The 259,468-nt window shown below is 41.9% G+C and overlaps 11 protein-coding genes and 3 non-coding genes across 22 annotated transcripts; 9 read left to right on the forward strand and 5 right to left on the reverse strand.

The window, feature by feature from the left end:
* Nucleotides 1–3,620: 3,620 nt before the first annotated feature.
* Nucleotides 3,621–9,726, reverse strand: tdh (L-threonine dehydrogenase). 3 transcript variants are annotated; one of them, XM_069657760.1, is made up of 9 exons: nt 9,565–9,726; nt 7,532–7,760; nt 7,147–7,189; nt 6,974–7,044; nt 6,216–6,365; nt 5,957–6,129; nt 5,750–5,840; nt 5,159–5,428; nt 3,621–4,729 (listed from the first exon to the last, which is right to left on the reverse strand). In XM_069657760.1, exons 2-9 carry the CDS (start codon nt 7,716–7,718, stop codon nt 4,590–4,592), a joined length of 1,125 nt encoding a protein of 374 aa, XP_069513861.1. In that variant the 5' UTR covers nt 7,719–7,760; nt 9,565–9,726; the 3' UTR covers nt 3,621–4,589. The 3 variants fall into 3 exon arrangements, with proteins under 3 accessions (XP_069513861.1, XP_069513859.1, XP_069513860.1); XM_069657758.1 differs by having other exon boundaries at nt 7,532–7,726; nt 9,565–9,725; XM_069657759.1 differs by lacking the exon at nt 9,565–9,726 and adding an exon at nt 8,506–8,535 and having other exon boundaries at nt 7,532–7,726.
* Nucleotides 9,727–13,107: 3,381 nt separating this feature from the next.
* Nucleotides 13,108–25,068, reverse strand: mtmr9 (myotubularin related protein 9). Its single transcript, XM_069657727.1, has 11 exons — nt 25,013–25,068; nt 24,423–24,612; nt 22,901–23,009; nt 22,690–22,815; nt 22,440–22,613; nt 22,139–22,356; nt 21,890–22,051; nt 21,656–21,797; nt 21,231–21,451; nt 20,720–20,871; nt 13,108–15,754 (listed from the first exon to the last, which is right to left on the reverse strand). The coding sequence occupies exons 2-11, from the start codon at nt 24,602–24,604 to the stop codon at nt 15,591–15,593; spliced, it is 1,650 nt and encodes a 549-aa protein (XP_069513828.1). The 5' UTR covers nt 24,605–24,612; nt 25,013–25,068; the 3' UTR covers nt 13,108–15,590.
* A 6,029-nt stretch (nt 25,069–31,097) lies between these two features.
* xkr6b (XK, Kell blood group complex subunit-related family, member 6b) lies at nt 31,098–87,334 on the forward strand. Its single transcript, XM_069657283.1, has 3 exons — nt 31,098–31,961; nt 85,421–85,617; nt 86,364–87,334. The coding sequence occupies exons 1-3, from the start codon at nt 31,399–31,401 to the stop codon at nt 87,332–87,334; spliced, it is 1,731 nt and encodes a 576-aa protein (XP_069513384.1). The 5' UTR covers nt 31,098–31,398.
* A 7,047-nt stretch (nt 87,335–94,381) lies between these two features.
* On the forward strand, nt 94,382–102,868 carry ccm2 (CCM2 scaffold protein). Its single transcript, XM_069657141.1, has 10 exons — nt 94,382–94,754; nt 98,780–98,956; nt 99,111–99,194; nt 99,335–99,518; nt 100,241–100,377; nt 100,644–100,779; nt 100,900–100,957; nt 101,085–101,220; nt 101,325–101,463; nt 101,605–102,868. Exons 1-10 carry the CDS (start codon nt 94,725–94,727, stop codon nt 101,898–101,900), a joined length of 1,377 nt encoding a protein of 458 aa, XP_069513242.1. The 5' UTR covers nt 94,382–94,724; the 3' UTR covers nt 101,901–102,868.
* A 5,909-nt stretch (nt 102,869–108,777) lies between these two features.
* Nucleotides 108,778–114,934, reverse strand: fam167ab (family with sequence similarity 167 member Ab). The gene is made up of 3 exons (XM_069657315.1): nt 114,837–114,934; nt 111,154–111,689; nt 108,778–109,857 (listed from the first exon to the last, which is right to left on the reverse strand). The coding sequence occupies exons 2-3, from the start codon at nt 111,517–111,519 to the stop codon at nt 109,594–109,596; spliced, it is 630 nt and encodes a 209-aa protein (XP_069513416.1). The 5' UTR covers nt 111,520–111,689; nt 114,837–114,934; the 3' UTR covers nt 108,778–109,593.
* Nucleotides 114,935–115,105: 171 nt separating this feature from the next.
* Nucleotides 115,106–132,432, reverse strand: lca5 (lebercilin LCA5). The gene is made up of 9 exons (XM_069655988.1): nt 132,353–132,432; nt 122,174–122,298; nt 120,571–120,988; nt 120,017–120,258; nt 119,581–119,886; nt 119,195–119,332; nt 119,017–119,113; nt 118,712–118,848; nt 115,106–117,863 (listed from the first exon to the last, which is right to left on the reverse strand). The coding sequence occupies exons 3-9, from the start codon at nt 120,983–120,985 to the stop codon at nt 116,790–116,792; spliced, it is 2,409 nt and encodes an 802-aa protein (XP_069512089.1). The 5' UTR covers nt 120,986–120,988; nt 122,174–122,298; nt 132,353–132,432; the 3' UTR covers nt 115,106–116,789.
* Nucleotides 123,934–131,149, forward strand: sh3bgrl2 (SH3 domain binding glutamate-rich protein like 2). Its single transcript, XM_069656362.1, has 4 exons — nt 123,934–124,149; nt 127,571–127,756; nt 128,198–128,278; nt 129,295–131,149. Exons 1-4 carry the CDS (start codon nt 124,105–124,107, stop codon nt 129,307–129,309), a joined length of 327 nt encoding a protein of 108 aa, XP_069512463.1. The 5' UTR covers nt 123,934–124,104; the 3' UTR covers nt 129,310–131,149.
* Nucleotides 132,433–157,179: 24,747 nt separating the features above from the next.
* On the forward strand, nt 157,180–185,784 carry LOC138585308 (scavenger receptor cysteine-rich domain-containing protein DMBT1-like). Its single transcript, XM_069657595.1, has 21 exons — nt 157,180–157,375; nt 158,695–159,036; nt 160,925–161,233; nt 161,451–161,765; nt 163,665–163,973; nt 164,068–164,361; nt 164,470–164,647; nt 165,547–165,578; nt 173,084–173,305; nt 175,410–175,595; nt 175,787–175,972; nt 178,577–178,891; nt 179,000–179,299; nt 180,780–181,088; nt 181,306–181,620; nt 183,073–183,381; nt 183,476–183,769; nt 183,878–184,213; nt 184,302–184,412; nt 184,801–184,885; nt 185,037–185,784. Exons 1-21 carry the CDS (start codon nt 157,180–157,182, stop codon nt 185,179–185,181), a joined length of 5,088 nt encoding a protein of 1,695 aa, XP_069513696.1. The 3' UTR covers nt 185,182–185,784.
* A 1,186-nt stretch (nt 185,785–186,970) lies between these two features.
* On the forward strand, nt 186,971–188,954 carry LOC138585181 (SH3 domain-binding glutamic acid-rich-like protein 3). Of its 2 annotated transcripts, none has more exons than XM_069657463.1 (3): nt 186,971–187,131; nt 187,360–187,527; nt 188,422–188,954. In XM_069657463.1, exons 2-3 carry the CDS (start codon nt 187,360–187,362, stop codon nt 188,482–188,484), a joined length of 231 nt encoding a protein of 76 aa, XP_069513564.1. In that variant the 5' UTR covers nt 186,971–187,131; the 3' UTR covers nt 188,485–188,954. The 2 variants fall into 2 exon arrangements, with proteins under 2 accessions (XP_069513564.1, XP_069513563.1); XM_069657462.1 differs by having other exon boundaries at nt 186,971–187,126.
* Nucleotides 188,955–189,869: 915 nt separating this feature from the next.
* Nucleotides 189,870–193,136, forward strand: rps12 (ribosomal protein S12). 2 transcript variants are annotated; one of them, XM_069655464.1, is made up of 6 exons: nt 189,870–189,927; nt 190,052–190,098; nt 191,293–191,409; nt 191,615–191,717; nt 192,148–192,249; nt 193,049–193,136. In XM_069655464.1, the coding sequence occupies exons 2-6, from the start codon at nt 190,085–190,087 to the stop codon at nt 193,109–193,111; spliced, it is 399 nt and encodes a 132-aa protein (XP_069511565.1). In that variant the 5' UTR covers nt 189,870–189,927; nt 190,052–190,084; the 3' UTR covers nt 193,112–193,136. The 2 variants fall into 2 exon arrangements, with proteins under 2 accessions (XP_069511565.1, XP_069511573.1); XM_069655472.1 differs by having other exon boundaries at nt 191,296–191,409.
* Nucleotides 191,127–191,202, forward strand: LOC138587373 (small nucleolar RNA SNORD101). The gene has a single exon (XR_011307378.1). It is a non-coding gene; the product is annotated as a small nucleolar RNA SNORD101 (small nucleolar RNA).
* LOC138587377 (small nucleolar RNA SNORD100) lies at nt 191,461–191,544 on the forward strand. The gene has a single exon (XR_011307382.1). It is a non-coding gene; the product is annotated as a small nucleolar RNA SNORD100 (small nucleolar RNA).
* On the forward strand, nt 191,874–191,957 carry LOC138587376 (small nucleolar RNA SNORD100). Its single transcript, XR_011307381.1, has one exon. It is a non-coding gene; the product is annotated as a small nucleolar RNA SNORD100 (small nucleolar RNA).
* Nucleotides 193,137–193,615: 479 nt separating the features above from the next.
* On the reverse strand, nt 193,616–237,738 carry eya4 (EYA transcriptional coactivator and phosphatase 4). Of its 5 annotated transcripts, XM_069655622.1 has the most exons (20): nt 237,431–237,738; nt 233,232–233,292; nt 214,871–214,920; nt 211,149–211,270; nt 207,382–207,465; nt 206,885–206,962; nt 206,193–206,259; nt 205,941–206,083; nt 205,425–205,568; nt 205,221–205,303; nt 204,141–204,315; nt 202,917–203,053; nt 202,611–202,694; nt 199,176–199,265; nt 198,719–198,777; nt 198,302–198,462; nt 197,991–198,105; nt 197,708–197,829; nt 195,840–195,940; nt 193,616–194,420 (listed from the first exon to the last, which is right to left on the reverse strand). In XM_069655622.1, exons 2-20 carry the CDS (start codon nt 233,262–233,264, stop codon nt 194,340–194,342), a joined length of 1,929 nt encoding a protein of 642 aa, XP_069511723.1. In that variant the 5' UTR covers nt 233,265–233,292; nt 237,431–237,738; the 3' UTR covers nt 193,616–194,339. The 5 variants fall into 5 exon arrangements, with proteins under 5 accessions (XP_069511723.1, XP_069511689.1, XP_069511698.1 ...); XM_069655588.1 differs by lacking the exons at nt 195,840–195,940; nt 207,382–207,465 and adding an exon at nt 195,654–195,754; XM_069655597.1 differs by lacking the exon at nt 207,382–207,465.
* Nucleotides 237,739–259,468: the final 21,730 nt, after the last annotated feature.

Genomic DNA, 259,468 nt, shown 5'->3' on the forward strand with positions numbered 1-259,468 from the left:
CTCGTAGCAATGGCCCAGGTACCCCATACCCCATACGGTACCCCCACAGGACCCCCCGTGGAACACGATTGTAGGCCTTCTCCAAGTCCACAAAACACATGTAGACTGGATGAGCAAACTCCTGCCCCCCTAAGCAGCCCTGCCAGGGTAAAGAGTTGGTCCACTGTTCCACGGCCAGGTCGGAATCTGCATTGTTCCTCCTGTATCTGAGGTTTGACGATCAGCCAGAGCCTCCTTTCCAACATCCCTGGATATACCCCAATAATTGGGACAGACCCTCCGGCCCCCCTTTTTAAAAATGGGAACCACCACCCCGGTCTGCGATTCCACAGGTACTGTCTCAGACCTCTATGCGACACTGAAGAGGCGTGTTAGCCAAGACAGCCCAACAATGTCCAGAGCCTTTAGCATCCCAGGGTGAATCTCACCTACACCAGGCACCTTGCCACTGAGGAGCTTCTTGACTACCTCAGCGACCTCTGCCACGGATATACACTACCAGTCAAAAATTTGGACACATTTTCTCATACAAGTGAATAAGGCTAGATAAGGCTTCCCCTGGACCTTCAAACTCTGCCTCCTCATCAGAAGACGTGTTCAGGAGTTCCTCAGAGTGTTTCTTCCACCGTTTGACGATATCCCTAGTCCGGGTCAACAGTTCTCCACCCCTGCTGAAGACAGCAAGAGCCAATCCCTGCTTCCCCTTCCTGAGTCGGTTTGCGAGAATTTACTTGAGGCCAACCAAAAGTCCATCTCCATAACCTCCCCGAACTCCTCCCACACCCAGGTTTTTGCTTCCGCTAAAGCTGCAGCCCTTCTGGCCCCCCAGTACCCGTCTGCTGCCTCTGGAGACCCGTGGGCTAACCAAGCCCAAAAGGCCTCCTTCTTCAGCCTGACGGCTTCCCTCACTGTCGGTGTCCCCCAATGGGTTCTAATTTATTATAATTAATATTATCAATCAACATGAAAATAAGGTACTTTTTAAACTCCCTGTAAAAATAAAAATGGCAAAACAACACATTCAATTCAATTGGAGACTCATACATTTAATTTTTCAATTCCAAAAAAATCCAGATTTACCTTTAAATTGCACTGGAGGTTGATATGCAGCTATAAATATAAACCGTATCCTGATGGCTGGTTTTCTTATATTCCACATGCACTTCCCATCTCTTTGATTCCCCTCAGGGTTATATGATGCTGTCACATTTGGTTCCAGCCCACAGAAAGTTATTTAAAGGTTCTATTACAGGTTTTACCTTCCAACAGCACGAGCTCAAGCCGTCACATGTTCAACTGAAACAGAATATCTCAATGCATGCCCATTTTCCCCCCATAATTTCTTCAACTTGTTCAAACTTGTTCAGAAATGCTTGAAATGCAATCTGACTTTGTTCTTTTGTTGATAGAGCATTCGTCACACTTGAATAGAATCTGAAAATACATCCTAAAAGGTATTCTTTGTGTCACTGCACATAAACCTCACCTCTACAGAATGCCAGTCAAAATCACTATGCATGCTGACTCATCATCTCTGCTGCAGGTTACACATGACTGGAGCAGTTAGTAAAGACATTCAATGGTTTGTAAAAGCATCTTTTAAAGACGGAAAGAGGTTGTCTCAGTTTTCCTCATGCACATCCCAAGTCCTTGATTCCCCTCAGTTATATGATGCTTTCACATTTGGTTCAGTTCACAGAAAGTTATTTAAAGGTTCTATTACAGGTCTTACCTGCCAACAGCACGAGCTCAAGCCGTCACGTCATGTTCAACTGAAACAGAATATCTCAATGCGCGCCCGTTTTCCCCCCTGATTTCACATACTTTGTTAAGAAATGCAATCTGACTTTGTTCTTTTGTTGATAAAGCACTCGCCACATTTGGGGTGATACAGACACAGACTGAAGAGCCAGCCGACAAGACAGAGACACAGTGGGAGAAAATAAGTGAGTTACGGAAAAGTAGACATGGCGTGCGCTAAAATGAGAGCAGTAGAGAAAACCGAGCTTTTAAGACCGGACAGACTCGTATATGTTCCGTCCGATTATTAAACGCGGACATTGTCTGACACTGTCACTCCGTTTGTCTCTGTTAACAGAGACTCCAGGCTGCAGTTTAGTTCAAACACTTCACTCATAAACCTGAGAGTTACACAGAGCTACATCAGGCTTCATCATCATGACTAGTTTTCCTCTTATTTCCACAGTTCTGTTCTTATATGTACCGGTATGTGCCCTCTCTCTCTCCCCCTCGCTTAAAACTAACCATGACTCACCATGAGAAAAAGTCTAATGCAACTGCATTTCGACAAAACATAAAATACAATTTGGCAAACATAAAATTAAATATAAAGTGAATCCTCCTGTTATGGTCAAATCCTGATAATTCTGTCAGGAGGCAGAGAGATAGCAGCTTAAGCTCTCTTTCATTCTGCATGGACAACTATTACCAGACATTATATTAATTGTTTTCATTTACAAATAAAGACACTTCCATCACAAACTGGGGCATAAAATAAACCAAAAACCCTGACATACAAACACACACTATATTTCCTTACAAATATTGAAGTATTTATTATTGTTATTGTTAAATTATGAGAGCTCTGTGTAAAAGTTATTAGCGCTGTTGTAAAAACTATTTAGCCTAATTGTATTTTATTTAATTGATTTGACAGACGTTCAAAATGTATAAATGTATGGTACTGAATCATAACGCAGGTCAGACATGATGATGTTCCGGACCTTTGCTTGAGAAAATAAATCTCTAACTGGACCTCTTTCAAGTTTAATAAAGTACCCATGCTCTACAGAATGCCAGTCAAAATCACTATGCATGCTGACTCATCATTTCTGCTGCAGGTTACACATGACTGGAGCAGTTAGTAAAGACATTCAATGGTTTGTAAAAGCATCTTTTAAAGACCAAGAGAGGTTGTCTCAGTTTTCCTCATGCACATCCCAAGTCCTTGATTCTCCTCAGTTATATGATGCTGTCACATTGGGTACGGCCGCACATAAAGTTATTTAAAGGTTCTATTACAGGTTTTACCTGCCAACAGCACGAGCTCAAGCCGTCACATGTTCAACTGAAACAGAATATCTCAATGCGTGCCCGTTTTCCCCCCTAATTTCACATACTTTGTTCAGAAATGCAATCTGACTTTGTTCTTTTGTTGACAGAGCACTCGTCACATTTGGGGTGAATCTGAAAATGCGTCCTAGAAGTGATTCTGCAGGTCACTGCACAGTCACTGCCAGTCAAAATCACTCTCAGCACGCTGACTCGTCATATTTAGTTACACGCCACCAGAAATGTTCTAACTGATATTTATCAATGCCCCACAGATTATAACCCACCACCGTTTGGTTTCTGCTTTCAGTTACCGCTCAGAACCTAATTAACTCCTCCTGGGGACATTTAAATGATAACAGACGGATCCATGTTCTGAGTGAACATGTTCATAGCTGTGAGGACATTCTGTCCTCACATGTTTGCTGTGGCATTTCTCCACCAGCCCGTCGCTAAGAACAGCGCTAACTCTGTGTGCAGTTTGTCTGGAAGAGATCGGAGCGTCTGCTCATGTGAAAGTGTCAAGTGACAACAGAAACATGCGGAGGTATTTGGAAAACAGTTTTATTGTCAAAGCTTGTTGTGTGATTGAAAGAATGGACAGATCCTGCTCAGACTTTCACATAGAAACCAGTTCCAGCATTTCTGTTACAAAATGTTGAAATACAGAAAAAAAAATATAGACACCAAATGTGGCTGAACGTAACTTCGTTAATAATAATAATAATCCCCAAGAACTGATGAAAAACAATAAAATAACATTAAGTGGACAGGAACAACAAGAAATGTTTTCCCACATGTTTAACACCAACATACAGAATAAATAACGTAACGTGGAATAAACAGAAGAACAATTCTCATGAATTATCGCTCCGCGCCGCTCCAAGTGCAGACGCACTGTACCAGAAATCGCCCCTGCAGGTGACCAGGCTCATTTACTAAGGATAAACTGTGTCTAAAGTGCATCAAAGGACACAACCTGTGTATTTGTACACTCCTCTATCCAAAGTTAACGGGTTTGTTGCCCTGGAAGATTTCAGCCCTGGATACCTGAATTGTAAAAATGAAACCCCTGACAGATTTTCAAAGAACAATGGTAGAAACGCTCACAATTACACAATGCAACATTCTCAGTTTGTTAAATTACTTTTTTTGCCAAGAAAAAATTGCAAAATTTTGCGCAATTCATCAACATGCAAGTCATCTTATTTTCCCTCCGTACAAGTTCTCAGGCCACGTGGTTTTCCCTGATACTGCTGACAACCTTTCACTAAACTCTTCTCCAAACCTCCACAGAGAAAAGGGGGGGGAAGCAGGGGTAGATAGACGGCAGCGGGGAGGATTGTCTAGCCCGCACCGACCTTTACATTCTGGAGACACAGAAGCCTTGTGCCCAGGCAAGCAGAGCCCTTCTGATTTTACAGAGAAGTGAGAGAACAACTATGTACAGGCCATGATTCTCTATTCTCTTTGGTCAGTCTATACATATGTACAAAGAACACTCAGGCTGTGCGGCCTCAGTTAGCACGAGCCATGAGCGATTCTGCGCCGAAGAAGTTGAGCATCGTCTGGACGAGCTCTGGCAGGTCGTAGTCGTGCTTCCAGCCCCAGTCGTTCCGCGCGTTGGTGTCGTCGAAGTTCATTGGCCAACTGTCAGCTGGAGACAAAAAGATAGAGAGATGGATTTTAATATTGAAAATAAAGACATCCTGGATTTGTTTCCTCCTCAGAATTTAACTAAGTTAGCTAACTCTTGATCTGTTTTTGCTAGTAGTCTCTTGAACATAAGTACCATACCTTGGAAATTCAACACATTCTTGCTCAGTAGTAAACACTCAGCGGTTTCCCTGGTAGAGCCATACTTGGTCTGGTATGACTATTAGCTTATGGTGGCTAATGTTAGCTAACTTTAAATAGATACAGTCACTTTAAATAGCTAATGTTTGTTGACTACATTGATGCTACATTTTAGCATGTGTTTCTTACCAATCAAAAGGTAAACACAAGGTGCAACTGTCCCGTATTTTACAGGTTGTGTTAAGAAAGTTTCATAATTTCACTTTAACAACTGTAAAAGGTGACGTACCAATAGCCTGTCGTACGTGGTCCACGTCATACGTGACCTCCAGCTCGGGCATCTGTTTCTGGAGCTCCTGGGCCAGTTCCTCAGGGGTGAAGCTCATGGCGTTGATGTTGTAGGTCCTCATGCTCAGCGTGTCGGCGGGCGCCTCCATCACCTCCAGCGTGGCGCGCAGGCAGTCGTCGATGTACATCATGGGCAGCCGCGTGTTTTGATTCAAGTTGCACTCGAACTTGCCGGTTTTGATCGCATCGTGGAAAATCTGGACGGCGTAGTCTGGTCGGAGAGACAAATAAAAACAGTATGAGGACTAATTCTGAACGTGTCTACAGAAAGAAATGGGGAAAGTAAAAAAAAAAAAATCAGACTGCAATTATAAAATACCAAACTAAAACAGCTCTAAGCATTGGAGCTGTTCAGACAAGTAAAAATATGGAGATGGTACATAAAGCTATCCGTCGGCCTATAAATAAAACAAGTCATAACAGCTCTGTTGGATATGTCAGTTACATAACAACGTGACATTACAGCAGCAATGCAGAAATAGACCTCCATTAAAAGCGAGACCATGTATACAGTTTGAGTTTCATCTCTCACCTGTCGTGCCGCCCCCGGGCATCGAGTCAGCAGAGATGATTCCTGGGTAGCGGAGACAGCGGAAGTCCAGGCCATAACGGTGGTGGTAGTACTGTCGAAGAACAGAGAGGAATCAAGTTTAGTTTCTCAATTTAAAGTTTAAATATAGCAAGAGTGGAGTAAAGCCAAAGATACGCGGTGGAGTTAGAGGTATATGTGTTATCTAACCTCTCCCATGAGCTCAGCGTGGACTTTGGAGACACCATAGATGGTGCGGGGTCTCTGCACACAGAGATCTGGTGTGGGGTTGCGTGGAGAAGTGGGCCCGAAGGCTCCGATGGTGCTGGGGACGAACAGACGCAGGCCGTGCTCTGCTGCGATGTCCAAGATGTTGTGAAGTCCTAAAAAACAAAGAACCACATCATTAGGACACCAAATAATTACTACGGTTATGATTCTAAAAAGTAGGAGCTACTGAAATGCTTACCGGTGATGTTAACAGAGCGAGCCAGGGCGACGTTAGCCTCTCCGACTGCACTGAGGAGGGCGCTGTAGTGAACCAGCCAGGTGATGCGGTTGTTCACGACGATTTCCCGCAGGTTTTTGTAGTCCAGGATGTCTGAGTAGATAAAGGGGCCTGAAGAGAGGAGAAAGATTTTATGAATGAACCGTAGTATAAAGTAATAAAGTGCTCATCTGTCCTTCCCTTTTTTTGAAAGCAATAAACCAGCTCTTGAATGTGCGTCTTTCCTGTTTCATATATTTACTTCCTCATATAGAAGCCAGTTCAAATTGTGCTTACAGGTGGAGGCTGTTAACTTCTGCATTCATTATGTTGTGTGACAGCTCATTACTGGACAGTACAGAGTCCCTGTGTGCAACATATTGATTTGGAGTCATTTATCAACATAATTTCTTACGTAAAAAAGCTACTTCCTCTTCAAAAATCAATATGAATGGGACAGGCTGTTTTTTGGCAATAATTCTATGGAACATTTGTAACACATTAACAACCACAATGTTTACATCCAGGAAGAACATGTGGTGAAACTCCGTCTAGACAGAGATTAGACTGATTATATCTTGATGACGTTCTATGAATTATCTTACTGCGAGTCATTCAAGTGAATAATCAGCCACTCCTCCATCCCGGCCTGACTTTAGAGGAAAAATGTTCCATTGTAAAAAGCTGCCTTTTGTAGGTCTGACCTAAGTTCTGACGTGGAAATCTAAGCGCGCACTCACCACTGTGGAAAACGTTGCTTGGAGGTTTTCTGATGTCAGACAGGATGACATTGTTCTTTCCAAACCTCTTCCTGTAAAGCAGGAAGTCAGCGTTACCCAACTTGAAATTGCACAAAAACCTCCTCTCATGTCGTTTCAAGAAAAAAATAGACAAGAAAAATGACAGATCTTACCTCAGCAGTTTGGCAAGTCCAACTCCGAGCTGTCCCAGGCCCCCTGCATCACGTGGACAGAGACAGAGAGAGAGAGAACAGGTGTCAGAGGATGCTGCACATATTAAATCAGCACGGGATACTTATCATCAGTACTGGTTTCCATGGAGACTAAAGTAACTAAGGAGGAGAGTGGGCCATAAGAAAAAAGGTCAGAGCATTAGCCGCCTACACTGTGTTGTTAACAGTCTTCCCGCTCTCTTTCTTTGCTAAACTTAATCCTGCAGCTCTTCGATCCCTGCAAAGCCAGTTCTACGACTCGTCCTAAATACACATGCATGTTTAAAAAAAACTGGCTCCACTGTGTCAAACACATGTGAAAGAACCAAAATTAGAAGCTGCATACCTGTAATGAGCACCTTGGGGTGGTCTGTTTCAGAGAAGGACACGGAGTGGAAGCTGGCGTCAGACGTCACCTGCCGAGGGGAGAAGCTGATGTTGCGTACAGCAACCGTCAGGGGCTGGCAGCCGCACCCCGGGGTGCTGAGCAGGGCCTGCTGGGCCACCTTGCTGAGGGTTCTGATGATGGGCATGCTGGTACCTGCAGAGGAAAAGAATGTGTTCACGTTTTTGGCCTGTAAAAACACCACAGGAATGAGCGAAATTCAGCATGACGAAAGTTTTTCCTTCTTTAAAAAGGTTTTCTGATTCAACAAAAACACTCATGTTTTAGACATTTGATTTAATGCACTTGGATGTTTTAGACTGCTAACAATTGGTGGCCTGTTCCAGAACATTTTCTGGCCAAGGCATTAAGTTCTGTGTCAAAATATTTAGGCCCCTCTCCAGACTCCAAGGGACAGACATAAGTGGCACAGAGGAATATTATTTAATTTACAACCCATTCAAATAAATCTGGAGGAATGTAGTAAAAACTCGCAACAGAACAATGAAAATGGCCTGAGATGCGGGAGACTGTGCCAGCAGGGAGGAAACGTAACCTACACTCAAATGCAAATGTTAGGCCATTGTTTCCAAAGAGGCGCAGCAGAGAGTCGAGCGCATAGCAACGCAAACTGTTTATCGAGTCCACTCAGTCTGGTAACTTTGACTAAACTTAACAGGGAGTTACTGAAGCTCTGTATTTATAGTTCAACCTGCAATTAACTTTTTTAAACGCACGCGACCACAAAACAGATGCAGCATTCAGTCAGCGCAGTGAAGGCAGCTCTCACACGTGTACAAACACTTAAAGACGTTAACAGCTCAGCGAGTTTAATCTAATGAAACGCGGCCTGTGTGCGCCTCCTCAGCGGTTCATCACTGAACCCGCAACTACTTTTTGCACAACGCATCACTTTTAGAGGTAGGTGTACTTACCGAGCGCGCAGAGAGCTTCCCAAAAAAGGAAGGAGGAGAGTAACTTGAGAGTATTTATACTGCCCTGCCTTCACAGAGAGCCAATCAGAGACAGAGGGCGTACAGTAGCAGAGGAAAACAGTGCCAAGATCTGGGTGACAATCACCCTGATAGGATTTGGAAATATTCTTGGAACCATTTTTTAAGCATCTACTTTATTGATATATTATATTGAGCATCTTTAAAAAAAATTGACACCATGCGTATAAATATCTCAAACTCTTACTCTTATAACAAAGTAGCTAAGAAAGTAGATTCACTTTACAAAGTTAAAGTTGCGCACTATTTTGCGCATAAACGGTCAGTGCGCTCCTGCCCCCTAATTGCTGACCTTTTGCCCCCCCACACATGTGCCGTCCACTGCCACTGTTGTGCCAACACGGTTTCATGTGCACACAGTATAAGCAAGTTGTGTAACAGTGGGGAACCGCCCCCCTCCCCCTCTCTTTGAACCCGGTGCAGCGCGTCACGGTGGATGTTTTAAGAACAGTCATTTAGCTCCTTAGTGTAAATGTAGCTGATCCCCATCTAACGTGGCATCCTCTCCACACACACTAGAGTGCAGGTGGGCGGGCGAAGATGCGTGACCCAATTTTAGAATGACTAAGAAAAACCAGCAGTTTTTTTAAGTTTTTTTGTCGAAGGGGATTCAGTCATTCAACCAGACAAATGAAACCAGGCCGGTGCGCCGGAGTGGAGCTGCCCTGGCTCACAGCCCGAGACCAATACGTAACAGCCCCACTGTCAGACTGATTTAATTAAGAAAATGGTTCTGTGCTCCGGGAAAAAAAGTGAAAGGGTCGCAACCTGAAAGACCGGGCACGAGCACTGTGAAAAGCCGGTTAATCATATTTTAAAAGCACATTGTAATTCAACTACAGAGGCACGTTCAAGAGCAGCACGTGCTCCTTGTAGGCTCACCGAAAGCTTGTAGATAGTGATAAATCTGGTTTAAAAATTAAAACACATTTAATTTCTTTATGTAGTTTACTTAATCAGGAAATAAAATAGTTAACTCACCGGTGTATCTGCGGGAATAAAGGCAGCAGAAACTCCTATCTGACTCGCGGTCTGAGAATAAGATGCTGCTTCCTCCTCTGAGCTTATCTTGTAGCCTTCAGCTTTGGCGTGATGCTTGTGTTATCTTCGTCAAGTGTTGCATCAGCTGCGTCCTCGAGATATATAGCCGCGGCCATCTGGTTTCAGGGGGGTAGCCGGTTTCCTCTCGGATTGGCGGAGCCTCGGAGGTGCGGTCCTCCCTCACAGGCCGCGCCCATTTATGCGCGTCATCGACAATCAGCAGAGAGGCTGGCGTCCATTCACATTCACAGCCGATCAAATCTCATTTCAACGTGTCGTCTCCAAAAACTGAGTCTACACATGAACATCTAAGGAGCCATGTGCCCGCAGTGATTCAAACTGGGTGTAGCCACATGAGTGATGCAGCCTCATGGTGATGTGGACAGGAAGGAGGAGAACAAGGTCATCTTAACAGACAAAACAAACTGCCATATGGAGCAGTTTATATTATACATGGCTGATTCTTTTATTTAGATATATAAAATGCATATAAATAGTAAAAGCAAAGAGTACCAATGTACCCTAAATTACTCGTTTTAATAAAGATATTAGTTTAAGTATCATAGAAGACTAGTAAAGAGAGATCCAGTAAATATTCACATTCAATAAGCAGGAAATCAGAATTATTTATAATTATTTGAATTATTAAACATTAAATTGTTTATTAAAACTGCTGTTGATTAACTTTCTGTCATAGACTAATCAATTAATTGTCAGTTCAGTGTCATAGCTTGTCTATCTGATATCAGATGCTGGATGTCACAAAACCTCATCTGGCTAATAAATCTAAATCTCATATCCTTTTATTCGCCCCAAATCTGACCCCCATGAATCTTAAAGAAAGAACCTTGGGAATCTTTCCTCTAACATCACACATTTTGCCTAAATATGTGTTTGATCATTGACTCTTACCTTTATTTTGACATCAACCTCAGAACCCATCAGCCATCGTTTGATAAAGATATAGCCGAAGTTAGACGGCTAACTTTTTGGGGCTTCCGGTGTAGCGAGTGATTTTGTGATAAAGGACTTCCTTTTCAGTTTGCTGCATTGTTTAAAGTCCGACTAGCAACTTCAGAAGCAAGAACAGAGTTTAACGGACTGTTAGCTAAACTCATATGCAGTTATCTGTTTATAGAGATTGATTTAAAGCTCGTCAGAAGACTGTACCGCTTGCATTCAGCCGTTTACTCTCCGCACTGACTGTTTTCCTGCATACATCGAAGCCTGCTAATACTTGAGTGGTCAATGCTACTTGTACTTGAACTAAAAAATATACAGTACTACAACCAAGAACCAAAAGGTAGTCCCAGGCATAAAATGCAGAATCTGCAAATGGAGATAAGTTAGTTAGTGACGCTTTGCTCAGAAAATAAATATTGCAAAGGTAAAAAAAAATTCGCTAAAAAATCATTATTTCTTTCATGTCACCATGCCTGGATTATAACTCCATGTATTCAGTGCTCAGCCAGAAGGCCATCTCCCATCTTCAACCTGTTCAAAACCCATCAGCTGCATGTCGTACAATGAATGAAATATAAAAAACCTGTTTAAATATTCCAGGTGTCTACTGTCTATTTTATCCTGAAACGACTGACGCACTGACGACAACTAGGCCCAGATAAGCTCACGTGTCTCTACTGTTGATATAAAAGCTCTATTCAAACACTGACACAAGTCAAAGAGTGATGATAATGTAGCTACAAGTTACAATTTGTAACAAACCCTGTACTCAAACACTCTTAATGTTCAGCCAATTATATTGTTTGAGAAGTCACTTAAAGCCAAATCAGTGTGGCTGCACTTCAGGTTGTGTCGACCTGCCGGTAAACACGAGTGTTGAAACTCTCCCATCTGATTCCATTCCATTCATGTTTATCAAGGGAGAGGTATGATGCGAGTATGTAAGCAGCCGCTGTTTGACTTTGAGGTTTGTAGTAGATAGAGGAAGGCCAAAGAGGTTGATAACGTCTGCGTGGAGCGAGTAAAAGGGTGTGTGAAAGAGCCGTGCTGAAATGTGAGTGGTGGACCGGTGCACACCCCCACGCCTGTCAACACTGGTGAGGAAATGACTTCCTCAAAAACAAGTTAATGAGTAAACTGACACAGTTCTGCCAAAAAACAAACCCTGGATAACTTCAAGGAAAACCTGGATCGCGTACATTTGGAAAAAAGGGCTTAAGAAATCCTCATTTCCACTTGGACACCTGACTCAGGGGACGTGCAGTTCTCCATTGTTCCAAGAGGTGTGTGGTAAGACCTCAAAGGCATGTAATCAAAGCGCTGACAGATCCAAGGCCACATTAATACAGAGACATGACTGATGGCTCTGCAGCAGCATTAAAAACACTAGCTGCCATCACATGCCTCCATGAAGCAGCTGACCCCTGTCTATTTATTCCCCCCGGACACCTCAGCAGATGATTCTCTCGTCACAGCGACGGCAACCTGTTCAATGAGGTTGCTGTTTACTAACCTTTGTACGAGCCATATGGGGGCAGTGTATGGCAAAATTGTTATTCAGGTCACCTGCCGTTGTATTGGAAACATGCTTCTTCATCACGGGGGGAGTGAATGACGTCACCAGAGCTCGGACATTTAGAAAGGAACAATCAGTCACGATACTTTTAGAGCAGATGTGATTTATTTGGTGGCCAACTTGGTGGCAAGCAGGGTATTGGTCTACCATCAGTTGTAATGCTAAATGTTTTAGCATTTCTGGCTAATTAGCTGCTAAATACCGGCTAGCAGCTAACTTTATGTGTATGCTGTTTAGTGCTAAAAAGGAAGCAAGACTTTTTTAGAGCTTTTTCTTTTAAAAAAAAAAAGCTGGGAAAGGAAATTGGATTGAGATAAATCAAAACAGTAAGTTGTGGGCTGAAAAACAAACAATTAGATTAAAGACAATGAAACTGGGGGGAATGATAGAGGTGAGTTATAATTCTGTGTGGGGTATACCCTTCATACGACACATAGTTATCTAGCCAATTTTTTATTAAAAAATATAATTTTGCATACCTTTAAAGTAATTATCTTAAGGATTTTCATGTTAATAAATGTCTGTTAAGTCACTATAATCGCCAAATGAGGTAACACAACAGTAATGTACTATGGCTGTACAAACAGAGAAAAGATGGATGACTACAGATACAACCAAAAAAAGAAGTGAAAATCCAAAGAAAAAGAAACAAACTCGACGCTCAGTTGAAGGCAAACAGTCTAAAAAGGAAAGCGACCGTCAGCGAGGAAAATCAAGATTTACAACCGGAGCCAACCGTGGACGTCACACATGCGACACTGTCTGGATATCTGGGACGTGTGCTCCCGCAGTTACCGTTGATTGCCATAGGTGCCGTCATAATGAGGTCGTCAATATGACAACTTTAAAGTTAATACTACAGGATTTATTATTGGCAAAGTTAGATGCTAAGATGCTAATTTGTAACCTTAATCTTTCTGTGAGAAGAAAAACTCAAGAGCATATTTTGTGCTATAATCTTTAATGGCTTTAAATCTTAAAAAAAACAAACGTAATCTTTTAAACAATAATATAACATTACAGACATCTGATCAGCAGTGATAACAGTAAGGCATTGCACAAAGCTGACGCGTACAACAGCAGCAGACACAAGCATCATTTGTCCACAGCGCTGATGAAGAGTTTTCCTGACTTGGACAAAGCAGTGATCATTAATGTAGAATATTATTGGATTCTTTACAGCTGTAAAAGTGTTTCATTCATGCACACAAACAATGGTAGGCAAAGTGACCTTTTGGCAAAAGGAAAATACATATATTTAGTGCGGCTATAATCAACAATCTCTTTATGAAGGAGTTTAATGTAGTGGCTGGAATCTGTTCAGTTTAGTGTGATTATTACGTCATTCTTGAAGCTAAAAAAGATCAAATGTTTAAAGATGAAACGAGCTGAGAAAATGCTGTTATATACAGTTTTTGTGGAAAGATGAGCTGTAATGTCAGAATGCCAAAATTAAAGAAAAGGTGACCTATTGAAGGAACGCCAAAAAATGTTTTAATGTGCGTCATTTTCATTGTCATTCTCTGTGTAAATATTAGCTTTTGGTCGCAGACGTTGGACACTGATGTCAACGTTCTGATGACACTGTCTGTGTCATTGAACCGACTTACGTGCAGGTTACTTTAGTTGGATGTACTGGCATGTTTTCATTTTAATACTAAGACTTATATTGTCTAAAATGGGAGCAACTGGTCAAAGTGTGTTTCTGATATTATATGTGCCTCTCGTACAAAGTGCATCAGTTTTGGATCTTACAGTGAGTTTGTTTGATAACGTACTTAAACACAACATTATTATAACTTTAATTAGCTGAATATAAATTGGTCTTTAAAGAAACATCTCACATTAATATAAGATTTGAACCCTTTAGGGCCTGTGTCCACTTACAGTGTTTTTTGGCCCTGGCAGCGCCTATGTCCTCAATTTCAGAGCGCGTCTTATCTACGTTTACTGTTGCTAAGAAAGCAGCACTTAAGCTTCTCTTGGTTGAGACGTTAAGTCCGTTCCAAATTGCTCGATATGCTTAATATTTGCTTTTATTCAAGGAAAGTCTACATAGAAAACATAAAAACAATGGAAAGGAATCGTGTCCTGGAAATTATATCCTTGCAAAAACGAGAGGATTAGCTTCTCCTCCGCCATTGTTGTTGACAAAGATGATAAGTACCCTTCTTGATTTTGATTGGTCTGTGAGGGAGAAGTGACACTGACACGCGCTGCATTGGTTTTCTATAGAAAACAGGCGTTAGTGGACACAGGCCCTTAAGCAGACAAACGACCCTCAGTAGCATTATTACTCTCTTTTCAGCATCATGCACTCTAACAAATTCTCTACTTCTTATTTATTAGTTTATATCATGATGTTATATAGACCAGACAAACTGGCCGGCTGATGAACATTTACATTATATAAGGTCGTGTTAAGTAAGTCTTCCTCACTGCTTCTTGCTGTGCTACAAACTGGAATGTCAAGTAATCATCCGAATCAGGATATTTCGGTCACATCCCTATTAAACCACCCGCCCCTCTTATTCTACAGCACTGTAGGCACTGACCCTACCTACGCTTGTTATGTCATCTCAACGTGCAGCGAAGACACATGCTGCCTTATAGCACCATATATGTTGCCATAGTTACTCTGCAGTGCTTCGAGCGGCGTATATATTCAGCAGGATGTGTGAGGAAAATGTGTGGTCGTTAATGAACATCGGAAAGAGTTGTATTCCTTCCTGAGCGAGATCAGTGCCTGAAGATGCACAGACATGTACAAACAGGAGGGAATCGACACACTCACTGTGTTTTTAATATACTGTATGAGTGTGTGTGTAAATGAGACATTTATGATGCGACTGTGAAAACACACAGCAACTAACAATTATTACTGTTTAATGTGATGATTAATTTACACGTTGACAACAAGCATATGTTGGTTTTTTTTGCATTACTGAATTGAATTATTAATTCACTGTCTTAATATATAGTTCCCAGTTACTTTTTATCATTGAGTTGTTTTGGGTCAGTGTTAGAGGACTGGTAGATGGCTTTTAGCAGCATTCAGAGGAATAGCTGGCTGTGTTTTATTTTTATTTTTTTACTTTCTGAAGCTTTCCCTCTCACGTCTTCTGAGTTTAAAAGACACAGTAACGTATAATTAAGAAGAAATAAGTCACGTTTCTTACTATTTTTATTCTCTTCATGCATGTATGTTGTAAGAAAGGGTGCAAAATGGACGAGAAGTTGATTTAAAATCTTGGCTATGGGTCGTTCATTTCATTTTTCATCTGTGCAGGGACTCACTACGTACTTAATTTAAATGATAACTGTTTGGATTATAAATCAAAGATAACTTAAACCTAAAGCCTCAAACCGGGCTGACATTGATCTGTTTTTAGATCACATTTCTCTACCTCTTTCTTCCTGTCTGTCTCTACGGCGTCTGCAGCAGAGGATCTTCAGTCTCCAGCTGGGCCAGCTGCCTGCGCAGGCTGTTTACTTTGTTCTGCAGTTCCTTGTTGTATTCGATTATATGAACCATTTCCTCGTAGGCCTCGTCGAAACACTTGGAGGAGCGGTTCCAGCGAAGGAAAACTCCTGTAACAAAGAATGACAGCATTGTTTGTGATCTAATTAGTAAAACGTATAACAAGGAAGTGGTTTCTCTTGGAGCCTGATGCAAAACAATGCCTTGTGCCAAAGTCAGCATGTTAAGAGGGTCAAAATCACAATGCTAACACAATGCTTTCATATAATAGATAAAGGAGAAATGTCAAATAAAGCCAAACATGCAGGAAAGAAACTGAGCAGACATGTGACTTTGACACCCTCCTGTCCTGCCCCTCTGAAGGTGGGTGGGGACTGATTGGAATGTCGGACACGATAAGAAGGTGACTTGTCGGGCTTAAGGAGGGAAGCGTGGCGTTACCAGGAAGTAATGTGCATCTTTGTCATATTAATATTTGTGTGCATCATTTGATTATACTTGAAAAAAGTAAATTAAAGGGAAAGTTCCTATAGATTAATGTTGGAATTCATTCAAAAACTTTCTTGACTGTTCTTTGTCTTTCAATCACAAAGTAAACACTAAACCGCACCCTAAGATTCCCATCACGAAAGGATTAAAGCCTCAAAACACAGCTTTCTATTTTAAGTATAAACTCATCTGTCTTCATTCCAAAGGACTCTGCAACTTTTGCCAAATTTGCAGGGCATGTGACCTCTGATAACTGATGCACATCATCAGGCCTCATTATCGTCAACATCCAGAATCACAGACCCGGACCTCCATGGGGGTCTCTGACGTGGGCCGAGGAGTGTGAGCGCACTCTGTGAAAGGGTTACATAAGCAGGATGTCTGCAGCTCCTCACGTGCTCCAGGGGTTTTCATACGTTCACATACAGAAAGAGGGAGGGGCTGTGAGCCTTTATGCAGGATGGGGGCCCCCCTCACACAGGGCTGGTTGAACTTAATGACCCCTCATTTGTCTGGACCCCATCCCCCCCTGCTACGTTTCTTTATGTACAGCGTCTGAATGCTTTGAGCTGATTCGACACTGCGAGTTCAAGCGCACATCCCCCCAGGAGCCACTCACCCAGAAATGAACAACATTTATCTTTTATTTTAAAGGTATAATAAGTAGGATTTTCCTAGAAATTAAAATGTAGACTTTTACAAAGTGTTGGTCAGTGTGTGTGCAGACCCTTGTGAGACCTTTCCCTCTGCATCTATTCTGTTGTTTTTCTTTGCATGGGACGTTTTCTGTTGTGGTTCCCTGAGCCAATCATAGGTGAGTGTGGGAGTGGTTCAAATTAGCAACCGGGCCCCATTCAGACCGGCGAACATGGAGAAAGAGCGATGCAGAGTTGGCCTTCTTTCTGTTGGACAGGTAGGTGCCTCAAAACGGGTAGGACAAGCTAACTGGCGGTGAGCATGCTAGCACAGAGGTAACTGTGATGCTGACAGTGTCAGGCGACAGGGTGGGCGTGTTCTCGCACGAGAGTGAGAGTGAGCTTCTGGTGATGAAGAGCCCAGGAGGAGGGGCCCACTTTGAATGTGTTGTTGACAAAAATGCAAGAAAAATCCTACTTATTACACCTTTAAACAATTTCCAAGTCAAAAAATGTGTTTTTATCACCATCATAAGCTCCTCAAAATATAGTAATTTAGAAAGCAAGTCAATTTGACTTATTTAACATGTTTGTTGCACCTAAATACATGAAATTCACTATTTGTTGGTCATTTTATCTCCAGCAGTGGATACTTATGAAACCATAAATCAAATTTAAAAAGTCATCGTTTAGTGGCAACTTGTTGAAACCCCTTCCACGGAAAGGGGTAGGAGATTAGCGTGTTGACACAGGTTTTGTGTTCCCATCAATGCCAAGCGATAATTACCCGGGTCTACTGCAGAGTCATTTGACCCGGGTCTGAATGCCGATTGTAACCTTTCCCACTAAGCAAAAAAAGCCTGGTGTTAGCGGGTGCTAGTGGGTTTTTTGACCGGTGGTAACGCAGCTTTAGCTAGCTTGAAATGTAGTAATTAGTAGTAGTAACGTTAACGTTAGTCAGTAGGGAGTTTGCATAAATGACGATGATGATTACAGCTGGCTCGCTTATCGCCGAAGTGGTTGCCATAGGTTACACATAATGATATGCATAGCGTCACCCCGTCCATTAACGGGATTGGCTCCTTAGGTTTGTGACGTCTCAAACCTGCCAATCTGAAAACGTGTTGTTCAGCCTGTCCTTGGCACACTGCAGTTTAAAAGCAGACAGGCCCAGCCATGGAGATGACTGCTTATACTGTCCCTGATGTGTCTTGTAGCACATGAGGAACACCACATGGAGATGTTTACAAGGTTAAACACTTGATGTTCACTGGAGGGGGGCTTTAAATCAGCTGATCGAGTTCTAAGCAGTGTCTGTCACACTCTGACATGACTTATCAAGTCCTTTCTTCATTCTTACTGATATTTTGTGGTGCACTATAAGCCTTATAATGAACTATACGAGATCCTTGCTCAAACTGACCCAGGGCTACGATAAGTGCGCACACTATAGGACGACTAACTGCTAACTAGTAGTAAATTGTCCCGGTCACGATCCTGCAGCAGGGGGCTCAGGTGACAGCGGGGAAACAGAACCTTCTGTGCAACCTATAATAAGACAAACACGTCAGCCAAAAACTTCCCGGAGATGCCTGAGAGGGAATGTTGAAAATGTGAAGGTGCTGAAAGCAAAATCAGAGGGAGAAAGTCACAGCCATGCAGGGCTGGGTCCCTTCCTGTGACATGGTTCCTGTGTTGATGTATAGAGGTGGATTACAGAGTTAAGAAGTGCTAGACTGGTTTACACAGACTCTTTATATTTTATATCACTAAATGTTATCAACAGAGGGAGGCTTCTCCTGAGGTCACAGTGTCATGTCGTAATAATAGGTCACGTTGTTGGACAAGAAGGACGTCAGGGCCTGACATGTTTATAACTATGTCTTAAAAGGTTTGCTGTTAATGTGACAAATTTCCCTTTCAATAAAATCTATACGTGTAATGTATGGTGCGTGCTCGCTTTATGTAGGTTACAGTGTTTACTATACAGGCTGACAGGGTCGCTCAGTTCAACAGTGCAGCAAGTGGTGAAATCAATGGAGCCCCCTTGTGGTGAGATTTTAAAGTGTCTGTATAAGAAAGATGTAATTACAGACGAGACAAGAAATTAACTGCAGCATACAATAACATTGCCAACAACTGTTGCCAGTCGGCATTACTGGTTCAGACGGGTTTCAGGCCTGTCTTTAGTTAGTGCATAAACCAGACGTGAAAATAACTGCTGGGTTATATCAGAAGCTTTCTGGGTCAAGATGGCAGTCGGTGGTGGAGCCGGCTTCCAGGCTTCCTTTGCACAAATTCACCATGTCAACCAGCAGAAGTTGCAGTGTATATATAGTAGTAGTTAAACCGATAATGACTTACATGTTCCTCTAAATGACATTTTTTTTCATGGAAAGAAGACAAAAGCTAAACTTTCATGGCTTGGCAGGAAACTTGGAAAAAGCTCATCTGCCACAGAGCAACATTGAGTAATTGTTTAAGGCATCTCTAACCCTCTAATTAGTTCATGCCTATTAAAAAAAGCTCCACTTTGTAACCTGCAGACTGATTTTTGAACACCCTTAAGGGCTAATTCTGGTATTTTACAACCTGGCGCCTGCATGCTGCCTAGTAACAGGCTGCATCTGCTGCTTCCCAGTTTCTCTACGGTTTGGCAGCTGCTGGCTGCGTCAATCTACGGACCAAACCAGAAACTTCTTGTGCCTAAGAGTCAGTTAGATGCTTACAGAAAAAAATGTGAAAGAGGTCAGGTTTAAAAAATACCGAATTACTAGGGCTGTGACGGTCACCGCATGACCGCAATAGAGACAGAACAAAACATCACAAAACACAAAGTATAATAGTCATCCAAGATGACAAACAGGCAGCGGTGCAGAAGAAAAACATTAACAAAGTGCACTACTGCAGGGTTCTTTATGTTTCACCAATGTAAATGTAACTGTAGCTGGGATTATCCAATCAGTGGAACCATGGAGTGTGAACGACCTACACTTCTACTGCATGTACGTCATATGAAAACCCATGTCCTTCAAAATAAAAGCGCAGACCCACCAGTTGAGAACCACGGGCATAGGCAATAGTTTTTTTGTTGAAGTTAAAATACACCAGATCCATATTTGTCAAACAAACCGTAGGGGAATAGAGACAGGCCTGAGGGGTCATGTCACCAAACTGCCTCTCCTTTAATCTCACTAGATCACCATGGCAACTTACACTGCAAAGCTAACCTGCGTCAGTGTCAGCAGATCATCCATACAGTACAACAACGATGAGGATGCAGCATCTCAGGACACTGGATTACATTTTTATGCTCGGTCCTAATTTCCTGCCAAGTCTGTTTCACACGGCTGGTTTTGCAGCTAAAACACATACGATAAGACTGATTAGTCTGTAGGTATTTATCACAGATTAAATCAATAAATACATTTGAATTTAAGTTATTTCCTCAGATCTTTCCATAAAGTGAAAGTATCTGACCTAACTGCAGTCTCTGACTATACTACTGAAATCATGGCAGCAGCGTTGTGCTGGGGCACAGTTAACTGCCAAACCGCAAGGCTGCGTTAGTGTTTCATCACCGTTACAAAAATTCAGTATGTCACATCTTACTGTACATGTTGCTGCTAGTTTTACACCTCTGTGTGTATTTTCACTTAGAGATCTGCTCATCAGCTCATTTATTATCTGTGGTATGATGTGATTAATGAGATCAGGGTTAAACATTTATAGTCCAGGGGCCAGTTAAGTTTTCTTCTGTTTATTCTATTTTTTTATATGTATGTTATTAGTTATGTGTGTATTATTTAATGCATCCAGCAAAAAACAAGATATGAAGTATCAAGTTTCTTGCAGGGTGATAAAAACCTGATGGACTCTCACACGCAGGCCCTTTCCCGCACCAACTGTATATAATCCCAGTCTCTGCGTGTCTTTTGTTCTGTGTCTTACCTTCCCACAGCAGCAGGCTCTGAGGAGCAACAGAGGGCCAGATCACAAGACTGTTGGCCTCGTAGAGCGGGTTGGTCAGACGCTCCAGCTCTTGGGGCCGATTCACCCACGACCAGAGGGAGACAGTCTTCTCAGGCAGAGACAGTTTGGTTCTTTGGAAAGGGACAGTAGAAGTACGATGACACATCTCTTTATGTTGTCATTGATGTTCATGTTTTTTCTCCTTCTTCTTGATAAAAACAAACATTAGGATTGACTTTGAGAAAGTCCCCTAATCCACAACTGTTTTAGTAAAGCTGCTTAGCAGCCAGTGATTAGGAATGTGAAGGACGAGGCTCCGTATGCAGCAGCCACCAACGACCTAAAAGTGTCATTCAACTTTCATAACAGATATTGTAAGGCAGCCAAATGTGATTACCGAAGTTTATGTAGGTGTACAGACATTTTGTAATACAGACAAAAGAAACAATAACTCAAACTAAGCTGGTAGACCAACCCTCGCCACAATTACCTTTCTGCTGTACTGTTGCCCAAGAAGGTGCCAAACTGAGAAGCGTAGGCGTGTTCGAACAGCAGCACCAAGAAGCTCTCGCTGAATTCAAAGGAGCAGGGAAACTGGCGAAGGATCTGCCACACGCAGTCCAAGAAGAGCAGGAAGACTGGAGCCTCTTGGCGAGGCTTGCTGTTGGAGTAGGCCGACTGGGCGCAGCGCTGCAGGAACGGGTGACCCGCCTGGGATACATGATCAAAGAGGCCACTTTAATGACGTTTATGAGTGTCAGATAATGCGCTATTGTTCCTTGTATAAAATTACCAAACTGTATACAAAGGTGTGTTAAATTTCAACCTTTTAAAATGAGATTCGTGCATAACTGTCAGAAACTAGAGATAAAAATAAAAAGACTTGGCTGCACTTCAAAGGTCAGAGAAGCTAACCTGGAGCCACTCTCGCTCCACCAGGCCCTGGAATCCTCTGATGGTCCTGCAGGCTGGATCAAGGATGATCTGAGCCAAGGAGGTCACCTGCAGGGTGGAATCTGTGCCCTCTGTGCCGTGCACGAGCACAGACGCTCCCTCCCTGAGACAAACACACAGGATTACACAAGAGTGTTGCCTAGTATGAACTGGTGCACTATATACAGTAAAAACAATGACACTTTGCCCTTGTACCTGTCGATGCACTGGGCAGCCAGGCAGGCTGTGGTGAGGATCTCCTTCACATGAGTCTGCCAGTTTGACGCCTCTAGCTTGCTTAACCAGCGATCCATACTGTGCGACTGATCGTTACACGCCTCCACCAGCTTTATCAGGCTCTCCTGGAGGATGTTCGACCTGGGAATGACAGAGTTTTACAGTTTTTAAGAGTAAACAATACATATATTACACAAAGACTGAAAAAAATTAAAAACAAGGCCTCACCTCTCGATTGCCTTGTGGATCCTCCTCCACTGCGGGTAATTCGCCTCCGTCTCAAATCCGCCGCCTCGTGCTTTAGCCTGCTGAGCAACATTGATGGTGCGTGTGTCGATGATGTAGCCCCGTTTGCCCGGCCGCAGGGTGGCGTTTATCAGCTTCTCGTCTTCCTTACACCGTCGCCCGTTGGTGCCGCTGAGAGGCTGCCCTGCTCGCATCATCACCTAAAAGAGCAATGGATTAGAATAAAATAACACATACAAACTCTGCTACGTTATGATATAAACTCCATCTCCCAGGTGCTCACCATGCCGTTCTTTTTGTGGTAGTAGCTCAGCACTGGAAAACGGCCACTGTGACGGAAGGTAGCTACTTTCCTCAGCGTCTCGTCGTCAACATCTTTGGGGACGGCCACCAGAGGGGGGTATGACGGACACACACTGAAGTCCTTGTTGACCACACTCAATCTCCACTCATCTGTCTGGTAAAAGAGATGGTGACAGGTTAAACGAGGGACGTTTTGAATGAGAAGTTTTTGTCACGGATCGTGTATTTACCATGGATTCTAGATCCTTAAAGACATCCTCTGGAAGAAATGAGTTCCAGCCATCTTCTATGACTTCAAACATGGGTCGGTAGAAGAACGGGTACATCAGGGAGAGCAAGTCGAGCGTGGATAAGGCCTAGAGTGGAATAAATATGTCAATACATGTAGATTATTATTTGAAATTATAATCAAAACAACCTTTCAATCACTTTCTTTTTTACCTCAATAGAGCTGGCAATGTTGAGGCACTCCTCCATGCCGGGGATGTCGAGCTGGATCACCCTCAGGTCTTTGCATTTCACTATGATGCTTCCCAGAGAGCCCACAAATCTGACATAAAAGGTAGAATGTCATGAGAAAGAAAGAAAGGTTTGCATTGTTTGTCTTGCTGTGGCCTTTCTGGGCTTGTTCTCCTCATGTTGGGTTTGCATGCTTATACTTTTTTTCCCCCAAACCAAAAGACACACATGTTTGCTATTAGAAAGAGTTCTGCTTGTGTTCTACCAAATCACAGGCCTCAGAGCTTGAGCTGATCCCTAAGTGGCTGCCATTAATAGTTATGATGGATAGAAAGAATACTGAGAGCAGATATTCACATTGAATCTAATTTGACTGACAGCTTTATTAACAACAAGTCGACTTGCCCGTCAGAACACTCGTAAGTTTTTTTTCTTCCCAGATTTTTGATGTCGCCACAGTTGCTTCCTCTGCTTACGGTCCCCACCCTTCTCAACCACAAAAATTTCAATTCACAGCCTCTGGGATAAACTGTTGCGACAGCTCACAGGCAGACTCGAACTTCCTGCCAGAGGTTTCAGATCCTTTTTCCACTGTTAAAAGTGTCAGAGTACAACTGAAGACAGCGGTGAAATGCACATATCTTGCACATTAAACTCTAACCACAATCTAACACAACTTTAATTTCACTGTGTTTGAATGAGTGAAAAGGATTTCACCGATGACATGTTCTGCTGCCTGGCCTCTTTTTGAAAAAAAAGGTTGTATAATAGGGTGGGGCAGTGTCAATCATAATGGCATATGACACAGATAATAAGCTCTGCCTTGTGGTTTTCTCAGCCAATTATTTAAGCTGTCATCACAAAACCGGTAAAGTAGGAAAGCAGACTAAACTTATGAAACACGGATTTCCTTTGCTGTTTGTTTGGGAGGCTGAAATAAAACGGCATTATGATAGTGGGGTAAAAATATGCACACTATTATTGATTTCAATGCATCTATTAATGTGGAGTGCAAATAAGTGCACCATTATAATTATCGTCGCCATTTTTATAATGGTGTGCAAAAAAGCCAGCATTATTGATTACTCTCGCAGCAGGAGTAACACTGTATGACATCAATATCTACAGTTATACCCAATCTAGAATGGACAGATTTAAAATGTATTAACCTGTACATGATCCTCTGATGCCACCCTCAGGAATGCAAGAATAACAGCAGGTGAGCTGGCTTATAGGCCCGCTGACGTTTAATAAACTGCTACATTACAAGTGAATGTGAGCAGCATCGACACTTTTTTGCTGTGACTGTGTGGGAATCTGATGTTTGCACCACACAAATGAAAAACAAAGACGTTAAAAGGTGAGTCACAGGAGAAACACAACGTTCATTCTCAGTGAGTGTCGGTGATCTGTGATGGAAGATTACATCGTCAATCAGCCCAGTGACATGGCCTGAAAAACAATCAAGTAAAAGGGTGTCAAATCTGCATAAGAAGTGTGTTACCTCTTCTCTATAGAGTCAATGTTTGAGTGTAGCAGCCACAGCTCCTCTGTGTTGTCCTGTCTGGAGGAGAGAATCAGGTGATGCCCAGTCAAACACAGGGTCCCCTCCACAGTGGGCATAAAAGGCCGATGTAAGACAACCCCGTCCACCCTGGGTGTTTTTATCAGCTCTGCAAACTCCATGACCTGACCTGAGGAAAAGATAGCAGACAGCCCATATGCAAGGGAGAGAAATTATGAGGGTGTGAATATTTTTTAACACATATAGCCAACGTTATTGGTTAGCTAACGTTGCCACTGCCATGACAGACTACCTGAAGCCCTGCTGTACTACTTTTGAAAAACCGTAAAGGGGTTAAGTCGATGCAAAGTGACATTAAACCATTAAATGCTGCCAAAGTCTGTCAGCTAGCTTAAGTTAGCTTCATTCAGGAAATGAAGTGGCTAACGTTTGCTAGCTAACTACTCGTGACAAGCTGTAAAAAGTATCCGTCGTGTTCGTATTCATGTCAAAACGTTAACACTAACTATACAGTAAACACAAAACAGCAAAATTTACATTGATGCTTAAATGATTCATCGCATAATTACCTGATTATTTTCCCGTTCAATTTACTGTTGGGCGAGACGGGTACGTTCACAAAAACAAGCCGACTGGAAACAACGGAATGATGAATTTGACTCCGGACACTTTTTAATCAGAAAAAAAAACACTAAAAATTCTCAAAAGTCTTCTTTCTAAAAAGTACGCTGAGCTTTCTAACGATTTTCAATATTAAAGTTTAATTTAAATGCACCAGAAGAGTTTAAAACGTGATTAAAACATGTAACCCGAATAAGAGAGAGGGATAAAAAGACAGAAAGAAGATGGAAACCAAACATAAATAAATCAAAAATGTAAAAAGGCCAAACTTGAACTGAATAAAATAAATAATTACACACAAAAAAGACCCGAGTAACATATTAGTAAGATTGCACAGGTATTCACACATGTAACAATATCAAAAATGGACACTAGGTGGCGACATTGAAAGACTTTTGAGAGACTTGACGCATCAAGACTGAACTGCATGAACCCATAAATCAATAACAACTTCATTTAAGATGCCTAGGGATATACTTTGCATGATCATGAGAAATAAATGATTGCGATGGCCAGGTGTGAGTTGTTTTTTAATAACAAACCATAGATTATAAAAGGGAGTAAATAGGCCCCATACTCGAACGCAGACTCTTCAGACAGACTAGGTGGTTTATAAGCTCTTGGTTGGTCAGTCAGGTTGCCAAAGGTGGATAAGGTTTAATACAACCTGCACTCAGGCAAATCTGGTAATTGGAACGACTGGAATCTAAAAGGAAAACCAGTAAATTGGCATCTATAGTGTGTATACAGTATGACTGGACTAACAACCAATTACAGACCAACACGAGGGGGGAAAAAAAGAAGAAATCCCAGGGGAGGGATTTCAAAGAGGGAACCATCCCTTGTTGGATGGCTGAGGATGGAATATGAGCCATATGGAAAAAAGGCAATTAGAGTAAAATGACAAAGAGTTTTAATGGCTTGAATGGCTCCAGTGAAATGAGTCCTACGAAGCAAGTCCAGAGTCAGTTCCTCACTTTAGACAGTGCCAGGTCTGTGTAAAGAGGTCAGGGGATGGAAAAGCTTGGAGGATGTGTAGTTTGATGTTGTGGAAAAACTAAAGCAGGCAAAACAAGAGAAGGGAGCAGCACAGAATCCTGTTGCAAATTGAAAAGCCTTAATTAAGAGAGTACGCTTTCTTATAGCAGCTGCAAGTTTAGTTGAAAAAAAAAGAGGATAAACTCCTGTAGCCTGAGGTTTTTTACTTCATAGGGTTGCGAGTAGGCCTGCCTGCTGAGATATGACAGCACATGAAGGAACACACCCCGGCCTTAAATGGGAGACTTGCTAAAGAGGTGAACACTTTTGGAAAGAAGAAGAAGAAGGAAGAGAAGAGGAGCGGGCCTGTTTGCTTTTGACACGTCTTTGTCCGTACAGTGTGTGTGATGTATAGCAAATCAGCGCAGTATTTGCTTCACTTGCAGCCTGTCTCTGGGCTTCACAATAAATGGTTGACTCCAGCCAACATCACACAGCGGAGAAGGCGTATGCACATATTCCCGGGCTCAATTGAATGTGAGACCCAGCGTTGCTTTACAAACCAAATATCCGCTCTTCCTCTGAGGAAAAGATGCTTGGCTGTGGTGGTTTTTTTTCGTTAAAGAAGATTATAAGCTGATAAAAAAATGCTTTCAAGGCAGATACTCACTTCCCAGCCTCACACAGGACACAACGGAGTAACCTGAGCTCTATGTTTTATTTAACAGGATGCTTAGACGAATGTGTGGGTGCAGAGAGGATTTACTTTAACATCAGTAATAAAATGTTGACTTTTATGGCAGCGGGTGAATGTTTAAAGAGAAAACGCTTAAATAAACACACTTTTTTGCTCACTCTGCTTTGGAAGAATCCACGAAAAACATGAATAAACTTGTCAAACACAAAATGATCCATTTAAAGTGAGTAATTAGTTGTTAGTCAGCTGTTATCACCGAGTGCTGTCTTGCATCAGATTTTGACATTTGTTGACGAGTCTGGAGCGTTTTTTGGAACATCCACCGGCTAATTTTAAGCCTCGACAGTTTGCACCGACACCTACACCATTACTCAACCGGGCCGTTCATTCATCTCTGGTAAAGACAATGTCTCATCCAACCTTCAGTTCTGTGTGTGTTGTTGGCATTTGTTCTGCTGTGTGATGTTGTTTGGCTATTTCGGGCAGGTCCAGTGAATCAGAGAGTCTGTCACGTTGGATAATGAAGACTTGAACGTGGGTGCAGAGTCTGATAAGATTTGTTGTTAAGGCTCTGTGATAAACTTCACTTAAAGGGCCAGTTCCCTGATTTTCAACCTCAGTCCTATCATGCTATCATGGGGAGCTAATGCTATTATGGTATAAAACGCAATTTCACTGTGCCTTTGGAGGACACTATACGCTTCTCCAATAAGACATATATATATAATGTTATCATGTTGGATGTCCAGACTAAACGTGGGTGAAGTTTCAAAGTTTTTTCTCCACGCTGCACTTTGTGACATCACAGCAGGCTTCGGAGAGCTGGCCAATCAGAAGAAAGCGGACTTGTAGGGGCGGGGTTTCTTTAAGGGACAGAGCTGACTGAGTCGTTTCAGGCAGAGGCTGTATGAGGGCCTGCACAGAGTTTTTTAACTGTAAATCATGCTAAGCTACTCCACAGGTAACAAAGAGTGAAACATGAAGCTTGAAATTAGCATAATACCTCCCCTTTAACACTGTCAATTGTTCTACTGCATCTGAAAGTTCAGACTTTATCTTTTATTTTGGTAAATTTAACCCATTTACAGTCTAATACAGCTCCAGTCCTCAGCTAAAAGAAGGAAAAAGGAAACAGTGAAACATGCAAAAGCTCCTGAAGGATTCATCCCTAATTACATTCCCTACATTATTTAGCATCAGAAGCACATGCTACATGTGTGCAGCTGTATAAACCGTGTAAGCCTGAGCGAAACTGAATGCTTCGCTATTTGCTTTCATCAATTTTTCATACGTTCTGAGAGCTGGTTGCTTTTCATTTTTCCTGCCTTTTCTCTATTCCATAAGCAGACACACGGGCCCCAAACTGAGACATTACATGAAACATAATCAGAAAGAATCAAAGCAGGATTTGCACGTAAACGCCTCAGACTTTCAGAGTAAAATCAAAGACTAGGGGTTAAATCTGCTGCCTTAATTCTTTGCCAAATGATACTAACAATTAATTAATAATGACAGGATAAGTATCCTTAGAATGTGTCTTTCGCTTTACCTGATGCACGTCTATAAACCGGGGCACCCAGATAAGATCTGACATGAGCGCTAACCTGATGACTGCTATTTAGCACAGCGTCCCCGCCCCTCTTTGAAATGCCGCCACAGTTTAGCTACGCTGAAAATCTTCAGCTTCTCAAACCTCAAGTGGCTTCTTTGTTGCTCTTCAGTCAGTTTCTCTTCTGCCTTGTGTTAAAATCTGCGTGAACATGAAAGTCAGCACATTAAACTGATACTGCAGCAGGTTTTTAACGCTGCCGTATACAGTATGTTGCATTATAGTGTTGTGATGTGTCTACATGTTGCATAAACACCTTGTAAGCCACAACAACAGGACAACTCACACACACACTGACCTGTGGTTTGCCTCCTCTTATACTGATTCACACCTTTAGAGTACAATGGAATAAAAACAATAGCCTTTCCCACAATGCATCATTGATTTGCTCCACCTGCACCTCCCTCACAGGATGCAGGATTTACATCTGAAGTACAGCTAGCTACAAAGCATCCATGCTCCCTCTTTCTGCAGGTTGTGTGTGAGATTTCCATGTGTCACACACACACACACGCACACACGCACACACGCACACACGCACACACGCACACACGCACACACACACACACACACACACACACACACACACACACACACACACACACTGATTTGCTTAGCCCACGCCCACCTTACCGGCCTTTATCCTGATCTCTTCCTCAAGAGGCCTTGTGGTTTTTCTCGCTATTCCCACCTTGTTTTCTTTTTTAAACCTGCTATTTTTACACCCACTCTCCCTGTCACTCACACACTCATGTTCGGCCTGTGATTTGTTTTCTGGTTTGTTTAAAATGCCTGTTTGTTTCCTTGTAAAGCTGGACGTCTGCCTTCAAACCTCAGTGAACATTAGATCTACATGTGCATGAATAGTTTGCAGCTTAAGACACGCTGTGGAGAGGCTAACGGCCCTGAGGAAGAAAGTTAAGATGTTAAGATGTTTTTTATCTCAGACCTTAAGAACTGAATATTTCCTGCTTCGTTTCATGCTGCATCACAGAGTGCTCTCCTCTCCCACTGCACCATTCTCTAGAGGCAACAGTCCAACATGACAAGAGCTGGTCTTAATAGAAGAGTAAAAACACACGATGCTGGAACATATGGTCATTTCTGTGATTGCTTTCATACATATTAAACTCTTGCTAAATCTTTATGTGACCTAGATTTATCACAATCGTGGTCAAATGAAGTACACAAGGAGTGTTTGTATGCATAGTAAGGTATGTTATAATGACTGGGAGGAAACATCTGGGTGTAAAACCAATCAGAAATAGAGTAAATTACTCTACCCTGCAAACATGCCGTGCTTTTTCCTCTCTGACACTTTGCTCCAATGTGAACTATTCTAGTTGCAGGACAAGCAGAGATGACTACAATGATATTATAAGGCCTGAGCTCCTGTTTGAGCTTCATTGTGCAGGATGATGGAGGACTGTTCACCGCTGTTCATCTGCTGAAGGAGAAAGTTTTACCTTAAATCTCACATTTGAAATAGTATTGCATAGGTTTAATGTATAAATCACACATGTAACACAGTGTGTGTGTGTGTGTGTGTGTGTGAACATAACTCAAGTTTAAAAGAAATATAAATGATGTTTGTAAGCTTGTTAGAGCTTGTAATATTAAAAAATTGTTAGTTGTTTCTTTAAATAGGTTTATAAATGCACTTTTTATTTCTTGTACCTTTTCAGAAAAAAAAAAATCTTCCTCAGTTTGTTTCTGTTTGCGTGTTAATAAGCGGCCTGTCTGTCTGCCTGTCTGTCTGCCTCGAGGTCATTTAAGTCTGTGTTTAAGTTTCAGGATAGGAAGTTAAAAAAAGAGAGAGTGACTTGTGACTCTTTCAGCCCTATTTCAAGCACTGGACAGCTCCCATCAAATCCTGCGTCCCGAGCTGGCGCGCGCAGCAGGCAGCGGGGGCTGAGGCGGACATGATCCAATCAGCGTCACGCTGGATGTGACCCCGCGTGGCAGCTCAGCGGGCTCAGTCTAATCACAGGGCTGTGGAGCTCGGTCTCACCAGATCTTTGCTCGCACATGTATCCGGAGGGGGGAAAACGTCACTTTTGAGGAAAGACTTAACCCTTTGTCTGCTGCTGGGGAAATATGCTGCAGAAAGGCGGGAAAACCATACATGTCTCTTAGCAACCGCTGTAGAGATCTATAGATTCCCTTATAGATACATTATGTCTTTCCCCCGAGGGAATGGCTGCTCTTCTGGCAAATATTAGATGATAGTAGATAGACATAAGATTTTAAAAAAGATATTTCACAACAAGTAAACTAAATAAACCCAGCGAGGATAATTTCATAATCTAAGGAGAGGGAAGCTTAAGCCCAGTTTTGGCCGCTTTAACCCCTTCAAAGAGCAATAAAAGTCGTTGCTGGATGCTGTCAGTTCTTCCTCCTAAAAATTGTGAACCCTCACTGTGTCTCTGTGACTGATTCAATCGCTCAAACATCAGGACTTCCTTTGGTGCTGGTGAGGCATGTTGCATTACATCATGCAGTCCTCTCCTGCATATTTGGGGGCTTCAAACGAGACACTAGATGGCAACCACGTTGAGAGGGAGAGACGGTGCGAGTGTGCGCGCGTGTGTGTCTGTGTATGTGTGTGTGAAAGAAAAGAGAAAGGGAGGAGGGGGGATGAATTACGTCGGCGTGGGACAGTGGAGGGACGCTCTGCTCTTGGCACTGAGCTTGCAGCTGGAGGAGAGCTGCAGAGAGGGGAAACAACCGAGCAGCGGGGGAGGAGATTTATGCACAGGTAGAAATTGCTCGACCACAGTTGGATGCACGAGTTGTGAATTAAACTGATTGAACTTGTAGATTAGATTATTGTAACCAGGTGGGATTAGATCTGCAGTGGGGAGAAAGAAAGGGAAAATGTGCTGCGTCCGCGGCGCCACTCGTGCGCTTTCTGGGGACACAGTGAGCGACGGCCACGCGCTAACACCCCGCTTTTAGATGGCTCCAACATTTGGGGTGCAAAACAGGTGTCAGGGAAGTGTCGTCACGAACCCCGGAAGCCGGAGGAGGTGGGAACATCAGAGGGAAAGATGGCAGCGAAATCCGATGGTCGCGGGGTCGTCACCGGTTTCGCCCAGCTGCACAACCTGGACGAGGTGGTGGGGACGGGAGAGGACGACACAAGGAATGGCAGCTCGTTCCACATCTGCCATTGCTGCAACACCTCGTCGTGCTACTGGGGCTGCCGGAGCGCGTGCCTGCATTACCTCCGGGGGAAGGGGAAGGGGAGAGATGCGGCGCGGCCACCGCAGGAGCAGCGCCTCTGGCTGGACTGCCTGTGGATCATCCTCGCGCTGCTGGTGTTTTTCTGGGACGTGGGCACCGATCTGTGGCTGGCCGTCGACTATTACCACAAGCAGGACTTCCTGTGGTCGGGCCTGACCCTGTTCTTCGTGCTGGTGCCCTCGGTGCTGGTCCAGATCCTGAGCTTCAGGTGGTTTGTGCAGGATTACACAGGGGGCGGACTGGGCTCCGTGGAGGGGCTGAGCAGTCGGAGAGCCACAGCCAGTCTGCAGAGAGACAGGTGCTGCCGTCTGTCTGTCTGGGTCTGGCAGACCATCATTCACATCTTTCAGATGGGACAAGTGTGGCGGTAAGACAAACTTCAAGTTTCCCTTTAAAAGAATCAGATAAAGCCCCAAAGCGCAGCGCTCCAGCTCCTCTCACTCTCTCCATCCACTCCCTTTCACCTCTCTGACTGTCACCTGGTATAACCCGCTGTGTGTACATGACTAGGGTGAGAATCAACACCGTGGTGATGCCATTACGCACTCACACTCTCCTCTATTTGCATTTTCAATACATCAAGTTACATTTGAATCTTTTTTTTGCAACAGTCTTCATCCTCTCAGGCAAACATGTCCACTACTAACCGCTCTGAAACTGCACCACTGTGAGTATTTCGCCACAGTGCGCCATTGCGCCGGTGTGGGGAGGGAAGAGGGCTATTTGTTCAAAGACGGACAGGTAGTAGCCGAAATGTGTGTATGTCTGTGTGTGTGTGTGTGAGAGAGAGAGAGTGTGTGTGTCTGAGTGTGAGTCTGGCGCGCCGTTCACACCACAGTGCATCACACACCGTCGCCTCGATTCACCCCTCTCTCCCTCCCCGCATCAAAAGCTCCAAATCTGCAACTGGAGGCCAGACGAGCATCTGTTTTCACGGCTCACAAAACTACATCTTCCCCCCACAGACATGATGTCATCGATTCCTCTGCGACGCTCCACGTCTTTGGTCCCCTAATCCACGTTTTTTTTTTTTTTTTTTGCACAAATTGGTGCGTCTGGAGAAACGCGGGGGTACTGGAGGTGTACGTGTCTCTGCGCGTAATCTGTGACATGTAGCGGCTTCAGTAGTAGTAAAATGTGACACTGGTGCGCGCACATCTACTCCATCTAGGCTGTTCAGGGTAAGCTTGAGAGCAGCGAGTTGTTTTTGGTGCAGACAGACGCAGTGGCTGGCATTTAATGGAAAAAAGTAACGCATGACGGCTGCTCTGAGAGGACTGCCGGCGGCTGGGAAAATGTAAAACAGCACACAGAGACTCGGTTTAAAGGGTCAAATCATTTCATCCGGACGTCTGTTGTGTTTTTGTGCATCACATACTGAACCTGGACATTTGATTGGTCACAGTTTTGTGTCTGACAGCTGCCTTTGCTCCTCATCAGACGAATTAATGGTTGTGCCATGGTGCTGTTGTAATCTACAGCAGGAGAACGTTTGTGCTACAGGCTGAATTACTCACGTGCTGAGACCGAGAGTAAAATCTGAGCTGAATCACATCACACTGACCTTTTGGAGGAAAATATTGCCACAAGCCTTAAATTTAGTCTGAAGTACGCCTTCACTCTTATGTTCAAGTTTAATGCTGCTGCTGTGTCCCCGGCAGTGAAGGGTTTTCCCCACACTGAAACACTCTGCATTCTCCTCCTCAGACTCAGTTTGAGCTGCACCTGAAGGCTCCTATATTGATTAGCTGCAGATGAATTGGCTCAGGTTTATTTACTCCAATAGTGTTGTTCGATTGATTATTTTGCTCATATGTGCAGCGGGGAGGAGATATGAAGAGGGGCTGTTGCAGAATGAAAATCACTGCTTGTGTTTGTGGTGTTAAACATCTGGAGATGCCTGTGTCAGTTTCTGGTGGCGTCACTGGAAAGGATGTACCAGGATGTGTGGAGTCACATGACATGTAGGATTACAAGCACATGAGATGTTTGGTCAGGATTCACACTATTCTTGTGTGTGATGATGTCCACCATTGTGGAAGTAAAAAAATATGTGTACCTTGTGTGGATGATTCTCTACGTTGAGTCAACAGGGTGTTTTGGAGGGTCCAAACAAATTAGCTAAATATAACATCAGTGTAATTTTACATTTTGCTATCTGGCAGAGACAAAAAGACAGACACCTCTCATGTGTCTGCAGAAGCCTTAATATGGAGCTTAAACTAGTATAGCTTAGCTTAGCTTAGCTAAGCACAACGACAGGAAAGAGGTTGAAGCTGCTTCACTGGCTCTGTCCAAAAGCTACTAGCACGTCAAAAACAAAATAATTAACATGCTTTATGTTTTTTAATTTTTGCTTTTGAATTTTGGATTATGTGAGTATTCAATACTGGAGGTTTTCTAGTGGCCTGGCAGCAGCTGCAATGATGCCTGACAATAAACCCTTAAAAGGCCCTTTTGTACTTTTAAAGTGGTAATCTTGAGGATCTCAGTTTCGTTCCCTTTGGCGGCAGCTATGGCAATAAACGGTAATTGCCGGAGCACACTTCCCAGATATCCAGACAGAGTTGCATGTGTGACGTCTGCAGTTGTCTCCCTTTGTTACGGTTGTAACTCTTGATTTTCCTCGCTGACGGTCGCTTTCCTTTTTCAGACTGTTTGCCTTCATCTGAGCGTCAAATGTGTTTCTTTTTCTTTGGATTTTCACTTATTGTTGAAGTTGTATCTGTAGTCATCGATCTTTTCTTTGTTTGTTCAGCCATAGTAGATTACTGTTTACTCACAACACTTGCAGAGAGCGGAAAAGCAGCCGCTTAGCTCCGCCTACCCTCTCTGGCAGACCAACCACTGCTGGGTGATGGAAAACGCGTCACTAACTGGGTGCTGTTTGAGATTATTTCCTTGAAAGTCGCCACAGACACCCAGCCCATAATAATACTATATACTGCAAATGCAAAGGCTTTCATCAGTGGGCCATAGACCATTGTGTTACCTCATTCAGCGATAGATAGAGACTTAACAGACATATTTACAAAAAATCTTCAAGATTATTACTTTAAAAACAGATATAACATGTTTATTAGTTAGCTTCAGAGGTGCTTGTAGGTAGATTTTGCTACATTTAGACAGAGCCCGACTAGCTTAACTCTCTGCTAGCTGTATTGAGTAGACTGAAAACTATCAAGATAATAAGCATATTTCACAATGTATCAGACTAGAAACTCAACGAAAGAGTAGGTTATGTCTTTAATTATTCTCATTCAGGCCCTTGGATCAGTGTGTTTTTTGTACCAGCTTTAGTCTCCATCCCCAGCTTCAGGTTTACAGCTCCAGCAGTAAAAACAAACCGCAGATGAACCAAACCAAGCTCAATGTAACAAAAGGAAGAAAGAAGTGACTTGAGATGTGCCCAGGAGGAACTGAAGTGAACACAATGTGTTGGTGTGTGTGTTGTGACAGCACAAAACCCGGGAGCGAGGGATCTTTGTCAGGCCACTGTCTCCCTTCGGACATGATCCGCCTGCCTGCTGCTGGTTTTCGGGGGTCAAGGGTCAAAAGCTGCTCTTGTCAGCTTAGTGAGAGTTCACAACCTCAGACCCACAGGACTAACACTTGATATGGAGATTATTGGCCACCCTGAGAGGCCAAACTGCCAAAGGTAGCATATGTTATCATTTGACATTGTATTATGTTTAAAACAGGCTCTGCTTATTTTAGGTTTCAGTTCTCTGATATGTTGCGTCTAATAATATATATCGTATTTTGTCATCTGATTATTTCCTGTGACTGCCTTTCAAAGCAGCCATTCATAATGAGATGCCACAGTATCAGTTTGTGAAATGTTTTGCCTTCATTAATGTGAGAAAACAAGATGAAGAGCTGACAGGAGTCAAAAACGTCGCCTCATCATGTCTCATTACTCAATCCCATTTTCAGCTCCGCTTTCAATTAGCTGCTTTCCCTCCGAGCACCTGAGGACCGAGCCGATGACAGACTCTCCGAGCGTGTTTTTGCAGTTATCCCCTCGTTAATTGTTGACTGAACGGCTGAGGATTCCTCTCGCATCTGTAATCCCACCGTGTCACCGGCTCTCCACGGCTCTCTCATGTCGCCCTCCCTGTGAACGTGTCCCCCTAAGCTTTAGAGATTCAGCTCACATATGCTCCGGCACACAGTGGATCTCGCAGACACAGGGGTCTCCTGGCGGTACGATGGACAGCTTAATCAGTGTAAGCCCAAATTAGCGTCTGACTGAGAAAGAGCTGCATCCATCTCCGGCCTCCCCGAGGAAATACATGGAGGAAGTTTTGGAAGCGCTTTGTAGTTGGGAAATCCCAGCAGAATTGGGTGCGGTGTCGTCCTAAGCTTTTCTTTGAAAGTCCTATTGTTGGTGGTGAAAATATTTCCAGTTTATTCTCACAAGCGGAGGAAATTTTAAAGATTCTGGAGGATTTTATCACATAACTTCTGTTGCCTTTATATTTCTCAGAAATGAGATATAAGGAGTGAGTGTTCAGTAGAGTTATCACAGGGAGAAATAAGTTCTAAAATATCTTCTGTGATGATTTCAGACTGAGATTGAATCTTTCTCAAACTGTTTGACAGAAAGTTTGCATTAAAAACTAAGAGTGTGGTCTTTGATAGAAGTGGTCAGTCAGAAAGCAGGAAGGTCGAACAAAAGCTGCTTTGGAAATGTACTATTGGAATGCATTATGGGAAATGTAGGATTCAGAATTTTTAGGGCTTGACCAATACTAGAGACCAAAGGTCAGGATTGTTTTTTGGCCTCTGCTGCTTTGATGATCACCATTATTTATAATAGTCGATTCCTGTGGGTCGCCTGGTTTTATGGAAGCTCAATACTAAAACACCTTTAAAAGGAAAGAGCAAGTTATCCCACCAACAGGTTACTTGTTTTAACCATAGACTGTATAAAAAGATGGGTGACATGACAGCTCCCTAAAAGTGAAGCCTGCTGACTGGCTGCAGTATAGGTCATAAAGCCAAGGGGCATTTTTGGCATCACTTTCGTACAATGGGAGCAGATGGAGACGTGTCGTCCATCTATATATACAGTCATTGGTCTGAACCCTCCTGTCCATGTGGCCTTGTTGCCCCTTTTCTGGCTGGACGTCTTTTTAAATGTCTTTTAAAAGCTGTATAAGAGTGGGCAGGTGTCTCGTTCAGAAGGGACTGTAGACTTATCTTGGTATGGTGTCCAACATTGGCTGACCATACAACAGAGAGTTATAAAAGACCATGAAAGACACAGGAGCTGTCCCTCCTGAAAAGTCTGCCCTACCCCTGCCTTTTTATGTGGGAGCTGTCCAGTGCTGAAATTCAGACTAAAGCTTATATCTAAGTTTTGATGCAGTTTCTTGGCTATAATGCAGCCTTGTACCAAATTAAACACACTGAGCATTGTTGTGGGTGTGTACATGGGAGTGTGTATTGATTTTTTTCTGGCTCATTTGGTGTCATACAGCATTCCAGATAAATACAACACCGTGCTGCGGCATCCCAACCACAGTGAAGATGATATCTACAATATAGTATGTGTGTCATGTTTTGATATTGTGAATGCTATTGGGTTAATTATTATATTTAGTCCTGTTTTTTGTACCCTTGCTGTGTATAGTGTGGACGTAGTCTTTGGACTTACAGGACACCTGGACTCAATCCTTTTTCAGCGCTGTTGTCGGCCTTGTAAGATTGACTTTGTATCTTTTGAGTAAATAAGTCCGTTAAAATAAAAAGAGTGGGCACGCAGATTTAAGTAGGATTATTGATAAAGATGTGTGTTAATAACTGCTGTTTTATCGCTATGTTACACTGAGCGTGTGGGCTGTGTTGTTGCTTGTTTGACAGTGTATAAACACATAATATATTCCATCTAGGTGCCAAAACGCAGCACACTTCAGATTACTAATTCCACATGTGTAGGGGGTAAAATAAGACTACAGTGAGAAAGAAAATATGCTGTGAGAAATCTTAGCTCTTGTTATTGTATTCCTAAAATCAGACATTCATCTCTGCTCTCCGGGAATTCTCCACTTCAGCAGCATCCAAAGGAAGTGGGGACTCCCCCAACTGTACAAAATGTTTAAACACCACAAATCTGATGCTTGGATTACTCTTTAATCCAGAACAAGAGTGTGCTCACCACCGAGCAACGCGAATGAATCGCCTCATGGTTGACATCTGCCTCTGTTTCCCAGCCTGGTAAATATTAATACAGACTGGGAAAGAGTCGACAAAAGCCTCTCTTGGCTGCCTCGGCTGCTTGTAGTTGCCAAAAAAGGTTTGTACACGCGGCGAAGCAAGACATTGAGATGATACAATGCAGCCAGCTGCCCTGTCAAGGAAAAAAAAAACAGCTGAAGGGGTGAACGAGGGGGAAAGATGAAGGCTCAGATAAATCGGTTACAATCCATATAATTATGTATTGAGAGTTTAAAATGGCGAATGATGGGAACATCTTGTTCCCGCCATTGTGGAGGCCGGGGGTATTTCTGGAGTGAAGGAAACGACTGACAGATGACTGAGTCTTACAAGGCTGCCTATTCAGTTTGCTGGCACAATAAATAAGTCTGGATATCTCCTTTAAAGAATCAAATTGATTCTATTGTTGCAAAAGCTTGTGGGAAAATATTGTGCCTTGATGCGCATTTTATTTTGTGAAAACACGAGAAAACCACACAACAGTTAATTCAGCTGAGAACAAAAGATGAAAAAGAGCACACAGGCACAAAGACAGAGCACTAATCTTTATTAAAGTACACGTCTGACTGTGTTGTGTGTTATTTACAGGCAGCACATTAAACTTCCATCGCTGCTCTGGAACATCTCAGTGCAACGCTACTCATTTTCTCATTAGCGCTGATAACAGGGGACAGGCCCTTTAAAGCCAGCGCTCAAAGGAAACCCACCAATTATGTGACAGAGGAGCCCGTCAAAACGCAAGAAAGGCCCGCTTTCACCGGAGCCCGGCGCAGCTGGGGGTAAAGAGACGGAAAGCCGTAAACGATGCAGAAATATGTGCTTCAGCTTTTCAAGTAGAAGAGGAAGAGAGAGGGGTCGGAAAAAAGGGGATTGAATGGCTGTTTTGGTTCGGTGTCATCAGGATTTGATTTCAAGCTGGGTTATTGAATTACAGAGTATTGCTGGAAAATGTTTGATTTAGCGCGTGGTATTCTCTGAATCAAAATGTTTAAATTCTTATAAATACACACACACACACACACACACACACACACACACACACACACACACACACACACACACACACACACAGACACACACACACACACACACACACAGATCATGTTTTAACAGACTGATATGAGGCGATCTTATCTATGTGTAAAGCGGTAAAATAAATCAGTAGCTGAGATGTTAGCTGATTGCAATCCCATTTCCACAGCCAATGACACCGGCTGTTTCTGCAGAGAGCTCCAAAGTTCAGTGCGGAGGGAATGAATGGGGATAAAGAGGCTATGATGATGCTTGATTTAACCGCCTCAGGCCTGCCTCCTGAGCAAAACAATATTTTGTAGTAGAAGCCTGAAGGCCCCGCTGTTACATCCATTCTGCTTCTTAAAAACTGGTCAACAGACACACACAGGCTGGGACTCAAGGAGGAATAATAAGCACACAGGCAGATGGGTTACCAGACTGGGATTTGTATGCACATCACATGCATGTGTGTACAAGCACACACACACAAAACCACCCCTCAGGGGAGTCGAGAGTAGCTCTTTTTTATAAACCTGCTTATATGCAGTCTCACACCACAGCCTCTCTTTTTCTCGGGGATACACAGAACACACACCTTGGCAGAATTACACATTTCCATGTCCTGTTTCTTTAGGCGCTTAGATCAGAGAGAGGTGGTGCGACCAGTGGACAATGAACTCCTCCTACCTTCCCCTAGCTGTTTCCTTCTACAAAAAGCCTACTCCTGCATGCTTTCCACCATAGTACAGTGAACAAGTATATTCCTAAATATACAGTATATAACATATATGTATATTTTATTTTTTTAATTCCAAAAACTCTTTATTGCTGCCAGAAATACTCACAAAAGCACCAGATGTGTATTAATACGCAGCTAAAAGTAGACCCCATCATGTGTAATATTTGCCCCAACAGTGACCTCTGGGGCTGAGAAATGAAGTGCAAAAAAAACCGGCGGTTCCTCTAATGGCCACTAGAGGCTGGCTCCAAAAGCCAAAAGCTGAACCTTTTGCTGCCTTTAGGAGATTTTATCATGCAGATTTTGGACCAGTGTCTTTTTTGCATTACGAAGACGAGACGTTGACGAGCTAAAAATAGATCGTTCATAATAAGAGCTGTGCATCTAATCCGTCTCTCAAAATACAAGCAATGCAGTCCTGTAACTGGGTAACCCGGTTGGAGATAACGGGTATCACAAAGGTGGTTATGAACTTCCTCTGTTAAATCAGGCTTTCTGCGCCAGGCTCACTGCGTTACGGCAATACGTCATTTGACGCTTCTTCTGCACAAAAAGGAGCGATCATCGATTTGCTTCAGTCAGACTGTTTGACTGAGAAGTGATGATGAAAAGTAATTTTGTCTGAAGACTAAGACTAAATCTAAAATCGCTGCCAAAATGAACACTGTATTGGACCAAAAATAAGGTTTGCTGTGTGTTTATTTCATTAATAGGCCATTCAAGATGTCTGGCACTTATTAGCTGGAATCGATATTTGCGCTCACCGTACCTGGCTTGTTAACTTGTTTAGTGAGCAGCGAGCAGTGAGTCTGCTTCATTCCACAGGCTCTCTTAGCTTCTCCAGTCCTAACAACTTTGGTCAGATACTACGACAACTAGATTATTGTGTGGAAAACATGATGGTTTACAAGCTAATTTCCAAGCTAATGAATTAGCCTTGAGAATAGACTGTTTGACTGTGTCGCTTTAAAACGTAACATTCGACAACCCCTGCTCTTTAGCGCCTCCTTCTCTTCCATATATTCAGTCAGTACTGGCAACACAAAAGCAGCTAAAAAGCTCAACTCGAGGCTTCATTATGGCAGATGACAAACCAATGGGTGACGTCATGGAAGCTACATCCATCGGCTATCCATGCCATTTACTGGTTTGCTACAGTTTCCAGGAGTTTTTATAAAGTTCTGTTTGTATTTAAAGGCTTCAATAGGAACTAATAAGCAGAGTGGACACACAGAGTAAGTATTATGAAACAGACTCAGACTGTTTTGGCCTCGACATGCAGAGCGAGCCTTATCTTGTAAATCCAACACATGTTTTTCAGATTCACATTATTAGCCTCTGCGTATGCTAACATGTTTACACTCATCTTTCCGGCCTGCTACAGTTGTAGCCCGCGTGCTTGTGGAACTTGGCTCATGATGATGATGTAGGATTTATTGACTCTGAAGTCTGCTGTTTGTTCAATGTGGCGTGTGTGCCCAGTTCTGTTTGGCAATTATATTGGCTGCATCAGTTCAATTCTCCGTCCTCCCTACAGCTGTCTATTATTCCCACTCGGCTCTGGACTAAGAGCTAAATCTGCCCTGCTGCAACTTTTTCCTTTGAGCTCATTTGGAAGCACTCAAAGCCGACACACCGGGCATGTTGTGTGTGATGTATATTTTCTCATATTACCCTACTCAGGGAATATCATTACCTGGGCCCAGAGCGAGCTAAAACGCTCACACACAAAGGCTATTTTTCATGTGGAGTCCCCTTCCTAATAGTTACACTCCTAATATATATTTATGCTCCCCTTCCTCCTGAAACAGGTGAGGCCTACACTCCCAGATGTACTATTTGAGATCATCATGTGTTCTCCCGCTACTCTCTCTCTATCCATTAGTGCTCCTCATATGCTGGAGCCACCACATTACCATCTGTCCTCCTTGGGAAGTTAACATATGTTTTTATTTTTATCCCTCCCTATCACTTACACCTATTAATGTTCTTAGGCTCCTCGTAAAGCCTTTTATCCCCCTCCATCCATCCTGAAGGAGACACCACACTGTGCCTTCCTCTTATCCTCTCATTATTTGAGTTTGAAGGATCGTGCTTTCTACAGTGTGAGCTGAAATCCTGCGTCCCTCACCACAAGTTAAAGTCATAATGCCGCCTCCCTCCCCTCCATCTTTCTCTTTATGTCCGTGCCTCTCTCCCTGTGTTGCCTTCGCATAAAGCTGCACTTGACCTCCATTTCTGTCAAGGAAACTGGAGCATCTGCCTCCTGCCCCATTACCACTCAACACCTCCTCCCTCCCTCCCTGGCTCCTTCATCCTGCCCTACCACCCATCTTTTACTCCCCACAGAGCTCATTTTCAGATCCCCCACATTCCACCGCACCTTCACTTCTTTATTTCTGCTCCAGCTCGCTGACAAAACGTCTCATGTCTGCAAGAAAAGAGCTACACCTCAGTTCAAGAGTCAACCTGTGGCTTAATGGCTCTCCATTCACACTACATGCCATCTCTTTGCGTCTGCAGCTTGTCACAGGCGCTTATTTATGCCCTGTTGAAAGAGGACACACAATAGAGCGAATCAATACCAAATACTGCACGAGGGGAGAGGTTATATCAAACAGTTGAAGGATCTTTAAAGGGGCATTAAATACAATCTTGATATTACGACTGAATCAATTTACCGTCTTATTTTGAAAGGCTTGCTAGTGCTGCAGATCCCACTGAGAATCCTCCCACAATGCAGCACTGTAAAGCTTTCAGCCACATATCTGCTGAAGTCAAAACAAAGTTCACATACAGCAGAGGGAAGCCGCAGTCAGCCCAGGAGATCAACTAAGCTGGTTGTACACAAACCGCACAGCGTGAAGGGAAGGAAAAGAAGTGGACCGAGAAGAAAGTCAAACATTTAGACGGAGACTTCTTTCCCAGGAGTTGGGTACCCAAACAGGGATACAGTAGTAACTAAAATAATACTAAACTTCATTTGTACACTGTGATTGACTGGCGATCACTTCTCGCCCGATGACAGTTGGGATTGGCTTCAGCCTCCCGCGACCCTGACCAGGATAAGCAGTACAGATAATGGATGGATGGATGGAGAATTTGTACGGTGTTTTCTTTCCAGAGTCACAAAGAAATAAGAGATCAGACGAAAGGCGAACAAACTGAGATCCTGAGTAGCCTTACAAAGGACTCAAATTGGACTCCCATGATGCTCTGTTTCTCTAAGTAGTAGTAGAAGTAATTCTTTGCTCACAGGCTGTAAGAACAACATGACCTGACCATGTATCTCCCTGTGAGTGGACAAAAGTTGCTTTAATCATGCTTAAAGGAAGGCATCTTAGGAGAGTGATGGTTACAGTATGAACAAAGGGGTAAAAACACTACAAGAGAGCACACACACTGTGGCTGAGGAAGGAGGTAAACAGAGTAAAGGGCTTGCAATAACAGAGATTTGGATAAATCCTCAGCAGCGTGATTTGCTGGTAAGCCCGGTGCTCCATTGAACATTCAGTCTAGGCATTTGTGGGTGGGATGCAATGGATGGACGACACGTCTCCATCTACTCTCATTGTACGGAATTGATGCCAAAAAACCCCCCGTGATAGGCGCTGCCATCTTGCGATGGGGACGTCATTTGGAGCCAGAGTCTGCGCAGTAGAGATCGGTGAGTGAAGCGGCCATAGCCTCTTCCGCTAACCAAAACACACACTTAACTTAGCGAAAAAGCAGCAAGGATCCCGCTCACTGGTGTGTTTAACAGCAGAACAGCTTCTTGAGTTGGTCTGAGGTTAATGTTCACAGGTATGTAAACTTCAATGACTGCAGTGATTGTTTTAGTTGCGCTTCCTCTCGCCGTTCCTCCTCTACTCTGCTAATCAGGAACAGATCGGCTGCAGGAGCCGGATTTGTCAACAGAGCTGTCAATCATCCTTTTTACAGCATCAAATAACTAATTAAAAATAAACTTGTCAGAAAAATGAACACTTGGACGTAAATCAGCATGATAATAACTAGCTATAATGACAGAAACCATGTTTGAGAAACATTTATTTGGCGTGTATTTTGATTTTATAGTTTGACTCATGTCCCATCTGTTAACATGAAGGAGGCGGGTTTTATGACCTATACTGCAGCCAGTCAGCAGGGGGCGCTCCAAATGTTTCGGCTTCACTTTGGGGAAGCTGTCATGTCGTCCATCTTTTTATACAGTCTATGGTGGGAAGCCAGTGAGGGATCCTGTTCTCGTTGTTGATGTGTTTTTCAGGGGTTGATGGATGACAGAAGCGTCTGGCTCCATGTGTTTTGTATGAGTCACATGACCGTCTGCACCCTCCTCAAACCAGAAGTCTGAAGGCAACAGTTACAAGTATGAAGTGCAGGATTAATGTGTTTATTCACTGACAATTTGGTGTCAGTTTCACAGAATTTGACACAAACTGAGATGAAACAGTGTTTTTGAGTCTGCAAATTATATTAACAGAACTATAGAACAACTGTAAAAACAAATCAGGACTTTGGATTTGAAACTGGCTGGCGCATCTTTTAACTTCTTTTCACCGCTGTGCGACATGATCCCGCTGTCTTCTTCAGCCAATTAATTTCCATTCATGTTGCCCTCATTAATGCCATAACACCAGCGTGAGGAGTCATGAAGTAGTGACGAGGTGAGTCAAATTGCAGGAAAATCTGTTTAGAGCTCTCAATAATTGTATTGCACGAGTCACGACGACGACATATTGCCGCAGCGATATTTTGTCCCACCCCTTAGTATGACAGCGCGAGAATAATTGGCGTGTATAAATCAGGGAAAGAAAAGCACAAAAAAAGAATAAAAATACAGATTGATATCCTGATAATTACGCTATTTTTCAAATAATGATGTATATTTAGTAGCACGCATGAATATTTTGGAGTTTTGTAGAATTCCCTACGTCTACACGCACACACACACACACACGAGCACACGCTACCCAGCTCTTTCTGAAGCTGTCAGTATCTTATTCATATCTGGGCTGTCTCTTGAAAGCTGCATCAGCAGAGCTCAGAGACGACCACCATTGTTTGAGTCTAATCATGGCCGACGCTCCAGGCGTCAGTTTGATAAACAGACAATCTCTGCTCATAAATAATTGAACAGTCCCGTCAGTCCTCCCGCTCTCACGGTGTCACACTCGCAGGGTTCCTCAGTCGTCTCATCTCACTCTCATATTTGCATGGTGATACCCTGCTTAGTGAGCTGTTACGCTCACTGAGGAACGAGCCGTGTGAAGGTGCGCTGCATGCAAAGTCAAAAAGAGCAAAATCCTTTCACCAAATCAGCGCTGTTGTGCAGAGTGTGCATTCTGTCACCGCTCACTAAGCAGGGTGCCGCTGTGCTAACGGGAGAATGAGTAGAAATGATGACAGAATCATTCTAACTCGGTGACAGGGAGAGGCAAATACACGCAAACACTTTTTCGGGAATTTGTTTACATGCAAACATGAACAGCAAGATGTTACAGCTGGAACAGAAGTTAAAATTTACAGTACATCTTCTTATTTTGGAAAAGTGTCTGCAGATATGTCAGATATGAACATAAATGGGCAAATTAGTTCGAATGCATCTGTGCTGAAGTGGAGAGCGGTGCGAACCAGTGCTCTACACCTGCTCCCATAGGTGCACCTAGATGAACCTCCGAACTCCTCAGTCGCACTGTGAAAATACTCAAGTTTTAAACTGCACATCAGAGCATCAACTCCCCACAGTGCAGATTGTGTCTGCTGTCCGCCTGTGGAGCATGACGGCGCTGCATATTGCTCCATGTTTTGTTACATTCGCTCGTCTTCAAAGAGCAGAGATTTGTGCCCAGTGGGGAGGTGAGAGAGAGGAGAGCCGGACCATGCCAAAAAAGACAAAGACCGGTCTGTAGTCTCTTGTGGCGACGAGGGAAACGAGCCAGACAGGACAAAATAAATAAACAACCTTCTCTCTCTTGTACCTAAATGGTTTGGGAAAAGCCTCAAAGTCCTGCGCAGAAAACAGGAAAAAGTCCCAAATAAATCAATAAGCAGACACTCAAACGTTCGACAGAGTTGCTTGATTTTCTGTTCCCAGGGACCTTTCTCCTCGGCACACACAAAAAGAATTCCTGTGCCGTTTTTTTTTTAATTTCGCCTAGCACTCGGATAAATTTTAAGCTTATTTCAAAAGGCTCCGTGATTAAACATCCCGCTAATCTTGGCGCGTTCTACATAAAACTCCACAGAGCATAAATCCATTTATTGCAAAATGTGAAGGGAGGCAAACATAGAAAGAGAGGTTGCCGTCTATTTTAAGGGCAAACATGGCAACTTCATAAAGCTGGGACGTGTGAGAAAATGTGTTTGTTCGGTGCAATACATGCTGGGGTTAAAAAACGTGTAAATTAGCCATATGGATAGTCAGGGAAGCTGCATGTGTGTGAGAGAAAGAGACAGAGAGAGATGGATGATGAGTTGAAGAACTACTGTAAATAAATCAGAGCAGAAGTCTTTGCTTAATTAAAGATTAGATGCAAACCGTTGGCTCCATTTATGCACCTTCTATTATTTATAATAGTTAAATCTGTGAGGTAAATATAATCCGCAGCTCGAGCTTTGACAGAGATATTTATGGTCGACTTTTGGTTGTTTCTTCCAAACCTGTAATCCATAAGGAGGCAGGGGAGTCACAGCAGCAGTTTTTAAACTGTTATGTCCCTTAAAGGAATACTGGACTAATCCACTCAGACACGGTGGCTGAAAATATCTCACTGACTCCATTTCATCCTGAAACCACAGCAGACGGAGTATAAAGTGGAACAATGTTCGCCATATCTTGGACCCAATTTGACAAGTCATTTGGTATTTAAATATGCTTGAAAACTTGCTTGCTATGCTTGAGAAATTTATATGGTGGCTAAGCATATATTATCGTACCATTGAGGAAATTGCTGTAAATGGGATGAGTGTGTGCGTGCGCAAGCAATTAAGCTTATGTTATGTTTGTTGTTTATTTAAATGTTATTGAATTTCACTGTGGCATACTGTGACATCAGGGATATTTGAATCCATATTTGTGTGGTTTAAGTCAATCCTAGAGTACACATACACTTGATTGCTTGGATTCAGTGCTACAATATGTGTATAGATGCCTAAGAACACAAACACACACACTTACAGAAATGTGTGCATGGATACCATATAAATGAGTTGCTTTAAAAAAAATCACGTTTAAATAGATGGTGTGCCACAAGGATCTATTCTAGGTCCTAGCCCGTTCTCCGTGTACACACTTCTCCTTGGCCACAAGGGCAACTTTGATAAACGTTTTGATATCTCTTGTCATTTCTATGCTAATGACACACTGATATATATTTTTTTGATAAGTGATATTTAACAGCTTGCTTGCTTTTTTTTCAAAATGGCTAATGAGACGATGTATAAACTGACAGAAATATAACACCATATCTTTCTGCAGGGCCGAACTTCACTGCAAAGCATCAGATGTTTTACACTATACCATATGAGATGCGTCATAAGCTTCTCAACACTCATAGTAGCAGAAGGCATAAGAACATTCACACCTCCTGTGCATGCACTCACGTAAACTCACACATTTCAATCCTTACATGCGTACATACACATTAACATACGCAGTCTGAGTGAGAGGCAGATGGCTGAAGTTATAACTTACAGGTCTGTTCTTATGTGGGTACAATATGTAGGCTATATAGGAGCAAAAGATCATTAAGCTCTTGTTGCTTTACCTAAACACACAAAAGTATACAGGACATGTTGCAATTAAAAGCCCTGCGGGGCCTGTAGCACACAGGCTGTTGTTACTATGTGCTCACTCGGAGGGCAAACAGACAGAGGGTGAGGACGGGGTAGAAACAAAACAAGAGATAAGACAGTGATGGAGACAGAGAGGGAGGAGATGTGTGAAATAAAAGGTTGGGAAGCAAATCCAAATAGAATCAGAGACAGACGGATGGACGGCAAGAAGAGGAAGAGTCACAGAGAAGAAAGACAAAATAACCAGGAAGCACAGAGTTTCAACATCTCAAGCACCCTTGGCTGAGACTCATTCCCTTTCAGGCCTGAAGAGATGGTGATATTTGACATCTAACTGATCGCTGTTGGACTCCTGAGCTGATGACCTCTCTGCCGTGCCGCTCTCAGGTCCACCCTCAAGAACCCAATTTAGCTCTACTAGCTCGCCACGGTCACCTGAAGTAAGGAGAACGCCACAATGGTGAGGAGGAGAGAGAAAGGACACACAAAGGACGGTGATGGACTGCTGAGCAGGAGGCCTGAATATGGGCCGTCCTAAATATGATGAGGCCCAAACATTATGTGGGCCAGATCAGACTCTTCAGTGTTATATTAACTTATTTTATATGTTTAAAGGAGAAGTTTAACATTCGGGAATATGCTTATTTGCTTTCATGGCTGAGAGTTAGATGAGGAGATTGATACCACTTTCATAATGCAGCTTGATACTGATCGTCTTATCTCTGCAAGGTATTTCCTAAAATCTCAGAATGTTCCTTGAAAAATGACTTTGAAGCGTCTTTCTGCATGTGAAACAGGGGAGAGAGCATTTTTTTACTTTTCACTCCTTAAAGATGTAATCTCGAAGATTTTTATGTAAATAAATGTCTGCTAAGTAACTATCTATCTCTGAATGAGGTAACACAATGGTGATTGAGCCTATGGCCCACTGATGAAAGCCTTTGCATTTGCAGTATTACAGACTGGGGGTCCTGTGCGACATTCGTAGAAAAAACGCTATCCGCTTCTCCAATGGGCCAGACTACGTAAAACGTGTCACCTTAACTTCCTCAATCTAGGACGCCCGCCTCCGATGTCATGTCTCGTACAAAATCGTCAGGTTTGAAATGTAGTCTGCAGACCTGAAGATTTTTTAGACAATCCACCGGAATATTCTCGTCGTATTTCAGATTCTGTACCGCTCCGAGCCATTGCCTGCAGCGATCAATGTCCTTGACTGGAAATGGTAGTATTTCACTCCAGCGTCTCTCGCTGGGCCGTTCCTTTCAGAGGGAGGGGCGCAATGCACGCTGGGTGTTGTAGGAATGTAGAATGGGTGAAACCACAAGCTGTTTGTACAACTTTCTCCACAGCTATGGCGCCAATTTCATATATTATTGCTCCTATTGATTACAGAGAACACCAGCTTTGTCTGACAGTGGCTTTTTACAGGGGCTTTTTCTGTGTTGTTTTATCTGCTTTCCTTTTATTTTTAATTTAATTTTTGACTTTGGAAAACACAGTTGGCAAAAACGTTTCTACATGTACACAGCAGTAATTGACCTGCAGCTTTTAACCAATATCTGCCTTTAGCAGGTAGCACGCAGGTTTCATAAAACAGATGTTCAGTTCTCATTCCTCTCACAGTGATCAGTTTTTCTGGTCACTGTCGGCTCGCAAAGTTGAGATGAAAAGTTCTGTGTGGTTTCCAAAGTATCATTATGGACAATAAAGTTTGCCAACACACTTTAACTGATTTAAACAGTTTATGAAAAGAAATGATTATATTACATAACAGTGTATATAATTACACCAGCCATTATTATCGGCTGAATAGTGATGAGTCTCATGACTGGGCACTGACTCCACCATATGGGTAGCTGCACATATCTGTTACATGGACATAGAGCGAGCCAAATGCTGTTAAAGCTGTACAGTCATTTTCACACTTTAGCTGACTGTGCGCGCGTGTGTGTGTGTGCGCGTGTATGCTGGCTCGTGTGTTTGTGCGTTCCCCTCCTGGATTTGGGTTGTTGATGATGATTTGATGTGTCAGGTTTCATTTACACCTGTCCTTGCCAGAGACTCTGTGAAATTAATTGAGCCAAAACATTAATGTGCTGTAGGTTTCTCAAAATGTCCAACCAGTCATTTACATGCCTCACATCAAAGCTCAGAGAGCAGAGAAAAATATCTGTGTGTGTGTGTGTGTGTGTGATTGAAGGAGAGAACGACCAAGATGGAGAGAGGAAGAGGACATCATGAGAGGAGTGCTGCAGTGGAAGTTGATGATGAGGTTTTAAAAGAGGTCTGTGGCTGCGTTTTAAGAGACATTCATTTGTTCTGTAGTGAGTATTATTAAATAGAACATCTGACAGTACAGTAATAATGCAATTAATTATTCGCCGCTGAACTCCCTGTACAGTTTTAATTAGCTCTTTGCACAGCATCTGCCCATCAGAATTACAACAATAAAACCTGGCACTTCATTTTCCAAGTGTCACAATAGCTGGGGAATTTATCATCAGTGTTGGTGGAAAGCATATGATCTGTAAATAAAGCTGTGGAGATGAAGAATGTGGATTTTAGGACATTTTTTGGGGGGGGGATTAACGCGTTTGGGAACAAGATGAATCTGGAAGCTTGTAATTTATTCGTGCCTGGACGTCACTCTGGCCTGATTCAGGTCGGGCCAATCACAACCCTTTATTTAATTAGGGGTGGGTCTCAGCACCATGTCAGTATTAAACAAATTGTACCATAGTTCTCCTAAGTGTTGGCTACTTAATCATGTCATGCCAAATATCTGTGTATATGTTAAACTAGAAGGCATTTGAATTGGATGTTGGAGCTAGCTACCAAGCCTAGCAGCCAACCACCATGTAGCACATTTCGCTCCTCTGATTAGTGGCTGCGTTCAAATGCATTTGAACCTGAATCTGTTGATAACACTTCTTGGCAATCGAAAATAAACTGAGAGGTTTCAGATTACTTTGCATCCGCTAAAGTGTAGTGATGCCACGTTAGAGATTTACAGGAAAGCTGTGCACTGAATACTTGACACACGTGCATGGTACACTTTTTTAAACCATCCAACGAGGTGGTGTAGTTGGAATCAAGCAGGTGGAGGCTGGAGTTAATTGCCACAGACTTCACTCCTGCTCTCTTGTAACACAGTGAATGGATTTTTATGTTGTGCAACTTATTGTCAGTGCCTTTGAACTGTAAGAAAATGCTGCTGACAAAGGTGCAGGATGTACAAGGCCTTAGATGTCACCATTTTACGCTGACGCCTAGACACTGGTGGTAGTTAAAGAGTGGATGTGACCTACCAAGGATTTCCTGGTAGGACGTTTGAATCATTTGGACAATGCAGTGACAAAAGGAGCAGATGTTAAAAGTGGGGTGTTATGCTAATTTCAAGCTTCATATTTCACTCTGTGATACCTGCGGAGTAGCTTAGCACACTTTACAGTTAAAAAAACTAATAATTTTTCTCACACTGGTGCTCTGTGCAGGCCCTCATACAGCCTCTGCCTGAGACAATTTAGTCAGCTCTGTCCCTTTAAGAAACCCCGCCCCTACAAGCCCATTTCTTCTGATTGACCAGCTCTGCGAAGCCTACTGAGGCTGCACTTTGTGATGTCACGTTTACAAAAAACTGTGTGAAACCTGGCGTTCACAGCAGCCTGCAGACTGAGCTGCAAAGCCTGGGGATTACTCCAACATCCTTTTACCTACAGATATATATATGTCTTAAAATGTGCAACAACATAATACCCTCTCTTTAAAGTTGGACAGCAACAAGACGATTTGCCCACATAAGTCGCCTTCAGTACAGACATAAGAAGAGTACTGGATGTCTCTTGTTTGCGGTTATGTATCTAGTAAAACTAATTAAAAGTGTTCATGTTTTAGCAGTAGAACCAGAAGTTTCCTTCTTTCCATCTTTGGTGTAACATAGATACTTGACTGCGCGTGGCCCGTGGTCAGAGAGCCGTGTGTATCGAGAACTGTTAATGAGGTAATGCCCCGCTGCAAACTGTGACCTAGATTTGTAGTGGAGTCCAGCAATGACCAGTCACACCAACGCTGCTGTACAGTGGCAGTGCCCTGCTTTTATCCCCGCTCCAACCATGCAGAGAGAAATGAAGAACAAAAAGAACAGACCCTCTCTTTTCCTGAATGTTTCACTGATATATATTTGAGTGAGAATAAATTAGTGGAAGGGTATAACAGTATTCAGTGAGGTCAGCAACAGAGTCAGTGATGGCAGCTTCATTAGAAGTACTTGTATATGTTGGTGGAGGTTACGGTGGTGATGGGTAGCTGGTTGGTTGACAGAATGACAAAAGCAAAATGACATGTAAAGAACTGCGTCAAGAGACAGACTGAGGCAGTGCACGTGGGCAGGGAGACGGCTCAGACGTGGTCAAAACTTCGGAAGGGTGGAGCGATGACAGAGAGAGATAAAAAGTCTGTGAGTTTGCCAAACTTTCATCTCTAACTCGGAGCACAATGCTGCACTTGAGCAAGAATCGCAGAGTTTCTGACTCAGCTTTTGTCCAAATAACAGAACAAATTAAAGATGCATATAATTTAAAACCCTTTGCAAATAAAACCAAAGAACCCTGCATGGCTGGATTCAATATTCTGAGTGAGAAATGTGATTTATTTTTACAAATTTGGGGGAGCAAATCATTTCAACACACTCAGAAAATGAAAGAATAAAAGCCTCATTCACAAAATTTCATTAACAGAAAAGGAAAAATATCCCAGTAATGAATCTGACTGTCAGAGGATGTTTTGTTGACGGAGTCAGAGACGAGATGGAATGATATACATGTCGAGGTGGATATGCATTGTGGCAGGAGCACCCATGTGCACCTTGTTGTGTCCAGCGAGGCAGAAAACAATGTCTGCACCCACCAATCCACCTGTCTGACCCGCTGACCGTGATGCTACAGCGTGCGGCCGTGTCACAGCCCGACCTCGGTGACTCACACCAGCCTGAGCAGTCTGCCTCTGCAACCCACTGACATAAGTTTTCTCTCTCCGAGCTCGTCTGCCATCCTTCTGTTCATCCTCGCCACTCTCAGTCTCCTTCACATTTTTGCAGCTTTCACTCCCCCCGGGCGTGTGTGTGTGTGTGTTTTGTATTTTACAGCTTTGCCGTTTTATTCTCACATTTCTGCTCATACAGTCATGTCTTTCGTTCCCTCTCTCTAGCTCCCATTCCTCTGCTGCTTTTTTTTTTTTTTCCAGAGCTACCCCCGGTGGGCCTCGGCGGGCAGCAGGCGATGACAGTTGTATTAGCAGTCGATCGCGAGGTCACTTTGGCTCAGGCCCACTGAGACTTACAGCTCTGTCTGAGCCACAGAAACAAAGAGAGAGGGGGTGGCAAATGGAAAATATTGAAAAACAGAGAGAGAAAGGAATATACTGTATACTGATAATAATATACTTTATACTCTACACTGTATGTACAGAGCAGAGAGCGAGAGGGAGAGAGAGAGAGAGAGAGGAGTGTAGTGATGAAATACAGTTATGACTAAATTCAAACCTGAAGAAGGTATCAGAGGTAAAATAAGGTGAATACATTAATTTCAAGTGCACTGAATGTTTTATTTCCTGCTGTGTAAAATGAAAGAGAAATGAAATCAGACCCGCCGGCTTGGATGATTTTCATGACACGATCGGCGAACCACGCCAACGCATGTTTATGTTTATTTGCCGTCATCCTTTCAGCTTGTATAAGGGAACTTAGAGACCGAGTGTGGGTGTAAAAAAAAAAAAAAAAAATCTAATGGAGAGGACCCCTTCCGTCTTTTGATTGACATTTAATCGCCATGGCAACGAGTGGGCCGAGAGTGAGTGCTCCCCTGAGAGCTTTTAGTCGCCTGGTTGCAAGAAAGAAAGATGAAAGAAAGGAAGGGGACGCAGGACTTTCTAATTAAAGCCTTACGACTGCCGTGTCCGCAGCTTGTTTCTTTGGAGTGTGCATCAAAAATTAACCCCTTAAACCCCAATGCAGATGTTCATCCCCCCTCCCGCTCTTGATCAAGTGTTAGAAGACACTCAGCACAGGCAGCCATGTCTGTACCTTTATCTCTTACTGTCTTGTTGGTAATAGTTTATTTATGACTGGGAGGACCTCGAAACTCCTATAATGTCCAAGTGTTGTAGTTCGGAGCCCCTTCTTCCTTCATTTCTTCTTCTGTGGTCTTTCTAGAAATCCCTTTTGCCCCCTACCCTCTCATCTTTTGTACAATTCCCCTATGGGAGAGGTGGGTCTCATTTGTTTTAACTCATTTATTTTCCTCATCCATCCCCTTGTTAATAATATTCATGTTTTTATTATTATTATTATTATGGGCCTCTTACGTCTGTCTCTAGAGGACAGTTGATATAGGGGCGGAAACAGGGGAAGAGAGAGTTGGGATGACGCGCAGCAAAGGGCCAAGGGCCGGAGTCGAGACGCATCGAGGACTGCAGCCTCCGTACATGGGACATGCAGTTCAACTGCTGAGCCAAACCAGTGCCCCATTAATCATATACTTTTGATTGTATTTTTATTTCCAATGATCGAACAATGTTTCTCCCAACATGTTAATATGGTCATTTCATTGAACTGACACAGAAAGAAAGTTTTAAGAGGGTTTGCTGCTACCTTAAAGTTACAGCAAACTAAGCTAACGTACATTGTGTTTGTTTACTTCTTTGTGCAGGAGCTGGATCGGGAAGTAGAATCAACACGGATGTTCGGTTTCACAATGTGTTTATCAGAAAAAACAACCATAAAACTATCCCTGTGCTAAATCCAGCATTTTGGGTGCTGTGCAGCATTGCTATCGTTCCTCTCTCAGGTGGACATCGGAGCTCTATGTTACAAGGTTCTGTGGTCGATCTCAGGCTCAGAGTTGCAACACGTTGACAGCGACACTCTAGCATGCACAAGGTGTTTGTCTCTGTGTTGTGATCTCGCTCGGTACAGTGTCGACTCATCCCACTGTCTCCCCTTCCTCTGCCTTCACACCTTTGTTGCCGTCTCTCCATTTCTCTCTCCGCTCTCTGACACTCGTCTCCTTGCAAGCTTTGCAGAAAGTGTGGAATCCGTGTGAACTGTTGAGCAAACAGAGATATGAGCCGTCGCTCTGACGTTTGTGCGTGAAAGAGGAGAGGAAGGCGGGCAGGTGAGCGGACGGGGAATCCCTGAGAATCAGAGCTGTAATGCAGTGTTTGTTTTCCACATCTGCTGCGTGCACACCAGCATCCCTCACACACACAATCCTCCCCCAGTTTCATTTCATCTGCAGGTATCGTTGGACCTGGGTGTTGAAAAACTCACTCAAGACTCACATCTAGTTACCATAGCATCCATTTGTAAGCTCAAACCCCCCTGCTGAGGTCCAAGTGTGGGGGCGTATCGAGCCCTCTGCAGATGGTGTCATTCTAAAGCGCCACGCAGCAGGGGGCCACTCAACTTATTGGATTCGGAGGTGGGCGGATTCCCGGGTTCGCACAAGATGTTTTGTCTTAGTCTCCTTATTCTGCCGCGTGATGAGAGGAAAGAGCCTCCCGCTAAGCTGCTCTGTCCTCCGCTTGAGGGGACATTTCTGCTCTGCACAACAATGTCATGTGGTTTTTATGGACTCTATTTGTTTGATACACTGCGTGATATTTGTCACTGTTTAATAGACGGCATCTATCGCTTTAGGAAAGACTTAATCAAGTAACAAAAAGTTTATATGTAAATTCCTGTAAAGTTATTCCCCTCTATAGCTCCTCTGAATTTTTAAAGGATTGCAGGGAGAGTAAGATTCATAAAAAGTCATAGTGCAGGCTGAGTTTGGTGTAATTTTTTGACATTTTAAGTGGAGATGATGGCCTCTTAATGATGTTCCTCCTCTGGATCAATGCACAGAGGATGATGGGCTGTATTAATGACCTATATAACACATCCCAGCAGTTCAGTCTTATTTTAATTTTACTTCCTAGAGTACACTGCAAGGGTGGAGGGTGCTTGTGAATATCTTGTGACTGGGCACTTACTTGTTGGCTCCACCCATCATTACATGGCCTCTTTTCTCTTCTTGGCTGTCAGGTATCATTCTGGTTACTGGCAGCTCCTCTGAGAATTGAGTAAAGGAGCTGTGTGTAAGGCCCGAGGCGGTGCCGTCGCTGAGCCAGTTCTCCTCTTCTGCCAGGAAATTACAGTTTCTCTCAGAGTCTCTCAGTCACACTCGGCCTGGTGGAGAAAGAGGAAATTGACAAGGGACGGAGGGATGTCGCGTTAGAGGGAGGATTGTGGACTTATGACACAAGGTCTGGAAGCAGAACATGCTTCATTTAAAAATAAAACACGACCAATATCTGAGCCAAATGAAAATTAGATTACTTTTTTAACACTGATACAGCCCTTTTTCTTACTAATATAATATGCAGCGTGAAACTCAACTAGGTTTAATACTGTAACTGAAAAAAATGATGTAGTGTGGAAATAAATCATTACAGAATATTGTTCTTCTGTGGTGAGTCAATATTTTTTTGCCATGAAATTTGGTACAAAAACTCCCGGTCCCATCAGGGTGAACTGTAATAACTTTGGTGATACCTGACTTTACACCTAGTGCCATCATCAGGTCACATTTATAAGCATCTGATACTAAAGTTTATGACCAAATACCTACAAGACAAATGACACTCCGCACTAGCCTCAGCTGTAATTTGTATAACTGCGGATTAGCAAATTTTAGCATGCTAATATGCAAAACAATAATGGTGAATGTTAGCTTATTAGCATTGTCAGCGTGGCTCAGTGGTGGAGTCTACATGTGGAAGTGTCCTTGGGCAAGACACTGAACCCCAAATTGCTCCCGTAAGCCTCTGCTGTATGAATGTAGTAAGTTCCTGATTGGAGATTGAACATCAGTGTGTGAATGTGTGTGTGAATGGGTGAATGTTACATGTTGTGTTTTGGTCAGGTGATTGGTCAGAAGACTAGAAAAGCGCTATGTAAGTTCAGTCCATTTACCATCGTGAGAATTTTAGCATGGTGACGCTAGCGTTTAGCTTAAGCACCAATGTGCCGAAGAGGAGCTTCGCATAGCAGCTAACGTAGCTGTAGCTGGCTGTAGACTCTCACTTACACTAACTATCAAATCTCCACTATAGAAGTGTAGGAAACTAAAAAAGTGACTCCCAGGCAGACATGGGGCAGCTGTGGCTCAGTGGTAGAGTCGGTCGTCTCTCAATGGGAAGGTTGGTGGTTCGATCCCCAGCTCTTTCAGTCTACATGTTGAAGTGTCCTTTGGCACTCCCGGTGGAATTGGTGTGTGTGTGTGTGATTAGTACTGACTGACAGTTGGACACTTTACGTAGCAGCCTCTGCCATCAGTGTTCTAAATACAGTAAGTGCGGTCCATTTACCATTCCATTATACATGATTTGCAGTTAATTGAATAAACAGGCAATTAATAATCTTGTTACGAATATAAATCAAAACCTGGTGTTATTTTATTGAATAAGTGAAGCTGAGATAAGCTGCTAACCTGAAATTGAAAAAGTGAAGTTGAACTGAAAAAGTGTTTGAGCTCCATAAAGACGTTATTGACTGAAATTAAGAATGATTAAAACATATATTAAGGAGAAGCTTCTTGGCTTAACTACACTCAGGTTGAGTAGCCTTAAAACTAAATTGGCTTCAACCTCAGTAATATCTCATCTGACTGCCAAAATAAGAAAGGATGCAAGCCAATGCTTTCTGTTACTGTGAAGGAAAAAGGCCTCAGATGTGGGCCATTGTTTCTCCATTCAACTGGAATTTACTTAAAGCAGGATCTGCCTTCACCAGATCCTCTTATGTTTGAAGAGCTAATTAATAATGACTCAACTGTGGGAGAAGGTCCCATTGTCTACATTAAGATGCATTTTCTCCGTTCGCACAATGACGGTATTATTTGAATTTAATATAGGACACAATTGTTCAAATGAAGAATGTACAAACAGAAAAAGACAAGGTTGTTGTTGCATAATGTATATTCAGGATTTCTTTGACTAATTTGAGTGAACTTTTCTTTTTTATTTAATATTACAATTCACTTATAAACAATTAAAAGGGTGTTTATGTTTAATCCTGAAACAAAAGGACTTTTTTACACGAAGAAAACATCAAGGAAAGACGAGCGACACAGCAGTTGTCATCTCACTGGGAGGCTGTTTTTTCCGCGTCTTTCATAAAAGAGCCTTGACAAAATTGGGTAAAAAGACTGAGAAAGGAAAGATAATAAATAAAGGAAAACACAGACGATAAAAAAAAACAAAGAAAGCTCGGGTTCTGAGAGTGGAAGGGAAAGAAATAAGAAACTGAAGGTAATAACAACCGGGTTCAGAGCGGGTCACAACCAGAGCAGCCATGAAAGAGACTGTGTAAAGCGTCTCTGCCCATGCACTATGCAACAAGGTTTTGATCTGTGTCTGCAGGCCTCATAAATGTCTACTGATCTAGCTGTGAGTTTTTACTTCTAACGCTTGCCTCCACATCTTTTTACAATGTCTACACAGCGAGACTTGACCCGGTTAAAGATATTCCTGTCTATGTTGTAGTATGAGGTATTTATTTATTTATTAAGTTATCCAATTTCTGGACTTGAAGATAGTGAGGACTTCACAGGGGAAGTATTGCAATGTTATATAGTATAACCTTTGCTGGTTTGAATGTGTCGATGCTTTTAACATTAATGCTTCTGTGGGGTATTGCTTGACCTGCTCTGGGGAAAAGGCGAGGCCTCACAGACTTACCACTCTCTAAACATTAAACTACATCCATACTACAGTTAGCTTTGATAAACATTACGTTACATAGAGCAACAGCTACTTTAGCAATGTCCAAAGCTGACAAAAATGCCTTCCACCACCTCTAAAAGTCACCAGTTAACAAAGTATATCTCGGGTGTTCAATTATTACTAAAAACAGGAGGGTATAAATGACACTCTGTGGTTTTACAAGGGATTATGAGTGGACTTTCTTGCTCATGCTAATCTAAGCTAACTGTCGGCTGGCTCTAGCTTCACATTTAACAGACCCACATGAGAGTGGCATCCATCTTTTTATTTTCTGCTTGGAAAGAAAGAAAATAAACTTGCTTCCTAAAAATGTTCTACTTTTCTTAAACTCAAATCACATTTCATTTCAATGGCTATTCCAGTATTCTCATATAGTTTGTTATTCAAAGGGAATTTAGCTAGGCTACTCAATATGATCCAATTAAGCTAACGCAGAATCTAGCATAATTAATTTCCGACAATAGCATTAATTATATACCTGTTTAATTATTGTTAACATTTTTTTTCTTGCACAGCTAAGTGGAATTATATTTAACTTGTGTTTTTGCAGGGGGTATTTGTGTGAATTTCTTGTCTGTGCACTGTGAGTTTATGCTAATCTTAGCTAATCGCCGGCTCACTCTAGCTTCATTTTTGACGGACAAACGTTTAACAGGTAGCAATTTTCTCGTTTAATGCTCAGGAAGAGGGCTAAGAAGGTTATTTCTTAAAATGTCCAACTATTTCAACTTGGTCATATTTAATTTTGTCATCTACTCCTCTCATTTGGTAAGTGTTATTAAGAAATCAAGTTAGGCTACTCCCTATGATCCAGGTTAGCTAGTGTCAAAGAAGCTAGCATAATTATTTTCCTTCAACAACATTAATTATCTTCTGATTGTAATAATTATTAACAACAAATTTTGTTTAAAGAAATGGTATTGCATTAAAAACTGTTATGGTACAGTAAATTATCACTAGCATTTACTGTATAACAAAAACATTGCTGTGGCTTATTGCTAAGATACGCAAAGATTAGCCACAAATATGTTAAACACTCTAAACACTGTATTTTCAGTGATGCTGTAATCCACCAATCTAAACAAACTGAGGACAAAATAAAAACCTATTCCACAACTTAAATCTTCTGAGACATTTCTTATTCCTGTTTGCCCTTTGGATCTGTAAGATGAAGGTGTGCACAGGCTGGTACATCGGTGGTCCCTGGGCTGACTCTGGGTCAGCGCACAGCCTCACAAGGTGAGCAACTGCCATTAAAGCCACCACTAACGACTTATTGACTGCGATACACTGAGCATGCTCCATCCAGGGGGCTTCAAAGGTAGAGCTGGCAGGGCTCTGATGTGTAGTTCGATGGGACAAGACTGTTTGAAGTCGACTCTGCCTTGCCTTGCACTCTGACACAGACAGGCACCGTGCAGAAAACAGTAAAAATAGAAAAGGGCAAGAAAACACAAGCCTATGAAGTTGGAACCTTTGAGCTGAATGTTCTGTCATATAGCCGATGTATAGGGAGATACTTTGTTTATAACTTGAGCTGCATATATATTTAGCCTTAGCCTGTGCTGCATGTGTCGCCTACTTTGTGTGCGACCCTTTTTTATGTTTACTGTATACAGCTTGTGTGTTACTTTCCTTTCAGACTTGGCTCCATTTACAGCAGTGCACTTGTGTGTGTGTGCGCATGCTCTATAGTGCTGCTTATATCCTGTCCTTCTTTACGAAAGCAACCCAACCGTAACATATTGAGCCTTTCTGAGGACATTTCTCTCTCTCGTGTGCCTCCTTTGATGGAAGTGTGTCACAGACTTGAGAAGAAGCCGTTTGATGTGGTCTAATGTGAGCTGGGGAGGCCACCTGGGTGCACTGATAAGCATGCACACACAAACTTGCTAATTATCCACTCCCAGATGTTTAGTTTTGGGATGTGATGCAACCCTGGCACAGAGGGAATACATCTAAAGGGACGACATCAACAAAATGAGGTTACAGGAATTAGCTTTTTCATTAGCCGGGCCTATTAACCCCAAAATTCCTTATCCTGTCTGAGAGTTGTGTAAAGAACACTGCTTGGCTTTTTCTGTGAGGTAATTTCATTAAAGGCAATGTAGTTTGTTTGATGATGATTTGGGCTTTGGGAGCAACAGTTGATATTTTGGGGCTCCGGGTGTAGCTGGCGGATATCAGAATAAAGGATAAGGGGTATGTAAGCAAAGACTATTTCTAAGTTTTGCGTCATTGTTTACACTTAAAGTAATAATCTCGAGGATTTTCTTGTAAATAAATGTCTGTTAAGTCACTATCTATCTCTGAATGAGGTAACACAATGGTGATTGAGCCTGTGGCCCGCTGATGAAAGCCTTTGCATTTGCAGTAGTACGGACTTAGTGTCTGGTGTGACTTTTGCGGAAAAAAACTCAAGTGGCGCCCAGTTAGTGATGCGTTTTCCATCACCCAGCAGTGGTTGGTCTACCAGAGAGGGTAGGCGGAGCTAAGCGGCTGCTTTTCCAGTCTCTGCAAGTGTTGCAGGTTAACAGTAATCTACTATGGCTGAACAAACAAAGAAAAGATCGATGACTACAGATACAACTGAAACAATTTAAACAAATTTGACGCACAGATGAAGGCAAACAGTCTAAAAAATAAAGCAAGGAAAATCAAGAGTTACAACCGGAGCCAACCGTGGATGTCACACATGCAACACTGTCTGGATATCTGGGAAGAGGATTGTTACCAGCATTTAAATGGCGATATTTATTCAGAGATGAATACATTGCTAATTTCTTTGTTCGCTGCTAGCCAATAGGTTCCAAGATTGCAATTCGTCCAGTGTGTCCCTCCTCGTTTGCTCTCAACATGGACTGTTTCCTGCATGCAACCAAAGCATGCTCAAATGTGTTTTGTTAAAAGTACGTAGACTACAAATGGACTACAAAGAACACTTCCAATACAAAAGTCTTGTTCCTGCTTACAGATCTGCAATCATATGCAGATACCTGCTCATACATAACTACCTGGTTGGTAAACCAGCTTTGCACCCAGCCAACAAGAGTTGTTCACAAGAGCAATTCTGGATTATCACAAAAAAATAACACCATGCAACTCTGTGTCCTGTGGATGTACAGTGTATTTTCCTCTCGGTAGGAAGTGAAACCTTGGAATACAGCCGTGTTTAAATGTTAATGGCTTCAAAACTTCATGGTTAACCAGTTTCACTCTACAAATATTTTAAGCGTAGCGAGCTATAGGAGCAAAGAGAGAAGAGCTTAGAAGGATTTTCACCCTGCACGGCCTCCTGGGCAAACACTGTGTTTCTCTTTTAGTTCAGGTGTCCGCCTGATATAACTCGACATTCCCTTGTTAGAGACGAGCACCTTAGCTCGCAATGAGGGAGAAAAAGATGTCAACGCGTCCTCTCTCTGTCTCTTTCTGTGTCTCCATCTCTGTCACTGTCTGTGTCTCTCTGTCTCTTTCAAGTTTTGTGTGCTTCCCGGGCGCGCTGATATTGACAGCTTGTTTTCCCCACAAAGTGCTGAATTTTCAAGAGACTGTCGCTTCCCATTTACTATTTAATATTTCAGTGTGCGGTGTTTCTGGGTGCTGTTTCTACAGGGCCTGTGTCAGGGACGGGGGGCTTTGGTGACTTGCATAAAAGCTATTTATGTGCTGTATAAAGGCTGATGTTAAATAAGTTGGAATGAAAAATATGTTTTTTAATGGACCACAGTGTCTTTCAATCAAGAAATAAATATTTTTTTAAACTACTATAGAAGTTAGCAACTGTAGGGTTGACAACTAAGTGACAGTTCGCAAAACTTGCCCCAGTAGTATTTTTTGAAACTCAACATTTATCAGATAGAGGAAGACAAACGTAAACCATCATTACTAGTCTCTGACTGACTATTTTTCCAGCCAAAATGACATCTGTCATGAGCAGAGCTCTGACTAGCTAGCTAATTTAGCTAATTACAGCTTCATGCGTTGTTGTCTGGCTGACATTTTAAAGTTTACTCCAAGCAGTTTTTGTAATAAGAACTCTGTAAAAGGGTCTTAAAGATGCACTTGATGGAAGCATACAAGATATGGTGCTAAAAGAGTGAGGCAAAGCTACATGTCCCAGACAAAGAGTTAGCATAAATAGCTAGTTGATGATGTAAACATTGAAAAGAGCACTGTTCTGTTGAAGAGCAAGCTAGTCTTGCATTTTAGGACAACAATAAGAGAAAAATATTAGGCTCGAGATGAGCGAGGCCTGCGCAGAATCGATCGCCGCCTTGCCAAGCGCATTGCATGACGGTTAGATTGTTGTCCGACTTGGTCTGAAAACCCGACTGCGCGAGGCTTTGAAGTCCCGCGGGAGCGAGGTGAGCACAGTTTTCAGGGCCAGGCGCCGCAATTGCTCTCCACCGACTGCACAACGCCGTGCATGATGGGAAACGACTTGCTCTGGTTTGAATGAAGCGCCTATTGGCTGAAAAAAGCCTTGACACCCCCCACAAGGAAGTGATGAGACTTCTGTCTTATCCATCATTATTCATTAAACTTAATGAAGTGTCAGACAGACACCAAACGGGTTAATCAAAGTACTGTCATTCACAATGTAATGCTTTACACATTCCTCATGAACACTCTCTTAATTAACATAAATACAATGACGTAAATACAAAGCCCTCAATAAAGTATAATGAGAACTTAATATTAAATCCAATTAAAATAATAATGCTAATAATAGTAATAATTATTATAATAACACTTAAATTCACTTAAATTTACAGTGAGGTGTTGGTATTATAGATGCTTGACGAGGTGAGCAGCAAACTTGTCAACAAAGAAGTGTCCGACTTTATGACTCCCCCCCAGACTGCAATTGGCTACTCTCGCCTGTTGTCGAGGCGAGCCGGCAGTCATCTCGAACAAGCCTGTTGGTTGGTTTTTTGTTATAGCTGGATGCCTTTTTGTATTTAAAAAAATGCTTCTAGTGTGAGGACTAATGTAAGGACAGAGCTGCTGACTTTAGCTTTAACTCATACAACAACCAGAAGTAGCTTCGACAATTTCTTCCACAAAGTGGCGAAATACAACACAATTGATGTTCAAGTCTCGAATGAGGCTTTATTAAAAACGTAACCCCACACATGGGTGCAGTTAGGTAATGGTGTAATGCTTGGGCTTGGAAATCATGCATGGTGTCTTCTGTAGGTGGCAAGCTAGCTATCCAGACATGCTAACGTTTGTAGCTTATCTTGGTGCAAATAATGACAATGTCTAATCTTTTCCTTACATTATTTGTTTGTGTTTGTGGTCTTGAAATAAATGATAGAGAAACAATTACACTCTGAGTGAAAGAGTACGCAAAGAAATTAAGTTAATATGTTTCTCATTGGTCCCACCTTGATCATTTTCATCTGCAGATTAATTCAAACAAATAATTTACAACTCTCACAATGTCTCAACGTATCAACACAAGAGTAAATCCTGTTATTCCAAAGCTGTGTGTTTCTTCTCACAGGGGCTTGTGTGATTTACATTTCCCTGTTTGCTGTTGAAGCATGAGCAGGGTTTTGCTTGCCCTCCCTGAGAGAGCGCTGGAGTAATAGCAGCTGCTCAGTCCTGATTAGAGCCACCGTCCTTACAGACCCAGGCCCACACATCTCTGTCCTACTTTCTCTTCCTCTCCTCCTCCTCCACTTGATCTTCCTTTCTCCCGAGCTCGCCACCAACTCCTAAAGTCATGCTCCAGGCTGCTGCTTAAGAAACACAAAATCACACTGCGTACCATTTTTTCCATGTTGATCCTTGCTCCGACCCTGTTGCTCTCAACCCACCCATAACTTCTTATCCTCTGAGCATTTTAAGCTTGTATGAAAAATCCCAACATATATATGCGAACACACTAGCATGTACACAGGCCTGTATAGGATGGAAGTTTCTCTAGATTTGCTTTTCGAAACAGTACACTTACATACACATCCAGACATGTACATAACACACAACGGTTATGAATGACAGCAAATGCCAAACCCTGTCAAGGTATCTTTGATTTGAAGGATCGTTACCCTGCATTAAACAATCAGTGACTAAGGCCCCGTGTCTCCATAGCACCTTTTTCTTAGCGCCAATGTGTTTTTCAATTCTTCCCAATGAGGACAGAGCGTACACTGCCTAGGGAAAAAGCGCTGTACCCAGCATCTTTTTTGTGCGGCTGATTCGAGTTGAAAATCTCTGAACTTTTCAGAAAGGCGCTGGTGTCGTCACCGCCGTTTTTTTCAGGCAACCAATCAGATGGGGCGCCACTCGTCAACCTGGTTACCACCAAACATGGAGGCGCAACTTGTTTTACCCGGAGCTGTATGACAAACAAACAGTAGGCTATCACAATAGGGACCGAAAAGCCCATTTGTGGGAGCAGATCGGCCGGACACTAAATGTTGCTGGTAAGTGTTGTGCTTTTATCACCCTACGTGTTGCAAGCTTGTTGTTAGCTTTGTAGTAAGTTAAACTTATTGTTGTCATAGAAACCAAAGCCGCACAGCCGCTTCATTTCTGACAGAAAAAGGCGCTATGTGGACACGGAGCCCAAACGGCTAAAGCTAAGCTAAAGTAGTTTTTTTAATGGTTTGCTTTATGTGAGTATCACCCGGGTGTGGCTCTCCTAATATAAAATGACAATTTGAAAGGGTTTGCTCTAATGTGCTGTGACTTTGTGACATTTAACGTGTCACTGAGGCAAAAGCTGTACATTTTGACGGTTTGATGACAGTTTGAAACCCCACAAGCAATTAAAAAAAACTCTGGCTTAAGCTTTTCACTCTTTTACATCGGCCAATTTTGTTGCTATGTGTGTCTCAGGGTCTGTGTGTACTTTGTAAGGTGGAGAGAGGGCTGAAAGGCTATCAATATCTCAACCAAAGCGGTGTAAGGTATAGTTTCAGTTCCTCTTTTACAGGCGCATATTTCTGTGTGCGGTCTTCTTTGTCAAACTGATGAGCAGACAGGCCGAAGCAGCTCAAATTACAGCAGGGTCAGGCTGAGTTGAGCTGCTATGTGTGGGATGATTATGAAAAATTTAAAACCATACTTTCGCCTTTTTTAGTGAGTCTTGTGTAACTTTAGTAGAAATCAATACTGGCACACGGACCGCAGTAATAAGGTGCAGTTAATTAGAGCTGTTACAGAGCACAGACAGTTAGTGTTAAGCTGACGGCCAGTCTTTAGGTGCAATTAACATTTTATTTAATTTAAGAATGACTGAAAAAATTCACTATTTTTCATGTGAAATGATTAATTTCACAGTTGGAAATCTTTTTAATAAACTCAGTCGGGGAGTCCCAGAAGAGCAGTGGTTGGTCTTGTCGACACATGCGGAGCATTAAAAGGTAACAAGCCTAATGGAGAAAACAAAAACAGGAGAAAAACAAAGAAGGAACACAAAGAGGATCAAAGGGAGCAAGAAGGAGGAGGATCGAGAGGAGCTTCCTGTCGATGTTCCCCCGGGCCGAGTACGAGCAGGTTGTTCAGCCTGAGGTTGGACATGCTCAGGGGTTTTGTGAATGAAATGGACGCCTTGGCACGGTGCCCGTACATTACACGGCTAGGTTTTCTCCTGTCTTCCTTCCCACCCGTCCTCCGCTGCCCTCTCTCCCTCCTATTCATCAGGAGGCTTCCCAGACTGCTACATGTTGGAGTCCGGTTACCATCACTTAGCAACTCCCATGAGTCAACAGCTCTCACTGATGCTCTCTCGCCCACTTTCTCGCTCTCTCTCTCTACCTGTCTCTTTGTCTCAATATGATTCAAATAAGCTTTAACTTACTGTTAGAATACCCTAGTTTTTTATAGTGTATGCTCTGCTTACTCACATGTATTAATTCAATATATACAACTAAAGGTTTACTGTTACATTTCAAAAGGCTTAGAAAAGAATAAGATATCAACAGTTTATTTTTAATTTATAGACACAATATTCTTTTTATGCATCAGAAATAAAGAGAGGATTTTTTTTAAATAACGTTTTCCTGACTATGCGTGTATTTGGGGCTATAAAAATAAAAAATCATTGCTTTCTTAGATGTATCTTTTCCACCCTGACCATTACTTACTGCTTCATTCACTTACTCAGCCCCACATTTACAGGCAAACACACGCATACACAAACACACACATAACCTCATTTAAACTCTCATCCAAACAACCACAGAGCAGCTCTCCTTTCTTCCCGTCGCTCTCTCTGTCCACCCACTGAACTTTAAGTGCTCTGTAGCGGTAATGGCCGACCTGTGTTTCACCATGTGACATGACAAGTGGAACAAGCTTTAATGTGGAGAAACACGGCTGCATTCAGGCTGACCATTGGCTCAGTCCTTTTAGCCAGAGGCCATGCATGATTAAAGTGAGAGGAACGACGATTACTAGTGTTGTTGTTACACATATAGCTAAACAAAATATTTTACTATAAAGCTGTAGGAGGTTTAACACTCAAAACAAAGTGTCCGGGAAACCGACAGCTAAAGAAAAGAGCAGCTGTTCAGACTGTAAAAACAATTTTCATCTGGATCACAGCACGCACGTTTAAATCAACCCAAACCTAAAAACTTAACAACAGGTTAAGTATGAAGCTACAGCTTTAGGGAGGTTAGCTTATATTTTAGCAGAGGAAAACCGCTAGCTTGACTCTGCGTAAACATTAAAAATCCACCTTCCACTACCTCTTAAGGTTGCTAATAAACTTATATCTCTTTGTTTAATCTATGAGTATTGTTTTCCTGGGAGTTATGTAGCTGGAGTGTTTGTGGGCCAGACGCGGTCAATCTTTATGCTAGGCTATGCTAACTGCCTGCTGGATGTAGCCATACATTTAAAGTTTCCTTCCAGACCCCTAAAAGTGTGTAAAAATACTCTACTGTGAATAATATCTTTTTAATCATGGTTTCCCACATAAAAGTTAAAAAAAAAGCTCACTTATATGACAAGCAGATGTATAACAGTTGTGAGTGTAGTTAGCATGTTTGTTTATGTCGTTTGTTAGCTTGTAACTGGCCGTGGCTAACAGTTTTTGTGGTTGTGAAACCAACAATATCTGCTACAATGTTACAGTGTTTGGGAGTTTTTTAATGAAACCGTAAAATGAAGCTCTACAGTCTGGCTTAAATAAAACAATAACCTGTACACTACGTTTGCTGTCAAAACTTATAAATATGCTAATGCTAACTAGTAACTCTCGCTCTCTTCTGTGCTGGAGGTTAGTGGTTTCTTTGTCAACATTTGCATCCTGTACAGTAAATGGTTTTTGAATTTATTACATACCACATCACTTTCCCTCGGGTGGCCTGTGTTTGAATCTCACAATTTTGCAAAGTGCACTGACATACATCTGTGGGCGGTGCATCTGGTCCCCCTTCAGTTCAGACATATTTCAGTCCCCCCTCAGGTCAGGCCAATCTCAACTGTTTATCCGATTTTTAAAGGGTTTCAACACCATAGAGGCATCTTTGTTATAAGCATTTAACAAACTGGACAATAGTTATGAAAAAAAGTGCCTGCTGCCAAGTTATCTATGTTGCACTAGAGACCATATGAATTGAACTCTAAAACTAGCTACCTAGCCTAGCAGCCTACTGCTACATACCGCTACTCTGATTGAGGCATTCTGGTGTGTGCCGTTGGTAACACCCCTAAATCGAATTTGCAAATTGGTCTGCAATATCAGGAAAGGAGGCCGCTTGTATTTAAGTAAATAAAAGTTTATTTGGGACACCAACATTATTAAACAACAGGAAGAGACAACAAAACCTTGCAGCTGTTAGACGGAATGATGAATATAAAATAGGAAGACCTACTTCTTAAACCTGTAAAAGTTTGCGCTCAGTGTTATCTTCTGATAACAATATGGGGCAGAGCTGCATTATGTAGTTTTGGCAGGTAAAACTTGGCAATGAAGAACTTCTGAGACAAACATCCTGGTTAAACACAGCTCACAGTCCAGCATGTTTTAAACTGTGTATGTACAAGATTTTAACCTGTCAGACATCCAGTGAAGATTACACCTCTCTCTTTAAACTATTCTATAAGAACACACACATCCCTCTTGTCATATTTTCAATACATCACAGATCCTGCACTGTTTCCACTTTATTTCCAACAGGCAGTATATATCATATCACAGCCCTTTCCTTTTCACCCTGAGGCACATACAAGATATAGCAGCTATCATACACACGCTGCTTTTATGGATATGACAAGTACTACTGCTTGAGGGATGTATGCGTCTGCTCGAACAGCCAATCATTTACTCGCTGCGCTGATGAAGTCCCCTCAGAGGGGCGAAAAAAGCCTGGATCCGGTGTCCGGAGGGGGGCTCTGCCCTGTCAGCATCCGATCTTCCCTGCGCAGATTCATGGAAGAAAGGAAGGGATCCCAGGATACCTCTATCGATCTTATCCGCCCCCCATCCCCCACGTCTCCTTTTCCCCTTCTATCCTCCATCTAACCATCCCCCAGCTCAGAGAGGTAGAGGAGGAGTCCTCATCCTGGCTGAGTCTGTACGTGTGTTGTGTCTACTGCTCTGTGTGTGCTGGTATGTTGTGTGTGTGTGTGTGTTTTTAAGAGCTGGAAAAGCTGACACCATGGATCCAGGCTCGTGTCTCAGAGGATTTATATCACATTGTGTTAGGCAGTGTTTGGGTGATGAGAGGAAGCTGTTTATGGGGCTGAAAATGCTGGAACGAAAAGGAGAGAGGTTTTTTTCTACCGCAGCATTATGTGTGTGTGTGTGTGTGTGTGTGTGTGTGTACCTTCGAGGAAACTATGATGACTCTTAATTTTTCCCTCATTGTCAGTAACTATATCTCTCTCAGTCTGCTGTGCAGCCCGACCGCACTGCTGCCTGTCTGTGACCTTAAAGCACCCTGCACAGCTAAAGCATCTCTAGTTGTTATGGTGGCCACTTAATGTGCTTTCTCTCTCTCTCTCTCTTTCTGTCTCGCTCTCTCTTTCTGTCTGTCTTCTTCCTCCGCGCCTGCCAGGCTGATATTTTGATCTGTCACAACAGGTTCTGCTCAGCATGCCTGTCACTGACTAACAGTTTGGGGCTCACACATATGCTTTGTGTCATCAGATCCCCTCAGGTTAGCATGAGGCTCCAGGCTTTCCCATAGTGACACCGTCTGATGGTGTGAAGTGTGGTATATGAATGGGGATATGTGTCTGCGCACATATGCGTGTGTGTCAGGTTTTTTACTTGAACGAAGGAGACGTATATCTACAAGTGTTTTCAGTGGAGTGTAGTTTTATGCTTAGTCATGACACGCTTTGGGAGCGGCATGCTGGTCTGTGCTGAAGCCTACATAGGTTGTATCTGTACCAGAGGTCCTCACATTACTGTAATTGAGTAGCTTTTTCGTGTACTATTTTTACTTTTACTTAAGTATGTTTTAAATTAATTAAATTAATTTGCTACATTTGTACATCCATCCGTTACTGATATACGGATATTACGAGATAGAAAGAAAAACTGACTTGGACCAGACACAATCAAATGCATTGCATGAAAAACAGGCCAATCAGATCAAAGTGTGGTGCATCGCGACAAAAAAAGCGGTGCCGGTTGATTTTCTCTGAGTCCGAAGCGAAGAAGAAGAGCTGGGCGGCAGCTACCTGGGCATAACGTGACTGAACAATGAACGGGACAGAAGAGAGAGAGAGAGGAAACACCATCTTTGACACCAACTGAAGGAAGTTTTTCATTTAACCAGAAACAGCTGTTGGATCGCTCTCTCGTCATTTTCCCTCGTTACACGTCGTAACACATGTTAGTTCGGAACCGGACTAATGGAACCGAACTAGCCCTTTAAGGGTGCTTTCACACCTGAGCTGTTTGGTCCATTTGAACCGAACCCTGGTGCGTTTAGCCGGATAGTCCGGTGGGTTCCGGGTGGTGTGAAAGCAATCTCGAACTTTGGTATTGGATCAAACAAACAAACTCTGGTCCGCCTGAAAACGGGGGTCTCTGTTCGCTTCCAAGTGGTCAAGAATTTGGTTCACTGTTGGGGAGAAAGCGATCCAAACCAAATATAGGAAGCAAATCAAAAAACTGTGCATTGTGGGTTGTTAATGGGTAGATGAGTAGAGGACAGACGTAGAGGAGCAACGAGGAAATAGAAATGTGGGCTGACCAAACAATTTCACAAATGCTTGTTGAAACGCACAAGAACACTGAGGCATTCAAACAGTTCAGTGAGAAACTAAAAAAGACTGCAACTGATCAAACTGTGGAACGTTGTCTCTCTTTGTTTTCTTCAAGGAGTTTTCCCACATGGAAATTCTGACCAATCAGAGAGCAGTTTCCTCGCACATCAAAGCTTTTGGTCCGCTGGTAAAAGCTGCCGCGGGAACGCAAACCAAACTCGAGGCAAAATGCAACATTGTAACAATTTGGTGTTTATTATTTATTTAAATGAACACAAAGTTGTAGTCTTATTCAGTTTGACTCGCAAAAATCTACTCTGCCTAAACTGCCTGGGCTAAAACTTTCTGGGCTTAACAACAAACATAACCGATAAATGTGCTTATATAAGCGATGATCAAACTACTAGCTCTGAAGGACTATATCAACATATCTTATTGGCAGACTTTTTTTTATGTATGATTACAGGGCGGGATTGAGGTCATCAAAGGGCCTGATCCAACCCATGAGCTGCACTTTGAATAGCTCGCTCTGTAGTCTGTGCATCCTTGTGCATTCTCTTAGTGTCCCTTAAAGCTGGAGTAGCACCAGCAGTGTCACTTATGATGGATGAGGTGACATATACTGCATGTCAATGATGAGCTCGCTCGCTTTCTTTTCATACATCCTCACTTTGCTCTCAGAGAAGAGCTGCTATCTATATAAATTAGCGCGTTACGCTGCTAATCTTCCTCTCCACTCTGAGAAAATAGGCCACTTTTGAGAGTACTGTGTGTGGGAGCTTTCCGCATGTTCCCCGGGGTATATTCCCTAAAGAGGAAGATTAATATATCAATGGATGACTTGATCATAGTCAAACATACGCATGTGCTAGTGTGTGTGTGCCCGTGTACGCATCTGTGCACAGTTCTGGGGAGCCGCCTCCTTTATTTGCATGTCTAGAGCGAACATCTATCATCATCATCAAGGCGCTGCAAAACAGCGAGGAAGGCAGGCGCCGCCGACGCTCTCCGGAGAGAGAGGGAACACACTTTCAAACCTTTACCGCAGCGATATCAAACGTTTCCTAAATGCCTTCACCTCGGGGCAAAGGCACACACACGCAGACGCGCACAGATGCTAAAAGACTGTTTCAGTTTAGTCTCGCTGTATTTTCCCATCATTCACAAACCTCATCATAAAGACGGGGTATAACAACACCTGAGGAAACACCTCACAACACTAATTACGAACATTTAAGAGACACCAAACCTTCCTCCTTTTTGCGTTCATTTACTGCATTTTTTTTTTTTGAACACTGATGGCCAGAGTGGCTCGATCCATTTTGGGGAGCCAGAGGGGATCACTGGGCAGTACCAACCAAGAGAGGGGCTCGCTGAAATGGTACAACCTGATAGATAGAGGAGCAAGAGACAGTGTGTGTGAGCGGAATAGTAAAAAGAGCCCCCGAGACGAGGGAGGGGGGGGGGGTGAGGAGGAAAGGGAGGAAGGGAGCGAGAGCGAAGGAGGGAGGAGTATGGTGGAGTGGAGGCACAGAGCCAGAAAATTGCATTGCGTGCTCGGTGATTAGTTTACCTCCTGGGTCTCATTCTGTCTCACTCCCCTCCTCTCACTCTCCTCTCACTCCCCAGGTTTCTCCTCCACCTCCAGTAGCTTTTTCCTTGTGTCTTTGTCTCGCCACTTTCGCTTCCTTCTTCCGCTTCCTCTGTCACTACATCACACTGTCACTTCTCTCTATTCTCTCCTCCTCTCATACGCGGTTATCTCCTCTGCCTCTCCTTTCCATCTCTGCCCCCCTCCTCTCCTCCTCCTCGTATGCTGACTTGGCTCTCGCCTCCATTCTTGAGTTATCTACGCGGGTTGATAAATGCAGAATGCCAACTAACCTGCGGGCTCGGCCATCGAACCCTGGGAAAAAAAGATGTATTTCTTTTGTTACGTGATGGTGAAAACACACAGGCACGGAGGAGATTTACTCCGAGAACTTTCAATCAGTCAGTAAGTCCGAGAAGCGTTTAAACACCATAAGCCGGCCCTGCTAATTATAGTCTTAAGAGTAATAAACATGAGCTTGGAGTGTCGTGCACAGAACAACAGAAGTGCTGACACTGGATGGAAGCCAGCCACCACACGCTCCTTTTTAGTTTGCCGCTCTTTGAAAAGCAAGTGGGTCAAGCCTTTTCTTCTTAATCCGAGCATAATCTGGCCCTTCCTCTGGTTGAAGAGCAGCCACAAAAAAACAGTAAAAGGAGGAGGGGAGAGTGATAGACAGACAAGAGGGAAAACGGAGAGAAAAAAAGAGGATTTCACTTCAGGCTGTCAGGGTAAAAAAAAAAAAAAGAAGCATTTCAAGGTAGCAGAAGGCCACAGAGGAACAAATTGCTGTCTCTGTAATAACCACCTGTCCTAATATTTAAGCTCATTCTGTCATTGCTTTTCTCAGAGGCAGATGCAGTCGTATAGCAGCGTGTTTCATGTGTGTGTGCCTCAGGTAAAAAATTCTATAAAGAGCTGTGAAACCAGCTGTGATATGCTGCGTGTTTCAGAAGGTAATTTAGAAATATCACCGCACCTGACACGTTAACCTTTAAGAAACCCAAACAGCAAATCAAACAGATATCGCCAGCCGTGTCCTCAGAAAACTGCAATCAAAGGGAATTAGTATCAAGAGAGGAGCCGGTCACAGCATGCAGAGGAACAGAAGCAAGGGGTTTGCACACCTGAAGTCTAAAATCCATCATTTTATGTCATTTCCCAGCAAAAAAATGTATGTGGACGTGCTTTACATTGTCTTCTGTTATACTTCATGTAAAAATATTTGGGTTTTGGGCTGATTTAGAGAAAAAACAAGATATTTGAAGGGGCTAGAAGGTTCCTGGTTCGAATCCCGGCCTGCGTGGGCCTTTCAATGTGGCGTTTGTATGTCCTCCCCGTTTGTTCTATAACTACGTTTTTGCTGATTGACAGCATTCAACATTGTTCCAATAGAGAGCATGAATCGGATGTGTTGCACAGAGAGTTTATAGCTTGTGCTAATTATTAACTCTTGTCGCATAGTTGGGCCTTTAGATATGAAGTGTAATTTAAATATACAGCTTTAGTATCATAACACTATTACACTACAGATTTAAAGATACAATGAAATATATACCATAATACTGTATACAAAAATACAGAAATTCAATACATCAGTGTAAATAATAATTTAAAATACAGTAAGCTAAACATGAGTTCAGCTCTGGTTTGCTTTTACCAGCACTTAAAGTAACAAGCTCATGCTCAAGCGTCATGTAAGTAAATGTCTGTTAAGTAACTATCTATCACCGAATTAGGTAACACAATGGTGATTGAGCCTATGGCCCACTGATGAAAGCCTTTGCAGTTGCAGTATATAGTATTATTACAGACTGGGAGTTTGTCGCTGAAAAAATCACAAGCGGCGCCCAGTTAGTGACGCATTTTCCATCAGCCAGCAGTGGTTGGTCTGCCAGAGAGGGTAGGCGGAGCTAAGCGGCTGCTTTTCCGGTCTCTGCAAGTGTTGCGAGTAAACAGTAATCTACTATGGCCGAACAAACAAAGAAAAGATCGATGACTACAGATACAACTTCAACAATAAGTGACAATCCAAAGAAAAAGAAACAAATTCGACGCTCAGATGAAGGCAAGCAGTCTAAAAAGAAAGCAAGGAAACTCAAGAGTTAGAACCATGACAAAGGGTCACGTCTGGTTAAATTGGGACGTGTGCTTCTGTAATTAGCTACCAATTATCGCCAGTGGGTGGCGCTCAAGTTCACGAAACTGAAATATTCAAGATTGTATCGTTAACCTTTGTCGTGAAAGATTTTGTATCTGGGATTATTTCGATTGATCCAGAGTTTCCAATGAAAACAAGCTTTAGTTTCAGCCTTTAAGTATTTGTTAATTCACTAATAATCTGCAGCCTTGAGCATCTTTTAGTGCTTGACTTTCTGTTCTCTCAGAGAAAGCTGCAGATTCAAGCTTGCAGGTGAACATCAGTAGCAGGTCAATGGGTGACAACTGAATCTATGTGACTACTTGAGGCAGGCAAAAAAACATGTATTGCTGTTGGAAGGATTTCCAGAACGAAAAAAAGACTATGCTGCGAAAAGATTTTAAAAAAAAGTGTGAAAATGTAAGACTGTGCTTGAGAAATATTACAAGATAGATGTACTTGTTAAACCTCACAGTTCTAGAGTTCAGTCTAAGGTGATGGCAGGTGTGGTGGAAACTTTCAGTCTCTGTATAACGTAATAGTGTAGTTTTAATTTTAACTGTTGAATCAAATCAGTCTTTTAATTAATTCTGCCCTTCATTTGATGACCCATGTTGTTGTATAATGCAGCCCCGCAGCTGTTGATAGCTGCTAATGCCTGGCTGAATTTATCAATAGCATTCTGTATCTTAAAGGGACGGCACCATGCCTTCTCTTTAGCACTGATAGAGAATCTGCACCTCCTTATCCGCTTAAGTCCATTATCGGAGAATGACCCCAAATTATCTGAGATCAGCTTGAATCTCTGGCTGTCGTCCATCTAAAAGGCAAAGAGGCCTTCATCATGTGACTCATCTTCACCTCGTCTGCTCCTCTTCCTCTCTTCTTTCTCTTATCCTTTCTCACCCACTATCATCTCATATTTTCTTTCCATTCCCCCCCCCCACCTCTTCTCTCTGCTTTCAACCCATCTTAAAGCTGGCACAATGTCACGTGATCAGAGTGCAATGAGTTTGGGTACCTGAGGACCGTTGCTAATGGTGACAAATGACTGGCTGAGCAGAGAGGAAAAGAGAAAGAATACAGCAGAGGAGAGAGGAGCTACTTTACATGCTGGGGGTCAGTGTTTGTGCTCTGTGCATAGATAAAGAAAGGGGGGGAGGGCTTTTGGACACTGCCATGTGAGTTGTTAAGCAATATCAGTTTTCTTTGGATTCATAATATGCTAAAATTTCCATATAAAAATGTCTATTTTATTAAGTACTTAAATTGTCCCAAATGTTCTTAAAACCATGAGGACAGCTCCAATGATCCTGCACAGCTTTTGTTATTGCTTATATAGAGAGACCCCTAGTGGCAAAAATGACTGTGCATTTAATATTTAAATTACACATCAAAGGAATAGTTCAGTACTTTTGGAAATATGACTAGAAACTTTCTCGCCAGGAGGCTGGCTGAAAGGTTCAGCAGCCAAGACACCGTAACTTCCGTTAGCTTAGCTAGAGTGTGTCTTTGTTGAGCACAGTCTGGTGTCTCGCCGTCACATTGAACTTGCCAGGTAACAAACGAAAACTCCGTTAGTCACTGCTCGTTCACAAGAAATAGTCTGGCACGTAACCTCGTGTAAAAGCACAACATGTCGACTATAAAACTTTTCACCTTAGAGGTGCTGGCGGTTCAATTTGTCACGTATTTACAGCTAGGCTAACTATTTCCAGCTTTAATGCCAGGCTAAGCTAACTGCAGCCTGGCTGTAGCTTAATTTTTAACAGACAGATATGAAAGTAGTGTACAAATTCAAAAGAAAGCAAATTTCCCAAAATGTCTGGTGTTAGCTTCAGGGCTAAGTAACAAAGAAAGTGCTTAAAGATGGCTAACTATTTAGCTCTGGTGCTACGTGACAAAAAAGGACGTGGGCAGACTAATTTCAATAAAGTTACAAATTCTAGGTTACTATCACAAAAAAGAAGCGCTTCATCAGCCTCCAAATTGGTTGTAAAATGTCAGTAGATTAACTTTAGGTTAAGTGAGCTGGAAGGAAGCCTCCAACTACAGTAAATTGTATTTAGCCGGTTAAATTCGCACTGGCTTTCATGAGAGTAGAATAATGGTTCCATCATGAATCACCTCTTCATCCACATGAAGCGATTTATATGAATGAAGTGTTATAATTACACCGATAATATTTAGTCAAGACGTCAGAGGTGGTTAACCGGTACGCACTCCAAGAACTGACAGGGTGGAGCCGAGCTGACACTGCACCTCTCATCTCGGCTTGTCACTCCCCTTCGCTTTCAGCTTGCATCATGTCAACCCGGTCCCCATTCAACAATCCAGCAGCTCTTGGCTCAGGAATCGCCCAAAGGCACTGGTCACAGATCGGTGTGTGTTTGTCTGCGAGTGTATCTGACTCGCCTGTGGGACTCCGATCTCAGCTCAGCCAGACTTTTATCCGGGGCTATCCACCGCCACGAGGAGGATAGAGACATATCTAATGTAGGATCAGTGGTACAGTGTAAAAGAGGAAGCCCACTGAGCTAAAGTGTGCCAACAAAGTGCAACAATTCTCAGCCATGACATTATATATGATAGTTAGTATAACAGTTTCCTTTGTCGCTGTACAACTGATTTGTAACACACACACATCGCTGTTTAGCTGTGCGATACTCATTCAGTATAAAAAGCAACAGGATGGCCGACTTGTGAGACGGCCTTCTGAAGTGTCCTTGAGCAAGAGACTGAATCCCTGACAGTTTTTCTTTCACTGTCTGGTGCTGCTTACCTCTGTCTATAGCTGAGTAAAGAGATGACTTAATCCTTTGTTAGTCAGAGTATCGCTGGAACTTCTTTTATCCATTCATGCAGCTATCTTTGAGTCCCCACTGCTGCTTTGCCAGTGAGTTAATAGAGCTGAAGATGTGCCTCTTACACACTTTGATGGAAAGTTACAACATGCCTCAAACACGCACAGGCTAAAAAGGCTGCAAATAGGAACATGAAAGAGGAAATTATTGTACGTCTGATTATGATAATTGTGACTAAAAGAAGGAGATCTTAAACAGCTGAACATCCCAGTGTTTGAATAAAAGGAAGCTTATTTGACCAAGAGGTAAGGTCGAGCTGTACTTGACACCAAAACGTTGGCACATCTGCCCTCGCAGAGACGATGACACAGGCTCTCAGGCAGTCTCTCCTCAAAGTCATGCATGGTGCAGCGCTTGTTTGTTGGTGGCAGAAGTTTAAAGAATGAAAAGGAAGAGCTTGAGAGGAGTTTAAATCACTTCATGAAGGGGGCAAGCTTGACAGATTCAGAAAGTCCAAAAAGTTGTCACTTTAAGCCGTTTTACAATAGCATCCCTGACAGTTAGAGGAGCAGATTTTAAAGGCAATGGACCAACAGAAATGATCAAACTTAAAAATTTCATAGAACAACTCTTACTCAGGTAGGACCAAAAAAATCTCCAGACCAGAGAATCCAGATCAAACTTTTGGTCCATAAAACAGCAGAAAAAAAGTACTGCAATTTCATATAGCCTGAAATGATGTCATCAGCAAATTATTGATTATAAGAAACATTAAAACAGCTTATACAAGCTACAATAGTTTCCCCTTAAAGAGGAGGTACTATGCTGTTTCACATTTTAAGACATACAGTATATATAATGTTTCAATGTTGAATGTCCAGACTAAACCTGGGTGAAGTTTCAGATCTGTAGGTAACAGTATGTTGGAGTAATCCCCAGGCTTCTCAGCTCAGTCTGCTGCGAACGCTAGGTTTCACAGTTTTCTCTACACGCTGCACTTTGTGACATCACAAAGTGTAGCCTGAGCAGGCTTTGGAGAGCTGGCCAATCCGAAAAAAGTGGGCTGGTAGGGGCGGGGTTTCTTAAAGGGACAGAGCTGACTGAGTCGTTTCAGGCAGGGGCTGTACGAGGGCCTGCACAGAGCACCAGTGTGAGAAAATGTTTTTTTTTAACTGTAAATTATGCTAAGCTACTCCACAGATATCACAGAGTGAAATATGAAGCTTGAGATTAGCATAATACCCCCCCTTTAATGTCAATGAACTCATTGCTAACTTGACTACTTTTTGCAAGCTCTAAAATGCAGGTGTATTGAGTTTGCAGTGATTTCTTTATTAGATTTGCTAGATTTAGTCTGTAAAGTGATGGGCAGTGAGTAAATGCTCTCATGTCAGCATCTTGTAAAGGGAATATTGTGTTCAAAGGATGGTTACATTTAATACAATATTTTAAAACAACATTAAGAGACACAAATGAGGGATAAGTGATAATATAACCAAACTAGGCCCAATGAGAAATGAGAGTCGAAGAGGAAAAAGCTACAAAAAAAAGGTGCAGACAGAGCCAGACAGTACAGGTAGAGGAGACAGAATGGCTGTAACCGCTACCCCACTACTCCCCCACACCCACACCCTCCCCTACATTCCTCTGGGAAAAAAATCAGCATCAAAAAAGGGAAAATAAATCGACACACAGAAATTTAATTCCGTCTCGGAGGCGAGGTGAGGTGTCTGGGAGAGTTATGAAAAGAGAGAAAGACACAGAGAAGTAAAGATAAAGAGCAAAAAGAGGAGGAGAATTTAAATCTGCCTGATAAAGGAGGTTTAGACCTCATTGAGAGTCAACGTGCGGCCCCTCCGAGTGACTCAGGGGGTGACTCATTGCAGCTGGCGTTGCCTCCACCTCACACACACACACACACATAAACCCCCAGGCCTCTCGTATGCTGTGTGTCCCCCGTGCTTAGCAGATCCCACCTGTTAACAGAAGATGCATAAGCTCTGGTGTAATAGTTCTTGTGATCTACTTATGAATCAGCTTATGACGAGATATGAATGCAGTCTGAGCGGCTGAGCCTTCCCACGAGCATCACTTAAACTTGGCTAGGTGTGTGTGTTTGAGTGTGTGTGTGTGTGTGTGTGTGTGTGTGTGATCTTTCTAACCACCCACTCAAGGGATTAGTGTAAGGGTGGTGGGATGACTCATTGGTCAACGACTTTGGAGGAGAAGGAGGAAAAACATGGCGTGTGTGGTGTGTTTATATGTGTGTACAGTTGTTTGCTTGTATGTGAGGTACACATGGGACATACACGCCCACTTCCCCCTGCAAAGCACTATTTAAGCTGGAAGTGGAGAAATGTTTGCCTTCTGTTTACTAGAAAAAGATGAGTGAAACTAAAAGCAAGGGTGAAAGCAGACTCCTGTTATCCTCCAAACACGAGGAAACTGTTAACAAAAAAATGGTATGTTAATTATATGGAAGTTAGTTGCAGCTAGGCTAGCAGCCCCTGTCCAGGCGTCCTGTGTCCACCAAAGAGCATTCAAGAAACAACAAATTTAAGCTGAAACTGCTTTATTTAGTGTTTTTTCTGTTTTAAATCATAGAGTCTGTTTGTTTTGAAGAGGACAAGACTTCTGTGGATAATTCGGCTCCTGTTAAACATCTTAAACATTAAAGGGATCCTAACTTAGTCAAGCTGAGCTCTAATGTTAGCCCTACCCCGGACATGCTAGCTGTGTCCAGGGGCTGCATCCTTTCATTCATAGCTTGCGAAGACCGTAAAGCCGAACTGAAATGAGACGGTCTGGCGTACGGAGGATTTCCTGTTTGCGCCCTTACCCTTGCGTCACCAAACGCAGCTCCTGTCGCCTAGCAACAGGTAGCTAGCAGGCTAACTAGCTAGCATAACTAACGTTGAGTAACTTATTTTAAAGATAATTTGTTTCAAGGACCCTTTCGTTTTCTTAAACATGTGTAACGCAAGCTATTCGACCGGAGTAGAAACCAAAAACTTTTTAATTTACAAGTGTATTCCACGGCCGCGTACAAGTCAGCCATTTCGTTTGAACTGGCGCGCAATGCATCTCGGGATACGTTGGGTGCATCCTTTGCAGTCCAGGAAAAGGAGGACACATTTGTCGGCCGCATCTGAAGAAGCCTTCGAATTGGGACAGCCTTCGACGCGTTTCTGTGGCGCAATCGGCCTTCAAATACGGCCTTCGAAGGCTGCAGCTCCTGCATTGGGACACAGCTGTGGAGGAGACACTGATATTTAATGTGGAACTATTTCATTCACTGTTTTTACCGTTCAATTTGGCAGCGTTTTCAAAATAATATATGTTCAAAATTTGTGAAATTGTTTAATATAGAAAAAATGACTGTCCATATTTTTGCCATGTTGCGGAGCCTTAGTGTGTGCTGTCTGTCACTGCTGCTCCCGCTTGGATCTCAACATGTCTTCATATGAAAACCTTGTTTGTATCTGGTCTTCACGGCAGACCTCTTCCTTTCAGATACAGGCAGATTTTCTGAAGAGTGTCTGTTTGTGATTATGCATCTGTGTGTGTGTGTGTGTGTGTATGTGTGTGTGTGTGTGGTGTTAATGGTTGCCCATGTCTTGACAGCCATGGCAGACGTCTGGGCTTGGAACACGACCCGGGCACAGCGTCGAGCTGTTAGACCATGCGTACACTGCCTAACGAGCCGTGAGCGATCGCTATGATCTGGCTACAAATAATTCATGAGGAGTCCTGTGGAGGAGCTATGGAGCTAAAAGGGAAGAGGAGGAAGAGGAAGGAAGGAAACATGAGGGAGTGGACCACAGGCTAAGTGGAGTAAGAGGGGAGGAAGGGCGAGAGAGAGAGAGAGAGAGAGAGAGAGAGATCCATCTGACAAATGTGTCTGGAATAGAAAGGAAATCCCCCATTACCTACAGCGCTGACAAGTACGCCTGTGCAGTCATGTGTGTGTGTGTGTGTTATTTTTAGCGAGCCATTTGTGTTACTACATCTGAAAAAAGGCACAGTGGGAGTCTTAACAGTGTGCATCACAATCGCGGGATGTGTGTGAGACTCTCATGAAGGCATGTGCGTGTGCGTTGGCGACGTGATGGAGTAAGTTCAGATTTTTCTGACAGCCAGGAAACCCAAAGTGTTAAACTGTACAGCTTTTCCTTTTTTATTGCTGAATCCACAGGAATGTGGGCTAGTGTGTTATCAGGGAGGAAAGGGATTGATGTGTGTGGAGTGACTCTCATCAAACATTTTGTGGCTTTTTAAATTAGAGCTCACATGCAAATGATTGCACACACAGTTGCTCAGTCAGCTTAAAGTTAATGAAAGGCGATAGCACAGATGGTAACACTGTATAAGAATAGGTTCAGGTAACATTGTGTCTGTCTGGTGCGTGAACGTGCAAGTTGCTGCGGGACTGAAATATCTAAATGACTATCGGATAGATTTCTATGAAATCTTGTGAAAACATTTCATAACTTTTCCTGTAGTCCAACCAGAAACTTGAAAATGTAGGAACACATTTTTGTTTATGAATGAATTACCTGTCCTACTTTCCTGATGACAAATTTCTCTTTTTTCTTGCATTGCCCCGACTAAAAGACTTTTTTGGTAACACTAACAATACATTTGAATGAATTGCTTGTAAATGTTCTCGATGAATATGGCCCTTTTTTACTTCTACTTATTAATTAAAACGTGTATACAAATTATTTCAACACTCTTTTAATTTATTTTCATTTGAAACACATGCAAAACATACACGTATTATAGCCTGCCAACTGTTGAGTTTGCAATCCTGCTAGCTAGCTATAGTTGAGCTCAGCCTACGGTAACGTTGATTGTTGTGAGGGCGGGGGCTGCACTGGCATTCATGACAGCGCAAGTCTGTGGCAAAGCTTTAGCCAGACTGTAGCCATTGTCTGGGTAAAATACCGTAACACAATAAAATCCATTTTATACTTGTTGGTTGCACTGGTGTATAGGATGCAGGCCACTTTTTAGACGAAAAATAAATGTACTAAAAGGTCTTATACACTGACTTTTACGGTAGGCCTACTAACCTTTTTTCCAAAACATCGTGAAAATGACAAGTTAATTATTCAAAAATTGCTAACTGCAAATTTTTTGACATGTATGGGATGGACTGGCATTCAATTCAGAACAGATATCTCTCAACTTATGTTGACTAGCGCCAGTAGAAGACGAACATTTTCTTTAAACATAGAAAATCTCTCGGCATCTACCTGATGTATTAATAAGAAATTTTGTTCAGAAACATATGGTTCCCAGACAATGTATCCTACAGACTTTGTTGATCCGTTGACTTTTGACTGTTGCACCACTATGATATTCATAATGATGGTTTTGCATTAAACTATTAGATCTATTCCAATGAAACTGGAACTTCTCCTTTACTGCCCTTTAATTTGTCCACTTCTTTGTTTTACAACCAAATACCTGCACAGCTAATTACATCAGCTGTACTTTGTGTTTAGTGCTAACTAGCAGCAGCATAATAAAATGCTAAAGTGAGATGGAGTTCCTGCCAAACATTACACCTGCTTAACATCAGAATGTTAGCGTTGTCATGAGCATCATAGCATGCTGCTATCAGCATCACTGTGTTTCCCAGCAGCCTCTCAGAGCCGCTAGCATGGCTGAAGACTCTCGTGTTTTCAAAGCGAGCCAGCGACGGAGGCCATGAAGATTACTGTTTCTGACGGAGGCTCTACAGACCAGTGAGACGTATCAGTGGAACACAGACTAATGGAAATTGGGGGATGGAGACAAAGGGCCTGTGTAGGTCTCGGTGGCATGTCATTAGTGAGGGAGACGGGTTGACTTGTTCCCTCTGACATTTACCAGTCCGAGTGAAAATGTCACGGAATGCCAGCCTTTACCGCTGTATATAATGCTGCCTCTTACAGCCCAGAGCTATTGATCCCAAAAAAAACTTTTGTACATTTTGCCCCCTCGCTTGTTCCCGCTGTCCACTGTCCTAAGAAAGACCACCATCCCTGTGCTCCTAAATTTACTTCCCAGCCAGACACCCTTTTTCTCTCTTTGATTACTACTATGCATTAGCAGCCTTGGTGGGTGTAAGAGGCCATAACTGTGCTATGGACAGAGTAGAAGACGATCTTTTGTTGTGTACCCTCTGCTTTTTATTAATACAAACTAAATGAATCATTGCATATTTGTCAGCTACATCTTTGTAAGATCTTTATTTAATGTTTCTTAGAGTGCCGTGTCGTAACACAGCGGGTAAACTGTACCTTTTTCCAGAGCTATTTTCTCCACACTAAAAACGTAGCTTCAGTCTTGTGCGGATGTTTTTGTTCCATTGTTTCATTTCTTCTGTTTTTCACACCTCTTGGGAAACTGGCTGTCTCTTCAGGTTATCTAATTGACTGACCGTGTGACAGACTGCAGCATATACAGGTTTGCCAAAGAAGAAGAGGGAGCTTTGATGTGGGCAGAAAAAGAGACCAATCCAATTTGTATTTCCTTGTTACTTCCTTAAAAAGGTTTTATTGTTGTTTTTTATGGTCCCTCATCAGACCGTGCTAATTTTCACAGCCATGAAAAAATTATTAAGTGATCACAAGAAAATTGTTTGTCTGAGCCACGTAAAGTAAATGAAGCCATTATTCTGCAAATATAACAAACTTGAATCAATTTCCTCATCACAGGAAAAGTGTCGTAAAAGTAAAGTATAAAAATTGTCTCGTGGTTTTGAAATCATTAATTTTTGATCGCAGAAAAAACAAGATCATTAATTATTTTGTGCGCACAAGTAAACAAAAAGTGAGGCCTTTCACATGTACCACGTAACATATTTCAGTATCCCCTTATCACATTTAACACAGGGTTGTTGAGTTGTATTGTGGGAAGGTACAATAGGAACCTGTTAGTGCTTAAATCTTTGCCAAAACAATAACCAAAAGCAATCAGACCCTACTAGACGCTGCTTTCTTTAGAGTGCACTGCTCTCAAGCTCATTTCAAATTAAACAGTAATCTCTTCCCCAACGGCTAACGCAGAAGCTAATTATGTCGAAAGCCACTCATAGGCATTTTTTCTGGATTTGTTTATGCTGCAGTGAATTTGTGTCTCACTTTGAGAAGACTGAATTTAGATCCATGGACTCTCAATTTGTTGCCACTGTCTTGTCTATTTCTGTCCTTGCTACACTATTGTTCTCGCCTGACTGCCTTCACATCAAGTGCTGGATTTATTTGGCCACTCTGGCAGCACAGGCAGATAGGCCCTGCAGCCACCACGCAATATGCAATAGGCTGAAGTCACTGTTAAGATAACTACAAGCTACTATAACTGTCATACTGGCTTAAGTGCTTGTTTTTTTCTACTACCAGAGTGAGTTAACGTGTTGAAAGAGCTGAAGTTGTTTACAGAGTTGAGTGGATCAGCCTGCAGTTTTTCTTCTTTTTGTTGTCTTGATTTTCTTTTGTTGGATGGATTGATGTTTTTTTTTCTTTGAGCAAAGCCTCAGTCCTTAAATGTTTCCCTCATCATTGCTTGCTCGTCTTCCTCTGCGCATGTTAATTGGCGGCTCCAGCTGCAGCGCTCCACTTCCAAAATCCATACCCAAAGAAGATAGGGATCTTAATTAGCCATATCACACAACTGAGCATATTACATTTTTGCTCAGCAGTGCACAAAGACTCCTGGTGTCTTGTCCTTTTAAGAAAAAAAAAGCAGTGGTGCGGCTTTGATTGCCACAGGAGCTTGATTCAATTAGCTGCCACTTCTTAGCTGCATTACCTAACATCTCTCTGGCTTCACGAGAGTCCTTTTACCATTATAAAACCCCATCAGTCATTAGAAAAGCTACTCCAACGGCTGACAAAATGGGTGGTTTTAATAGAACTTTTCTTGCTTCCTGTATGCATCAAATAACTTCAATAACTGCACCTTCAGAGGCCAAAGAAACCATTGCAAAACGTTTTATCCACACTATACTAATGATGTTTGTCCTGTTTGTACTGAAGGCAGTCATTCTGCTGAGATAAGTAGTGCCCAGGGAAGCAATGGATTTGATTATGAGACACTTTTTCAGTGTCTTCTAGTTGGAGCTTCCAGGAAGATTTTCTTAATATAAGCCTACATCAGTGTTCTGTTGTTTATTTTTCTTTTTGAACAGTGCATCGTCTTAGAGAACAAGGTGTTTGAGTTCACAAACGTTAACTGTATTCATCAGCCATCGCTTGAACTGATTCAGAACCAAATGATGCACTCCTCATAAATGCAGATTAATATCCTTTACTGTAGGGCAAAAAGTGTAGCGTAGTATGCCCTCTAGTGTTGTCAGAACTCAACCATGTGGGGGGGTGCTAAATACTGAGTATATGCTTTTCTTCGGGTTGCAAAGATGTAATAGTGTTTGAGTGTGCTCAAACTTTTTGAATTCATGCAGAGCAAAATGTATCATTGTATGTCAGGGTCGTCTAACTGTCCCTCCGTTCTCTCTCTGCAGATACATCCGCACCATGTACCTCGGTATACAAAGTCACCGGCAGAAGGAGAACCAGCGGCGCTTTTACTGGGCCATGATGTACGAGTATGCCGATGTCAACATGCTGCGACTGCTGGAGACCTTCTTAGAAAGTGCCCCTCAGTTGGTGCTGCAGCTCTGCATCATGATCCAGAGCAACAAGGCTGAGTGGCTGCAGTGTAAGGGACTCCCCAAGGCTCTATACGAGTAACACTCGTGTTTGATTTTGTTTGTGGTCTATTTTTGGCTTTAAACTGCATGTCAAACTGTGGTTATCACATGATGCTGAGATGATTCTTACACCTGAGTATCCATTGTGCAATCCATCCAATGCGCAATATTCTCCTCCACTGTATTTGATTTTCAACAGTCCTCAGTCCTCACTCTTGTATTTGACACCTCTTTTACAATTGCAGCTTCCTCATCCAATGCAGCTCCCAATGGATTGAAGCAATTGAATCATAGCAAGTGATATCCTTCCCTCTGGGTGTCTATAGAAATACCATCAATACATTTGCTGAGAGGCACCATGCTGCTACTCTGCAGATAACCCTCTATCATTTTTCATGCAGCAGGTTGCTGCTCTGACATATCTGCTGTCTCTACTATTATACCAGTCTTGAGAAACTGAATTGTTGCAGTAAATGGAGACTATGTTGACTGAATGACCTATGATGATCTCGGTAATAATATGCCTTTCAAAGAGGTGATGGATTGCTTCGGCTGAAATTCAACATAGTGTATACAGTAAGTGGAATAACAGCCAAGTCAAGACTAAACCATAATTCGTAAGGTTACACTTTGTACTTGAAATGAAAATGAATGATTCTTTTCATTTCTGATGTGTTTTCATTCATAGCATTAGTCAGTATTTCTGACTCTTTCTCTGCTTTTACTCCTCTCCTCTCTTTATCTATGTTTCCAGGTTTCTCTGCCGTGTCCTCCCTCCTGTCCCTGGCCTGGGTGCTAGCCTCTTACCACAAACTCCTCCGTGATTCACGAGATGACAAGAAGAGCATGAGTTACCGTGGTGCCCTGGTGCACCTCTTCTGGCGCCTTTTTACCATCTCTTCTCGGGTGCTCTCCCTAGCCCTGTTTGCCTCTGTTTTTCACATCTACTTTGGCATTTTTGTGGTGCTCCATTGGTGCGCCATGGCTTTCTGGGTCATCCATGGCGGCACTGACTTCTGCATGTCCAAGTGGGAGGAGGTACTGTTCAACATGGTGGTGGGCGTTGTCTATGTCTTCTGTTGGTTCAATGTACGCGAGGGCCGGACGCGCTACAGAATGGTGGCCTATTACACAGTGGTACTGTTAGAGAACGCCCTCCTCAGCACCCTTTGGTATGCGTACCGTGACCCAGCCACCACTGACGCCTATGCCTCTTTAGCCCTCTGCGGCGTCTTCCTGTGCTTTGCTTCAGGTGTGGCCTGTATGGTTCTCTATTATGGGGTTTTACACCCCATGGGCCCCCGGCTGAGGGTGCTGGCCAGCTCCTGCTGTGCCGAGTTGCTGTGGGGTCTTCCTTTACCCCCTGAAGCTGAGCCTATGGCCCCCACTCCGGGCCCTCGTGGCTCTCAGGCCACCCCAACACGGGGTCTGGCAGGGGAATACATGGAGTCAGATGAAACAGCCACGGACACCTGCCTTCCGGTTTTCCAGGTGAGGTCCACGGAGCCCGTGGATGCAGCTGGAAGGCCCATCCGGCCCGAGGGTCCTCTCATCAAGATAGACATGCCCAGAAAACGCTACCCAGCCTGGGATGCACACTTTGTGGATCGGCGCCTGCGCAGGACCATAAACGTGCTGCAGTACATTAGCCCTAATGCGGTGGGCATCAGGTATAGGGACGGTCCGCTTCTTTATGAACTCCTGCAGTATGAATCTTCCCTCTGAAGGCATCTTCTCTGTCACCTCCTCGTACAACGATGCACTTGCGTTTCCTTTCTTTCATTCTGCTTTCCCTCCCCTAAAGATTTTATCTCTTTCCATTTGACACACTTCTCTCCTCTGTGATCATTAGTTTTCTGCAGGAGATGTGTGTTTTGTCTACTGAAAAATCTATGAAGACAGTCTAAACACACAGTCATGATTTATTTTTGGAAAAAAACTACAGTACAGAGAGGAAATTACGAACCTACAGTATCTTATGTGATATATACAGAAGTCTCATATAAATCCCTCTACGTGGATAGAGGAGGGTTCTGTATGAGTGTGTAGATAACATATGAATGTTTCATTATGAAATGTGTTTAATACATTATACTATATTGGTGATTCAACCTGTGAATACTTGTGAAGGGCATATTGTATGTCCCTGTGACATGGGGCTGGTGCAAAGCCTGATGGGAATGATGGAGGAGGTCTTTGCACATCCCGACATTTACTGCCATTCTTTGTGTAGATGATTGAAATGTATGATGATGTTTACCAAGTCCTTAGCCCATGAATTAAAAAAAGCACTAAAATTTCTATCATGATACTATTACAGAAAGGACACAGTCATAGACGTGTCCAAGAGAAGCAATTTAAAACGGATTTTCACTCTGTGAGCTTACGTGGCTCAATTGTATCCCGGCTGTACTATTTTGGTTCAAAATGCTTAATCGTAATCGCATCATGTATGGAAGAAAAAGAAGCACACTGACCTTCAATCAGTTCCACCCATATATTAAATTTCTACAGTGCAGACTGCCCTCCAGTGGAGGCACACTGTAACAGCACACAGTACTTGGTCATTTTTGCCCAAAGGTGTGACAGCACAAAATATAAGTTTAGAGGTGAATAACAATAGAAGGAGAGTAGAATGTAGTTAAAATGAGCACAAGCTTTTCTTAATTGGTTGAAAATCAAAGTTGAAAAAACATTCCAAAGACTTTTTTAAAGATTGTAGGTGTCCAGTAAAGGGAAGAAGGGTAAAAAATGTGTGTTCATGCGCACCTTTTTTTGAGTGCAAAGGCAGCCTTCAAGGAATCCTCCACCATTCCCCTCTGAATCCCAGAAAGTAATCCCTTATCAGACCCTCTATATTCTTTTTTTATCAACAAATGTTTTCAGTTGATTAATATAGGCTCTTTGGGTGCAAAGACTAAGTTCTTGAAAAAAAAATGTCAAACTTAAGAAGATATTTCTATGCTATTATACTTCAGTGCGTATTTGTGTCCACATTTATAGTCATTGACATAACTATATTTTGCCAGAACACACACTTTTTTACATAACAAAAAAATGTTGTGCGGTGTAGTGTTAAACAGTGAAACTCCTCAACATCAACGTGCCCTCAAAGAGGTTATACTCTTATATGGGTGAACAACTGTTCTGGCACCTGCAGGCGCAGTTGAAACAAAGCCAAATCACATCTTATAGTACTGTCTCTCTAATTTATCTGCCCCCCTTGTACCAGTAGAACGAGTCCCTGCGAAACCGGTGCCATCCTAAGGCCTGCTGTGCAGCAATTATACTCTATACATCTGCCAGCTGGACCTGCGGGAGCTCGACACCACTGATACCCACAGGACAGCCACCGTATTACTCATGATTGAAATAGAACAAAAAAAATATGCCTTCTCAGTCAAAGGAGCTTGACTTAAATTTCCAGAGGGCTACGGAAAAATCCACAAGAAAAATGAATGCATTTCATACTCCAACTTTACCTATTTATTCGATGATTATCAGAATATATATTATGTGTGTTTTTTACATTGCTGTGTTTGGCATGATGTTAGTATGAGACATTAGTATAAATGCGCCCAACACGGGAAGCCCAAGTGCCCTGCACCAAACAGAGGTTCCTTTCTCCTGGCTCACTGGTCTTCTGCTTAGCTGTGGCTACATGTGCCTGCTAACATCGTACTGTAAAAAAGCAGAAGCCAGGTCAGTCCAGGTCAAAGGTGAGAGGGGGTTTTTGCCGGGGTTGGAAATGAACATGAGGACAGATTGTGGTAAAGGGCCTGAATGGAGAACATTAGGTGATTCCTTGTATGGTTGGCGAGATGGACATCCCTGAACCATGTTTCGTACAACCTACAGTGTGTGTTAGAGATGTTCAATACCATTTTTTCCTTCCCGATACCCATTCCAATACCTTAACTTAAGTATTGGCCGATACCGAATACCCCTCCGATACTAGTGCGATTAAGAAACTACACATTCATTGGTGCTCATAGTTGACATTGTGCTAGCTTGGACTAACATCAAACTCTGTGCTAGCACCACACTGTTGTTCCTTGTTATTGTCACACTATAATTTACCTGTTACCACTTATGGTATTGGATCGGTGCATTGTCTAACATACTCACCAATACCCTACTCGGAGGCCGATACCAATCCCGGTATGGGTATACCAATACTGATAATGGTACTGGTATCGGTACCGATACTGGTGACAGAACAACTCTAGTATGTGTTAGGGGATCTAAGCATGCTTGCAAGGTGCTGAGCAAATTCTTGTCTCTTCAGTCCTTTCCCACAGTTCTGTTCTCTCGCCGATTGTTCGGCTCCCTCCTCGGTTGCTGCTCCGCCCTCTTCCCCGTCTCTGTGGTGCCAGGTCTTGGTGCACTCCCATAAAAAACACTCTCACACTCTCTGGTAACTGAACAACGGGGTTGAGGCTGAACAACTGGAGATCCTGACATGAGAACATGCAATGAGGTACACTGCCATAACCAAGAGCTTCAACATCCAGGGTCCGCCACCCTTCAGCTTAAGAGCGATGTTCAGCCCTGAGTAATTGAGAACTGTTGGGTCAGCTAGCGTGGAACAACCATCCAACACACCGTATGTATAGATACACATGAGTATGCAAACAACCAACTTGTTCATTGTTTACCATAGTAGCCAGAGTGGTTCGTCTCTGTTGTAGTGAATGAACAGCCATGTTAATAGTTAGTCGATGAATGAAAAATAAGTATTGTTAAACTTTAAAAAAAATACTAAGCAAAACAGCCAATACAGGGGTTCCTCAGGACCAACAACCAAGACCACTGAACCAGCTGACTCAGGGGTGTCTCAATGCAGTTCTCATCCCCAGGCATGTCCTCAAGGGTCTCCATTTTTTCCTTAACATATTGCATCCTGGACCACTCCTCGGCTGGGAATGTACCACTAAATTATGGTTTGCACATTTCGTTTTGTAGGAATGGTAACTCATTCTTATTATTGGGGGCGAGGAGCAGTTTTTTGTGGTAGTTGGCTGCCTGGCAGACGGTGCATCCTTTCGAAACACTGCTGACCTTTTCCAGACATGGACACATGTCCAAATCAGGTGCAAATACACTGTGATTCATTGGTTTTATTTTGTGAGTGTGTGTGTGTGGAGCGACAGTATAATTATACAGCATTATAGACAAGATTATGTACAACTGGGCTGCATTTCATCTAGTGGTGCTTAATGTTGTAAAACGCAGAGTATTTATGCTTGCTAGACTGTGTCATTAGAATAGTAGTAATGGCAGTTAATTAAACTAATTGATTTAATTAAGTCTACAAAGAGTCTATATGTATTAGTCTGGATTTATATTAAACATGAAGTATATTTTATGTATTTACCGGTATACCGTTCAATCACCAGTTTGCCACATTCTGTATTTAGTAAAATTGATGAACTGGAAGCTGGTTGATTACCAGGTTTTGTTTTTTATGTACTTTCTTTAAATTATACACGGGTTTCAAAGCTAAGCTACAAGTGAGCGCAAGGTGAGGCCGTTTCCACAGTTTATACCATTAACAAGATCATAGAGAAATTCACTAGGAATACTTGTTTCTGTCGGGTTAGCTGCCTAACTCCAAATCTCTGTAAGACCACAGCACACAGCAAGAGTGTTTGAACAGCAAGCTTGTTCTTGTCAGTCTTTGTTGTGCCTTGTTACTTTGGGTGCTTCAATCCAGCCATGGCAGCCAGGTCCGCAAACAACAATGCCAATGTCTTTACTTTACTCGTTTCACGTGCCAGCACACTCACCAAGACAATGACAACACCGATCAGTATTCTCCCTGTCTGTCTCCCCAAACCAGATGAAGCCAAGTTCTCAATACTGTCAGCTCACACCTCAGTCAACAGCGCTGATTAGTCTTATAATTCATCCAAGTTTTCATCTACAGGACTGTACTGTTTCCTCGTTAAAGTGACAGAACTAAAAGATGGAAAACCTAGTTATTGGTTCTGCCAAAAAGATAAAGGAGAAAGTAAGGCAATACTGATCATCTTCTGTACTTGAACGTAGGGTTCCTCATCTTTGTTACGTTTGAGTTTGCTGAATCACAGCAGCCCCAGATGATTCAGCAAGTTACACTTAGCAGTTCAGACGCAACTCAAATGTTAGTTTTGAGGCTGTTCAATGGATAGTCTTAACAGATGCCAGCCACGATACCGAACGATTTATTCAATGATTGTTTTGTACTTTTGTCTATGCCTTTACATCTTCTTCTGTCTTGCAAATGAATGATTTGTAGTGCCAAGACGTGAAACTTTCTGTGTCGTTTGTCTCGTGTGAACAATACATCCTCTAGCCAAAACAATAATGCCTGAAGACACGGAAGGTGTCAATGATGACAAAATGCGCAAAAAAATCACTTCTGTTGCATTTTCTTACAATGGACTGATGAAACAGGCTCGATCATTGATTGGATATCCATTCCCTGGTTTTTCCCGTCATCTCTCAGCATGCCTATAGAAGTCATTGTGAGGTGCTCCGCCACATTTAGCATGTTACTGCTCTCGACTGCACAACAAACCCTCTGATTTCTGCATTAATGTGTAGCAGCAGATCATTGTAGAGTTTGACTCGGTTTTAGTCTGTACCTTTCAGTCACGACCCTCTGTTTGACCATTGCAGCAGTATGTCCAGATGATAAAAGGTGCATTCTCTCCTTTTGATCCTCGTTTGATTTTTGTTAACAACCTGGTGCTGAATAAAGACATTTAAAAGGTGCTACCACTGTGGACTGCAGAGTCCGCTTGTTGGCTTTCTGAGAGCAAAGCCTTTCAGTTGACTGAGAGAAACTTGCAGTCTTAAGATGCTTGAGAGCTCGCACCTCAAATCCGCACAGTTTACAGCAGAACTCAACTCTCAATGGTGCCATTTTAATTTCCAACCTGCACAGACAAAAACAACACTACTGTTGTTATGGTGTTTATTATACCGGTTTCAGCATATGGTTTTGTTTCACTATGATTTAATCTGCACAAGAATTTGTTTTTCTTATTTTTCTCTGAGAGAATGAAACTGGTGGATGACAAAATGCATCTTTTTGGCGCACAGGAGCACAAATGTACTTCTGCTACTGGAATTTGGTGAAAAAAAATATATATAGAACGTGATTGCTGTGTTGTAAATTCCTGTCATCTATGTCTTTAATCTGTGTGTATCTATCTTTTGTTGTTATTGTAGAATTGGCTGTAATATTTTGTTTAAAAATGGATTTGATATTCCAATGACGCGACTATGGTTGTCATATTAATTGCTGCTGATTTTTTTGAAATTGTTATCAAAGTTGTTGGGAAATATTGCTTTGTTTATATTCAATCAATTTCTAGATTGTGTTAGCTTGTTGGTGTATTTACACAAATCTATCAGGATATTCCCTAAAACTATATGATTTATCCGGGGTATTCCAAAAGTTGGCACAATGTCAGTAAACAAATTGGCTACAGTCTGTAGCATCTTTATGAAAGTGTACTCATACAATCTGTGTCTGAGAACATGTAAGGAATGATTTCTTTGTTATTGTTCAATATAAAATGTAAGTTAATTGTTTCATGGGATCCCCGTTCTTTAAAAAAGCAAAACTGATGTCCTATTTTTGGGAACAATATGAATATTATTAATAACATATGGTGCTAAAGTTCTTTTTGTATGTTTTGGTTTTTAGATGAAAAGAGAAATATTATGCTGAAAATGTAATGTTAAGCCTTACTGTAGATTCATATATCAGACTGTTCATCCCAGAAGAGAAAAATAAATATAGTATTTGAAAGTGCAATTTATTCGTACTTGTATTCACATGCATGTTTCACATTTCAACAGATACAAGCAAAATAATGAAAAGGAATAAGACGTTAGCCTGCACACTAAATGGGGAAAGATGATTGAATATGCCCCTGTGAGATACAGCAGACATTTTGTGCCTCTTGAAATTGACTTTGGCAATTTACATGAAGAAATCACACGTAATCAAAAGATGCCATTAAAGTAACATAACCAGACCTTCCCAAATAGGTAAAGAGCATTGAAGAGCCTACCTTGCTTTTGTTGGCACCCTTACGGCCAACATTGGAAGTATTCTCTCGTTACATGCCCATCTGCTTCTCTCTTTTTCCCACTGATGTCGTCGTCATTGTCAGTCCCCATTTTTGTCCTAGTAAGCCAGAGACATTAAAAAGTAGCAATAAATAACATGTAAAGATATAGACACACAAAGTTGTCTCTTTCTTCCCTCACAAATGTTCCAACTGAAACACCTGCACTTAAACAGCTTTTATTAATATGAGACATTTTAGGACAACACCTTTTAAGAAATTAAGAATGAATGGTTTACTAAACTAAAACAGGGAGCTAAAAATATCTGCTTAGGAAAAAATGTGTTGTTTTAGGGGGTAGAAGTCAAAATTTTCACCCCATTTGAAAGTTGAAAGTCATAACGCAGTTAAAGCAGATTAGCATTGTAGCAATGACACTCTAATTGGCATATAGGGCTAAGTTTGTTAAAATAGCCACCTGTAAAGTCAGTCCTTGTCTTACTTTTTTTGTTGTAATTCTTTGGACTGAACTGAGTCTCCGTCATTGAATTAATTGATTCAAACAACTTGAAGCGTTTCCCGTAAAGTTTCCCTTCAAAAGGACACCAATTTGTCAAACTAGCTCCTGTTATCACTCAGCGGTATTCTCATACACAGTAGCTGCTGTTTTGGTTTGAGCAAAGCAAAGCATGCTGGACCACAGAGTTTAACGCCCAAAATGGCGGCACGGTTGAAAAGTTTTGCTTGTTTTATCCGAGTTTGTCCTCCTTACAGAATACTTCTTTAGTTGTTTTAGCGTCACTGGGGCATACCGCTGTACACACTGCTGGCAGGTTGGCATTTTCCTCATGGTTGTGGATAAGGGCCAAGATCAGAATGGCGTTTTACCTTCAGCTCAAATTTCGGGCATCACTCTACCAATGCTAGGCTAGGCTACGCTAGGCTGGCACTGTCAGATGAGTGCTGGTTAAAAGCTTCGGTAGTTATGCTTTTCCTCGCCTGGATCTCCACGCTGAACTGACTATGAAGAAGAGGACCTTCAAATAGAAATGGAGGATGATGTGAAAAAAGTGAAAAAGGTAAGACGTGTAATTGACATCACTTTGTACAGCAAGTAATGTAGCTAGCATGCTAACACGCTAGCTAGTCAGACCAGGTTAGCTTTGTTTTTGGTTGGCTAAGTTTAGCCATGTTCAAAGTAAATACATGCGGAAAAACACTCACAATTAGACAGTGACTTCTTGTTTTGTTGTCTATTTGTAACCCAGCTTGACTTTAAACGTGATATGAAGTAAAATTATGCCGCCAAATTGAGTTTTAAAGAGCCAGTAAAGTTTTAGAAGTACATTTTAAAATGTTAGCGTCAAAAGGTGACTGCCCAAGTCACCCCAGTCAACATTCTAAAGTTGGCATTTGCTGCTACCAGGCTGATAGGACAGACTTTTGTTTTTGTTAAACTAAAGTGAGTGCTTAACGGACAGATAGTTAATCGACATTAGAAAAGGAAAGTCGCGCGTACTGATGTGTAGGATAGTTGTCAAGGGAACGCACTCTTGAGTGTTGCGGTTGTTGGAGCTGGCAGTTGGTTTCTAAAGAATGCAACCAGCAACTGCCAAATTTAGAATGTTGAGGTGAGTTGGGCAATGTCTGGCCAGTGTGCAGTCGCCTTTAAGTTCATGATTACAATAAGTGTTAATATTTTCTTGTCTTGTATTTCTGTAAATGATCAAGGATCAAAGGATCATATGGCTTCAGATATAGTTGTGTGTTCATTGTTGTACATGTACTAGAAAGGAAAACATCAGCCATTGTTGTTTTGATTAGGCTAACATGTTATCCCTGGTGCTATTTTTAACAGCAGGGTTAGGTGATGCTGTACGGATGTGACAGCATTCTCAGAAAGGCAGTGAAAGCACCAGCAGGTTTCCCACAGTAATAAGCCTGGTTGTTATGTGCAGGCATGGATCATAGGAGATCTGTGTGCTTGACATCAGCTGCCACGGGCAGCAGTTATCAGTGTCAGTCATGCTAAAAGGAATCAGCACTCCTGGGTTGTTCAGACCATCCTGCCCTCTCTCACACATACAGTACATACTGCCTAATGATCCCGTTTGATATGGAGACAGATCTTTTTGTTCAGACACATAGCAGACATTTCTTTTATCTTCTCTTCCCACTGTGTGAACACACACAGGGGACATTTTTCCTCTGTTCCTTTTGTTGGCACAGGAGGAAACTGAAGGGCAGGACATGGCTTTGACAACCTCTCGCAGCTTGAGCAGCGTAATAACAAGTGAAAGTCTGAGGTTAACATCTTTGCTATTTTTGCTTGTGTTGGCCATCCCAACATTTTCCATGACAAAAAACACTAATGTGACTTCCCACTTCTACCTCCTCTTGGTGTGAAGGGGGATTTGGTTGGAAATGATGTGATATCCTAGTGTAAGGAAAGGTTTGTTGTGGATAGGAAATGTTTTTGTCAGCAACTAACACAAAGTCTGCTTTTAGTTTGATAAGAAGTTAAACTAATGATAGGTTTCCTATCAGTCGAAATTTAAGCACTTGCTTTGCAGCGTTTAAGATTTTTCTTAAGTCAGATATCACCAGTGGGAAAAATCTTGATTTATTTTTAATATAAATTATGTGGGTTTTTCGGGGGGGGGGGTTTTACACAAAAGGTAATTCTGTATTTTCTATGAACAGTTTTAAGGGGTAAGCTTTTAATTTCTGCTATTGGAATCACAAGCAGGCTAGATTATTCTTTCACTGTATATATATCCTTCTCCGCCTTTTTCTTATTTGTGCATGTGCAAAAAAAAAAACACTTCAGAGAAGACGCAGCTTAGCTTGCAGTAGCCTGCAGCTGCTATTTTGAAGGCATCAGAGTTACAGCCAGTGTTGGAGGTGACAGAGAAACAAGTCACTGGGGTGGCAACATTCTCCTTTCCTGTCATTTCATGTTAATGCTACTAAAAAGTGTATTTGTGCTGTTGCTGCTTCAGTTTATCAGTCTGTTCTTTACTGAAAAGAATCTGTCACCAAATACAGTTTCTGTTTGTGCCACTTGGTGGTGACAGTGAACAGCATTTACCCCACTGTGCTGACTGTTTTTATAATCACACAAGTTCAAGTGAAACATCACGTAGGTGAGACTGTTACTTTCACTTTGCTGACTGATTTAGTTTAAACTCATCTATGAAAGTTTTCTACATGTGATGGAATCATGAAATTTAGACCGGTTCTTTGCAGACAGTCTAGAAAGTTTATTCAGTGTGTTGCTGAATTACCTTAAACTAACGGTGAGACATCTCACGTCTATTTTCATGGACTCTCACTTCCACTGTGAATAACATCGTGGTGATATAGTGTGGTGCTTGCACTGGTCTGAAGTGTGAGAAAGTTTGCAAGTCCACCTGCACCTGTTGTTTGCCCGCACAGCTCAAAGAAGCCAAAGGGCGTCCTCCTCCTTACTACTTGTTTCTTTGTAAACATCTTTCACAGGGGTCAACTACTGTACCTCTCGTCTCACATTTCACAAGGAGAAGCTATAAAATGTTAATGCTTCTGTCTTCATGACATACGTGTTGTTAAATAATGCACTGGTCTTAGGTTGTCGCGCATTTCTAGGGGAGTCATCATTGTTGTGTTTTTTGTCTTAGTTTGGTATTTCAGCTCCCAACCAGGGTTTCATATGGGAGGCTGTTCTGAGGTGTAAGGTTTACTACAGGAGCAACATTCTTGCTTTATTTTTTGGATTTAAGAGCCGTGCGATAGGATGGCTGAAAAAAAAGTTTATTGGCCGTATAGAACTACATCAGATTGTCTGCAATTTGCATACGCCATCTGTGCTCCGTACAGTAGAATATACAAAGTCTTGTACTTCTGTGGTTTTGCAGTGATATGTATAGACTTTCACTTGCACAGCTAAGTCCTGAGTGAGTGATGAAAGGCAGCATCACAATAAAATTTAAGCGATACTCTCGCAGCACTTTTGTTTCTCTTTCTTCAAAATCTGTTAATCAGTTTTCAAAACATCTCAAGAAGCCCGCTGCAGTTTTTTTTCAAAGCAAACAGAATTCAAAGCGTAAATGCACGTGTCATCACAGGAAGTTGTGGCTAGTCCATTTCCTGTTCTTGTGCCTGAGTACAGAGACAGAGACACTTCCTTTCCTACGTGTTGGGGTGTCACACCCCTCACACGCACACACACTAAGGCTGCGTTCGATGCTGTGTGTCTGTCACCAGTTGACAGCTGTCACTGTGTGTGAGTGGAGGCAACAGGTTGTTCGTTGTGTGAGCATAGCAGCATCCGTGATCCTTCTAGCGCTCGGGTTCATGGAGAACGAGGTAGGCTCTTCCAAATGTTTTGAAGTGCTTTGCAAGTTTGCACCTAGAGACTAGAGAGGCTTAATGCATGAAAAAAGTCTATCACGCTTTTTGTTAGTCACACTTAACTGAGCTCAAAATGTTGACATTTTACAAGAAGATACAAGTGTGGAAGAATATTCAATTGAAGTTTTTTACATCCAAGCAAATGAATTAAGAAGTTAAAGTGAATTCTGAAACCTATTTTAGAAAAGAAGAAAAAGAGAATTTAAAGCTGTGATACATCTGTGGCAGCTGCTGGTTGATGTCAACCATTTAGATGTTAAGAGATCATCCTCCATCATATTTTTACTCAGACTTTAACTGCAAACCCTTCCACTGTTGCAAAATGCAGAGTTTGCACATGCTATTGTTGACATTTGAGGAACACATATTGGGTAACACAGAGGGCTGCTGTACCTTACTTTGCAGCTCCCTGCACCGTCAGAAATTACAAGGGGTTCAAGAACCACAATCAACCAAAGTTGGATACAGTTTACAGAGATGTACTAAGCATTTGCAATAGCTTTAGTGTTGCCAGATCATTGCAACAACCCAGGGTGTATGCAGGAAACTTGAATTATTAATAATACACCGTTGCATAGAAACAGACAACGGCAACTGTTTATAAAGATAGACTATACGAATCCACACAAGTGAATGAGTCTATTTTTCATTGTATTCTCGAAGGTGTCTTGATACTTCTCTCACCCCTGCTCTCTCTGTCTTTATTCACCAGCCTGGTATCGTGTCTCCGTTCAAGCGAGTCTTCCTGAAAGGTGAGAAGGGAAGAGACAAGAAGCCTCAGGAGAAAGCCACCGAGCGCAGGGCCCTCCACACCTTCTCGCTCTCTCAGCCTGACCACCGCATCGACCCCGACATCCTGCTCAATGACTACATCGAGAAGGAAGTCAAAGTGAGTAAATCTAGAATATTAAGTCCTGACTCCCTGTGTGTTAAAATGGGTTGTTTTACTGATCACATAGAAGGAAAACTGGATATTTTGTTGCACTATGTTTATGTTACTTGGTTTTTTGTATCAGTCTTTGTGCTTGCTCTGTTCTGTGCAGTACTTGGGGCAGCTGACATCAGTTCCAGGATACTTGAACCCATCAAGCCGCACAGAGGTGCTGCAGCTCATTGACACTGCTAGGGTAAGCTTTCAATACAATGTCTATTAATCTAAACAAAACATACAATTGCTAAAATGTTTAATGCGTCTACGTATTCGCAGTGAATCTGATTAGATATTACAGGAATAATTACCCACTTTGTCTGCCTCTGTGATTGTCAGAAGTCCCATCAGTTGGCAGGCCAGCTGACGTCAGAGCAGGATGCAGTGGTGAGCTTGTCGGCGTACAACATAAAACTAGTGTGGCGCGATGGAGAGGACATCATCCTCAGAGTGCCCATCCATGATATCGCTGCTGTCTCCTACATCAGGGACGACTCTCTGCACCTCGTGGTGATCAAAACGGGTACAAAGACAATTTTGTATTGTTCTAATAATGTTTCAGCATGAGCTTCACAGTTACCTTTGTATGTTGCAACACCTAGTCATGTTAAATCCAATTTACAAAGTGCTTAAAGGGCCTGTTTGCCGATTTTCAACCTCAGTCCTGTCATGTTATTATGGGGAGCTAATGCCATTATGGTAGGAAAAAAATATTTCGCTCTGTGCCTTTGGAGGACGCTATCCGCTTCTCCAATGGGCCCTGGAAAACCTGCAGGGAGGCCAGGGAGCTTGCTAAACTACGCTTCCTTAATCTAGGACGCCCGCCTCCGATGTCATGTCTCGTTCAAAATCGTCAGGTTTGAAATGTAGACTGCAGACCTGAAGATTCACCTCACAGGGCCGTTCCTTTCAGAGGGAGGGGTGCAATACATGCTGGGTGTTGTAGGAATGTAGAATGGGCAAAACCACGAGCTGTTTGTACAACTTTCTCCACAGCTATGGCACCAATTTCAAATATTATTGCTTCTATTGATTACAGAGAACAGCAGCTTTGACTGACAGTGGCTTTTTCCAGGGGAGAATTGCTCCTTGAAGGGAGATGAACTAGCAAAAGCATGATGTTATTCTGTCAGTTTTTTAATGTGACATATAAAGTTTGAAAAAAACCTCCCAAAGATTGCCTGCTAAGTTGGCAAGGATTCATCATTTGAAAAAGGAAATTGACAGTGTATTTTTCTCTTTCAGCCCAGGAGTCAGGAGGCTCTCCGTGTCCCAGTTCGTGTCCTGATCTCAACAAGTCTCAGACCCTGAGCTCTTTATCAGAGAGTGGAGCTGTGCTTGTTGAGGTCTGCTGTCTTCTTGTGCTGGCTGTTGATAATAAGGTACTATCGTCCATCTGTATCACACATGCACTTTAAGCAGCTAAATGGAAAATTAGCCTTTTTTTTCTCTAGTTCAGATAATGTTACAAAGGTGGGATGTCTTTTCAACCAAGGTGCACACCAAATTAAACAAACCTGAAATAGAAATGATGTCAGGAGATGTCAGATTTAATCTGAATCATCTGCTAAAAATACTGTGATATGCTTCAATAAGGAGTTTACTTATTAGAGTGCAATATTTATAGCCATGTTTTGTTGTCTTGCAGGCAGCAGCAGAGGAGCTGTGTCTCTTGCTCAGCCAGGTCTTTCAGATCGTTTACACAGAATCAACCATCGACTTCTTAGACAGAGCTATCTTTGATGGAGCTACCACACCTACCAGACACCTTTCTCTTTACAGTGGTAAGACGATAAACAAACCACAGGACACCTGATCTGACATGATATTGGTTTTATCCTTTTAATCAAATTCAGCAGATATGTTTTGTAAATCTAAACTTTCTAATTTGTTTTACTTTGCAGATGATTCTTCAAGCAAAGTGGATGTTAAGGAGGCCTTTGAAGGGGACGCTGGCACATTGTAAGAACGTTGTTAGAAGTCCTCCCCTGATAGTAGCTCTCTATTTTAAGCACAGTGATCAGGACAGATTTAGACACAAAGTGGTTTATTTTTGTTTTCACTTACAAAGGGTGCTTTCCTCTCTCAGTCCCTTTCAGGGCTCCATGGAGGCCGAAGAAAACTCTCCATCAGCTTCCACCCCTGCATCGCCTCAGACGAAGACCGCGAGTGAAGGAGAGCTCAGCACCACTGCTGCTGAGCTGCTGCAGGACTACATGACCACAGTACGGCAATGTCACCGTCTTTTCTTTGCCCAATTCAGTTTCTTTTTTTAATCTTCCCAAGCAGTATTTATACTTGATTTGTAATGTCTTTTTTTCTCCTCTAGCTGCGGACAAAACTGTCATCACAGGAGATCCAGCAGTTTGCCACCCTGCTGCATGAATACAGAAACGGTGCCTCCATCCATGAGTTCTGCATTAACCTGCGACAGCTCTATGGGGACAGCAGGAAGTTTCTTCTACTTGGTATGACACCTCTATTTCCCCCTAATATGTGATACAATGAACCTCCTTAGTAGCATGTTTAACAAGGTCTGAACAGGTTCAAGAACAACACTTGTCACTCAAATATGTTCGATGACGTGCTTTATAATGTCCTCCCTGCAGGCCTGCGTCCCTTCATACCAGAGAAGGACAGCCAGCACTTTGAGAACTTCCTCGAGACCATCGGAGTGAAGGACGGACGAGGCATCATCACAGACAGCTTCGGCCGCTACCGGCGCACGGCCAGCTCCGCCTCCGACTCCACCACCAACGGCAACGGAGCGGCAGGGGGGAGCGCCGCCTCGGACGAGGGCCAGGAGGCGTCCGAGGGCGACGAGTGGGACCGCATGATCACAGACATCAGCAATGACATCGAAGCTCTGGGCTGCAGTATGGACCAGGAGGGAGTGACGCCCTGACGTGATGAACAAAGGGAAGTATTTTTGGCAGCAGCTGAGGACGCAGCCAAACTTTAAATGAACAGAAGTCACGAGCTGAAGGGACCAGATGAAGGTGGTCCTCAGCACTGACCTAACATTTAGTGTAATGTATTTCCCTCTAATTATGAAGAGGACGCTCCATAATCCCTACAAACTCGAGGAAACCTCAACCTTTTAAAAAAACATGAAGTCAACTAATGCACTTACGCAGACGCTGTAGATGACACGCAGTCAGTTGGCTATTTTTGCATTCAGAGGGATTCATGTCCTCAGATATATTTTTAAACCTCTTTGATTTTTGTACTCGTTTATTGGCAGTATCTGCCACTGCTGTCACCAATGTAGCGACAATCTCCAGAGTCTTTGACAGGCTGCTTTGAAGACTGTGGAGGGTCAATGTGAGGACTGTGTACATGTTTTTAGAAGGTTCAGACTGAGGCTGTACTGCTTGTGTGCTTTTGTATAACGTTAGGTCAATCAGCTTCATCCACCTGGAGAACTGTGGTTTCCTGCATTTATTTCACATTTGTGTGTTGCTGTGAGAATGTAACAATTTGCTATATATATATATATTTGTTTTACAGTAAGATTTGTGTACCACTTTGTTTTTACACTATCATTTGTTATCAGTGTTTACTCATTTATATATTTTTTGCCTTATTCAGACTGACCAAGGAAATGCTGTAAAAACAAAAACTCTCTCTCAGTTTAAGCGACTGAGTGACGACTGTATTTGACAAAGCCGCCTAGCGTATGGCTGATGTAAATTTATGATTATTTTTTCATCTCCTGCAGGTCATCTTGTGTCTTGTGACATTACATGTATCTGTCGTTGTGCCTTTACACTGCAGTACTGCTGCCAACTGTCTGTCACACACAGACAGGAACTTATGAACTGTAACTACAGTTGTTGAGCAAATCATGGTTATTAAATAACAGCTACTTTATATCAATTGTGTCTTTATTTTTCTTGTTGTGACATTATAAGCAGCACAACCCATCCGCTATAGTCTTGACGACGATATAGCCTCTGGTTGGGCGTGTAGCCAGCGGTTAGTATAAACAATGTCCACTCAAGACTTCTTTTCCCGTGCGCTGCATCCTGAGAAGTGACCCTGTGCTCGGATCAAAAGTGAAGCGAATTTCGTCCCTCTAGATGTCAGCAAAATAAACGGCGTCACTTCCTTGTTCATTAAATCCCCCGGAGGAGTCTGTTTCACTGTAAATAGTAAGTTACACAGAGGCTGCGCCATAGTCTGTTTAAAAAGATGGACGATATGCCACCTCCCTAAAAGTGAAGCCGAAACATTTCGAGCGCCCCCTGCTGACTGGCTGCAGATGGAGCCGCGTCGTCCATCTAGTCGTTAGGCTGCACTCTGGTTCATCAGTGGTATGAACCCGAAAAAGAAACCGTGATTTCCTTGCAATTAACGGGTCTTAAGTTTGCCGAAATTTCAACATCATGATGCAGATTAGTAAAAAGTAAAAATAAAGCTTTGTCAGGTCTGTCCTTAAGAGGAGAAGAAAACTACTTTTAAAATGCTCGTTTGTTGAACGGTGGTCGGATCGATCGTTTCTGATGCATTCGAGGAAGTCGGGAAATCTAAACGCTGAACGGATTTCGTGACACAGCGTCAAGGGAATTTGTCTCAAGTTGACTTTTTGATCTAGAATAGATTGTTAACCGAACTTGCTGTAGATGTCTGTTTTTAGAGATTAAAAAGAAGCTAAATCGTTATCAGATGACCGCTGATGGGGGCCGGGACGTCTTTACGGCGCATTACGTCTGCATCTGTTTTTCCTGCATACGCCGCAGCCTGTTGATACGTCATTGGTCAATATTATTTGGACTACAAACGCAGTAAAAATACTTCCCGCACTAAAAATCCACGCCCCTGCCTACAGATCCTACATAAAAAAGAATGTGTAAATAGAGATTACCAGCAGCATGAGGTCTTGAAAATACACGATTATTATTATCCTTTACACTTGACTGCAGTTTGTAACATCTAATTTGACTTTCATACACCCAAACTGACCCAAGAGGTGAAGGTTTTCTAATCTGATTATGATCCTCTCTGACTGATCATTTGCTTGGCTGCACCTAAGCTGCTGGGGAACTTCAGCCTGAGTTTCATCAAAGCAGCCGTGCTGGATGTTCCCCTCAAAGTTAGGGATTAGATTTTGTGAATCTGAGGGAAGAGAAGCTGGCAGGACAGTTGGAGTTGAGCACATTCTTTTCTGTGAAGTCACTCACCTGGCTTTAATAACATTTCCATCACAGTCTTTCGTATAAATTGTCCCTAATTTTTGAAAATAAAAAACAACCAGGAATCAAAATATGTTCGTTCTTTGTCCAGGTTGTCTCATGTTTGTTGTGGGAGTGGAGCAGAGGTATAACAGTGCATGTAGAGACTGGAACACTACACCTGGGTTCAAATAGCCCCTTTGGCTTGAGACACTGTCTGCCCCTGAACAAAAGGATGAGATAATCCAGACGCTGATCTCACCGAGCACACACTGATTCTTTCTCCTCCTACAAACAACCTATTCTCCGTATTTGTGACAACGTAGTGCATAATTGTTTTGGTACAGACGGAGAGCAAATGATTCTTTTTGATAACCGAGTGTGATTTCTTTCTCACAGTACTCGGCGCAATCCTAATTGCCCTCCTGTAAATTCTCATCTTAATCCAATTTTAGACCGAGCAGAATGACTCATTACAGCGAGTAATTATTAAACAGATCAGTTGGTTTAATTAAGTCATTAAAAGATCTCGTGCTGTTTTCTAAAGAGTTTGCCAATTATCTTTGCAAGCACGACTGGAGCCCCTGTGGTGCTTCTATAGTGACTTTATCACCTTGAATGAGCATGTCTCCTCAAGAAGAATTAGAGGGCCGTCTGTTTACTTGTTGCAATGAGAAGATCATTGTAGTCAGGAGGGAAAACTTGAGGTTTATGCTATTATGGTAAGTGGATTATCACCTTTAAATGGATGTAATAAATAATGACAAAAAAACTTACAATTATTTCTGGGAGTTGATTATGTACATTTTTTCTTGAAGACACCTTCAAAGCAGCTAACACCGTGTGAACAAACATCTACAGATGCTTCTGGACACATCTTCTGTGATGTTCCTGGAATCATCAGGTGTTTCGGATCTTTCAACATCGTACACCCTCCTCCAGGTGACCCAGCCGGGGCTGATCAGACCTCAGATTGTGCTCATAACTGCTCTTTTGAGCAACAGCCATCTCTCATCAGCCGAATTCGAAACTCTGTTGCTCGCTTACAAAACAGCGACATAAACGGCTCCTGCCTACATGAATGCCCTCATCCAGCTCCACACTCCCTCCCGCCCACTATGCTCTGCCAATGAAAGGCGCCTGGTACTCCCATCACAACAGGGCCCTAAGTCTCTAACTAGACTCTTCTCCTCAGTAGTCCCCAGGTGGTGGAACGAGCTACCAAACTCCATTCGGGCCGCAGAGTCCCTTTCCACCTTTAAGAAGAAGCTAAAGACCCAGCTCTTTATGAACACCTCTGTGCTTTATGATATTGAAGCTATTGATGATGATGGCATTGAGGATGTTGTTGATGTTGATTAGGATATTCATGATGATGACTACATTGACCTTGTTGATGTTGCTGCGTCCGATCGCACTTGAAGCTTTGTTGGCTCTTACTGACTTCGTTCCCTCCTGTCCCGATCATTGCTTGTGTTGTCTTAACTCTCAGATGTACGTAGCTTTGGACAAAAGCGTCTGCTAAATTAAATTGCAACATCTTCAGGCCTTCTCTGCCGCATCAGTTGTTGATGTGGACGGCTCTCCTCTTCCTCTCTCCTTCGATGCCCAAGCTGGTGTAGGCTCTGGCCAGAGAATGGCCGACATCCGACCTCCACTGGGAAACACCTTGCCCTCCATCCCGCTTGCTGGCAGTCGCTGACCGATTACTTGGAGAACTTCCTTTCAAAGGCTGCTTCCAAGTGATCTTCCCACGGGACTGTGAGCTCCAGCAGCACAGCTTGCTTTGTGGAGTCAGATACGAGGACGATGTCTGGTCGCAGGGTGGTGGCTGCAATATGGCTGGGAAACTTCAGCTTCCATTCAAGATCCACCAAGAGTTGGCAGTCTCTTGCTGAGGTCAGGATACCAGCAGATGTACTTTTGGTGGGAATTGGCTGCTCTGACAAAAGTGATGGACTTCTTGAGGAGTCGGGACCGCTTCGCCCACTCAACTCCTGCGCTGATGGCTTCTGTGAGGGTTATAATATGTAAATGTGTCTACTGCTTATTTCAGTTGCTCTTAAAAATAATTGAATGTAAGTTACAACAAATTCAAATAATATCTTGAAATAAACAAAAAGCAGAATCTTTATTCGCATACAAGATCCTGCTGCCCACAAATGTCACACAGAGCTCACTAAAATGAAAAGGAATCTGCAAGCACAGAGCCTTTCCCAAATTAATATCCCACAGAGAAAGCTATTTTTAGGTCCTGCACATGTTTAATATGTGTCCAGGAGCCGGTCCAAGTGTCCCTCTGACCTTATAAATCTATTTTCCACCCACCAACACGGTCAGAGCCAGCGTCTCAACACTCCTGGGGTTTGATTGTGTGGTCATGCTTAAGCCTCACAAGTCTGCATAGTGCCTTTTTTCCTCCAAAGAAAACAGGATTCAGCTCTTATTACTGCATTAACATGTTAACACTGTCACTGCTGGTTGAATGTTTTCCAGTAAATCACTGACAGAGTGCTCAAAGGTCTAGCTTGGTCACAAATGAAGGTAAGCATCCAAAAAAAACATCAATGAAAGTACTGCAGTTTGCCCATTTACTGTGCTCTCCTCTGGGCCGTGTTGTCCTGGATGTGCTGAGACACTCCTACACAAAGGCTCGGCGTGAGATGCAGTCCGGGATCCTCGCCAGTTTCAGCCTGTGGTTCACCTTGTGAGGCTTCTGTCTGTCTGCCATTCATGCTTGAGTTTGCAGCTCAGTCATGGAAAGGAGTACATTTCTGTGGTGTTACATCTGTTATTTTCCTGGAACAGGATGAAGGCTCAATTCCCAGTCTTGAACACCAGAAAAATAAGTCGTACGTTAAAGACTTTCCATAAAATAGAGTCTGTTTTCCTTGATTTTGGTCAAAGTCGCCCTTTACTAACTGCTCATTTAAACGCTCAATGTGACGCTTAATATTTGCTTCAGGACTCTAGCTGTTGATACAGTATCTTTTCTCAATGCTTCAGCAGCAGAGATAGTGCCTGATTATATGCCTGTCAAGTCATTTTGTCATGCTAATGAGATGGTTTAGGCATGAAATTAATAAAATTGCAAACTGTAGGGGCAGCTGTTGGGCAGACCTTGAGTCTAAACAAGCACAAAGTGTTTTTGTCATTTTCACTGGAACAAACTGTGTCTTGGATTTAATTGTTGCATAGTATTAATTCCACTGTAATATCTCCTCTGGTAATATAGAGCAAAAATAAAAACCACCTTGATCATCACGCTAGAGCTTGTTAGAAAAAAGTATGTGATGGCCCCTTTGGCTGCCTTTCAGTCCAAAGGAGTTGTGGCTTTCAGCAGCGATAAGCCAACATAAAGCTGGAGCTCATGCATGAAAATCTCAGGCTCAGCAGAGTCATTCATGAGGTGCCACTTCAACCCTGCAGATGGAGGGGAACACGGGGGTCAGTGAGGGGGTTACACTGACACTCACATGCAGGACCTCATGACCCCCGTGCTCATGTCTTCACACGTATACCCAAAACTGTGGGAGCCAACTGTTTAGTTCTTGTGCCGTGTGCACAGATGACAGCTATTGGCAGAACCAAAGCATTAGCATAAAAATGACCAAGGAGCTCATTTGAGAAACACATTTTTTAAGTAATATCTAAAGCTTAAGGAAGATTTGGACATCAAGGAAAGTCTTTTGGTTTGTTCACTGGTTTGTTTGATGAGCACGATATACTCTCATATCTTGACATGAAATATGAAGCTACAGCCAGCAGCGAGTTAGCCTAGCTTAGCTTAGTTAAGCAGAGGGAACGCAGAGGTAAACAGCTAGACTTGCTTTGTCAGAGGGCAACTAAGCCTACTTAAAAGCAGGTCTTAAGCTCACTGGTTACATTATATTTTACCTAGTTTGTTTAATATGTACAAAAACAATTTTTATAAAAATGAAAATTTGGGGGCATTATCTGCTGCCACTTTCTTCAACTGTAACCCACTTGAAGTGGCAAAAGTGATTAAAACATATATGATTTTAGTAAGGATTACATGAACATAATACTGTGTAAAATGTTACTTGGTAAGCTTTAGAAGTGCTTGTAGGATGATATACCTTCTCGGCTGCGCTAGCTGCCTCCCCGTTTGCAGTCTTAAGTTAGGCTAACTGCTGCTAGCTCCATATTTAGCTTCATAAGTCACATGCACATGAGAAGGGTTTAAATCTACTCAACAAAAAAGATTAAAAGGATTATTTCCCAAACTGTCAAAATACTCCCTTTGCCTGTTTGTGTGATTTTTACTTAAACTATAGTATACATTAGTTTGCTACTTGGTATTCTAAAGCAACAGTAAGATTTAAATGTAGCTAACATACCTGAACAATCATCCTGTTAAAAGCACTCATCGAAAGAGGGCAAAAAGATTACTGGTTCTGTGTATCTAAGCCTCTTTATTGCATGTGCCTCATCTCACAGATCCTAACATGGTTCACTGAGCGCTGTAATACCCCTTTACCCTGTGTTTGAGTATCACCACAAGAAAACACAAGAGGCCATTGGTGAGATTTTGGTGTAATGAGAGCAAATTAAAGTTTGAAAATCAACACATACAACGTTTGGTAGATTATTTATTTACAGTCCTTTGTGAAAACATATTAACACTATCAGTGACCCATCACAGGTATATCATTTTACAAAAGCAGTTTTAAGGTATGTTCCAGTTGATTATAAGCTAACTAACACAAGACCAAGCTGACATTGTGGTTGCTTCTTGCCAGGTGGCATTGTGCCTCACTGTTCAGAGCACCCTCCAAACTGAGACAAAACTCAAGTATTATGTTCGTACATAAAGCTCAACAGTTGTAGAAGACACCAATGTTACCTTATTGTTTCAGTGGTTGTTGTAAAAGTCTTTTGTGACAAACAAAAGAAGATGAGTAAGGAAAGGTTTCCTCTGATGATATATCCCATTATAAATGCCTACATAACAGAAGGCTCCAAACAAGGTCCGCATAATCATGTCATTTGGCGCACACAGAGATCTAGATGGGTTATAATTCAATGTTTATCCATTAAACTAAACCATGTGCCATCTCACATCGTTACTTTCAGACTGGAACTTAACAAGCAGAGCATAAAGTGGACAAAGCTCCAACCAAGACACATCAAGATACATCAGGATCAAACCAACTAGTGCATTCATTATAAAGAATAAATCATTGTCATTATATTCTACAAAAAAGGGGTTGCTAAACTGATACTACTTTACTAACTCAAATGCGCATTATGTATATTATAGTGTAGACTTCTTATTAATAATAAGGCATTTTTTTAAAAGCACAAAACTTTTAGATAAGGATTCAGGACATGGAAATGTCACTGAAAGCATAATACAGAGGTCAGTGTGCAGTAAAATATATTTAAATATTTATTCCGCCACTAGCAGAGCGAGAAACGGCGAGAGTTAATGTTCATCTTGGTAACGCCAATGAGCCTCAGCGGGGCGGAGAGGCCGAGCCCCGGGGTGACCGGACATTCGCACAGCAGATCGGACAGCTCGTCGCGCTCCTCGAGGCCAAAGGTGGCGTCATTGAGCATCCGGCGGTGCAGGTGGCACGTCTGCTCTATCTTCAGCTTGTTGATGTCGCTCCGGAGCCGCATGAGCTGCCTCGCCAGCTGCTGGTCCTGCAGGCGCATGTCCGTCTGATGGAGAGAGACAGAAAACAGTGGTGCTCAAATATCCTGCTGATTTACGGTTAATCAGTGAACCAACTAGAATTTTCACAAGGGTGGAGTTGCTCAGTTGTTGCTTGTGGCTTTTGGTCTTTTATCTGTTGATATCTCTATTTAATGCAAAGTAGTTATTTAAGTAAGTAGGCCTGTCTGTCTTTTTCTTTATCTCGATCCATCTTTGCCGGTCGCAGCAGACGACCATTAAGGCTCGCTCTAGGTCTGTGTCTGTTAAAAGGAAGTTTTTCCTTGCCACTGTTGCCAAGTACTTGCTCCTGGTGGAATAAGTTAGGACTCTGTAAATACCATTACAAAGATTAGGGTCTCGACCTGCTCTTTATGTAAAATGTCATGAGATAGCTATTGTTGGAATTTGGAGTTATACAATTAAGAACTGATTGATTAGGTTTGGTTTTAATTGGTGATTTGTAGGCAGATTTCGTTGCATGTTACAGAGATGTTACAAAGCCAGTTTAGCCCTATTTCCAGTCTCTAAGCTAAACTAAGCTAACCACGTCTGTATCTCCATATTTACCATTCAAACTTAACAGTGTATTTTCATTTAACCTCCGTCAGGAAAGCCAACAGAACCATTTCCCAAATATTAAACTAATTATTTAAACACTATTTTTATTAAATGCTGTTTAACTTCTGAGTGTTATTCCAACAACAATTTACACATAGTTCATATCATGGTAATCTAAAAAGACAACTCTCCTCATAACCTCTCTCAATTTTATCTCTTTCGCGTCCACTGTTTATGTGCCAATGTCTGTGCAGAGATCGTAATCATCTCTTTCCCACAGTCCTTGTGCAAAATATCTGCAGCCACATACTGTGTGAGTGTGATTCGGCCTCTGACAGCGCCTCTTTGCGTGCTCAGCTTGTGAACTGTGAATGTGCAGAGCAATTGAGCAGAGTAAAAACGATTACACTTGCAGAAAGTGAACATCTGATGCAATTACCTGAGTCCCAATCAATTCTTCCGGCCAGTAATTGAACATTGCGTTCATTGTGAAGTTCTAATTAGCTAAGTAGCAGGAACTTCTAGTCTCTTAATTTGCAAAATTATACAGCTTTTCAAATTAAAAACTTGAATGAAAGTGTATCCAAAGATTGTATTACAATTTTGAGATTTAAGTGCTTAAACAAGATCTTAAGACGCATCTGCCCGCTGCAAAAATGTAACGAAAAACATTAAAGATGCCAAACTTTTGGTTCACTGCTCCATATTCCAAAGATGACAGATAAATGTAAACTTAGTCTCACCAGTTCTCTCCTCAGCCAACTGAGAGCTTCATCAATGTTCCCAAATCCTTTCAGCACACCTGACTGCAACTTGCACTGAATCACATCAGAGTTCACAGCAGTCTCCTTGGGCGTGACCACTTCCTGTCCGGGCTCAACTTTACTCAAGCCTTTTCCATCTCCTGACTCTTTGAAGCTTTCCGCCTCGAGCCTAGCTTTCCACTCCAGGTAAGAAGGTCTCCTGGTCTCCAGTCTTAATTTCTCCGCCAAGGCCTTCAGGTTCATGAGATGGTCATCTGTAGGTACATCGACGTCTTCCTCACATTCTGCTTCCTCCAGGACACAAGAACTGTCCACCGTAATCTGAGGAGCTTTGGAGGCGTCCATTTAATCTGCTCAATACTAAAAGATTCCTAAAAAAAATGTGTCAAAATAAAAATAGATATCTCTTCCTTGTTGGTGGCCTCATTTGTTGCAGGTTTCTTTGTCAGGAAAGTGTATCCTCAAAGGGTTTTAAAAGGATCCATTGATGTTTTGGAGGCAGAGTATCTTTACAACTGGGAGGAGAGAAGAAGAAAGATATGAAACACTCCCTGACCGCCGGCAACCGTCTACTAAATGACAAGAGACAAAGCTAATGTGACATCTGACAGTAAGGCTACATGTCAACTTTGGCATGACAGGCTCAGCTGTTTGACAGGATAGATTATATCTCATAAGGCTGAATGGTATTTAAAATAAAAGATCAGCACACTGAGGGAACACACCTCCAGATTTTCATTTAACAGGAACAAACAGTTTCCATAACGACAACAACACAGGGACTGTAAATGAATCAGCAATTTCGTCGCCTTAACCAACCAGATGACTGACAGTGGAACACAGCAGCTGATACTTTGGGTTTAACTCTTGTATTCACAGCTAAAAACACACATGATGTGACTACAAAACATGTTTCAAAAATGACTTTATCAGAATCTAAGTATGTTTAAGGACTTCTCATAAGACAGGTACACAAGTTTAACTAACTAACACAACTTAAGAACGTGCATAAAGTCTCTGCTTTGAGCTGAATGCTAACTTCCAGATGTTAACATTCTGAAGGACACGACCACAGTCAATATCTTAGTTTAGCTAGTTAGCATACTACCATTTGCTAAATAGCACTAGCTGATAGTTTTCAGATCCTACACAGTATATGCGTTTCTAAGTACTCATTAGATATGAATACAATTTTTAACAAACACACAGGTCAACAATGTGCCTAACGTCTTTGAACGTCTTTTAAGCTAAATGCTAACTTCAGCATGCTAACATACTTTTATTACACGGCTGTGTTAAATACTTGATACTTATTGGTTAATTATGGCATTCCGAGGTGTGTCATTTCTTGATAACAGACCGTTGTTATGAAGAACAGACTGTTGCTAGGGATGCGGCTCTAATCACAGACTTGGCATGTAAAAATGCACCTCATTACATGTACACATACAGTATATAACTTACACACACAATTCAACAATGTGCCTAAGGTCTCTGCTTTGAGCTAAATGCTAACATCAGAATGCTGACAAAAATGTTGGATAAGTTGAAATTTTGACTTGATTTTGGTGAAAGATGGAACAATTTTAAAGCATCCATCCAACAGTTGTTGAGATATGAAAGTCTGGAAAAGAAAACTGTTTTTATCTCACTGCACATTCATACACAATTAAATTGACACGACAAAAGTATGGCATCCAAATCCAAAGTGTTTTTTAATCTGAAGAACAATGTAACAACTGAAAGACTAACTTAAGAAATAGAGTCATAGAATAAACCTAATGCAGCCTCTTTAATGATATAGCTAACATTCAGTCATACCAGCGGCAGCAAAAGCAGACTTTCTGCCCAGTGTCCTCTTACAAAGTCTTCATGCTGTCAGTAAGTGGTTACTGCTCAGTTATTCCATAATGGGCACAGCAGACCAGCAGTGAAGTCATTGCCCTTCTATCTAATGATAGGCTTGGCTGTTTTGCAAGGTATAACATAGATCTCTGTCCTGACTGCGCATAGTCGCGGACTTATAGAAGCCGGAAGGATGGATCCTCTCCTTATTCTACAAAGGAGTCAGCGTGTCTCTGGGGAGCACATTGTTACAGGAGACCAATACAGGAGGAGAAAAAATCTATGCCACATGCATTTTTTAAGTGTTTGTAAAGATTGTATGTACAGAAAGGGAGTGGTTTAAATTGTGAATAGGAACTGCAGATGCAAGATGTTGATGGGGAGGGAAATGTTGTATATGGAAATATTATAAAAGGAGCTGCAGTCAAGTGTTTAAAAGCAAAACCCCAAACTACCGTTTTTATCATTTAAGAGGCACTTTTGGTGAACCCAGACACTTTTAGAGAGGTCAGCAGGAAATCTATCTCTTAAGGAAGAAAAAGTACATCCTAAATATCAAGTATCAAAACTTAGGGCAAATAAAAACACTCAAAAATCTGTGAGGAGAAAAAAATCCCCATTATCCCAATTTCCAAACTTGCATCCGGATCTCCAAGCATCACCCCGACATTCCTCTGGTTTTAAGGCAGAAGACTTCAGTTACAGTGTTGCCACACAAACAGATTTTATTTTGTGGTGTTGGACCATGCGTTTCCAAAACCTGGTCTGGCTTATGAAATCTGCCTCTCATATCTGGAGCATGCAGGCATGTCTGCAAAACAAACATGACTGCAGGGTAACTAATCAGGCTTTAGTGTGTATCGCTAACATTTATAACATAACACACGTCTGAGTCATTCTCTCAAAGGTGGTACATTTCAAACTGCAGGGTTGACTACATCTGCATAAACAGTGCAGTATACAGAGGAATATAAGCTATATTATCCATGTAAATCTGCAGCATGATCACAAGTTGATTCCAAGAAAGAGCCTTACACAAAAGCTATTCATAAAGGTAAACATCACATTACCCTAGCTTATTTAACTCCTTTGTTTTGGCAACAGAAACTTAATGAAACAGTCTTTCAATCCATGTTAACAGCCTACACAAATCAGAAAAAGAAAACAGAAAACCCATGGGCTAGATGTTATATGTATCAACAGGTTATCTTCCCTGGCTGCTTATATATTAAGAAAAGGAATTAACTTAAATAAAGTACATGATTTGATAGGGCTAAGATGCTTTGCAAAGATAATTTTACAGTCTTATGTGAATGTCATTAAAACCATCAAACATTGTTCCTTGTGTATTTGATTAAATCACAATACCTACATTTAAACAGGACTCTTTTAACTTATGTGTAATACAATCTTAAATTTAATGTCAGCATAGCTAGGTAGGATTGATTAGTCCTGACCTGCAGAACACATGCACACAGAATAAACTTTAGGTAAGTAACACAATAGCTTTTGTACAATAACAAAAGTACAACTTAATACCTTATTTCCTTTACATTTCTACTTGTTGTTGTTGTCAAGTTCACTAATGTCAACGTCTTTCTCTCATTTCTCAGCGTAATAGCAACAACATGCTTGGTTTCCTCAACAAATAGCCTAGCATCATTTCTGTACCAAATGTATGCAACATTAAGGCTGAAGTTGATGTCGCGCGGTCATTAGTGCGTCCATTTTCAGCACGTGAGCAGACATTAATTTTAACTTCCCCAAGGTGAGACATCGAAACGTGCGTCATTTCAAACTGCGTGTGGCTCGTGTACCTTAAAAGTCTTCCCCTGCTGCAGTCCAACTTGTAGTCAGCCACCATATATCCCAGCATCAGTGAAGACCCTCACGAGCGCGCTGCCTCTCTCCCCCTCTGATATTATCCCCCAACAGCTCCACGGTCCACTTGTTTTTGAGCAGGGATCTACCGGAGGAGGGGCGGGGAGCCTGCGTCAGGTTGTGGTTGCCTGGAGACGTCCGAGGAATCCCTATCAGACTTCCCGCCGCATGAATATTTATGTGAGTGTGCTACAGATAACAAAGCTTCACGCTCACTATTATTTATTTTCATTCAACAAAATACGACACAAAGTTTTTTTAAACAATACAAATGGACGATTAGTACAAAATATAGAAAATTCAAAACACAAATACAGACTAAACAATTTGTCATTTTTCACAAAAGTCACTATAATAGATTCTGTCAGAATAAATAGAAAGAGCTCTTCAAAATGGACATGTGAAAAAGTATTGATTTAACAGCTTACTGGTGTGGTCTCATGCTAGCCTTGTGCTCCAGTTCCTCAAGAATCTAGGGCTGTTTTCTATAATGCAAAGCAAGATACCAACTCACCGGTAAATAAATATAGGGGAAAATAGAGCATTATATCTATTCACTTTAATAAAGCTTGTGACTCTCCTACAGCCCTGGTAGTTTGTTTCACTGCTGATTGTCTGCCGCCATCAACATTTTTGTTTGTTAAAAAACATTTAATTTCACACATAATTACACTAGCTTTTAAAGAGTGTCTATTACTTATTAAAGGGGGGATATTATGCCATTATCAAGCTTCATATTCACTCTGTGGTACCTGCAGAGTAGCTTAGCATAATTTACAGTTATAAAAACTCATTATTTGTCTCACCCTGGTGCTCCGTGCAGCCCTCATACAGCCTCTGCCTGAAACGACTCAGTCAGCTCTGTCCCTTTAAGAAACCCTGCCCCTACAATTCTGATTGGTCAGCTCTCCGGAGCCCTCTGAGGCTGCACTTTGTGACATCACAAAGTGCAGTGTGTGAAACCTGGCATTCACACCAGCCTGCAAACTGAGTTGAGAAGCCTGTGGGATTACTCCAACATATTTTTACCTACAGATTTGAAACTTCACCCATGTTAAGTATGGACATCCAACATTGTAACATTATATATATGTCAGCAGCATAATACCCACTTCTTAAAGAATTAGCTGATTAAAGGGCATTGACATGTTTCACAGGGCTATTCCTGTTTTCCTTGTATTGGGACATTTAATCAGTCTCAGGTATTCCAAAATTAAGTAAAACATCTGTGTAGAAATACTTTTGTTACAAGTAAAAGCTCCGGCATTGAAAACCTACTTTAGTAAAGGTACATTGAAAATTAACTAAAGCCATTAAAAAAAAATGTAGTGGAGGAAAATGTACAATATTTCCCTTTGAAATGCAGTGTAGTAGTATGAAAAGGAATACAATTGAGGAACATAGCATAAAAAGTACTCATGTTAAGTAAAAGTACCTCAAAATTGAAGTTGAGTAAATGTAGTTTCCACAAATGCTTATAGAAATTGTCAGACAAGTACGACTAAATATGCAAGAGTGCTTAAATTTAAATTAAATTTTAGTGAAATCAGTTTTAATGCGGCTGTATTACTTGTGGTTTGTTTGCTTTCTGTGGTTGTTATGATGTGGTTCTGTTGCCTCCTTTTGGTCGGATCAATTACCAGTCATATTCCATCAGAAAAACCAAAATGCCACCTGAGGCTTCTCTTTAAACTGAAGTGCAACCAGTAAAATACATCATGTTGGCGAGACTTGAGGTTCAACTCGCATCAAAACATCATTACAAAAAGCAACCAAAATTAAAACACAAGTTAAACTATTTATCATGTATATACTTCTTTAGACTTGTTTAACTTCTCTGTTTGTTTCTGTTTCTGATGGTAGGCAGGCCTACTATGGGACGGCACACTTCATAAAGTAAGTTCCTCTATGTCATCATCATTAAATGAGGCGATGGCTCTTATAGCCGGTCTGTTCTCTGCCACGTGTAAGGTGTTCAGGGAGGATGCTGGAGGGGTGGATGAACCTGAGCTGAAGCTGAAAAGTCCTTCCCTTCTTGAACGTACCCCATTGGTAGCAGGAGGACTGTTGAGGATCTCCATTTTATTGGGGGGGCTCACACTGTCACCAGCCGGAGTGGCTATTGCACCAAACAGCTGCTGCATGAGGCTAGACTTCCTATCCTTCCCCATGCCTCTTTCCGTCTCCTTTTCCTTCTCCATCTCCACCCCTCTGAGACTGAAAACACCTATTGCTTCTAATGCAGATTCCCTCTCCTCTGTGGGAGGAGGTGGAGGAAAGCCTGTTGAACCTCGGGAAGAGGAATTTCCGAAAGATGGTGCGTAGCTTCCAAATGCTAAGTCGTCACTGGAGATTTGGGGCCGTAGCGCTCTCCTCCCTATTCCTGTTGAAATGGGTCCAACCTCTATTCCTGATCTCCTCCGTCCTCCTTCCCCGCTTCCAGCACGTTCCTCTGATTCTGTGAGGTTAAAGATGGTGGAGTTATGGCTTCTCTGGTCAGGAGGACGAGGAGATGAATGGTCACCGGTACCCTTACTGGACTCAGAAGGACTAGACTCAGAAAACATGGGGTCCTGGGCTCCCATTATAGAACGGTCTATTTCACGCATCTTAGCCAGCAGCTGTTCTTTTTTGCGACGTGCTTCCTCTGCCGCTTGCTGATTAGCCAGCACCTCGTGGTTCCACCTCTCCACCTCTTCCTGGACATGGCCAGGCTTCCTGATGCTCTCTTCCTCCTGGTTTAACAGGAAAGTTGCCTTCTGTGCTTCCTCCTCTTTTTTTTTCTCCAGGCTTGTTGTTAGTCTCTTTGGCTTCTCCTCAAACACATTTGGTTCCTTGTTAGGTTGCTGCTTCTCCTTCACCAACTCCTTATCTCTTTCTTTTTCTCTGTCTTTTACCTTGTGCTGTTCGCCATTTTGACGTCTTTCTTCAGACTCTGCACGTCTGTCCACATTGCCAAGGTCCTGAGGACATAAATAAATTGAGAGAAAGAGGCATAAGGGTAAATAACAGACAAAAAACTGTGACAGAAAATGAGGCAGGGATGTTGGGATTAAAGGGGAATTCCTGTAATTTAAAAATGGGCCGACATATTTTTGGGTCTGAACAAACTGTTATTGAATTGCTACAGTAGATTGCTTCAGCCAGCATCTGCTTAAAGGGCTGTAAAGGCTGCAATGTAATCCTTGGTGGCAAATGCACTCGATCAAATTAGCTCTAATAAAGTGCATGTTTTTGCCCACAGACAGGTTCAGATTGTTAACAGTACAGAAAAGATCCCTACATGTATAAAACTTTTTATCAGAAAGAAAAGGATTTTTTTTAATACCGGAAACCGCCGTTAGATTACTCTATTCAAAGCCACCAGACTTCATTAACAAAATCAGTAATTTTAACTAACCAAACAAGGCAGCATTAGGCCAGGAACTCTGATGTTCTGCAATGTAAAATGACTGTTTTTGTCAATGGACTTTTGTGGATTTTAAGAAAGCGATGAAATTGCTGTTTCTGGCTAAAGACTACATATTTTCACCTGAACCAAAGGGTCTATCTCCGTGGGGATCCGTTACACTATTCCTCTAGACACATACAGTATAATAACAATCTGAATCTGTTTGATTGGGCACATTTGCCCTGAAAAACACAATGCAGCTGTTACAGCCCATTTTGCAGCTGCAGGCTGAAGTAATCTACTGGAGCAATCCAAAAACTTTTTGTACCCATGAGTTATTTACACTCCAGAATATGTAAACATAGGGCCCAGGTTCAAAAATAGAGGAATTCCACTTTAAGTGAAGTGGAGGTCCTTTACCTTGAGTGATAAGTATTCATCAGGTGCCTGCTCACTGTACTCGTTGGCATCAGTGACAGCAGGGGGAGGTGTGGGGAAATCCGGACTAGGCAGCCTGTCTTTGGTATGCACCGCCTTGCTGCTGTTCCTGCTGGGTGCTGATGAATGTGTGAAACAAAGGAAAATTATACTTCAAGTGTTAATTACACTCATCCTATTCCAAACCCCACTGATACAGAGCATAACAGTATAAAAAAGTACATCATATTTTATACATATACATCAATTATTTAAAAAAAAATCATTAACAAATGTTGAGGCCTTACCTTTCCGCTTTGTGCCGTTCTCCATCTCTTTTTTTACACAGGGTTTCATCATGCGATTTGCATAGATGTTTTTGGTATCTAGTTCTCTCTCCTTCTCCTGATTAAAACAATTTACATTTCACTCTTTATAGACACACTAGATACGCTTTGTGGTTTGTATATTTTTGTGTATCTTGACCTTGAGTTTATTGGTAAGTCGTTCCAGCTCCTCCTGCAGAGTCCTGATCTCCTCCTGCGCACTGATGGTCTTCTTCCTCTCTGTAGCCAGCTGCCTCTGGAAACTGCTGTTGCTCAGCTCCATGCTACGCTCCAGCTCCTTCAAAAATACACAGAAAAACAATTTCACTTTCATGAAACATGCATGACAAAAGGAATTCAAGTCTGAAGGTTGAAAATAGTTTTTATGGATACAAATTTGGTGCAATATGACAACTTGCTGCCAAGTTAACAAGGCTACATCTAAAAGCAAGGAAAGGTTGTCTGAAGAAAAAAATCAAAAGACTTGAATCAAATCTGAACTCCATAAATAAATTAAAATTAAAAAGAAATCTGAATTAAATGTACTTTAATCTTTCGTTCTGCCTCCTGGGCCCGAGCCTTCTCTTCCTCTAGCCGGCGGCTCAGCTCGTCTCTGGCTCCTAGCTCTCGCTGGTCGACTAGCTTCTTCAGCTTTGTGATGGCCGCCTGACTCCTTTGCAGCTGCTCCTCGCTGTCCTTTAACCGCCGTTCAGCTGCCCGTTCCCGCTCTTGAGTCCGCCTGAGCCGCTCACGCAGCACGTGGGTCTCGTTGGAGTGACGCGACAGCAGCTGGGAAATCTCACTTTCTGTGTCGTCGTAGCGCTGCAGGGCTTTCTCTTGACGCACCTGAAGCTGCAACATTGAAAAAAATAACGTTTATTTTTCTGCAAAGATTCATGTGTTTACGCTATTTTTGCTAAAATAAAAAACTAATATTGTTTTCGTGGCCTCAGATATCTAACCAAAACAGGGTCAGCTCTACCTGTCTTAGGATTCGATTCTCCTTCTGCAGCTCGTCTGTGCGCTGTTGCAGCTCAGCAAGTGAGTTACGCAAGTCATTGATCTTTAGCAGGCGGGCTGAAAGCATCCTCTTGGTCACCAGGTCCAGGTCTTTAGGGGGCGTGGACTCCTTGCTTTGTGAACGCACTCCTCTGCGATGCTGCTGGCTTAGAGAGTGGCCACCAAGGCGCAATGGGCGAGAAAGACCCCGCCGCCCAACACCACCTGTAAGGCAGAGTTACACATGATGTAGAAACAGTTCAAGTGCAAAAACAGTTGTGAATATAAACTAGGGTTGAGGCTACACATTGATCAAAATTAGAATGCTGTTAAAAACTTTTAAAATATTCTAACTGAACTTCAGCAGGTAAAATTTGCTGTGCATAACAACAGCTTTGTGAGTCATGCTGTTCTTCTGCAGAACCAGCATGTTAAAATCTGCCTAACACTGCCATCATCTGGACAGTAAAGCACATTTAATCAGCAAATGTCACTCAGCCATCAGTCCATACTTGATCATTCTCTTGCTCTACATACCTGTCTTGTAGAGGGGGCTGCTAGAGATCCTCTTCGCCCGCAGCCCTCTCTGAGGGGAACGGGATGGAGTCCGAGACCGGGAGTATGGCGAGAGCGAGCCCTCTGAATGGGAGTCATTCTCATAGTCCTCTGAGTAAAATGACCTACTACTTCTCCGTCCCTCTCTGTCTGACATCTTGTCCCGATCTGGGTCTGAACGCCAGGTTCTGGTTTTTGATCTACTCTCAACACCGTCCTCCTTTTCATCCTCATCCTGGATTTTCTCCTGTAAGTTCTTTTTGTGTTTCTGTGAGGATGATTCTCGAGAATCCTTCTTCATACTCCGGAGTGACTGGCGACTTTGATCGACATCCCGGTTGTCTTCATATGCGTCAGTTTTGTTTTCTAAATCCATATCGTTAGTGGGAGAAGACATTCTCTGTTGGATATAAACAAAGAAAGTGTGAAAAAATGTATCAAACTTTGAATGACATGAGCGTCACAATTTAACAATAACAATTGGTTACATTAGACAGACTTTCATATAAAAAAACAAAACATTTCTATTATGCAACCAAGATAGAAAATCTCAAAATTAATCCAAAACGTTTTAAGAAACTCGGCACACTGGTTTCTCTCAGGTTTTCTGTATTGTGTGTCTTGGTCACTAAGCGACAACACACTTGAGGTGGAATTTTCCATGAGGCTAAATGATGTGTGATATCACTACTCCAGACTGCTGCTGCTGCTACATACAGAATACTAGCCTGCCCCCGTGTGCCCTGGTGACTTGATACACAACCACAACCAGAGTATTAATTCTGACTGCAGTAAGATGCCCACATACACAGGCATTCAAAGAATAAAGGAAAAGAAGACAAAGAATAAGTTGATATAAAATGTTCTCTCTTTAAATATCTTGTTCTTGTGCAGTTTTACCATATATTGTTAGATATTCTAACCATGTCATTTAAACATGAAGTAAATTTTAAGCACCTCTTTTGCTGAAGTAAAGACCTAAAAACTGATACTGAGGAGCGAATGCGCTCCTTAATATTTTGGTTATGTAAATGCTCATGCAGTCATCTGGACATTCAATCAGCCCTGACAATAGCGCGTGATGAGGAAGTATCTATGGCAACACCAGTACACACAGCAGCATCACCATAAATAGAAAGACCTTGATTGTAGGTCAAGCAGGACAGAAAGGTCCTATGCCTTAATATAAAGTGTTTTGTGGTTAAATAGATTGGTAAGATACTTGTTCATTACAACAGATTTAAACTGTAAAACTGGATGTAATGCAATGCGCTTTTTTGTCCTCTATATTCCAAATTCCCGAATTTTCCCCTGGGGATAAAGTATTTCTGATTCCAATAATCATTAGCAGAAATATACACTAATAAACACAGTAGTAAGACCTTTCTTCCAAACTATTACGGTCATAATTTCAGTGCAAATGTATCATTTTATATGCCAAAAGAGGGATTCATTAATTTGCATTATCTTCTTTTTTATAATTATGTGCTAAAGGTTATAACTTAAACACATAAAAAAATAATAAGACCAAAGAGAATATGCCTGGATGTAGAGTAGTATAATTTCAGAGTATATTTTCACTCACCACATGGGCTACATTATATCCACTTCATCTCTGCTGTCATCATCCTTCATATCTTATTCGTCTTTGACGCCACTTTTTATACGTTTTTATAAGCTGAGCAATTGTATGTAGTCAGGTCACAAGCCCTGTAAAGAAAAGAAACAGCGTGTTATCAAAGGCTAACAACAGAGGTACAACTAGCTGCGTCGGCCTGCTCTGTGTGACATGAACAGGTTGGATTATAAAGAACCGTCTGTTGTTGACAGATGCATTGTTGGGAGACTGCCTGCCAGATAAAAACAGCAAAATGTTGTTATTACCTGAAGACAACCACATATCTCATATGCATGTTTATCATAGAAGAGAAGAGAGAAAGTAGTTTACGTCCAAAGCAGCATTAAAGCGTAATTTAAGCGGCATTTAATGTCAGCCCTTGAGAGGTTGTCAACAGCTAACGGTGATGGGAGGACTGACTTATTGATGATAGCACATTATGCTAGCAAGGCAACAATAATCTACCATCAACAGGTGGGAAGTGCGTTAACGTTACCGCTCGGTGTCTGCTGGAACCAACCTGTCCCATTTTCGCGTTTACTCTTTTTCAATCTTGCAGTTTTGTCTGGTTTACCTTTAACTGTGTAGCAATAAACAGCCTCTTGCTAGGACTCGGTCGGCTACTGTTAGCTTTAGCTACTAGCTAGCAAGCTAGTATATACTTTAGCTAGCTCAGCTACCATTTGATACAAGACGACTTAGTCTTTCGCCCTTTCTGAAACAAACAGTCATGACTGCCCTTTTAAAACGGGCCGTCATGTAATTATCCACCGTAAACAGCAATACAGAGTAGTTAGGGGTGTCTAGATAGTATTTTTGTAGTCCACGCCTTGAGGTTTGCTCAAGCCCTACCGCTGACGCCGTACCATGGCAACCACAGCTCTTCCTGCAATACCACATTACCACCACAGGGGCGCTGTAGTACGGGCTGTGATATAACCTACATGCAATATATTCACACAGACTTCACCAAAAAAATGTCTTTAGATTTAAGTAATTAAAAAGACTCACGAGTAAGTCATCTGTAGCAGTTGATCCCTCCCCATGCTGTTCAAATACTGAAAGAGTTAACTAATTTCTGTGCATGTACCACTTCTTAACAGCATGTCTTGCATGATGAGAGCACTTAAGTGCACAAACCTCCATCAAGACTATTTTGTTTGAGAATAAAAAAATATATCAGCATTTTCATTCCATCTGGATCTACAGTATAACTGCATCAAAATGGCAGAGACTTAATAATGCAGTGATTAAAAGTCTCCCTATTTTTAACCCCAAATGCAGTTACTTTACCTGCAACTGTTTGGGGGAGGTTACCTGCGTCAAGTTGCCGGACGTAACCAAATTAAAAAGCGAAAGTGGAAAGTCTAATTTTTTTTTTTCTAATTTAAAGGTAACGTTTGACATAATTATCTTTCAGTAATCGACGTAAAAAAGAAAATGATATTAAGTGAAATTAAATCTTTATTTTATTAGCCAGGTAAGTACTTATTGTGCTCACGAAATATGATTAAAAAGAAAAAACCGAGTTGTTCACTTGAAAGCACAAGCAGATTTTTTTAATACTTCAGATGTTGTCCAAGCTCTCAATTTCACGATATTACGCACGACAACATTTGTTATTATTTTGAAAATAACGACCGGAAGTCCAGAGTTTTACCAGCTGTCTGTTGCTTCTGTGCAGTGAGTGGGGATTGTCGAGCGCCACAGTCGGTGGTAGTCACGCTCTTTCATTATCATGGCTCAGTTTAAATATTGGAGACGCGTGTTTTTTTTACTAAACTAAATCTCAGCCTTGAGTTCAAAGTCTGGACTGTTTTGTAGGGGAAAAAACGAGACTCGCTGCCTCCGAACAGTTTGTTTGTCGACCGTCAGTCTGACATTAATTTGAGATTAAAATGGTCATCAAGGTTTACATCGCCTCCTCCACTGCCTCTGTCGCGGTGAGTGTTTCCATATTTGTTTTGACAGGATTGCATACACATGATGGATGCATATTTTGAATACATGTGAATAAAAAAACTTAATGCTCGTAAAGACACCGAATAGTGTTCATTCCCATTATGTAACTAGACTGAGCGCCTGTTGGACTGTTCACAAGCAGTGAAAGTAATCAGCATCACTCAGACAGGCTGGCAGGGTAGTTACTCATTGACTGATGCGCACATTTTTAATTGGCAAGGTTCCTCTCTGTTTTTTCCTCTAGGCAATGCATGTGTAAAATTCAGCCTTGTGATAGATGCAATTTCAAAATATAATTTAATTTTTTTAATTTTGTAATACTTTCTACCTGACCTAGCTCCACCTGGGTTTTTATTGTGTAGAAACTTCTTAGATAACAAGTTATTGTCAACCTACTTGTTAGATGTGCAAACAATTGTGATTGTAAATTTCCCCAGGAGGTGCAGGGTTGAAAAATAAAAGCTGCTAATGCTCCTTAAAAGGACAGAGCGATCTTCCATGGTCACCCCCTGCAGCAGGTAGAGGTGCACATGTTTGATTTTTTTTAGGGGGGGAGAGTGACCTGTTCTATTTTGTCTTGTGAGCTTACTCCAAATACACAACTCTGATTAATGCTAGTTAAGCCAATTCTTTAGTCTTGTGTACTGCCTAGAGGATTAATTGATCAATTAAATAACCAAAAAAGGTTCTAATGTGTTAAGTTTCATATTGTATATCAAAGACTTTGGGGGTTTGGACAAATTGTCAGACAAAAAAGACATCTTAAGGTGAAACTTAAAGCTTTCTGACATTTTATGGTCATTTTCATTGAACAAATAGCAGACAAATGAATCTACCATTAAAGTAACTGTCAATTGCAACCCAATAGTCTTCTGTGCCTCTTGGGCAATTCTGGCACATGCCTGTGAGAAGTCCCTGCTCACATCAAGTATGTGCAGAAAATGATAAAAGAAAACTCCTACACAAATGCTGAAAGTCTTAGGTAATGGTACAAATGAGTAATATATTTATTTTATCTTGCTGTAGAGGAGTGCAGCACAATCTTTGAGGGTTTACATAGCGGTTATTTTTAACACTATGACACATGCATTGAAAACTCTCACAAACACAAGAAGAGCAGCGATGCACGCTTGAATAGGCCACCATTTGGGTCAGTTATGTGGTGTGGAGCTCATGTGAATGTAATTCACTCTGAATGCTTTGAATTGAGTTACAAGTGATTGAATAAAGAGGAAAAGGTGATGCTCGACCCCTCAGCTGATGTAGAGTGGATTTGAAGAGAGACTGTGAGAGATGGGGAAGTCCAGGGATTAGCAGAAAAAAGACAGACTCTAGGGAAAAGTAATCATCTAAACACTACAGTGTCCCATAAAATGAGCAGTTCACAGCGTAACAACAGCAGATTAGTGGGGCGGAAATCATCAGCAGAATGAATGAAGTGCAAATTAGGTTATCACCCCCACTCCTCTATGGTTCTGTAGGTTCAGTGTCATCACAATTTATCTCTTATCTCTTTATCTCTTATTTACCTCTTATTTTTCCAATTTCATAAACCCTGGTCATATTGCAAATGTAGTTTTTAATGATCAGAAATAGTCACTGCTTTGTATCCTCTAATTGTCGGACATGAGAAATGCTTATAAAGCACAGTAATCCCTCCTGTTGACAAAGAACTCAACACAGCCTAAGTTTAATTGAGTTTGTCGTGATAATAGCTGGTTGCATTTCATTTACAGCAACAACAGATAACAATGTTGCATGTTTTGTTCATCAACTTTCATTCCCTTTGTCTCTCTCTGTCCCAGACTCGAGGATTAACCTCAAATTAATCCCTACATTTTGGAAAGGGCTCTCATCTCAAAGCGTCATGTACTGTAATGACTGTTTTGTATTGTCTTTAATCCTACATGCACACGGACACACACACTAAATCTGAACTCATCCATCCACTGACACGCACTTTTGCTCACCCCTACTAGGGGCACGTCGTACATTATTTAGTCTCTCGCTGCCTGCCTGTCAGCGCAGAGGAAGGTCGTATCATTTAGATTATGGTGGCGAGCAGCGGGACGGACTCTAACAGTGATTCTATGGCAGACTGTCGGTGTCCTCGCTTTTCATTTACTTCCTTATGAGAAACTAGATAAAGCTGTTTTATAGCCACACATAATCACTGTTATAAAGACTCAACAGATAATTTGCCTTTGTCTTGTTTGGGTGTGTGCCTATAACAGCCTGTCCAGAACAATCCCTCACTGTCTTTAAGGTGAAACAATGGCTTCATTGTGGCCCTCTTATCGCATCTATAAAATAATAGGCACACATTCTATGTTTACACACAAGCTTAAAGATATCATTACATGTTCATCCTTTTAATTAAATGTTCCTGTTTATAATCTTCTCCATTGAAGGCAGAAGTCAAACAAACTGGGCACTTGTAGGTCAATGATAGCTTTCCACTACAAAATAAAAGCCTGTTTTTATTAGTTCACAGTGTCTTGCCTCCAAATTTGTTTGAATAATTAGCTCCCTTGTGACTTAATTAAATGCAAAATAGACAGAAATAATACAAGCTTAAACATGCATGTTTTGTCCTTTTGAATGGTGCATTTATCCTTGATTATGATCTCTTGTTAATGCCTTTATTACTTCTAAAACTGTTTTAGACAGAAAGGGGAGTGACGCTCAACAGTGACGCGCCAAAGACATGCGGATTCCATCTGTATGTCCTACATGTGTTTATGGCCTTCCCATCCGTGGGAGTTTTCTAACTTCTAAAATTATCCTTGGACTTCTTTTTTTCTCAGCATTCAAAGACACTGTCATGGAGTTTCACACACACACACACACACACAGACACACACAGAGCGTCCCAGAGCGCATTGGGCAATACCATAGGGAGCTGTTGCAGCCATACCGAAGACCACAAGGGGGAAAGGAAAAACATCATAATGCATCCCTTTTAAAGAATAAAAAAAGTAACAAGAGTAAATAATAGATCCATCAATAGATAATTATTTAAGCCTGAAATCTCATTAACCGTATCAGTGATAAAAGGTCAGAGCATAGTGTGCAGGAAAAGGACATCAGCTCCTCCACTAATCAATAATCCTTCTTAATGTCACCATTACCCACTACACAGTGAATACATACACGTGTGTGAGAGTGAAAGAGACACCCTGCTCTGCTTAGATGGGTGTCAGCTTACTGTTTAATATTACAGGAAAGTATTTAGGACCCTTATTGGCTAAGTGCAGCATGCAGGGGAAAGGACATACACACATATACAGCCTCTTGCCTTTTATTTAGGTTTACAAAATTCTGTCTGTTTATCCACTTTGACCGTATCTCAACCTCCCGCAAACCAACTGCCTGCTTGTTATTCATTTTCCACCTCTTCAGGTCAAAAAGCACCAGCAGGCCGTGGTGGGTTTCCTGGAGGCCAATCGAATCAGCTTCCAGGAAGTAGACATCACCATGCTGGAGGAGCAGAGGCTCTGGATGTACCGCAACATCCCCAGTGACAAGCGGCCGGAGAAAGGCAACCCACTGCCTCCACAGATCTTCAATGAGGATTGCTACTGTGGGGTATGATTTGTTTTTTAATAATAAACCATAAGGTAGCTCTGTACACTTGGAGAGAGGGTTGTTGGGGCTATTTTTTGTTTGTTAATTTTAGAGGATATTTGGGTCTTAAAAGTGAATATATTACTGTAAAGGAACAAGGTGGAGCTAAGTAGGCAGCTGAATGAGTTCAGTCAGTCAGAGCCTACCAGTTTATGTCCTCCACCCAGTGTGCACGCTCCTCTGTAATCCTGTCGTAATCCAGTTTCACGGACGGGGCAGATTATCTGCTCTTCCTGCCGCCGTTCTCACTGGCCAGTGTAATCCAGCGTTACTCCGCAATGTCACAGTGATTGAATTACATTTAAAGCAGCAGTGGAAAGTCTATTTGGCAGAGATGTTTGCACCCATCCTTTAAACTTGGACAGATTATGTAACATCCTCATTTTCTGTTTTCTCTCTCAGGACTACGAAGCCTTCTTCCAGTCAAAGGAGGACAACACAGTGTTTGCATTCCTTGGGCTCAGCTCACAACCCTCAGTGAAAGTAAGGGAGGGTATATAGAAGTAAACCAACTCATTCTGTCATAGTTGAAGACACAGAAACAAACCACTGCCTCTGTATAAATCATACAGCCAACAAGGTTTGCTGTCAGCCCTGACTTCCTCAAACACTAACCACTGCACGGCACACTGCATCATCTTTCCCCGGTGTTCGATCAGCAGGATCTAGTTTCTGCAAGCTGCATTTGAAACAACAACAATTTTTTTCCCCTCAAAGATCCTCTTACATTTAGATCATCTTAGTTCCTACATTAACCAACCAATGAAGTTAATCTAAAAACAAAAACAAAACACAGTAGATTATGTACCATCTTCATATGGGAGCTGGACTTTGACTCTGTCCGATATTTAAAGGGACCATTTGATGATCATCTAATTGTCAAACATCAACAGAGCTTGTTTCCATTCATCACTATTAAGTATCATTCGATTTTCCACCAGTCACATCCGTATTCTGTCTCTCTGCCAGAGGGTGATTGGATAACAAAGTTTAGGTGATCTGATTGTGTATAAAGCAGCAGGAAAATGCAGATTGATTCAGTTTGAAAGTTCTTATGTTCAACATATAGGCCTAATGGTTTAGCATATAGACCAGGCAGGTCTTCAGAGTTGAGGGCCTGTGTCCACTAATGGTGTTTTTAGTGTTTTTAGCGCTACAGCGCCTATTTTCTATAACATAAAAGAATCCTTTATTGATATACAAATCCAACGTAGTTCAGCGTTTTCAGCGCTCAGCGTCCCAAGCACAAAAACACCCTCAGCTGTTTTTTGTTGCTGCGCTAACAGCACTTTCAGTTGACCATCCTTTAGAACACTGCCGCGCTCGCCAATGTCACTTCTTCCCTCCCAGACAACTTTCGTAACCTAGCAACAGTAAGCACCAGTGAGAAGCACTCTAAAATTGAGGTCCTAGGCGCTACCAGCGCAAAAAACGCCGTTAGTGGACACAGGCCCTGAATAAATGACAATGTGTTCACTCTCTTTCCCCTTTCCCCATAGGATTCGGAGTCGTAGCCTGGATCAAACTGCTGGTACACGATGTCCAGGGAGCCTTAAAACATTTCGACAAAAAACACTTCCTGTTATCCTTCTGCTATGATGCCAGCATGTTGCCAAACTGCAGAAGCCCATGGATGTCACCCTGTCCGACCTCTCGTGACTTTTCAAACTCTTGGCACAACATTCAGCCATCACTAAAGTGTTCTGGAAGTGTTTGATCCTCGAGAGGCCGCACACGAAGAAGACTGACATAATTGTTTCTTTACCTGTTTAACACACTGTGAGACACACTGAGTAGCATCAATCCTGTGCATTACTTAAGACACATGTAGCAGCGTTTGCATGAGCACAAGTCACCTGTGGGAGTTTAGTGTGGGCTGTTGATTATCTGTTTTCAGAGCCGGTTTTTGAGTGTTGGCAGCTGGAGTTTAATATAGCACTAGCTAACGCCACGGAGCTAGCATTTAGCATTGCATTCACTTTACATGCATTAAAATTTGATCAGCCATGCCCGCACAATCTTGAGAAACCGTTGAGCTATTTTCTCTCAATATTTTTGTGTATGCTAAATGAGAATCATCATATGATATCATATGCACTTTTACTATCTAAAGCCATATATCTTGAGGCTTTAAGGCAACCTGAGACAACACAAGGCCTAGCCATATCGTTGAGACCAAATGCTAACAATCCTAAAACACATTAGCGATAAAATCATAGCCAGCTTTCATTAAATTTGTAATAAATGCCATCAAATACAACAAACCTTGTTCTTGTATCTTTACACTGCCAAACTAGTTTGACTCAAGGATACATTTGGTGTTATTCTATATATTTTTTGTGGACAAATCCAATAAAATGACCAAATCTCTTCTGACTTCCCTTCTCTTTCTGTGGTACGAGCAGCTTTCATATTTGAAGATCAATTCCCTAGAAAACTGATGCACTGTTGTTCATAGCAAACGTTACCCACACAGGAGTAAACACAGCATTTCAATACAGACTATTTAAAGCCACAGATTATTCCACAGTTGGTGCAGCAGCAGGAAGATTTATGTGGGATTGAATCTGAGTAAACAACAGCGCCTGGGTTTATTATAATGAAAGAACATGTCACCCAGTGCATCAATGTCAGTTATTCATGTGTTTGTGGACGACAATGGAGCTCTGTGACACAGTGGAATAAAAATTTGAGGTACATGCATTGGTGGTCTTTTCGTGGGATTTGTTGAAACATAAAAATATAGATAATCGTAAGCTTTATCCTCTGACAAAGACTACTAAAGCAGGGCTACAATCATGAGCTATAGAAGTACGCTTCACAGATTATTAATCCAAGTCTTGAAAGAAAGAGGACGGATGATAACATGATTTATTGCTGAGATAATCTACTGGCGAAGCTCCCATTTCCCTTGCTGTGCCTCTTCTATCTGTAATATAAATGTCTAAGTAGTACAAGAAGCTAAAACGTTAGCAGACTGCCCTCTGTGTGTTTTTTACATACAAAGTTCTGTATTCTGTCCTCTCTCCCCTACACCAGCACTTTCTCTTTATCTCCTGTCTTTATTAAATTATCATGGACGAGTGGTTGACACATTGCTTTTGTTTACGCACGAAGGACACAAATAAACACATAGACCTGCACTAGCCGTTCCTCCCTAAAGTTCGTGCCATCATGTGGAAGGATGTGTTATTTTCACTTACCATGAAGGGGATATCATGCATACTGTGTTTCTCTTGGTGTCAACATTAACCACATTCCTGTTCTGCTGAGTTGTATCCTCATGTATTGTGAAATCATGTGATGTCTATGTTGTAATTTTTGTGAATGGTCACCAACAAGCCCATTGGACAGCACACTTACTAAATGTACTTTGTTACAGCTTTCTTGAAAAAGGCTCAATGTTATTTTACTATGTGTACATAACAGAACAGAATAAATGTTTGTTCATTTGCTTCAGTGTCTGCATTTGTCAGTGTTCAACACTATGTATTACTTGCATGCTTTCTGCAGAAAGTAAAAACACTGTCCTTGCATATCTGACAGAAAGCTACATTTTTGTAAACATATCTTCTGTGTTGCTTGTGTAGTTTTATATAGAATATCTAAAGAGATGTTTGGTTACCAATTTTTTCTTTCAGATATTGATTCTAATGACTAAACTTCTGTTTTGGACGATATCGAGAACCCCTCTGTTACCAGTGCAATAAAAATATTGTAGCGTTGCAGGGTAGCTAGATGGATGGAGGAAGAACGAAGAAGAAGCGATGTGCGTTGCTAGCTCAACAGAGCCCATTTTTATTTCTTTGCCGCAGCAACAGCTAACCAGAGGTTGAGGTGTCCCCGGGAAAACAACAAACAGATTGGCTAACTGCTTTTACTGTTGCTCGCTCAACATGCGCCTTTTCTCTCTAGAACGCAGAACTCCCGCTTAAAAGTAGCTTTTTATAACAATAACTTCCTATTCCCTCCCCAGGAACTATTACTCACCCACCTCCCTCAGTAAACAACTGCAAACAACAGAAAACATAAACAGGAACTTAATACCGAGCCTTACAATATATACCTGTCATGATTACTTTTTAACAGCTGTATATTACTAACCCTGTATGGACATGATGCGAATGCTGTCACTATATTATGGCCTGGCCTAGTACATAAAAGGAATCCTAACCTAGAAACAAGCCATGCTAACGGTAGCAGCTAGCAACAGTTAGTTTGGCTAGCAACAGCTCCGCTAGCAGCGCCTCCTGATGTCCATTTTCCCACCAAAGAGCAACGAATTTGATCATGAAACTGCTTTTGTAATTTTACTGGCTTACTTGCCTTAATTTTGGATTTAAAAAAATGATAGTCTTTAAATTTGTAATGACACCGATTGCTGACATTTTGCTAGCTTGGACTATTGTTACTATCTCTGCTAGCAGCGGCGCACTTTTGTTGTTTGCTATTGTGGCCGGAGCACTGTGTACCCCCTCTCGCAGCAGGGCGCTGTGTTGTGTTATCGGGAGCACTGATTGATGGGCGGCACCGCGCCGCTATATAGAGTGTCCATACCTGGCGCGCCTCTCTCTCTCCTTTTCCGGATCCGCTGGTCCCTGGTGGTGGCTGTGGCCTGCCGTGGTGGAGCTTGGGTGGCGTGGCTGTGGTTTGGTGCTGTCGTGCCTGTTGGCGCATCTGCTGTTGCCGTGCGTGTTTCCTCCCGCAGCGCACAGGTAAAGCGCACAGTTGCTTCTTTCTCCCATTCAATGTGCTGAAATGCGTAATGGTGACAGTCTTCTCTTGATGCAGACTGTGGTGGCGTGGGGCCGGGTTGTCCCGCTGGTAGCCCCTCTGGGTGTGATTGTGCCTCCATGTGCCTGGAGTATCCCTCCTCTCGTCCTCGGTGACGCTGTGCCGGTGAGGCCGAAGTAGTTTAACCCACTGCTGCAGCTTCCTGGACGGCACTGCTGTTTTGGCTCTACTCTCTTCTCTTTGACCCGTTGTGGCCTCTTCTGGACTCTCCCTGTTTTAGCCCTTGGGTTTGTGCGGCGCTGTGTGGCCCGGTTGACCCCCCGTGGCCATTGCGCTCTTCACTGAGCTGGCGCCTGGACTCGGAATTGCCACTAAATTGTATTGATTTATTAATTAGGTTGTTAATGTGATTTATTTTGTATGTTTGTAGTTTATTATGTGTACTGGTATTTTGGTTTCTGTTTCTTTTATTACTTAATTGTTGTTTGGGTTTGTGTGTGCGTGTATGCGCGCGCGTGTGCGTGTATGTGTGTGTGTGTCAGCTGTTGATCACTGAGGCCGTTTTCATTTTCCCTCTCTGTTTGTGGACAGGCGCTGTGTGCCCAAGGCGGCGACCCAACCCCTGGTGGTGGGTTTTTCTCACCGATCCCCAGTTGCGTGTGTGTGCAGTGCCACGGGTGTTTTGATTTAGTTTCTCCTCCTCCCTTGATTTTGGTTCTGGGCGCCATGGTAAGCCTCAGCTCCGTCCACTCATCCATCCATTCCCCCTCCCTTGGCCCAAGTGTTTTCATGACGTGCAAACAGCTGTCAATTTGTGAATTTTATTGATTTGTAAAATAAAGTATTTTTGTATATTTTCTACAACAGTCTCTTGCCCTGTGGTAATTTTGGACCTTGCGTGACCTTACAAAAATTATTATATTAAAATTATAACTATTTCCTGGGGCGCAACTCCCCAGGTGGCGTTGTTGGTACACACACCTTTTTCCACCCTCCACTTGCCACAAACTCTTCCCATAATAGTTTACCTGACGACAGTTCTTCTTTGCTGCTCTAAAACACAAGTAACTGTTAGTGGCAGCCGTAATGGAAAGATATAAATGGCAGTGTATGCTACTATTTTGGAGAAGAAGAATGAAGCCAATTTAGGCTAATACTTTCTGCAGAGGAGTATGTTGTATGAGAACAACTATGTATTACTAAAGTCAGAAACACTTTGTGGATGACATTGTAACCTAAGGAATCCAACTTTGTGAAGTGATTGCAAAAATTGGAAAATAATGGACCCAAATACAGACTCCAGAGAGGAGTGGTGAGAGGAAAAATTGTTTTAACATGAAGGTGAGGCCAACAAAGACCAAACAGAGGGGAGAGGTCTAAAACAGATAGTTGGGTAACACAACAGAAACATGCTGTACTTGCGAGTGACTAATTTGCCAACCTCGATAGAGCAATGCTTTTAACCTTGTTTGACAATTTCTACAAGTCCAACATTTGTCTGTAGCGGTGAAATGGTTTATCTGTTTGTGACATGTGGATCCTTTTTGGCCTCTCATCGTGTCCCCTTTTCATGTATGAGTTGGAATGTCATTTCCCATCAGAGATGTTGCGTATCTCTGTCTCAGTAATGATTTACCCAGACATCAATATGTATTTAACCTGTTGTCCTCTCTAAACCTCGCTATCCTCAGATCTGTCTTTACAGAAGACTGAAGTTAGTGGGTCTGTTACGCTTTTCACTACTTTTACTCTCTACACCACTGGTTCCCAGACAATACCTGTTTCTTAATCAGTCATTACAGGTCACCTTTGAGGACGAAGTCAAAAATTGTTTCATTTTTTGGAATAGAAAGCCAGATAGGTAAAACGTATTCAAGAAAAAGGCAGAACAATGCACAACATCTGGCTTGCATAGAAGACAGGTGTGTTGGCAGACACCCTCTCTACTTTTAAGGGTTTAAAACTTTTCTTTGTGATAAAGCATCTAGTTACGGCTGGCTCAGGCTTGGACCAGCCATTAGGTATGCTATTATGGGGTTAAACTGTTGAGGTACTTGACACACAGAGCTCCTGTCTCCTCCTCCTCTCTGTATCCTTTAACTTCCCATTAATGCATTTATTAACTTAATTTATTAATATCTTCCTGGAATTTTTTGCTCTCTCATCGCACAGGTTTTTGTGGCTTGCTGTTGCAGACTGCCTACTGACAGAGAACTGCTTGACTCCAACTGCTGCAAATATTTTTATCAGTTATAATTGGCCCATTCGGTCGCAGCAGATGGCTGTCCAATTTAAGAAGGCTTCAGAGTTAACCGTTGCTATGGATGCAGCTCTCACTGTGAGCGTAACTGACTATTTTTAAACATAAAACTGAATATAATCATTTTTAAATTAATAAAATCATTTCCAAATCAATATTTTGTGTCATATTATTTATTCCTTAAGTAAATAGCAGTGTAATAAGCAAGATAATGTGTAGTGAGCAGGTTGTTATAGCGGAGGAACCATGGCAGAGTGTGCAGGACCGCGACACGATCCCTTACATAGAAACTACTGTCTCTTACCAGACTTAGAAAGGAACCCAGTAATGGAATAAAACTACTGTCACTGTTCACATAACTTAATAAAAGTTGTACAACATAATACACAACCACCAATAAATAATGCCACAGTGTTACAAATGGCAGTTAGCTAAAATCCTAAAATAAAGGAGTAATTATTACATAGTTTCACCATTTCTTTTGGCCCACTTTGAGAAAGGTGCAGCAGTGAGAAAAACAACATTTTGGCTGCTCTGGGAACATTTGACAGGAATTCATTGACAAGCAACGTTTTTTTAGGAGGTTCATTTAACAGGAACTGGATAACTGCAAAAACCTCCTGAAGCTCAAACTTCAGGAAGAGGAAGTGTCCACAATTCCCATGCCTGGTGGGTCATGTTAACAAGAAGACCTGGAAGAAAAAAACTGGTTCCATAAAGGGAAGAACTGGTTAGAGAGCAGATCTCGGTGGATGGATCAATCAACTGTTCTGTTACTCTAATCAGCAAAAAAATTGCATCAATCAATTGTGTACGGTAAGATACGTATTTGTTACATTTGAAACATATTTTAATAATTATGTTCTCTTGAGCTAAATAAACTCATTTTTATTAGTGAACATTCAAAGTTATATAAACAATAATTTGTTATATCAGGTGATTATCTCATTATCTGAAGTTTACGAAAAGCTGTTTCTCAATATAACAAAACATTTTCTGGACAACCTTCATATCCACCTGTGATATTGATAAAACAGCATTGATAACAGTTGTATATACCTCGTATTTTTATTTTTATTTATTTGATCTAATCTTATTTTTAGTGGAATTGGAATTGATTTTCCATTATTATGTTCACATTGGAGGTACAAAATGTTATAAAAAACAATTTTGAGTAACTTGACTTCACATTTTATAACCAGAGGTGGGAGGGGACTGTGTTTAGCGTTAGGAGTCAATGGTCACAACCACCTCTTGACAGTAACTCTCCTTTTGATCTGCCGTTACATTTACTTTTATCTTTCTGCAGATGATTATTTGTGTCCAAAAATCAGTGTTACTATAACGCACAGCTGTTTCGCAGCATTATGTTAGAACTGGTTGTGTTTTCGTGTTCATTATTAAGTGTTTTCAAAGAGTCTTGTAGATATTGTGTAAAACAAAATGAAATCTCCTCTCATCCTCCGTCTTTAATGATTGATCAATATGTCATCATGTATCCAGGTTGCAGTCCAAGTCCAAGCAGCCCCTTTTATTCATAACAAACACTGGCTCTGTACATCGGGCTTCTCTCCTTTAGATGTTTCTGATGTAATCAACTCCTTTTTTTCAATTTTGAGTTCATTATATTAGCTGCTGAGGATTGTTGATTTAAAAGGTAAGAGGGCTGCTTAGTGTTGTTTGGCAGATTTTGGTATAAAATAATTGGAATGTGTCCAAAAAACAAGCTTTTCATGTTCTGCTGAAGACAAATGAGAAAATAACTTAACTTGTTTGTTCAAAGTGAGACAGTGTATTTATACTTATTTCATTTTTCCCTTTACATTGACAGCATTTGATCTACTTTGACGACACATTATGATTTTTATTCCTGCGGAAAAACTACATTTTGTTATTTATCTGTCGATTGGTGAGTCTGTTTTTTTTTTTTTTTTTCAAGTCAACGTCTTCCTCTTTTTAAGTGCAGTATCATCAAACAGCTGAAAATTTCAAATCCATGAGTGAAAAGCAGTAAATAAAAGTGTGATAGTCTCAAAGTTTGTATAAAAAAATATTTTATTATGGACAATATTGTTTTATTTATTCATGACAATCTCAAGGCTTTATAAGAGTATTTTGTTGTATGTTTCTGTTGTAGGTCTACTGAGTCTATCACTGTTGACAGGTCAGTATGTATGTTAAATGCCAGGAAATCAATGCATATAATTTGGATATATACATGTCTACGCCCTGGTTGTTAAGTCCATGGTGACAAACTCCTTTGTCACCTCCAGAATGTGATAAACTCCAGCTGGTTGGACCGACACGTTGCTCTGGCAGAGTGGAAATCTTCCACAGAGACAGTTGGGGAACGGTGTGCGATGATCAGTGGAGCCTTGTCAACGCTGACGTGGTGTGCCGAGAGTTGGACTGCGGGACAGTTCTCGAGGCCAAAAAAATGGCCTTTTTCGGAGAGGGAAAGAACGAGATCTGGTTGGATGATGTGCAGTGTACCGGTCAGGAGTTGTCCATCCTTAAGTGCGCACACAGAACAATTGGAAATAATAACTGTGGTCACAGTGAAGACGCTGGGGTTATCTGCTCAGGTAAGAGTTTATTCACCTAACACAGTTATTTTTGCTTTATTTGACCCACATGTGTTTGATTTTAGTTGAAACCCCAGTAAGATAGCACCCGATTAGACACCTAATCAAATAGCACACTTTGTACCTATATTTACTATATACACACGGCGGCCATTTTCCTCTGATGTCATGCTCAGGGTGGGAAGCTCAAATGCTTTAACAATTTTTCTATGTTACATGTTGCACATCATATAAAAGTAGGAATTTTGATAAGCTGCTGAGTTTCACCACATACCATAAAAGACTAAAGACAATGGATAGTGTAATCTGGAGGGAAATCTGGCAATATTTCAAGTTAAAAACACAGATTTAAAAACACATTAGCTACTGTTATACACCAGCTAAGCCATTCAACCACTTCCTAGCTAACAATCCTGTTTAACAGTGTCACACAATACTATAGGAAAGGTGTACATTCCTAGCTAACGGTAGGAATTGTGATGTTAGCTAGCTGGTTAGCTAATGATGGCTAGGAATTGTTTGAATGCTAACGTTAGCTGTCGTGACTTAGCTAGCTTAGCTATCAAATATGTTGTTTTAACCCGATATATTGCCAGATATTCCTCCAGATTGTGACCATCCACTGTCTTTTCAGTTGCTGTTCAATCAAATAGATTTGCTTTCTCACAAAAGAGTTGAGTAGCTTAGCTTAGCTCAAAGACCAGAAAAAGGGAGAACTTAAGGGGGAGAATTATCCAATTGTTTTTCTACACAAAGAATTGAAATACAACATGAAGTTAGTGAGCTGTTGATATGTTGGTGGGCTTACTTTGTCACCTTTACACAGAGCCAGACTAGCTGTAATCCCCATATTCCAGTCTTTCTGCTATGCTTAGCTAAGCAAACCAACCAATGGCCGTAGCCTTGTGTTTAAACTCTCCTCTAGAGACTATTTTCCAAAAATGTCAAATATAAAAATATTTATTTGGCATTTCACAATAAGATCATAAAAACCCTGCATAAAGGGCCTTCCTCAATATACACAGACCATAATTGTGGAAATCTCAAAGGAAATTGGGAAATACAGAGAAAGCCGCTAACGCAGCATTTATCTTAGCAACTGACCCTCTGATTGCATTGTCGGTTCAAAAATTAAAGATTGTATTGTCGGTTCACAATTTGTTGTCTTTAATGCTACCTGTTGTTGCAGCAGAAGCACAATGGCCATGTTATCACGTGACCAGCCGATGCAAATGTAAAGTACAAAGGGCAGAAGGTAGACATAGGACATAAACAAAAACAGTCACCAATTGACCTGATTTCAATTGTTTGTAGGTAAAAAGTCATATTGCAGGGTACATTCTCCAGCCTAATGTTCTGTCTACATCTTGGTTCAAAACAAAGCAACATGAGTGCTTATATACAATACAAAAATTAAAAAGGTAATGACGACTCTTTACACTGGTTTGAAGTGGGCAGAGATCAGTTGGTGATGTCTATTATTTGCACCAATCACACTTAAGCTAAATTCTAATCTAGTTAAGTTGTTAGATAGATAGATAGATAGATAGATAGATAGAATAGAATATTTGTCATGTTTTATGGTTTTATTCATGTTTCATGTCATCAATGACACATTAGTGTCTCTGGAAAATTGAGTTTCTGTGCTAGAATTTAAAATTAAGTCCTTAACAGGGTCGCACAGTGCTGCGGTGGTTAGCACTGTCACCTCACAGAAAGAAGGTTCCAAGTTCAAATCTCCAGGTTCTTTGGCATCCTCCTACATATCAAAGACAAAGACATGTATGTTAGGTTAACTGGTGACTCTAGCGACCAGTCCAGGGGTTACACCCTGCCCAGTGACAGCTGAGATAGGCTCCAGCCCAAACGTGAACCTGAAAGGATAAGATAAAGGATTGGCAACAGATGGAGTATTAACAATACTTCCATGTTGATTTTTTTGCACAATTTAACAGTATAATATAAGCTCTTAAACACAACCTTATTGAATACATGTAGTTTTATTTTTAAAATGTGCTATCTACATTTTTGCAGATCATGTGAGGATTGTCAACGGAAGCAACCGGTGTAACGGCAGAGTGGAACTCTATCAAAACGGACGCTGGAATCGAGTTTGCAAAAATGACTGGAGCAAAGAAGAAGCTGACGTTTTGTGCCGAGAGGTGAACTGCGGCACTCCTGATGTTGAAGTGTCTCATTTTGGAGAGACAAACATCCTGGGTGGGCTTCAAACCAACTGTATTGGAAATGAGACCTCTATCTCACAGTGCGCAGTTCAAGAGATCAGGGAAAACTGTGTTGATGCTACAGTTTTATGTACATGTAAGTCGTCCATATGTTCAATTTGCATTTGGGGTTTTGTAATAAACCTAAAATAGTAATACTATACTTTTTTCTTTTCCACCTGATAGATAGTAAACCTATTCGGCTGATGAATGGGACTAATCGATGCTCTGGTCGAGTGGAAGTGTACCACAATGGACAGTGGGGAACGGTTTGTGATGACAGATGGGGCATGCAGGAAGCCACTGTCACATGTCGAGAGATGAACTGTGGTAACGCTCTCACTGTGAAGGACAAGGCGCACTTCGGCATAGGTACTGACCAGGTTTGGTTGGATGAGGTTGACTGTACCGGCCATGAGACGTCCCTTGCTGACTGTCCGCACAGAGGTTTTGGAGAACATGACTGTGACCACACTGAAGATGCTGGTATTGTATGCTCAGGTAACACATGCTTTATACGGTTTGTTGCTCAAAAATGTCACAATTGCTCCTGTACGTGATCAGGTTGATCCAAATCCTGGCGACACCCAAATTTGGTGTGCCAGAGACACCCAAAGACCCAGAAATACCACACTTATCTTTTCCTTAAAAAGAGACATTCTTATGTGTGAATTTGTGTGCTATGGTGCATGCAAAGCCAATAAAGTATATTGATTATATTCCCATGCATTTCTGCTGTTGGCACATTGGTATGCGGTCTTAGCAGTTACCACGTGCTTATATTTACCAAAGAATTGTCTTGTTCCCTTTCACTTCCTGTTGATTCTCACTTTCTACTTAAGCAGAAAATGTGTTTCTAAATCTCTACCATGTTAAAAAAGCATCCTGCAGCATGTCACAGTAATCCTTAGCTGTTCCTCTTTTTGTGGTAGTTCCTTGGCGCAAAAAAATCCCTTATATTAAATATTAATATTTTATAACTGCTTGTTTTCCAGAGACAGTCAGATTATCCAATGGCACTGAACCCTGCTCTGGCAGACTGGAGGTCTTCCACAATGGCCAATGGGGGAAAATGTGTAGAAATTACTGGGGCCAAGAGGAGGCTGCAGTGGTGTGCAAGGAACTGATGTGTGGAACTCCAAAGAAATACCAAGAAACTTTCAATTTTGGTGAAAGCAGACTGGGAGGGTTAACGAGTAGATGCTCTGGTAATGTGAGCTCTATCTCCCAGTGTGGGATTCAAGAATTCACAGGGAGATGTGAAGGCGTATCTCTTTCATGTGAAGGTAAGGCACAAAGGATGGAGGTGTACTTCTACAATGTTCAGCTTAAATAGCAAAGGCTGTGTAGACATTAAATGCGTGTGCATTTAATCTACTTTAATTGCAAATAATTTGTTGTGATGGTTGAACTAACCTGAAGGTCTACAGGTCATCGAGAGCGAGAATCCTGAATTAGATAAACCCCAACAAATACCATGAAAATATCAAATCCAAAGATGCGTTTGTCAGTCTGTCATGATCATTTCTTCGTTGGCTTTGGTCCTGGATTTGATGACAATCAGAAGTCTTCTCCTCAGTATTCCTGAGAATATATAGTATTGTTTTTACATGATTTTAACATCTCTATATGTAATTCCACTCTGCAATGATGGAAAAGGGTTAATTGTCCACGTAAAACCCTAATATTTCATAATCTGCCTTACATTGGTGAGTAGGTTTAACATGAGTGGACCTTTCCTCAGGTAGTCCGCAGATCAGGCTCGTCAATGGCACCGACCGATGCTCTGGAAGAGTGGAGGTTCTGCACGATGGCCAGTGGGGAACAGTGTGTGATGATGAGTGGGACATCAAGGATGCTCAGGTGGTGTGCAGAGCCGTGGACTGTGGAACAGCTCAGACAGCTAAATCTTCTGCCTTCTTTGGTCCGGGCCAAGGAGGCATCTGGCTGGACGATGTCGGCTGTGTTGGTAATGAGACGTCCCTGTTGCACTGCCGACATCCCACCCTTGGAGAAAATAACTGTGGGCATGGCGATGATGCCGGCGTTGTGTGCTCAGGTATCCTAAAATGTATCTTTTACTGTTTGAATCAACCAAATATTTCCCTCAAATGTGTCAAAATACAGATCAACTAACTGCTGATTATCTCTCTCATTTGCTTTCCAGGTCTGATTAGATTAATCAATGGCACTGACCAGTGCTCAGGCAGGGTGGAGTTTCACCATGGGGGTCGCTGGTCGCCAGCGTTTTATATTAATTGGGGAATGAGTGAAGCTGAAGTTGTTTGCAGAATGATGAATTGTGGAGATCCGGTCAAGGTCTCAGGATCATTTGGTCGGGGCAAAGAAACAAGAGGGTATAGGATTACTTGTAACGGTAGAGAGGGCTCTCTTTCTCAGTGCACCCTGAGAGATAATGACAGGACCGGCGACAATCGTGTTGAGGAGGCAGGAGTTCAATGTTCAGGTAAGACTTGATTTGAATTCATCAAATATATGTGGTGCTGATTGTTAACTGTTAAGACATTTGTTCCACTGTTCCGTCTGAACCAGAGATGGGAGATGTGATTCTTTTTACGAACTCGAGTTTAAAAGGTTTTCGAGTCAAACGAGCACTAGAGACTTCCGTTGCTCGATCAGGCTAACTTCCGGTTTAGCACTCCGCTAACATTAATGGAGATTAAATTTAATCATGCAGCCTCTTGTGAGTGAGTGAGTGTTTCGTGTAAATCGAGTCAGACCTTCAGCACTGGGCAGAGTCCTAGCTCCAGGCGCCAGACTGTGAGAGCGAGTACTGAGTTAAAAGAAGCGCCAAAGTGGTCGTGGCTTGCTAATTCCTTGTTTTCAGTCTTTGTGCTAAGCTAAGCTATGCTAACCAGCTAATCAAAGGGGTTAAAAGCTTTAGTGCGCAGTTCAAGAGATCAGGGAAAACTGTGTTGATGCTACAGTTTTATGTACACGTAAGTCGTCCATATGTTCAATTTGCATTTGGGGTTTTGTAGTAAACCTAAAATAGTAATACTATACTTTTTTCTTTTCCACCTGTTAGACAGTAAACCTATTCGGCTGATGAATGGGACTAATCGATGCTCTGGTCGAGTGGAAGTGTACCACAATGGACAGTGGGGAACGGTTTGTGATGACAGATGGGGCATGCAGGAAGCCACTGTCACATGTCGAGAGATGAACTGTGGTAACGCTCTCACTGTGAAGTACGAGGCGCACTTCGGCATAGGTACTGACCAGGTTTGGTTGGATGAGGTTGACTGTACCGGCCATGAGACGTCCCTTGCTGACTGTCCGCACAGAGGTTTTGGAGAACATGACTGTGACCACACTGAAGATGCTGGTATTGTATGCTCAGGTAACACATGCTTTATACGGTTTGTTGCTCAAAAATGTCACAATTGCTCCTGTACGTGATCAGGTTGATCCAAATCCTGGCGACACCCAAATTGGGTGTCCCAGAGACACCCAAAGACCCAGAAATACCACACTTATCTTTTCCTTAAAAAGAGACATTCTTATGTGTGAATTTGTGTGCTATGGTGCATGCAAAGCCAATAAAGTATATTGATTATATTCCCATGCATTTCTGCTGTTGGCACATTGGTATGCGGTCTTAGCAGTTACCACGTGCTTATATTTACCAAAGAATTGTCTTGTTCCCTTTCACTTCCTGTTGATTCTCACTTTCTACTTAAGCAGAAAATGTGTTTCTAAATCTCTACCATGTTAAAAAAGCATCCTGCAGCATGTCACAATAATCCTTAGCTGTTCCTCTTTTTGTGGTAGTTCCTTGGCGCAAAAAAATCACATATTGCGCTTCATAGGCAGTACAAGCAGTTCTCCTTACCACGAACCATGTCATCCTAGAGACAAAACAAAATGTTGTATGCCATTGCTGAAATATTAATATTTTATAACTGCTTGTTTTCCAGAGACAGTCAGATTATCCAATGGCACTGAACCCTGCTCTGGCAGACTGGAGGTCTTCCACAATGGCCAATGGGGGAAAATGTGTAGAAATTACTGGGGCCAAGAGGAGGCTGAAGTGGTGTGCAAGGAACTGATGTGTGGAACTCCAAAGAAATACCAAGAAACCTTCAATTTTGGTGAAAGCAGACTGGGAGGGTTAACGAGTAGATGCTTTGGTAATGTGAGCTCTATCTCCCAGTGTGGGATTCAAGAATTCACAGGGAGATGTGAAGGCGTTTCTCTTTCATGTGAAGGTAAGGCACAAAGGATGGAGGTGTACTTCTACAATGTTCAGCTTAAATCGCAAATGCTGTGTAGACATTGAATGCGTGTGCATTTAATCTACTTTAATTGCAAATAATTTGTTGTGATGGTTGAACTAACCTGAAGGTCTACAGGTCATCGAGAGCGAGAATCCTGAATTAGATAAACCCCAACAAATACCATGAAAATATCAAATCCAAAGATGCGTTTGTCAGTCTGTCATGATCATTTCTTCGTTGGCTTTGGTCCTGGATTTGATGACAATCAGAAGTCTTCTCCTCAGTATTCCTGAGAATATATAGTATTGGTTTTACATGATTTTAACATCTCTATATGTAATTCCACTCTGCAATGATGGAAAAGTGTTAGTTGTCCACGTAAAACCCTAATATTTCATAATCTGCCTTACATTGGTGAGTAGGTTTAACATGAGTGGACCTTTCCTCAGGTAGTCTGCAGATCAGGCTCGTCAATGGCACCGACCGATGCTCTGGAAGAGTGGAGGTTCTGCACGATGGCCAGTGGGGAACAGTGTGTGATAATGAGTGGGACATCAAGGATGCTCAGGTGGTGTGCAGAGCCGTGGACTGTGGAACAGCTCAGACAGCTAAATCTTCTGCCTTCTTTGGTCCGGGCCAAGGAGGCATCTGGCTGGACGATGTCGACTGTGTTGGTAATGAGACGTCCCTGTTGCACTGCCGACATCCCACCCTTGGAGAAAATAACTGTGGGCATGGCGATGATGCCGGCGTTGTGTGCTCAGGTATCCTAAAATGTATCTTTTACTGTTTGAATCAACCAAATATTTCCCTCAAATGTGTCAAAATACAGATCAACTAACTGCTGATTATCTCTCTCATTTGCTTTCCAGCTTCGATTAGATTGATCAATGGCACTGACCAGTGCTCAGGCAGGGTGGAGTTTCACCATGGGGGTCGCTGGTCGCCAGCGTTTTATATTAATTGGGGAATGAGTGAAGCTGAAGTTGTTTGCAGAATGATGAATTGTGGAGATCCGGTCAAGGTCTCAGGATCATTTGGTCGGGGCGAAGAAACAAGAGGGTATAGGATTACTTGTAACGGTAGAGAGGGCTCTCTTTCTCAGTGCACCCTGAGAGATAATGACAGGACCGGCGACAATCGTGTTGAGGAGGCAGGAGTTCAATGTTCAGGTAAGACTTGATTTGAATTCATCAAATATATGTGGTGCTGATTGTTAACTGTTAAGACATTTGTTCCACTGTTCCGTCTGAACCAGAGATGGGAGATGTGATTCTTTTTACGAACTCGAGTTTAAAAGGTTTTCGAGTCAAACGAGCACTAGAGACTTCTGTTGCTCGATCAGGCTAACTTCCGGTTTAGCACTCCGCTAACATTAATGGAGATTAAATTTAATCATGCAGCCTCTTGTGAGTGAGTGAGTGTTTCGTGTAAATCGAGTCAGACCTTCAGCACTGGGCAGAGTCCGAGCTCCAGGCGCCAGAATGTGAGAGCGAGTACTGAGTTAAAAGAAGCGCCAAAGTGGTCGTTGTTCTCACAGGGTTAGGCTAATGCAGGGACAAGTAGCAGGTAGAGGGGTGAGTCAGTGAACGAGTTAGTGGAGATGAGGACTCATGACTCCCAATTAAGTAAAAAGAAGACCTTTTCAGGGGGCTGCCCATTGTGGACGTATACTGCGAGCAACAAACCTTCAAGGGCTTTTTTTAGTTTGCAATCACACCACAAGTAGGAGGGCTGACGACTGTCATAGTTATGAGTGGTTAAAAACTATGGTTACCAGTACTGAATTGGCTCATTGAGTCCACCCATCAAAATACACTTCCGACTTGACAAGTCTCCATACATCGCTAAAGGTACCTCTTGCGCTGGGAAAGTACCCTCTCCAAAGTAAGATCTCAGGAAGCCCCATTCTCACTCCCAACGTCTCAATTTTGGCAGCTTGGACAGTGGCTTTGTTGTGGTGGAGAGCAATGAAACACAGGACTTTTAACGAATACTCCATGTTGACACCTTTAGGTTCACATGATTAAGTTATGTAGCGTACGGTTGTTTTGTAACATACCTACCATAGTTATGTAATGCACATTAAATGTGTACATACCTTACTTAACGTAACGTATGTTAGTTCTGTGACCTATTTGAACGTAAACCACGGAGGCAAAGCAAAAGTACTAAACACATTTTCAACCACACAATAATAGCACCTATCAAAACACAGCACAAACATTGTCAGTGGATACCAAAAAGTAATGGCCCTGGAATAAAGTAATGAAGGAGTAATTTGCATCATGCTCTTAACATACATGTAACAACTTTGATTTTCAGGCAGTGTGAGGTTGGCAGATGGGCCAACTCGTTGTATTGGGAGAGTGGAGTTCTATGACAAAGGCCAATGGGGAACTGTGTGTGGTGACGCCTGGGATGTAAATGATGCAATGGTGGTGTGCAAGCAACTAGACTGTGGGAGGGCTCATAAGATAACCGCCATGCCGGTGTACGGCCTTGGAACTGGACAGACCTGGATTGATCAAATTGAATGCAATGGAATGGAATCAACACTGACCCAGTGCCCACAAAGACCATTTTTACACAGAACTTGCAACGTCACCTCTATCGCTGGTGTCATATGCACTGGTAAGAAAAAGTATACAATTAAAATGACAAGATCACACAGTATTGTTTGTTGTTCTTTCTTAAACTGTTTCTATATATATCTTCCTTGAATGTCACAGGAAAGTAGCTTACAAAAGTCAAAGCAGATAACCTGTCTTTAACTGGTTGGTTTTCCTTATAATCTAGACAATTCTACACTTGATATTGTTTAATAATTTTATTTGACTTGACTTCACAGGAGGTTTGGAGGTTCGGTTGGCTAATGGTAAGGATGAGTGTTCGGGGAGAGTAGAGGTCCGTCATGGCGAGGACTGGCAAACCGTGTGTGACACAGACTGGACCCGAGACAAAGCTGCAGTGGTGTGTAGTCAGCTGGAATGTGGAGAGGCAGTGGACGCCCCCACCGGTGCCTTTTTTACCCAAGGCAACGGATCAGTAGTGGAGGCTAGCAATTCGTGTTTTGACAATGTGACATCCCTTCAGCAATGCTCACTCAGAGGTTTCAGAAGCTCGACGTGTGGGCATGAAAAAGATGCTGGTGCTGTCTGTGCAGGTAATGCATTTTGAAATTCTTTGTTCTAAATTGTCACATGCAATCATTATTGTTTTCTGTGCTACACATACCAAAAACAACTGTGGACTAGTGTTTTTATAAAGTTGAACCAGAGATGGGAGATGTGATTCTTGTTACGAACTCGAGTTTAAAAGGTTTTCGAGTCAAACGAGCACTAGAGACTTCCGTTGCTCGATCAGGCTAACTTCCGGTTTAGCACTCCGCTAACATTAATGGAGATTAAATTTAATCATGCAGCCTCTTTTAGACCTTCTGATTGTTTTTGGACCTAATTGATCATTTTCTGATAGTCAAGCTTGCCATTTCATGATGCTCGTTTTCCCAAGATTGTGGTTAGAAAAAAAAGCCTTTTGTGCGCTGTTGGACTGACTCGCAAGTCACAACCGCTTCACCAAACGACTGGTTCCCTACTGATTCACAGTATCTCAAAGACAAAGTGTTAAAGTCTTTCAGTCTGCCTTACAAACGAGTGATTAGTGCGGTTGGGGCTCTGTGGCGTGTTGGGAGAGCGGGTACTGAATGAGTGAGTGAGTGTTTCGTGTAAATCGAGTCAGACCTTCAGCCCTGGGCAGAGCGCTAGCGCCAGGCACCAGACTGTGAAAGCGAGTACTGAGTTAAAAGAAGCGCCAAAGTGGTCGTTGTTCTCACAGGGTTAGGCTAATGCAGGGACAAGTAGCAGGTAGAGGGGTGAGTCAGTGAACGAGTTAGTGGAGATGAGGACTCATGACTCCCAATTAAGTAAAAAGAAGACCTTTTCAGGGGGCTGCCCATTGTGGACGTATACTGCGAGCAACAAACCTTCAAGGGCTTTTTTTAGTTTGCAATCACACCACAAGTAGGAAGGCTGACGACTGTCATAGTTATGAGTGGTTAAAAACTATGGTTACCAGTACTGAATTGGCTCATTGAATCCACCCATCAAAATACACTTCCGACTTGACAAGTCTCCATACATCGCTAAAGGTACCTCTTGCGCTGGGAAAGTACCCTCTCCAAAGTAAGATCTCAGGAAGCCCCATTCTCACTCCCAACGTCTCAATTTTGGCAGCTTGGACAGTGGCTTTGTTGTGGTGGAGAGCAATGAAACACAGGACTTTTAACGAATACTCCATGTTGACACCTTTAGGAAGTTCACATGATTAAGTTATGTAGCGTACGGTTGTTTTGTAACATACCTACCATAGTTATGTAACGCACATTTAATGTGTACATACCTTACTTAACGTAACGTATGTTAGTTCTGTGACTACACACATACTGTGGTACCTATTTGAACGTAAACCACGGAGGCAAAGCAAAAGTACTAAACACATTTTCAACCACACAATAATAGCACCTATCAAAACACAGCACAAACATTGTCAGTGGATACCAAAAAGTAATGGCCCTGGAATAAAGTAATGAAGGAGTAATTTGCATCATCTGCAAAGTTGGACTGCATGCTCTTAACATACATGTAACAACTTTGATTTTCAGGCAGTGTGAGGTTGGCAGATGGGCCAACTCGTTGTATTGGGAGAGTGGAGTTCTATGACAAAGGCCAATGGGGAACTGTGTGTGGTGACGCCTGGGATGTAAATGATGCAATGGTGGTGTGCAAGCAACTAGACTGCGGGAGGGCTCATAAGATAACCGCCATGCCGGTGTACGGCCTTGGAACTGGACAGACCTGGATTGATCAAATTGAATGCAATGGAATGGAATCAACACTGACCCAGTGCCCACAAAGACCATTTTTACACAGAACTTGCAACGTCACCTCTATCGCTGGTGTCATATGTACTGGTAAGAAAAAGTATACAATTAAAATGACAAGATCACACAGTGTTGTTTGTTGTTCTTTCTTAAACTGTTTCTATATATATCTTCCTTGAATGTCACAGGAAAGTAGCTTACAAAAGTCAAAGCAGATAACCTGTCTTTAACTGGTTGGTTTTCCTTATAATCTAGACAATTCTACACTTGATATTGTTTAATAATTTTATTTGACTTGACTTCACAGGAGGTTTGGAGGTTCGGTTGGCTAATGGTAAGGATGAGTGTTCGGGGAGAGTAGAGGTCCGTCATGGCGAGGACTGGCAAACCATGTGTGACACAGACTGGACCCGAGACAAAGCTGCGGTGGTGTGTAGTCAGCTGGAATGTGGAGAGGCAGTGGACGCCCCCACTGGTGCCTTTTTTACCCAAGGCAACGGATCAGTAGTGGAGGCTAGCAATTCGTGTTTTGACAATGTGACATCCCTTCAGCAATGCTCACTCAGAGGTTTCAGAAGCTCGACGTGTGGGCATGAAAAAGATGCTGGTGCTGTCTGTGCAGGTAATGCATTTTGAAATTCTTTGTTCTAAATTGTCACATGCAATCATTATTGTTTTCTGTGCTACACATACCAAAAACAACTGTGGACTAGTGTTTATATAAAGTTTGCTTTTTCAATCAAGTCTAAAACATGAATATGCTTTGCGGTCAAGATTCACTAAAATATCAGGTTTGTAAAGTAAATAAGTTTAAGTCATATATAAGTGCTGATTAGTGAGCTTAAAAGGTAAAGGCTGCTGGCTCTAGTAAATGTTTATCATACATGCTTCAAATTGGGAAAAAGCTTTGAAGGTGCTGGTAGGCAGGTTTTTGTCACTGTCAGACAGAGCCAGGCTAGCTGATTCCTCATTTTAAGTCTTTATGCTAAGCTAAGCTATGCTAAGCAGCTGCTGTCTAAAGTTAACATTAATCATACAGACATCAAAGGGGTTAAAAGCTTCAAAGGCACTGGTAGGTGGGTAGTTGTTAATTTCAGACTGAGTATAATACTATACTTTTTTCTTTTCCACCTGATAGATAGTAAACCTATTCGGCTGATGAATGGGACTAATCGATGCTCTGGTCGAGTGGAAGTGTACCACAATGGACAGTGGGGAACGGTTTGTGATGACAGATGGGGCATGCAGGAAGCCACTGTCACATGTCGAGAGATGAACTGTGGTAACGCTCTCACTGTGAAGGACAAGGCGCACTTCGGCATAGGTACTGACCAGGTTTGGTTGAATGAGGTTGACTGTACCGGCCATGAGACGTCCCTTGCCGACTGTCCGCACAGAGGTTTTGGAGAACATGACTGTGACCACACTGAAGATGCTGGTACTGTATGCTCAGGTAACACATGCTTTATACGGTTTGTTGCTCAAAAATGTCACAATTGCTCCTGTACGTGATCAGGTTGATCCAAATCCTGGCGACACCCAAATTGGGTGTCCCAGAGACACCCAAAGACCCAGAAATACCACACTTATCTTTTCCTTAAAAAGAGACATTCTTATGTGTGACTTTATGTGCTATGGTGTTGCATGCAAAGCCAATAAAGTATATTGATTATATTCCCATGCATTTCTGCTGTTGGCACATTGGAATGCGGTCTTAGCAGTTACCACGTGCTTATATTTACCAAAGAATTGTCTTGTTCCCTTTCACTTCCTGTTGATTCTCACTTTCTACTTAAGCAGAAAATGTGTTTCTAAATCTCTACCATGTTAAAAAAGCATCCTGCAGCATGTCACAGTAATCCTTAGCTGTTCCTCTTTTTGTGGTAGTTCCTTGGCGCAAAAAAATCACTTATTGCGCTTCATAGGCAGTACAAGCAGTTCTCCTTACCACGAACCATGTCATCCTAGAGACAAAACAAAATGTTGTATGCCATTGCTGAAATATTAATATTTTATAACTGCTTGTTTTCCAGAGACAGTCAGATTATCCAATGGCACTGAACCCTGCTCTGGCAGACTGGAGGTCTTCCACAATGGCCAATGGGGGAAAATGTGTAGAAATTACTGGGGCCAAGAGGAGGCTGAAGTGGTGTGCAAGGAACTGATGTGTGGAACTCCAAAGAAATACCAAGAAACCTTCAATTTTGGTGAAAGCAGACTGGGAGGGTTAACGAGTAGATGCTTTGGTAATGTGAGCTCTATCTCCCAGTGTGGGATTCAAGAATTCACAGGGAGATGTGAAGGCGTTTCTCTTTCATGTGAAGGTAAGGCACAAAGGATGGAGGTGTACTTCTACAATGTTCAGCTTAAATCGCAAATGCTGTGTAGACATTGAATGCGTGTGCATTTAATCTACTTTAATTGCAAATAATTTGTTGTGATGGTTGAACTAACCTGAAGGTCTACAGGTCATCGAGAGCGAGAATCCTGAATTAGATAAACCCCAACAAATACCATGAAAATATCAAATCCAAAGATGCGTTTGTCAGTCTGTCATGATCATTTCTTCGTTGGCTTTGGTCCTGGATTTGATGACAATCAGAAGTCTTCTCCTCAGTATTCCTGAGAATATATAGTATTGGTTTTACATGATTTTAACATCTCTATATGTAATTCCACTCTGCAATGATGGAAAAGTGTTAGTTGTCCACGTAAAACCCTAATATTTCATAATCTGCCTTACATTGGTGAGTAGGTTTAACATGAGTGGACCTTTCCTCAGGTAGTCTGCAGATCAGGCTCGTCAATGGCACCGACCGATGCTCTGGAAGAGTGGAGGTTCTGCACGATGGCCAGTGGGGAACAGTGTGTGATAATGAGTGGGACATCAAGGATGCTCAGGTGGTGTGCAGAGCCGTGGACTGTGGAACAGCTCAGACAGCTAAATCTTCTGCCTTCTTTGGTCCGGGCCAAGGAGGCATCTGGCTGGACGATGTCGACTGTGTTGGTAATGAGACGTCCCTGTTGCACTGCCGACATCCCACCCTTGGAGAAAATAACTGTGGGCATGGCGATGATGCCGGCGTTGTGTGCTCAGGTATCCTAAAATGTATCTTTTACTGTTTGAATCAACCAAATATTTCCCTCAAATGTGTCAAAATACAGATCAACTAACTGCTGATTATCTCTCTCATTTGCTTTCCAGCTTCGATTAGATTGATCAATGGCACTGACCAGTGCTCAGGCAGGGTGGAGTTTCACCATGGGGGTCGCTGGTCGCCAGCGTTTTATATTAATTGGGGAATGAGTGAAGCTGAAGTTGTTTGCAGAATGATGAATTGTGGAGATCCGGTCAAGGTCTCAGGATCATTTGGTCGGGGCGAAGAAACAAGAGGGTATAGGATTACTTGTAACGGTAGAGAGGGCTCTCTTTCTCAGTGCACCCTGAGAGATAATGACAGGACCGGCGACAATCGTGTTGAGGAGGCAGGAGTTCAATGTTCAGGTAAGACTTGATTTGAATTCATCAAATATATGTGGTGCTGATTGTTAACTGTTAAGACATTTGTTCCACTGTTCCGTCTGAACCAGAGATGGGAGATGTGATTCTTTTTACGAACTCGAGTTTAAAAGGTTTTCGAGTCAAACGAGCACTAGAGACTTCTGTTGCTCGATCAGGCTAACTTCCGGTTTAGCACTCCGCTAACATTAATGGAGATTAAATTTAATCATGCAGCCTCTTGTGAGTGAGTGAGTGTTTCGTGTAAATCGAGTCAGACCTTCAGCACTGGGCAGAGTCCGAGCTCCAGGCGCCAGAATGTGAGAGCGAGTACTGAGTTAAAAGAAGCGCCAAAGTGGTCGTTGTTCTCACAGGGTTAGGCTAATGCAGGGACAAGTAGCAGGTAGAGGGGTGAGTCAGTGAACGAGTTAGTGGAGATGAGGACTCATGACTCCCAATTAAGTAAAAAGAAGACCTTTTCAGGGGGCTGCCCATTGTGGACGTATACTGCGAGCAACAAACCTTCAAGGGCTTTTTTTAGTTTGCAATCACACCACAAGTAGGAGGGCTGACGACTGTCATAGTTATGAGTGGTTAAAAACTATGGTTACCAGTACTGAATTGGCTCATTGAGTCCACCCATCAAAATACACTTCCGACTTGACAAGTCTCCATACATCGCTAAAGGTACCTCTTGCGCTGGGAAAGTACCCTCTCCAAAGTAAGATCTCAGGAAGCCCCATTCTCACTCCCAACGTCTCAATTTTGGCAGCTTGGACAGTGGCTTTGTTGTGGTGGAGAGCAATGAAACACAGGACTTTTAACGAATACTCCATGTTGACACCTTTAGGTTCACATGATTAAGTTATGTAGCGTACGGTTGTTTTGTAACATACCTACCATAGTTATGTAATGCACATTAAATGTGTACATACCTTACTTAACGTAACGTATGTTAGTTCTGTGACCTATTTGAACGTAAACCACGGAGGCAAAGCAAAAGTACTAAACACATTTTCAACCACACAATAATAGCACCTATCAAAACACAGCACAAACATTGTCAGTGGATACCAAAAAGTAATGGCCCTGGAATAAAGTAATGAAGGAGTAATTTGCATCATGCTCTTAACATACATGTAACAACTTTGATTTTCAGGCAGTGTGAGGTTGGCAGATGGGCCAACTCGTTGTATTGGGAGAGTGGAGTTCTATGACAAAGGCCAATGGGGAACTGTGTGTGGTGACGCCTGGGATGTAAATGATGCAATGGTGGTGTGCAAGCAACTAGACTGTGGGAGGGCTCATAAGATAACCGCCATGCCGGTGTACGGCCTTGGAACTGGACAGACCTGGATTGATCAAATTGAATGCAATGGAATGGAATCAACACTGACCCAGTGCCCACAAAGACCATTTTTACACAGAACTTGCAACGTCACCTCTATCGCTGGTGTCATATGCACTGGTAAGAAAAAGTATACAATTAAAATGACAAGATCACACAGTATTGTTTGTTGTTCTTTCTTAAACTGTTTCTATATATATCTTCCTTGAATGTCACAGGAAAGTAGCTTACAAAAGTCAAAGCAGATAACCTGTCTTTAACTGGTTGGTTTTCCTTATAATCTAGACAATTCTACACTTGATATTGTTTAATAATTTTATTTGACTTGACTTCACAGGAGGTTTGGAGGTTCGGTTGGCTAATGGTAAGGATGAGTGTTCGGGGAGAGTAGAGGTCCGTCATGGCGAGGACTGGCAAACCGTGTGTGACACAGACTGGACCCGAGACAAAGCTGCAGTGGTGTGTAGTCAGCTGGAATGTGGAGAGGCAGTGGACGCCCCCACCGGTGCCTTTTTTACCCAAGGCAACGGATCAGTAGTGGAGGCTAGCAATTCGTGTTTTGACAATGTGACATCCCTTCAGCAATGCTCACTCAGAGGTTTCAGAAGCTCGACGTGTGGGCATGAAAAAGATGCTGGTGCTGTCTGTGCAGGTAATGCATTTTGAAATTCTTTGTTCTAAATTGTCACATGCAATCATTATTGTTTTCTGTGCTACACATACCAAAAACAACTGTGGACTAGTGTTTTTATAAAGTTGAACCAGAGATGGGAGATGTGATTCTTGTTACGAACTCGAGTTTAAAAGGTTTTCGAGTCAAACGAGCACTAGAGACTTCCGTTGCTCGATCAGGCTAACTTCCGGTTTAGCACTCCGCTAACATTAATGGAGATTAAATTTAATCATGCAGCCTCTTTTAGACCTTCTGATTGTTTTTGGACCTAATTGATCATTTTCTGATAGTCAAGCTTGCCATTTCATGATGCTCGTTTTCCCAAGATTGTGGTTAGAAAAAAAAGCCTTTTGTGCGCTGTTGGACTGACTCGCAAGTCACAACCGCTTCACCAAACGACTGGTTCCCTACTGATTCACAGTATCTCAAAGACAAAGTGTTAAAGTCTTTCAGTCTGCCTTACAAACGAGTGATTAGTGCGGTTGGGGCTCTGTGGCGTGTTGGGAGAGCGGGTACTGAATGAGTGAGTGAGTGTTTCGTGTAAATCGAGTCAGACCTTCAGCCCTGGGCAGAGCGCTAGCGCCAGGCACCAGACTGTGAAAGCGAGTACTGAGTTAAAAGAAGCGCCAAAGTGGTCGTTGTTCTCACAGGGTTAGGCTAATGCAGGGACAAGTAGCAGGTAGAGGGGTGAGTCAGTGAACGAGTTAGTGGAGATGAGGACTCATGACTCCCAATTAAGTAAAAAGAAGACCTTTTCAGGGGGCTGCCCATTGTGGACGTATACTGCGAGCAACAAACCTTCAAGGGCTTTTTTTAGTTTGCAATCACACCACAAGTAGGAAGGCTGACGACTGTCATAGTTATGAGTGGTTAAAAACTATGGTTACCAGTACTGAATTGGCTCATTGAATCCACCCATCAAAATACACTTCCGACTTGACAAGTCTCCATACATCGCTAAAGGTACCTCTTGCGCTGGGAAAGTACCCTCTCCAAAGTAAGATCTCAGGAAGCCCCATTCTCACTCCCAACGTCTCAATTTTGGCAGCTTGGACAGTGGCTTTGTTGTGGTGGAGAGCAATGAAACACAGGACTTTTAACGAATACTCCATGTTGACACCTTTAGGAAGTTCACATGATTAAGTTATGTAGCGTACGGTTGTTTTGTAACATACCTACCATAGTTATGTAACGCACATTTAATGTGTACATACCTTACTTAACGTAACGTATGTTAGTTCTGTGACTACACACATACTGTGGTACCTATTTGAACGTAAACCACGGAGGCAAAGCAAAAGTACTAAACACATTTTCAACCACACAATAATAGCACCTATCAAAACACAGCACAAACATTGTCAGTGGATACCAAAAAGTAATGGCCCTGGAATAAAGTAATGAAGGAGTAATTTGCATCATCTGCAAAGTTGGACTGCATGCTCTTAACATACATGTAACAACTTTGATTTTCAGGCAGTGTGAGGTTGGCAGATGGGCCAACTCGTTGTATTGGGAGAGTGGAGTTCTATGACAAAGGCCAATGGGGAACTGTGTGTGGTGACGCCTGGGATGTAAATGATGCAATGGTGGTGTGCAAGCAACTAGACTGCGGGAGGGCTCATAAGATAACCGCCATGCCGGTGTACGGCCTTGGAACTGGACAGACCTGGATTGATCAAATTGAATGCAATGGAATGGAATCAACACTGACCCAGTGCCCACAAAGACCATTTTTACACAGAACTTGCAACGTCACCTCTATCGCTGGTGTCATATGTACTGGTAAGAAAAAGTATACAATTAAAATGACAAGATCACACAGTGTTGTTTGTTGTTCTTTCTTAAACTGTTTCTATATATATCTTCCTTGAATGTCACAGGAAAGTAGCTTACAAAAGTCAAAGCAGATAACCTGTCTTTAACTGGTTGGTTTTCCTTATAATCTAGACAATTCTACACTTGATATTGTTTAATAATTTTATTTGACTTGACTTCACAGGAGGTTTGGAGGTTCGGTTGGCTAATGGTAAGGATGAGTGTTCGGGGAGAGTAGAGGTCCGTCATGGCGAGGACTGGCAAACCATGTGTGACACAGACTGGACCCGAGACAAAGCTGCGGTGGTGTGTAGTCAGCTGGAATGTGGAGAGGCAGTGGACGCCCCCACTGGTGCCTTTTTTACCCAAGGCAACGGATCAGTAGTGGAGGCTAGCAATTCGTGTTTTGACAATGTGACATCCCTTCAGCAATGCTCACTCAGAGGTTTCAGAAGCTCGACGTGTGGGCATGAAAAAGATGCTGGTGCTGTCTGTGCAGGTAATGCATTTTGAAATTCTTTGTTCTAAATTGTCACATGCAATCATTATTGTTTTCTGTGCTACACATACCAAAAACAACTGTGGACTAGTGTTTATATAAAGTTTGCTTTTTCAATCAAGTCTAAAACATGAATATGCTTTGCGGTCAAGATTCACTAAAATATCAGGTTTGTAAAGTAAATAAGTTTAAGTCATATATAAGTGCTGATTAGTGAGCTTAAAAGGTAAAGGCTGCTGGCTCTAGTAAATGTTTATCATACATGCTTCAAATTGGGAAAAAGCTTTGAAGGTGCTGGTAGGCAGGTTTTTGTCACTGTCAGACAGAGCCAGGCTAGCTGATTCCTCATTTTAAGTCTTTATGCTAAGCTAAGCTATGCTAAGCAGCTGCTGTCTAAAGTTAACATTAATCATACAGACATCAAAGGGGTTAAAAGCTTCAAAGGCACTGGTAGGTGGGTAGTTGTTAATTTCAGACTGAGTATAATACTATACTTTTTTCTTTTCCACCTGATAGATAGTAAACCTATTCGGCTGATGAATGGGACTAATCGATGCTCTGGTCGAGTGGAAGTGTACCACAATGGACAGTGGGGAACGGTTTGTGATGACAGATGGGGCATGCAGGAAGCCACTGTCACATGTCGAGAGATGAACTGTGGTAACGCTCTCACTGTGAAGGACAAGGCGCACTTCGGCATAGGTACTGACCAGGTTTGGTTGAATGAGGTTGACTGTACCGGCCATGAGACGTCCCTTGCCGACTGTCCGCACAGAGGTTTTGGAGAACATGACTGTGACCACACTGAAGATGCTGGTACTGTATGCTCAGGTAACACATGCTTTATACGGTTTGTTGCTCAAAAATGTCACAATTGCTCCTGTACGTGATCAGGTTGATCCAAATCCTGGCGACACCCAAATTGGGTGTCCCAGAGACACCCAAAGACCCAGAAATACCACACTTATCTTTTCCTTAAAAAGAGACATTCTTATGTGTGACTTTATGTGCTATGGTGTTGCATGCAAAGCCAATAAAGTATATTGATTATATTCCCATGCATTTCTGCTGTTGGCACATTGGAATGCGGTCTTAGCAGTTACCACGTGCTTATATTTACCAAAGAATTGTCTTGTTCCCTTTCACTTCCTGTTGATTCTCACTTTCTACTTAAGCAGAAAATGTGTTTCTAAATCTCTACCATGTTAAAAAAGCATCCTGCAGCATGTCACAGTAATCCTTAGCTGTTCCTCTTTTTGTGGTAGTTCCTTGGCGCAAAAAAATCACTTATTGCGCTTCATAGGCAGTACAAGCAGTTCTCCTTACCACGAACCATGTCATCCTAGAGACAAAACAAAATGTTGTATGCCATTGCTGAAATATTAATATTTTATAACTGCTTGTTTTCCAGAGACAGTCAGATTATCCAATGGCACTGAACCCTGCTCTGGCAGACTGGAGGTCTTCCACAATGGCCAATGGGGGAAAATGTGTAGAAATTACTGGGGCCAAGAGGAGGCTGCAGTGGTGTGCAAGGAACTGATGTGTGGAACTCCAAAGAAATACCAAGAAACTTTCAATTTTGGTGAAAGCAGACTGAGAGGGTTAACGAGTAGATGCTCTGGTAATGTGAGCTCTATCTCCCAGTGTGGGATTCAAGAATTCACAGGGAGATGTGAAGGCGTATCTCTTTCATGTGAAGGTAAGGCACAAAGGATGAAGGTGTACTTCTACAATGTTCAGCTTAAATAGCAAAGGCTGTGTAGACATTAAATGCGTGTGTGCATTTAATCTACTTTAATTGCAAATAATTTGTTGTGATGGTTGAACTAACCTGAAGGTCTACAGGTCATCGAGAGCGAGAATCCTGAATTAGATAAACCCCAACAAATACCATGAAAATACCAAATCGAAAGATGCGTTTGTCAGTCTGTCATGATCATTTCTTCGTTGGCTTTGGTCCTGGATTTGATGACAATCAGAAGTCTTCTCCTCAGTATTCCTGAGAATATATAGTATTGGTTTTACGTGATTTTAACATCTCTATATGTAATTCCACTCTGCAATGATGGAAAAGTGTTAGTTGTCCACGTAAAACCCTAATATTTCATAATCTGCCTTACATTGGTGAGTAGGTTTAACACGAGTGGACCTTTCCTCAGGTAGTCTGCAGATCAGGCTCGTCAGTGGCACCGACCGATGCTCTGGAAGAGTGGAGGTTCTGCACGATGGCCAGTGGGGAACAGTGTGTGATGATGAGTGGGACATCAAGGATGCTCAGGTGGTGTGCAGAGCCGTGGACTGTGGAATAGCTCAGACAGCTAAATCTTCTGCCTTCTTTGGTCCGGGCCAAGGAGGCATCTGGCTGGACGATGTCGACTGTGTTGGTAATGAGACGTCCCTGTTGCACTGCCGACATCCCACCCTTGGAGAAAATAACTGTGGGCATGGCGAAGATGCCGGCGTTGTGTGCTCAGGTATCCTAAAATGTATCTTTTACTGTTTGAATCAACCAAATATTTCCCTCAAATGTGTCCAAATACAGATCAACTAACTGCTGATTATCTCTCTCATTTGCTTTCCAGCTTCGATTAGATTGATCAATGGCACTGACCAGTGCTCAGGCAGGGTGGAGTTTCACCATGGGGGTCGCTGGTCGCCAGCGTTTTATATTAATTGGGGAATGAGTGAAGCTGAAGTTGTTTGCAGAATGATGAATTGTGGAGATCCGGTCAAGGTCTCAGGATCATTTGGTCGGGGCAAAGAAACAAGAGGGTATAGGATTACTTGTAACGGTAGAGAGGGCTCTCTTTCTCAGTGCACCCTGAGAGATAATGACAGGACCGGCGACAATCGTGTTGAGGAGGCAGGAGTTCAATGTTCAGGTAAGACTTGATTTGAATTCATCAAATATATGTGGTGCTGATTGTTAACTGTTAAGACATTTGTTCCACTGTTCCGTCTGAACCAGAGATGGGAGATGTGATTCTTTTTACGAACTCGAGTTTAAAAGGTTTTCGAGTCAAACGAGCACTAGAGACTTCTGTTGCTCGATCAGGATAACTTCCGGTTTAGCACTCCGCTAACATTAATGGAGATTAAATTTAATCATGCAGCCTCATCTAGACCTTCTGATTGTTTTTGGACCTAATTGATCATTTTCTGATAGTCAAGCTTGCCATTTCATGATGCTCGTTTTCCCAAGATTGTGGTTAGAAAAAAAAGCCTTTTGTGCGCTGTTGGACTGACTCGCAAGTCACAACCGCTTCACCAAACGACTGGTTCCCTACTGATTCACAGTATCTCAAAGACAAAGTGTTAAAGTCCGTCAGTCTGCCTTACAAACGAGTGATTGGTGCGGTTGGGGCTCTGTCGCGTTTTGGGAGAGCGGGTACTGAGTGAGCGAGTGAGTGTTTCACTCACTTGAGTGTAACTTGAGTCAGACGTTCAGCTCTGGGCAGAGCGCTAGCTCCAGGCGCCAGACTGTGAGAGCGAGTACTGAGTTGAAAGAAGCGCCAAAGTGGTCGTTGTTCTCACAGGGTTAGGCTAATGCAGGGACAAGTAGCAGGTAGAGGGGTGAGTCAGTGAACGAGTTAGTGGAGATGAGGACTCATGACTCCCAATTAAGTAAAAAGAAGACCTTTTCAGGGGGCTGCCCATTGTGGACGTATACTGCGAGCAACAAACCTTCAAGGGCTTTTTTTAGTTTGCAATCACACCACAAGTAGGAAGGCTGACGACTGTCATAGTTATGAGTGGTTAAAAACTATGGTTACCAGTGCTGAATTGGCTCATTGAGTCCACCCATCAAAATACACTTCCGACTTGACAAGTCTCCATACATCGCTAAAGGTACCTCTTGCGCTGGGAAAGTACCCTCTCCAAAGTAAGATCTCAAGAAGCCCCATTCTCACTCCCAACGTCTCAATTTTGGCAGCTTGGACAGTGGCTTTGTTGTGGTGGAGAGCAATGAAACACAGGACTTTTAACGAATACTCCATGTTGACACCTTTAGGAAGTTCACATGATTAAGTTATGTAGCGTACGGTTGTTTTGTAACATACCTACCATAGTTATGTAACGCACATTAAATGTGTACATACCTTACTTAACGTAACATATGTTAGTTCTGTGACTACACACATACTGTGGTACCTATTTGAACGTAAACCACGGAGGCAAAGCAAAAGTACTAAACACATTTTCAACCACACAATAATAGCACCTATCAAAACACAGCACAAACATTGTCAGTGGATACCAAAAAGTAATGGCCCTGGAATAAAGTAATGAAGGAGTAATTTGCATCATCTGCAAAGTTGGACTGCATGCTCTTAACATACATGTAACAACTTTGATTTTCAGGCAGTGTGAGGTTGGCAGATGGGCCAACTCGTTGTATTGGGAGAGTGGAGTTCTATGACAAAGGCCAATGGGGAACTGTGTGTGGTGATGCCTGGGATGTAAATGATGCAATGGTGGTGTGCAAGCAACTAGACTGCGGGAGGGCTCATAAGATAACCGCCATGCCGGTGTACGGCCTTGGAACTGGACAGACCTGGATTGATCAAATTGAATGCAATGGAATGGAATCAACACTGACCCAGTGCCCACAAAGACCATTTTTACACAGAACTTGCAACGTCACCTCTATCGCTGGTGTCATATGCACTGGTAAGAAAAAGTATACAATTAAAATGACAAGATCACACAGTGTTGTTTGTTGTTCTTTCTTAAACTGTTTCTATATATATCTTCCTTGAATGTCACAGGAAAGTAGCTTACAAAAGTCAAAGCAGATAACCTGTCTTTAACTGGTTGGTTTTCCTTATAATGTAGACAATTCTACACTTGATATTGTTTAATAATTTTATTTGACTTGACTTCACAGGAGGTTTGGAGGTTCGGTTGGCTAATGGTAAGGATGAGTGTTCGGGGAGAGTAGAGGTCCGTCATGGCGAGGACTGGCAAACCGTGTGTGACACAGACTGGACCCGAGACAAAGCTGCGTTGGTGTGTAGTCAGCTGGAATGTGGAGAGGCAGTGGACGCCCCCACTGGTGCCTTTTTTACCCAAGGCAACGGATCAGTAGTGGAGGCTAGCAATTCGTGTTTTGACAATGTGACATCCCTTCAGCAATGCTCACTCAGAGGTTTCAGAAGCTCGACGTGTGGGCATGAAAAAGATGCTGGTGCTGTCTGTGCAGGTAATGCATTTTGAAATTCTTTGTTCTAAATTGTCACATGCAATCATTATTGTTTTCTGTGCTACACATACCAAAAACAACTGTGGACTAGTGTTTTTATAAAGTTTGCTTTTTCAATCAAGTCTAAAACATGAATATGCTTTGTGGTCAAGATTCACTAAAATATCAGGTTTGTAAAGTAAATAAGTTTAAGTCAAATATAAGTGCTGATTAGTGAGCTTAAAAGGTAAAGGCTGCTGGCTCTAGTAAATGTTTATCATACATGCTTCAAATTGGGAAAAAGCTTTGGTGCCGGTAGGCAGGTTTTTGTCACTTTCAGACAGAGCCAGGCTAGCTGATTCCTCGTTTTCAGTCTTTATGCTAAGCTAAGCTATGCTAACCAGCTAATCATACAGACATCAAAGGGGTTAAAAGCTTTAAAGGTACTGGAAGGTGGGTAGTTGTTAACTTCAGACTGAGCCAGGCTTGCCAATTCCTCGTTTTCAGTCTTTATGCTAAGCTAAGCTGTGCTAATCAGCTAATCAAAGGGGTTAAAAGCTCTAAAGGTACTGGTAGGAGGGTAGTTGTTAACTTCAGACTGAGCCAGGCTAGCTTATTCCTCGTTCTCAGTCTTTATGCTTAGCTATGCTAACCAGCTAATCATACAGACATCAGAGGGGTTAAAAGCTTTAAAGGTACTGGAAGGTGGGTAGTTGTTAACTTCAGACTGAGCCAGGCTAGCTGATTCCTCGTTTTCAGTCTTTACACTAAGCTAAGCTATGCTAACCAGCTAATCATACAGACATCAAAGGGGTTAAAAACTTTAAAGGTACTGGAAGGTGGGTAGTTGTTAACTTCAGACTGAGCCAGGCTAGCTAATTCCTTGTTTTCAGTCTTTATGCTAAGCTAAGCTATGCTAACCAGCTAATCATACAGACATCAAAGGGGTTAAAAGCTTTAGAGGTACTGGAAGGTGGGTAGTTGTTAGCTTCAGACTGAGCCAGGCTAGCTGATTCCTCGTTTTCAGTCTTTATGCTAAGCTAAGCTATGCTAACCAGCTAATCATACAGACATCAAAGGGGTTAAAAGCTTTAAAGGTACTGGAAGGTGGGTAATTGTTAACTTCAGACTGAGCCAGGCTTGCTAATTCCTCGTTTTCAGTCTTTATGCTAAGCTAAGCTGTGCTAATCAGCTAATCAAAGGGGTTAAAAGCTTTAAAGGTACTGGTAGGAGGGTAGTTGTTAACTTCAGACTGAGCCAGGCTAGCTTATTCCTCGTTCTCAGTCTTTATGCTAAGCTATGCTAACCAGCTAATCATACAGACATCAGAGGGGTTAAAAGCTTTAAAGTTACTGGAAGGTGGGTAGTTGTTAACTTCAGACTGAGCCAGGCTAGCTAATTCCTTGTTTTCAGTCTTTATGCTAAGCTAAGCTATGCTAACCAGCTAATCATACAGACATCAAAGGGGTTAAAAGCTTTAAAGGTACTGGAAGGTGGGTAGTTGTTAGCTTCAGACTGAGCCAGGCTTGCTGATTCCTCATTTTCAGTCTTTATGTTAAGCTAAGCTATGCTAATCAGCAGCTTTCTGTAGTGAACATTTAATAAAAAAAAATCCATTTTTTTAAGTTACAATGACTATGGTCAGCCAATCAAAACTTCCCCCAAAAATTGAACTTTTGTTTTAATGTTTCATTTGTTCGACCATAAATGACATATATGACTACTGAGTCATATTAGCATGAGATATGATGGTGGGACAAGTGGAGCTTTCATAAAATAGTATTAAAATGTATTTAGATTGTGTTCCAAAGTTAAAATGTATGTAAGTTAATTTCAGTATTTTTCAATTGTTTGTAAAGGCATGTTGTTAAGCACTGTCATCCAGATTTAGACTCACATCATTTCTGTTTTCACATGCAGCACAGGTGCGGTTGGTTGCTGGCTCCGGTGCATGCTCTGGTAGAGTGGAGATTCACTACAAAGGCCAGTGGGGAACTGTGTGTGATGATGAGTGGGAAATGCCAAATGCCGACGTAGTATGTAAACAACTTGGCTGTGGTCTTGCAGTCTCTGCTCCTGGAAGTGCCCACTTTGGCAGAGGCAGTGGTCCAATATGGCTGGATAACGTGGTGTGTAGTGGTTCAGAGACTGCTCTCACACAATGTGAGCATCCCGGATTTGGAGAAAATAACTGTGGGCATGGTGAAGATGCTAGTGTGATCTGTTTAGGTAAGTTGCCTGGCTCATTCTTAATCTATGTATTAAGTTCCCTTCTTCCCAACTGGCCGAAAACAATCTTTCTTCTATTTTTTATCTGTTTCAGGTGCCCTACAGAAGCCCCAAATCACTCTAAGCCCTGGTTCAGACGTAAACTGGGGGGACAAAGTTGAAATCACCTGCACTGTAGCGACAGAACACCTCGGTGGGACATTTTTCCTCAAAAGGTTGCCAGGAACATTTAAAATGGAAAAATACTCTGAAAATGAAGCTGCATCCTTTGTTTTCCCTTCGGTGACCTTCGACCAAAGGGGGTCATACTACTGTGAATATCAAAAGAAACTGCCAAATAATGTCATCAATTATCCTCAAGGAATCGTTGCTAAGCTCTCCGTCACAGGTCAGTCATTTTGGGCGTCAAAACTAACAAGACATTTGTAAATTTGACTATCAAATTGTAAAACCTTCAATGTTTATAGAGTTTAAAAATCTGTCTCCTATCTTGCAGTGATACTAGAGACGCCCAGCATCTCCCCGACGTCTCCTCATGCCATGGTGGTCTACAGCCCTGACAAAATATCTGTCAACCAAGGCAGCAGCTTCTCGGTCACCTGTGCTACTCATTCCAGATACGCTGGAGGTTACTTCTATCTGACGAGGTCCAACGACAACATCACTGAAGCCAAGCAAGCATTTGGGCACACTATCTTCTACCTGGCATACTTCGAATTCCCTGCAGTCGATTACAAACACCAAGGAGACTATAAATGTGTCTACGCAGTTAACATTTCCTCCGAGACCTTCTGTTCTGTTCCCTCGAAGTCACTACAAGTCACAGTAATCTGTAAGACCAAAGGGGCCTTTGTCTTTCTTCAGTGATAACAGCTAGATTTCTCTTTTGTTAACTATAATTCACTTTGACTCTGTCCGATATTTAAAGGGACCATTTGATGATCATCTAATTGTCAAACATCAACAGAGCTTGTTTCCATTCATCACTATTAAGTATCATTCGATTTTCCACCAGTCACATCCGTATTCTGTCTCTCTGCCAGAGGGTGATTGGATAACAAAGTTTAGGTGATCTGATTGTGTATAAAGCAGCAGGAAAATGCAGATTGATTCAGTTTGAAAGTTCTTATGTTCAACATATAGGCCTAATGGTTTAGCATATAGACCAGGCAGGTCTTCAGAGTTGAGGGCCTGTGTCCACTAATGGTGTTTTTAGTGTTTTTAGCGCTACAGCGCCTATTTTCTATAACATAAAAGAATCCTTTATTGATATACAAATCCAACGTAGTTCAGCGTTTTCAGCGCTCAGCGTCCCAAGCACAAAAACACCCTCAGCTGTTTTTTGTTGCTGCGCTAACAGCACTTTCAGTTGACCATCCTTTAGAACACTGCCGCGCTTGCCAATGTCACTTCTTCCCTCCCAGACAACTTTCGTAACCTAGCAACAGTAAGCACCAGTGAGAAGCACTCTAAAATTGAGGTCCTAGGCGCTACCAGCGCAAAAAACGCCGTTAGTGGACACAGGCCCTGAATAAATGACAATGTGTTCACTCTCTTTCCCCTTTCCCCATAGGATTCGGAGTCGTAGCCTGGATCAAACTGCTGGTACACGATGTCCAGGGAGCCTTAAAACATTTCGACAAAAAACACTTCCTGTTATCCTTCTGCTATGATGCCAGCATGTTGCCAAACTGCAGAAGCCCATGGATGTCACCCTGGCCGACCTCTCGTGACTTTTCAAACTCTTGGCACAACATTCAGCCATCACTAAAGTGTTCTGGAAGTGTTTGATCCTCGAGAGGCCGCACACGAAGAAGACTGACATAATTGTTTCTTTACCTGTTTAACACACTGTGAGACACACTGAGTAGCATCAATCCTGTGCATTACTTAAGACACATGTAGCAGCGTTTGCATGAGCACAAGTCACCTGTGGGAGTTTAGTGTGGGCTGTTGATTATCTGTTTTCAGAGCCGGTTTTTGAGTGTTGGCAGCTGGAGTTTATTATAGCACTAGCTAACGCCACGGAGCTAGCATTTAGCATTGCATTCACTTTACATGCATTAAAATTTGATCAGCCATGCCCGCACAATCTTGAGAAACCGTTGAGCTATTTTCTCTCAATATTTTTGTGTATGCTAAATGAGAATCATCATATGATATCATATGCACTTTTACTATCTAAAGCCATATATCTTGAGGCTTTAAGGCAACCTGAGACAACACAAGGCCTAGCCATATCGTTGAGACCAAATGCTAACAATCCTAAAACACATTAGCGATAAAATCATAGCCAGCTTTCATTAAATTTGTAATAAATGCCATCAAATACAACAAACCTTGTTCTTGTATCTTTACACTGCCAAACTAGTTTGACTCAAGGATACATTTGGTGTTATTCTATATATTTTTTGTGGACAAATCCAATAAAATGACCAAATCTCTTCTGACTTCCCTTCTCTTTCTGTGGTACGAGCAGCTTTCATATTTGAAGCTCAATTCCCTAGAAAACTGATGCACTGTTGTTCATAGCAAACGTTACCCACACAGGAGTAAACACAGCATTTCAATACAGACTATTTAAAGCCACAGATTATTCCACAGTTGGTGCAGCAGCAGGAAGATTTATGTGGGATTGAATCTGAGTAAACAACAGCGCCTGGGTTTATTATAATGAAAGAACATGTCACCCAGTGCATCAATGTCAGTTATTCATGTGTTTGTGGACGACAATGGAGCTCTGTGACACAGTGGAATAAAACTTGAGGTACATGCATTGGTGGTCTTTTTGTGGGATTTTTTGAAACATAAAAATATAGATAATCGTAAGCTTTATCCTCTGACAAAGACTACTAAAGCAGGGCTACAATCATGAGCTATAGAAGTACGCTTCACAGATTATTAATCCAAGTCTTGAAAGAAAGAGGACGGATGATAACATGATTAATTGCTGAGATAATCTACTGGCGAAGCTCCCATTTCCCTTGCTGTGCCTCTTCTATCTGTAATATAAATGTCTAAGTAGTACAAGAAGCTAAAACGTTAGCAGACTGCCCTCTGTGTGTTTTTTACATACAAAGTTCTGTATTCTGTCCTCTCTCCCCTACACCAGCACTTTCTCTTTATCTCCTATCTTTATTAAATTATCATGGACGAGTGGTTGACACATTGCTTTTGTTTACGCACGAAGGACACAAATAAACACATAGACCTGCACTAGCCGTTCCTCCCTAAAGTTCGTGCCATCATGTGGAAGGATGTGTTATTTTCACTTACCATGTAGGGGATATCATGCATACTGTGTTTCTCTTGGTGTCAACATAAACCACATTCCTGTTCTGCTGAGTTGTATCCTCATGTATTGTGAAATCAGGTGATGTCTATGTTGTAATTCTTGTGAATGGTCACCAACAAGCCCATTGGACTAAATGTACTAAATGTACTTTGTTACAGCTTTCTGCCTGCTGCTTGAAAAAGGCTCAATGTTATTTTACTATGAGTACATAACAGAATAAATGTTTGTTCATTTGCTTCAGTGTCTGCATTTGTCAATGTTCAACACTATGTATTACTTGCATGCTTTCTGCAGAAAGTAAAAACACTGTCCTTGCACATCTGACAGAAAGCTACATTTTTGTAAACATATCTTCTGTGTTGCTTGTGTAGTTTTATATAGAATATCTAAAGAGATGTTTGGTTACCAATTTTTTCTTTCAGATATTGATTCTAATGACTAAACTTCTGTTTTGGACGATATCGAGAACCCCTCTGTTACCAGTGCAATAAAAATATTGTAGCGTTGCAGGGTAGCTAGATGGATGGAGGAAGAACGAAGAAGAAGCGATGTGCGTTGCTAGCTCAACAGAGCCCATTTTTATTTCTTTGCCGCAGCAACAGCTAACCAGAGGTTGAGGTGTCCCCGGGAAAACAACAAACAGATTGGCTAACTGCTTTTAGCTGTTGCTTGCTCAACATGCACCTTTTCTCTCTAGAACGCAGAACTCCCGCTTAAAAGTAGCTTTTTATAACAATAACTTCCTATTCCCTCCCCAGGAACTATTACTCACCCACCTCCCTCAGTAAACAACTGCAAACAACCGCAAACATAAACAGGAACTTAATACCTAGCCTTACAATATATACCTGTCATGATTACTTACTAACAGCTGTATATTACTAACCCTGTATGGACATGATGCGAATGCTATCACTGTATTATGGCCTGGCTTAGTACATAAAAGGAATCCTAACCTAGATACAAGCCATGCTAACGGTAGCAGCTAGCAACAGTTAGTTTGGCTAGCAACAGCTCCGCTAGCAGCGCCTCCTGATGTCCATTTTCCCACCAAAGAGCAACGAATTTGATCATGAAACTGCTTTTGTAAGTTTACTGGCTTACTTGCCTTAATTTTGGATTTTAAAAAATGATAGTCTTTAAATTTGTAATGACACCGATTGCTGACATTTTGCTAGCTTGGACTATTGTTACTATCTCTGCTAGCAGCGGCGCACTTTTGTTGTTTGCTATCTTCCCATAATAATAATATAATAATATTAAACTCTAAAACACAAATAACTGCTAGTGGCAGCCGTAATGGAAAGATATAAATGGCAGTGTATGCTACTATTTTGGAGAAGAAGAATGAAGCCAATTTAGGCTAATACTTTCTGCAGAGGAGTATGTTGTATGAGAACAACTATGTATTACTAAAGTCAGAAACACTTTGTGGATGACATTGTAACCTAAGGAATCCAACTTTGTGAAGTGATTGCAAAAATTGGAAAATAATGGACCCAAATACAGACTCCAGAGAGGAGTGGTGAGAGGAAAAATTGTTTTAACATGAAGGTGAGGCCAACAAAGACCAAACAGAGGGGAGAGGTCTAAAACAGATAGTTGGGTAACACAACAGAAACATGCTGTACTTGCGAGTGACTAATTTGCCAACCTCGATAGAGCAATGCTTTTAACCTTGTTTGACAATTTCTACAAGTCCAACATTTGTCTGTAGCGGTGAAATGGTTTATCTGTTTGTGACATGTGGATCCTTTTTTGCCTCTCATCGTGTCCCCTTTTCATGTATGAGTTGGAATGTCATTTCCCATCAGAGATGTTGCGTATCTCTGTCTCAGTAATGATTTACCCAGACATCAATATGTATTTAACCTGTTGTCCTCTCTAAACCTCGCTATCCTCAGATCTGTCTTTACAGAAGACGGAGGTTAGTGGGTCTGTTACGCTTTTCACTACTTTTACTCTCTACACCACTGGTTCCCAGACAATACCTGTTTCTTAATCAGTCATTACAGGTCACCTTTGAGGACGAAGTCAAAAATTGTTTCATTTTTTTGGAATAGAAAGCCAGATAGGTAAAATGTATTCAAGAAAAAGGCAGAACAATGCACAACATTTGGCTTGCATAGAAGACAGGTGTGTTGGCAGACACCCCCTCTACTTTTAAGAGTAGGTTTAAAACTTTTCTTTGTGATAAAGCATCTAGTTACGGCTGGCTCAGGCTTGGACCAGCCATTAGGTATGCTATTATGGGCTTAAACTGTTGGGGCACTTGATACACAGAGCTCCTGTCTCCTCCTCCTCTCTGTATCCTTTAACTTCCCATTAATGCATTTATTAACTAAATTTATTAATATCTTCCTGGAATTTTTTGCTCTCTCATCGCACAGGTTCTTGTGGATTGCTGTTGCAGACTGCCTACTGACAGAGAACTGCTTGACTCCAACTGCTGCAAATATTTTTATCAGTTATAACTGGCCCATTCGGTCGCAGCAGATGGCTGTCCACCAGTGAGTCGGGTTCTACTCTAGGATTCTACCTGTTAAAAGGAAGTTTATCTTTGCAAACTTTACCAAGTGCTGGCTCATGGGTAGATTAATGTTGGGTCTCTATACATTATAAAGAGTATGGGATGAACTCTCCATGAAACAATGTGACAAAACCACAGCATTAAGGGGAAGTTTAAGATGCGGTTGTTTCATGAAATGGTGACAGGCCCAACTGTAACCGGAGGCAAATTAAGGAAATTCAGTACATGTGCAAACAGATGGCCACACCATGCAACTCAAAATGCTGAATCGACAAGTCAGTTATGCAACATTTTGTACAGCCTCCATCAATCTGACAGTATGTTCTCAAGAACAAAAAGCAAGCGACTCAGCATCTGAGGTTAAAACTGCATTTCAGACGAGAAATTAGCTTATCTTATTTTAATGTGAGTAATAACAGCTAGCTAAGCTCATTTTAATGTGAGTAATAACAGCTAGCTAAGCTCATTTTAATGTGAGTAATAACAGCTAGCTAAGCTCATTTTAATGTGAGTGATAACCGCTAGCATAGCTCATTTTAATGTGAGTAAAAACAGCTAACATAGCTCATTTTAATGTGAATAATAACAGCTAGCTAAGCTCATTTTAATGTGAGTAATAACCGCTAGCATAGCTCATTTTAATGTGAGTAAAAACAGCTAGGTTAGCTCAATTTAAGAAGGCTTCAGAGTTAACCGTTGCTATGGACGCAGCTCTCACTGTGAGCGTAACTGACTATTTTTAAACATAAAACTGAATATAATCATTTTTAAATTAATAAAATCATTTCCAAATCAATATTTTGTGTCATATTATTTATTCCTTAAGTAAATAGCAGTGTAATAAGCAAGATAATGTGTAGTGAGCAGGTTGTTATAGCGGAGGAACCATGGCAGAGTGTGCAGGACCGCGACACGATCCCTTACATAGAAACTACTGTCTCTTACCAGACTTAGAAAGGAACCCAGTAATGGAATAAAACTACTGTCACTGTTCACATAACTTAATAAAAGTTGTACAACATAATAATACACAGCCACCAATAAATAATGCCACAGTGTTACAAATGGCAGTTAGCTAAAATCCTAAAATAAAGGAGTAATTATTACATAGTTTCACCATTTCTTTTGGCCCACTTTGAGAAAGGTGCAGCAGTGAGAAAAACAACATTTTGGCTGCTCTGGGAACATTTGACAGGAATTCATTGACAAGCAACGTTTTTTTAGGAGGTTCATTTAACAGGAACTGGATAACTGCAAAAACCTCCTGAAGCTCAAACTTCAGGAAGAGGAAGTGTCCACAATTCCCATGCCTGGTGGGTCATGTTAACAAGAAGACCTGGAAGAAAAAAGCTGGTTCCATAAAGGGAAGAACTGGTGAGCGAACAGATCTCGGTGGATGGATCAATCAACTGTTCTGTTACTCTAATCAGCAAAAAAACTGCATCAATCCATTGTGTACGGTAAGATACGTATTTGTTACATTTGAAAAATAATTTTTAAAATGTGTATCACCAATAATAATTATGTTCTTTTTATTTTTTTATTAGTGAACATTTAAAGTTATATAAACAATCATTTGTTATATCAGGTGATTATCTCATTATCTGAAGTTTACGAAAAGCTGTTTCTCAATATAACAAAACATTTTCTGGACAACCTTCATATCCACCTGTGATATTGATAAAACAGCATTGATAACAGTTGTATATACCTCGTATTTTTATTTTTATTTAATTTATCTAATCTTATTTTTATACTGTATTTACTTACTTGCTATTTTGTCCTACTGCTGCAACATCCGAATTTCCCCCCTGGGGATCAATAAAGGATCATCTTATCTTATCTTAAAAAAGATTACACAACATTCTTGGCTTCCGTAGTTTCACTATTTTGGAGCAAAATTGTTTTTTAATGCCTCAAGTTTGGTGCATCCAAGCTAACCGAGGATTACTTATCCTTGATGGGCATGGAGTTACAAAATTGACGATATTAATCAAAAATATAAACAACCAAACAGAAATTAAACATTATATTTTCTTTTCATATTTGAAAATGCATCAATAATGCCATAATTAAAATGGTGTTAAGCCATTGTCAAATGAAGTGCATTCATAATGTGGAATTGATTTTTCCATTATTATGTTCAAATTGGAGGTACAAAATGTTATAAAAAACAATTTTGAGTTACTTGACTTCACATTTTATAACCAGAGGTGGGAGGGGACTGTGTTTAGCGTTGGGAGTCAATGGTCAAGACCACCTCCTGACAGTAACTCTCCTTTTGATCTGCCGTTACATTTACTTTTATCTTTCTGCAGATGATTATTTGTGTCCAAAAATCAGTGTTACTATAACGCACAGCTGTTTCGCAGCATTATGTTAGAACTGGTTGTGTTTTCGTGTTCATTATTAAGTGTTTTTCAAAGAGTCTTGTAGATATTGTGAAAAACAAAATGAAATCTCCTCTCATCCTCCGTCTTTAATGATTGATCAAAATGTCAACATGTGTCCAGGTTGCAGTCCAAGTCCAAGCAGCCCCTTTTATTCATAACAAACACTGGCTCTGTACATCGGGCTTCTCTCCTTTAGATGTTTCTGATGTAATCAACTCCTTTTTTTCAATTTTGAGTTCATTATATTAGCTGCTGAGGATTGTTGATTTAAAAGGTAAGAGGGCTGCTTAGTGTTGTTTGGCAGATTTTGGTATAAAATAATTGGAATGTGTTCAAAAAACAAGCTTTTCATGTTCTGCTGAAGACAAATGAGAAAATAACTTAACTTGTTTGTTCAAAGTGAGACAGTGTATTTATACTTATTTAATTTTTCCCTTTACATTGACAGCATTTGATCTACTTTGACGACACATTATGATTTTTATTCCTGCGGAAAAACTACATTTTGTTATTTATCTGTCGATTGGTGAGTCTGGTTTTTTTTTTTCTTTTTCAAGTCAACGTCTTCCTCTTTTTAAGTGCAGTATCATCAAACAGCTGAAAATTTCAAATCCATGAGTGAAAAGCAGTAAATAAAAGTGTGATAGTCTCAAAGTTTGTATAAAAATAATATTTTATTATGGACAATATTGTTTTATTTATTCATGACAATCTCAAGGCTTTATTAGAGTATTTTGTTGTATGTTTCTGTTGTAGGTCTACTGAGTCTATCACTGCTGACAGGTCAGTATCTATGTTAAATGCCAGGAAATCAATGCATATAATTTGGATATATACATGTCTACGCCCTGGTTGTTAAGTCCATGGTGACAAACTCCTTTGTCACCTCCAGAATGTGATAAACTCCAGCTGGTTGGACCGACACGTTGCTCTGGCAGAGTGGAAATCTTCCACAGAGACAGTTGGGGAACGGTGTGCGATGACCAGTGGAGCCTTGCCAACGCTGACGTGGTGTGCCGAGAGTTGGACTGCGGGACAGTTCTCGAGGCCAAAAAAATGGCCTTTTTCGGAGAGGGAAAGAACGAGATCTGGTTGGATGATGTGCAGTGTACCGGTCAGGAGTTGTCCATCCTTAAGTGCGCACACAGACCAATTGGAAATAATAACTGTGGTCACGGTGAAGACGCTGGGGTTATCTGCTCAGGTAAGAGTTTATTCACTTAACACAGTTATTTTTGCTTTATTTGGCCCACATGTGTTTGATTTTTAGTTGAAACCCCAGTAAGATAGCACCCGATTAGACACCTAATCAAATAGCACACTTTGTACCTATATTTACGATATACACACGGCGGCCATTTTCCTCTGATGTCACGCCCAGGGTGGGAAGCTCAAATGCTTTAATAATTTGTCTATGATAGGTTACATGTTGCACATCATATAAAAGTAGGAATTTTGATAAGCTGCTGAGTTTCACCACATACCATAAAAGACCAAAGACAATGGATAGTGTAATCTGGAGGGAAATCTGGCAATATTTCAAGTTAAGAACACAGATTTAAAAACACATTAGCTACTGTTATACACCAGCTAAGCCATTCAACCACTTCCTAGCTAACAATCCTGTTTAACAGTGTCACACAATACTATAGGAATGCTAACGTTAGCTGTAGTGACTTAGCTAGCTTAGCTATCAAAGATGTTGTTTTAACCTGATATATTGCCAGATATTCCTCCAGATTGTGACAATCCACTGTCTTTTCAGTTGCTGTTCAATCAAATAGATTTGCTTTCTCACAAAAGAGTTGAGAAAATGGATTCCAATCTCTTTTTATCCATTTGGTTTAATGCTACAGTTGCTTAGCTTAGCTTAGCTCAAAGACCAGAAAAAGGGAGAACGTAAGAGGGAGAATTATCCAGTTGTTTTTCCACACAAAGAATTGAAATACAACATGTAGTTAGTAGTAGTGAGCTGTTGATATGTTGGTGGGCTTACTTTGTTGCCTTTACACAGAGCCAGACTAGCTTTAATCCCCAGATTCCAGTCTTTCTGCTATGCTTAGCTAAGCAAACCAACCAATGGCCGTAGCCTTGTGTTTAAACTCTCCTCTAGAGACTATTTTCCAAAAATGTCAAATATAAAAATATTTATTTGGCATTTCACAATAAGCTCATAAAAACCCTGCATAAAGGGCCTTCCTCAATATACACGGACCATAATTGTGGAACTGTCAAAGGAAATTGGGAAATACAGAGAAAGCCGCTAACGCAGCATTTATCTTAGCAACTGACCCTCTGATTGCATTGTCGGTTCAAAAATTAAAGATTGTATTGTCAGTTCACAATTTGTTGTCTTTAATGCTACCTGTTGTTGCAGCAGAAGCACAATGGCCATGTTATCGCGTGACCAGCTGATGCAAATGTAAAGTACAAAGGGCAGAAGGTAGACATAGGACATAAACAAAAACAGTCACCAATTGACCTGATTTCAATTGTTTGTAGGTAAAAAGTCATATTGCAGGGTACATTCTCCAGCCTAATGTTCTTTCTACATCTTGGTTCAAAACAAAGCAACATGAGTGCTTATATACAATACAAAAATTAAAAAGGTAATGACGACTCTTTACACTGGTTTGAAGTGGGTGAGATCAGTTGGTGATGTCTATTATTTGCACCAATCGCACTTAAGCTAAATTCTAATCTAGTTAAGTTGTTAGATAGATAGATAGATAGATAGAATAGAATATTTGTCATGTTTTATGGTTTTATTAATGTTTTCTAGCAATGTCATCAATGACACATTAGTGTCTCTGGAAAATTGAGTTTCTGTGCTAGAATTTAAAATTAAGTCCTTAACAGGGTAGCAAAGTGCTGCGGTGGTTAGCACTGTCACCTCACAGAAAGAAGGTTCCGAGTTCAAATCTCCAGGTTCTTTGGCATCCTCCTACATATCAAAGACATGTTTGTTAGGTTAACTGGTGACTCTAGCGACCAGTCCAGGGGTTACACCGCCTCTTGCCCAGTGACAGCTGAGATAGGCTCCAGCCCAAACGTGAACCTGAAAGGATAAGATAAAGGATTGGCAACAGATGGAGTATTAACAATACTTCCATGTTGATTTTTTGCACAATTTAACAGTATAATATAAGCTCTTAAACACAACCTTATTGAATAGATGTTTTTTTTTTTTTTTAAATGTGCTATCTACATTTTTGCAGATCATGTGAGGATTGTCAACGGAAGCAACCGGTGTAACGGCAGAGTGGAACTCTATCAAAACGGCCGCTGGAATCGAGTTTGCAAAAATGACTGGAGCAAAGAAGAAGCTGACGTTTTGTGCCGAGAGGTGAACTGCGGCTCTCCTGATGCTGAAGTGCCTCATTTTGGAGAGACAAACATCCTGGGTGGGCTTCAAACCAACTGTATTGGAAATGAGACCTCTATCTCACAGTGCGCAGTTCAAGAGATCAGGGAAAACTGTGTTGATGCTACAGTTTTATGTACACGTAAGTTGTCCATATGTTCAATTTGCATTTGGGGTTTTGTAGTAAACCTAAAATAGTAATTCTATACTTTTTTCTTTTCCATCTGATAGACAGTAAACCTATTCGGCTGATGAATGGGACTAATCGATGCTCTGGTCGAGTGGAAGTGTACCACAATGGACAGTGGGGAACGGTTTGTGATGACAGATGGGGCATGCAGGAAGCCACTGTCACATGTCGAGAGATGAACTGTGGTAACGCTCTCACTGTGAAGTACAAGGCGCACTTCGGCATAGGTACTGACCAGGTTTGGTTGGATGAGGTTGACTGTACCGGCCATGAGACGTCCCTTGCCGATTGTCCGCACAGAGGTTTTGGAGAACATGACTGTGACCACACTGAAGATGCTGGTATTGTATGCTCAGGTAACACATGCTTTATACGGTTTGTTGCTCAAAAATGTCACAATTGCTCCTGTACAGCCGTGGCCAAAAGTATTGAGAATGACACAAGTATTGGTTTTCACAAAGTTTGCTGCTTCAGTGTTTTTACATCTTTATGTCAAATGTTACTATGGTATACTGAAGAATAATTACAAGCATTCCATAAGTGTCAAAGGCTTTTATTGAAAATTACATTAAGTTTATGCAAAGAGTCAATATTTGCAGTGTTGACCCTTCTTTTTCAAGACCTCTGCAATTCGCACTGGCATGCTGTCAATCAACTTCTGGCCAACATACGGACTGATGGCAGCCCATTCTTGCATAATCAATGCTTGGAGTTTGTCAGAATTTGTGGGTTTTTGTTTGTCTACCCGCCTCTTGAGGATTGACCACAAGTTTTCAATGGGATTAAGGTCTGGGGAGTTTCCTGGCCATGGACCCAAAATTTCAATGTTTTGTTCCCTGAGCCACTTAGTTATCACTTTTACCTTATGGCAAGGTGCTCCATCATGCTGGAAAAGGCATTGTTCGTCACCAAACTGTTCTTGGATGGTTGGGAGAAGTTGCTCTCGGAGGATGTTTTGGTACCATTCTTTATTCATGGCTGTGTTCTTAGGCAAAAGGGGACTTTCTTGGGCGCCCTGAAGCCTTCTTCAATACAATTGAACCTCTCTCCTTGAAGTTCTTGATGATCCGATAAATGGTTGATTTAGGTGCAATCTTACTAGCAGCAATATCCTTGCCTGTGAAGCCCTTTTTGTGCAAAGCAATGATGACTGCATGTGTGTCCTTGCAGGTAACCATGGTTAACAGAGGAAGAACGATGATTTCAAGCACCACCCTCCTTTTAAAGCTTCCAGTCTGTTATTCTAACTCAAAAGTATGACAGAGTGATCTCCAGCCTTGTCCTCGTCAACAGTCTCACCCGTGTTAACAAGAGCATCACTGAAATAATGTCAGCTGGTCCTTTTGTGGCAGGGCTGAAATGCAGTGGAAATGTTTTTGGGGGGATTAAGTTCATTTCCATGGCAAAGAGGGACTTTGCAATTAATTGCAATTCATCTGATCACTCTTCATAACATTCTGGAGTATATGCAACTTACCATCATAAAAACTGAGGCAGCAGGATTTGTGAAAATTAATATTTGTGTCATTCTCAAAACTTTTGGCCATGGCTGTACGTGATCAGGTTGATCCAAATCCTGGCGACACCCAAATTTGGTGTGCCAGAGACACCCAAAGACCCAGAAATACCACACTTATCTTTTCCTTAAAAAGAGACATTCTTATGTGTGAATTTGTGTGCTATGGTGTTGCATGCAAAGCCAATAAAGTATATTGATTATATTCCCATGCATTTCTGCTGTTGGCACATTGGTATGCGGTCTTAGCAGTTACCACGTGCTTATATTTACCAAAGAATTGTCTTGTTCCCTTTCACTTCCTGTTGATTCTCACTTTCTACTTAAGCAGAAAATGTGTTTCTAAATCTCTACCATGTTAAAAAAGCATCCTGCAGCATGTCACAATAATCCTTAGCTGTTCCTCTTTTTGTGGTAGTTCCTTGGCGCAAAAAAATCACATATTGCGCTTCATAGGCAGTACAAGCAGTTCTCCTTACCACAAACCATGTCATCCTAGAGACAAAACAAAATGTTGTATGCCATTGCTGAAATATTAATATTTTATAACTGCTTGTTTTCCAGAGACAGTCAGATTATCCAATGGCACTGAACCCTGCTCTGGCAGACTGGAGGTCTTCCACAATGGCCAATGGGGGAAAATGTGTAGAAATTACTGGGGCCAAGAGGAGGCTGAAGTGGTGTGCAAGGAACTGATGTGTGGAACTCCAAAGAAATACCAAGAAACTTTCAATTTTGGTGAAAGCAGACTGGGAGGGTTAACGAGTAGATGCTCTGGTAATGTGAGCTCTATCTCCCAGTGTGGGATTCAAGAATTCACAGGGAGATGTGAAGGCGTTTCTCTTTCATGTGAAGGTAAGGCACAAAGGATGAAGGTGTACTTCTACAATGTTCAGCTTAAATAGCAAAGGCTGTGTAGACATTAAATGCGTGTGTGCATTTAATCTTCTTTAATTGCAAATAATTTGTTGTGATGGTTGAACTAACCTGAAGGTCTACAGGTCATCGAGAGCGAGAATCCTGAATTAGATAAACCCCAACAAATACCATGAAAATACCAAATCGAAAGATGCGTTTGTCAGTCTGTCATGATCATTTCTTCGTTGGCTTTGGTCCTGGATTTGATGACAATCAGAAGTCTTCTCCTCGGTATTCCTGAGAATATATAGTATTGTTTTTACATGATTTTAACATCTCTATATGTAATTCCACTTTGCAATGATGGAAAAGGGTTAGTTGTCCACGTAAAACCCTAATATTTCATAATCTGCCTTACATTGGTGAGTAGGTTTAACATGAGTGGACCTTTCCTCAGGTAGTCCGCAGATCAGGCTCGTCAATGGCACCGACCGATGCTCTGGAAGAGTGGAGGTTCTGCACGATGGCCAGTGGGGAACAGTGTGTGATGATGAGTGGGACATCAAGGATGCTCAGGTGGTGTGCAGAGCCGTGGACTGTGGAACAGCTCAGACAGCTAAATCTTCTGCCTTCTTTGGTCCGGGCCAAGGAGGCATCTGGCTGGACGATGTCGGCTGTGTTGGTAATGAGACGTCCCTGTTGCACTGCCGACATCCCACCCTTGGAGAAAATAACTGTGGGCATGGCGAAGATGCCGGCGTTGTGTGCTCAGGTATCCTAAAATGTATCTTTTACTGTTTGAATCAACCAAATATTTCCCTCAAATGTGTCCAAATACAGATCAACTAACTGCTGATTATCTCTCTCATTTGCTTTCCAGCTTCGATTAGATTGATCAATGGCACTGACCAGTGCTCAGGCAGAGTGGAGTTTCACCATGGGGGTCGCTGGTCGCCAGCGTTTTATATTAATTGGGGAATGAGTGAAGCTGAAGTTGTTTGCAGAATGATGAATTGTGGAGATCCGGTCAAGGTCTCAGGATCATTTGGTCGGGGCAAAGAAACAAGAGGGTATAGGATTACTTGTAACGGTAGAGAGGGCTCTCTTTCTCAGTGCACCCTGAGAGATTATGACAGGACCGGCAACAATCGTGTTGAAGAGGCAGGTGTTCAATGTTCAGGTAAGACTTGATTTGAATTCATCAAATATATGTGGTGCTGATTGTTAACTGTTAAGACATTTGTTCCACTGTTCCGTCTGAACCAGAGATGGGAGATGTGACTCTTTTTACGAACTCGATTTTGTATGAGTTTAAAGGGTTTTCAAGTCAAACGAGCACTAGAGACTTCCGTTGCTCGATCAGGCTAACTTCCGGTTTAGCACTCCGCTAACATTAATGGAGATTAAATTTAATCATGCAGCCTCTTCTAGACCTTCTGATTGTTTTTGGACCTAATTGATCATTTTCTGATAGTCAAGCTTGCCATTTCATGATGCTCGTTTTCCCAAGATTGTGGTTAGAAAAAAAAGCCTTTTGTACCCTGTTGGACTGACTCGCAAGTCAAAACCGCTTCACCAAATGACTGGTTCCCTACTGATTCACAGTATCTCAAAGACAAAGTGTTAAAGTCCGTCAGTCTGCCTTACAAACGAGTGATTGGTGCGGTTGGGGCTCTGTCGCGTTTTGGGAGAGCGGGTACTGAGTGAGCGAGTGAGTGTTTCGTGTAACTTGAGTCAGACGTTCAGCCCTGGGCAGAGCGCTTGCTCCAGGCGCCAGACTGTGAGAGCGAGTACTGAGTTGAAAGAAGCGCCAAAGTGGTCGTTGTTCTCACAGGGTTAGGCTAATGCAGGGACAAGTAGCAGGTAGAGGGGTGAGTCAGTGAACGAGTTAGTGGAGATGAGGACTCATGACTCCCAATTAAGTAAAAAGAAGACCTTTTCAGGGGGCTGCCCATTGTGGACCTATACTGCGAGCAACAAACCTTCAAGGGCTTTTTTTAGTTTGCAATCACACCACAAGTAGGAAGGCTGACGACTGTCATAGTTATGAGCGGTTAAAAACTATGGTTACCAGTGCTGAATTGGCTCATTGAATCCACCGATCAAAATACACTTCCGACTTGACAAGTCTCCATACATCGCTAAAGGTACCTCTTGCGCTGGGAAAGTACCCTCTCCAAAGTAAGATCTCAGGAAGCCCCATTCTCACTCCCAACGTCTCAATTTTGGCAGCTTGGACAGTGGCTTTGTTGTGGTGGAGAGCAATGAAACACAGGACTTTTAACGAATACTCCATGTTGACACCTTTAGGAAGTTCACATGATTAAGTTATGTAGCGTACGGTTGTTTTGTAACATACCTACCATAGTTATGTAACGCACATTAAATGTGTACATACCTTACTTAACGTAACATATGTTAGTTCTGTGACTACACACATACTGTGGTACCTATTTGAACGTAAACCACGGAGGCAAAGCAAAAGTACTAAACACATTTTCAACCACACAATAATAGCACCTATCAAAACACAGCACAAACATTGTCAGTGGATACCAAAAAGTAATGGCCCTGGAATAAAGTAATGAAGGAGTAATTTGCATCATCTGCAAAGTTGGACTGCATGCTCTTAACATACATGTAACAACTTTGATTTTCAGGCAGTGTGAGGTTGGCAGATGGGCCAACTCGTTGTATTGGGAGAGTGGAGTTCTATGACAAAGGCCAATGGGGAACTGTGTGTGGTGATGCCTGGGATGTAAATGATGCAATGGTGGTGTGCAAGCAACTAGACTGCGGGAGGGCTCATAAGATAACCGCCATGCCGGTGTACGGCCTTGGAACTGGACAGACCTGGATTGATCAAATTGAATGCAATGGAATGGAATCAACACTGACCCAGTGCCCACAAAGACCATTTTTACACAAAACTTGCAACGTCACCTCTATCGCTGGTGTCATATGCACTGGTAAGAAAAAGTATACAATTAAAATGACAAGATCACACAGTATTGTTTGTTGTTCTTTCTTAAACTGTTTCTATATATATCTTCCTTGAATCTCACACGAAAGTAGCTTACAAAAGTCAAAGCAGATAACCTGTCTTTAACTGGTTGGTTTTCCTTATAATCTAGACAATTCTACACTTGATATTGTTTAATAATTTTATTTGACTTGACTTCACAGGAGGTTTGGAGGTTCGGTTGGCCAATGGTAAGGATGAGTGTTCGGGGAGAGTAGAGGTCCGTCATGGCGAGGATTGGCAAACCGTGTGTGACACAGACTGGACCCGAGACAAAGCTGCGGTGGTGTGTAGTCAGCTGGAATGTGGAGAGGCAGTGGACGCCCCCATCGGTGCCTTTTTTACCCAAGGCAACGGATCAGTAGTGGAGGCTAGCAATTCGTGTTTTGACAATGTGACATCCCTTCAGCAATGCTCACTCAGAGGTTTCAGAAGCTCGACGTGTGGGCATGAAAAAGATGCTGGTGCTGTCTGTGCAGGTAATGCATTTTGAAATTCTTTGTTCTAAATTGTCACATGCAATCATTATTGTTTTCTGTGCTACACATACCAAAAACAACTGTGGACTAGTGTTTATATAAAGTTTGCTTTTTCAATCAAGTCTAAAACATAAATATGCTTTGCGGTCAAGATTCACTAAAATATCAGGTTTGTAAAGTAAATAAGTCAAATATAAGTGCTGATTAGTGAGCTTAAAAGGTAAAGGCTGCTGGCTCTAGTAAATGTTTATCATACATGCTTCAAATTGGGAAAAAGCTTTGAAGGTGCCGGTAGGCAGGTTTTTGTCACTTTCAGACAGAGCCAGGCTAGCTGATTCCTCGTTTTCAGTCTTTATGCTAAGCTAAGCTATGCTAACCAGCTAATCATACAGACATCAAAGGGGTTAAAAGCTTTAAAGGTACTGGAAGGTGGGTAGTTGTTAACTTCAGACGGAGCCAGGCTTGCTAATTCCTCGTTTTCAGTCTGTATGCTAAGCTAAGCTGTGCTAATCAGCTAATCAAAGGGGTTAAAAGCTTTAAAGGTACTGGTAGGAGGGTAGTTGTTAACTTCAGACTGAGCCAGGCTAGCTTATTCCTCGTTCTCAGTCTTTATGCTAAGCTATGCTAACCAGCTAATCATACAGACATCAGAGGGGTTAAAAGCTTTAAAGTTACTGGAAGGTGGGTAGTTGTTAACTTCAGACTGAGCCAGGCTAGCTAATTCCTTGTTTTCAATCTTTACACTAAGCTAAGCTATGCTAACCAGCTAATCATACAGACATCAAAGGGGTTAAAAGCTTTAAAGGTACTGGAAGGTGGGTAGTTGTTAGCTTCAGACTGAGCCAGGCTAGCTGATTCCTTGTTTTCAGTCTTTACGCTAAGCTCAGCTATGCTAACCAGCTAAGCAGCTAATCATACAGACATCAAAGGGGTTAAAAGCTTTAAAGGTACTGGTAGGATGATAGTTGCCATCTGATGTTAACATTAATCATACAGACATCAAAGGGGTTTCAAGCTACTGGTAGGAGGGTAATTGTTACCTTCAGACTGAGCCAGGCTTGCTGATTCCTCATTTTCAGTCTTTATGTTAAGCTAAGCTATGCTAATCAGCAGCTTTCTGTAGTGAACATTTAATAAAAAAAAATCAAATTTTTTAAGTTACAATGACTATGGTCAGCCAATCAAAACTTCCCCCAAAAATTGAACTTTTGCTTTAATGTTTCATTTGTTCGACCATAAATGACATATATGACTACTGAGTCATATTAGCATGAGATATGATGGTGGGACAAGTGGAGCTTTCATAAAATAGTATTAAAATGTATTTAGATTGTGTTCCAAAGTTAAAATGTATGTAAGTTAATTTCAGTATTTTTCAATTGTTTGTAAAGGCATGTTGTTAAGCACTGTCATCCAGATTTAGACTCACATCATTTCTGTTTTCACATGCAGCACAGGTGCGGTTGGTTGCTGGCTCCGGTGCATGCTCTGGTAGAGTGGAGATTCACTACAAAGGCCAGTGGGGAACTGTGTGTGATGATGAGTGGGAAATGCCAAATGCCGACGTAGTATGTAAACAACTTGGCTGTGGTCTTGCAGTCTCTGCTCCTGGAAGTGCCCACTTTGGCAGAGGCAGTGGTCCAATATGGCTGGATAACGTGGTGTGTAGTGGTTCAGAGACTGCTCTCACACAATGTGAGCATCCCGGATTTGGAGAAAATAACTGTGGGCATGGTGAAGATGCTAGTGTGATCTGTTTAGGTAAGTTGCCTGGCTCATTCTTAATCTATGTATTAAGTTCCCTTCTTCCCAACTGGCCGAAAACAATCTTTCTTCTATTTTTTATCTGTTTCAGGTGCCCTACAGAAGCCCCAAATCACTCTAAGCCCTGGTTCAGACGTAAACTGGGGGGACAAAGTTGAAATCACCTGCACTGTAGCAACAGAACACCTCGGTGGGACATTTTTCCTCAAAAGGTTGCCAGGAACATTTAAAATGGAAAAATACTCTGAAAATGAAGCTGCATCCTTTGTTTTCCCTTCGGTGACCTTCGACCAAAGGGGGTCATACTACTGTGAATATCAAAAGAGACTGCCAAATAATGTCATCAATTATCCTCAAGGAATCGTTGCTAAGCTCTCCGTCACAGGTCAGTCATTTTGGGCGTCAAAACTAACAAGACATTTGTAAATTTGACTATCAAATTGTAAAACCTTCAATGTTTATAGAGTTTAAAAATCTGTCTCCTATCTTGCAGTGATACTAGAGACGCCCAGCATCTCCCTGACGTCTCCTCATGCCATGGTGGTCTACAGCCCTGACAAAATATCGGTCAACCAAGGCAGCAGCTTCTCGGTCACCTGTGCTACTCATTCCAGATACGCTGGAGGTTACTTCTATCTGACGAGGTCCAACGACAACATCACTGAAGCCAAGCAAGCATTTGGGCACACTATCTTCTACCTGGCATACTTCGAATTCCCTGCAGTCGATTACAAACACCAAGGAGACTATAAATGTGTCTACGCAGTTAACATTTCCTCCGAGACCTTCTGTTCGGTTCCCTCAAAGTCACTACAAGTCACAGTAATCTGTAAGACCAAAGGGGCCTTTGTCTTTCCTCAGTGATAATAGCTAGATTTCTCTTTTGTTAACTATAATTCATATTCTTTTAATCCCAGCAGCGGCCTCATCCTCGTCAGCTGTCACAGGAGTCGTGGTAGGGCTCTTGGTGGTGTTACTGGTGGTTATTTTAGGTTACCTGCTCTGGAGAAGGAGATGGCAGGGGGCTGGTAAGTGGCAGAAATACACACGTTCTAAATCTTAAAATCACAGCAAGCCCCTTTGTTTTTCTTTTAGCCGCAGCAGGAAGCTCTATTATTGTAAACATTAAAAGCAGTTAGCATCTACAGCGTCAGCAAAATACACATTTATAAAGAGGAGTAAACTTACATTGGAGAGATCTCAACAGCAAATCAATGCTAATGTTGCTCCCTGTGATCGTGTCAGGTTTGTGCGTACAGCTTGTTGTGCCGCCCCCAAGTGGCCAAAAAACACTTCCAAATGCAAAACTAAATAGGCCAAGTTACGCTGATTTTATCCTGTAATCTATTGAGCTCTTTTCCCTTTCTTTAGAAGAATGACTGATTGTGTTGTTGTGATTTCATGCTCACTTTTCAGGTAACCTGGTTCAGTTCAGTAAAAGGTTTGGAGGAGCAATAAAACCAGACTCGGATGAAAGAAGCAACGGAGCATACGACGGAAGGTAGAAACTCACAGCTGATTTCAAATAAACTCTATTAACTATATTTAATTATTTTTTACATTGCAATTAAATTTACTGTATTATATTTAAGATCAAGCAACTTCAAAGACACTCTAGTGATTGCGACTGTCGCCCTCTCTCTCTCCCTCAGAGCCCGTAACGCCCAAGTGACCGAGCAAGCGCAGAGCCAAGTCCCAGAAGACAAGAGCGTGTATGCTGATACCCCTGTTGAGAGCGTCCCTGAAGACTTGGCTGGGAGAGTGTGTTATGAGCTTGAACCGCTTGTTCTCTCGTGATAGAAAAATGACCCAAGGAATGACCTATGTCATGTAGTTTCAACCCTAACCCTATTTTAAGGAGTAAGGTAACACCAGGCTTAAAAAAGAGGCTCTTACTGCCCTCTAGAGTTTAAGGTCTCTGGCACCTTTAACCACACCCAGCAGTGATGTCACAGTGTATGACAAACCCCTCTACATCACAGCAACAAAGTGAGAAGTGAGATGATTTTAGGCCGACGCAAATACAGATTTTTAAGCGGATGTCAATTAGCTTTTTTACGTAGACCACAGGGACACTAGGGACCTGTTTTAAGTGTGTTTTACACCTCGTGAACAAAATAGATGAGATCAAAAATGTGCTGTTTTTTGCTTTAAGAATGAAATGAAAATGTGATTTTAAATAAAACAGACATGATACTTGTATAAAAAGACAATAGTTTGCTCGTGTTATCTTCATATGTATCCCTGAATCGCTTTTTATTCTCCTTAGAGGTTCTGCTAATCACTAAGTAGAAGTCCACTGACAAGTTGGAATATACTGATTACACTGTCTTTGCATTGCATATTAATTTGCTTTTTTTTTGTCAGTGTGAGTGCTCCTCAATAAATTTGTTTTTCCTACGCTTGCATTTTTTCTTTAGTCGTTTTTTATCTCCAGATTACACAGCATAATTACACAGTATGATTATGAAGTTAATGTGTCCCCTCAAAAATCTGGGAGAAATATTTGACGCTGATCTCAGTTTTGACGCGCATGTTAAGAATGTTGTAAAATCCGTTTTTTATCATCTCAAACAATTTCCTGTTTCTCGCAGATTTGCAAAAAGGCCTTCACGCTTGTATTTTTTCACGCCTACATTATTCTAATGCTCTCTATACTGGTTTCAGTCAGACCTCCTTCCACCGACTCCAAATGGTTCAGAATGCTGCCGCTCGAATTTTAACAGGCACCCACAAATAGCTTACACTGGCTGCCCGTTTTTAATCCTACTGATTTTATTGATTACTTTTAAAGCTCTAAATGGCCTTGCCCAAAAATATATTAAAGATCTTTTGACCCCTTATGTGCCTGGGCGTTCCCTAAGATCGTAGGATGCAGCTCTGTTGGCTGTCGACTGGTAACCAACGGTGACAGGGCTTTTGCAATTGGAGCCCCCAGACTGTGGAGCTCTCTGCCAATCACAATAAGACAGGCCACAACTTTAGCCTCTGTTAAATCCTCTCTTAAAAACTTCTTTTACAGGAAGGCTTTTATGAATTCTGAATTTATCTTCTGTATTTTACTTTTATTTTTCATCCACTTTCCTTTTATCTTTCTTATAAGCACTTTATAACTTTATTAAGAAGTGCTATATAAATAAAGTTCATTATTATTATTATTATTATAAACTTTACCAAAAACAGCAGTCAAGATATCAAATACAAACACATAAGTTACACGCAATAACATCACAGCTAACCTGATCTATCGTTGTACTTGGGTTTTTCCTTGTCCAAAAGTCTTCCATGAAAAACATGTCATGAAGTGAAGTAAAAAGTTACATATTTCCCTCTGAAACGTGTTCTTAAAAGTGCTGCTTAACTCTGCTCATGCAAAGTACTTGAGTAAACATACTTAACTTTCCACCACTGGTGTTATTGTGTGTCTGTGTTAGTGTCTGTGTGTGTCTAAGTTCTTTTCACAACTGACAGGCAAGCTACAACTGGAATAGCAGACAGCCAGTGGGTGTGCCCATGGAGGCAGGCAGGCCGTGTCCAAACCTGCTCACCTTGTCTTCAGCAAACCAACACCACATACCTGCATACAGGAGACCGGAATATTCACCGCCCCTCCGCTTCTCTCAGCACCTCTCTCCACTCTCTCTCTGTAAAAAGCTGTATTTGTCTTTATTAAGGAGTCATCTTTGAAACAACAGATATGCCAGTCAAAGTGTTTTACGCCAGCGTGAGCGGTTGCCGACAGGTAAAGTATGTTTACTTAATTCTTTTACATATATGTATAGACATAATATAGAGCAAGTTTTCAGTTTCAATTCAGAACTGTGTACAGTATTCATTTTTTTTTTATTTCTGTAGCTTTCATTGTAGACAGGGAAACTAATTTTACTACAGAAGAGAATAAAACCATAAATCAAAAGACTACACATGCGTGTAAAATTCTTTCAAGCGTAACTGATGAACCTCTGTGCTCTCTAGATGAAGAAAAAACAGGACAGAATCTTCAGTATCCTGAACTCCAAGAGCATCCCATACGAAGTAGTGGACATCGCTCAGTGTGTTGCCAGTAAGGATTTAATGAGGGAGATGGCAGGGAACCCCACCGCACTGCCCCCTCAAATATGCAATGGAGACACCTACTGTGGGGTAAGTCTTACACAATAACCTGCGTAAGTAATAATAAAGTGTATTGACAGTGCAGGTATTCATAGTCGTAAATCATTTACAAGCTGCATATGTAACAGGAAAGACTTTTGGTAGTCAAGGGCGTAGACACACAGATTGAATAAATATTTACAGTATATTATATTATCCACAGCTTTACACAGACAGACAGACAGACAGCAGAAATACATGCTTAAATGTGCTTTGAACAGGTTGCAAAACAACTCTGACAATGTACACATTGTCACAGAGTTGTCACATGTTTTAAGCCTTCACATATTATAATTTTCTCCACGCTAGCACTGAGACTTGATTGGTCTGTTTGTCTGAAACTTTGTAAACTTTGGTTCAGACTGAAATATCACAACTATCACGTGGACTGACTTCAAATTGTGTGAAAACATTCATGTCCCCAAAGGCCTATGGTGATTCCTGCTATATTCATGCTAACATCAGGACATTTCTTGCTCATGAGCACATATCTCTTTGCTAATGGTATGATTAGCCTAACATCTGAGAACAATACATTTTCATTCAGTGCCATCGTTAGGTTAACAAATTGAACTTGTCCAATACTGTTTTATCACCTAATACCTACAAAGCTGTCAGTTTGAACTGTAGTTTAGTGCTTATTAGGAAATGAGAGCATGCTAACATGTTTACGGCATATGTTTATATTTTCATTCTGAGCATGTTAGCTTGCTGATGTTAGCATGCAGAAGGCTACTTAAAAACAGCACACGCTTTTGGCTAATGATTTAAAATAGGCATTAATAATGTTTGACTTCTAAAAAAAAAAGAATTCTGTGTAATTAGTGTTTCTCTCTCTTTGTATCTCTGCATCCTCTCACCCCAGACATGTTGTCTTTCTTTCAGGACTTTGATTCGTTTGAAGCGGCCATCGAGGCGGAACAACTTGAAGAGTTTCTCAAAATCTAAAGGAAAAGGAGACCACATACAAGACAACTTACAAATCACATTCCTGTGTTCACTGCAATATCTACATATCAAGTTAAACTTACTACGTATAAATCTTTTTAATTCTTATGAAATGGTCTCAACTTGATACAGATGCCTCTATTTCACCCACAAGAGCAAACCAGACCACCAGCAAGAAGACTGATTATTTCTATATAGTAATTCTCACAATGTAGCCTACAGCATGAAAATAAAAACTAGTCTGTGTTTACTGGTGGAGTGTAACAGTTACAAAGCTAAAGGAGACTTAGAGAACATATATTGAAACATTTGTTTCCTTGCATTTGATTTGGCAATGACATATTTTGTTTATATTGAATGAATGGTACTCAAAGCATTGAAAGAATTACATTTTAATTGAAAGCTTTTTTTTTTTTTTTAACATCCAAACAGTTTGTATAGTGAAAATAAAAATTATTTGTTTCAGTCTTTGACAAGAGTATTGTTTATTATTTTTTCAATAAAGTTTTGTACATTTTTTTTAATCTATCTGCAGATAAGCAGAAGCAGTGAGCAAGTCTCAAAAATCAAAACTCTGTTTACGGTGTAACAGTCAGACAACATTACCCCAACACTAATTGAAGAAATACACAAACTAAATAAACAGTGTGAACACTATACAGCAAAATGTAAACTACAATAATGCCAATATAATATTGGGAAACCATGCATAAAGAGGGGATTATAACATCCATAAACCCAGGGATAACCCCTGTGCTTGCTAGAGGGCTTTATCCACCAATATAAAAAAACTACTAGGCATAGGCATACTTGTAATTACTTGATAACTTTATATAAACTAGTAGCCTATAAACGCTTTGACCTAACCAGTCATTTATAGTTTAAAATGTACATTGATAGGTTTTAGCTAAGTTAATATTGAGTAGGTCTTCACAGGGGCTTTTCATTCAGGGACTTTTGAACATTGGAGAGTGATTTCAGAACTTTAAACCTACATTTTCTTTTGTTATTGTGAAAAGAATGCCAGAGTTAAGTTTAAACAATAATTTGCACTCTTAAAGTTATATTACATATTCACTGTATTTATTCAAGTAATCATTTTACAATGTTTAGTTTAGTTAATTAATTTTGGACACTTTGGGTTACCATTGTATTCATGCAAAGCGGGGTTTTTTTCTGTTTGTTTGTTTTTCGGTAATAAAATGGGGACACTAAAAGTATCTTTCGTGAGGGCAAATGGAAAAGACTCCGCAAGAGTAAAACAACAACAACTAGTGAAATAAAAAAGCCAGCACGTAAATATTCACAATAAACTCTGATCACCAAAAAGAGAACAGGCAGCACATTGGACGCCATGTCTGGCGCGGATGGGTCCTGGCGGTATTAAAGCATTGTCGCGGGCTTATGACGTCCTCTTTATCCGCTGTCCGAGAGGAGGCTTTGGTGCGTTTTCTCAACTACCTACACAATCTACCGGATTATTCAAACATCTTATTAAATAAATTCATCACAGTGACCTATTTGTGTTGTATAATAACTATACTTTCTTATCTGTTCTTTATTGCAGAACTTAAAATCCAACATCCATCGTTAATCAACAATGGCCGAGGAAGGGTGAGCGTGATGCTTTTATACACCGCTAGCCAATACAGCATTTACCATGATGTCTAACTTATTAATTTAACGGCGCAGAGAAGAACCGAGTTTGTGAAAAGCAGAGCTAGTGTATACTTAACAAATATTTTGGTTCCTGCTGCCATAAAGACAGCTCCTTAGTCGTAACTAGTATATTATTTCGGGAGAGCTAGCTAGCTGGTCAGAGTTGCTGGTCACAGGGTTAGGGACACTTGATACCTGCGTATGTAGCACAGCTTTAAATAAGTAGTTAAAGTTTAAACCAGTTAAATGTGTTATTCTACCTTCATAAAGAATCATACTCATAATGAAATGCAGCATCATGCAATGGAGGACACTACACTGAACACAGTAGTAACTGGTGTATCTATTGTTGTCAGTACTATTGAAATCACATCTGGCTGTTTCACAGGGTGCAAAATAACTTTTATCCAGTGGTCAAATGTAAATTTAAATTTGACCTGCTTCCCAAAAGATTACTTTTTTTTTTTGCCAGTGAGGAAAGCTAATACCCTCCTGCTGACAATGACTATATGCTTATTCTCCAATATTATTACTAGCTTTGTAATAGGGACCCTGTGGAATTTTGAGTACATATCGTGTCATTTCTTTAATTAGCTGTAATTTTCTTATTTGACTTCTAGGTAGCTGTCAAGATTGTACATGTTTGTGTTGCAGCTTAATTCATTACAAGTGGCCTTAGCATAGTGCAAAGGAGAGATTTGTACTTGGAAGCTGTCCCACAACAAAGGCGAAATAACCATGCACAACATACTTGGTGCAGATTTTTTAAAAAGCACTGCATCTTAACCCATATTAGCAGGCGTGGAAATCGCAGGGCAACACGATATCGCAGATATACATTAAGAGGAAAGTGTTTTGCCTCTATTTCCCCATTGGTTGTTGGGGGGGCTATTCTAAATTCATCTTGTATTGAAATTTCAGCTCTCCTGAGAAATGCACCTTCATTTTCAATGTGTGACATCCTTTTAAGTGAGCTCTCTGGTGTTTGAATGATGACTTTAATTCTTTTGTCGGATACCCCTTCACTCTTTAATGAGTGAGATCCATAATCTGACATGCTGGAAGCTCTACTGTTGGCAACCGATTTGTCATGTCTAGTCTGATCAACATATCGACCTCTTTTTCATCTTGTCTTCCAAAATTTAACAGCAGTGCTGCTGGAGGTGTCATGGATGTCAACACCGCTCTCCCTGAAGTGTTGAAGACCGCACTCATCCACGATGGCCTCGCCCGTGGCATCCGAGAGTCCGCCAAAGCCCTGGACAAGTGTGTGAAACTGTTTTTCTCAATCAGTATTTTGTTTGATCTTTCAGTAGGTGTATCACTGATGATAATTTGGCTCCCTCTACTGAATACCGTGAGGAGACTGCCATTGTTACCCAATATTCTGTCTGAGATGTGCCGTAAAGTTCAGAAATGCCCGAGTGGTGTAAAACTTTTTCCTGCAAGTTAACTCTTTGTTCTTCTGCAGGCGTCAGGCTCACCTCTGCGCCCTTGCAGGAAACTGCGATGAGCCCATGTATGTCAAGCTGGTGGAGGCACTCTGCGCTGAACATCAGATCAACCTGATCAAGGTAAGGAGCTGATTCTTTAAGTTTCAGGTGTGGGGGAAATGGGAAAGCGGGAAGTGCAAAACTGCCAAATTCACAGGTGAAAATAAATAAACGTGAAGTAGTGATGTTATAAATAAAGACTTCGGGGACAACTGAGATGAATTAAAGGTGTACTGCTGTATCACTGATGATAATTTGGCTCCCTCTACTGAATACTGTGAGGAGACTGCCATTGTTACCCAATTTTCTGTCTGAGATACAGCCAAGAGTACCCTTACTGCTGCCAATTCATCTCTGTGCATAAGTACCACTCAAAAGCCCGTGAAAGTGACTGCTACATTTCAGTAGACAATTGATAATATAATTGTTAAAACATTGTTTAAAACTGGTTTGCAAAGCTGTTTTCCAAGGTTAACATTTGCACCTGCACTCTTGCATCTTTATATTTAAGGTTGATGACAACAAGAAGCTCGGCGAGTGGGTTGGTCTTTGCAAGATTGACCGTGAGGGCAAACCCCGTAAGGTGGTGGGCTGCAGCTGCGTAGTGGTCAAGGTAAATGATGCTTTATATCGGAGTTTATCTGCTTTTTTGTGTTCATGTTTAGCTTGCGACATGAGTGGGCTTAAGAACTGGACATAATTCCCTTCAGTAAAGACGGGGCAAAGATGCTTAAGTCTTAAGTGTAGACACAATGGTGTTATGACTTGTAAGTAAATCTGCCAATCAAGTGCAGGTGCTGTGCTTCGTGCCATGCAGCTGTTGTTGAAAAACTTTTGGCTAGATGACAGGCCAGGGTACGAGCCCCGACATCTACCTGTGGCGTCTGGGGTCCCTAAGAATGGCTACACATAGTACTCATGATAGCAACGCTAGTCACTGATTAATCTCTGGAACTCTGCTGTTTTGTGAGATTGACAGAATTCTGTTTATATAGGTCTTACAGCATGGTGTCATTTAGAGAACATGACGATTGTGATTTAGAGGCTGATTTGTGTGAAAACTATTATGCACATGTGATGTGTTTGAATTAAGATTTGCTTTCCATTTGGGTGAACAATTTTATATTTGACGGTGCTGTTTGTCAAACTTGTTTATCTTTAGTGTGCAAGTTAAAGATGGATGCTAACTCGCTTCAGTTAATATACTTAGTACTCACCTTTTAGGTATTGCACACATTATTTTCAACCTCAAGGATACTTTCAGGGGCCTGTAGAGTTTCTTTCAAACAAACTTATCTGCACTGGCTTGATATGCAGATATCAACCGATACAAGATGAACTTTATCATATAGGCTGTACTTTAAGTCTCTGCTGTGACTTGCTCATCTAAAACTGTATTTCTCTTCCTGCAGGACTACGGCAAGGAGTCTCAAGCAAAGGATGTGATTGAGGAATACTTCAAGGGCAAGAAATGAGGTGTTAATAAAAAGTGAAATTAAACAGTTGGTGTGTTTTTCTTTAGTCCTAATGGATATTAAACTGAGTAGAGTAAAATAGTATGAAATGTATAAAAATCTACTTGCTGATTAGTAGCCAAATGGTGACGTTCTGGTGAAGAATTGAGCTCAAATTATGGGTTTTTTTTTTTTTTTAAGATTTCTTTTGGCCTTTGGCTTTATTTATAGGACAGCTGAAGATGGACAGGAAAGGTTTGGAGCAGAGAGTGGGGGATGACATGCACCAAATGATCGGCAGACCCGGAGTCAAACCTGCGATCAGTGCGATGAGGACTGTAGCCTCTGTACATGGTGCGCCTGCTCCACCGACTGAGCCAAACAGCGCCCCAGGGTCTTACTTTCTCATTAATTAAGCAGAAACTAAACTATTTTAAACGAGCAGTGCTGCATTAATTTGTGTGACTTAAGTTTGATTTTCATTAAGACAAGAAGCATACAGGAGTGTCATTGGATAAGTTTTTCCTTTATATCTACATACATAGACATTTTGAATAAAGAAAAGACATTCAAACACATTAAGGCACAACACATCATGACGCACATTCTCAACCCCCCCCCACCCTCAATTACAAAAATCCAGAGAACAAAAAGACCCCGAAAGTATAATTTCCATTCCTTGACAAACATCCACCATTGCCCTTTAAGTTTATTGTAAATAATTTACACAAGTTTCTGCCTCAGACTGCATTGTTGTGTTGTGATTATACCACCAGGAAGAAAACACTTTAAAAGCAGCTGTTCTCCTCGCCCCCGTTACGCTGCCTGTACAGAGAAGCCCTCATTGTTTCAAGATCATTTGTTCTCCGGAACAAACCAAACATCCTCCTGGGCCAAGGGAGGTTTTTAGCCTTTTCAGTCTTTCAGTCTGCTTCAGCTGCAAGGAGGGTAGTTTTCACAGCGGTCCGTTCCCAGCATCAGACCCCGGCGGGCTGAGCGGGGTATTCGAATCATCTCTTTACCCTCCAAATGATCATTCCTTCACCTCCTTTCATCTCTTTTTTTTTTGCTTCTTAAGACCGTTCAGTTCAGAGTTTGTAAATCCAGACGTTCAAAAAACAAGACAAAAGAAAAAAATCACAAAAAGTTGCAGTGTATTGTTTGTTCTTAAATAGTTATACAAAAGAAGGGGGCTGCCTGGCTGACCATGTCCATGGTAACATTGCATGAGTCCATATTGCTATAATAGTTACAGGTACTCAAACTCCAGTGCTTGGTGTAGTGCCAGCAGGTCAGAGTGACTGGATATCCTCCAGAAGGGCATGTTGTGCTGCGGAGTGAACACAAACACACACATTAACACCAGCAGTACAGTTTCATAGCAGCACACCACCACCTTCAGTCATGCAAGCTACACTACAGTAGCTTGTAGCTTCTTGCTTTGCAAAAGCACTGCAAACCAAATCCATGCAATCCTGATGCTTAAAGGAAGAGTTCAGCATTTTGGGAAATGTGCAGCTGAGATATTTACGATGGGAAGGTACCACTCTCTTATCTGCCCTCTCAATAAAGCCACAGCAAGGAGCCTTACTTCTGAGACCTAAAACCACCTCTAAAGCTCACAAATGAACAGGCTGTTACATTTTTTTACTCCATTAATAAGTAGAAGAAAGGACAATTTTTAATTTACCAGAGATTACAAGACCTAATGCTAAGCTAAGCTAACCAGCTCTTATTTTAACATAGGGTTGCCAGGCAATCCAAGTAACTTCACTAGTACACAGCCCCCCATAAAATGTTGGATTGTAATTTTCTGTTTGAATTTGCTTCCAGTTGGTATGCTAAGCTAAGCTAGCTGGTTGCTGTAGTGTTTCGTTTAAAGGGCAGACAAGAGATTGGTATTAATCATCTCATCTCACCCAGCAAGAGAGCTAATATGCACATTTCCCATAATGTCAAAGTATTCCACGAACTATCCCAGCACCCAGCATTAAGACTGAAACCCAAAGCTGGAGAAGAGATGGGATTTATATTCAACTCCTAGTGCTAAAGATGGAGTATATCAGCTTTGTTGTTGTGATATAACTCTACTTTTCTCTTGCATATACGACAGTATCCATGAAAAACAAGGTTCCTCACACCACACCGGATGAAAAACAGCATCTACACAGACTGTTTAAAGCTTTATCACAGTGTACATTTATGCAGCCGTGTATTTTCCTCGTCAAATGTGACACATCAGGAGGAGTTTAAACCCTCCAAACCAATCCAAACTGATGAATTTCATTTGAATAATTTAGCTGCAGGTGGCTCACAAATGTTTTTCTTTGACTTTAAAAAGTAGGTGCAAAATGTACAACATTTGTCAGGTCTGACATTTAAATCAGACCGATTGAAAGTCTTCTGCTACTTCATACAAAATGAAAAAAGCAACAGCAAGTAGAACAGAAAAAGGTCAACAACCAACACAAAACCTCTACAGCAAAGAAAGGCAGGCTTCGTCCAATCAGAGCTCACACTGTGAGGAGGAGGCGGGGTCACAGTGAGGTCGTGGGTCCATTACCTTTTTGGCCGCCTGCTCCTCTTCCACACCGTCCCCAACTACAACATACACTACTTTCCTGCCAAACCTTTGCATTATGCGCTCAAAGCAACTCTCTTTTCCTGCAAAAAAACAAATAAACAGGGGGGAGGAAGGAAGGAGGGTCACAAGGTCAGAGGGGTCAAAGTTCAGGAGTTGTTTGTTTACCTGGCTGGCCGCATGCTCTTCATCCTTCCCATCGCCAACCACAACATACGTAATGTTAGTGCCAAAGCGGGAGACTATACGCTCAAAACAGCTCTCTTTGCCTGGAGACAAACAGACGGCTTTCACAGGGTTTTATTTGTCGTTTGGATGGGAACAAAACACATGAAGAGGCACAGCTGTGTGCATCGAGGAGGGAAAGGTCACACACATTATACAAAACAGTATTACACGATTTGTCTGCCTGTGTCTCAAACCTCTGGCAGGTCTCATGGTTACTACATTGCTACGTCCATTTAAATGAAGGCACTTTTCTTTGCTCAGTTTGATGGCGTCTGACTTGGAAGTCGCCACTAGTTTCAGAAATGTTTGAAATCAGGATCATGTGAAGGGAGGACAGAAATAATCCCTGTGATCCAAATTACATACTGTAGACTCCACTACAAACTGCAGTGCTCTCATAATGCATGAAGCTGGACGTACTACTTCTACTACGTCACAAAGCGTCTGCTTGAACTTTGATCCTCTTCCTCAAACGTCTGCAGCACATTTGTCTTCGGTCTCTGACTTGTTGAAAACTTGAACTCAAACATAATACATTTCCAAAAACTATAATAATATTATTTAGAATATAATATGTGCCCTGTTTTCTCAAGCTCTGAATGTTTTTGTTTTAAACTAAGGAACTTTCTTGTTGTGGGTCCGAAAAGCCAAATGCACACTTTCTTGCATACTGCAAAATGCGACTGAATGTAGAAGGATTTATTTATATATATTTATGGCACACTTCATTGGTAGTAAAGGTACTGGGACAGGCTAAATGTTTTTTTCTGACGATCTAAACCGTGTGGACCAATGACTGTATATAAAAGGTGGACGACGCGTCTCCATCTACTCTCATTATACAAAAATGAAGCCAAAATCCCCCCTGTGACAGGCACTGTCATGTTGCGCTGGTGACATTTTTGCGCAGTAGATATCGGCAGGTGGAGCTGCGCTCACGATATCCTGCCTCTTCCACTATAAACATTGATGATTGATTTACCAAAAAAAAAACCGGCAAGGATCCCGCACGCTGACTTATTGAACAGCAGAACAGCTTCTTGTGTTGGTCTGAAGCAGACGTTCACAGATATGTAAACTTCAACGACTGTAGTGATTGTTTTTGTTACGTTTCTCCTCTCGCCGTTCCTCCTCTACTCTGCTAATCTGGAACAGATTGGCTGCAGGAGCCGTATTGGTCAACAGAGCTGTCAATCATCCTTTTTACAGCATCAAATAACTAATTAAAAATAAACTTGTCAGAAAATTGAACACTTGGACATAAATCAGCACGATAAGAACTAACTATGATGACAGAAACCATGTTGGAGAAACATTTATTAGACGTGTCCCATCTGTTAACACGGAGGAGGCGACCTATACTGCAGCCAGTCAGCAGGGGGCGCTCCAAATGTTTTGGCTTCACTTCAGGGAGCTGTCATGTTGTCCATCTTTTTATACAGTCTATGGTAAGGACGTATTGGCGTTAGTAAACAGCCAGAATGTCTGGCATCGGTGTTACGGTAATGCTTGTTACATCTGATTATCACCGCCTCTGTTTTATGCTGCGTTATCCAGAATAATCTGTTGAGATTTTACTTTCTCTCTCACACACACGAAGATACAGACAACAAATTAACCCGTACTGTCACTCAAACATTCACTGCACCTGAGCCAAACTAAAGCAAAAAGTTATCATAATGAAACACGATCAGGAACACATGGCTAACATGAAGACACATCAACAAATACATATACATTTAAACTGTTATTGTTTATAATTTAAAGATCATACTCAAGGTTGTGTGTGTAAAGGGTTTACCTCTTACCTATTTTAGTTGCGCTGTAGATATTCTCGATTGGGAAAACCGATCCCAGACTATATAAGAGGACTTTAGCCAGCGCTGGTATGAGCTGCGTCGTGGTCACCATGACATTTACACAGTTACTCCTGCAGGACGCAGACAGAGCAGAGCATGTTACAACAGGAGGGTGACAGGAGAGATGAATGTAATAGAATAATGGCCTCTGGTGCTAAATATGAACGAGTCTCGGATTAGACCTCATAAGTAAAGTGAGGGCTAACGGGGGCAATCAGAATAAAAGTGTCACCTGGAGCTGATGATGGACAGCGACTTGAGTGCATGGGTTAGCCAGGAGTCGGTCAGAGCCTCCACCTCTGCTCTGAGCTGCAGCCAGGCGTCTCTTTTAGCAGGACCGAGCAGGCCTAAAACACAGCACGACTTTAGCAAACCCTCACAGCATGGGGCATTTAACATCAATAGGAACCTGTAGCCTCTGTCCACAATATACAGCAACATATAACAAGCCAATTCTTCCTGTACATGAATCTTGAATGAATAATAAACAACAACCCTCTTTATCACCCCGGTGTCCTGCAAACACCCGTAACGTTGGCTTACCCCCCACATTGTTTTTGTACGTGCTATACAACTCTTTGACCCGTCGGTAGCGGAAGGCCAGCTTCCTCATCCAGTCGACCCCGCCGCGGACGCCCGTAGCCAGGCACAGGTTGGCGCTGGTTGCAGCTGCATGGAAGCCATCAGTTGCAAAACTGTAAGTACTGTCAATAATAATGATATGTTTTATTTGAAAATCTGCTCTGGGAGAACATAAAGGTCACATTGTTATTCTTATCATTCAGCACTAAACACTTAAAGCAATTTGTAAGACTGAGAATCATTAATACCTTTAAAATGTAGAGGCAAATATGTACATTTTATTTATTGACATTAATATCAACATCCTTTAAAAAGACAATTACTTTCTTACATCAGAAGTTAACACTGTGTTTATTATTAATACATGTAAATTCTCACCCTAAGTCCTGGCCATTGTCGTCTGATGACACGTCATCAATATGTACCTGGTCACACTCCTGTACACACACACACACACACACACACACACACACACACACACACACACACACACACACACACACACACACACACACACACACACACACACACACACACAAACAGAGAAAACAATATACTTAATAGTTTCCATGCAGAGACATTAAACAGCAGATGTACATAAACAGATGCATAGAGACATACTTTTAAAAACCAGAGCGCTATAGCTTTACTGTAGCTTTAGTGGTGTGTAGCTTTACTGTCCACCACTAGAGGGCAGTAGCAGTATTTAACTGAATTACAGCCTGGCTTTAAGTAGCTTTAAGATGCTTTATGTTGCTCCTTAGTGCAAGAATAACTCCAAACCTTTTCATTAATGGTGCCCTTTAAAATGTCATGTGTGTTGTTTATTTCTCACCTCCAGGTCATTGAAGAATAAGTGTGTGTCAGCCAAGTTAAAGATCATCTCCTCCATCCTCAGACCCAACGTTACAGCCATAGGAGGGTCCTGACCGAAGAGGAAAAGGACATCATCATTACCACTGATTATTTCCTTCGATTTCTCCCAGAGACTTTACTTCCTTCTTTCCCAAAACAAAAAACAAATCAGCTTATACACACCTCCAACTCCCCCCCAATTTACCCACGACCCCCTTCCCTCCCTCCAGTTGGTACGCTCCACTCATCACAGCAGATGCTGACAGACAGGTTGCACTTGTTCTGTCCCATCAACATTCCTCATACTTGGTGGTGGTGGGTGTTTGTGTGAGGGGGCCAGAGAGGAAGAGTGTGTGCCTTCATGTGTGTATTACAGAGAACCTCAAAGAGTGTGTGTGGTATGTGAATGGTTTGTGTACGTGTGTGTGTGTGTGTGTGTGTGTGTGTGTAAGTGTGTGTGAGAGTGCCAGCCCGGGGCTCAGCTGCAAAAACCATCATCTGTGACAGGTCAGAGAGGGATGACAGCTTGCCGCGCGATTTGCTGACGCCGTCAGACGCCCAGAATAGAAAGAAAGAAACAGGAAGGAGAGTGAAAGTGGACGAGCGAGCAACACAGAGAGAGAGAGGGGGAGAGACAGAGAGAGGGCATTCCTGAGTGTGAGAAAGTGACAGAAACAGAAAGTGTGCGCTCCATAAAGTTGCTAATAGTGACTGCAGCAGTCTTGAGTGCATTTCTTCTCATGCCTCGCTGTCGATCACAGAGACAGGAGGTGCTTCAGTTTGTCTGGCAGGTATTGATTATGTTGGCTGCCACCCAGAGGAGCGTCACGGACGTCAGTGTGCGCTGAAATGTGTGACTTCCCTTTGAGCGGTTGTATTTGGCTCCAAAAATGGCTTTTTGCACCATATTTTGCCAGACATGTTTAATCAATCACAGATAATTCCACTCTGCTGTACTTCATAATGATATGAGCATTATTGCCAATTCTAATAACTCCTGCACTGAGAAAAAAGGAGTGTGTATGTGTAGGAAAAAGTGTGTATATTGGTTAAAAAGTGCAACCCCATGTCGAGCAGATAAACCCAGAGAGCCAGTATGAGACATAGGTCTTGTAGTTGCTATGTAAACAGTGTAAACACTATTTCGGGCGAGGTGCGAACAGGCACAGCTGCCACTGGATTTCTGCAGGGCATCGCTGGCAGACGAGGTGAAAAAATGCTTGTAAAATTATTCTTAGGGCAAATATTCCTCTGCATCTCTCAGCATTAAGCATGCTTACTTTCAGTTGGGTCGGTTTACATGGACATACGCGACCTGAGATTACCTCTTGGTTTATGCTTCAACCTCAAACATCGTTATAAGAATGCACATGAACACTAATTTGAGCATTTCAAAATTACTTATTTTATAATTGTTTAAAAGGAGAACTAACAGTCAACTTCAACCAACCTGAATTAAGCAAAAGGATGCCTTTGTTCTCGTTTTCATTAACACACACTCACCAGGGCCTCTCTCACAGCCATTAAATCCCAATTGCCAAACATTAAATTCCACGACTGCAGCTCAAATAGGAAGTACATCAGCGCCCACAAACCCGATCTGTTAAACGCCTGGACTTGCAGCGGTGTGTGATGCCAGCTTTTGTTCGGCTGCCAAACAAGAATATCAGAACGGACTCTGCAGGCTGCAGAGCGGGATGCAGAGCGGGATGCAGAGCGGGATGCAGAGCCCGTACGGGGCAGGCTGGTGGTGGCCTCGCCGGTGCCCACAGGAAACGACATCAGCTAATAAAACTGTGCAGCTTTGGCCGCAGAGGACGACGCAGATCAGAGCCAAGAGCTATTAAACAAAGGGAACTATAAAGAGGATGTGAGAAGGACCACCGGATAAGTTAAGAGTTAAGATTGGAAAAAACGTAATGATTATATAATAATCATAATTAAACATGATCATATCTCACTAACAGTTATTTATGTCTTTACATTTCTTGGATGTGTTTTACATTTAAAGAATGATTTTCCGTATGTGCTCATCTTTATAAATTGATCATAACATACCTGAAGTATTTGATGTAATGTAAGAATTTACTGAGGGAAGTTTTAATGGTCACTGCGTTTTATTTTTTATATTTTATTTAATTAAAGGCAACATAAAAGAATTTGTCTTAAAGTAAAGGCGTGAGTTTGCCAAAACTTAATTGTATTTTATTTGATGTAAATTGTGATATCACCACTATGTGACCCCTGTTTAATATAATACTTATTTATAATTTGCAGAGAATCTTTGATTACATCTTTACTGAATATTTTCCCAACCCATATTTTTTTAATTGATGATTAATTGTAGCATTTTTTTTTTACATTTAGATAAATATTCCTAACACATAGAGGAGGTGGAAAAACTTATTTTCCCCATGAATGCGTCTGCAGCTCTTCCTGACAAAGCTGCACGCTGCAATATATCCATTGATAATTGGTTGGATGTTCCAGTGGAAATCAAATTCTCACATGCGGCAGGAGTTTGGGTGGAAGTGTTTTATCCATTATTACACCAAAACAGAAGGAACATTTTGCCGGAGGAGATGCCTAATGATGGAGACAGTGCGGCTCTCGAGAGGCCAATCACTGGTCTGCCCCTGCCATTTTTCACATTGCTTTTAGGAAGTGCCGATTTTCAGGCAGGGCGACCTGATAAATAACTGTTTGGTATTTTGATCTCTGCTGGTGAAAAAGCGATCACAAGGCGCTGGTTGCTTCCTGACTCCCCCAAAATACAAGAGTGGATCGACAAAGTAAATGACAGTTATGTTATAGAAAATCTCACTTTTGGTCTACGTCTCCAGGAACGTGTGTTTTTAAAATGCTGGACCAAGTGGGTCAAATATGCGGAGGTATTGAATTAATTTTTTTTTTTTGTAAAGCCTCATTGATCGTGTTCTTTGGTTGGTTTCTGCTTTAGTTTTTTCCTTTTTTTTCCTCTCTCAAGTCTCTCACTGATACACGACTTATTGCTTCTACATGCACACTTAACCAGGGGAACTAAAACTGTCGTCCCAAAATAAAGAATGAAAAAAAATAACTAAAAGCTGCACGCTGCCCCATTGAGCTCCAAAAATCACAGTAGCCTGTATTTGGCCTGTGAGCCAAAGATACAGGGCAAAAAAGTCCACGGCCAACTGACTGCAGGAACACTTATTAGGATTATTATGAGGCTGATCCTTTTAAATCCACCATTTGCAGCACACTGTGAGGACTTATCACCCTTCATTTCATCAGAATCAGACCTGTGTTGTCCCTGCTGTGATCTGGGATTCTACTTCGGCAGACAGAAAGAAAAACAGACGATTTGAGGAGGACGTAGCGCAGGAGGGTACAATAAAACAGACAGCCAGCGAAGGCAGCATGATGATCTTACCTTGCCGTATTTCTGTGCGTAGGAGCCCGTGAGCAGAGAGTGGAAGACGATGATCGTCTCGTCCAGGTCCCACACAAACACCCTCTGGAGGACAACAAAGAGAGACAATTACAAATCATCTTTTTATCCAAACAGACGGTGACATGTGTGGTCCCGCTCTCTATCAGCCTCTCCTCTGTTGCGTTTGGAGACTCCAGCGAGCAGAGAGGATGCAGATCAAAGAGAATACCACATGTCCATTGAGAATTGAGTATTATTAGTCAGTACTGAGCGCGCTCTGTCAGCGGGTGTTTTCTTGTCCCTTACCTCCAGGTCGCTATCCGGCGGAGGGGACGGGTTGTTCTTGCGGCCCCTGCCCCGCGACTTGGACCCCCCGCTGCGGCAGGCTCGGTCGTCCAGCTCTTTGATGGGCGTGGAGGGGCTCTGCACCGTATCAAAGTCCCCTGTGAGTGTATGAAAACACAAGAATTTTTATGTTCAGATTTACAAACGATCAAATATCGGCCTCCGACTACATTCGCTGCCTTAAAGCAACAGTAACGACCGGGTTTGAGGCGATCCCACAGGTGCTCTAGAGTTGTATTCACCTCAGGAAGAGCAATAACTCAAACGTCGTACAGTAATAAGCCATCATGTCAGGCTTAATAATTCAGCGTAATTGGCAGGACAGATCAACTGAAACACTACCAAGAAAATAAACAAAAGTACGCTTGATTTTCTGACTGATTCATGATAAACCACAAGGTTTAACAGAGGAGGGGAAAAGATGGAGCCGTGCAATAAATTAGAAAAGTTAGGTAATCTGATGCTTCGGCAAAGATACTGTACATACAAAGTTCTGCAGGAGCACACACACATTCTTTTACGCACACACACACCCTCCTGATGCCATATGCTCCCACTGCTGTGTGGTAACTAGAACCAGACGCTTAGCTTCGGCTCGCATATTGTTATGTCTCAATCAGGCAGAGAGAGAGCGAGAGAGAGAGGGGGAGGATAAAGACACTGGAATACACAAAGAGCATGTGAGCGGCAAAAAAAAACTGATACAAACTGTAAAGGAAGGAGAAGAAGAAAAGAAAAGAAATGGTGAGAAAAAAAACAGTGAGAGGGAAAGTGGCAGCGACAGGAAGAATGATAAGCTCCTTTAATCAGGCCCCCTGTGTGACAGCCAAACTAAACCGGGGAAATATGTGAAAAAAGGACGCCATATTTCTGTGCATGTGCATTTTTCTCTTTAAATTGTCTACAAATGCGCCATATTTAACATAATTCTGTTTAATCAAAGCCTCTGTGGCGAATGTAAACATGTGCCGAATCTCCAATTAGCAACACGATGCCAGGTAACTGTAGCTCAAGTCTGGAGTTACTTCCTGTGCTTCATCATGGCTGCAAGACACTTTTGAACTGTGGAATTTTTATACTGGAAAAACAACATTATGGAGCCAAAATCAAGGAGAAATCGATGACAATGCACTTTGCGTATAAATGCAGGCAGAACGTTGCCGGTGTGTTTTTTTTAATACAAACCTGGGTGCAGCTCTGCAGCCTGTCCGGTCATGGCAGGAGCAGGATCTTGCAGCTGGTAGGCCGCCGTGGAGCCTGTGCCGTCCACACTGTTCGAGGACATGTAAGTCCCGTAGGTGGAGGCGGAATAATACTGGGCATACTGGTTTTGGCCGAACGTCGTATATGAGGGATAATCCTGCGGAAAATAAGCACAAGAGAGGGAAAATTGAGATGTTTCACTTCTTTGGAAAGGCTCAGAGTGACTTTTGAAGATTTTACAAGTGTTCCCCCTCATTTCTCGAATCTTTTATTCCCTCTGTTCTGCATTTTATACCTCCCAAACAATTAAAGCCTTGTGTTGCTGCGTTTTACTGACCCAGTGGAGATGGGCGCCTTTACGAGGCAGCTCTCTAAACCTGTCACTACGTCCATCTTGACAAGTCCTTGTAAACTGGAGCGCACACCACATGAATGCAATCACACACACATGCATAGTTTGTGTGTAGTCGGCGATGCATATTCACACATACAGCATACACAAAATGTTAATGTCTATCAGTCTGTTCGTCTGTTAAAGACACACACTCTTTATTCCCCTTAATCCACCCACACAGGCCAAACCTTGACTTTCCTGTAAACAGCCACATCTATCACAGCGGGACATTAAAATCCCCTTTAAGCGTTTCACTACCACAATACGATTCATCATATGGACAGAGAGAAATACTCCGAACAAAACACTCTTTCACAAACACCAATCATCTGTTTCTGTCCCGAGTTTGTCTCTGCTGCGACGTCACGGTCTAATCCGATTGTGTTTCTGTGTGGGAGCGTGACTGCAAAACCACAACTGCAACTTACAAAATCCTCATCCTTAGTTTGAAGCAGCATAAAGAGGGCTAAGACTTTAACTTGGTCATTCAGAGCAACATGAAGCGTGGTTGATTGGTTCTAAAAAGCACTTCCTACAAGGAAATTGGGCTTTAATTCGCCATGGAAAATGTGTGTTGAATAAGCAACCTTTTAGCTGAACTGTACCATAGTTCCAGGTTTAAACTAAGGACAAGCCTGCACACACACAGTACACAGACGGTAAAGTACCTGCTGTGTGGCAGTGTAGTTGGCGGGGTTGGACACTGAGTTGTTGGTGGCGTAGAGGCCTGAGGACGGAGTGAAACTGGAACCTTGGTAGACAAAGAAGCAGAGGAACAAGAGCACATGGAAGAAAAACAAAAAAAGTAAAGATCATTTTACTTTTTTTAAGGCAGAATATTAAATAGTTTTGACATTTTGTTCCGCGCTGACCTGGCATCTGGTAGGGGGAGTACGCAGTCTGTCCGGGCTGAGGTGTGGTGAAGCCGGGGCTGTAGCTGAGCCCCGTCTGCAGAGGAGACTGACTCTGAGCCAGGCCGCTCTCGGTCTTAATGCCCGGCAGCATCACGCCCAGGTCTGCAAAGAGAGAAATACAAACATGAGCGGAGTATTTAACAATGTTTGCACGTGTTACACTGCAGCAAACGGTTTCGCTATAAACTGGAAGGTTAACAGGAATTATTATAGGCCAGCATTAATGTTTAAATAAGGTGGTGGCTCTGGGTTCGGCCATTCATTGTAATCCAGTTTTGTTTGGCTTCAAAAGATTTAAAGTGTCTCTCTTTATATTCTGTGATATTAAGAATACTTGTTTCAGTATTTACTCTTTACAACCTTTTAACTGAAGAAATGTACTTCCTTTTTGTTTGTTTATAATAAGCCTCTTCTTTAATGTGTGACTTAATGCAGTTTGTCACTGTGTTCCTTTGTTTGTGTGTTCATTGTTACCATAGGTGGACAGTCCGTACGCCTGTCCTGTCTGGGAGTACGCGGTGTAGACGGTGGACTGCTGCATGCTGCTGAACTGCGGCTGACCGGCGTACGTGGGCATGGGGGGAGCTGCCGGTGTGGAGAGGATGTGAGGGTACGGCCTGAGACGGGAGAGAAGTAGCAGGTGAGGATATGGCAGGTAAAAGTGGCAGAATTATAGGAGAGGATATGCTGGTATAGATTTTTGAAAGCAGCTTCTGTCAGACTTACTTTGATGGGTAGAGGGGAGGGGAGTACTGGTGGGCTGAACGAGGGCTGTATCCGCTGCTGGTGATTACTAAAAAACAAGGAAAAACTTGGTTACAAATGTTGTCGACGGAACTTTTCTGTTTCCTTCACATGTAACTAAACTGAGCAGCACAACTTGCTCATTTGAGTGGAGATGCAGGAAACATAATTTGAAGCATTTTGACTGGAGCCGAGCCAAGTTCTCCCCCTTCAGAGAGCTCTGGAGTCCACACAGCCCTTACAGCGGGCCTCTTAGTAAAACACAATGTGTGTTTGCGGTCATTGAGATGTCAGAGCTCAACACTGACAAACACCCCGCTGCTTCTAAACCCTCACTGTGTGCGTTGCCTAATGGTTTTGTGTATCAGCGTGTCTGTGCGTTTGAAAGGAGCACCGGGGTCGTGTGTGTGTGAGTCTAAAAAAAAAAAAGACAAGTGTAAAAATGTCTCTCGCTAGCTCTCATCCCTCTGCCAGCCTTTGATGACGCAATCCAAGGACAGGCAATGCTTCATGGGATTAAAGCTTTCAGCAGGCCTACCGCTGAGCCCAAATGGATGATGTTGTTTGTGTGTGTGTGAGTAACACAGAGACACGTGAATTTGTGTTTTTGTTCCCCCTCCGGATGAGAAAAGTGTACGTGAGTTTGTTTCTGTGGGCAGATGCGTGTGTGTTACCTGAGCCTGCGTATGTGTCCAATACTGTGTCGCCTGTCGTGGTGACTGTTTCGCTGTTGTTCATGGGCTCTGTTTTCACTTAAAGAAGATGAAAAAATATTGGAGTAAGAGGAGGCAAGTCAGGAAGTACAAACACACACACAAAGAAAACCTTACTGAGCAGAAAACTACCATGCAGTCTGAGTATAGGAGCAAACATTACATGCAGGTTTCCACTATATTTGACACAAAAGTCAACCATAACCCAAAGGTTTAATTCCTACTTGGTTTTTCAATGTCTTTTTTTGTTGACTTTTGGGAACCCTGCAAATATTTAACTCCACACACACACTGTGATAAATTCACAGTGACATCCAAAGAGAAAACTGCACAGCAAACCAAAGTCAAAAAACATCAGATCCAGGATCAGCCCAAACTATAGAAACCCATTCCTTTTGCATTTCAAGGTAACACTGTATGACTCGTGGCCTTGGTTTCACACACATGCACCGCTGTACCATAGTCCTTGGAGCCCGGGGGAGGAGGCGGGCTGCTGCAGCCCAACAGCCAATCAGCCGTGTTTAGAACTGTCATGTTTTCACCTGAAGGGGTGCAAGGTGGGAAGGTGGTGAGGATAGGATGCTCTGAGAACAGCAGTCTCAGGTAAATGGGACATGGTGTTGATCGTTTTAAAAACACACATATGTATCGAATGAGTCTGACATTTCTGTAAATATACTTATTTCATATGTAAAGTAATTACAACACTCATATTTGTACAGTAAATATGAGGTTAGAGCACAGAGATGTTTAGCTTGGCTCAGCTTAGCGTCAGAACTAAAGGGAGCGACAAACAGCTAGCCTGCATGACTCTATGCAAAGATAAAACATGTCCCTGCCAGCACCTTTAAAGTGTCGCCAACACCATGAGGAAGCTAGCAAACACTACCGCCGGTCACTCTCACTAAGAAATAACCACAACATGTTGCCTTTTCACTTTAATTTTTGTACGAGCGTGCGTATTGCGTGTTGATTATTGAGCTGCGAGGTAAGCTAGGTGGACTTTGTTAGCTAGCCAGGCAAGTGGTTTTCCCCTATTGCCAGTCTTTAAGCTAGGCTAAAGCAAATCACCTCTTAGCTGTATTTTTTTTAATTACACTTTCAGTTAATGAATTTTTGTAACTTGTGGTAGATAAAAACAACTGTGAGCACATCACAGACATAACGTTGAAATGACTAACGTTTTTAGCAAACAGTCTATTTACACATTCAGCTGATACGAGCATTTTTTAAGAGCATAGTAGCAACATTAGCATTTTTTTTGCATATATTAGCAACATTAGCATTTTTTATAGTCATAGTTTTGGCAAACTACAAGATGGGAGTCAAACACTCACTTTTATTTTAGTTCTGTTACCAGCGCCTCTGGGAAATAGCTAACTCATTAGCGGCGAAATGCTCCATAATGTTGATTAGCTAGTCGCAAACTTTCTCTGTCGGCTGTCTGGGTCTAGGGAGGGTAACTCACAGTGGGATTTTAAAGTTTTATGACTTAAATGGCTGCCTGCTGTGGATAGAAAAGGGGTTGAGTAGAGGGAAGCAAAACAGGAAAGCTGTGGGCGGTGAAACCAAAACACGCTAAAATGTCTGTAACGCTAAGTGAAACTGCAGATTTCAGATAACTATCTGAGCTGCTAGGGACACCTTCCAAATAAAAGTAATCACCGGATCCACATAAATACAAAAAAATATGGATTATTGCTGCTTTACAGATTTACGAGCGTGGTATCAATCTTTTCATCCTAATTTTAACACAGAAAAAAAACACTTTTAAAAGAGAAGCAGACCTGTTAACCACCTTAGCATCCTACATGATGTTTCTCTGTACCTTTTGTTGTTTTTCTCTGAACATAATTAAAGCACGTCATCACTGACCATCTGAAAAGTCCATTTAATTCAGCACAACTTCATTAGTTCCCTCGGGCAGCAGTACAACCCATCAGACAAGCCTTAATGAAGACAAATGATTTGCTGTGGAGATGGCCCGTGGGCCCGAGCTCTGGCTGATGTCAGGTGAGGGGAATGTTGGGTATGTAGTTTGTTTTGGCTGTGAGCGTGTAGTCCCAGCTCTGCCTGCTTTAACCATTAACTGTGAGCTCATCAAAAAAGATTTAATGTGCTCTAATATGGTCTAAATTCTCTGCTAAGTCCGCTCTGAGCACTCCGGCTATTTCTGTGACTGTATGTGTGTTGACACATCGACCTGACTACAATGGAGGATCTCACTTTTTCCATTACTTTCCTATTAAAAAGTGGTTTCCACTGCCTGTTAAATCAGCGACAGATCAAAGGATCGGCCGCAACAAAAGCACTTACATCCAGTTCTATTAAATCAATCTGCCGTGTCAAAAGAATACTGCAGATGACAGACAACGAAAGACGGGAGATCAAGGGTGAAAGCAGAAAAAGATGAGAAGAAGGAGAGCAAAGGAATAAAGGAGACGACGGAGAGGAGAGGGCTTGTTGGTGTTGACAGCTTAGAGAGCAGTGATGCTTTAATGCTCTTGTAGAGGAAATAGTTTCCAGTGGGATTTTGGGCTTGCGCTCATATACACTCAAACACACGCTCACATACACACACTTTGCCAAGCGGTTAGCGGAGGAGAGTAGAAGTGCTTCACCGTGTGTTTACACACATTCTCCAGCGGTTTACTCAAGCCCTCGTGCCAGCTTGCGGTGTGTGTGTGTAGTCTGTGTGTGTGTTTGCATGTGCGCGTCTTCTTCTGTCATTATAAATTCTTCAAAAAGTACTTATCTCTGCATGATGAAAAACTTTACGGCCGATGATTTTTCAATTGATTTCCTGACATTACATTGACTCGTCAGCTGCTTTGGTCCAAAGTAATTTACAGTGTGCACTTTAAACCTCTGATGGAGCCACAAAGAGATGTCATGATTCTCTCCCACACAGAAAACTTTTGGTGGTAACATTTGGTGTACAGTAAATGTGCTTAAAGTTTATATATATTTTTTTATGAATTAAAAGAAATGGGACATCATTAAGTGCCATCATGACGTTTCAAGTTTTAGTCTGAAACGATGGGTTCTCACAGTCACTGTGAGAACACTTTTACATGACTTCATTTCAGATGAAAACACAGATTGATCTGCAGTAAGTAGCACTAAATATAATAATTTCACATTTTGGGAAACATCCTAATGTGCTTTCTTGGATGAGGAGATTGATACAACTTTCATGCGTCTCAGAGTACACATCAGGCTAAAGCTAGTAGCAAGTAAGCTTAGCCTAGCAAGATTGGAAACATACGGAAACAGCTAGCTCGGCTCAACCAGCTCAACAATTAACACGTCCTGTTTCATTTTTGAATCTATAAAAATATATTTTGTTACCTTTAGAGAGAGACCAGCTAGCTGTTTTCTACTGTCTTCAATCTTTGTCCGAAGCTAACCTTATTAGCTACTTGTTGGGGATTTATGTTAATTACAAAAACATGTAGGTAGTACCAATGTTCATCACATTTAGTCTTTCTTTCTCTTTAAAGGGCCACTTCGCCGACGGTCCTATCATGCAATTATGGGGAGCTAATGCCATTATGGTAGAAAAAAATGCGATTTCGCTCTGTGCCTTTGGAGGACGCTATCCGCTTCTCCAATGGGCCCTGAAAACCCCTGCCATTCTTTTACATAGTCTGGCAGAGGCCAGAGAGCTGGCTAAACTACACTTCCTCAATCTAGGACGCCCGCCTCCGATGTCATGTCTCGTTCAAAATCGTCGGGTTTGAAATGTAGTTGTGTTTTTTAGACAATCCACCGGTATATTCTCGTCGTATTTGTACCGCTCTGACCCATAGCCTGCAGCGATCGATGTCCTTTACTGGAAAACGGTAGTATTTCACTCCAGCGTCTCTCACTGGGCTGTTCCTATCAGTGGGAGGGGCGCAATGCACGCTGGGTGTTGTAGGAATGTAGAATGGGCGAAACCACGAGCTGTTTGTACAACTTTCTCCACAGCTATGGCACCAAATTCAGATATTATTTCTTCTATCGATTACAGAGAACACCAGCTTTAATTGAGAGTGGCTTTTTCAAGGGGCGAGTCGCTCCTTTAAATGAGATGTAAATGGAAGAAATTGAAGTTGGAATTTGTCTAAAACACGAAAAACTGATATAAAAAACCCCTGTATTTTCACCACTAAAGCTAACCTTTCTACCTCAGACACAATATCTTATTCATCACTTCGCCCCCAACACGCTGCCTGCTCACCTCCTGTTCCATTGGTGGTGATGGAGGGGCTGCCAAGGTTGTTCTTGTCCAGCTTGGAGCCCGTCGAATCTCCACCTCCCACGCGGTTATGAGGACTGGCTAGGTCCTGCATTTCCATAGACCTGCAGGGGGGAGGAAGGAAAAGGAGGGGAGGAGGAGGAAGGGGGAGGAAAATGAAATGAACTGCGATTTCTGAATGAATAACAGATCAACAGTAATATTCTCTCACAGCTGGGAATCTCCCACTTCTAAATATTACACTGAGACCTCACTGAACACACTCAGTGACATAGCGTAATACACACAAACACTCACACACACACAGTCATAAACTTCATACTTCTTCGTACCAGTTAGCCTACATGAGCATGTGTTCAGAGGCGTTAGCATTGTCTGCGGGCCTGCTGGCTCTTTATAGAGTGTGTCGGTGTGTGTATTTGTGTGTGTGTGTGGGTGCACTTCAGGGCTCCAATACAAACCCACAGGCTGCCAGCATGCTTTAGTTTTACAATGTGTTCCACATGCATGACTGGGACGAAGCAGCACACAAGGTGGTAATGGTGAAGTGAGAGTGTGTGTGTGTTTGTGTGTGTTTTTGTACGTGTGTGTGTGTGTGTAATAAAGTAAATAAAGACATGAACAGAATGAAGATGAATATTAACACTGGATTCAGGAGCTTGCCTCTACCTACACACTGCATATAGAATATCAGTGTTTATTGTTTATTTTGATCGCTATTTCCATGGCAACAACTACTATCACTTGGGTCAATAACCCCCCTTTGGAGGTATAAGGACTTACACAAAAGACTGTATATAAGAAGTGGACGTGGCTTCTTGGTGTCCTTTAACATGCATTGTTTTTAATGGCCAGCAGGGGGCGACTCCACTGGTTGGCGAGAGAAGTCAGATTGTATAAAACCAGATGGGAAAATTACCCTACTTCCTCCTTGATTTGTTACCTCGGTAATGATTTTTTTAATGCGTTTATGAGCTCAATCATTTGCTTTAAGTTTTATTAAATACATTATCATGTTTACTTTGTAAATTATGTTTCTATTGAGAGGAGAATAGACAATAAAGTAGGGTATGCTTTAGGTCGGTACCATAGGGACGTTTTAACCAATAATACATTCCCACCCACTCTTCCAAATATGGTCACATCTGGCCTCAAAAAAAGATGATGACGGCCAAAATTCTGAACTGGACACAGACCAATAAGTGACATCATGGTGGCTACATCTACTTTTAATATACAGTCTATTATCTGCATTCACAACCCCTCTAAGAAAAGGGCATAAAAAACTCCTTTATGACTCTACATCACTGTTGCCACTAAACCCACATTTTGATTTATCCTTTGAAGGAAAACATAGTTTAATATTGAGTCAGTGTGTGTAAGGACACTACCTCATCTGAACGTGCGCTAAGAAAATGTGTGTGCGTGTGACTCACGCTGCCCGCAGGTTGGTCACACTTGTGCTTTAGTGTGAGACATCAAAGCGAGAAAATGACAGAGATGGAGGGAGAATTAAACAAATGCGGGCTACCGCTCTGTGTGTACAAAGAGTGTGTGTCGCGGCCTGGAAGCAGTCCATCTCAATGCTATGGGCAGATAGCATCGCCACACATGACTGCAGCCCACAGTAGAGACTGACAGGTATAAACATATAGCTTTCAGCAGACGGGACAGACGCAGCTCGAGGGTGCAAAAAACGAGAGCGTAGGAAAGATAAACACACTAAATCAACTCTCTGCTGCTCGTTTTTTCTATTTACAGCTCGACACTCATCCTGCTCTCCTGAACGCATTGAACTGAAAACAGATCACTGTTTTAACAACAACAGAAAGTATAGCCAAGGTCTTTCTTCAACACCAAAAGCCTAAAGACTTTCACACATGATGTTGCTCTTTCTCTTTCCTCTCTCTCGTGTGCTTCATCACTCTTCCTCCATCCTTTTCTTTTGTCTCTCAACATCAGGAAATGATTCTGTCTCGCCTCCTTGTCCTTTTTTTCTTCTTCTTTCCTCTCTGTTTCGCTCCTCTCGGGAGGCGATGGCAGGAGTTGGTGTTTCATAAACTCTTTTCTGGTTTTCACATTATGTCTGGACATTGAAAAAAAAATGCTGCATCTTACTGTGAAATACGGTGTATGATGTGATATGTGAAAGAAAAACTCTTAGGGCCAGCAGCTTAGGGGTTATTTTAAGTGATAATAAATGTGCAACATCTTATAGAGGATAAATTGTCAAAGAAATTGTGAAAAAATGACGTCACAACTTCATAAAGCCCAATTTGACGTCTTTAAATGTTTTGCTTTCTCCAACCAAAAGTCCAGAAACAAAAAAAAGTTTAAAGTTATAATCTCAAAGATCTCAGTTTCGTTCTCTTTGGCGGCACCTATGGCAATAAACAGTAATTGCAGGAGCACACTTCCCAGATATCCAATCAGTGTTGCGTGTGTGACGTCCACGGTTGGCTCCGGCTGTAACTCTTGATTTTCCTCGCTGACGGTCGCTTTCCTTTTCAGACTGTTTGCCTTCATCTGAGCGTCGGATTTGTTTCTTTTTCTTTAGATTTTCACTTATTTTTGGCTGTCAGCCCTGTAAATGGGTCTGTACGTGACTGACTTAGTGACTGACTGACTGAGTGATTGAGTGAATGTACTTTCGTAGCTGCAGAGAGAGAGTTGCGACATCGCAATGGCGCATCATGGAGCATATTGGACCTCCACTGACGTGACTCTCTGTCTATACGGCTCTGGATACTTTGTTTGGGGAGTAGGCGGGGCTGCTCCTCCGCTGCTCGTCCACTGTCCTCACCTACATCCGCAGCGTGCACCTGCTTTCAAACACGTTGTCATCGGCCTCATAAGGACAGTCCTTGTAACACATTGCCCACAAAGCACAAATTGACCTAGGTGTGGCGTGATGTCTGTAGTCATCGATCTTTTCTTTGTTCGTTCAGCCATAGTAGATTACTGTTTACTATTAACACTTGCAGAGACCGGAGAAGCAGCCGCTTAGCTCCGCCTACCCTCTCTGGCAGACCAACCACTGCTGGCTGATGGAAAACGCGTCACTAACTGGGCGCCAGACACCCAATCCATAGTACTGCAAATGCAAAGGCTTTCATCAGGCTTATCCTCTTTTGGCGATAGATAGCGACTTAACGGACATTTATTTAAATGAAAATCTTTGAGATTATCACTTTAAAAAGAAATATAACAAAGAAAAGCAGCTAATAATCTCATTTAAGAAGCTGGAACAGTTAATATTTGGCAATTTTATTTTATTTTTGCTTGAAAAACGTCTAAAACGATGAATTTATGGACAAAATAGCTTCAGGTTATTTCTCAGTCACTTGATTTACTGATTAACCATCTTACACTTTAAGCTCTAAATAAACGACTGTGTGCACAGCATGCTCCTTTGCTCGCCCTACGATTGGATCAGTATGTCTTTTCCTCTCTCTGTGTGTCCGTGTGTGTGTGTGTGTGTGTGTGTGTGTGTGTGTGTGTGTGTGTGTGTGTGAGACACCGAGGTCTTGGGAAAGTGTTGATGACCTCATCACAGCTCGCATCTGCAGTGAAACCTCACCTCTCTGCACCATGACCAGGGAACTAGGACACACACATAACTATGCACAACAACACACTCATACACACACACACACACACACTGTTGTTTGTCATATTACACAAACAGACACATGCGAGCGTACCTGGCGTCCGAAGGGTCTGGAACATGAGATTCACTGTGTGATTTCTTCACCTGCAGAGAAAACAGAGCAGAGGAAACGTTAACTAAACACACACACATTAAATTACACGCACACACTTAAAGAGAGCCGCTGTTTGGTGTGGCATACAGCCGCCTCATAAAACAGTGTTTATGAATGAGACAAATTATATTAGTATCGTGAATGTTTGGAATTACAACATCATTTGCACTTGTGAGAAAGGAGGAGAAAATGCTGCCACAACTCTAATCTAATTATAAATAATAGAAAGTAAACAGAAAATTGCAACAAGATGAATTTAAAGTGAATTTTTCTGATTATAAAAATGAAACTAAAATGCAGAAACCATAAGTTTGTGCTTCTATCTACCGCTGCGACCGAAGTGCTAACGAGCGTCTAAGTGACAGATATTAACTTTCCCTTGTTCACCCGTGACCCTCTTCCACCCGCAGCTCCAGCCCCTTCCTCAACCCTGCAAGAGGTCAGAGGTCACGGCGGGGTCATGTTAGGTCACAGCGCTCACTCTGCACCCTTTAACGGGTCACCGTGCGGGGGGGACACTAAATCGAGCCCCGACTTTTTGGAGACATTTGGTCGTGTCAATCACAGAGCGCTGGAACTTTTCCTTCATCATTGAAGGGAAAAAAAAGAAAACACCACTTCAGCCTCAGCGCGCTCACCACACACACACGCACAGGGTGGTTTTTATGTGTGTGTCTGCGTGTGTGAGGGTATGCCGAGCTGGACGGCAGAGCAGCGGTTCTCTATTAAAATTCCTCTCTCTTATTTGGAACAGGAACTAATTAGAACAGTAAATGCAGGGCGGAGCGAGGGCCAATGTGTACCAGCTGCCCTGTAATCACTGTGTCAACACACTGTCGAGGTGTAGGGCACGCGCCAGGTGCCAAACACACACACAAACGCACACACACACTCACAAATCCATCCAGGCAGCATATATTCAAGTCATTTGCACATTATCGCAATCACAGGTAAGTATGCGGAGAAAGTGCTGGAAAAGCAGACGCCAAACTGCAGGTATGTGGAAAGTAGTGTTTGTGTGCGTGTGTGTGTGTTATGGTTCTGATTAGAGGATCCTGCTGAGAGTGAATATGAAGCAGCACTTAGCCGTTTAAGACAGGGTTCAAAGGTGAGCCGGTGCCCTCGTATGGATCACTTTACGCACACACACACACTCACTTTAAACACACTCGCTTACACACACACACACACCACTTTCATGTCACGTTTCATGCTTTACTGAAATTTAACAAGGCTGTCAGTCACGACATCAGCAGCGTGGCCGTGAGAAACTGCAATCCACATGTAACGCACACGCAGGGAGAAGTACAAACACAGGGTTTACACACACACGGCCCGCATGTGCACGTACACACACAGAAACACACACACACACACAATCCTGGCTGTTTCTGTCTCAACATGATCTGTGAAAACACAAGCACACGCAGGCTTTGATCCTGAAAAGCTTTTATCATTGTGCTTTAATCCGTCGCACACTTTCCCTCTGTGTTGACCTCTCAGAGTCTCTCGGTGTCTCTTTATTTTTTCTTCCTTTTTTTAAATTATTCCACGCATTTATTTTGAAAAATCTTTATCCACTTTTTAAATGCCAGTCGACACATATCCAGTTCATCCAACGTTTGAATGGAGGCCCTTTAAAACTCCCCTAATAATAAACACTTGTCAATGTTAAGCTACAGAAAGCTAAGCGCTAATTAAATCCTGTGTTTAGAGCGTCTCTTTCTGTATCTTGCTTTTATTTTGAAAAACTTTGTTGTAATTGTCATTAACAGATTAATAGATCCAGTTCATAACATTCTCATGATCCAACAGGGACCCTTTAAAACTAATGTGAAAATAGCCGTCACACAATAATACAGCTACAGAAATTTAAGTGCTAATTTTATTCAGATCTTGCAACCAGTTTAATTTCTAATAAAACAAAGTGCCTCTTAAGCGCACTCTTAGGTGGCCACGATGCCTGAAGGACCCATTTGTGTCACCTGAGCCTCTTAAATGGGCGACCTCTGACCTGGTTGGCCGGGTGACCGGTCTGGAACACAACCTGGCTGAGGACTCCCTGAGGGATAAATACAGGTACCCCAGGTAATTAGCACTAATAACTATGGTTTATATAAGGGTATTACACACTGCTTTGTTTGTGCGGTTACTTATTAATGATATTTATCATCTGATGGATGTAATGATAACGTGACGCCTGATTTGACCCTAAAATGAATTAGTGGATGTGACTCTGGTCCCCATCGTTCTCCTCGCTGTATTTGTCTCTTTAACTGGTTCAGTCTACGAGCTACAGTTTGACATAAAAGGTGCGTCAACACGGTTTAAACAGGAAGAGGAAAGAAGGCAAAGAAAGAGAGAAAAAGGAGAATAGCGATGTGTGTTTCTGGTAATAACCCAACCCATCTGCAATGGGACATCCGATACCATGCACAGAGCTGCACTCACACACAGATAAACACACATATGGTACGTGAAGACTTCTGCGCTCAGGTATCAGGAACGTTTATTCATGACTAAATTCAATGAAATATATCTGAATTATAAAAATGTAATTCCACATTTTAAAGACATTTTGTGTTATGATTTAAAGTGCTTTAGTTTTTTCCTAACACCTAATTTCAAGAGCAGAGCTGTAATCCTGCATTAAAACTCAACTGTTGTAAAAAATAACAAAATAAAAGCTTTAATTTAATTGTGTTTTAAAATGTTCTTATTACATTTATAGTGTAAACTAATTTAACTTACCCTGAAACAATTACAGCCTTGTTTCTATGACCTACTAACCTTATTACATATTAATATAACACATATTGCACCCATTCAGAAAAATAATGGTGCATCAAATATTAAAGACATAATGTCATCTTTCTATTATTATTAAGTCTAACATAAAACAAATGCCTGTACTCTTACAAAAACACTCAAATTGATGAGTTAAAACTATAAAATATGACTTCTGGTTCTAAAACTAAAACCATCCAGAGTTAGAGATGTCTTCTTACCTCAGGCTGTAATCAGTTCAGTCAGCTGTCCTGCAGCTTCACAAAGCATTACAGAGATGTACGATCCACCAGCCTCCCCTCGGATCTCACACAGAAACACACACACACACACTCCTCCAGCGTCTCCGTCTACCTGCCTCTCTCTCTCTCACTTTGTACTCCAGGTGTCACGTTTTTTCTCCTTTTTGCTCTACAGGAGAAAATGCAGCCTCAATCTCTTCGCGTGTCTCTTTCACTCCGATCGAGACATGAAGCGGCTGCAGAAAAGACGCAAACTGCACACAGGCGACACTTTTCTGTCTCTTTCTCTCTCTTTTCTCCAGTCAATCTATGCACAGCTCCTGTCTTCTTCCACTCCAGTAATGAGGAACATTTCACTCGTCCTGTCTCCCTCCTCCTCTGCCTCCTCCCCTTCTTTTTTCTCTTCCCCCTCCTCTCTCTCTGCCCCTCTCTCTCTCTCTCTCAGCTGTCAGACACTACAGACGCACTCACATCTCAAACCAAAGAATTATACAGAAAAGTGCGGCTTTTTTGTAGGTCTAAACCAAACCCCATATTGTTTTTAGCCCATTTAAGAAAATTAAGTTTAAAAAGTTACTCAAACACATCAGAGCCCCAAAACATCCGTGTGTGCGACTCCTAACTGATGCTAGCTTTAGCGTGATCATTTCCACCATGTTCAAACAGTAAATGCAGACACGGTGTGGATGTAATGTCAGCGTCTCGTATAGACCACACCATAAACTTCACACCATGCAGTTGACCTCCCTCCTTCCACACACCCTCCCCCGTCTCACCCACAACCACACAGAAACTCGCATGTACACCTGAGCACACACGCACGCACACACTCAATCTGTGTTAAGTGGAACCACACCGGCTGCACGTGTGTGTCGTATGTGAAGCTGAAGCTGAAGCGGAGGGGTCGGTGGAGGAGGTGTAGCAGCAAAAAGGTGGACTCAAAGCTGCCTCGGTCTGAAGATGGCACCCTTTCACTATGGCCGCCAAGGTGTTATCAGGGGAGGGACAGACGAACCGAACACACACACACGAGTGACACTAACACTCATACAATAGAATAACTTCAGAACAATAAGAAAAACTAAAGAATCAGGATTTCCCTCATGGTATCCTGTCGAGCAGATAGTTTAGTTTTATATGTCCAGGCTTTGAGATGTTGTTGTTTTTAGATTTGTTACCTTTGTTTACATCTTAAAAAGGTTCAGAAGCAAGTTGTTGCTACAGAAATTATCTCACTGGATAATCCACAAACCACATTGTTAAACGTTATAAAGCTTTTTATTTATAGTTATTTTTTAACTCCTTTCCAATAAAACCGTGTTACTCGATGATACATCTGCTAGCAGTTATGTAAATTACTTTATCCAGCGTATATGGTTAGACTCTGACATCTGATTTATGTATGGGGATATTGTTGGGATATTGGGGTAAGAGATTTGCTGTCAAAAACAAAAATTATTAATTTGTATTTTTTATTTTATTTAGATTATTTTTTGGGCCTTTTTGTCTGTCTTTGATAGGAAAGCGAAGAGTGACAGGAAATATGGCTAAGAGAGAGGGCGAGGGGATGAGATGCACCAAAGGGCAGCGAGTCGACGAGGACTTTGTCTCTGTACATGGGGCACCTGCTCTACCGACCGAGCTAAACCAGCGCACTGAACGTGTTTTTGGTAAAACTAGCTTATTTTCATTTATCGTACTGCTTTTACACAACAATCTGGTACTTAAAGCTCCTGTGAGGAACTTTCCGTTTGTGTCGATTTTGGCGTCTTAGAAAACAGTGTTTGGTTTGTCTGTTCTGGGCTACTGTAGAAACATCGCAGCGCAACATGATGGAAGACCTGCTGCCTCTACTTATGAATTCTATATTCTATTTCTGCCTATAGATCCCCCCTTAATCCTACACATAGGTCCTCTAAAACGGCTTTCATATTATTATTGCATCCTAAATTACACTAAATAGTTTAATTAGAATTAAGACATTATACATTCATGCCAATAAAGCTTATTGAATTTAATTGAATAGTGTCAAGATCTAAAGAATCCAACCAGAAATGTCCTTTAGACTGTAATTATGAGATATATTAATAAGGGTGAACTGAGCAACATACAGAGCAGCTTAAATGTTACTGTACAAGCAGCAGAAACAGCTGAGAAAGGTGCTGAATGTACACAGGCTTAGAGACCAATTTGGAACAGGGCCACCGTCTCCAACTGTGCACGGCCACCTTTAGCTCGGTCACCCGCAGCATTTATCCCCCAACTCCAATAAACACCTTGATTGATAGACTGTGTGTGGACCTGTGTGCGCATACATCAGTGCAAATGTCTCTAGAAAGTGTGCTATACGTGCATGCCAACATGCGCTGGCGTGCGTGCGCGGGACGTTTGAGAGTGTATGTGCAGGACGAGCTGTCAGAACAGATTAGGGTGTTGCCGAAGCGCTTGACAACTCAAGCACTTTATTATTAGCCAGGCAGGACCCCCAGGAGGAGGGGGGGTGGTCGTCCAAAAATATTCCCGATGAAATATTTTCACAGCAAGTGGAGAAGGCAGCCGGGGAGGTGCCCCGAAACACGCCTGACGGAATACAAAACAAAGCAGAAGAAGAGTAGCGTGGCACGGGCACATCAGAGCAGTGACCTGAGCAAAGGAAGCAGGTAGTATATTAGAGAGGAAAGGGACTCGGCTGTGCTTTTGTTGACTTTAGGAGGGTTTTCAAAGTGTGTGACGGAGGTGCCTCGCTCCCTTTAAGAGGCCCTCGAGAAGAACTTTGTTCTTCAAGTGGAACAACAGCAGTTTATCTTCAGACAGACAGACAGACGGACAGACGGAGACAGACTCTGCTCCTTCATGTCTCTTGTATTGTTCTTCTTTTTATCTATATTTTTAATAAGCTTCTTAAGGCATTTATTATCTGTGTTTAAACTACAAATGTATTCAATGCATTTATAATCTCTTTATATTTTCTTAATTAATCAATAAATAAATGTATTAAGTCGTAGTTTAAAGGAAAGTGTGCCGTGTGTGTCGTTATCAAGAGATAGATGAGAAAATCAATACCAATCTCCTCGGAAGCTAAAGACTAGCTTACCTAAGCTATCTTAAGGTGAGGGAAACAGCGCCTGGATCTTTTCAACGTTAAGAACTACAACTACCACCATCACCTCTTATCCTCACTAATCAGCACATTATTTTGTTTGTTTAATCCTTACAATTTGAGGTGTAAAAAATAAGCTGTGGTTTCATCAGAGCCAGGCTAGCTCTTTCCCTCTGCTTCCACTGTATGTGCTAAGCTAACTGAATGCTAGCTTAGCTTAGCTTGGCAGTAGCTTTGCATATCGTACAGACATGGGAGTGGTGTCAATCTTCTTGTCTTACTCAAAATTGCAACCAAAATGTTGAGCTATTCCTTTAATATTTCATACCAATGATATTATAAACAAACAAACAAACAAACAAACAAACAAAGTGACAGGATAAGAAAGCCTTTAGCTGTGTTCACTTCTTACTATACTGCAATGTATCTATACGATTTAAGACAGTCTCTTCATTCTTACACACACACACACACGCACACACACACCTACACACACACACACACACACACACCTGTGCAACGTGATCATTCAGTCATCCCTGTCTGACTTCGTGTGTCGACCACAAAGCTCACTCATGGAGGATGTTACTCACCACACAAACACAACCTCCATCTCTATCTATCCTCCACATTCTCTCTCTCTCTCTCTCTAACACACACACACACACACACACACACACATTTACCTGTCCCCTGCCCAAAGCTCTCTGCTCTCCCCATTTGTATGAGTGGTTATCGGCGTGGTAACTCTATCCCCTTCCTTTCATGTAAAATACATTGTGCCGAGCCTCCTCCCTCCCTCCATCGCTCCACCGCTCCTCCTACACCCCCCCCGTCCCCCCCAGCCTGGGGAGGTGTAAAACTATCCGTCTCTTTATGCCTCTAAAAATGCCCCTTTTTCAGGTGTAGTAGGAAGCTATAAAAGAAAAAAAAAAAAGGAGCGGGGAGTGAAAGGGAAGAACAGGGTGAGTCTGTGGAGCAGGGAGGAGGAGGAGGAGGAGGGTGGAAAGGTACTCTCTCTCTCTCTCTGGCCAGGTGTACCTCTCTTTACCTGCCTATAATAACTTGTGCCAAGAGCTGCTAGTGTTGCTACCAATGTGGGGACAAGGAAATGATATATTCACACACACTTTCTGCACCCAAAGGATCGCATGTCGTCTACCTTTGTGTTTCAATCGCCCAGGGAGAGAATAAAGGACAAAAATAGAGCCACTGTCCTCGACATCGAACCCCCGAGACAAAACCAACAATCTGAGAAATGAGAGAACAACACGCAGCGTGGTCGGCTTTTAGCGTTAACACTGATAAGTGACGTCAATCAAGACAGAGAATGAGCGCATGAGTTCTTCTGCTTATAAAAGACATACATTTCCTCCTCGCAAAATATTGAGTTCCCATGTAAGAAATATATAAATAAAGGCTAAGAAAATGCATGACATACTACTTACTGCTTGCTACTGAGCGTGCACGAACAGGACAGGATCAGAAAAGTGAGTCCACAGGGGCCGCCAAGAAGTTTCTCCTGTCTGCTTTATAGTACTGGTGCTCATCTAAACACATTGCAAATGATCAAAATTACTTTAAGTTACAACCACACAGACAATCTGGGTTATCTGTGGATGCCGCAGGCCTGTATTAACTACATCCCAATTGGAGGCCTTTCTGTAGGGACGGTCATGAGTTTCGACTACTCGTATGGGCATTCATTTATTAAAAAAAAATTGGTTGTACTGCGGTACCACCATCAGATCTTGGCTGTAGCGCATCTGAAAGCTGTTTGCTAACCGTCATTAAATAACAAGAGAAGAAGAAAGTATCAGCGCTAAGTGCCAGTGAAGAGGGTGTGGCACAGTGAGATTTAGAACTGGAGAAGAATTACGAATAACGGTCGAATAGTTCCCAGTGAATATCGGATAGTATTTTTGCATTGCCATCCCAAATGCTCTTTCATGTCCGAGCACTTGTGTGGGGGAATGGCTTTCAAATTGTAGCTCACACATGCTGCTTTCCACAAAGATTTTTATCTACCAAACCTAAACTTTTCAATGATTCAGCCCAGTGTAGAAAAAGACCGGACGTCTGTGTCTTGGCTTTTTCTTTATCTGCTGCATAAACAACAAGAAAAAGACATGTTACTTATTTAACATCCCTACATTACTTATGCCGCCATACATCTCTTGCTAGCTTGCTAACCCATAACCCAGGCTGAAATTGTACATTTACAGTATGTTGTGCTCTTGATAAATGATGAACTTCTGATAGTAAGATGAGAGATCACAGAGTTTAATAATTATAAGCTTTGTATCACTTAGGTCAAACTAAGCTGCAAGGGTGGTCAGTGACCAGGACTCATGTAGAATTATAGTGTTTGAGGAGGAAGAGCAGCAGAGTAGAGCAGTGACTCGTCCTCCTCCTCTCTCCGTCCTGGTGGTCTTCATCTCTGCCGTTTAAATTGGCTCCTCATTGTCTCTGAGAGTGAGGGGATCACAGACGTGATTTAATGCAGCTTTACTCAATGGACACAAATGAAAAGTCACTGATGGATGTGTGTGAGTGTGTGTGTGTGTGGGCCGGTTCTGCGCTGTTAATTGTGAAGCGTTTGGCCTCGACTGCCCCTGCTCAGCTAATCTGATGAGAGTGATTAAAAAAACAACCGGGAGAAACCTAAACCAGTCCACGGCTGACCAGTCACACACACACACACGCACACACACACACACACACACACACGCACACACACACACACACACACACACACACACAGGCTATCACTCTTACTCAAGGAGTAGCACACCCAAGAACTCACAACTCAATGTGAAACGTCTAAAATGAACTATCATTCATTTAATTGATTAATCCGTAACATTTGTTTAACATTTATCTTCCAGATTTTTTAGACAAAGTGATTCATCAATTAATCGAAAATCGGCAGCCATGAATAATTGATCTGAATTACTAAACAGGTGAGTCAATAAATGACTCAAAGTTCCATGCAGCATGATGTATGTGAGTCACAGAAGCTCAGTCCCAGATTAGTCACAAAGGTAGAAGTTGTGACAGTAAAGAGAATACAATACTACAGATATCCAAACTATAGCTGTGTCCCAATCCAGCGGCTGCATCCTTCCAAGGGCGTATTTCAAGGCCGATTCCATCACAGCGGCGCGTGGAAGGCTGTCCCATTTCGTAGGCTCCTTCAGATGCGCCCGACAAATGCTCCTTTTGCCGGGCCACGGAGGATCCACGGGTGTATCCTTTGTGGCCCAACGTATCCCAAGATTCATTGCGCACCAATTCAAACGAGATGACTCTCAAGCAGCCGAGGAATACACTCTCAAATGTTAAAGTTTTGGGTTTCAGCTCAATCGAATAGCTAGCGATACAAATGTTAAAAAAACAAACCGAAAGTGGCCTCGAAACTTTAAATTATCTATCTATATTATAAAATTAGAGGTTAAAATACGTGACGTTAGTTATGTTAGCTAGTTAGCTACCTGTTGCTAGGGCGCTAGTGGCGCTTTGTGACGCAAGGGTAAGGGCGGGAACAGCTGGTGACGCAAACAGATAATCCTCTGTAGACAAGACGTCTCATTTCAGTTCGGCCTTAGCGGCCTACACAGGCTACGAATGACGCAGCCCCTGAACTGAGACACAGCTTATACCTGTTTGTTATACCTTTTTTGTTTTAAGTCAAGGTTTGATTTTAAAACATAGAAGAAGAAGAAGAATCCAGCTATCTAAAATAAACCTTTGACTTGAGGAGTTTTAAACAACAACACACAGCAGATCTGAGGTCAGCCATTACAATCTCACGCTGTGAAATAAGCAGATACGCAGCAGATAAAGCATAATTTTTTTTGATAAAATAATGACATAGTGCAGCCATACAAAAGTGAAGACCAGTGACATGACACTGTTGAATTTAACAACCTTAACGCTACTTTAAATAATCACATTAAAAATATTCAGTTTAATAATCTCTACGTCAACTGGCTGACGTCAGACAGAGAGATCTCTGGGAAGTGAAGTCCAACTTACACCTGCAATTTGCAGAAAACTGTGAGTAACTTGAGTTACTTACTTGGAGTAACTTTAAGGGGAAATAAGAGGGAAGATGTGGATGTTAATGTTAACTAACACCTCAGATTTCCAAAATAAAAGCCGGTGGTAAAGAGTGATCGGAGCTGAGGAGTAAGAAGTCCTCTCTGCTGCTCAGTGAGACCTGAGGAAACACAACACCATCCTCCCCCCCGCCCCCGACCTGACCGCAGCTACCGCACCCCCCGCTCTGTCCCCATACCGCAGCCTTTCCCCCTTCGAATTTACCAAGCCCACACCCCCGAGCCCCTCTGCATCCCACCGTGAAGCGAAATCAATGAGGTGTGTGTGTAAGCGTGTGTGTGTGTGTTTAGGTAAGAGAGCTAAGAATAAAAGCAAAAAGTGCACATGAAAGTGTTTGTATGTTGCGACTGAGAGTCTAAGGAGAGTCTGAGTGGTGGTCAGATCTGAAGTGTGTGCCTGTGTGCGTCAGCCTGCAGTGTGTGTAAGCGCGTGTGTGTGTGTGGTGGCAGCAGCAGCAGCATCAATAATTAAAGCTAATCTCATTAGGCCTCAGATCCCTTTCAGACGCTTTTAATTAAATGATGAATGGCCTCCCAGCTGCCTGTTAAATAATGCTGCTCATGACATCACAGCGTGTGTGCGTGCGAGAGGAACGACATAAGGTAGATATCCTTCAAACAGACACACGCAGAGAGGGACAGGTATGCTCACACGCGCACACACACAAGCCATCTGCTCTCGGACTCTGCAGACGATTATTAGAAGTTACAGCTGAACAGGAGTTGAAACACTTCATATCATCTTCCTAATAAAATCACCCGCAATGCCATATGTCTGCGAAGAAGGACGGCAGGGTGAGGCAGAGGAGGACGTACGTAAGTGTGAGGAAGAAAAGAAGGAAGGGGAGGGAGTCTAAAAAAAGGGACAGTGAGGAGGAGGAGGAGGAGGAGGAGGAGGTGTGAGAAAGATGAAGATAAAGGAAGACAAAGAGAGAATGAGAGCAACAGGTAAAGCAGAGGACAGGTGAAGGTGCCAAAGCGCCCCGGGGCTCCAGACAGCACGGACCTGGCTATGAGAACACCCATAATCCCTTCTGTTTCTTATCCCCCCTCTACTCTCTCTCTCTATCTCCCCCCCTCTCCCTCCCTCCCTCCCTCCCTCCCCTGCTCTCGGGCTGCCTCTGTATCGGATTGCTGACTTCACAATAGGCCCTGAATCATCACTCTATAGCCGGAGAGACACAGAGAGAGACAAGGAGGCGGGCAGGCCTGCTGAGAGAGGGGAGGTGGGACAGACAGGTAGAGAGATAGACAGAGAGGGAGACAGACAGACAGAATCAAGGTAGAATAAAATATGAAAATCTATTAAAATTATAAATAACTAAATATATATGACAAATTAAAAAAAAAAAATCCAGTTGAAATGGTCTCAAAAAGCCCCCAGCGTCCTTTGTTTGAACTTTGACCTCGCACTGTTTCACCTGCAGAGAAGCTAGCACTGTGTACAACTTTGACTCACTGCTCAAACAACTACAAAAAACTTTATTTATGAATAATAGTGTAAACAAAATATACCAACAGGTTAGACTCTTTTCTCTCTTTTTGGTTGCTGTTGGCATTTTGAAAAATAATTCTAAAAATGTTGTGACAAAATTCTTTAAACAATCACATAAATCCATTTGTTCGTATTTAGGATAAAACTGAAAACAAAAGACAAACAACTTCAACCTTATTATTCTAAAACAGAAACTAACTAAACTGGGGGATTTCCGTTGACGTCACCAGGTATGGGCGTATATTTGTAAGTTGAGCTCCATAACTGCATTTATCCTGATCAGTTACCACTTAGAAGCTTTACCATAGTACCTCTACTTATTGTTGTATGGCCAGCCTCAGGCATGAAAAACAGCATAAACATATTGTTAACTCCGAAGCAAGCCCCGATAGCCACCAAGGTTACCCTGCTAGCATGGCAGACGGACAGGAAGCAAACCACAACTTATTACAAGTCAAAGACAGTGAATTTTTGAATGACTTGTTCCCTTTGTTTTCCTGATTCATCAACAATGAAAATAATCATTAGTTTGAGCCCTAGTCTGGAGTATTAAACCAGCACAGAGACCCAGGTCACAGCCCATCTGGCCTCGGCGACCCCTCTGCTACCTCTGTGACTCTCCGCTGCAGAGACAGAAATACAATCCTCCAGCAGAGAGCAGAGGAAGTTCTCACTGCAGGCGGAGCAGGCAGGTTCCTCCGAAACCAAAGCACAACTGTTGCAATTTCATTTCCTTCCCAGCAAAATGAGGAAATATGCTCTTTTTTTCTAACCAATGGCAGATGAGTGTTTGGCGAGAAGAGCAGGCGAACAGACGGTGGGCTGTGCTGTCAGGGGCGCTATTTATGGGAACAAAGAAGATTATGTTCAGGAAGAATTCAGCGTCTCTACTGGTCAAGTTGGTTTAAAATCCACTTCTTTCATGTTAAAATGTTTAGTAACATCTGGCAGTGACGTGACTTTCCTCTGCGAGTGATCAATAAAGTGAGAAAACTTGGCCTGAAACATGGCGTCCTCATTGACTTCCATTAAACAAGCATGGCCACAATATGAGACACTCTCCACTCAGATGACCTCAGCCGGCCCACACCACAGACAGTATATGTGTATAACAGAGAACCAAACACCTACACACACACATATGCGTTCACACGGACACACACGGCAGACACACATATCATGTGGTTTCCTGTCTGGTGCGTTCCTGTACAAAGCCCACGCTGGTCTCCTGGTTTCTAGATGGATTCTCCAGTCTGTTTGGGGGCTTTGACTCCGTCAGGCTGTGATTGGCTCTCAGGCTGTCTGTGACCTGCTCACCTCACACCTAGCTGGCTTTCCCTGGCCGGCCAGACTCTCGCTCAACTCCCCCGATATATATGCTTTAGAAATTATGTGAAAAAGGCAAGAACTGAATATGTTTTGGTAAAAAACCCACGTTTCAAAACAAAGAAGCTGTAGAAGCTTTTTTTTTTTTTTAAATTCAGCAGAGCAACTAGAACACCCCCGCAAATGTACTGAAATATTCACATATCAAAACAGAATAACGCAACACACAAGAGAGAAAAAGTTCAATATGTTGGGGAAGTATCTGTATCAGTCTCAGTTAGCGGCTGAACACAGCCAACTGCCAATTAGCATAGCATGAGGCTACCATGGCTCGACCAGAGGTAACAAATCCACCTACCAATTCCTGTTAAGCTTACTTACTAACTTGTGTCTATTTTTTAAAATCCCCCAAAAGAACAAGGTGTAAAAGTGTCACGTTTTAGTTATAAATGTGGGACTATTTGTTGGCGGGGGTAGTGACTAGATTTATTTCTATAAAGGTTGTGGTTTGAAGAGAGCTAAGCTAGCTTACTGGCTGCTGGCTAAGGCGAGGCACACACTACAAGACAATGAAGGCAATTTTAGGCCCTTCCATTAAAGTAAGCAAAGTCCCGTTTTTTTGATGGTTCTAAAGATTATCTTGCCATGTATGTTCCTGTGGTGTGAGGTGTGTTAAGAGTGATTTTACTTCCCCCAATCTGCTCGGAAGAACTTCGTGGCCGCTCCGATTTCAAATATTAAACATGTTCAATATTTACGATCCTGTTGTGTGGGAGGAACCCCGCTGACAGCCGAGCTCTCACTCTGTGGAACGCCATGTGGAACGAAACGATAGTCAATTGGGAAGCAAGTTAACTGAAGAAGGAAGCACAACAACCGCAGCCATGGCGGCAAAGCGAAGCACAAAATAACATGTACAGCCCATGTTCACGCCGTCTCCACAACAAATCTCTTTACCTGAATTTTCAGTAAAAAGTCCAAAAACTACCATCGCCCCAATTCTTCCTGCTTGTCGCCCGCCATGTTTGTTTACTCTAAACACAACTGTTAAATCTATCGTTATTTGTCGTCATGTGTGGGGTCTCGCATTTTTAACATTTGTCAAGATGTTAAAAATCTTTTCATGTAGACCAGCCTTAAAGCTTTATATTTACCTAACAGATAAAAGAGTGGTATCCATCTTTGTATCGAACTAGGAATAGACATTAATTGCGCAATCTATGCAACACATAAGCACAAATAAAGTCAATTCAATCAATACCGACTGCAACCTCCGTTGAGCCGTGGTCAACAAAAGGCCGTCCAGACTGTCCTCACCAGGCTGATTGACAGCAGACACTTACTTAATAAAACTTTATGATGGATATTTACAGTGGGAGGTTTGTGTGATATCAGCTTTGTCCTGTAGAGATTAAACTGCACTCAGCACACGACTTACAACACTTTACATTTTGCTCCCTTTTTTAACTCTTCTGCTTCATCTCCTTCCTACTTAACAACTTTAATTAAATCAAAAATGCTGGCTTTTATTTCATTAACACATTAAGAGTCCTAAATAGTTTCTTCCCTCAGTGCAGCTGTGAAGAAGCGGAGGTGACTTGAAGTCTGAACGAACACTCTCTCAGCAACACTCAGCTGTCATCCCAACATAAATCTTACAGGAATCACTGTACACCCAGCTGAAATTAAAGTGCACCTTGGTGCCACAACCAGGATGCCAGCCTAGTAGAGGGATGCCAGGGAGGGTAGCTGTTACACTCCACACTCCTGTGATCCGTCCACATGCCTTGTCGCCGGGCAGATTTCGAAACGACCGTCTATGACGCCAATGCAATCTTGGCAATCGGGGTTGGGCCGTGCTCGTATTTAGCTACCGCTGCTGCATGTAAGTTTGTGTGAATGTGTCTGTATGGGGTTGTAGGGGTGAAAGAGGGGTGCAACCTGACCCCCTTCCTCCTCTAAGTTGGTCTCTCGCTCTTTCTGTCTCACACACACACACACACACACACACACAGACTGGGACAGCTGCCATACTCAGGGCCTCTCCCAGCGCACCAGAGGAAAAGGCTACGGCTAAAAGAACCTTTTTTCTCCTCTTTTTTCATCCGTTTTTCCTCCTTTCCTTCATCTCTCTCCCTCACTTTTTTCTTCTGGTGGTCATACATTTAAATCCTGCAAGGCTCCCCGGGGTCAACAAACACCACCACCCCCCCTCCTTCCCCCTCCACAAGTCAGCAGACTGCAGACTTCAGTCAGGCCTCTGTCGGCTCTGTGCGTGTGTTTGTGTTCTTTCTTTACTTTATATCTGCTTAATGATTCTTAATAATCAAACTTAAATTAAATTAAGACTAAACATCTGTACCAAACTGCCTCATCCTCCTCCCTCCATCATCATCTCAGGAACAAAAAAACACTTATCACCTTTTCTCCAAAGCTAAACAAGTATGTGACAACAGGTGGAGCGCGACACTTAAACAAGCTAAAAGTAGCGTTACAGGCTAACCGCTGCTGGCTCTGCCGCCTCAGGCTCCTTCCAGGGCTCCCAGAGGACCCCAGACGGCAGGCTGGACCTCGGCAGGCAGGCGGCCAGAGAGGACGCCTGACCATAACCCAGATGACGCGCGATGGATGTGGTGGGAAAAGGGCGGGGTGGGGTGGAGGGAGGAAGTAAGGGGCTTTAAAGGGTAGAGGGGAGGGGTGGGGGTATCAGGTGTCAACAGACAACTCCCCAAAACTTTGTGTGTGAGGTCTGCGGCGCTTTGTTAGGCACCCGAGACGCCTTTTTTAATGAGGCATTAGCCACTTTCAGGTTAATTATTGAACACGAGGAAACTTTTCAAGTTAATTAATTTAAATTGAAGGGTTAAATTTTCTTTAAATATGTGGGTTTTAGTTTATTTCAAAGTAAAATAAAACAACCGCTAAAAATTGTTCTTTATGTGGTTGGTCTTTTTGTGTGAAAAGTATTTTGAAGTCTATTTTTCAGCAAAAATGTCAAATATTTATTGGTTTCACTCTCTTGATTGTGATTATTTTGTGGTTTTATTAATCTTATATGATATTTAAGTACATACTTGTGTGTTTTGAACAGTTGGTGGAACATAATATATCAGAATATGTAGACTTAGAAGTTGGGAAAGAGTGAAAGTATTTGTCACTATTTTTTGACATTTTAAGAATTAACTGATAAATCAACATTTCACTGACGGGAAACATGGGGAGAAGAGAGCAGGGGATGACACGCAGCGAGGGGCCGAGGGCTGTGGACTGAGGACTGTAGCCTTGGTGTATGGGGCGGCTGCTCTACCCACTGAGCTAAAGCAGCGCCCCGACATTTCCCTTTACTGATATCTTCTTGGACAGCTTACCATCTGGCCTGTAGCAAATCCAAAATATGATCAATGAGGATAAATACAAATTAGAAAGTTATGCAACTTATACTAGCTCTCTATGGTGCAGCAGGTGATTAAGCTCACCTGTTTCCAATCAAGGTGAGAGTATAATGAGCAGCAGAGAGGAGGCAGCCAGTGGGTCGTCCCGTTTATTTGTCGTTAGTTGTAATTTGTTTAAAAGTAAAATTTGCTTATAATTTGTTCCTTCCTTCTTTTCCTGGGTTTTATTTTATTGTTACTCCCCTCATCCCCCAACCATCTTCAGGGAACGTAACAGTTAAACTGTACATTTTAAACTCAAAATTTCTTGTCATCGGTGAAACCAGAAAAGGATTCAAAGAACTATATTAAATTCACCATTTACCAGCTTTATAAAGTAACTTAAAATATGTCTAACAATAAAGTGTAAAGTTAACATTTGTCTGACACATACCACATCTCTCTGCTCGGAGCCTGTTAGCTCTGTATGATTAAAATCTGCGTCCTCGCTCTGAGCTCTCATTTCCAACCTGAACAATTAATCAATGCCTCTGAGCCGCAGCTCAGGTTCACATTATAAATGATATCAGCGCCCTATTTAAAGCAGGTGAAGTAATTGTGGAATATGGACATCAATATTTGATATTTGGACGGCAGCGACACAAGATGGATGCTCCTCTCCTTCTGTCTGTCCTCTTCTCTCTCTCGGAGTTTGTGTTGTTCATGTTTTGTACAGTCCGTGTGAGTGACAGAACTCCGCTGGGGTCTGTAATCCAAACCCAGGGCGAGTCTGACAGAGCAACACAAAAAGTGGGAGAAAAACAACATACTTCATGCGCTCTGTCCCACTTTGCGCTATTATTACAGTGCAGGCTGTCAGGTCAGAGGGAGAGTGAGGGAGAGAGAGAGAGAGAGAGAGAGAGGAGGGAGCTGATGGAGGAGCAGCAGGAGGAGGAGGAGGAGATGAAATTACACCTGTTCTGGTGGCTGACTAACGACTTTGAAATGCGAGCGGACCTCGTTCGCCGCCAAAATCATTTTCCCAACAATACAGCCTGATCTTTAAACAAGCAGAAGTGGGACGCTGCACTGACGTGACGCAGAATCGTCCCGCTGTGTGAGACACTGACAAACCCGCAGGCACAGTGTGTGTGTATGTGTGTGTGTGTCTGTGTGTGTGCGCGTACATTTGTGTGTTTGTGTATTAAGTGTTGGATTTGGGGTCTGGTAGAAATAAGAAAAGGGCCTACTTTTTCAATTAATTTAAATCATTTTTTTGTTTTGTTTTGTTCTTTTGAAAATGTTGTCTTCTTTAACTTTTTTGCTGATTTGTACTTTTTTATTTTTTTTTAACTTGTATTTGTTGGTTTTACAGTTTCAAATTTTTTATCAATTTTTCTTCTTATTTTCCAGCTGATTGTTCCTATATGAAGCACTTGGGGCTGCATGTTTGTTTGAAAGGTGCTGTATAAATAAAGTTTAGTTAAATGGCAGTGGATTGACTTGTTTACACACACACACACACACACAGACAGGCAGACAGACACATGCACACACACACACTTCCTGCATTGATGTCCTCGTCCAGCATTGTTTCAAATGAAGTCTCATTCACTCTGACTGCTGCCATCTGGTTACTGTACACTCACTGAACCACATCTGCTGCGTGTTACCACACACACACACACACACACACACACACACACACACACACACACACACACACACACACACACACACACACACACACACACACACACACACACATCTCTCCAATGCACCCATTCCTCAGACTTGTGTGGTCAAGAAGGTATACTCTCACACACACACTTGCATGCATACAGTAGCATTTAACTCACCATCTGTTCGTTGAGGTCCTGTGAGGCCTCCATGGCTGCTTGGGTTGAGCTCCAACGCACACTTTATGGGCAAAAATGAGAAGTAAAATGAACATCAATGGATATAAAATGGATAACAAAAATATCACCTATTTCTGTTTAGTTGTGCAAAAGTTTAATCAAAGAAATCACCATTTCTGCTAACTTATTTATTTCAACACCTGCACCAGGATTTGACCCACAATACTGTAATAATCTCTATGTTTTCCTGTCTGTGTGCATGTGTCTGTGAGGCCTTCTGTCACTGTGTTTATGTGTGAGCAACAGGAGACCGAAGCAGGGAGGGAAGCGGCAGCGTTAACTTCGCCATATCATCTTCAGCCGAGGGTGAAGCTGAGAGATAATTGCAGAAGTAAATATCAACAATGAAAAGGGAGAAGTGTAAATGATCCGGCTGCTTGGCTGGCTCTGGACCACAGACACAGAGGCTGGCGAGCGCACCAAGACAGTGAGTGACCCTGTTAATACGAGACAGGAGACAGGTTGGCGAGGGAGGCTGGAGCGACGGAGCGGCCGAGGCGATTGTCTACGACGAGAGTGAGATTGAATGTTGCGATCGGGAAAATGCCAACAGAAATTGCATCTTGTTCTTATCTTAGTTTTTTTTGCTACTGTCATGTTGAGAGTGATGGTGCAACAAAGGGTCAGCTAAAAGAACAGAAAACAATGCTGGCACGCCCCAACAGTTCGGCACAAAATGGCTCCTCTCTGCTGCAAAGTTTGACAGTTGAACAAAAGAGAAGGCTGCAAAGACTCGCACTCGCATGCAAACACAAAACACCTTCCCTGTCATGAGATCTGCTGTTCCCAGCACGAGTAAAAAGGAGTACCTCTGAATTATTTCTAGCTAATTTTACTTTAACAAAGTATAACTTTCCAGCCTTTAAGTGCAAGATGCAAAACGCTTCCTTTTGCACTGTCTTAAGGTGTTCAGTGAGTCCAAGCGAATAAGCAGAACCTCGAGCAGAACCAGACTCATTGATGAACAGCCATCTGCCGGGACTGGATGACTGGATGAAGTGGGATACAGGGAGGGACAGAGAGAGACATGGATAGAGACAGACAGACAGAAAGATAGGGAGCGCACATATAGTGAACATATAGCAACAAAAATAACAACAGTGTCTTTGTACATTGTAACACTGTGTTTGTAGTAACACAAACAACAGGGGAACAGTCCACTCTCTTTTGCAAACGCTCATCAGTGTAAATGTTAACTTAATCTATATTAAGGCCAAAAACACAGCTGACTAACAAGTAAAAGCACTAAATTTGGGCTGTATAAGAATGTTCAGTTCTTCAGTGTGTGTGTTTTGTGTGTGTGTGCACGCTGTGGACTTTTCTGGCTCGATCCTTTAAACTAACTGGCATCCTTTTAATTTTTCATAGCGTTCAGCTCCTCCTCGCCTGAAACCCAAGACAATAATGCGTCTCTCAGGTGAATTGATTTGTGCAGCAGCCTCCCTCTCTCTCCCCCTCCTCCCTCTTTTTTTTTCTCTCCCTCTCCCCTCCCTCCCTCCCTCTCACCTTTGTGGAGGACAGAATCAGCCTTCTGTCTGTTTGCATTTCACTCATTGCTTCATGATTTATTCTTGCTTAGCAGGGATGTAGTGGACAGAAAATCCACATTAAGTCAAAATTATGAATCTTTTTATGAATATTGAAGAGTTATTTGGAATTTAAGTGATTAATTTATAACAAATTTGACATTCATTGTGAGTATTTAAGCGTGGTATGCTTAAAATAAATATGCAGGTAAAAAATTAAGCATTTTAATATTTTTACATATTGCCTACTGCCCACCTCTCCTGCGTTATATCCCTCTCATGCCTGCCTCGCATGGCCCTTAATCCACCCCGTAGTTACCTGACACTGCGCAGGGAATCAATAATGCGGCCATTTCCTTCAGAGTCCCTGAAGAGAGAATTATATTTCCCTCCATGACTTTTGACAGCGACGTAAGAAACACACGAGCCGGCGGAGGATTGGAAGTGAAATACACAGGCTCAAACACTGCGGGTATTTCACGCTACATGTAAAAAGCGAACAGAGGAGGGAGGTGGGCAAACCGCAGACTGCTGCGGCAGAGTGGTGACGTTGTCGTCAAAAGTCATTTATATTGATATAACTAAAGAGTTCACGCGCGAGCGATTTTTAACCACTTCCGGATTTTTTTCCCCCTAAACGCCTAATTTAATCACGCATAAGATGCAGACGCGCTTCTCCTCTCACATCTGAGTTTAAATGGGACAAACGTAATATTTCAGAGGCAATATCAAAGACGGACACAACATTTTTTTACAGGAATAACCATGACGATAAAACATTTTTAAATAAAAAGTATTACGTGGGTTAACTATTGCGTAATTGCCTAATTTTTTTTCAATACACAGACCACCGGAATTTTAGGGAAATTAAAGGGTAGATGGTTAACACTACATATAATGATTCATTCAATTTGTATAACATTTTGTCCTCCATCCCAAAATTCCGACCGGCCTTATTTCCATTGCAGTTTTACATTAAACGTTTATTGCAGTTTTAAAGAGTATTATATTATAATTGTGCGAGAGAAATAAAATATAAAAAACACCAAAAAATCTAAATACAATTTTTGTAAATTTTAATTAAATACCACATAAAATACACTATTTATTGTTAAAAAAACAAAACAAACAAACATAAACAGCAAGCTACGAATATAGATCGTTTTTCCCCAATAAATATTTAACATACTTTATACGATAGTAAACAGACAATCCAGATAGATACGTCAAATTTACCTCATTATAATTCAGAACCTAAAAATGAAAATAGTTGCATTATATGGGCTGTATTGACCAGTCCTAAATGTTGCTTAAAATTGAAACAAATAAAAAAATTCAAGCTGCGAAAAATTATTTTCAGGCTCCATGTGTCCAGGATTTTATCATTTCCCCCTAAATCTCCACGCACGTAATACCGTTCATCCCTTTTTTGCGCATTAATGCACGTTGTTTAAATGTGAGCTCTTATTGTGAAATCCAATCTGCACGGATTACGGCGCAGAAGGCCTATCAGATTTTGAGTCGCAGTGTAACTTGTCATGTTGTTAGGAGCAGGCCAATAACCAGCGGCCATTCAAACCCTGAGAGCCCGGTCGTGGTTTAAGATTCCCCCTTTCCCACATATCAAATATAAACACAAACTCCACGTGGGAGGAGGGAGAGATGGGGAGAAAAAAGCGGGGACACGCGGAGGGATGCTGGCACAGCAAAGAGGGGACACTGCGGGGACTAAATTCCTCCACGTGGGGTGAAATCTGGATAAAAACAAACCAGAGTGACCTCATAACCATCAGATTCTGCTTTCTATAAATAAAATAGTAGCCAATAAAAATGATTAATTCAAGACAAAACATCTATGTTAAAGTAGTTTCACAAGACTTGGACTGAATACATTTATATTAATTACTGTGAATAAAACAATGTTTGTATTAATCTATAAAAAGTAAAGTAGCCTATTTACCTGAAAATCTATAGTAGGATTAAAAACATTTCATGGTACTAGACGAGAAGAAAACTGGACTCCATCTCTAACTGACTCGTGTGAAAAATGGACACCATTAAAATAAATATAAGCTTTAGCTACCTACTTAAAAACAGAAAACAGGTGTGGAACTCCTTATGCAAATACATTAAAGACAGTTGTTTTTTTAATTGTGAGCATCAAATTATGTATATTCCATGTTGGATAATATTTTTTAATAAACCATGATTTAAATAAGGTATGAATCCTTTATTATTCACTATTTCATTAAACTAATAAGACAGAATCATGGCAGATGGCTGTTCACCACTGAGTCTGCTTCTGCTCGAGGTTTCTGCCTGTTTAAAAGGAAGTGATTTCCTGCCTCTGTTACTTATGCTTGCACATGGTGTATTAATGTTAGGTCTCTGTAAATAATATTACAAAGAGTACGGTCTAGAACTGCACTTTGTGTAAAGTGTCATGAGGTAACTTTTGTTATGATTTAATTCTGTATAAATAAAGATTGATTGAATCAAAGTAAATAAGTGACAGTTATCTGCAGCCACATTAGCTGCCACTGGGCTAACACTTGGCGGAGTGAAATCACAGGTCTGTAACATTCAGTAAAAGTAGAAACAAAGTGAACATACCTGCTGTGTAAAGTTATTTCCGTCCTAGCAAAGCTCCCAGATTTCCTTCACTTCTCACTCAGGCTCATGCTGCAACGCAGTGTGGTCTCCGCACAGCTCTCCCTGCTGTCTGCACGCTGTCACTGACTGGATCACAACACTTCAGCCACTGCTGCCCATTACCACCAAGAGTCCAAAAACAAAGCCCGACGAGTCATTCACACTCGATTAAACACATTTACAAACTCAAAGCCGAGTCCCGAGTCTCAGTCTGAGTGACCAGGCTGCTCACTTCGGCGGGAAACACCATTATTTTCACTCCGCGTCCAACTTTGAGCACCAGGCTGTTCACACGCATTACACTCAACTTCATTATTGCTAACCGTGCTTCTGCGCATGCGTCCAGCTGCCATGCGGACACTGTTGGGCAAGAGTCCAATGGACTAATGGGGTTCAGAGGGGGAGGAAGGGGATACCAAAGTGACATTCTTATTAATAGTTTGAGCAAATGACGTGCTCGAAGTTTTATTTATCCCATCAGAGCAAAACAACACCATGCACCCACTGACCAGACTGCATCTATCTATCTATCTATCTATCTATCTGGAAATCTCAAGTTAACAGTGTCTTTGTATGGAGAGAGGAAAAGGCCTATTTGTTGACATACAGAGATCATTTCTATCACCAGAAAACAATACAACAAGATTCATAAGTGAGCAGGAAGTAGAGTCATAAACGTTTAGTTTTGCCTGCTGCAGTTATGTCATTAGAGCAGACAATGATATTTTATAGTCGCCAAATATGAGAGATTAAGCAACCACACAATATTAAGATTATCTGAAATTTTTCAGATTAAAATCAGTCGTGCCAGTTGTCAAGCATCTTTCCATGTGGCATGATGACGGGTTGATTATCTTGTTATCGTGAGATAAAAGGATTAACTTTTTTTTTTCAAGATAATGTAACAGTCAACTCTTGATCACAAACTACGTTTCTTATCAGAATAAAAAAGGATTGTCTTGGTTGTAGTTCGGATACATTTTATTACACCAAATTCTTAAGTCTTAAAAATGTATCGTTGTCAGAGAAAAAAAACATCAAGAAAATATAGAATAAAAATAAAATCATTCATGCCGATAAAGACGAGACTGAAGCACAGAAGGCATGCACCGAAACGTAACCCTAAAAGATAGGACAGGAAAGTTGGGTGTTACACCACATTTACTCATATATGTTTTACTTTCTGGATTAGAAATGTATTGGATGTAAATTAGTAAAAGGCTCCAAGTTAAGTACAGCACAGTGTTTAACTGTTTTAGTCCTTATAAATTATACCCTAAAATGCTCCTTGTGCTGGTTAATCTGTGTACAGTTACAGGCAGAGAAATGCAGAGATATTGTGCCAATAAAAGCCAGAAAACATGCTGCAAACAAACTAACAAACACAAACCAGGAGAGCTTATATAAATATTGTGAGAGTCAGACAGCAGTGTTTCGCAGTGGGCCCAGAAAGATGACAGATTTGGCCTTTGAGTTAACTTTATTTAAAAATTAATGTTCGTTGTGGTTTATGGACTCTGTGTCTGTTGAATCTCCTTTACCATGCTGTCATTTATTTAGGATGATGATGTCAGCAGTGTCTCTGACTGATCCCGCTGACATTCACATACAGACGCAGGCACATGCACAGACGTCTTCCATCCTCTCTGCTTTTCTGTCCCTCGCATGCAAACAAATGCAAGTTGTTTACACGTTAAAAAAGCTTTTGGATAATTTTATGTCGGATTAAAAGAGCCAAAGTTTCCCTGGCATCGCACACACAAACATCCAATAAAGAGTTCTGCTCTTATGTGGCGTTGGCTGGTACATCAGTTGGCAGATCTAGAAAGTAAGAGAAAGCCACTGACAAACTGACAGAGCAAAAATAAAGAGAGAAAAGGAGTTTGTTACATTATGTTTTGGATGCTGGAGAGCATTTTCCCTGTCCTATAGAAAAACACATACAAGAGTTTTCTGATCTTTACTGGGAGGATGGCCTTACTGGTCTTTACCTACCAAAGATCAAGTTAATGATTTGACAAAATCAGTGATGGACAAGAAAAAGGGAACCAGTTGGATGCGTTTGGGAACCAGCGCAGATAACATTTTCTTTCATGTTCAGCAGCCTATTGCCATTTATCACATTTTCTATACTCGAAAGGATCCCTACAGGGCCCTTTATCGTGTTTACTCCATTGAAAGGCCCCCTGGAGGACACTTTATCACATTTTCTCCTATTAAAGGGCACCTTAGAGGGGGCATTATTATGTTTCTCCACTGGCAACACACCTTTAAACCCAATTGAACACATTTTCTCCACTGGTGGTGCAGCCTAGAAGGTACTTTTTCAAGTTTTCTCCACTATAAGGGCACTCTAGAGGGATAGTTATCACATTTCTTCCTCTTGAAATGTACCCTACAGGACGTTTTATCATGTATTGTCGGTAAGGCTACCCTGGAGGGCATTTATCATGTTTTCTCCACTTTTATGCAGCCTAAACGACAATTTACCACATTTTCTTTACAGGAAGGGTTACTGGTTATTTTGTTTGGGTTTTTTCACAAAAACAACCTGATTAGGCATTGGGGAAACATTCTGGTTTGGGTTAAATATCTACTTTGTACAACTGCAAAGCATTTTGGAATTTCATGTTATTCTTTCAGGGCTGCACAGTGGTGCAGTGGTTAGTGCTGTTGCCTCACAGCTAGAAGTTCCTCGTTCCTAGTTCGAACCCTGGTTCAGACAAAGTGGGCCTTTCTGTGTGGAGTTTGCATGTTCTCCCCGTGCATGCGTGGGGTTCTCTCCGGGTACTGCAGCTTCCTCCCACAGTCCAAAGACATGCTCATTAGGTTAATTAGTGGATCTAAATTGCCCATAGGTGTGAGGAGTGTGAGTGTGAAAGATTGTCTGTCTCTATGTGTCAGCCCTCTGATCGACTGGCGAACAGAAAAAACACATTTTACTTCCACTGTCCTTTGTCTCAGTCTGTGCAGGGCCTCACCTCCTCTGTTGGCTGGTTGGTGGGCGGGCTGCAGATATTTCACCTCCACATGATCCATACGGCTTCATGTAAGAACATTTTGTTTTCCTAAATATCTTTCACAATTTCTGCATTATATTCAGATAGGATCATGAGCATAAACAACACTGCCAGAAAACAGATTAATGGAATAATTTGCATTTTTAGACGTTCATGTCATGCCAGTCTGAGGGTCTGTCTGATCAATCTTTTTACATGAGTCACTTATCCTGTAAAAACTATATGATCCCAATCCGACTTTCCACCCCGCTGAAATAAGGTTTTTCAGTGTTGTGAACTGACTTTTAGAAAATTATCTGAACATGTTTAAACTGACTAAAAACATTTGACACATAAATCCAGAGGGCGGGGTCAGGGGACTTTGTTTCCTTTCTCTCATGATCTCAGTTTGTTTTCAGTTCTGTTTGACTCTTTCAATAAAGCCCGACCCGCTGTGCCTCCCTCCCTCTCCCTCCTGCAGCACACTCGGGCCTGAACTCTGCTGCTCAGTGATTGACACATTCTGGCAGAATAAATTAAAACCTCAAGCTGTGACACAGCCCGAAATAGCAGGAAGCTGTCGCTGACCTGCAGACTCTAGTGCCACATGTCAGCAAGCTTAAAAAACTTGGCAGGACATTCTGCACAAAGAAAGCATGTACAGGTGTTTGTGCGTCTGTGTCAGTGTCTTTGTGCAATCCGTGTTTATGTTTTGACAACACCTGCAATGTCAGGAATTAATCCTACAGGTGGTCCAATACTAATGTTTGCTGCTTTATCTTTTGTATAAAACGATTTCAGCTTGTTCAATTAAACTGAAGCCGATTTGGTATTTGAAGGCGGTGGCAGATGGATCTATTTTTTTGGCCAGCTGTTGTCCGGAGGGTGACGCTGGGGTGGGGGGGCTAAGCCCTAAGATGTTTAGAGGCGCAGGACTGTGGCTCTCTTTGCCAAGTCACAGAGCTTCTGGTTCTTGCCAGCGCAGGGGGTGGCTGAGAGAAAATGCCATTTAGCTGGCTGGTATTTATAGATATGTGAGGAACTTGTGCTCAGGCCGGGCCGAGGTGCTGACGACGTAAAACGAGAGGACGCTTCCAGAAGTCGAGTGTCAGGGCACACAGATAAAAATACCCGGTGAAAGATGGGCCCGGTCATTAGTGGCCCAGCCTGGCATGTGACATGGCAGCATTTCAGAGGTGATTTATGATTATTACTACAGCTAACCTATACCTCTCCCTTTCCTGCCCCCACCCTTCATCCCAAATTGGTTTGCCAAATGGAATAGCGCATGGGGTTTATTTCAGGGGCCGAGAGCACAGCAGAAAGTCTGCTCGACTTTAAGACTTTGGCAAAGAGCCACAATCTGCGCTCAGATTTTACCACAATATTGACAAAAAACAAAACGATATTGATCTCTGCTGCTCATTTAGATAACTTTGCAAGAGTCCATTGCATGAAGTGCAAAGGTTATTTTATATGAACATGTAAAAATGGTGCTGAATGGCAACGCTTATGATTTACTAACTCCTGGATGTATCAATCCATCAATTTATGCACAAAAATGATGTTGATAAAGACGCTGCGGTCGAGCGAGAGAGAGGGAGGGGGGGTAATGAGCTCATCGCAGGCCGCTGCCTCCCCTAATTGGCAGAGCGAGCTGCCACAGGGACGAACAAAGGAAACATTTAACACGTCGTAAATTCCTGTAATGTCCTGCCGAGAAGCTGCTGCTCCGGTTTCACTCTGCTGACCCTTTAACAGTGTCCGGTGAGAGAAAGAGACAAACATGATACAGTAAACCACAGTTCAAAAATATTAATTAAGCTTTTAGTATATGGTCAAAGTTGCTTTGTGTTTGGCCTCCTGTAATTTATTTAGCCCTATATTCTTTGGAGGGTATGTCATAGCTCTGGGGCATCAGATGGGCAAACATTGGTTTAAGTCTCAGGTGTTTCTTACCGTGATGCCCAAGGAAGTTTAAATTTCCACTTATGAAATATAACATTATAAAACTTGTCAAACACTGATACAAAAATGTACTGTATCAGGCCACTCTCAGGCCTAACAGGAGCTATTTATCATGTAATAACAGGACTGATGATTGTACACTGCATATCAGGTCCAGATTTAGACCTGTATAGTGTTTCTTCTGCTTCACAGACAGGAAAGCCGTGCAGCTGAACATTGTGACTACACAAAAATACAGCACCGCTCTCCGAGAGAGTCTGCAGAGAACTGCTACAAAGTCTCGCTGAATTCCTTCCCAGTCTTTTGTCCCGCAAGGCAAATGATGGAGCATATGCCTTAAGCGGTGAGATGGTGATCAAGTGAGTGTGTGAGAGCAGTCGAGGGAAGAGACGCTAAGAGAGAGCGAGAAAGAGTGTGTGATTTTGTCCCACAATACGTTTCCTACGAGTCTTCTCACTGCTGTGAAAGCACGATACAGTACAGTATGTGTGTCCTGTACAGACGCGTACACTGTGTGTGTGTGTGTGTGTGTGTGTGAACAGAACACGTACGGCCACGGTCAGGCCAACAAAATTAGTTTACCATCAGCTGTGCTCTGGCTCTCATTCGGTCCCAGCCTCTGTCCAGTATTTCTTCCAGCTCCCTCCGTCTAATGGCGTCTCGGGGTGGTTTTACTGCACCACCCTCGGGAGGCTACTGTGGCCAGATCCAGAACACTCGGCTTTATGTGGATTGAATGTTTTATGGTTATGGACATAATATTTAAGTGTAGGAACAGTCTCACAAGAATCCACCCCCGCACCAGTATCCTCAGCCTTAATAAGTACACCAGCGTAGGAGAGGTAAGTTACTGTAAGAGAGTTATGTAACTCATCTTATACTGTTTAGTGTCTCTTCTATGGATGGACATTCTGCGGGATAACTAATTCCACTGCTGATGGTGGCACACTGATAGCAAAGCTCATTAAACCACACTGAACCAAAATGGCTAGATTAGTTTTTTTGCCAAATACTTCTTTAAAACTCTTTTTTGACTACACTCCATACCTCACATTTTATAAAAATTTAGATTTTTGAAGGGTACAGAAAATTCAAATTTTTTATCTCTTACATGTCTCAGAGATGTACTGTAAAAGCATAACTTTAAGCATAATTTATATATCTGACCAATCGTTATCAATTCATGCTTCTTGATTAATGAGCAACAGTGAAATTACAACGGGACATTTAGCCATATTTAAAGGTAAAACAACACGTAAGCTACTTTTACAACAGCTAACATTAGCATTAGGGATGCACGATATTATCGGCACGTTATCGGTATCGGCTGATATCGGCGTAAAAATGATACGCCGATATCCGCCGATATAAATAACCGATAAAATAATGGGCTGCTGCATACTTGATTAAATGCCCGACCTCGGCGCAGTGTCCCCGGCGCAAAGAAGACCTGCGCGGCGTGATGACGTCACGTGTGTCTACCTGCATCATGAGAGAGTTAGAAGCCAAAATGTCCGTGGTGTGGAAGTTTTTCAAAGTGTCCGAAATAGATCTCAAAACTGCTATTTGCAATGACTGCTCAGCTTCGGTGATGCGAGGAGGAGCCAAGGCAAAGTCTTTCAACACTACAAACTTGATTAACCATCTCAAGACCCGTCACCCCGACCGTTGTAACAAATGTGATAAGAGTATCACCATTATACTGTACGCTAATTCCAATACAGAAGAGAGTTGATGATCTCTGCAATTAGGTGTGCGGGAAAAAAATATCGGTATCGGTAATCGGCTAAATGAGTTGTAAAATATCGGCATATTGGATATTGGCAAAAAATCTAATATCGTGCATCCCTAATTAGCATTTAACTACTTCTTAGCTAAGGTTACGTTTGCTAGACTAACATTACATTATCTGAGCTAACAATACATTATCTAGGCAGTAAATTCCAAGCTAACATTACGTAAGCTAGCATTATGTTAGCTAGGAATGTACTCCTTTCCTATTGTATTGTGAATTGAACACTAATAGCATACACTAAGTGTCTGAATGGTAACGGTAGCTGTTGTCTAGTCATAGGTAATGGGTTATCAAAATGTTGTTTTAACTTACAATATCAACACCTTCCTTCCAAATTTTTAGTTGCTGTTCAATTGAGAAGCGATGCCTTTTTTTTATTTTTTTTTATTTCTTTTTTGGGGGGGGGGGCATTTTTTGCCTTTATTGATAAGATAGCTGAAGAGAGACAGGAAATGTGGGGAGTTGAGAGTATCACGATCAGTGTGATGAGGACTGTAGCTTCTTTACATGGGGCGCCTGCTCTACCAACTGAGCTAAACCAGTGCCCCAGAAGCGATGAATTTGTAATGGTTTGTCAGATACCTTTAAATTGTACGACTTATAACCTGGGACACGGCAAGTTAACATTACAATAGCCTTCCAGCTTCCCACCCTGAACATGATGTCGGAGGAAAATGGCCACTGTAGGAAGAGTGGGGATAACACGCAGCACGGGCCGAGGGTGGGAGTCGAACCCTGGGCCACCACGTCGAGGGCTGTAACCTCTGTATATGGGGCGTGCAATTTAACCACTGAGCTAAACCGGCCCCAATTGGAGCATCTAAAATCCAATAATCCAGAGGTTGCAGTTTGAACGGTTTAATTAAATTTTTTTACTTTAAAATCTGCATTAGAAAAAGAAAAAGAGAGAGAGAGAAGGTAAAGAGCAGCCACATTGCTTCACCACATGGCAGTGTGTGCTGTCATGTTAATAAAAGTAGCCTTTGATAGACATTACAGCAACAGTCAGGGGTCAAATCATTTGTGACTTTCACTGCTGTGAATTTGATGCATGTGGCTTATGTGTGCTTTAATGTGTGCGCAAGAGAGAGAGAGAGAGAGAGAGTAGGGAACGAAAGAGAGAGAGCAGACATGCATGTTAAAAAAAAGTATAAAAAGCTTTATGATTTATCATCTCATGAAACATATGATAATGATGTCCTGCTGTAAAGATCTGAGCCACTATTTTATGTTACCACCTGCTCTTGTTACCGTGCCAACCACTCTGACCTCTGAGCATTGATGAGATAACGTACACGAGTTGAAAAGCAGGTATTGAGATCCTCGTATTTCATAGGATTCTTTACCTGCTGAACTGACTGTAAGGCTAATTCACAAGCTAATGCTACATTAGCTTGTCATACAAAGATTAAAAAGGGTAACCTGTTTTAAATCGGAGGGTCTAAGTATAGTGAGTGAATGACTGAAAAGCCCATTACGCATGCTTTGATATTAAAATGTATATCAAGTCAAATGTATTACAAGCAATTTATTAGAGAGCGCTACATTAAGTACATGTCCGCTTTCCTTTTGTGCAGGGAAGGAAGTAGTCAAAGTTATCTGATGCTAGCTTGTGTGCAGATTGTACAATTACCAATAATCAGTCCAGGATGTCTGCAATAAAATAGTTCTTCTGATGACCGTCTTGGTGAATAAACATATATGTATCTCTCAGTGAGTCCGAATGTCTTTAGGAATCTCCTGTATTCCCACAATGCCCCTGTGTGGCTGATATGTCCGCATACATAGCACAGGGATGAATCATTATGAGGCAATACCGTCTCCAGTGTACTGCCATCTCTCTCTCTCTTTTCTCTCTCCGCTGACACACTCACACACATGAGTCCGAAGCCCCACACTGATACTGAATCTCAGTGGTATTACAGCTGGAATGCCTGCTATGTTTTTTCAACTAATGAAAGAATGAAGAAAAACAAACAGAGGGGCCAAATTAAAAGAGAAAAAAAGATGGAGAGAAGAAAACACACTGAGGGAGAAGAGGAAATAGAGGGAGAAAGGGGCGTACGAGTGTCATTCAAACTGTATTTCTCCATGTTTTTATTATGATCGTTGATGGAAAAAAGTCCAGATTGATGGCTAATGAAGGTTTGAGATCAGACTGACACAACATTTTCTTGAATGTAGAAGATAAATATCAATAATATATAATATCTATATCGATATAACTTGTGCAACATGATCAAATTTCTTACACACAAATCCTCATGTACAGAATAGAGGGACTTGTCAGTGAGAGCTCCCTTCTACCAAAACTATACCCAAACACCGCAACATCGTGACAGATATTAGCCATCATCTTGCACATGTTTAAGAAAACAAATTGAAACAAATTATCTTTAAAGTAAGATGTTAACGTAATCAACGCTAGTTATGCTAGCTAGTTAGCCTGCTAGCTACCTTGGCTTTAACGGTCTACGAAGACTGTGAATGGAGCATCCTCCGTGGACCGCCTCCTTCGAAGGCTGCAGCCCCGGGATTGGAACACAGCTAATGTTAGCTAGGAAGTGGTTAAATACTAACATTAGGTGTTGTCTGACTGATTTACCTTGACAAATAACCAGATGTCCCACCAGATTTTCACACTTCACACACACACACACACACACACACACACACACACACATCAGAGGAAAATGGCCGTTGTGTGTATAAAGTGAATTATATGTTTCACAACAACAAACAACCACTGCCACTTACAAGCTAACAAGCTAACTTGGCTTACAAAATAAACATGCTAACTACACCACTGTGATACATAAGCTGCTCGCTACTATTTGTGCTCAACAGACTGAATTTCGGTCTGACCGAGGTTCAAACAAAGGGGCTAAAGTTAATCGAATGCCATTTTGATGCACACTGCTCTTTCATCAGTCACACTCGCACAAGCAGCAGTCGTGACCGCCATTTTTCATGAGGAAAAACCACGTTAAACAAAATATTAATCATAGCAGAGTATTTTTATGTTCTTTCAAATGTTTCTGGAGGGGAACTTGATCCCAAGCGTACTAGCTTGCAACTAAGCAATGATGTGTGGACTTCACATTTTTGGATAAAAAAAACATCTTCTTTGCTGTTTTATTGTATTTTTTTACATTTTCTCTCAACAAATCATCATTCTCTCTGTGTAAACCATTACTGTAGCTCAAAGGAATGACGGCAAACCAGCGTGTCCAGCCTTCTTTTCCCCCTTCAAAATCCCCTTTGAATGATCAATCATCCGATGTTGTCCAGAGAGCACAAAGGAGCAGAACACGTCACATGTTATTTTACCGAAAGTCCCATTTTTCTACTAATCACATGAAATAAACACATTAATCTGAGGAATTTCAAAGCGCCGGGTATTGTTTTTGTTACTGTGTGGAAATTAGTTTACGCCCCAAACATCACAAAGAGAATCAATCACGTTTGACATCAGTTAGTTTAATTTCATAAACTAAGAGGTTTAATAAAGCGATTTGAGTGTGTATAGGCACGTTAATGTGTGTTAATGTGAGTGTGCCATGAATGAATCAAGATGGAGAGATCAAAGCCGATATCTCATGGTGATCACAGTGACAATATGGCTCTGAACTGGAGCCAAAACAGTAAGCAGGTATCAAGTTAAGACACATTTATGAAGACTATAAGAGAGACAAACAGGAGGAAGGGAGAGATGAGCCAATGGCCTGAAGGTCTCAGACAGAAGACATACAGTCACTGTCTGTCTGGACCAGCATCTGTGTTGTTAGACTTGGCTTGGCTTCTGAGGAGAGGACAGTGTGTCTGTGTTTGGGAATGTGTGTGTGTTTGGGAAATTGTAAATTAGGATTAGGGACTTTATGGAGATTAGCTGTTTGTTACAGAATTATGACCAATAGCTGTATGTTACACAATTATGGCCAAGAATTATGGCCAATAGCTGTATGTTACACAATTATGGCCAATAGCTGTATGTTACAGAATGATGGCCAATAGCTGTATGTTACGGAATTATGGCCAATAGCTGTATGTTACACAATTATGGCCAATAGCTGTATGGAACACAATGATGGCCAATAGCTGTATGTTACAGAATTATGGCCAATAGTTAGCAAAAATAATCAACAGGGAAAAAACCAACAGCGCTCACCATTTCTTCAATTAATGTATAGTTGAGCTTCCGTTAGCTTTCGCTAGCGAAATAGCAAGGTGAATGCTAATACTCAAACTTTATTGCTTTTTTTCAGACACATTTGTCCATAAAATTCCTCAGCCCAGCATAGAAAGTGAGAACATTGTTGGTAACAAACACATCACTTGCACTGGACCACTTTGGCAACTTGAGTAAGATTCTAAATCCTTTATTAAATTCCACTGGATGCTTTTTAATTTTTGCTTTACTGTAAATGCACCACAAGTGGGCTTTATAGAGTGGAGTACAGTAGGCTCTACAGAGCGCTGTTTTAACATCATCTCTGCACATGGGAAATTTGCGTGCCAGCTTATTGGCTTGTGCATACAGTGTGCAACACTGGCGCTGCACATCATCACATACCGTAACATTTGGTGTATAAGAAGCACTTTTAATACATTTTTTCATCTAAAAAGTGGGCTGCTTCCTGATACCAGTGCGACCAATATACCAGTATAAAATGCAGAGAGAGGTATTTTATTGTGTTAGGGTATTTTACTCAGACGATGGCGCTTTAATCTAGCTAAAGCTTCGTCATCGCCAGTGCAGCCGCCATCCTCACAACAATCACCGTAGGTTGAGCTCGACCGCCACACTGGTAGCTAGCAGGATTGCAAAGTTGTCATGGCGAAACAGATGATAGGCTATAATTTGTGTGTTTTGAATGTGTTTAAAATGAAAATAGATCCAATATATAGTGCTGAAATAACTTGTATACATGTTTTTATTAATAAATAGCTATATAGCTCCTCTAGGAAACCCCCAAAACAGACTGCATCTTATATTCCGGTGCAATTTATATTCGGTAGGTCATTCCTCATGATGTGCCCTGAATATCTAACTCTGTTTCCTGAATTTCCCCTCTGGTCATCAATAAATAATTATCTTATCTTCACCACATTTAGCTGCTGGTCAAAAATAAAGGATTCATTTTGCTTTGGCTTTAAAAATCATGAATCTTTTTAGGATTAAACTTGATGTTGTACTGCACAACAAAGCCTGAGCAGATTCTGAGATGTTGCTGTAAGCACTAGAAAGAGACAAGGTGATCAGCATACATCAGATGGTTAACAAGACCCTGTTTTACATGCTTTCAGCTGTCTTACAAGTCAGAGAATTCCTCCTTATCGGACCCCATTAGCAACTAGGATAGCTGCTGGTATACTCCTGCCCCATCGGGCTTGCATCCTTTGACGCGAATGACAGAAGTGCAGTATTAATAATGTAGGGACCCCTCGCTCCTGTAGTTTAACAAACAAACTCTGTCTAACATTATCCAATAAGCTAGCGTATCTCACTTGTCAGTTCCTGTATTGAAATAACACTAGCATAAATAAATTAGCTTTAGCTCGCGCCGTTGTTAGCTTGTTTTCAGTCACTTAGCAGCTGAAGCAGAGGAGTTTGACATTAATAACGGTGTTCTCTCATTACTGCAAATAAGTGCGGGAATCTTCTGCTATTGTGTGAAACTAATAATTTGTTTTCAATAACCAACATTCTGCCCTCAGAGTGTCTTGTAAAAAAGAGAATACCATACTGTCTGAGCACACTACAATCATTGGCTGCATTAGAGCAGTGTAATGTAAAGATACAAGAACACACACATTGAAACGCACATCTGCGCCTTAATGTGCTTGTTTTTCCATCTGCTCCTTGTTTTCAGGTCCCTTCTGGTCACTTTTTGCGCGTGTTATTGTGGTCTGGATATCTTCAAGAAACAGACTCAAAGTGCCGTATATGATGTTGTCATTTCTCTCTCTCCACGGGTTTATTGTTTTGTTTGGCGTTTGTGTTTCGTTTTGGAGGCAATCATTGAAGAATTTGAGCAGCACGTGTCCTCGGCAATCATAATCATGAAATCCCTACTGGTCTCTCACACACACGCACACACACGTACACACACACATACAAGGGCCTGATTGCTACTCAGTCTGGTCTGTATAATGTTATAGATGCAGATTGAATGTGTCAGTCAGGACCTCACAGGAGGAGACGTGGAAGGATGTAAGGAGGAAAGGAAAGAAGGAAGGAAGCTTTTAGTGATGAATGATATACAAGATTAAAAAGTGCATGAGTGTAATAATGCTGAATCTTTGCATAGCTTTGACAGACCTGTGCTTGTGTTTAGCAAAATATCTCTATATCAAAGGTGTCTTGTTAAAGCTCTCTCTTCCTCTCTCTAACACACACACACACACACACACACACACACACACACACACACTTGTCCTGGCCAGCCTAGATGGTCAAGTGCTGTGATAAAGTGCTGTCTAGTGTTCTCTCACTCTCTAAGCCCCCTGAGAGTAGATCAATACTCACTCAGCATCAAGTTACCGCTAATGTCTTCATGTTTTTAACCAGGCAGTGTGTGTGTGTGTGTGTGTGTGTGTGTGTGTGTGTGTGTGCATCTGCCCCTGGTGTGACCTAAGTTATAATTATCATTAAATGTCAATGAAGGCGATAGGATGAGCTAGACTGCAGATAAATCCCCAAAGCCCTGACTCAAAGCGCCCCCTAAGGACTGTTATAGGAACTGCAGCTTCAGTGAAGCATCCATTGACTTCTGTTCGAAATAAGAAGACACATTCACTGTGTAAGACCTACAGTATGACCTCATGTTTGTGAATCAGACTTGCAAGGTGTATCTTTAATGAGACAAAGGCCTTTACCTAATACAGCCTCCTTTTATTTCGCATCTACAATGATGTTGCTGAGTCATACAGGAGAGTTAACACATCTATAATATATGTCTGTCTCGCTGACTCAACAGTTTTACATGACCTTGAATAGATACTCTAGATAGCGATCAGTGAAATCTCCTTTTGGATTAAGCTTAGAATAATCTAAACCTTTATCTTCTTATTGTATATCTGGAAGGCTATTCAATACAGATGCTTTTTTCTGCACAAGATACTCTTTACGTTCACTTTTTGGCCCTTCTGACACAAAGCCTTGGTAACTACATGGATAACATAGTGGAACAATCCCATTTGAATAAGTCTTTTGGGCATCAAAACTGTATGTTCACTTTTGGAAAAGATCTTGGTTCGGCCTTAAATTATATCTCTTTTTTTTATGGCTACATATGGTCTAACTCAGTCTGCTGGGTTACAGTCCTGTGTTGTTTGACCTCGCCATCAACCCCAACCAAAACTTCCTCATTCTTTTAAATTTGTCACTTGATCTTGCTATTGTTTGATCATGCACTGTCGGTGTCTCATTTGAGTGACAAAACGTTAGTACACCATGTCCTGGGAATGAAAATGGAAAAAACTAACAATGGGCAAAAGTGTAGGTGAAAATCTAGTATTGTGCTGGAAAGCTACATTACGCTATAATTACAGTAAGTTAGCACTGAACAGACAGCCGTTTGGCTCTTTGTCTGTTTCTCATTCTTACAAATGAGTTCAGCTAACATAATCATATGAATTACTGTTTCTTGATACGTCTGACTATTGTGTAGTTAAGCGGCCACAATCCTACATCTCACGTAGTGCGTTCAGTCTAACTATTTTTGGAAGGAATAGGTAACAAAATTACAACCAAATTGTGTAATTATTTTAAAAAAAGTTTAGCAGCACAAAAAGAGAAAGAGACAAGAACAGAGAGATTGAGCGTAGCCTGAACTTAGGCAGGTGTAAGCTCATACAATGCTAAATACCAGAGATCATTATAATAAGAAAGAAAAGTGTTTCACCCGGTTCTACCCCTCCTTCCTTTCACCTCCACCTCTCTTTATCCATTCCCTCATCTCTCCATCCCAATCAATCTCTCCCTCCCCCCTCACTAATGCACTCTTTCATGTGCTCTCCTATTTCTCCCCCTCTCTCTGCCGCCCTCTCTGCCTCACCCTCATGTCTCATGGCCCTTTTGTAGGCCCTCTACATTTTTGGGGGTAATGTGATCTCCCCCATTTCTCCCAAGGGTGGTCCGCTCCTCTCATTCAAACAACAAGCTGGGGCTGAATGGAGCTGGCGGTGAGAGGGGGAGATGTGGAGAGAAAAGGCTGAGGAAGAGGATGGAGAGAGAGTAAGATAATTGGTATAAAACAGTCATAAAATCTCATCGTCGTTCTTTCATATCTTACACTGATACATAAAGGGTCTGCATACCTAATGCAACATGAGTATGCCTGTGTGTGTATGTCGTACCTGTGCCATCTGTTTGGTCACATCCAGCAGCTGCTACTGTCTTCAGCCTATAGTATCAAGGCTAACACAATTTAGCCTCAAAGCAGCATTTCCATCATATCTACCATTTCTTCAAAAACAACATCTGAAGATGGATTCAATGTATTCATGAGTGTAAGTGACATACACTGATTTATCATTAACCTATAAATTGTTCCTGGAAATGTGTTAGCATGTTGCCCATTTACAAATCCAGCAGACACAGAGCAACACCAGAGTGGAGCTTCTGTCTCAGACCGTTTCTCCCTCTTTAGGCTAAGTTTTGGTCTCCACCACTTCCTGAGGACGTGATCTGCTTTAAAGCTGCTATATTCTCATCTTTATTCACCATCAAGTCAAGTCAAGTTACTTCTTTTCAATTACATTAACTCTTTTTATCCGATGTTATCATCATTTTTTGGCTGACCGCCAGGGTCAGCCCTACAAATGGGTCTGTATGTGACTGACTGAGTGAGTGAGTGAGTGACAGTACTTTCAGAGCCGTAGAGAGAGAGAGTTGCAACATCGCAATGGTGGATCATGGAGCATATTGGACCTCCACTGACGCGACTTTCTGTCTATACGGCTCTGGATACTTTGTTCGGGGAATAGGCGGGGCTGCTCGTCCACTGTCCTCACCTACGTCCGGAGCGTGCACCTGCTTTCAAACACGTTGTCATCGGCCTCATAAGGACAGTCCTTGTAACACATTGCCCATTGTCAGCCACATACTAGGTTTTGACCTAGTCTTGTTTTACAGTGTTCTTTAGAGTTATTTAGAGTTAGAGTTATTTTTACAGGCAGTTCACTTTTTCATAATTATACTTTTTTAACGGATGAGAAATAGAGACCCATTTACTTTTTCACAACTTTGGTTGGTTTTATTTTGCTTTCAAATGAATTGTTGAAGACTTATGATATGCTAGTTTCACCTGGCAAAGTTTGCACTTGACCACATTTTCGTTAATATCTTTTCAAAGGAGGTCCACACAGAACTCTTTGACGGCTGCAGAAGTCTCTGCATTTTTCTCCGGTTCTGAATCTCACAGCGCCACACCCGCTTTAACGGCACTAATGCTTTCTTCTTCTTTTGTTATTTAACGGCAGTTAGCAAACAGCTTTCAGATGCACTACAGCGACCTGTGACTGTACCACATTACAACCAGGTGTAGATAAAATCAATGGGAAAAATATATTTCTAAGAGACGATAGTTGCATGAACTTTTGGATTTTTTATAAATTAATGACTATTGGAATATTTGAAAAATCATGACCCATCTCTAGTTTTTAATAAGATATTCAAGTTTCTGTTCATAAAACCATTGACAGTATGCTAACAAATAACTATTGTGTAAAAAATAGTGATGTTTCCAGCACAATAAACAGTTTCTGAAACTTGTAATCAGCTACACACACAGAAAAAAAACTTTACAGCCTTCGTAGGTAGAAGCTCGAAAGTCAGAAGTGGCTTTAAGTGGCTCCACTTTTTTTTTTTTTTTGCCATTTTGTGCCTTTACTGAGAGAGAAAGGACAGTGGATAGTGTCAGAAACAGGGGAAGAGAGATTGGGGATGACACCCGGCAAAGAGCAGAGGGTGACAGTCGAACCCGGGGCCGCCGTGTCGTGGACTGCAGCCTCTGTATATGGGCCGCACGATCAAACCGCTGAGCCAAACCGGTGCCTCAGTGGCTCCACTTTAAGATAATATTAGTATTTTATAGCCGAGGGATACTGATGAGTCAGGATCCAGTACTGTGACTCTTTTTTACAGGATTCAAATTAATTCAAGTAATATCCCTTTGGGATTTATTTTCAAAATAAACTATGTTTCCTGTCTTTATTTCCCTTTAATGTCTTTTATCAAGGATAGTAGATAGAAGCAAAAGGTAGTAGTGGTATGACACCGTTCTGTTTTTATTCAAAACCTTTAGATGTTTTATAGTCGACACATCAGGTTTCTTTTTTCTGTCTAGCTGCTCTTCCATCCTTCTCATCATCTCCTCCCTCTTTCATGCCCCTAATTTCATTTCACCTCTCTTTCTGCCTCGGGCTGTCATCCTCCTCTCCTGTCATCCCTAAACCATCACGTTTCCTTCCAGGACACAGACACATGTGCACACACACACCAAAAAGGAACACACACATACACTCACCTATACATACCACTGTGGTGCCCCAGACAGCCCTCCACAATGTGGATGCCCCAAGGGAGCATGGGTAACTTAGTCGCCTCTATCTGCCAACTGCTGTGTCACAAAGAGGCTCGCATTACACACACACGCCCACACTCAGACAGACATACACGGAAACACACACTCGTTCAAATAATTAAACACACAGGCTCATTCAGATACATAAGCACACACTCAATGTTTTGGCATGTAAATAGAGTTGATCATGCTGTATGCACACGTACACACACACACACACACTGCTTCTTTCTCTTTCACTGCAGGCGTATAACGAGGGAGCGGGAGGATTAAGAAAAGGGGGAAGAAGTGAAACTGAGCTAATGTACTTACAGGACAGGAAAGCTTTAAGGCCTCATACATACACACACTGCTACACACTCATTCACACAACCCAAGACACACATTCACTCTCCAACAATGCACTCTGACAAAGTTATTTCAAGGACACAGCAATTTTGTCGCCCTGGATTAAATGACTTTTTCATCAAATGTTCTCCCACAAAAAAATGTGTGTTCAAATGAAAATCATTTCAGCCTCACTTGTCACCTCGCTGAGTGCAAATGTGTTTAACCAAGTCTGTGTTTGTGTGTATGCGTGTGTGCGCTTCAGTTGGATGTTGTTGTTATTGGCTGCAGGACCGAGGTTCAGCTCCAGTTTGGCTACGCGCTACAAACCTCAGACCCACACACACACACATGCACACACAGACACACGCACACACACACAGTGGTTTGTTAAAGTGTATGGAGGGAATGCTGTGGTCACACCTGGGAATGCTCTTTCAGCTGACCTGCCTAACGTTTTCTCTCTCCAGAGGTGGAAAGTAGCAAATTACATTTACTTAACTTGTGTTTACTTCTCCTTTTAAGCAGCTTTAGTTATTGGAATGAGCATATTTCAGATCATTGTAGCAGTTTAACAGGGTTGAAAACTGTTGTTCTCCAAGCAAAGGCCAGAAAACCACTCTTCACAAAAGCTTTGTTAGAATTTAAAGCTACTGTGAGGAACTTTTGGTTTGTGTTGATTTTGGCAAACCACTTATCTCTTTGCTGATTTTGTCCTGAACGTGCTTTGGTTGTAAACCAAAAATCTCATCTTGTTTTCTTTAACAGTCAAATACCCGTATCTCACCGAAATTACCGCGTTGACGCGGGTTTTTCAGACCTGACAAGACCTGCTTACAGATGCTGTTTGTTTCTTTTCCCATTGCCAGTGGAGTATCCTGATTTCGGTCTCTTTTCTGCTGCGTCACCGTCTGACGTCACAAACGCGCCTGAAACAGGGTTAGTAAACAGTGAAGATGTTACGGTGGTTAGGTCTTTATTGTATCTATAACTTATTCAGTCTGTTTATCAAACTTGGCGCCGACAAATTTGCAACGATGTTCGAGCGCTGCTCGGACGGAGACGTGCGGAATTTGTAGCTGAGATGACGAGGAGTCGCAGAAGTTACAGACGGAGCATAGCATCGCGCCGGAAAGGAGGCGGAGATTAGCGTGTCAACACGGGTTATGTGTTCCCATCAATGCCGATCAGAGCGTGCAGTTAATCACTTCTTCTGACACCTACCCCCCGCCAGCAGTTTCAGGCATTAAAAATAACTATATAGAAATAATCAATCCTGTCGCTGATGGTCTGGTTTGCGTTTGAAGGTCATATAGAGTAATCAGAATACATTTCAGTCGGTTTCATAACCAGCATCATCAACACTATAATCCAACAGTGTCTTTTAAACTTATTCAATTGACAGAAAAGGTAATTTATTTGATTCTAACAATCAGCTCTAATTCATCTCACACATTCAACATAGTCACACGGCAGCCATTTACCTCTGACATCACGCTTAGGGTGGGAGCTCATTTGCTGTCATAAATTCATAGTGATGTGTTCCAGGTTATAAGTTGACAAATCGTAATCATTTTATCACGTCCCAATTGATCAGCAACAAAAAGACGATGTATCTTTAAATACAGAGCAAAATACAGTCTCTATTAGAAGTCAACTCATTTGCTGCCATCACACATTGCTAACATTAGCATTCAGCTACTTCCTAGCCAATATTACTGTTAGTTTGGAGGTGGCTGAATGCTTACATTACTATTTGATAGTGTTATAAGATATGAAAACATTCCTAGCTAACTCTAATGTAAGCTGACTGTAATGGTACCTAGGAACTGGCTAAATGCTAATGTTAGATGTTGTCTGATGGTTACTAATTAGACTGAATTGACAGTGATATTCTCATGTAACACTTGGCAAGAAAGCAAATGAGCATATTACATACAAATTGTTGGATTTTCCTTTAATATCCACCTATGTTGCCATATACAGTATATGTATGATCTTAAGTCTTAACTCATCTCTCTTCCCAACACTCAGATTAAGGGGGAATAAGCCTTTATTGGTAATACTATCATTTCAATTAAGAGTACTCAGTAATATCTCTCCTGCCTCAATGAACAGATTACATTGTCTTTGGGCAAGGCCAGTACAGGAGAGATTATAATGTAAAGTTACCCCTCACACACACATACGTGGTTAGCACACACGGCTGTCACAATGTGTAGGATGCACACAGTCTCACAGTGTGAATTTTAATTCTAATTTTATTGGAATTAAAGTGGTTTTAAGCCCGAGTTAATGGGTTTAGACTGGCTCTAATCCTGGTTTAATGAAGGCCTTGGTGGGCTTCTTTCATCGTCCTGGACTTCAGCCCATCATAATCCAAGTGGTGAATTAATCAACCACTTTATGGTGAGTGTAGGACGTGCGCTCTGTGTGTATGTGTGTGTGTGTGTTTCTTGTAAAGCATGAGGTATAAATATGTGGTCCAGTAAGTTTGTATGATTTTATGGAAATATCTGGCATTTAGAGGATAGCTGGGTCATTCTTGACTTTTCTTTCTCGGCTCAGTGCACGATGCATGTGTGTGTGTGTGTGTGTGTGTGTATTCTCCACCATGCTCACTCAGGTTCGTGCACGCTCGCTCACTCCCCATCCCTATGTAACTGGAGCCAGCCCTCCCCCTGTCAAAAATAAAAATCATTTGTCCGCTGCACGAGTGTGTCCATTAAAAATGCATGGTGGAGGGAGCTGGGGGCCGCTGGGGAAGAAAGCTGATACCCGCCTCTCCGGAAGGGCATCAGAGTACCAAGGTGGACAAATGGCATCGAGAGAGAAAGAACGGGATGGAGAGGGAGCGCGAGGGTGAAGTCAATGGGGGAGTTTGTGGGTGTTGTTTTTTTTTCTTAACATGGTGATGAAACTCTCAACTTGTGATGTTAAGTGAAAGTGCATTTTCCTCTCTGACTGACCAGAACTAATACATATAAATATACTGAAATCCTTTAGATCCACTGATGTATCACAGTGTGAACTTGAGGCTGTGACACGGGAGAAGACGCCTCACTGTGCTGCTTTATTTAAAAAATCATGAGGACAAAAAACCTCACAAGTTTCCTCTTAAAACTAGCACCAAAGATCTTTACAACTTCTGATGTTCAAAATAGATATTATCATTGCTAATAAATCGATTTTTCTTCTACTGACTCACCTCAGAGTTGACTCTCTTTCCCGCTCGTCAGTCCAGTTTCACTAGAAAGTGATACAGCAAGATCTAAACCGTGATAAAGGGACTACTCCCTATTGGTAGTCAACAGCTAATGTAAACGCAAGCTAGGATAATGCTAATGCTAGTCAGTCACTTACGGCCTTTGTACTGGACCATGTACTACACTACTGTATTTCAATTTGTTAATCTTTCATTCAATAGTTATTAAAAGCGGGAAGGAGCCGTCTAGCTAGCTAGCTAGCAAGCTTGCTAGCTCATTTGCTAATAATAAGTTTACATAATTTATTCAAAAGACTACTACTGTCTCATTACTGTCTACAAACCATTCCTATTTTGTGGCGCTCTGATGGAGGAGGTTAAAAGGTGTAACCAAGCTAATAGGCTACAATAGCTAACTTGGTTTCGGACCATCCATTAGCTCAAAGGATAGGGCTGTCAAATGGCTTGAATTGCTCACCATGTCAATTGCATTGAAACAAATTTATTTCAGCACCAAGTTTTGCTGTCTTCGATGCTTTCACAAACAAATGTGCTTGATGACACAGCAAGTTGAATTTTTTAATTCAATGTTCTGTTGATATCAGACTGTTGTCTGCTGTGCGCTCACTTCAAGAGGGAACAAGGGGTTTGGGTCCACAATTTCAAACTTCTGAATGTAGCTGACAGGAAATTGTGAGAGAAATACAGATGTAATCTGCATGACCGCAACGCAGTTTGTGTTTTTTCCTCCGTAAAAATCAACCCTTTTAGTATTTGACCTTTCCGCTGAGTTTTATTGAATGTGTTTTAACATGGAGCTGTGTCAACAAAAACAGAAGGGCTGAAAAAGAGTTTTTTGCAAGGAAAAACAAACCTTGATAAAATTGAGGAAAACCTTGTCTGAAGTCCTTGTCAGTATTTTTACTGTATATAGTCTCGGAACCAAAGAATCAATTATTCACACAAGAATATGATCGCCTAATCTGCACATGGAATGGGGCAGGATGTGTTTTGCTGCACTAGATGCAATCTCTGAATTCATGTTGATGTTTTTTGTGCCTGTAAGTTTGTTCGTAGAGGGGTGTCATTCTTTCTACATTTTGTGTTTTACCTCTA

This window comes from Semicossyphus pulcher, unplaced genomic scaffold (genome assembly GCF_022749685.1).
Source record: "Semicossyphus pulcher isolate SPU_LCO1_2020_fin unplaced genomic scaffold, fSemPul1.0.p SCAF_11, whole genome shotgun sequence".
NCBI classification, from domain to species: Eukaryota; Metazoa; Chordata; class Actinopteri; order Labriformes; family Labridae; genus Semicossyphus; species Semicossyphus pulcher.

Excerpts from the sequence above, each read along its gene's own strand:
- tdh (XM_069657760.1), bottom strand. The coding sequence starts at position 7,718 with ATGCCCATCATCAGAACCCTCAGCAAGGTGGCCCAGCAGGCCCTGCTC. Across the intron at positions 6,366-6,973 it reads AAGCAACGTTTTCCACAGTG|GCCCCTTTATCTACTCAGAC; the intron begins GTGAGTGCGCGC and ends TCCTCTCTTCAG. Across the intron at positions 5,841-5,956 it reads ACGCTGAGCTCATGGGAGAG|TACTACCACCACCGTTATGG; the intron begins GTTAGATAACAC and ends GTTCTTCGACAG.
- mtmr9 (XM_069657727.1), bottom strand. The coding sequence starts at position 24,604 with ATGGAGTTTGCAGAGCTGATAAAAACACCCAGGGTGGACGGGGTTGTC. Across the intron at positions 21,798-21,889 it reads GCTGCCCAGTGCATCGACAG|GGAGGGAGCGTCTGTGCTCG; the intron begins GTACAAGGGCAA and ends TGTTTGTCTCAG. Across the intron at positions 15,755-20,719 it reads GAGCCTGCTGCTGTGGGAAG|GAGTTTTCCTTCGCTGGAAC; the intron begins GTAAGACACAGA and ends TCTTTGTTACAG.
- xkr6b (XM_069657283.1), top strand. The coding sequence starts at position 31,399 with ATGGCAGCGAAATCCGATGGTCGCGGGGTCGTCACCGGTTTCGCCCAG. Across the intron at positions 31,962-85,420 it reads CAGATGGGACAAGTGTGGCG|ATACATCCGCACCATGTACC; the intron begins GTAAGACAAACT and ends CTCTCTCTGCAG. Across the intron at positions 85,618-86,363 it reads CAAGGCTGAGTGGCTGCAGT|GTTTCTCTGCCGTGTCCTCC; the intron begins GTAAGGGACTCC and ends CTATGTTTCCAG.
- ccm2 (XM_069657141.1), top strand. The coding sequence starts at position 94,725 with ATGGAGGATGATGTGAAAAAAGTGAAAAAG. Across the intron at positions 94,755-98,779 it reads ATGTGAAAAAAGTGAAAAAG|CCTGGTATCGTGTCTCCGTT; the intron begins GTAAGACGTGTA and ends TTTATTCACCAG. Across the intron at positions 99,195-99,334 it reads AGCTCATTGACACTGCTAGG|AAGTCCCATCAGTTGGCAGG; the intron begins GTAAGCTTTCAA and ends TGTGATTGTCAG.
- fam167ab (XM_069657315.1), bottom strand. The coding sequence starts at position 111,519 with ATGGACGCCTCCAAAGCTCCTCAGATTACGGTGGACAGTTCTTGTGTC. Across the intron at positions 109,858-111,153 it reads GTTGGCTGAGGAGAGAACTG|ACGGACATGCGCCTGCAGGA; the intron begins GTGAGACTAAGT and ends TCTCTCCATCAG.
- lca5 (XM_069655988.1), bottom strand. The coding sequence starts at position 120,985 with ATGTCTTCTCCCACTAACGATATGGATTTAGAAAACAAAACTGACGCA. Across the intron at positions 119,333-119,580 it reads AGGCAGAACGAAAGATTAAA|GAGCTGGAGCGTAGCATGGA; the intron begins GTACATTTAATT and ends GTATTTTTGAAG. Across the intron at positions 117,864-118,711 it reads ATGAATACTTATCACTCAAG|GACCTTGGCAATGTGGACAG; the intron begins GTAAAGGACCTC and ends TTATGTCCTCAG.
- sh3bgrl2 (XM_069656362.1), top strand. The coding sequence starts at position 124,105 with ATGGTCATCAAGGTTTACATCGCCTCCTCCACTGCCTCTGTCGCG. Across the intron at positions 124,150-127,570 it reads CCTCCACTGCCTCTGTCGCG|GTCAAAAAGCACCAGCAGGC; the intron begins GTGAGTGTTTCC and ends CCACCTCTTCAG. Across the intron at positions 127,757-128,197 it reads ATGAGGATTGCTACTGTGGG|GACTACGAAGCCTTCTTCCA; the intron begins GTATGATTTGTT and ends TTTCTCTCTCAG.
- LOC138585308 (XM_069657595.1), top strand. The coding sequence starts at position 157,180 with ATGCAGGAAGCCACTGTCACATGTCGAGAGATGAACTGTGGTAACGCT. Across the intron at positions 161,234-161,450 it reads CGCTGGTGTCATATGCACTG|GAGGTTTGGAGGTTCGGTTG; the intron begins GTAAGAAAAAGT and ends TTGACTTCACAG. Across the intron at positions 161,766-163,664 it reads TGCTGGTGCTGTCTGTGCAG|CACAGGTGCGGTTGGTTGCT; the intron begins GTAATGCATTTT and ends TTTCACATGCAG.
- LOC138585181 (XM_069657462.1), top strand. The coding sequence starts at position 187,082 with ATGCCAGTCAAAGTGTTTTACGCCAGCGTGAGCGGTTGCCGACAG. Across the intron at positions 187,127-187,359 it reads GCGTGAGCGGTTGCCGACAG|ATGAAGAAAAAACAGGACAG; the intron begins GTAAAGTATGTT and ends TGTGCTCTCTAG. Across the intron at positions 187,528-188,421 it reads ATGGAGACACCTACTGTGGG|GACTTTGATTCGTTTGAAGC; the intron begins GTAAGTCTTACA and ends TCTTTCTTTCAG.
- rps12 (XM_069655464.1), top strand. Across the intron at positions 191,410-191,614 it reads TCCGCCAAAGCCCTGGACAA|GCGTCAGGCTCACCTCTGCG; the intron begins GTGTGTGAAACT and ends GTTCTTCTGCAG. Across the intron at positions 191,718-192,147 it reads ATCAGATCAACCTGATCAAG|GTTGATGACAACAAGAAGCT; the intron begins GTAAGGAGCTGA and ends TTTATATTTAAG.
- eya4 (XM_069655622.1), bottom strand. The coding sequence starts at position 233,264 with ATGGAGGCCTCACAGGACCTCAACGAACAGATG. Across the intron at positions 202,695-202,916 it reads CGCCGGATAGCGACCTGGAG|AGGGTGTTTGTGTGGGACCT; the intron begins GTAAGGGACAAG and ends GTTGTCCTCCAG. Across the intron at positions 199,266-202,610 it reads ACGCACAGAAATACGGCAAG|GACCCTCCTATGGCTGTAAC; the intron begins GTAAGATCATCA and ends CTCTTCGGTCAG.